Below are 255,569 nucleotides of genomic sequence, written 5' to 3' on the forward strand. Positions count from 1 at the left end.
CCTAACCATCTTATCTACCTGTGCTGCTGCCTTCAGTGATCTATGGACAAGTACATCAAGGTCCCTCTGACCTTCTGTGCTTACTAGAGCTAATATTCATTGTATATCCCCTTGCCTTGTTAGTCCTCCCAAAATGCATCACCTCACACTTCTCAGGATTAAATTCCATTTGCCACTGCTCCGCCCATCTTACCAGCCCATCTATATCGTCCTGTAATCTAAGGCTTTCCTCCTCACTGTTTACGACACCACCAATTTTCGTGTCATCTGCGAACTTACTTATCATGCCTCCTATTCCACTTGCAAAAACAGCCCTCGACCATCACCCTCTGCCTCCTGCCACTAAGCCAATTTTGGATCCACTTTGTCAAATTGCCCTGGATCCCATGGGCTCTTACCTTCTGAACCAATCTCCCATGCGGTACCTTATCAAAAGCCTTACTGAAATCCATTTAGACTACATCAACTGCTTTACCCTCATCTACACCTCTAGTCACCGCCTCAAAAAATTCAATCAAGTTAGTTAGACACGATCTCCCCCTGACAAAGCCATGCTGACTATCCCTGATTAATCCCTGCCTCTCCAAGTGGAGATTAATCCTGTCCCTCAGAATTTTTTCCAATATTTTCCCAACCACTGATGTTAGACTCACTGGTCTGTAATTACCTGGTTTATGCCTGCTACCCTTCTTGAATAATGGCACCACATTTGCTGTCTTCCAGTCCTCTGGTACCTCTCCTGTGGCCAGAGAGGATCTGAAAATCTGTGTCAGAGCCCCTGCTATCTCCTCCCTTGCCTCGCATAACAGCCTGCGATACATCTCATCTGGGTACAGGGATTTATCCACTTTTAATCCCACTAAAAAACAGCTAATACTTCCTCCCTTTCAATGTTAATATGTTCAAGTATATCACAATCCCCCTCCCTGATCTCTACACCTACATCGTCCTTCTCCAGTGAACACAGATGAAAAGTAATCATTTAAAACCTCACCTATGTCCTCTGGCTCCACACACAGAATGCCACTTTGGTCCCTAATGAGCCCAACCCTTTCCCTGGTTATCCTCTTGCCCTTAATATACTTATAAAACGCCTTTGGATTTTCCTTTATCTTGCCCGCCAGTGTTTTTTTCATGTCCCCTCTTTGCTCTCCTAATTACTTTTTTTAGTACCCTCCTACACTCCTCTAGGGCCTCTGCTGTTTTCAGCGCTCCAAATCTGCTGTAAGCCTCTCTTTTTTTCCTGATCCAATCCTCTAGATCCCTCGACATCCAGGGTTCCCTGGACCTGTTGATCCTACCCTTCACCTTAAAGGGTACATGTTGGCTCCGAACCCTCATTATTTCCTCTTTGAATGATTCCCACTGGTCTGATGTCGACTTTCCTACAGGTAGCTGCTCCCAGTCTACTTTGGCCAGATCCTGTTTTATCATATTGAAATCGGCCTTCCCCCAATTCAGTACCTTTATTTCCGGCCCGTCTTTGTCCTTTTCCAAAACTACCTTAAATCTTCCAGAGTTATGGTCACTAGCCCTGAAATGCTCCCCCACTGACACTTCTACCACTTGTCCAGCTTCATTCCCTAGGATTAGATCCAGTACTGCCCCTTCTCTTCTAGGACTTTCTACGTACTGGCTCAAAAAGCTCTCCTGTATGCATGTTAAGAATTCTGCCCCCTTTAAGCCTTTTACACTAAGACTATCCCAGTTGATATTAGGTAAGTTGAAATCCCCTACTATTATTACCCTATTAGTTTTACACCTCTCTGAGTGAGGATGATAGCAATTGACTGCACAGGAATAGACTAGCAGACCGGGCAGTCAAGTGGCAGATGGAATTTAATATAGAGTATGTATGTATATATAAGACTTAGCTGATGAATATCAGTATATATGCATCAATATATATGCATTTTGGAAGATGGGATAGGGAGAGGCAATATAGACTTAATGGCATATTTCTAAAGAGTGTGCAGGAGTAGAGGGACCTGAGGGTTCATGTGCATAATCTTTGAAGGCAGCAAAACATATTGAGGATGTGGTTAGCAAAATATTTGGATCTTGGGCTTCATGAATAGAGGTATTGAGTAAAAAAGCAGGAAAGTTATGCTTAAACTTTATAAAGCTCTGGCTAGGCCATGACTAGAGTACTGCATCCAGTTCTTGTCCCTATACTTTAGGGTCCTTGGAAGGAGATTTACCAGAATGACCCCAAGGATGAGGGATTTTAGCTACAAGATTAAGTTGGAGAAGCTGGCTTTGTTCTCCATGGAGCAAAGGAGATTGAGGGGAAATTTGATAGGGGTGCACAAGGTTATGACAGGTTTAGATAAGTTAGACAAAGAAAAACTTCCCACTAGCTGATGATACCCAAGACTAGGAGATAGATTTAAGGTATCAGGCGAGGGACACAGGAGGATGTGAGGAGGAACTTTTTTACACAGCGAGTTGTAATGACCAGGAACTCGCTGCCTACAAGTGTGGTGGAGGCAGAGACAATCAATGATTTCAAAAGGAAAATTGATGGACACTTGAGGGAAATAAACTTGCAGGACTATGAGGAGAGAGCGGGGGAATGGAACTAACTGGATTGCACTAAAGAGTGCTGGCATGGACTCAATGGATTGAATGACCCCCTTCTATGACTCTGTTATTAGATGGTAATGCAAAAATTTAGTTCTAATAGTAAATGCCATTAATTTTGGGCATTGGGTCAGTAATTACCCAGATATATTGTACCACAGTTTTGAGTACATACAAACATTCAAATTAGGAGCAGGAGTGGGCCTCACAGCCCCTCATGCCTGTTCCGCCATTCAATAAGTTCATGGCTGATCTGATTGTAACCTCGACTCCACATTCCCGCCTACCCCCAATAACCTTTCACCCTCTTGCTTATCAAGAATTTATCTACCTCCGCCTTAAAAATATTCATGGACGCTGCTTCCACCGCCTTTTGAGGAAGAGAGTTCCAAAGACTCATGACCCTCTGAGAGAAAAAATTTCTCTGCATCTCTGTCTTAAATGAGCAACCCCTTATTTTTAAATAGTGACCCCTGGTTCTAGATTCTCCCACAAGGGGAAATATCCTTTCCACATCCACCCTGCAAAGACCCCTCAGGATCTTATGTTTCAATCAAGTTGTCTCTTACTCTTCTAAACTCCAGCAGATACAAGCCTAGCCTATCCAACCTTTCCTCATAAGACAATCCGCCCATTCCAGGTATTAGTCTAGTAAACCTTCTCTGAACTGCCTCCTTAAATAAGGAGACCAACACAGTACACAGTACTCTAGATGTGGTTCCAACAATGCCCTGTATAACTGAAGCATAGGCTCCTTACTTTTGTATTCAATTGTCCTCGCAATAAACGTTAACATTCTATTAGCTTTCCTAATTACGTGCTGAACCTGCATACTAACCTTTTGCGATTCATTCACTAGGACACCCAGATCCCTCTGCATCTCAGAGCTCGGCAATCTGTCACCATTTAGATAAAATGTTTCTTTTTAATTCTTCCAAAATGGACAATTTCACATTTCCCACATTATACTCCATTTGGCAGGTCTTTGCCCACTCACTTAACCTATCTAAAAACCTTTGTATTCTCCTTATATCCTCTTCACAACTCACTTTCCTACCTATCTTGGTGCCACCAGCAAATTTAGCAACCATACCTTCAGTCCCTTCATCCAAGTACGGGCACTATGAGCCTAAAACTACCGTGGTGCAAACTATATTGTGAAATGCCATTGTGCCGGCAGTGTTCTGGGCCCTACATATGTAAGTTTGTTGCCAATCCCACAAAGCCTCCTCAGCATTCACCTACTGTCCCACAGTGCCCATCACCAATCCACATTATTAATGTTCCATCATGTATTTGGAACACAATCTCATTGCTTGCATTACCAGAAACTTGTGGGTTTAAAAAAAAAGTTGTGGTTGATAAAAGCTGCGTTTTCGCAATTTAAAGCCAGATCCACTGAAACTCTGCCAACTGAATCACAAGGCAAGTGATGCAATCATCATCTGTGTTCTCACTCAAAATAACTGTTGGAAGTGTGTAGGGAGATTCCAATCGTGTGAGGGTTATTCAGCCTTGCTGGTCACGACCGAACCCACTTATTTACAGTCGAAGGGCTGGGCATACCCTTATGAATCACACTGAAGGATGATGAATAATGCAATTGACACAGGTTTCAGATTTCGAATAATGAAAGCATGTTTAATTTGTACAGCGAATCTCAATATGGCAAAACCGATGCTAACGTTCCTCTATGCCTAACAACAAATAGATTACTTCCTCTTGGACTTCTTAAACTAAGCCCCTCCGTGTTCCCTTACTCACGATTGGTTAACTCCCAACACTACACTAACCCCCTTTTCCAAGGTTTGGTCAGGACATGCAGAGTAAATGCCTGCTACCCGACCCGAACCCGACAGGACTCGCGACATGTGTTGGGTTCGGGTCGGGTCAAGTTGCACTTCCGGGTCCGGCATTTGGGCTCGGATCGGGTCAGGCTAGACACGCTCTATCACAGGTAAATGGTTCCACTGTTACTTTAATTTTTGGACTGGAAAGGTGGTTTTGTTACAGTTATTTTAAGCTTGTGCAGATCAGCAACAAAGTGAAAAATGGAAGGTAAGTCAACTGATGGTCGGGTCGGGCGCGGGGAAAAATGGAAGGACTTGGCCCGGGTCGGATGTGGTTCTGTCGGGCTCTGGTCGGGTTTTTTTTTGCAGACCCGAGCAGGACTTTAATGCAGAGGTAACTCTCTACACAGCTGTGAGTTGCAAATTCTGCAGGCTGCGGATGAAATGCTCACCCTGCTGACTTTGGCTGCCAGGTCGTGTCTTCTACAATCGAAGTCTTTGGGGGCTGTACCCGTTCCTTAGGGCATGCAACTTCCATTGGTCATGGTTGTAGAGAGGGCAGCGTGCTCTGATCTTCTGTCCTGTAGAGCTGTGTGGCTGGTGTCCGTTTGACAACAACTGTTCGACCCTCCTCTCCTTCCTCAGGCTGCTTCACTTCTACTCTTTCAGCAGTGTTGCTTTTCTGCCAAAACCAAATGTTCCCTTGTTTTCTGACTGATCTTGTCAGATGGTGGAAAATGCTTCGATTGGTCCCTGGAGAGAAAGCTTTGTTTGAATGTGTAGTATTTTCACGCCTCTCATCTAGCTGGTTTCGGGGTGGGGGGAACGGACAATGGGAACTGCTGGTCTTGCGTCATTTAGTTGAGTACTATTCGAGGTAGGAACTGTTTCCGATGGGTTCTGTTGTCCAGACCGATTGACTTGATTCTATCAATCGGTGGATTTCACTATCTCCTTAGTCAGCTTGGAGCCAGTGATGACGTGGGTGGCTGGCTGAGAGCAGAAGGCAATGTCTCTGTTGGGTGGGGTGGATTTTGGTTTAGCATTTGAAAAGCTTGTCCTTTCTGGTCTGAGACCAACGGCCTGTCCTTTGGTAACTGTGTTTTAAACAGGTTCCTTTTCGTAGCCATTTTCCCAAAAGTGGGGTTTTACCCCTGGCGAATAAAGTCTTGGATTAAAAATGATAATCCTTCAATGTGTTACAAATAAATGCATTTCTAGGATTCAGTGCTTCCTAAAATGTTCTCAGACACCCTATACCCCAAGAAAAAACTGTGGACTTGCTGACTGAAGAGTTACAAGTATGAGATACAGGTTTTGTTCCAAAATGTGAAATAACAATGCATGGCATGTGTTTTTTTTTGTAGATGGTGAACATTTTGGCTTTCATGTTCTTGAATATATAAAAGGTTTCTGTGCCAGTGATGAGAATTTTCTTTTCCTCAATATTGAGGAAAAAGGGAAGTGCCTGTTTTCTGGTCTAATTAACAAATGGTAATGCAATTCTATCTTAAACATGTAGCCATGGCCCAGTTGGTAACACTCTCATCTCTGAGTTAGAAATTTGTGTATTTAAGTCCCACTCCAGAAACTTGAGCAAAAAAATCGAAACTATGCGCCAGTGCATTACTGAGAGAGTGCTGTGTTGTCGGCGGTGCCATCTTTCGGATGAGATCTTCAGCCGAGTCCCCGTCTACCTTCTCTGGCGGATGTAAAAGATCCCACGCCACCATTTTAAAGAAGAGGAGGGGAGTTATCCCTGGCATCCTGGTCAATGTTTATCTCTCAATCAGCATCACAAAAACAGATTATCTGTTGTTTGTGGGAGCTTGCTGTGCACAATTTGACAGCTATGTTTCCTGAATTACGGTACTGTTCGAGAAATCTCCAAGCCGGTTTGTGAAGAAGACACTGAGACTAGGATGATTTGGTGTAGATTGTTTATTGCTTTCCACAGAGTTTACTTCTGCACTCCAAACACCACCAGCCAGGGCTGTCTGGCTCTTCTTTATATGTACACTCTTGAATACAATTAACTAATTAACATGCAACACGTGTTCACCCATTTATCTTGAACTACCAGGTATTTATCATCCATTAACGGAACCTCAGACCCGAACAGATTCCCCGTTTTTTCTTTAAATTAAATACATATATATATATAAAAGAAATAAAAAACAAATAATGACACATTTTTCTTTGCATTATTTATCATTAACTTTCAACAACACCAGCCATTAACATGGGCGGCACAGTGGTGCAGTCGTTAGCATCGCAGCCTCACAGCTCCAGTGACCTGTGTTCAGTTCTGGATACTGCCTGTGTGGACTTTGCAAGTTCTCCCTGTGACCGTTTGGGTTTCCACTGGGTGCTCCAGTTTCCTTCCACAGACAAAGACTTGTAGGTTGATAGGTAAATTGCCCCTAGTGTAGTTAGGTGGTAGAGGAAGAATTGAGGGAAGGTGGGGATGTGGTAGGGAATATGGGATTAATGTAGGATTAGTATAAATGGGTGGTTGTTGGTTGGTACAGACTCAGTGGGCCAAAGGGCCTGTTTCAGTGCGGTATCTCTCTATGCTGTATATTCCCCCCTTTAAAAAAAACTTGTTTAAAGAAAAAGTGATCTTATAATAAAAATGTTTGTTCCACGTTTTCCTAACTTATCATAACACAAGACGGCTCTCTTGGAGGACGTCCAACAATTTTTTTGAACAAGCACCTCTCTTTGTAAAACAATCTGACAACTGATGACTTGCATCAACCCATTTTATCTTGGAAATTTCTTTTCTTTCCGACATTTCTTTTATACTTGTGAGATCAATCCTCAACCTCTTTTCTGCAACACTTTTTATTGAATGGACATTGTCCCAGAGAGAATGGTTATCTATGTAGCGTTCTATAGGAGAACTCTTCTCTGATTGCCCCTTATACAAGAGTTCCTTTAAAATACTCAATAAATACATACCCATATCTATCGTTTCTATCAGTGCAAGTGTCTCAGCAGTTAAGATGCTTTTAACTATCCTCTTTATTTTCTGCAATTTCCAAGCTAACAGACAACATTTATCATTTCTTCTCACCAAAAATATAATGAACCTTGATGCACTCGAATAACCACTGGGAAGATTAATGTGTGAGGCGTCACTAAAATGACTAATTTCATCTCTTCTGGGTCACCCAGTGCTGGAAATTTGAGTGTACATTTATCAAAACTCACTTTCTTCAATATCTTATTTGCTTTCAGCAATTCCCCAACAGTGGCATGTTTCAGCATGGTGCTCAATTCTAATACGTCATACATCATAATACTACAATCTGCTTGGCCAGGTTACTATCCAGTTGAAAATTACCAGCCAGAACATCTGGCCTCCAGTCCAGTATCATTAACATGAGGTTACTATACCCATATACAAAGATGAAAGTACAAGCTTGACTTTCCCATTAAACGTTATTTTAACATTGACGTTAAATGTTTTAAATGAATGGGTTAATACTGGTGCTAAAATAATTTTGATCAGAAAAGCTCGACTGCAGTGCCGTCTGCGGCATTAGGTTGGCCATATTTTCATCTACTCTGAACATGAGAGATTTAAAATTACTTTATTTGAACTGTGTGTCACACCCAGCATGTCCCTTTTATAGTTATCTTTTTATTGTGTATTTCTAAAACATGCATTGTTTTCTGTGTAAGGACAAGATCTTAGATGAGGTGTTCAACAGGTCATAGTTACTTTAAAATTGAAGAAGTTCACCACTGAAAATCATGCTAGTGACCTAGACCCAAACATCAATTCTTTAATCCCAAGGATAGAATTACACCTGATGATTGGACAACGCGATGTTTTTAAAAAGAACTGACCAACCATCTGCTGAGCGTCCGCTCTCTGCAACTGTGTGTGAGAGAGAAGGGAAGGAGAGAGGGGGGAGAGACAGAGGGAGAGGAGGAACAGAGAGCGAGAGAGAGAGAGAGGAGGGGCAGAGAGACAGAGAGGGGGGACAGAGAGTGGGAAACACTGAGTGGGGAGTGGGGGACACTGGAGACACGGGTTTGGAGAATGGGGTGGGAGAGATACAGAGAGAGGGTGGTGGAGAGGGACAGAGAGAGGGGGGACAGACAGACAGAAAGAGAGGACGAGAGAGAGAGAGACAAAGAGGGGGGAGAGAGAGTGAAAGAGTCATTTATTATGACACAGAAGGAAGTCATTCTGTCCATCGACCCCATGCCGGCTCTCCACAGATCTATGCAGTCAGTCCCATTCCCTGGCTCGATCCCCGTAGTCCTGCAAGTGTATTTCTCTCAGATGGCCATCCAACTTGCTCTTGATGTCATTGATCGTCTCCACTTCCACCACCCTCGTGGTCATTACCACCCACTGCGTAAAAATGTGCTTCTTCATATTCCCCCTGCATATTTTGCACAAAATTTTCAACCTGTGTCCCCTGGTCCTATGAGGAAGTTGGTGGGGGGAGGTGGGAGGTGGGAGAGAGAACGGGATTGTTACAACCGGGTGAGGAAGGGGTCCCCTCTGGCTACTTTCCTGGTTTGGCCGTAACAGGGTTTAACTTTTAAAAATAGAGTGTTTTAGCTTCACCTCAGTGAGTCCTTATTGTAATTGTAAATGAACCAATCAGACAGGCTTTCTTAGGTTTAAACAAGAAAGGTTTAAGTTTATTAACCTTATCACTCTAACGCAGTTAAAATTACTAAAGGTACGCGACGCAACCACGCTAACATGCATGCAAGATAAACACACACAAATAGATACAGAGGAGGAGAAAGAATTAAAGGGGGAGGGTTTGGAGTAGTAGATGGAATTCAGTTACTCTCTTTAGTTTTGCTGTAAAGTCTTTGGTTGGAATTGCGGCCTTGTAGTTCTCTCTGGGGCCCAATGCACACTTTCAAATTTGCTTCACTGGTACCAAAAGGCTGAAGAGATCCTCTGTCTTGAGGCTTAAGTTGCTTCCATGGGTCCCTGGGACTTTGCTTGAGAGACAGAGAGAGATAGAGGTTAATAGCTTCCTTGTCTTTTGTCTTCAAGTTGCAGTCTGCCCCAAACCTTTCTGTGAGGCACAATTCAAACAATTCCCAGTCAGGCCAGCAGGTAAGTCATGTGACCAGCTCTTTGTCTGAAACAGTATCTGTTGGGGAGGATTGTTGATTCTTCAAAGCTTACTAGACACAATAGGTGGGGGTTGGGGTTGTGCTGGGGGGTGGGGGGGGGGGGGTGGTGGGGGCGGTGGTGGGTGGAATGCTGGCTCTTACAAAGTTAATGGCTCTTAACATCTTTTGATCATCACTATTGATAAAACCCACCTTGCTAATTGAATCAGGGAGCAATCCTATTGTCTCTCTATGCAACTGTCTCTCGGAATGCAAATGTGCAGACATGTTTCAGCTGTTCAGCTCTGTGGTCCTTTTAAACAAGTTATGTTCAATAGCCAGTAAAAAATTCAAGTTATGTTCCATAATTAATATGTCTCCATTTGGCAGGTGTGGTTTCCGTCACAGAGACACTCACACAAAGCACGGGGAGAGGGGGGAGAGAGATCATGGTCTCGTCTGCCCGCATCAAGCGTGCGGGCAGAGATTGACTACTTATGCAAGCAAAAATAATGATAGATATGTCACTGAATCAGTTTTCAATATAGTGACGAGAAAGTAAGTCAATAAATTAGCCTTCTCATTTAAAGCTTCTTCACAAAATGCACATTTTCTTTTTTTAGTAAGCTATATTTTTAATGCCTTTATCTTTCAAAATTTGCTCACCGGCCCCCCGGGCTGAGCAAAAATCGTAATGCGGCCCTCTGACCAAAAAGGATGGACAACCCTGATCTACAAGCAGCAACTCGCCAAACCTCCTTCGACAGCACCTTCCAAACTCACGACTTAAACCATCTATAAAGACAAGGGCAGCAGATACATGGGACACCACCACCTGCAAATCCCCCTCCACGCCACACACCACCCTGACTTGGAAATATATCACTGTTCCTTCGCTGTCACTGGGTCAAAAAGCTGGTACTCCCTTCCTACAGCACTGTGGGTATACTTATACCAGATAGACTGCAGCGGTTCAAGGAGGCCGCTCAACAGCACCTTCTCAAGGGCAATTAGCGATGGGCAACAAATGCTGGCCTTGGCAGCAATGCTCACAACCCATGAACGAATTTTCAAAAAAAGCTTTCGGTCACCTGCCCTAATGTCTCCTTTTTTGAATTGGTATCAGTTTATATTGGATTGTACTCCTGTGAAGTGCCTTCAGATATCTTACATTAAAGGTGCTATATTAACGCAAGTTGTTCTAACCACTCAAAAACAGTGACCCAAGCTCTGGTTGCATTTTAAATTCTCTGTGATGGACGGCATTTGCAGTTTACAAAGGACAAGTTTTCATTCAGTATTCATTGTTATATTTTGGAAAGCCGGTTGGTGAAGGATAGTACTGGAGCCAATCTTTACTCCTCTTACAGTTATTTACAGAATTAAACATTACAAACATACACTTCCTAAGTCAATCACACCACAGTTTCAATAGTGTTTCTTTTTATGTGCTCAAGTGAAACTCCAGTTAATGCCCACAACTTGCGTACCATTAAGCACAATTAATATACAATTAACATTCATAACCAACAAGTTTTTCCCTCCTTTTGTTTTGTTCTCTCTACAAGAAGCACTGTTCCACACCAATATGTAAGAGTGATGACCTGTTTCAAGGTCTGTGGCAAAGCCTCTCTTGAGTAGGTTCTTAGAAATACAATAGAAAACAAAACAAATGCTCCTAAGCTATAATATCAAAGTATGGGAAACTGAATAGTCTATAGTAAGAATTCGAAGAGGCATTTGATAAAATGCAAAATCCTCCTGCCTCTGCAGCTTCAGTTATCCCAATTTCTTTTGATATTACACATATTCTGCAGCGCCCAGAAAGTTTAGGAATTAATGAAACTGTTACCCAGCAGCAGTTGCAAACTCCTTTTGGAGATTGCTAATTTCAATTACAATTGTGGATCTATGTTACTGAAAAGACTCAAGAAATGTAGCATTGTGCAAGGGTTTAGGAAGGGAATCTCAGAATGCAGGCTGGCTGGAGATTGTGCCACAAGGATGGATCATGGGAGGGGGAAATGCACAGAAGTTCAGATTCAACGTATGAGCTGAGACAAAAAGACGGAGGGCGTTTCAGATATCAGGTGGAGCAAGGTCATGGATGGATTTTTAAATGAGAGCGAGGATTTTTAATTTAATATGCTGGGGGGGGGGGGGCGGGGGGGGGCAGTAAATGAAGATCAGCATAATGCGATCAAGCAGAGTCAACATGGTTTTGTGAAAGGAAAATTGTGTTTGACAAATTCATTAGAGTTCTTTGAGGCTGGAACAAGCAGGGTGGATGAAGGGGAACTAGTAGGTGTAGTGTATTTGGATTTCCAAAAGGCATTAGGAAGATGCCATATAAAAGGTCACTGCACAAGATAAAGTGCTCATGGTATTTGGGGATAATATATTAGCATGGATAGAGGATTGGCTAACTAACAAGAAACAGAGAGTTGGGATAAATGGGGCATTTTCAGGTTGGCAAATTGTAACCAGTGGAGTGCCACAGCGATCAATGCTGGAGCCTCAACTATTTACAATCTATATTAATGACTTGAATGAAGGGACTGAATAGGTTAAGTAAGTGGGCAAAAATTTAGCAGATGGAGTATAATGTGGGAAAATGTGAGGTCCACTTTAGTGGGAAGAATAGAAAAGTAGAATATTAGTTAAATGGAGACAGACCGCAAAATGCTGTGGTACAGAGGGATCTGGGTGTCCTCATACATGTACCACAAGAAGTTTGCATGTAGGTCTTTTTTATTCTTTCCTGGGATTTGGGCATTGCTGGCAAGGCCAACATTTGTTGCCCAACCCTAATTGCCTAATCCTAATTGCCTTTGACAACTGAATGGCTTGCTAGGCCATTTCAGAGGGCAGTTAAGAGTCAACCACATTGTTGTGGGTCTGGAGTCACATGTAGGCCAAACCAAGAAAGGAAAGCAAATTTCCTTCCCTAAAAGGCATTCATGAACTAGATGTATTTTTATGACAATCAATGGCACCAACTGAGTCTAACTTTCAATTCCAGATTTTTTTTATTAATTAATGTTTTTATTAATTAATTGAATTTAAATTCCACCAGCTGCTATGGTGAGATTTGAACCCATGTCCCCAGGGCATTAGCCTAGGCCTCTGGATTATTAGCTCAGTGACATTACCACGACACTGTCTCCTCTAATAGCAAGAAATTAGGAAGGCCAATGTTGACCTTTATTGCAAGGGGTGGAGTAGAAAAGCTACAACTGTATAGGGCATTGATGAGACCACACCTCGAGTACTGTGTACAGTTTTGGTCTCCTTACTTGCTTTGGAGGCAGTTCAGAGAAGATTCGCTAGGTTGATTCCTGGGATGGAGGAGTTGCCTAATGAGGAAAGGTTGAACAGGTTGGGCCTATACTCATTAGCGTTTAGAAGAATGAAGGTGATCTTATTGAAACATATAAAATTTTGAAGGGATGTTTCACCTTGTGGGGAAATCTAGAACTATGGTGCACAGTTGCAAAAGAAGGGGTTGTCCCATTTAAGAGAGAGATGAGGAGGAATTTTGTCTCTCAGAGGGTCGTTAATCTTTCTAATTCTCTACCCCAGAGAGCAGTGCAGTCTGGGTCATTGAATATATTCAAGGCTGAGCTAGTCAAATTTTTGATCTATGAGGGAGTAAAGGGTTCTGGGGGGGCAGGTAGGAAAGTGAAGTTGATATGTCCCGAGGAGGTGTGAATGGCAGGATAACTGCCGTACAAATGCAAACTAGAGGAAAAAGAAAGAAATGAGAGAAAAACCCAAACCAGCAAAGAAACACAAAACAAAATGGGGGCAGATGTTGCTGTTGGTTCTTTTGCCAGTCACCTTAAATCAGTGTCCTCTGGTTCTCGACCCTACCGCCAAACAGAACAGTTTCTCTCTATCTACTTTGTCGAGACCCCTCATGATTTTGAACACCTATCAAATCTTCTCTCTGCCTTCTCTTCTCTAAGGAGAACAACACTAGCTTCTCCAATGAATTCATGTAACTGAAGTCCCTCATCCCTGGAACCATTCTTGGAAATCTTTTCTGCACCTCTCGAAAGCCTTCACATCCTTCCTAAAGTGCAGTGCCCAGAACTGGACACAGCTACTTCAGATGAGACTGAACCAGTGTTTTATTAAGTTCACCATAATATCCTTGCTTTTGTATTCTATCCTTCTATTTATTAAGCCTAGGATCCTTAATGCCTTTTAAACCACATTCTCAATCTGCCCTGCCATCTTCAATGATTTGTGCACATATACCCCCAGGGCTCTGTGTTGCTGCGTCCCCTTTAGAATTGTCCCCTTTATTTTATATTGCCTCTCATCATTCTTTCTACCAAACTGTATCACTACACACTTTTCTGCAATAAATTTAATCTGCTAGATATTCGCCCATTCCATCAGCTTGTCCATGTCCTCTTGAAGTCTATCACTATCCTCCTCACAGTTCACAATCCTTCCAAGTTGAAGGGAGGCCAATATGCAGTGGTGTGGTTTGATGGTAGGGGAGGACAGTGTGTGGGGGTATGGTTTAATGGTTGTGAAGATCATGGGAAGATTGGACACAGCAAAGGCTATGGGCCCCAACAACATCCAGCTATAGTGCTGAGGACTTCTGCTCCAGAACTAGCCATGAACCTAGCCAAGCTGTTTCAGCACAATGACAACACTGGCATCCACATGCCAAAGTGGAAAATTGCCCAAGTATGTCCAGTCCATAAAAAGCAGAACAAATCCAATCCGGCCAATTCTCACCCCTTCAATACTCTTGATCATCAGCAAAATGATGGAAGGTGTAATTGAGAGTGTTATTAAGCAGCACTCACTCACCAATAACCTGCTCACTGATGCTCAGTTTGAGTTCTGCCAGGACCACTCGGCTCCAGCCAGAATTGTTTTTAAAAATACATTCATGGGATGTAGGTGTTGCTGGCTAGGCCAACATTGATTGCCCATCCCTAATTGCCCTTGAGAAGTTGGTGGTGAGCTGCCTTCTTGAACTGCTGCTGTACATGTAAGGTAGGTACACCTACAGTACTGTAAGGAAGGGAGTTCCAGGATTTTGACCCAGCGACATTGAAGGAACGGCGATATAGTTCCAAGTCAGGATGGTGTGTGAATTGCAGGAGAACTTGCAGGTGGTGGTGTTCCCATGCATTTGCTGCCCTTGTCCTTCTAGGTGGTAGAGGTCGCGGGTTTGGAAGGTGCTGTCTAAGGAGCCTTGGTGCGTTGCTGGAGTGCATCTTGTAGATGCTGCCACTGTGCGTCTGTGGTGGAGGGAGTGAATGTTTGTTGATGGGGTTCCAATCAATTGGGCTGCTTTGTTCTGGATGGTTTCAAGCTTCTTGAGTCTTGTTGGAGCTGCACCCATCCATGCAAGTGGAGAGTATTCCATCACACTCCTGGCTTGTGCCTTGTAAATGGCAGACAGGGTTTGGGGAGTCAGGATGTGAGTCACTCACCACAGGATTCCTAGTCTCTGACCTGCTCTTGTAGTCATGGTATTTATATGGCTACTCCAGTTCAGTTTTTGGTCAATGGTAACCCCCAGGATGTTGATAGTGGGGGATTCAGCAATCGTAATGCCATTGAATGTCAAGGGGAGATGGTCATTGCCTGACACTTGTGTGACGCGAATGTAACTTGCCACTTATCAGCCCAAGCCTGGATATTGTGCAGGTTTTGCTGCATTCCTACATGGTCTGCTTCAGTATCTGAGGAGTCGCGAATGGTACTGAATGTTGTGCAACCATCAGCAAACAACCCCACTTCTGACCTTCTGATTGAAGGAAGGTCATTGATGAAGCAGCTGAAGGTGGTTGGGCCTAGGACACTACCCTAGGTACCCCTGCAGTGATGTCCTGGAGCTGAGATGATTGACCTCCAACAACCACAACCATCTTCCTTTGCACTAGGTATGACTCCAAACAGCGGACAGTTTTCCCACTGATTCACATTGACTTCAGTTTTGCTATGGCTCCTCGATGCTACACTCGGTCAAATGCTGCCTTGATGTCAAGGGCAGTCACTCTCATCTCACCTCACCTCTTGAGTTCAGCTCTTTTGTCCATGTTTGAACCAACCGAGGTCAGGAGCTGAGTGGCCCTGGTGGAACTCAAACTTGAGCATCACTGAGCAGGTTATTGCTAAGCAACGGCCGCTTGATAGCACTGTTGATGACACCTTCCATCACTTTACTAATGATTGAGAGTACAACTTTGGTCCATACATGGACAAAAGACTTGAATTCCAGAGGTGAATTGGGAGTGACTGCCCTTGACATCAAGGAGCCCTACTAAAATTGAAGGCAATGGGAATCAGGGGGAAACTCTACATTGGCTGCAGTCACACCTATCAGAAAGGAAGTTGGTTGTCGCTTTTGGTGATGTCATCTCTGACCCAGAACATAGCTGCAGGAGTTTCTCAGGGCCGTGTCCTAGGCCCAACCATCTTCAGCTTCTATGGCTACAAGGCTGGGAATTCTGCAGTGAGTTATTCACTTCTTGACTCCCCAAACCCTGGCTATCTTCTACAAGGCACACGTCAGGAGTGTGATGGAATGCTCTCCATTTGCCTGGATCAGTGCAGCTCAAATAACACTCAAGAAGCTCAACAACAGCCAGGACAAAGCAACCTGTTTGTTTGGGGCCCCATCCACCACCTTAAACATTCATTCCCTCCACCAATGGTACACCGTGGCAGCAGTGTGTATCATCTATAAGATGCCCTGCAGCAACTTGACAGCACCTTCCAAACCTGCAACCTCTACCAGCTAGAAGATCAAGGGCAGCAGACGCATGGGAACACCTGCAAGTTCCCCTCGAAGTCACACACCATCCTGACTTGGAAATATATTGCCACTCCTTCACTGTCACTGGGTCGAAATCCTGGAACTCCCTTCCTAACAGCACTATGGATGTACCTGCACCATATGAATGGCAGTGGTTCAAGAAGGCAGCTGTCTACCACCTTCTCAAGGGCAACTTGGGATAGGCAATAAATGTTCTTCTTGCCAGCGATGCTCACATGCCGTGAACAAATAATAAAGAAGTCAATATTTGGAGGTAGGCCAACGTATGTAGCTGTGGTTTGGTGGTCCCACTGTTGCCTCTGAGTCAGAAGTGTCACCCTAGGACCTGAGTACAAAAATCTGGGTCGATATTCCAGTGTAGTACGGAGGAAGTGCTGCAATGTCAGATGTGCTGGCTTTCGGATGAGACATAAACCCAATGCCCCGTCTGACCTCTCAGGTGGACGTAAAAGATCCCATGGCACTACTTACGAAGAAGGACAGGAGCATTATCCCTTGTGTCCTGGCCAATATTTATTTCTCAGTCAACATTACAAAAACAGATTATCTGGTGATTATCACATTGATGGTTGTGCAGGCTTGCTGTGCACAAATTGGTTGTCATCTTTCTATATTACAACAGAGACTTCACCTCAAAAGTACTTCATTGGCTGTAAAGCTTTTTGAAATGTCTGTTGTGAAAGGTGCTACAGAAATGCAAGTCTTTTTTTTGATGGGCAGGTCATTTTAGGGGTTGTGGTTTGATGGTGGAGCAGTGAATGTCTAGGGGTGTGGTTTGATTGTTGTAGGGAGGTCCAAGTGCTTCACCCAGAATATATAAATGAACAGAATGCCACTGCCAATCGATATATTTATTTCCTACAAATCCTGGTACCATATCTGAAAAATAACAAAACTCATGACTCTTGCATTATTCAAGTCAAATTTTATTTAGAGATACAGCACTGAAACAGGCCCTTCGGCCCACCGAGTCTGTGCCGACCATCAACCACCCATTTATACTAATCCTACATTAATCCCATATTCCTACCACATCCCCACAATTCCCCTACCACCTATCTATACTAGGGGCAATTTATAATGGCCAATTTAACTATCAACCTTCAAATCTTTGGCTGTGGGAGGAAACCGGAGCACCCGGCGAAAACCCTCGCGGTCACAGGGAGAACTTGCAAACTCCACACAGGCAGTACCCAGAACTGAACCCGGGTCGCTGGAGCTGTGAGGCTGCGGTGCTAACCACTGCGCCACTGTGATAAGATTTTAAAATTTACCCGATCTTCAGGGGCCCAGGTCACATCCCTGCTTCCTATCCCTTCAACCCATGGTGTGGTGATCTTGACCCTCATCTCAGTGGCCACACTGGCCTTTAACCATCCGCCAAATCCAAATGAGGTCAGGAAAGCAGGAATTCCCAACATAGGGAGTTCCAGCTACCCGCCACATCCGCACTGACATGCTGGGGGAGGGTATGTCTGGGGTGACTGGCTATTAAATGCTAAGTCAAAAAAATGTTTCATGTCTGGGAGTAAGCCCCTTGGAAGCTGAACCTGACGTATCAAGGGCATAACATAAACTGGACTAAATCTCTTCCAGATTACACGTTTAAAATTCCTAAAATGTTACATCAATGTTTTGCAATTAGTTTGTTTATAATTGAAGTAGAAATATATGGGGAAACATATTATTTATTAATTACTGATTATATCATTCTGAAGTTCCTTATTTTATAACTTGATCTAGTGATTTGCAAAGCACAGAAATTGCATTGATCTAAACATAACGTAAACTATGGCAACTCAGATTTGTAATTTTATTCATTTAACATATTTGTTCTAAATGCCTTCAATGGTAGCATATGAAGAATAGCATTGTTAACCGATACTGTGATGCTTTCACCGTTAACGTTATTTGAACACAAAAAACATTTTTCTGCATTACAACAGTAACTACATTTCAAAAGTACTTCATTGGCAGTGAATCACTTTAGGGCATCCTGAGGTTGTAAAAAGGCGCTATATTTTCTTTATGTTCCTAAGTAATACTTCTAGGATCACTCTTTTAACCAGACTGACTCTGTTCTAAGCCTCCTTTGCACATGGTGCATGGTACAGGGACATCTGCAACAAACACATTAATTCTTGCCTCGATCACTTGCGATCATCCGGAATCATAGAGGAGCCACTAAGTAGTTACCAGGAGCAGCAACTCTGGTTCGACTGGGCACTAAGGTTAGTTGTGCCTCCTTTCCCCAACTGAGATTGGCTTTACAACCTGCTTGAATGGGACACAATGTGATGCAATTTTTCCATAGAGACAGCAGGGAAGAGAATCCATTCATGTATCCTTTGGGAGGGGTAAGAATGGAGAAGATCCGATACTCCTCACAACGCTGCCCACAAGCAGCATTATGACATATAATGTTATTAATGTTGTGATCACCCACGCTGACAAAGGTTCGTGAATGTTCTCGGCTGATTTCCGGCAGTCCAGTCAGGAAGGAGGTCTGAGATTTTGGCATCTGGAATCAAACGTGGCAGCCGAGCCCCTGAACTGCAAGCAAGACTGTTAACAGGAGTTACACGGTCTGATCACCAGCATTACACTTCGAGAGGAAAGAAAAAGAGCGGCAGGAAGGGGAGGGGAAAGAAAAAAATTGCAACAAAAAGGAAGGCGAAAAACCCACTGGAGCAAGAAGAGGTATTGCAAAAAAAAAGCGAGCAAAAACTGCAGAGAGAGAATTGCAACAAAAAAAAAACAAAATTGGAATAACGAGGGAAGGCGATTGCAAAAAAAAAAACCCTGCAATAACCGAGGAAGAGACTACAAAAAACAAAAGATTTGAAGGAGAAACTGCAGGACGCGGCCGGGGAGAGAGGAATTGCAGTAGGAGACAGCAGAGCCTTGCATCGCCCCCGGGGGGAATGCACTGCTACCCCCGCGCGCTGTCTGCGGGATTCCGGGACACGCGCCGTTGCTAAGGAACCGGAGCCCGGGGTTGCCATGGACCAGTCGGTTGTGCTGCAGGAAACGCTGGCGCCGGGGGATAAGTGCCGGGCAATATCCTTGGGGCTGGTCTGTTCTCTTTAATACCCCCCGCTCCTGGGCTGGGCCTGGATTCCCCATTCCCGCAACACCCTCTCCACCCCCGGGCCTTTATCCAGCCCGGACTTCGGCCTCGAGTGATAACAAGAGCGGCTTACTCTGAGTATGTGCAGAGGAGTTAACCTGAGGGAAGGGGGGAATCTCCGGCCCCTCCCCTCCCTTAAACTGTAATTTACCCAGTGAGGAGGGGCAGATCCCAGCAATTTAATGGTTGGGCGATGGTCAGTGTATTGGTGTGTGGTGTGAGGGTTGGGAGGTGGTCAGTGTATTGGGGTGCGTTGTGAGGGTTGGGGTGCGGTGTGACGGTTGGGAGGTGGTCAGTGTATTGGTGTGTGGTGTGAGGGTTGGGAGGTGGTCACTGTATTGGGGTGCGTTGTGAGGGTTGGGAGGTGGTCAGTGTATTGGGGTGTGGTGTGAGGGTTGGGAGGTGGTCACTGTATTGGGGTGCGTTGTGAGGGTTGGGAGGTGGTCAGTGTATTGGGGTGCAGTGTGAGGGTTGGGAGGTGGTCAGTGTATTGGGGTGCGTTGTGAGGGTTGGGAGGTGGTCAGTGTATTGGGGTGCGGTGTGAGGGTTGGGAGGTGGTCAGTGTATTGGGGTGCGTTGTGAGGGTTGGGGTGCGGTGTGACGGTTGGGAGGTGGTCAGTGTATTGGGGTGTAGTGTGAGGGTTGGGAGGTGATCAGTGTATTGGGGTGCGGTGTGAGGGTTGGGAGGTGGTCAGTGTATTGGTGTGTGGTGTGAGGGTTGGGAGGTGGTCACTGTATTGGGGTGCGTTGTGAGGGTTGGGAGGTGGTCAGTGTATTGGGGTGTGGTGTGAGGGTTGGGAGGTGGTCACTGTATTGGGGTGCGTTGTGAGGGTTGGGAGGTGGTCAGTGTATTGGGGTGCAGTGTGAGGGTTGGGAGGTGGTCAGTGTATTGGGGTGCAGTGTGAGGGTTGGGAGGTGGTCAGTGTATTGGGGTGCGTTGTGAGGGTTGGGAGGTGGTCAGTGTATTGGGGTGCGGTGTGAGGGTTGGGAGGTGGTCAGTGTATTGGGGTGCGTTGTGAGGGTTGGGGTGCGGTGTGACGGTTGGGAGGTGGTCAGTGTATTGGGGTGTGGTGTGAGGGTTGGGCGGTGGTCAGTGTATTGGGGTGCAGTGTGAGGGTTGGGAGGTGGTCAGTGTATTGGGGTGCGTTGTGAGGGTTGGGGTGCGGTGTGACGGTTGGGAGGTGGTCAGTGTATTGGGGTGTAGTATGAGGATTGGGAGGTGGTCAGTGTATTGGGGTGTGGTGTGAGGGTTGGGAGGTGGTCAGTGTAGTGGGGTGCGGTGTGAGGGTTGGGAGGTGGTCAGTGTATTGGGGTGCGTTGTGAGGGTTGGGGTGCGGTGTGACGGTTGGGAGGTGGTCAGTGTATTGGGGTGTAGTGTGAGGGTTGGGAGGTGATCAGTGTATTGGGGTGCGGTGTGAGGGTTGGGAGGTGGTCAGTGTATTGGGGTGTGGTGTGAGGGTTGGGAGGTGGTCAGTGTATTGGGGTGAGGTATGAGGGTTGGGAGGTGGTCAGTGTATTGGGGTGCGGTGTGAGGGTTTGGGTGCGGTGTGACGGTTGGGAGGTGGTCAGTGTATTGGGGTGTAGTGTGAGGGTTGGGAGGTGATCAGTGTATTGGGGTGCGGTGTGAGGGTTGGGAGGTGGTCGGTATTGGGGTGTGGTGTGAGGGTTGGGAGGTGGTCAGTGTATTGGGGTGCGGTGTGAGGGTTGGGAGGTGGTCAGTGTATTGGTGTGTGGTGTGAGGGTTGGGAGGTGGTCAGTGTATTGGGGTGAGGTGTGAGGGTTGGGCGGTGGTCAGTGTATTGGTGTGTGGTGTGAGGGTTGGGAGGTGGTCAGTGTATTGGTGTGGTGTGAGGGTTGGGAGGTGGTCAGTGTATTGGGGTGTGGTGTGAGGGTTGGGCGGTGGTCAGTGTATTGGGGTGCGGTGTGACGGTTGGGAGGTGGTCAGTGTATTGGTGTGGTGTGAGGGTTGGGAGGTGGTCATTGTTGGGGTGTGGTGTGACGGTTGGGAGGTGGTCAGTGTATTGGTGTGGTGTGAGGGCTGAGTGGTGGTCAGTGTATTGGGTTATGGTGTGAGGGTTGGGAGGTGGTCAGTGTGTGGTGTGAGGGTTGGGAGGTGGTCAGTGTATTGGTGTGTGGTGTGAGGTTTGGGAGGTGGTCAGTGTATTGGGGTGCGGTGTGACGGTTGGGAGGTGGTCAGTGTATTGGTGTGGTGTGAGGGTTTGAGGTGGTCAGTGTATTGGTGTGTGGTGTGAGGGTTTGAGGTGGTCAGTCGATGGTCTGGTCAGTTGGGCAGAAAAGTGGCAAATGGAATTTCAACCCGGAGCAGTCTGAGGTGATGCATTTGGGGAGGTCAAACAAGGCAAAGGATTAATGGGAGAATGCTGAGAGGTGTGGAGGAGTGAATGTCCACAGATCCCTGAAGGTTGCATGACAGGTCGATACGGCAGTTAAGGCATTTGGAACCTTTTGTTAGCCAAGGTACAGAATACAGAAGCAGGGAGGTTATGCTGGAACTGTATAAATCATTGGTTCGGCCACAATTTGAGTACTGTGTGCTATTCTGATCACCTCATTACAGAAAGGACGTAATTGCACTGGTGAGGGTACAGAGGAGATTCATGAGGACGTTGCTGGGACTGGATATTTCAGCTACAAGGAAAGATTGGATAGGCTGGGGTTGTTCTCCTTGGAACAGAGAAGGCTGAGGGGAGATTTGATTGAAATGTACAAAATTGTGAGGGGCCTGGATAGAGTGGATGTGAAGAGCCTATTTACCTTAGCAGAGGGATCAGTTACTCGGGTGATAGATTTAAAGTGATTGGTAGAAAGATTAGAAGGGGGATGAGGAAAAACATTTTCACCCAGAGGGTGGTGGGGGTCTGGAACTCACTTCCAGAAAGGGTGGTAGAGTCAGAATCCCCCAACTCATTTAAAAGGTGTCTGGATATGCACTTCAAGTGGCGTAATCTGCAGGGCTATGGACCAAATGCTGGAAGGTTGGGTTCAGCTGGCTGGCTTGTTTTTGGCCAGCGTAGATACGATGGGCCAAGTGGCCTCTTTCTGCGTCATAAACATAGTATGATTATACAATACTGCCTCCTGAGACAGTCTTTTTTTGGATGCAGTGCAGTCGCATAAATGAGGCATGATATACACCTTGAACTAAGGAACACCACCGCAGGAGATGGCTTTGCTGCCTGACCCTGAGGGTGGTTAAATGGCAGTAAATGACTGCAGCCACTTAGTTTTGAATTGTTATTTAATTCTGGCTTTGAGTAACCTTAGCCCATCTGTATAGACAAATATGATTTTGACATTGCGAAACTGTATGGACATACCTTATCTCGCCCTCTTTCCTCCTCCCAGCATTGAGATCAGGAAAGGTTCCAGCCAGAATGGGAAAATCATGAATATGACCTTGTTCTACCTGCAGATTATAAGCGGTTTAAGGTGCACTATTGACAGGACTTGTTAAGTTTGCATGTGACCACTCTTTGTACTTGCAGCAGCTCTGTTTCTTCCTTAACATTTTTTGTATGCGGTACAAGGCACTTTACGGGATGGAGAATCAAATGAAAGCCGTATTATAGGACTTGTGGAATGCAGCAGTGAATATGCGTAAGTTCCTTATTTTTCTAAGCTTAAAGTGTTTTTGCCGTTCTTGCTTTTAAATACCTACATAGGGACCCTACCTGTCAGTCGCCCCACAGTGTTATCTTTCATAGTGAACAATAAATGGTAAAGGGAGGCTGCCGAGCAGCACATCATAAGTTAGTAATCTGATTTTAAGATTTCAAATAATATTATTGTTACGACCAGGTGGGAAAGGTGTCCAGGGGTCCCTCTCAGTCTTCACCGGGACTTCCTGTAACAGGGTTTAATTTTAAACCCACCATGTTTTTAGCTTGCTCTTGGTGAATCCTTGTTCACTGATTTCCAATTATAAAGCAAAGAAACCAGCACAAACAGGCTTTCTTAGGTTTCAAGAAGAAAAGTTGATATTTATTAAACTTAAACTCTAATTTGGTTAACGCCTATGGATACACAACGCGCCCCACCCTAGCATGCTTATGCGATACATGCAAATAGAGAAAGAAAAAAGCAGAAGAAAAATAAAGTGGAAATGTTTGAGGCAATATCTGAAGAGTTGTTGTTACAGTTCTTGGAGCTCACTGTAGAGTCCTTGATTGTAGGTAGATCTTGCTTTTCGTTGAGGCCCAGTATTCTTAAACCTTGTTCGCTATAGGATACTTTTCTCTCTTGGGGTTCATGTGTCTTCAGAGGCTTGTGAGAAAGAGATGGGAGCAGACAGAAGAGAGATCTCAGTCCAGGAGCAAGCAGACACTCTGCATTCAAATTCTCTGTGGCTAGTTCAAAAGAAAACCCGAGAACAGCCACATGGTCATGTGATCATCTGTTCTAACCAGTCCTGGCCCTTGTGGATTGTATCCTCCTTAGCAGGCCCTGGAATGCACTTCCTCACCGTCGATGTCTGTTAGTATGTAAATGGTTTTTACCAGCCACAGCTGATCTGTTTAACAGGTCATTTCCTCATTCCAGCAACAGCTAAAAATCAATGTTCATGACAAAATTGATATGCCTCATTCTTGGCAGGTGGGGTCCTAGCATGACATTATGAGCTGAGATTGAATCACACCGCTTGACAGTTCCTGGGATAATTTTCTGCCTGATGTTTCTTTCTTGGGAAAGAGTCTCACTTTAATATACTCCACATAAAATCATAGAATGGTTACTGCACAGAAGGAGGCTATTTGGCCCATCATGTCCATGCCAGCTCTCTGTGAGAGCAACTCAGCTAGTCCCACTTCCCCCGCCCTTTCCCCGTAGCCCTGCAAATCTTGTCTCTTCAGATCATTATCCAATTTCCTTTTGAAAGCCAAAATTGAATCTGCTTCCGTCGCACACTCTGGTGTTGCATTCCAGATCCGAACCGCTTGCTGCATAAAAACATTTTTCCTCATGTTGCCTCCAGTTCTTCTGCCAATCATTTTAATCATCGCTGCCCACCCCCCTACCCTCCTCAGCTGATAAGCCAGTGCTTCTCCATGTTGAACACCAACTGGAAGAAGTACTGAGGGTAGCAAGGGCACAAAATGTACTCTAGGTGGGGGACTTCAATGTCCATCACCAGGAGTGGCTTGGTAGCACCACTACTGACCAAGCTACCGAATCCTAAAGGACATTGCTGGTAGACTGGGTCTGCGGCAGGTGGTGAGGGAACCAACAAAAGGGAAAAGCCTACTTGACCTCGTCCTCACCAATTGACCTGCTGCAGTATTGGTAGGAGTGATCTCCTGTCTTGTCTTCACATTGAAGGTACCCACCATCGTGTTAAACCATCGCATGACCACCGTGCTAAACGGGATAGATTCTGAACAGATCTAGCAACTCAAAACTGGGAATCCATGAGGTGGTGTGGGCCATCAGCAGCAGCAGAATTGTTTTCAACCACGATCTGTAACCTCATGGCCTGGCATATCCCCCACTCTACCATTGCCATCAAGCTGGGGGACCAACCCTGGTTCAATGAAGAGTGTAGGCCTGGTGAAGCTACATCACGGGACTACTTGCATGCCAAACAGCGGAAGCAGCATGCAATAGACAAGGCTAAGTGATTCCACAACCAATGGATGAGATCTAAGCTCTGCAGTCCTGCCACATCCAATCGTGAGTGGTGGTGGACAATTAAACAACTGACAGGAGGAGGAGGTTCCACAAATATCCTCATCCTCAACGATGGGGAAGCCCATCACATCAATGCAAAAGACAATGCTGAAGCATTTTCATCCATCTTCAGCCAGAAGTGCCAAGTGGATGATCCATCTCTGCCGCCTCCTCCTAATGTCCCCATCATCACAGATGCCAGTCTTCAACCAATCTGATTCACTACAAGTGATATCAAGAAACAGCTGAAGGGACTGGATACTGCAAAGGTTGTGGGTCCTGACAACATTCCGGCATTAGTACTGAAGACTTGTGCTCCAGAATGAGCTGCACCCCGAGCCAAGCTGTTCCAGTACAGCTACAACACTGGCATCTACCCGGCAATGTGGAAAATTGCCCAGGTTTGTCCTGTACACAAAAAGCAGGACAAATCCAACTCAGTCAATTACCACCCTATCAGTCTACAACCGATCATCAGCAAAGTGATGGAAGGGGTCATTGACAGTGCTATCAAGTGGCACTTGCTGAGCAATAACCTGCTCACTGACCTTCAGTTTGGGTTCTGCCAGAGCCACTCAGCTCCTGATCTCATTACAGCCTTGGTCCAAGCATGGACAAAGAGCTGAACTCTGGAGGTGAAGTGAGAGTGACTGCTCTTGACAGCAAGGCAGCATTTGACCGAGTATGGCATCAAGGAGCCCTAGCAAAGCTGCAGTCATTTGGGAATCGGGGAAAACGCTCCACTGGTTGGAGTCATACCTAGCACAAATGAAGATGGTTGTGGTTGTTGGAGGTCAATCATCTCAGTCCCAGGCCATTACTGCAGGAGTTCCCCAGGGTAGTGGCCTAGGCCCAACCATCTTCAGCTGCTTCATCATTGACCTTCCCTCCATCATAAGGTCAGAAGTGGGGATGCTCACTGATGATTGCACAATGTTCAGCACCATTCGTGACTCCTCAGATACTGAAGCAGCCCATGCCCATCTGCAGCAAGAGCTGCATAGCATCCAGGCTTGGGCTGCAAGTGGCAAGTTACATTTGGGCCACACAAGTGCCAGGCAATGACCATCTCAAACAAGAGAGAATCTAATTATCTCCCCATGGCATTTAATGGCATGACTATCGCTGAATCCCCCACTATCAAATCCTGGGGTCACCATTGACCAGAAACTGAACTGGCCTTGCCACATAAATACTATGGCTACAAGAGCAGGTCAGAGGCTGGGAATTCTATAGCGAGTAACTCACCTCTTGTCTCCCCAATCCCTGTCCACCATCTACAAGGCACAAGTCAGGAGTGTGATGAAATATTCTCCACTTGCCTGGATGGGTGTAGCTCCAACAACACTCAAGAAGCTCAACACCATCCAGGGCAAAGCAGCCCGCTTGATTGGCACCCCATCCACCACCTTAAACATTCACTCCTCCACCACTGACGCACAGTGGCAGCAGTGTGTACCATCTACAAGATGCACTGTAGCAACTCACCAAGGCTCCTTAGACAGCACCTTCCAAACCCACGACCTCTACCACCCAGAAGGACAAGGACATCAAATGCATGGCAACGCCACCACCTGCAAGTTCCCCTCCAAGCCACACACCATCCTGACTTGGAAGTACATCACCGTTCCTTCACTGTTGCTGGGTCAAATTCCTGAAACTCCCTTCCTAACAGCACTGTTGGTGTACCTTCATCCCAAGCAGTTCAAGAAGGCAGCTCACCACCACCTTCTCAAGGGCCAGTAGGGATGCACAGTAAATGCTGGCCTAGCCAGTGACGCCCACATCCCCCGAATGGATAAAATAAATTGGTGTCCTCAGATTCTTGACCCTTCCATCAATAGGCATAGTTGCTCCCCATCTACGCTGTCCAGATCCCCCCATGGTTTTCAACACCTCTAACAAATCTGCTGTCGCCCTTCTCTAAGGAGAATTGCCCCAGCTTCGCCAGTCTGTACACCTAACTGAAGAACATAGGAACATAAGAAATAGCAGCTCTGGCATTCAATAAGATCATGGCTGATCTGATTGTGGCCTCAACTCCACTTGCCTGCCTGCCCCCATAACCCTTTACTCCCTCGTAGATCAAAAATCTGTCCAGCTCAGCCTTGAATATATTCAATGAATCAGCCTTCATTGCTGTCTGAGGTCGAGAATTACCAAGAAGAACGACCCTCTGAGAGAAGAAATTCCTCCTAGTCTCCATCTTAAAAGTGCTACATATTGCTAAGGTCTCTGATTCCACTAATTGGGCGGGTGATTTACAGATTTTTTTTAGTCTTAATGACAGTGGCTTGGATTTTGCGGTCAACAGCAAAGCAAGGACGCTTGCCGCTGACCTCGAAGAATGCTGCGCTGAGCGATCTCGTGATCTCTGTGGTGAGAACTTCAAAAACACTTGATGTGCAATCGTAGTTTAATGGGGATTCTCAGCATCAAGCTGCAGTGATGTCATCAAATTGTCCAAGCAGCCAAACACATTTAAGAATTTTTGCAGACAGCCAACCAGGAAATTAAAAGTACTAACAATCAAATCACTTAAAACATTTTGCACTGAAAGAAATAAAGATTGGGACATACGCATGGGGTAAAGATAGAAGATAAAATATGAAAAAACTTTATATTTTAAAAATTATTTTCAAAATATGACCATCATAATAGAGACATTTAACAACCTTCCACATATGTTTCAAGGCTGGATTGGTTGTTCAGCAGTAGTTATTATTCATATTGCTATGAAAAACCCAGTTATTGAGCGCATTGAACAGGATTTAATTTTTAATGGGTCATTTAACTCAGTGATCTGAGAGTGGAAAAGGGGTATTTCTTGCCAGAGCAACTGATTTCACGGCTGGCTGGGTGGGGATGGGGTTCAACAGCATCGCCTGTGGCGGAGCAGTGAATGAGAGTCAGCAATTTCAGGATTTCCATGTTCATTTGTGGTGGCGCTGAATCAAGCAGTTGAAATCAGATTCTGTGGGATGATGACGGCGAAGTCTGAGAGTTTGCAGTCAAAAACCCTGCAAATTCTGGGCCATTTTTACTGAATTAGTTTCTTGTTCCAACAGTTGCTAGTGATGTAGATATCAACTAACTGTCAGATTATTTCCTGCTGATACTTAATAATTCAGACGAGCCCTGTGTTAGGAAGCTGCCGACTACAATGCAGCATGAAGTCTATTGCAAAGGTGATCATTACAAGCTCCATTCACACTAATAGCGTTACTAAATCCAAGGCATTGGTGAAAAAAATCAGCAAGTAAGCTTTTACTAAAGAAATGGATTTTAAATATTTTTGAAAAATACACAAACTTCTAATAGGGGAAGTATTTTTGCTGAGTTGAATGTAATTTCGCAAATGTCTGACGGTTTCTGTAATACCTAAGGGAATTTTTTTTTCAAACTTCTGCAGTGGGATTAAAGCTATTTTGATTGTGTTTCACTTGCTAACTATTTCCACCACCAAACTGGCATTTTGTTGCAAGGGGCTGTGACTGACTGTAGATTGTTTGAACAAAGCTTGATGTAATGAAGCATTATCATGTTTGTTAGTCTAGGGGCTATATTACTGGACAAGTACTCCAAAAGCTTGAACAAAACCATCCAGAGAAAGCGAGTTCAAATCCCATCATGGCAGTTTGAGAACTTGAATTCAATTTTTAAAAGAAGTTCAGTTTTTTATTTTTAGATTTAATAAAAGTGACTAAAAAGCTGTCAAATTGTCATTAAAATCCCACTGGTTCACTAATGTCCTTTGGGGAAGAAAACCTGCTGTTCTTAGCCCATCTGGCCTATATGTGATACAGTCCCACACCAATGTTGTTGTCTGTTAGCAGCACTCAGAAGTAGCCTCACAAGCCACTCATTTGTGTCAAACAGCCAAAAGTGGTTTATGGCAAATCTTAGCAACTAGAGATGCGCAGTAGATGTCGGCCTTGCCATTGATGCCCACATCTGGGAATGAATTTAAAAAAGTGATACCACTTTACTGTTTCAGTTTTGTTCACCTAAATAGTTTCAGACTTTAAACATGAGCTTTTCCTTTTAGGATTTTTATGTACACTCATAGAAGAATGGCGATAATTGCAGAGGATGTTTCATTGGAAGAAATAGTTCCTGTGTCAGAAGACTTTATTATTGAGGAAGGTACAGACTTGCTGCTCATGTAATAAGATGCTAGATGATGCATGAAAATGGCCTAAAATTTTGGCCCCCTCACAGGATAAATATTTCTCTCCCGTTGGAAGCTTTCCCCAAGTGGTCGAGCCAATACTGTGAATTCACCTCATGGATAATTACCCTGGGCTACCCACTCTGCTGCTTATATTCTAGTTGTTGGAGGCGCAGTTACATTGCACCCACTAGAAATGTTGAAATAACTTGGAGCATCAGTAAGAGTAAGACAAAAGGGACACCAATTTCTGCATTTGTTGAATGTTCTGAAATATTTATTGCCTCTCGTGCACTACATCCTCCAGTAGAGTATGATAACTTAGATTTTAGTAGTATGCTAACATATTTTCAACCTTTATGTCTTGAAGCTTTTTGTGTTCAAAGTAGTAATGATTTGATAGTTTTCCTGTGGCCTTTGCTTTCCATCTCAGTTGCTTTTACTTTTTTAATGTTGGTTATGTGGGTCATGCGTAGCTTTAAGGCCAAAGAATTGTTAATTTGAGCTCATGATGAGGTGGTTCAGTCGGCAATCCAGTTCACGAAAGGGAAAAAACATAGGTTGGTCTCTTTACTCTATGACCAGTGATTCTCCTTCCACCTCATCAGAAAAACGCAATGGTAGTGGGTGTGGAGATTGCCATGATCTGTGGTGTCTGGCTTCAGTAGCGAGCTCGCATAGGAAGAAAGTAGAAGTAATTTTTTTCAAGTGAGCTATTGACCTAAGTGCTGCATAGGAACAGGAGTAAGTTATTTAGCCTCTGGAGCCCATTCTGCCATTCAGTGAGATCGTGGCTGATTTGGCTTAACCTTATATACCCACATTTGCCTCGTATTCCTTAATATCTTTGCTTAACAAAAATCTATCAATCTCAGATTTAAAATTAACAATTGATCTTAGCATCAACTGTGGTTTGCAGAAGAGAGTTTCAAACTTCTACCACCCTTTGTGTGTAGAAGTGTTCCTAATCTCAAGCCTGAAACATCTGCCTCTAATTTTTAGACTATGTCCCTTAGTCCTAGACCCCCTGCCAACTAATAGAAATAATTTCTCTCTACCTACTCTTTCTGTTCCCCTTAATATCTTGAAAACCTCAACCAAATCACCCCTTAGCCATCTAAATTCAAGGGACTACAACCCTACTTTGTGTTATCTCTCCTTGTAACTTAACCTTGGAGTCCAGTTATCTTTCTGGTAAATCAGTGCTGCACTCCCTCTGAGGCCTTTCTAAGGTGTGGTGCCCAGAACTGTTAGCGGTATTCCAGGTGCGGTCTAACCAGGACTTTGTCATAGAGTCATTATGGTACAGAAGGAGCCCATTAAGTCCATGCTGGCTCTCTTTAGAGCAACCAATCAGTCCCATTTCCTCCACTTCATCTGCAAAGCCCTGAAAGTTTATTTCCCTTAAGTGTCCATCCAGTTTCCTTTTGAAATCATCAATCTTCTTCTCTTCCACCACCTTCATAGGCAGCGAGTTCCAGGTCATTACCACTGGTTGCAAATAAAAAAGCTCTTCCTGACATCCCACTGCATCCCTTGCCCAGAACCTTAAATCTGTGTCCCCCTATCAACTAAGGGGAACAGCTTTTCTTTGTCTACCTTATCTAAACCTGTCATAATCTTATACCGCTCTATATCAAATCATCCCTCACTCTTCTTTGTTGCAAGAAGAACAAGCCCAGCTTCTCCAACCTAACCTTGTAGCTAAATTCTCTCATCCTTGGAACCATTCTGGTAAATCTCTGCACCCTCTCAAGGACCCTCACATCCCACATGCTTTGCGAACTACTCTCTCAATATGTCCTGCCACCTTCAGAGATCTATGTAGATGAACCCCTAGGTCCCACTCTACTTGCACACTCTTTAGAACTGTGCCATTAAGTCTATATTGCCTCTCCCTATTCCCTTCTGCCAAAATGCACCAACTCACACTTCTCTATTAAATTCCATCTGCCACTTATTTGCCCATTCTGCTAGCTTATCTATGTCCTTTTGCAGTTGATTGGTATCATCCTCACTGTTTGCCACTCCTCCATGTTTGGTATAATCGTCAAATTTTAATATCTTACTCTGTATTCCAATATCCAAGTCAGTTATATCTATCAAAAAGGCAGTAGTCCTAGCACTGACCTTTGGGAACACCACTGACACCATCTCCCAGTCTGAAAACAGCCACTTACCATGACTCGCTATTTTTGTCCTTATGCCAATTTTTTGTCCAAGCTGACACTGACCCTCCTATTCCACGAGCCTCAATTTTGTTAACCTGCCTTTTATGTGGTACTTTGTCAGATGCTTTTGGAAAATCCACATAGACAACATCACCTCATTCCCTTCATCAGCCTTCTCTGTTACTTGATCAAAAAATTCCATTAGTAAATCATGATCTGCCTTACACAAATCCATGCTGGCTCTCCTTTATTAATTCAAACCTCTCCAAGTCCCTGTTGATTTTTCTCCCCCCGATTATTGTTTCTAAAACGTTACTCAGCATTGATGTTAAACTGACTGGCCTTTAGTTACTAACAATGTCTTTCCACCCTTTCTTGACTAAGGGTGCCACATTTGCCAGTCTCCAATCCTCTGGGACCCCCCCCATATCTAGGGAAGATTGGAAGATTATGGCCAGCCCTTCCGCTATCTCCACCCCCCACCTCCTTTAACAACCTTGGATGCAAGCCATCCGGACCAGACAACTTATCCACTCTAAGCATTTCCAATACTATCAATTTTCACCCCATCCATTGCCTCTACCAGTTCCACTTCTACCAATAGTTTGTCAGCATCCTCTTCCTTTAGTGAGTACTGCGTATCAGTATTTACTAAGTATTCTAGTCTTGCCCTGCACCTCTAAGCATTTATCACCCTCCTTGTTGCTAATTGGCCCCACCCTGTCTCTTACTAGCCACTTACTAATTACATACCAGTAGAAGATTTTTGGGTTCCCTTTTATGTTAACTGCCATTCTATACTATATTGTCTCGTTGCTATTCTTATTTTCCTCTTCACTTCGCTTCTCAACTTAGTGTATTCGGTCTGGTTCTCGCTTGAAGAATTCACCTGGCATGCATCATACACCCTCCTTTTTTGTTTCATCATATTCTGTATCTCCCTCATCATTCACAGAGCCCTGGCTTTGGTTCCCCTTTCTTTGGCCATTGTTAGAATGTTCCTAGCCTGAAACATCTTAAAGAATTAGAATTAGAATTAGAATATTACAGCGCAGTACAGGCCCTTCGGCCCTCGATGTTGCGCCGATCATCTGACCTACACTATTCCATTTACATCCATATGTCTATCCAATGACCACTTAAATGCCCTTAAAGTTGGCGAGTCTACTACTGTTGCAGGCAGGGCGTTCCACGCCCCTACTACTCTCTGCGTAAAGAAACTACCTCTGACATCTGTCCTATATCTTTCACCCCTCAACTTAAAGCTATGTCCCCTCGTGTTTGCCATCCTCATCCGAGGAAAAAGACTCTCACTATCCACCCTATCTAACCCTCTGATTATCTTGTATGTCTCTATTAAGTCACCTCTCCTCCTCCTTCTCTCTAACGAAAACAACCCCAAGTCCCTCAGCCTTTCCTCGTAAGACCTTCCTTCCATACCAGGCAACATCCTAGTAAATCTCCTCTGCACCCTTTCCAAAGCTTCGACATCCTTCCTATAATGCGGTGACCAGAACTGCACGCAATACTCCAGGTGCGGCCTCACCAGAGTTTTGTACAGCTGCATCATGACCCCGTGGCTCTGAAACTCGATCCCCCTACTAATAAAGGCTAACACACCATATGCCTTCTTAACAGCCCTATTAACCTGGGTAGCAACTTTCAGGGATTTATGTACCTGGATACCAAGATCTCTCTGCTCATCTACACTACCAAGAATCTTCCCATTAGCCCAGTACTCTGCATTGCTGTTACTCCTTCCAAAGTGAATCACCTCACACTTCTCCGCATTAAACTCCATTTGCCATCTCTCAGCCCAGCTCTGCAGCCTATCTATGTCCCTCTGTACCCTACAACACCCTTCGACACTATCCACAACTCCACCGACCTTCGTGTCATCCGCAAATTTACTAACCCACCCTTCTACACCCTCTTCCAGGTCGTTTATAAAAATGACAAACAGCAGTGGCCCCAAAACAGAACCTTGCGGTACACCACTAGTAACTAAACTCCAGGATGAGCATTTGCCATCAACCACCACCCTCTGTCTTCTTTCAGCTAGCCAATTTCTGATCCAAAGCTCTAAATCACCTTCAACCCCATACTTGCGTATTTTCTGCAATAGCCTACCGTGGGGAACCTTATCAAACGCCTTACTGAAATCCATATACACCACATCCACGGCTTTACCCTCATCCACCTGTTTGGTCACCTTCTCGAAAAACTCAATAAGGTTTGTGAGGCACGGCCTACCTTTCACAAAACCGTGCTGACTATCGCAAATGAACTTATTCTTTTCAAGATGATTATAAATCCTGTCTCTTATAACCTTTTCCAACATTTTACCCACAACCGAAGTAAGGCTCACAGGTCTATAATTACCAGGGCTGTCTCTACTCCCCTTCTTGAACAAGGGGACAACATTTGCTATCCTCCAGTCCTCCGGCACTACTCCTGTCGACAATGACGACTTAAAGATCAACAACAACGGCTCTGCAATCTCCTCCCTGGCTTCCCAGAGAATCCTAGGATAAATCCCATCTGGCCCAGGGGACTTATCTATTTTCACTCTTTCCAAAATTGCTAACACCTCCTCCTTGTGAATCTCAATCCCATCTAGCCTAGTAGGCTGTATCTCAGTAATCTCCTCGGCAACATTTTCTTTCTCTACTGTAAATACTGACGAAAAATATTCATTTAACGCTTCCCCTATCTCCTCTGATTCCGCACACAACTTCCCACTACTATCCTTGATTGGCCCTGTTCTAACTCTTATCATTCGTTTATTCCTGATATACCTATAGAAAGCCTTAGGGTTTTCTTTGATCCTATCCGCCAATGACTTCTCGTGTCCTCTCCTTGCTCTTCTTAGCCCTCCCTTTAGATCCTTCCTGGCTAGCTTGTAACTCTCAAGCGCCCTAACTGAGCCTTCACGTCTCATCCTAACATAAGCCGCCCTCTTCCTCTTGACAAGCGCTTCAACTTCTTGAGTAAACCACGGCTCCCTTGCTCGACAACTTCCTCCCTGCCTGACAGGTACATACTTATCAAGGACACGCATTAGCTGCTCCTTGAATAAGCTCCACATTTCGTTTGTGCCCATCCCCTGCAGTTTCCTTCCCCATCCTACACATCCTAAATCTTGCCTAATCGCGTCATAATTTCCTTTCCCCCAGCTATAATTCTTGCCCTGCGGTATATACCTGTCCCTGCCCATCGCTAAGGTAAACCTAACCGAATTGTGATCACTATCGCCAAAGTGCTCACCTACATCTAAATCAAACACCTGGCCGGGTTCATTACCCAGTACCAAATCCAATGTGGCATCGCCCCTGGTTGGCCTGTCCACATACTGTGTCAGAAAACCCTCCTGCACACACTGGACAAAAACAGACCCATCTAAAGTACTCGAACTATAGTATTTCCAGTCAATATTTGGAAAGTTAAAGTCCCCCATAACCACTACCCTGTTACTCTCGCTCCTGTCGAGAATCATCTTCGCTATCCTTTCCTCTACATCTCTGGAACTATTCGGAGGTCTATAGAAAACTCCCAACAGGGTGACCTCTCCTCTCCTGTTTCTAACCTCGGCCCAGACTACCTCAGTAGACGAGTCCTCAAACGTCCTTTCTGCCGCTGTAATACTTTCCTTGATTAACAATGCCACACCCCCCCCTCTTTTACCCTCTTCTCTGTTCTTTCTGAAACATCTAAATCCCGGAACCTGCAACATCCATTCCTGCCCCTGCTCTACCCATGTCTCCGAAATGGCCACAACATCAGGATCCCAGGTACCAACCCATGCTGCAAGCTCACCCACCTTATTCCGGATGCTCCTGGCGTTGAAGTAGACACACTTTAAACCAAGTTCTTGCTTGCCAGTGCCCTCTTGTGTCCCTGTAACCTTATCCCCTACCTCACTACTCTCAACAGCCTGTACACTGGCACTGCAATTTAGGTTCCCATTCCCCTGCTGATTTAGTTTAAACCCCCCCGAAGAGCACTAACAAATCTCCCCCCCAGGATATTGGTACCCCTCTGGTTCAGGTGAAGACCATCCTGTTTGTAGAGGTCCCACCTACCCCAGAAAGAGCCCCAATTATCCAGGAAACCAAAACCCTCCCTCCTGCACCATCCCTGCAGCCACGTGTTCAACTCCTCTCTCTCCCTATTCCTCTCTTCGCTAGCACGTGGCACAGGCAACAACCCAGAGATAACAACTCTGGTTGTTCTCGCTCTAAGCTTCCACCCTAGCTCCCTGAATTTCTGCCTTAAATCCCCATCTCTCTTCCTACCTATGTCGTTGGTGCCTATGTGGACCACGACTTGGGGGTGCTCCCCCTCCCCCTTAAGGATCCCAAAAACACGATCGGAGACATCACGTACCCTGGCACCTGGGAGGCAACACACCAACCGTGAGTCTCTCTCGTTCCCACAGAACCTCCTATCTGTTCCCCTAACTATGGAGTCCCCAATGACTAATGCTCTGCTCCTCTTCCCTTTTCCCTTCTGAGCAACAGGGACAGACTCTGTGCCAGAGACCTGCACCCCATTGCTTACCCCTGGTAAGTCGTCCCCCCCAACAGTATCCAAAACGGTATCCAAAGCTCACCCATTATTCTGTTACCATTTTTCCTGTAAATCTTAGGCTCCATTTTACCCTGACTGGATCCCCTCTCATCCCATTGAAGTTAGCCCTCTTCCAATTTAGAAGTTCTACTTGAGATTGTTACTTGCTCTTCTCCATTACTAATCTAAGCCTTATGACACAATGATAACTCGTACCTAAGTGTTCCCCCTCCAAAACACTTGGTTCACTTGCCCCCACCAAATTCCCCAGCACCAGATCCAGCGATGCCTTCTTCCGAGTTCGACCGAGAACATACTGGTCAAAGAAGTTCTCCTGCAGACATTTCAGAAATTTCTCCCCCTCCTTACCCTTTACTCTAACATTAATTACCAAGATATCGAGTGGGATAAAGCCCCCCATTCTACAGTTCCTGCACATGTCTGCGATTTCCCTCCAGATTTGCTCTTCTATCCCTCTCTTAATATTTGTATATGGTAAAGCTGAAGCATGACTTCTATCCCCTTGTTTTCTAGTCCTGTAGATTTAAAGGCTAACATTCCCTTAACCTTTCTGATTATTTTCTGCACCTGTTCATGACATTTTAATTAACTATGTACTTAGACCTCCACTGTTTCTAGCTTTTCACCGTCTAGAAAGAACCCTGTTCTATCCTTTTTAGGTCCAAAGTGGATGATCTCACATTTGCCTACATTGAAATCTATTTGTCACAGTTTTGCCCTTTCACTCAACCTATCAATATCTCTATAATTTTATGCTTCCAGATGCCCTGCTTACAATGTTGCCTAGCTTTGTGTCATCAGCAAATTTTGACATGTGGCTTTCTATTCCATCATCTAAGTTGTTAATACATGTGGTGAATAGTTGAAGCCCCAACACTGATCTTTGTGGAACACCAATGGTCACCTGCTGCCAATTAGAGTCGCTGCCCATTATGCCTACTAGAAACATAGAAAGATTTACAGCACAGAGCAAGGCCATTAGGCCCATTGTGTCTGTGCCAGCTGCAAAAAACTATCCAGTCTAATCCCACTGTCCAGCTCTTGGTCTGTAGTCCTGTGGGTTATGGCATCTCAATTGCACGTCCAAGTGTTTTTTTGAATGCGATGAGCGTTTCTGCCTTACCATCCTTTCAGGCAGTGAATTCCAGTCCCCCACCACTCTCTGGGTGAAAAACTTTCTCCTCAACTCCCCTCTTCTGCCAATTACTTTAAATCTGTGCCCCCTTGTTATTGACTTCTCTGCTAAGGGAAATAGATCCTTCCTATGTACACTATCTAGGCCCCTCATAATTTTATACATCTCATTTCAATCTTCCCTCAGCCTCCTGTGTTTCAAAGGAAACAGCCCCAGCCTATCCAATCTTTCCTCATAGCTGGCCTAACCTCTTTCTTTCTTTTGTGCCTCCTTATCTCGAGAGACAATGGATACGCGCCTGGAGGTGATCTCCATGGCGCATGCCTGGGCAAATGTATGGAGGTTGAGAGTTGCCCAGTCGTCAAAACCCCCCTCTCGCCCTTTCTGGTGGGGTCCAAAGGAGTGCAGGGTACGACGTTTGGCACCAGTATGGCTGCAGGAACTGCCGGAAACATGCCAAAGGTGACACATGACCGCCTACGGGGTTCCGCTCCTGATTATCTGTTAGGGTTTACTCCCTTAGCCTTGGTCTCTCCTGAGACGCCCACAAGGCAGTGGGGTTGTTGGGGCCCCTACACAGGTGTAGGATGGTGTCGGTGGGAGGAGGGGATGCAAGGGGGAGGGGTAGAGGGAGGGGGGTGCGAGGGGGAGCTGGGAAGGGGGCTGTAAGGGGGTGGGGGGGTGCGGGGGGAAGATGGTGCGAGGAGCGGCGGGCTGGGACGGGGTTGTGAGGGGGTGAGCTGAGAGGGTGGAGCAGGGAAGGGGACGGGGGGTGGAAGGGGGTAAGGGGGGGGGAGGGGGTGGGGAAAGCTGGTGCAGGTAATAAGCCATTTCCTCAGTGCCCACCATCGACGTCCGGAAAGCTCATCCACGTCCTTTGGGAGGTGAAGCATCTTTTGGCAGACTTACAGAGGTGATTACATTCGCTAAGGGTTTTTTTTTTGCAGTGGTTTAAATAAAGGCATGCAGCATTGCTGACAGTGCGCAGCAGATGCTCTCCGAGCCATCTCCCGCGGGCGCTTTGAAGTTGCGGCCGGGGGGGCCGTTCGTGGATTTTTTGGGTGATCGGGGCACCTTTTCTCAAGACTTCTCTAGGGACCCGCTGCTCCTTGTTCACCTCAATGGACTTAGCGCACGCCCTGGCTGCAGACACTCTGGGCGGTGAAGACAGCAGGATCGGAGATTAAAGTATCAACAGCTGTGCTCTTCAGTTTCGGCCGGATCAATGTCATTGAGAAAACAAAGAGCAGGTGTGGCTGGGGGAGGGCAGTGGGCCCAGGTAAAATACACTAAACTAACTGTTAGCTTTTAGATAGGGCTAAAATGAACTGATTTAAAGAGCCAGGGGAGTTTAAACAGTTTAAGAGTGTAGATTGGGGGAGAAAACATTAGGAATGGGAGCAGATGGCCATGGATAGAGTTGAACAGCAAGGGAGCTTCCCAGGGAGCTTACAGCCCAGGAGCCATCTTGAAGGAACTCGCACCAGCTCACTCACTCACATTCCCACATAAACATCCTCAACTCGCACCAGCTCACTCACACACTCGCATTCCCACATGAATATCCTCAACTCGCACAAGCTCACTCACTCACTCACACAGTCGCATTCCCACATAAACATACTCAACTCACACCAGCTGACTCACTCACTCACTCGATCGCATTCCCACAAACTTCCTCAACTCACACCAGCTCACACACTTGCATTCCCACATAAATACCCTCAACTCGCACCAGCTCACTCACTCACTCGCATTCCCACATAAACATCCTCAACTCACACCAGCTGACTCACTCACTCACTCACTCGCATTCCCACATAAACATCCTCAACTCACACCAGCTGACTCACTCACTCACTCGCATTCCCACATAAACCTCCTCAACTCACACCAGCTCACTCACTCACTCACTCGCATTCCCACATAAACATCCTCAACTCACACCAGCTCACTCACTCACTCACTCGCGTTCCCACATAAACTTCCTCAACTCACACCAGCTCACTCACTCACTCGCATTCCCACATAAACTTCCTCAACTCGCAGCAGCTCACTCACTCACTCGCATTCCCACATAAACTTCCTCAACTCGCACCAGCTCACTCACTCACTCACTCACTCGCATTCTCACATAAACCTCCTCAACTCACACCAGCTCACTCACTCACTCACTCGCGTTCCTACATAAACTTCCTCAACTCACACCAGCTCACTCACTCACTCGCATTCCCACATAAACTTCCTCAACTCGCACCAGCTCACTCACTCACTCACTCACTCGCATTCTCACATAAACCTCCTCAACTCACACCAGCTCACTCACTCACTCTCGCATTCCCACATAAACATCCTCAACTCACACCAGCTCACTCACTCACTCGCATTCCCACATAAACTTCCTCAGCTCGCACCAGCTCACTCACTCACTTGCATTCCCACATAAACCTCCTCAACTCATACCAGCTCACTCACTCACTCGCATTCCCACATATACTTCCTCAACTCACACCAGGTCACTCACTCAATCACTCGCATTCCCACATAAACATCCTCAACTCGTACCAGCTCACTCACTCACTCACTCGCATTCCCACATAAACATCCTCAACTCACACCAGCTCACTCACTCAATCACTCGCATTCCCACATAAACATCCTCAACTCACACCAGCTCACTCACTCACTCGCATTCCTACATAAACATCCTCAACTCGCACCAGCTCACTCAATCACTCACTCACTCGCATTCCCACATAGACATCCTCAACTCGCACCAACTCACTCACTCACTCGCATTCCCACATAAACATCTTCAACTCACACCAACTCACTCAGTCACTCACTCGCATTCCCACATAAACTTCCTCAACTCGCACCAGCTCACTCACTCACTCACTCACTCACTCACATTCCCACATAAACATCCTCAACTCGCACCAGCTCACTCACTCACTCGCATTCCCACATAAACATCCTCAACTCGCACCAGCTCACTCACTCACTCGCATTCCCACATAAACATCCTCAACTCACACCAGCTCACTCACTCACTCGCATTCCCACATAAACCTCCTCAACTCACACCAGCTCACTCACTCACTCGCATTCCCACATAAACTTTCTCAACTCACACCAGCTCATTCACTCGCATTCCCACATAAACCTCCTCAACTCACACCAGCTCACTCACTCGCATTCCCACATAAACTTTCTCAACTCACACCAGCTCATTCACTCGCATTCCCACATAAACTTCCTCAACTCACACCAGTTCACTCACTCACTCACTCGCATTCCCAAATAAACTTCCTCAACTCGCACCAGCTCACTCACTCACTCGCATTCCCGCATATACTTCCTCAACTCACACCAGTTTACTCACTCACTCACTCGCATTCCCACATAAACATCCTCAATTCACACCAGCTCAATCACTCACTCACTCACTCACATTCCCACATAAACTTCCTCAACTCATACCAGCTCACTCACTCACTCGCATTCCCACATAAACTTCCTCAACTCACACCAGCTCACTCACTCATCGCATTCCCAAATAAACTTCCTCAACTCACACCAGTTCACTCACTCACTCACTCACATTCCCACATAAACATCCTCAACTTGCACCAGCTCACTCACTCACTCGCATTCCCAAATAAACTTCCTCAACTCACACCAGCTCACTCACTCACTCACTCGCATTCCCACATAAACTTCCTCAACTCACACCAGTTCACTCACTCACTCACTCGCATTCCCACATAAACTTCCTCAACTCACACCAGCTCACTCACTCACTCACTCACATTCCCACATAAACTTCCTCAACTCACACCAGTTCACTCACTCATCGCATTCCCAAATAAACTTCCTCAACTCACACCAGTTCACTCACTCACTCACTCACATTCCCAAATAAACTTCCTCAACTCACACCAGCTCACTCACTCACTCGCATTCCCACATAAACTTCCTCAACTCGCAGCAGCTCACTCACTCACTCGCATTCCCACATAGATACCCTCAACTCGCACCAGCTTACTCACTCACTCACTCACTCATTCGCATTCCCACATAAACATCCTCAACTCACACCAGCTCTTTTGTGCCTCCTTATCTCGAGAGACAATGGATACGCGCCTGGAGGTGATCTCCATGGCGCATGCCTGGGCAAATGTATGGAGGTTGAGAGTTGCCCAGTCGTCAAAACCCCCCCTCTCGCCCTTTCTGGTGGGGTCCAAAGGAGTGCAGGGTACGATGTTTGGCACCAGTATGGCTGCAGGGACTGCCGGAAACATGCCAAAGGTGACACATGACCGCCTACGGGGTTCCGCTCCTGATTATCTGTTCGGGTTTACTCCCTTAGCCTTGGTCTCTCCTGAGACGCCCACAAGGCAGTGGTGTTGTTGGGGCCCCTACACAGGTGTAGGAAGGTGTCGGTGGGAGGAGGGGATGCAAGGGGGAGGGGGAGCTGGGACGGGGGCTTTTAGGGGAAGGGGGCCTAACCTGTCTAGTCCATTAATATCTTGCTGCAGTCAACAGCTTTCTTCCTCATTATCAACCACATGGCCAATTTTCATATCATCTGCAAACTTCTTAATCATGTCTCTACATTTAAGTCTAAATCATTGATATATACCACGAACAACAAAGGATCCAGTATTGAGCCCTGTGGAACCCCAGTGCAATCAGCCTTCCAGTCATTAAAAACACCTATCAACCATAACCCTGTGCATCCTGCCACTGAGCCAAATTTAGATCCAACTTGCCATTTTCCCTTGGATCCTATGAGGTTTTAATTTACTGATCAGTCTGTCATGTGGGACCTTGTCAAAAGCCTTGCTCAAATCCCTGAAGACTATATCAAACGTACAACCCTCATCGACCCGCCTTATTATTTCCTCAAAAATTCAATCAAGCTAACAGACACGACCTTCCCTTAACATGCTGACCGTGATTGATCTGTGCCCCTCTAAATGGCGATTTATATTGTCTCTAAATTTTTTCCAATAATTTGCCCACCACCAAAGTTGAGCCTGTAATTACTTGGGCTATCCCTTTCTCCCTCTTTAAACAACAGTACAACATTAGTGGTCCTCCACACCTCCAGCACCATACCTGTAGCCAGAGAGGATTGGAAAATGAGGGTCGGAGCGCTATTTCGTCCATGCTTTCCTTAGCAGCCTGGGATGCATTTCATCCAGGTCTGGGGATTTATACACTTGCAAGGGTGCTAAACACCTGAATGTTTCCTCCCTCACTACGTTTATCCTATCCAGTATTTCAATGTGTTGGAATCCTCTCCATTTGCTTGGATGAGTGCAGCACCAGCAACGCTCAAGAAGCTCGACACCATCCAGGACAAGCAGCCAGCTTGATTGGCACCCCATCCACCACCTTAAACATTCACTCCCTTCGCCACTAACACACAGTGGCAGCAGTGTGCATCATATACAAGATGCACTGCAGCAACTCGCCAAGCTTCTTCAACAGCACCTTCCAAACACACAATCTCTATCATATGGAAGGACAAGGGCAGCAGACACATGGGAACACTACCACCTGCAAGTTCGCCTCCAAGCTACACACCATCCTGACTTGGAACTATATCGCCATTCCTTCACTGTCACTGGGTCAAAAGCCTGGAACTCCCTTCCTAACAGCTCTATGGATGTACCTACACCAGGTGGACTGCAGCAGTTCAAGAAGGCAGCTCATCACCACCTTATCAAGGGAAATTAGGGATGGGCAGCAAATGCTGGCTTTGCCAATGACACTCGCGTCCCATGAGCAAATAGAAAAAATTCCAGTATTTCCTACTCCTCCTCCTTAACTACAATGTCTGCTTCGTCCCTGTCTTTTGTTAAAACAGCCACAAATTACTCTCTCTCTCCTGCCACTCAGCCAATTTTCTAACCAGGTCAATAATTTCTTTCAGTTCCATGAACTTCAACTTTAGCGAACAATCTCTTCTGAGGAACTTTATCAAATGCCTTCTGGAAGTCGGTATAAATAACATCCATAGACATTCCACTCTCCACTACTTTAGTCACTTCTTTAGAAAATTCAATCAGATTCGGCAGGCATGGTCTACCCTTTACAAATTCATGCTGGCGCTCTCTGATCAGCTGATAATTTTTGAGATTCTCACTCACCCTATTTTTAATTATGGACTCCAGCAATTTCACGACAACAGATCTTAGGCTAAGTGGTCTATTATTCCTTAGTTTCCTCCTGTCACCTTTCTTAAGTGTCATGCATAATTTTCCTGTCTGAAGGAACAGTTCGCCCAAATTGAGAGAACCTTGGAAGATTATAGTTGGAGCATCTGCAATGTTCTGACCTACTTCCTTTAAAATCCTGGGATGGAAACTATCTTGTGCTGGGGATTTGTCACTCTTTCATAGAATTATTTTCTTCATTACTGTTATTTTGCTTAGATAATTTTGGCAGTCTTTGTCCCTGATTCAATATGCTATCACCTCATTCCCAAGACTGAATCAAGCCTAATTGATTGGGTTGACATGTCTTCTTGCTCTAGAAGTTCAAGAATGCGGCCTTGCTTTTTCATTCTGTGCCTCTAGGTACAAATCCAAAGATTCCATTTGCTTTTTTTGTGTCTATCTACTTATATTGTACCCTTTTAATGATCTGTGAATCTCTACACCAAGATCATTCTACTTCCCTATATTTAAAGTCTTAACCACTTGTGGGTAATTTTCTTACCCTATTCTAATTTCCAAAATACATTGCTTCATATTTCTCTGCATTGAACTGCATCTGTCATCTGTCTGAACAGCCATTCAATCCATTTTCCTGCAGCCTTCTGCAATCTATATAACAATTTGCATCACCCCACAATTTATGGCATCTGGAAATTTAAATATTGTTCCCTGAATTCCGAAGTGCAGATAAATCTATGCTTATAGTAAGCAAAAGTGCATCAGTGATCTTTTCAGCCCCTGCCTCTGTGTTCTGCCCAACAACCATCTCTGACCATGCGGTCACGTTCTGCTTATTTTAACACACAATTATCTTTGGCACAAGTCTTTGATGTGGTACCTTTTAAAATCAGTATAACCCACTTCCACTGCATTTCCTTCACCTACCCCCTTTATTATTATTTCTTGGAAGTATTCTCTAAGCTTGGCCAAGCACATCTTGCTTCTAAGTGGTTAGCACCGCAGCCTCACAGCTCCAGTGACCTGGGTTCAGTTCTGGGTACTGCCTGTGCGGAGTTTGCAAGTTCTCCCTGTGACCTTGTGGGTTTCCTCCGGGTGCTCCAGTTTCCCCCCACATGCCAAAGACTTGTAGGTTGATAGGTAAATTGGCCATTGCAAAAATAAAATTGCCCCTAGTGTGGGTAGGTGGTCGGAGAATTGAGGGAAGGTGGGGATGTGAGAGGGAAAATGGGATTAATGTAGGATTAGTGTAAATGGATGGTTGATGAGCAGCGCGGACTCGATGGGCCGAAGGGCCTGTTTCGTTGCTGTATCTCTCTATAATAAGTAATTTCACCCCATATTATAGGTTCTAGTAAATGCCAGCTAAGATTGAAGACTGAACAGGTTGGGGCTCTTTTCTTTAGAAAAGAGGAGACTGTGAAGTGACAGGATAGAGGTCTATAAAATTATGAAGGCCTTCACTAGATGTAAAGATATTTTCATTTGTGCGGTGGTTCAAAATTTGGAGCCACAAATATAAGAGAGTCACTAATAAATCCAATAGGGAATTCAAGAGAAACTTCTTTACTCTGAAATTAATGAGATTGCGGATCTTCTGGCACATGGAGTAGTTGAGACGAATAGCACAGATGCATTTAATAGGAAGATAGATAAGCACATGAGGGAGAAAGGAATGGAAACATATATTGAGAGGGTGAGGTGAAGGAAGGTGGGAGGAGGGTCATGTGCAGCACAAACACTGGCATACACAATATGGGACTGAATGGCCTGCTTCTATACTGTAAATTCTGTGTAATTAACTGAAGTAAGACGAACTCGCCAGACACTGAGTGCAAGGGAGAAATTGCTCTGATCCAATCACTGTATCAATCCTTTTGAACATCATGCAGATGGCATCTAAATAAATAGGTATACCAATAATATTTAGCATTGCGTAATATGCTAATGTTTTTCCCTTTTTTTTCAGTGATTCAAGATAGAACTGTTATTGGTAAGTCTTATTTGTTTTAGCTGTCTCATGTATACATTTCTAAGCTGATAAATTCATACTTAGAACTCATTTATATACTGCTTTTAACACCGGAAAATGTCCCAAGCTGCTTCACAGAACCATAATTTTTAAAAAAATTGCTGAGCAAAGAAGGAGATATTAGTAATGACACACAAAAGCTTGTTCAAAGAGCTGGGTGAGAAGATGGGTGTTGGAGGAGAGAGTGGTGGTGTGTTTCGGGAAGGAATTCCAGAGCATGGACCTGACTGAAGGCACAACCAACAGTGGTTGGTGAAGCATGGGAGTGGGGAAATGTCTAAAAGACTAAGTCAGAGTAGAGAATTCGGAGAGTGACTTGAAGAGTTTATACAGATGGACCAGAATTTAATGTTGTGGTGAAGGCCCTACCCACCGGCTGAAATGTCAGGGGCGAGCCCACCTCCGCCGGGCCTGGAAGCCACCCTGCAGTTTTGCATGGCCCAAGCCCTTAATTGGCCTCGGTCAGGACTTCCGCCCCTCTGGGGACCAAATTGTGCAATTCGCCTTGCCACTTGCGCTGCTTCCGTTTCTGGTGGCAAGTTACTGAGCTTCAAGCATTCCCGGTGGGGTGGGGCGGGGGACGGCAGTAGGGGGGGAAGATTCGAATTGCTGGAATTCAACATTCTTGAATTGCCTATTCCTTGCAGAAGACTGCAGGTCTTCAGTCCCAGCAGTGCCACCTGGAAGTGCTAATGGCAGAATAATGAACAGGTCTGCACAAAAGCAGAAACATGACAAATAAGTTTAAGACGAGAACGTGGTTAAAAAATAAATAAATTAATTTAAAAAATATATAAATAAAAATAATAAATAAACAAAAATAATGGGGCTCATGGTCTAAAATTACTGAACTCAATATTGAGTCCAGAAGGATGTAGAGTGCCTAATCGGAAAATGAGGTGCTGTTCCTCAAGCTTGCGATGATGTTCACTAGAACACTGCAGCAGGCCTAGGACAGAAATGTGGGCATGGGAACAAGGTGGAGAATTAAAATGGCAAGCAACTAGAAGCTCAGGATCATGCTTGCGTACTGAGCAGAGGTGTTCTGCAAAGCGATCACCCAATCTGCGTTTGGTCTCCCCAATGTAGAGGAGACAACATTGTGAGCAGCAAATACAATATACAATAGTTTTTAATCGAGAAGGGAGTTCAGGGTTATGGGGGGCAGACAGGAATGTGTTGAGACTACAACCAGATCAGCCAGGATCTTAGTGTGTGGCGGAGCAGGCTCGAAGGGCTGAATGGCCTACTCCTGCTCCTAAGTCCTATGTCCTAGAAGCTGGTGGTAGACCTTCTGCTAGAGCTACTACAGTCCTTGGAATGATTGGTCTGTGCCGTTTTTGAATGTTGCTGATGAAGTTTGAACTTGTATTTGGTGCAGCTGTTACATGGTTTGATTTGCGGTTTATACTATAATCACTCAGATGCAGTACAGCTAGGTTGCATACTTGACCTGCAGGATGCGATCTGCAACTATTTTGCAGTAGCATTTGGTACTGGCGCCACATATGCATTGGCAGTAACTCATCATGTCGCACATGTGCAAGAAAAAGCAAGACCCGGACATTTTGTTACTAAAGCAATTAGAAATAGGTCTTTTCACTTAATGTGGTACTCTTCTAAATAGTGGATTTTGTCATGCTGAAAATCATTGGGTTATAGATATCTTTTCAGCTGATGCATAATAGGGTTAGTCTCTACTCAAATAAAAGCAAAATACTGCAGATGCTGGAAATCTTTAGTAAAAACAAGAAATGCTGGAAATACTCAACAGGTCTGGCAACATCTGTGGAGAGAGAAGCAGAGTTAACATTTCAGGTCAGCGTTCCGATGAAGGGTCACTGACCTGAAATGTTAACTCTGCCTCTCTCCCCACAGATGCTGCCAGACCTGCTGAGTATTTCCAGCATTTCTTGTTTTTATTTTAGTCTCTACTCATTTTTGCAACAGGTTCCTTTTTTTAATCCCCCAACTCTATGTCCTGACTGCTTCAAAGAAGTACTCTCTCTGGGTATATAATTTACTCCCACAAATATGTGCATGTATTATAATTTATTGGGATTCGTCATTTTTCAAATTGCTTGTTTGGTTCTGAACTGGAATAGAGTTTGCAGCGGTTTGTAAAGTTTACAATTTTTATGAAGGATTTTCTAGATTTAGCTTTTTCTTTGCACACCTTTTTAGAGCCTTTTAACTTTTAAAATGTTCAAGTTGCTGAACTGTGTCTATTTATAATTTTAAAGTTAATTGCTCAGTTACACGAACCGCTTCAGAATTCCTTGATCCATTCAGTGCAGAATGAAAGTTTCCTGTTTTGTTTTAATTATTGCGCCACTAAATCAGAGCTTCTGAGGCCAGGTTGGATTTGAAATTGGAGAAAAGTGCAATGTATTTGGGACAGTTTATGCTTTCTGTGTCATTGCTGATGCTATTGGCAAACTTATGGTAGGCGTCTTGCAGAGCCTGTGTTGTGCCACTCGGTGTCAGTATAACCACAGCATTTATATCACTGTTCACAGTGTTTTCATTTCAATGGCTGAAAATGTAACTAAGCACAATCTTAAAATTTTAGTGTCACAAAAAAAATTTAATTTTCTATTGCATTGATACTTGCAGCTGCTTTCAGTTAAATGTGCTTACTCATTTGAAGGTGTGATTTTTTTTGAATGAACTTTAACAGGTTAAAAATTGTTACTTATATCCACTTTATATTTCTAAAATACAAAAACTGTTTAGCTCCTCGAGGAGGTTTTGCCACTGGACACCTTTACCTATGAGAGGGCCTCCAAAACAGTTGGGATTTCTGTCCAGATATTGGTGCAAGAAAGTGGGAAAATTTCTCTCATTTATATGGTGCATAAAACATACTAGAACATTTACGCAATTCTGTTGCGGCCTTCAGTGCTGAAAGTGGTGCGTTGATATGTAGACCAGCCTAAAAGTAAAGAGTAAAACAGGTTCTGTATCTTAATCTGATGCAAGTTTCATGTGCGTTGTCACTTTTGTTTATGTTAAGCTGATAGTTTAACGATAGCTGTAGTGTGGAGTTTGGCTTGTGTCTACACCGTTCTAGATGTTTTACAACTGCAACAATGTTGTTCTGAACTGCATGTTGATACCCAATGCAGGTTCTGATACCACCGTCAAAATAATATCAAGAGATGTTGATCTGGAGCTTCAGCTACCCTTTGGATCGCAGACCAGGATATTCCTACAGGAAGTCCACAAGGCATGTGAAGGTAAGAAAAAGTTGGTTACTGTTAGATTTGTTTCTGAGCGATTTTAAGTGTTAAGACCCCCAAATCCCCAAATGTGCCAGCAGATTTGGGGCAAGTGGAGATGTTCAGTGCTGGAAGTTGGATCAGGACCAGGTTATGCCAAGTCACTACGACCTTGTTGGAACTGATGCTGGTATTTCCTGAGGGGGTGCGGCAGGCACTGATATCTTCTCATGCGGCAGGCACTGATATCTTCTCATGCGGCAGGCACTGATAACTTCTCATGGTGCAGAAGCAAACATAAATGGAGGAGGGATGTATGGAGTTGCATAATCTGCAGGAATTCTGCATGATGCCACTTCCAACACTCTCAGTGTACTGCAGACCAGCAAGGGGCAAGCATACTACACCTCCAGTGCTGGAAGTGGGCCTCACAAGTGTGCTCCAGGCTGGTTTCGTCACAGAATCACAGAATTGTTACAGCGCTGAAGGAGGCCATTCAGCCCATCGTGTCTGCACCAGCCCTTCAAAAGAGCAGTTCACTTAGTGCTATTCCCCTGCCTTCTCTCTGTATCAAAGGGTTAATCTTGAGACAATGTAAAGATTACAGCCCACCATGATGAGATACACCCCCTAGGGTAGACTGCTTAGGAGCACTAGGCCAGGCAAAAGAACCTGTAAGACAGGCACTAAGGGAATACGCAAGTTTGATTTGTTTAGTTTTGTATGGAGTATTAGATGGATTGTTTGATTTTGTTTTAGAATGGTTGTTTGGTGGTGGCTTTTATTTAAACTTTGTAACGACGGAGGTGGAGGGGCGACATGATAGAGGTTTACAAAGTTAAGAGCGGCATGGACAGAGTGGATAGTGAGAAGCTTTTTCCCAGGGTGGAAGAGTTAGTTACTAGGGGACATAGGTTTAAGGTGCGAGGGGCAAAGTTTAGAGGGGATGTGCGAGGCAAGTTCTTTACACAGAGGGTGGTGAGTGCCTGGAACCTGCTGCCAGGGGAGGTGGTGGAAGCAGGTACGATAGCGACGTTTAAGAGGCATCTTGACAAATACATGAATAGGAAGGGAATAGAGGGATATGGGCCCCGGAAGTGCAGAAGGTGTTAGTTTAGGCAGGCATCAAGATCGGCGCAGGCTTGGAGGGCTGAATGGCCTGTTCCTGTGCTGTACTGTTCTTTGTTCTTTTGTTCTTTGTGGCATAAGAACATAAGAAAAAGGAGCAGGAGTAGGCCATTCAACCCTTCGAGCCTGCTCCTCCATTCAATGAGATCATGGTTAACCATCTGCTTCAACACCATTTTCCTGTGCTGTCCCCGTAACCCTTGATGTTTTTAATATGTAGAAATCTGTCGATCTCAGTCTTGAATATATTCAACGACTGAGCCTCCACAGCCCTCTGGAGCAGAGCATTCCAAAGATTCACCACCCTCAGAATGAAGAAATCCCTTATCTCAGTCCTAAATGGCCTGTGTTCCCTGGTTGTAGACTCCCCAGCCAAGGGAAATATCTTTCCTGCATCTACTCTGTCAAGCCCTGTAAGAATTTTGTATGTTTGAATGAGACCACCTCTCATTCTTCTTCACTCCAGAGAATGGCGGCCCAGTCTATTTAATTTTTCCTCATAGGACAATCCCTCCAATTCAGGATTTATTTAGGTGAATTCGTTTCACTCCCTCTATGGCAAGTATATCTCTCCTTTGGTAAGGAGACCAAAACTGTACTCCAGGTGCGGTCTCACCAAGGCTCTCTATAATTACAGTAAGACATTTCCACTCCTATACTCAAATCTTCTTGTAATGAAGGCCAACATACCACCTCACATTTCTCCGCATTGTATTGCATATGCTACATTTTTGCCCACTCACTTGTATTCCATCTGCCAAATTTTTGCCCACTCGCTTAGCCTCTCCAAAACCTCTTGAAGCGTCTTTGCATCCTCCTCACAACTCACACTTCTCCTAGTTTTGTGTCATCTGCAAATTTGGAAATATATTTAATCCCCACATTCAAATCATTGATCTAGATTGTGAATAGCTGGGACCCAAGCTCCTTGCGGTACCTTACTGTTCACAGCCTGTTGACCTGAAAATGACCCATTTATTCTTACTCTCTGTTTTCTGTCCGTTAACCAGTTCTCACTCCATGCCAGTATGTTCCCCCAATCCTGTGTGCTCTAATTATGTTTACTAACCTCTTGTGTGGGATCTTATCAAAAGCTTTCTGAAAATCTAAATATACCACATCCACCTGTTTCCCCTTATCTATTCTGCTAGTTACATCCTTAAAAAACTCCAATTGGTTTGTTAAACATGATTTCCCTTTCATAAATCCATTTTGACCCTGCCCAATCCTACCATTATTTTCTAAGTGTTCTGTTATCGCATCCTTTATTATAGACTCTAGCATTTTGGAGTTATAATTGCCATCTCCCAATCTGCAGGAACCATTCCAGAGTCTTTAGAATTTTGAAAGTTGACCACCAATGCATGTACTATCTAGTACAGCCACCTCTTTCAACACTCTGGATGTTGATCACCAGGTCCAGGGGATTAATCTACTTTAAGTCCCATTAATTTCTTTAGTACTTTTTTTTAACTAATATTAATATCTTGCAGAACACAATGATGGAGAATGACAGAGGGAAGGTAAGGTGTGTGGCTGTTAAACATGGAAAGCTCCAACGACCCGGGTTCAATTCTGGGTACTGCCTGTGCGGAGTTTACAAGTTCTCCCTATGACTGCCTGAGTTTTCGCCGGGTGCTCCGGTTTCCTCCCACAGCCAAAGACTTGCAGGTTGATAGGTAAATTGGCCATTATAAATTGCCTCTAGTATAGGTAGGTGGTAGGGGAATTGAGGGAAGGTGGGAACGTGGTAGGAATATGGGATTAATGTAGGATTAGTATAAATGGGTGGTTGATGGTCGGCACAGACTCGGTGGGCTGAAGGGCCTGTTTCAGCGCTGTATCTCTAAATAAAAATAAATAAGGAAGCCATTTGGCCCATTGTGCACATGCCAGTTGAAAAAGCAATCCAGTCTAATCCTACTTCCCAGCTCTTGGTCCTTACCCCTGTAGGTTATGGCACTTCAAGTGTATATCCATGGTTTTTTAAAAATTCCATGAGGGTTTCTGCCTCTACCACCTTTTGAAGCAGTGAATTCCAGACCCCCATCACCCTCTGGGTGAAAAACTTTCTCCTCAACTTCCCTCTTTTGCCAACTACTTTAAGTCTATGCCCCGGGGTTATTGACCTCTCTGCTAAGGGAAACTGGTCCTTCCTGTGCACTCCATCTAGGCCCCTCATAATTTTTATACAGCTCAATTAAATCTCCCCTCAGCCTCCTCTGTTTCAAAGAAAATAACCCCAGCCTATCCAGTCTTTGCTCAACTAGAATTCTGCAGTCCTGGCAACATCTTCATAAATCTCTTCTGTGGCCTCTCTAGTGCAATCATATTCTTCCTGCAATGCAGTGATCAGAACTGCATGCAGTACTCCAGCTGTGGCCTAACTAATGTTTTATTCAGTTATGGCATAAGCTCTCTGCTCTTATATTCTATCCCACAGCTAATAAAGGAAAGTATCCCATATGCCTTCTGAACCACCTGATCAACCTGTCCTGCTACTTCAGGAATCTGTGGATATGCACTTCAAGGTCCCTCTGTTGCTGTACACTTCTCAGTCTCCTACCATTTATTGTGTATTTATTTGCCTTGTTTGCCCTCCCCAAATGCCTTGTTTGCCCTCCCCATTGCATTGCCTTAGGCTTCTCCAGATTGCCACTTTTCTGGCCTTTGTAGAATAGGGATTAGGCGTTGTGTTCATGGGAACCATAGTTGGATGAGGTGATCATGGACTGCCTGGCTTGAAAGGCCTGCTCAGGTCAGGGAAAAAACCCGACCCGAACCCGACAGAACCACATCGGACCCGAAACCGAGCCGGCCCGAGTCCCTCCATTTTTTTTCCCGACCCGAGCCCAGCCCGACCCGACCACCGGAATGTTCCCTTTACCTACCTGCGACTCGGAATCTGCAGGAAGCTGCAACAGGAGCATGATTGCATCATTAGAGACGCTCATTGCGCAGACTCAGAGTTTCCCTCCTTGACTCCCAGCTCAGGTAGGCTTTTTAACTTTTAACACTTACCAGCAGAGCAAAATGCAATACTTACTTTGTGTGCCCGACTCGAGCCCGAAAGCCGAACCCGGAAGAGCGACCCGACCCAATCCCGATACATCGCGGGTCCCGTCGGTTTCGGGTTGGGTAGCGGGCCTTTAGTTGCCTGCCCCCTTCCTCCTCCTCTTTCTCCCCTCCTCCTCCTCTTTCTCCCCTCCTCCTCCTCAGCTGCTCAATGTATCCCCTGGTGGCAGGGGCTGTACTCTCATGATGCTGAGGTTATGTAGGGTACAGCAGACCAGGATGAATCGTGACATGCGCTCCGGTGAGTACTACAGTGCTCCTCCAGAACGGTCCATGCAGGGGAACATGCTTAAGCACTCCAGCGATCTGCCTGATAATGTTTCTTGTGGTAGAATGTGTCTCATTATAGGCATGCTGGCCACATGTGGTTGGGTTGCACACCGGAGTCATGAGCTAGTGTTAAACAATAGCCCTTGTTGTCCAGCAGTCGCCCTCTGGTTTGACCTGGTGGCTCAAATTCTGAGGCAACAGCGGACATGCGCAGAATAAAGGCATCAGAGCCGCTGCCAGAGGACACTCGCATGGTGGGCTGACCATGGTCGCACACCAACTGTATATTCAGGGAATGGATCCCCCCTGCAACATGGGGAAGCTTGCTATTCTGGCAAAGTCATGTGCGTGCTCTGCTGACAATATACTCTGCTGTTCTGGCATGAAGAGAATCAGTGACCTCCCTCGTTGCAGCAGTGGATGGTGAACTGGGAGATGTTAGAGGTGTCTTCTGCTCAAGCCTGGAAGGCTCCTGACCTGAAGAAACTCATGGCCACAGTCATCTTCACAGCCACTGGCAGCTCAGTCTTTGCCGTGCCCTGAGGCTGCAAGTCTGCCTGCAAGAGGTGGCAGATTTCTGTGAACTTCCCCTTCGTAAAATGGAGGCAATGCACACGTTGTTCCTTGCTTGGGTTGAGGGAACAAATATTTCCTATAGACTCTAGGTGGATGAAGCCTCTTGTTAAGAGCCCCTCTCCCCCTTCTCCTCTTCCTTGCAAGCAGTTTGTCACCTTCTATCTCTGCTTAGTCTCCCTTTCATGTTGCAGGCAAGGGCGATAGTAACTACAGACTCCACAACCAGGAGAAAGTGGTCTGACTAGGACTCGAAGTTAAAACCAAGTCCTTCTCCACAAACAACACCACTCTCTGGATGCTACCATCTTTAAACAGCAGCGGAAATTTTTCAGTGCTTCTACAAACTTAGACAGAACCTGAAAGCAGTGATGATCCCTTTAAATATTGCTGGCGGGGACCTTCCTGCTGTTGAACATGTATGTTTGAGAGGCATTAACTGAAGCGGCGAGGTCGAAAATGGCGGCACTGGTGTCAAATCTGACTGTGATAATCTGACTACTCTGCATACTTCCGCACATGCTCCTAACGCCAGTGCTACTGTCCTCGTCAAAATGATGTCCAGTGCCACCATGCACGCAGTGCAAATGCCATTTTGATATCAAAACAACACCGATAGCGCTGAAACTATAGGCGCAATGGAGCTGAATTTTGCAGCCAATGTTGTGTTGATGAATACATTTATTCACTCTTGGTTCTTGACATTTCATACTATGTCTGATCCTACCTTATTTCTCCTCCACGTTGGGCAGAACCTTATTTTGTTTCAGTTTGAGTGTTCATGACTTTATAATTTGAGTAACATTTCTCCCTTAGAGATTTGTTGTTTCCATCTACACTTACAAATGCTAGTAGTCCTGCACATCACCCATGTAAGTATCATTTTGGATGTGTTGGTAAATGGAATGATCTTCCAAAACTGCTAAAACCTAGGCCTCAATGCAGCTTTGTAGAGTCATCAGTTGAATATTTGCAAGCTACACTCCTGTGCTTTATTGGTTATTCTGTATCAAGTTGTGTTGCTTTTGGATCCTTGCCAGGTTTTGTAGGTTGTTCCATAAACTTTGGCATCAGATTTATGGTATAATACTACCAAATTCATAATCACCACACAAACCTCTTTGCTCATACCTACATGAATTAGAGGTCCTTTTGGGAACTCTTGCTATACTGGTTCTAGTATGCAGCTGAAGCTGGCACTGCATTCCAAGAAAATGATGGCACCATATCGTCATGACGCATAATGAAACTTATCAATTTATTGATACATGGACCAGAAGGCCCCACATTCAATTTCTGATTTGTGGTCAGTCTCCATTAGAGTCACATTTGGATGCCACAGTTATGATTCTGTGATACTTAAAAATGTGCACATGTGAAAGTTGGGGTGAACAGGATTGGGTTTGGCTTATTTTGCCCACTGGCTAGACTTGTGTATGCAAAAGGACCCCTGGGCAAGTACTGGAGGGCTGTCAGCACCTGGGGAACTGCACCCCACTAAGAATCGCCACCTTCAAAAAGGGAAGAGAATGTTTATTAACAACAAAATCAACCTACTTTATTGTCTAGAGGCTTCTTTTACCTCCCTCTCATTCTGGTGTATTCACTATGATAAATTGATTGAAGTGGTTATGAAAAAGTGAGTCACACACTTGGATGAGTGCAGTTCCAACAACACTCAAAAAGCTCAACGCCATCCAGAACAAAGCAGCCTGCTTGATTGCCACCCCATCCACAACCTTAAACATTTACTCCCTCCACCACAAGTGCACTGTGGCTGCAGTTGTACCATCTACAAGATGCACTGCAGCAACTCACCACACCTCCTTCGACAGCACCTTCCAAACCTGCAACCTGTACCACCCAGAAAAACAAGGACAGCAAACACATGGGAACATCACCAACTGCAAGTTCCCCTTCAAGCCACAAATCATCCTGATCTGGATTTATATCGCCATTCTTTATTGTCACTGGGTCAAAAACCTGGAACACTCTCCCTAATAGCACTGTGGGTGTACGTACACCACATAGACTGCAGCACTTCAAGAGGGCGACTCACCACCACCTGCTCGAGAGCAGTTAGTGATGGGCGATAAATGCTGGCCTTGCCAGTGATGTCCAGATCCCATGAATGATAGAAGAAACACTTGGTTGCTCCAGTTTGGTACAGCACCGTTGCACATGATACAGAAACAGGAGAATCACACTACAAGCTTCTTAACCATAACAGTTTGATTATACACCCACTGGCATTCCTGAAGCAGACATTTGTGAAAATTAGGTGTAACTCACAAGTAGAAATGTTACTTAATTGTAAGAAAAACAGCCTGCACAATCATAAAATACTATTGGTAAACATCTGATACTTAAAAGCATTATTTCTGTCTGATAGTCATGTTGGATACATAAAATATTTAAGAGCATATAATTAACAGCTGATCATGGTATCTGAAATAGTCTTGCTTTCTTCATGGCTACTGAAAATGTAATGTGCTTAACGTTGCACAATTCTGACTGGTACAATTTTAAGGAGTGTCTTGAATTTTATGTTTCATCCTGAGTTTAGTTAGACAGAGTAACTCCTTCATTGTGGTTCACCCAAAGGAATTTCTAGTTCTGGATGTTGTTCAAAGGAGTGGAGCTATATTTAACCAAAATTTCAGTTCACAAGGAAAATGAGTAAGATACCTAAAAGACTTAGCAGTGGCTGTGGGATGGAAGGATTGAGAAAATAAATAGAACTGTATTTGATGAGCTGGGGGGGAACCCTCTGAAATCTTTTGAGCACTATTTCCTGTTCTATTTTGGATATTCATTTTGTTGATCTGTTGGCCTAATTTTAGTTCAGCTATTGACCTCGAGTTTCTGTGTGCATAGGCAATGCAATTAAGCATTCATCAAAGGAACCCTTTGTATCCAGTTCTATCTCTCAGTAATGAGCTCAGTGCAGATTTGAGGGAATATGTTTGCAAAGTGCATGCTATTTTAAATAAATGGGTCAATTGTGGGAGAGCATCTTTCCAGTTCCCGTCTGGAGACAGATGCAGATCTGTTTTGTGTATGGATCATATAAGTAACTACACCTGCAGCCAAATCTCCTCAGGCATGCATTTAATAACTAAATTTGCCTAAAATTTGCACCGAGTTGTAGCACTGCTACGACTCTACAGAAATAAAAATAGAAAATGCTGGAACTAATCAGCTGGTCAGGCAGCACCTGTGGAGAGAGAGAGTAGAAACAGAGATAACGTTTCAGGTGGGTGATCTTTGGTCAGAACTGGAAAAAAGTTACAGTTGTAACAGGTATTAAGCAAGTACAGAGGATGAGAAAAAGGGATGGGGAGGAAAGAACAAAAGGGAAAGTTTGTGTTAGTGTGAAAGGCAGAAGTGATGAAATGACCAGAGACGATGATGCAGGGAAAAAGGGGATGGTAAAGGGACAAGTAAAGAAACAAAGATTGAGTCGAGAGGAGTTGTAACTGGCAATGGCAGAACCATTACCTGCTGTCTGAAAAATGGGAGCACTGCTTATGATCTAAAATTGTTGAACTCTGGGCACTTTACAGCGTGCAGCACTATTGAAAGATGAGGAGTTCTTCCTCTGGTTTCCGTTGAGGTTTGGAGGACTGAGTGGGAGTGCATTTGAGAGTTAAAATAGCAGGTGATTGGGAGCTGAGGGTCATGATGATGGATTGAACAGAGGAGTTAAGCAAAGTGATCACCCAAACTGCATTTGATCTCCCCAATGTACAGGAGACCACACTGTGAGCAATGAATACAGTATAGTAAATTGAATTTAACAATTTCAGATCATAACCACTGCTCCCATTTTTTTTGGACAGCAGATACTAGAAAAAGTTCTGCTGTTGCCATTTACACCTCCTTTAGACCCTTCTTTAGTATCTTTACTTGTCCCATTGCCACCATTTTTGCTTTGCATCATAAATCCTTTTGTCTCTTAATCACTCTTGCCTTCAACCCTATAACAGACCTTCCCTTTTGTTCTCTCCTCCTCTTCCCCATCTCCACCCTTTCACCTGCCTCTCTGCTTGCTTCAAACCTTTTACATCTCTAACTTTTTCCAGTTCTGCCAAGAGATCATCAACCTGAAATATTAACTCTGTTCCTATATTTCCACAGATGCTGCCTGACCTGAGTATTTCCAGTATTTTCTGTTTTTATTGCAGAATTCCAGCATTGCAGAATTTTGCTTTTACTACTCCACTGAGATCAGGCACAGGTTGGGAATTGTACCTTGTGACAGTGTGCTTAGTTCTACCTTATCGTCCTGACCTGGACTAAGATCAGAAAGTGTGTGACTTGGACGAGTTTCCCTTATTTTTGAACTTTTAGCAATGGTTAAAATCTGAGTGGCTTTCTAGAGCATTAATTGTCGACCATTTAGTGTGGGATTGGAGTCACATACAGGCCAGACCTGATGGGGTGGTAGGTTCCCTTCCCTAATGGAAATGATTGAAACAAACAACAACAACTTGTATGTATATAGCATCTTTAATGTAATAAGGTGTCTCAAGGCCATTCGCAGGAACGTTATGAAGCAAAATTTGTCACCAAGCCACATAAGGCGATATTAGGCCAGTTGGCAAAAGGTTTGGTCAAAGAGGTAGGTTTTAAGGAGCATCTTGAGATAGCGATAGAGGTAGAGCGGTTTAAGGAGGGAATTCCAGAGCTTAGGACCTTGACAGCTGAAGGCATGGCCATTGGAACAATTAGATTCTGGGATGTTCAAGAGGCCGGAATTAGATGTGCGCAGTTATCTCGGAGAATTGTGGAACTGGAGGATATTACAGAGATGGGGAGGGGTGAAGCCATAGATGGATTTGACAACGAGAATGAGAATTTTAAAATTGAGACGTTGCTTGACCGGGAGCCAGTGCAAGTCAGTGGGAACAGGGATGACGGGTGAACAGGATTGTGCGGTAAGCACAGGGGCAGCAGAATTTTGGATGACCTCACATTTTTAAAGGGTTGAATGTGGGAGGCTGGCCAGGAATGACTTGGAATAGTCAAGTCTCGAGGTTACAAAGGCATGAATGAAACAAGTTAAATTTTTACGATAATCACCGACAGTGGGCTTTTTTCCTGCACTGCACATTTACTTCTGGAATCCCCCAAGGATCTATCCTTGGCTCCAACTTATTTCTCATCTACATGCTGCCCCTTGGCAACATCCAGAAACACAACGTATGGTTTCACACGTACATTGATGACACCCAGCTCTATCTCATCACCACCTCTTTCGACCTCCTCCACTGCCTTGGATTTGGCACACTGCTTGCCTAACATCCAATATTGGATGGGTAGAATTTTATGCCCACTAACTATTGGGATGCCATTGCCTTCAGTCCCCATCACAAACTCCGTTCGGCAGTCATGAACCATGGGCTACTTGTCCAGTATCGTAGTCACTAGGATTTTTAATAATTTACTAGTGTATTTGCCTGAAACCAGCTCACAGATACGTGATCCATCATAAACAAGAGCTAGTATAAAAACTATTTAAAAGCAGCCAATTTTCCATAGCTTATTGTTTGCATATTAATTCAAATTAGTGATAGTCTGGGATCAGGAAAGCATTCAATTTCTTTTGCACAGTACCGAATTTAAAATGTCTGAGTCAGCTCCTCATTCAGAACAGAAGTCTGTGAACTGAATTTATTTGATATTATGATTGTAACTGGTTTGCACTTCCCCCTCCGCTCCGTAAAAGGAGTGAGTTCTGCTGCAATGAAGTTGTGCAGTTGCATGCTGCAGCCAATTAGTTTTCACAGCTCTCTGGGCAGCAGGCTCAGTGTCACGCTGGTGACACTTCTCTCGATACTATGCTTACTTAATCAGTGATGTCTCTGTCAATGCCTCGTGCATTCTTTTTTGAGCCGCTGAATAACCAAACAGGAACATCCCTGCCTCCTCAGTACTGTTAAATTGTGGATTTCTAACGATAGAAAGACTCTCAAATGTATAAGGAGCCCAAAAATGGTAGTGGTAAGTATTGGTATTCAGTCAACTGATATAAAATAAGATTGTTTGTTGCACAAGCAGCATTATGCACTGCACATATGGAGAGTGTATCCATTGTACACCAAACAGTCAACAATAAGACTTGCCTTTTAATGCTGTGCACTTTAAAACTACTTTGTAGTGAAAATCATTGGTCAGATATGTCCATGCTGGTTTCTTTACTGTGATCAGGCTCAGTGTCAGGGATCTGAATTAACACATTCATGACACTGTCAGTAATGCAGAAATGCTCAATCAATAGTATGCAGGTTGCCTCAGTGTCCTCTACGCTGTCTGTCTATACCTCAAATGGCAGTTGATGCTCGATCAGTTGTTACTTTTAAATCTGAGATTGGTAGATTTTTGTTAACCAGCTGTATTAAGAGATGCAGGACAAAGTTAGCTATGTGGAGTTAGGTCACAGATCAGCACTGGTCTCATTGAATAGCGGAACAGGCTCGAGGGGCTAAATGGCCTCCTGCTGCTCCTGTGTTCCAAAGCTTGTTGGTAAATGCATTGGCTGTTGTGGTATTTGCTCAAGTGGACAAGGGAAGACCCAGGTTTGATCTCTGCTCAGGCACTTATACGTGTTGTTGGCTGGAGCGTGGGGCACTAGAGTTGGACTTAGTCAAGGAAGGAAAAAAAATAAATTGTTCTAATCACAGTTGAGGTAGTAGTAGGGCATGTGTGGATGACAGTATTAAGCGATGTTGTGATACCCTCTTTTCCAGCATAGTCAAAATGAGTTGTAATTTACTCTGGCTTGCACATGGTAATATATGGGCAGCTGCCAATACCTGTGCTACCAGAGCCTTCAGAGACAGAGGGAGATATGTGGGGATACAGACTGCTAGGTGTCCTGATCTGCAGGTATAATCTGTTTAGCATGTTTGAAATCAATATTGACATGGCATTTTATGGTCCTGGCTTTACTGTCTTTCACAGGGACTGAGGGAAGCCTCTGGATGAAAAGTGACAACAGAATATGGTGCCTGGTAATCGGCATTTACTTAAATTAAGAAAACTTGCTTGAATAAGTTTAGATATATTTAATGGTGCTCCCTCATGGATTTTGATGTTTATGTGGCTGGCAAAGTGGTCTGAGCTGCAGATTTTTTTTTATTTGTGTGTGGAATGTGGGCATCGTTGGCTAGGCCAGCATTTATTGCCCATCCCTAATTGCCCTCGAGAAGGTGGTGGTGAGCTGCCTTTTTGAACTGCTGCAGTCCTTGGGGTGTAGGTACACCCCTAGTGCTGTAGGAAGGGAGTTCCAGGATTTTGTCCCAACGACAGTGAAGGAACGGCGATGTAGTTCCAAGTCAGGATGGTGTGTGGCTTGGAGGGGAACCTGCAGGTGGTGGTGTTCCCATGCATTTGCTGTTCTTGTCCTTCTCGGTGGAAGAGGTTGAGAGTTTGGAAGGTGCTGTCATGGAGCCTTGGTGAGTTGCTGCAGTTCAAATGTAGATAGGGACATAGGACATAGGAACATAAGAAGATAGGAACAGGTGTGGGCCATTCAGCCCCTCGAGCCTGTCCCGCCATTCAATGAGATCATGGCTGATCCGCAGCCCAACTCCATATACCTGCCTTTGGCCCATATCCCTTAATATCTTTGCTAAACAAAAATCTATCTATCTCAGATTTAAAATTAACAACTGTTCTAGCTTCAACTGCTGTTTGTGGGAGAGAGTTGCAAACCTCTACCACCCTTTGTGTGAAGAAGTGCTTCCTAACATCTCTCCTGAACGGTCTGCTCCTAATTTTTAGACTATGCCCCCTAGTTTTAGAATCTCCAACCAGTGGAAATAGTTTATCTTTATCTAACCTGTCTTTTCCTGTCAATATCTTGAGGACTTCAATCAGATCACCCCTTAACCTTCTAAATTCTAGCGAAAACAGGCCTAATTTGTGTAATCTCTCCTCGTAACTTAACCCCTGTAGTCTGGGTATCATTCTTGTAAACCTACGTCGCACTCCCTCCAAGGCCAATATATCCTTCCTAAGGTGTGGTACCCAGAACTGCTCATAGTACTCCAAGTGGGGTCTAACCAGGGTTTTGTACAGCTGCAGCATAACCTATGTGTCTTTATACTCCAATCCTCTAGATATAAAGGCTAACATTCCATTAGCCTTTTTGATTATGCTCGTGGCATTTTAAAGATCTATGCACCTGAACTCCCAAGTCTCTTTGGACGTCCACTGTACTTAACCTCTTCCCATTTAGAAAGTACCCTGCTCTATCCTTTTTTGGTCCAAAATGGAAAATCTCTCACTTGCCCGCATTGAAATCCATCTGCCACAGTTTTGCCCACTCACCTAGTCTGTCAATATTTCTTTGCAATTTTATGCTATCATCGAGACTGTCTACAATGCCGCCTAACTTTGTATCATCAACAAATTTGGATATATGACTTACTATGCCATCATCCAAGTCGTTAATGAATAATGTGAATAATTGATGCCCCAACACAGATCCCTGCGGGACACCACTAGTCACATCCTGCCAATTACAGTACTTACCCATTGTCCCCACTCTCTGTAACCTACCACTCAACCAACTTCCTAATCATGTCAATAATTTGCCCTCATCTACATGGGCTTCTACCTTAGTTAACAGTCTCTTATGTGGGACTTTATCAAATGCCTTCTGGACGTCCATATAAATAAAATCCATAGACATTCCCCTGTCCACTACCTTAGTCACCTCTTCAAAAAATTCAATGAGGTTTGTCAGGCATGACCTTCCCGTCATGAATCCATGCTGGCTGTCCCCGATTAACTGAAATTTTTCTAGGTGTTCAGTCACCCTATCCTCGATTATAGACTCTCGCAACTTGCCCACCATAGATGTCAGGCTAACTGGTCTGTAATTTCCTTGGTTCCCCCTTTCACCCTTTTTAAGAAGTGGAGTGACACGTGCAACTTTCCAATCCAGAGGGACCACTCCTGAATCTAGGGAACTCTGAAAGACTGTAGTTAGGGCATCTACAATATGCTCCCCTACTTCCTTTAACACCCTCGGATGGAAACCGTCAGGTCCTGGGGATTTCTCACTCTTTAGTTCCATTAATTTCCTTGTTTCTGATGTTTTACTTACGTTAATTGTATTAAGTCCCTGTCCCCTATCGGCTATTAATTTTTTCAGGACTTCCGGCAAGTTATCCTCCTTTTTGACTGTAAATATTGAGGCAAAGTAATTGTTCAACATGTCTGCCATTTCCCCATTATCAATGACAATATCTCCATTTTCAGCTTTTAGTGGGCCTACATTGCTCTTGACCACCTGCTTTCCCTTTATGTAGCTGTAAAATTTCTTCTTATTGGTTTTGATGTCCCATGCAAGTTTCCTTTCATAATTTCTTTTAGTAGCTCTTATAAGCTGCTTTGTGACCCTTTGCTGGTCTTTGTATCGATCCCATTTGGCCGGATCTGTGCTACGTTTTGCATTTTTGTAAACCCCTTTTGTTTTATGCTATCCCTAATCTCTTTAGTTGTCCATGGCTGTTTTTTCTGTGAAGTGGAGCTTTTTCCTCTCAGGGGTATATACTCGTTCTGTATTTCGTTGAATGTTTCTTAAAATATTCTCCACTGTTCTTCAGTCGTTTGACCCATTAACAGATCTACCCAGTTTAACGTGGACAATCTCTGTCTCATCCCAGTAAAGTCAGCCTTACCCAAGTCTAAAATTCTAGTAGCTGATTCGTGCTTTTCACTTTCAAACGTTACCCTGAATTTGATCATGTTGTGATCACTATTTGATAAGTGGGGTAGGCAGTGACGTAGTGGTATTATCACTGGACTAGTAACCCAGAGACTCAGGGTATTTCTCTGGGGACATGGGTACGAATCCCACCACAGCAGAAGGTGGAATTTGAATTTAATTAATAAATATGGAATTAAAAGCTAGTCTAATGAAGGCCATGAAACCATTGTCGATTGTTGTAAAAACCCATCTGGTTCACTAATGTTCTTTAGGGAAGGAAATCTGCTGTCCTTACCTGCTCTGGCCTACACGTGACTCCAGACCCACAGCAATGTGGTTAACTCTTACATGCCCTCTGAAATGGCCGAAGTAGCCACTCCGTTGTATCTAACCGCTACGAAGTCAATAAAAAGGAATGAAACCGGACGGACCACCCGGCATCGACCTAGGCACCGGAACCGACAATGGCAAACCCAGCCCTGTTGACCCTGCAAAGTCCTCCTTACTAACATCTGGGGGCTTGTGCCAAAGTTGGGAGAGCTGTCCCACAGACTAGTCAAGCAACTGCCTGACATAGTCATACTCACGGAATCACACCTTATAGACAATGTCCCAGACACTGCCATCACCATCCCCGGGTATGTCCTGTCCCACCGGCAGGACAGACCCACCAGAGGTGGTGGCCCAGTGGTATGCAGTAGGGAGGGAGTTGCCCTGGGAGTTCTCAACATTGACTCCGGACCCCATGAAGTCTCATGGCATCAGGTCAAACATGAGCAAGGTAACCTCCTACTGATTACCACCTACTGCCCTCCCTCAGTTGATGACTCAGTACTCCTCTATGTTGAACACCACTTGGAGGAAGCACTGAGGGTGGCAAGGGCACAAAATGTACTCTGGGTGGGAGACTTCAATGTTCATGACCAAGAGTGACTCGGTAGCACCACTACTGACTGAGCTGGCCGAGTCCTAAAGGACATAGCTGCTAGACTGGGTCTGCAGCAGGTGGTGAGGGAACCAACACGAGGGAAAAACATACTTGACCTCGTCCTCACCAATCTGCCTGCCGCAGATCCTTCTGTCCATGACAGTATTGGTAGGAGTGACCACCGCACAGTCCTTGTGGAAACAAAGTCCCGCCTTCACATTGAGGATACTGTCCATTGTATTGTGTGGCACTATCACCGTGCTAAATGGGATAGATTTCGAACAGATCTAGCAATGCAAAACTGGGCATCCATGAGGCGCTGTGAGCCATCAGCAGCAGCAGAATTGTACTCAACTACAATCTGTAACCTCGTGGCCCGGCATATCCCCCACTCTACCATTACCATCAAGCCAGGAGACCAACCCTGGTTCAATGAAGAGTGCAGGAGGGCATGCCAGGAGCAGCACCAGGCATACCTCAAAATGAGGTGTCAACCTGGTGAAGCTACAACACAGGGCTATCTGCATGCCAAACTGCATAAGCAGCATGCGATAGACAGAGCGAAGCGATCCCATAACCAACGGATCAGATCGAAGCTCTGCAATCCTGCCACATCCAGCCATGAATGGTGGTGGACAATTAAACAAATAACTGGAGGAGGTGGCTCCACAAATATCCCCATCCTCAATGATGGGGGAGCCCAGCACATCAGTGCGAAAGATAAGGCTGAAGCATTTGCAACAATCTTCAGCCAGAAGTGTCGAGTTGATGATCCATCTCTGCCTCCTGCTGAAGTCCCCAGCATCACAGATGCCAGACTTCAGCCAATTCGATTCACTCCGCGTGATATCAAGAAACGACTGAAGGCACTGGATACTGCAAAAGCTATGGGCCCTGACAATATTCCGGCAATAGTACTGAAGACCCGTGCTCCAGAACTTGCCGCGCCCCTAGCCAAGCTGTTCCAGTACAGCTACAACACTGGCATCTACCCTGCAATGTGGAAAATTGCCCAGGTATGTCCTGTACACAAAAAGCAGGACAAATCCAACCCAGCCAATTACCGCCCATCAGCCTACTCTCAATCATCAGTAAAGTGATGGAAGGTGTCATCAACAGTGCCATCAAGTGGCACTTGCTTAGCAATAACCTGCTCAGTGACGCTCAGTTTGGGTTCCGACAGGGCCACTCAGCTCCTGACCTCATTACAGCCTTGGTTCAAGCATGGACAAAAGAACTGAACTCAAGAGGTGAGGTGAGAGTGACTGCCCTTGGCATCAAGGCAGCATTTGACCGAGTATGGCATTAAGGAGCCCTCGCAAAACAGAGGAAAATGGGAATCAGGGGGAAAGCCCTCCGCTGGCTGGAGTCATATCTAGCGCAAAGGAAGATGGTTGTGGTTGTTGGAGGTCAATCATCTGAGCTCCAGGACATCACTGCAGGAGTTCCCCAGGGTAGTGTCCTGGGCCCAACCATCTTCAGCTGCTTCATCAATGACCTACCTTCAATCATAAGGTCAGAAGTGGGGATGTTCGCTGTTGATTGCACAATGTTCAGCATCATTCGTGACTGCTCAGATACTGAAGCAATCCGTGTAGAAATGCAGCAAGACCTGGACAGTATCCAGGCTTCGGCTGATAAGTGGCAAGTAACATTCGTACCACACAAGTGCCAGGCAATGACCATCTCCAACGAGAGAGAACCTAACCATCTCCCCTTGACATTCAACTGCATGACCTCGCTGAATCCCCCACTATCAACATCCTAGGGGCCACCATTGACCAGAAACTGAACTGGAATAGCCATATAAGTACTGTGGCTACAAGAGCAGGTCAGAGGCTAGGAATCCTGAGGCGAGTAACTCACCTCCTGACTCCCCAAAGCCTGTCCACCATCTACAAGGCACAAGTCAGGAGTGTGATGAAATACTCTCCACTTGCCTAGATGGGTGCAGCTCCAACAACACTCAAGAAGCTCGACACCATCCAGGACAAAGCAGCCCGCTTGATTGGCACCCCATCTACAAACATTCACTCCCTCCACCACCGACGCACAGTGGCAGCAGTGTGTAGCATCTACAAGATGCACTGCAGCAATGCACCAAGGCTCCTTAAACAGCACCTTCCAAACCCACGACCTCTACCAACTAGAAGGACAAGGGCAGCAAATGCATTGGAACACCACCACCTGCAAGTTCCCCTCCAAGTCACACACCATCCTGACTTGGAACTATATCGCCGTTCCTTCACTGTCACTGTGTCAAAATCCTGGAACTCCCTTCCTAACAGCACTGTGGGTATACCTACCCCAAATGGACTGCAGCGGTTCAAGAAGGCAGCTCACCACCACCTTCTCAAGGGCAACTAGGGATGGGCAATAAATGCTGGCCTAGCCAGCGACGCCCACATCCCTGAATGAATAAAACAATATTTTCACGCACAGTTAGTCTACTAATTAAATTTGGCTCATTACTCATAACTAAATCTGATTTTGCCTGTCCCCTTGTTCCATCTGGGACATATTGCTGTAGGAAACATCCCAGACCTATTCCAGAAATTCACTACCTTTCTGACAGGTGCTAATCTACCTCTCCCAATCTATGTGTAAATTAAAATCCCCCATTAATACTACTCTGCCTTTGTTACACACTTGACTAATTTGTGCATTTATCCAATCTAACACCTCAGAACTGCTACCAGGGGGTCTATGCACAACCTATTACAGTTTTAGATCCTTTTCTGTTCCTCAATTCCACCCATAACATCTCCACTGGATGCTTTCCCCTCATGATATCCTCCCTCACTAATGAGGTGATACTATTTCTAATCAGTACGGCTACTCCACCCTCTCTTCTATTTTCCCTGTCCCTCCTGTAAACTTTATAACCAGGTATATTAGTTCCCGGTCCCGACCATCCTGCAGCCACGTCTCCGCAATGGTGTCATAATCCTCCATTTGAATTTGAGCCTGCTGCTCATTCAGTTTATTCCTTACACTCCGTGCATTTGTATATAGAACTCTTATTTGGGCTCTACCCCCTAACCTGTCCCTCAGTACTGATGCTTTATTCGCCTGTTTATTATTTCTCTCTTTTGGTTTAACCAGTATACTTCTTGCAGTTTGGTAACAATCAGCCTCACCACTAACCTGCACTCCTACCTTCTCCTTTAACTTCCTGTTTTTCCATGCAACTGAACCCTCCCGCCTACTATTTAGTTTACAGCCCTAGTTATGCGATTCACCAGGACTCTGGTGAGAGGGTCAGAGGGACCTTGGTGTACTTGTCCATAGGTCACTGAAGGCAGCTGCACAGGTAGATAAGGTGGTTAGGAAGGCATATGGGTTACTTGCCTTTATTTGCCGAGGCATGGAATATAAGAGCTGGGAGGTTATGGTGGTGCTGTATAAAACGCTAGTTCGGCCACAGCTGCAGTACTGTGTACAGTTCTGGTCACTGCACTTGGAAGGATGTGATTGCACTGGAGAGGGTGCAGAGGCGATTCACCAGGATGTTGCCTGGGCTGGAGCATTTCAGCTATGAAGAGAGGCTGGATAGGCTAGGGCTATTCTCCTTAAAAAAGGAATTTTCCTCCACACAAGATCAGGGGGCAGGTTGTTCAACCTTGCCCGTCTAAGAGCGAAGTCCAAAGTACGGAAAGTCCTCATCAGAGAACTCCTCTTTGCTGACGATGCTGCTTTAACATCTCACACTGAAGAGTGCCTGCAGAGTCTCATCGACAGGTTTGCGGCTGCCTGCAATGAATTTGGCCTAACCATCAGCCTCAAGAAAACGAACATCATGGGGCAGGACGTCAGAAATGCTCCATCCATCAATATTGGCGACCACGCTCTGGAAGTGGTTCAAGAGTTCACCTACCTAGGCTCAACTATCACCAGTAACATGTCTCTAGATGCAGAAATCAACAAGCGCATGGGTAAGGCTTCCACTGCTATGTCCAGACTGGCCAAGAGAGTGTGGGAAAATGGCGCACTGACACGGAACACAAAAGTCCGAGTGTATCAGGCCTGTGTCCTCAGTACCTTGCTCTACGGCAGCGAGGCCTGGACAACGTATGCCAGCCAAGAGCGACGTCTCAATTCATTCCATCTTCGCTGCCTTCGGAGAATACTTGGCATCAGGTGGCAGGACTATATCTCCAACACAGAAGTCCTTGAAGCGGCCAACGCCCCCAGCTTATACACACTACTGAGTCAGCGGCGCTTGAGATGGCTTGGCCATGTGAGCCGCATGGAAGATGGCAGGATCCCCAAAGACACATTGTACAGCGAGCTCGCCACTGGTATCAGACCCACCAGCCGTCCATGTCTCCGCTATAAAGACGTCTGCAAACGCGACATGAAATCGTGTGACATTGATCACAAGTCGTGGGAGTCAGTTGCCAGCATTCGCCAGAGCTGGCGGGCAGCCATAAAGACAGGGCTAAATTGTGGCGAGTCGAAGAGACTTAGTAGTTGGCAGGAAAAAAGACAGAGGCGCAAGGGGAGAGCCAACTGTGCAACAGCCCCGACAAACAAATTTCTCTGCAGCACCTGTGGAAGAGCCTGTCACTCCAGAATTGGCCTTTATAGCCACTCCAGGCGCTGCTTCACAAACCACTGACCACCTCCAGGCGCATATCCATTGTCTCTCGAGATAAGGAGGCCCAAAAGAAAAAAAAGAAAGAAATTCTCCTTAGAGCAGAGAAGGCTGAGGGGGGAGCTGATTGAGGTGTACAAAATTATGAGGGGCATTGATAGGATAGATAGGAAAAAACTTTTTCCTTTAGCGGAGGGGTCAATAACCAGGGGGCATAGATTTAAGGTAAGGGGCAGGAGGTTTAGAGGGGATTTGAGGAAAAGATTTTTCACATAGAGGGTGGTTGGAATCTGGAATACACTGCCTGAAGGGGTGGAAGAGGCAGGAACCCTCAACATTTAAGAAGTAGTTAGATGAGCACTTGAAATGCCATAGCATACAAGGCTATGGGCCAAGTGCCAGAAACTGGGATTAGAATAGATCGGTGCTTGATGGCCGACACAGATTCAATGTGCCGAAGGGCCTGTTTCTGTGCTGTATAACTATGACTCGAAAATCGTGTGTTCATTTTCAATTGGCACCTCAGTCTGGAGTGCAGGACTAGTCATCAATGACTCTCACGTTGTCCTTTGTCATTTTCTGCCACTGTAGTGCTTCGACATCGGGCACAAGAAGCAACTAATGGCCACATTTATCCATGGAATGGCCATTTGCGAAGGTATTAGAAAGTTAACAAACTTTCATTGTTCTGATTTTCCAAATTTAAATTTTTCGTTTGAGGAATTACCAGATGCCAAATGAAAGCCCATCCCTCATAGCCCTTGAGAAGGTGGTGGTGAGCAGCCTTCTTGAATATAACAGAGTGGCTTGCTCAGCTATTTCTGAGTGCTGTTAAGTCTCAACCATATTACTGTGGTCTGGAGCCACATATGGGCTAGACTAGGTAAGGATGACAGATTTCCTTCCCTGAAGGACATTAGTGAACCAATTGTGTTTTGACAACAGTCTAGCAATTTGGTCACCGTTTCTGATATTAGTTTCTTATTCCAGACTTATTTAACTAACTGAATTTAAATTCCCCAGCTGCCATGGTGGGATTTGAACTCTTGTTTCCAGATCATTAATCCAGGACTCTGGATTACTAATCCAATAACATAACCACCATGTTATCACTATGTGCTGCCGGAGCCATGCTGGGGTGGATGTATAAAATGTTTAAAAACCAATTGCAAATTTTTCAGTTTTGCAAAGCAAAATGCCTAACAATGGAGACTGGAAAGCAAATGCAAGGTGTCCGTTCCTTTACATATATGTTTATTGTTACAGAATTACTTAAACAACCTGTCACTGGAGGATTTCCACCCCAATTTCAATGGCTATCAAAGTACAGACAAAAGAAAGATTCCCAGTTGCACACATCCCTGGGGAAGGGATATGCAAATGGTACTCCGACCTCATCCAGTCACAAAGGAAAGAAGATGGCCAGAAAAATAGATGGTAATGTCCTTTCATTCTTCCTCATGTTTCTGGCAATTTTGTCCCTTCCTCTTTCGAAGGGTTTCCTGTGTTTTTTGGTATAGTCCCTTTGCAACTGGGCACATTGGCTTCATTTATGTGCCTAGACTGTGAGCATCAACAGGTTTTTAAACTGTGGGGGAACATCAGCATTGAGCTTCGTCATCCTCTTCTGACATCCAGATATTGGCTGGATGATAGTCAGGAATGTTAGCCCTAGCTGACTTTCCCCTACCAAACCCAAAGTTTCTGAGGCTGATTGGAGCTCTTCTAATTCAACCCCCACCTGAGATCATCTCACCCAGTACAGATAAAGGATTGGATCTGAGATTTTCCTGAACTGTATGCTCGGTGATATTCTGCTGCCCAGTATTGTACTAGTGTGCAGTGGTGATGGTATTCACTTGTAGAAGTGACATTTTACTGCCCAGTCTTGTATTGGTACAGTTATTACATATTTTAATGGTAAATGTGATATGAGCATTATATATACTACGTTAAATTGGGGACACTTGTCATTGGGCAGCTCACATCAGCTAGTTTCTGCTGTTCATTGAGAGAGGCTTGTGTCTGGGTCAAGGAGGATACCTCAAGTCTGGAAGAGTTGGAGTCGTGGAGCTACTCGACTCACTAAATCTATGCTGGTGCTTTTCTGCACGAGCTGTCTAGTTTAATCCCACTCTATTGCAGTCTGTCATATCCTAAATATTCCTTTCATCTTAAAACAACTACCTAATTCCCTTTTAAAAGACTGTACTTTAAACGTTTATGGCAGAGAATTCCACATTCTAACTATCTCTGCAGCTTTATTGACTGGAAATTGGAGCAGCATGTTATTGCATTGCCAAATCCAAGCACTGGCCATTCTTACTATTCAGTGATTTATAATAAAGAAAAGATCACATTGAAAGGATTTTAAAAATTTGTGCCTGCAACACTGGATGATTCCTGTTGTCTCCCTGGCAATGTGCTGGAGACCATTATGATATCACACACCATCATTGTCACTTCACAGCATCATTATAATCTTAATTCAAGCCACCTATTCTCAAATGAAAGTTGAAGATGCCCTTCAGCTATCCACTTAGGTAAAGGTGAAGCAAAAAACTGAGCCACAAATTAGTGTGCTAATGGAATTTTTCTTATAAGTTGTTAGCCAATTGCAGATCTTGATGTTCATGGTGCTGTGTCTAATTTTGATGTGTTTCGTTTTGCTGTTGTAGTTTGCAATCTCACTTGTTAGTTTTGTCGTAGTTAACTGTTTCCTTTTGTACGAGACTGTTTCCATTTCAGAGCTCCCAACTGTTTAATCCATCTTTTACCAAATTGTGGCTATATTTGCCTATAAGGTCAAAAACTATATGAATTGAAAGAAATAATAAAAGTGCTGTTTTGCTGGAATAATAGTTTTTTATGAACCTAAATGTAATATACATTGATCTTGACTGAGTGCAATTGTATAAAATGCATGATAGCAAGTCGGCAGCACGTTTTACATCTCTCCCACTTTTTATTTCCATTGGAGGCAGAAATATAAAATAGGCTGCTGACTCGCTATCACCTGCTTTACGCTACTGAATAAAGTCGAGATCTACCCTAATTACTTTATACTGAAAACAGATGGCCAGGACCATGTGTAGCTAACCTACTGTTCCCAATAAGCAAGGAAGGACTGATTCAGACCAGTGGTGGGAGGATGTATCTGTGTGGAGCAGATTACAAGCAAAGTTTTACTGCATACACAGATAGTCTCTGCCATTTCATACAGATGTGGCTGCAGCCATTTGATCTGCCCCCAACCCTTGGTTGCCCAACTTATACCACATTTATAATGACAAGGTAAACCTAGTATCTTCCTCACAGATATGATTTTTCTCCCCAGTCACAAACTGACTGATCTTTGTGACACTATGAAGGAATAACCTTTCAGAGTCTAGTTTCAGATTTAGACAAATTCAGGGGAAACTTACTGCATTACGGAATGCACTCCAAATCAGTGTTAAATGTTTATTCTGGAAATGACTGAAATTTAAGACTGGCACTAGAAATTAAAAGCTGTGTTCAATTGACTAATTGTTGAGATAAACATGATGGTAGGGATAATACAAAGTAAAGTAAAGGGAGGAGTCAGAAAAGGAAGCAAGTTAAGAGACGAATTCAAGAATACATTATCGAAAACAAGATAAAAGGCGGAGAATTAAATAAAGGAAATTAAAATGGGTAAAGCTGCGCATTGATCTTATAAAAACCATAACTGTAAAGTTTGTTGGCATTGCAATAGAATGCAGCAAAGAAAAATGCAAGATAATAAAAGCTAGTTTAAAGAATCTTTTCGTAATTCTCCTTGGTTTACTTTTTTCTGTTCTCCCTTATGTTGTTAAATTTTATTTACAGCTGTAGTTGCATCATGTGTAGATACGATCATAATCAAAAAACTGTATTAGGATTGAAATCCTTATCTGTACTTAACTTCAGGATATTTCTTGAACCATTCGAGAGGTGGTTAAAGGCTGCGATGGATTAAGTTTCTGTGAAAGGATGAGCAAGATTGGCCAAATGGCCTCTTTCACCTGTACTGATCTTTGCAATCAGTTCTTGGATCTTTTTCGTGACTCCAGATTAACAAATAAAAGTTTTTTGAACAGGCCTCCAATGGAGTTCTTCAACTCTCAGGGCTTGATTGCCATTGCAACTGGTTGTTGTATATGCAGAGGTTCTTTTGAAGCAAGTTATCACAGATGGTATCATAAACATGTTTGCCTGCATGTGGCAGCTATGCATGCACACTTTCCAGCAGAGTTCACTGAGTAATGATTTGGAGTGTTAATCTTGCCAATTTTCTTTTTTTCTCTCCTCCCTAGTTTAGGGACTCTGAGCCGATGTGTTTTTATTGCCACCTCAACTGAGATTAGTATCTTGGCACAGACTAAGCACTGTATTTGGCTTGGAATGTTTTGGTTCTAAATTCAAGGCACTCTCTGTAACTTGTTCGTCCCTGAAGAAAACATTTTACTTTTTGAACAATTCACTCTCTTCATTCTTAAATTGTGTTCATTTTTGAGAACTTGTTTACATTTGTATCGGGTGCATTGTTTTCATGTGATAATGAATTGTTGAACTGATGTATTCAAATAAGTGACTGATCAGGATTAGCATTAAGGCTTTTTAAGAGCTACTCTATTGACTGGCAAACTGAAGGCATGCTTTTGAATAGTGATTACAGTGGACTCATGCTGGATGTAAAAGCAAAATACTGCAGATGCTGGAAATCTGAAATAAAAACAGAAAATGGTGGAAATATGCAGCAGGTCAGATGATAACTGTGGAGGGAGAAGTAGTTAATGTTTCAGGTCAGTGATCTTTCGTAAGAATTCTTTTGATGAAGTCATCTGCCTGAAACGTTAACTGTTTTTCTCCACAGATGTTGCCTGGCCTCCTGAGTATTTCCAGCATTTTCTGTTTTTACTACTTATACTGCATGTGGCTTGCCTGATCAAAGTGAACAATCTGTATCAGCCTGATCCAAACATTATACCGGTGTGTCAAGATCTTCCCCAGACTTGAGGCTACTGCGCATAAACATTGATTTGTCTGGTTACATTATTGACCTTCGGAGATACTGGTTTGTTGGATAGATGAACATTAAATTCCACATAATTGGCTGAATTTTATGAGCCCCTCGATGCCGGGGGTCGTGGAGGGGGGGTCCCGTAAAATACTTGCGGGAGCAGCCCGCCACGACCCCCAACGCTGAGAAGGCCCAGCCGCATTTTACCGGCGGCGGCAAGGCTTCTGTGCGACCAGTGGGGCCTTCATTTACATGTTTAAATTAATTAAAACAAAATGAAAATAAACTTACCTGGTCCCAGCGGCCGTCCCAAGGCTATTTTACGGCTGCCAGCCGCACCTCTTGAGCCTTCGGGAACTCCGAGTTGGAGAGGGGGGGAGGAGTGAAATTATCAGGACAGGAGGTGGGGGGCGTGGGGAAAACACTTTTTATTGGCTGTGGGGATGGTGGGAAGGGGTTGAAGGGAAAATGTGAGGAAGTTGGTGGGCAAAGTTTGGGTTGGGAATAAAATCAATTTTCTGAATATAGGACAATAAAAAAAACCATTGTGGGGGGAATGGCAAAGGGCCTCCAGCTTCTAGTTATTTTGTATAAGCAAATGAACCTTTAAAAATTAAAATTTTTGCTAAGAGCTTGAAGCTGGGACGGAATGGGCGCTCCCTGTACTTCCTCGGGGGCGGCCACTCCGCCCCCTCCATTTAAATGAGCCCCCACATGAAATATCGCAGGGCTCAGCGGCGGTACTTCTACATGTGAAGGCCGCTGACTTCAAAGCATGGCGCCGCAATGTGCGACATGCTAATAAAATTCAGCCTGATTTGTTTAAAAACTTTGTATAACAACAATTTGTATTTATGTAGCACCTTTAGCATAATAAAGCATCCCAAGGTGCTTCACAGGGACATTATAAAACAAAATATGACACTGAGTCACATAATGTGATATGAGGGCAGGTAATCAAAATCTTGGTCAAACAGGCAGGTTTTAAGGCTTGCCTTAAAGGAGGAAAGCGAGGTGGCGAGGTTTAGGGAGGAAATTCCATAGCTTGGGGCCTAGGATCTGAAGGCATGGCCACCAATGGTGGAACGATTAAAATAGGGGATGCTCAGGAGGCCGGGATTAGAGGAGTGCAGATATCTGAGCGTTGCGGGGCTGGAGGAGATTACAGAGATATGGAGGGATTTCAAAATGAGGATGAAAATTTGAGAATTGAGGTGTTGCTTAACTGGGGCCCAATGTAGGTCAGCTAGCACAGGGGTATGGATGAACGGGGCTTGGTGTGAGTTGGGATGCTGGCAGCAGAGTTTGGATGACCTCAGGTTTACAGAGGGTAGAATGTGGGAAGCCAGCCAGGAGTACATTAGAATTGTCAAGTGTAGAGGTAACACAGGCATGGGTTAGGGTTTCAGCAGCAGATGAGTTGCGACAGGGACAGACTCTGGTGATGTTTTGGAGGTGGAAATAGGCAGCCTTAGTGATTGCGTGGATATGTGGTCCAAAGCTCATCTCAGGATCAAATATGACGCCAAAGTTGTGAACCGTCTAGTTCAGCCTCAGCCAGTTGCCAAGGAGAGGAATTGAGTTGATTATTAAGGAGTGATGTTTGTGGTGGGGACTGAAGATAATGGCTTCAGTCTTCCCAGTGTTTAATTGGAGAAAACTTCTGCTCATCTGGTACTGGATGTCAGACAAGCAGTTTAGAAACTAATATTATGGGGGGAATTTTATGCTCTCCACACGCTGGGTTGGAGGCGGGGAGAGCATAAAATTGGGTAGGATGGTGACGGTGGGGGGGGGGGGAGTCGTTCCCGCCATCATCCCTCCTGCGCCAAAAATTTAGTTTGGGATGGGAAGGCCTGTGAGCGGTCTTCCCGCCTGCTGTCAATTGAGACCCTTAATAGGGTAATTATCCCCCAATTGAGGGCTCTTCCCACCGCAGCCGCAATTAGCTTTGCGACGGGCGGCCCTATCGCCGCATGTGAAGCACGCTATGGAAAACTGTGCGGGCTGCGTCCCGGCTCCAGCGGGGTAGCGTGTGGAGGGACCCTGTTGTTCAAACGCACTTAATGCCTAAACAAGGGGCCTGGCATCGAGAAGTGGGGGCCCACTGAGGGCCTCCCCTCTGTCCTTGCTGCCGACTCCCCCTTCCCGCCCGCCCCCTCTCAATCCCCCGAACCCCACCCCATGAAACCCCTCGCACCCTGACATACCTGAGGTCTGGCTGCAGCAATGTTCCTCGGGCCTCCAGGATGGTCACCTCTATCAGCAGCCACCGCCCTCTGATTGGCAGGCAGCTCTCGAAGGGCAGGACTTCCAGCGACGGGGTCCTAGATCCTCTGGAAGGTCCGCTGTTGTCCACTTAAGTGCTTGATTGGCACTAAATTTGGTGGGTTTTCCTGAAAAGAGGCGACATGGGGAACTCGGTGTCGGTTTCTCCGACATCAAGACCCCCACCGCCAGGATAAAATTTCCCTCCAATGCTTTCAGGTGATCTTGCGGAGGGGAAGCATGTAGATGGAAAAATAGGAGAGGGTCAAAGATAGATCCTTGAAGGACACCAGAGGTAACTGAGGGAATGGGAAGAGGTGCCAGTTACTGAGTTGGACGATCAGCCATGATCATAGTGAATGGCAGAGCAGGCTCGAAGGGCCGAATGGCCTACTCCTGCTCCTATTTTCTCTGTTTATATGCAGGTAATTTTCTGGCTGTGATTAAGTAGATAAGAATGGAACCAGGTGAGAGCAGTCCCACCCAGCTGGATGACAGTGAAGAGGCTTTGGAGAGTGAGTGTCAAAGGCAGATCGAGAAGAACAAGGTGGAACAGATTGTCTTTGTGACAGTCACATAGGATGTCATATGTGACTTTTAAAAGAACCATTTCTGTACTGTGACAGGGGCGGAAACCTGATTGGAGGGATTCAAACATGGAGTTCCAGGAAAGGTTGGCACGAATTTGGGAGGCGACAACATATTCAAGGACTTTAGAGAGAAAAGAGAGTTTGGAGATGGCAAGTATTTTGCAAGGACAGAGGGGTTAAGGGTTGTTTTCTTTGAGGACAAGGGTGACGACAGTAGATTTGAAAGAGAGGGGTGCAGTATCTGTGCAGAGAGAACCTTTAACAATATCAGCTGACATAGGGACCAGGAAGGGAAGTTGGGTGGTCAGTAGTTTGTTGGGAATAGGGTCGAGAGAGCAGGAGGTGGGTCGAGAGAGCAGGAGGTGGCTCTCGTGGGCAAGCTGAGCTCGAGATAGGAGAGATATTAGAGAAAAACACAAGTTCAGGGTTCAGGCAGTGGGGAGCCTTCAAGGAAGTTTGGCCCAGTGGGCTATTGGAAGGGAGGAACATGGCAGTGGCAGCTGATCGGATGGTCTCAATCCTGGTGACAGAGAAGTCCATGAGCTGTTCACACTTATTGTTGGAAGTGACAACGGAGGTGAAAGAGGAGAGGGGTTTAAGAAAACGGTTTGCAGCAGAGAATAATAGCCGGGGTTGTCTTTGCATTCCAGGATGATCCTTGTATTTGGCATTCCAATGTGTAATTATTATATAAAGATTATCCAGCAAATCGTTATACTTTTTCCTAACAGATACACCTAGAAGATTGGTTTGCGAGCTACCATTTATGTCTAAGATTTTTAAGATACCTAACTTAGCTCTACTTCGGAGTGTCCCACATATCCCTATTGATGGGTAACCTAGCCAAATTAATCACAACAGGACCACAGTACAACACTGGGCGATTTATAATTGCTCTTACTTGCCAATCACAAATGATAAAAGTGGATGCAGAGATACATTCACAATGCTTCATTATTTAACATCTATGATAAGATTACCATTACAAGAGTAAGATCTGAAGATTACATAAAATAATTTGATATTTACTATGACTCAGAGTCCACATAATCAGAGGCACAATAGTAATTCAAGTATATTACCAAGCTCATCATTGGCTGGGTTCATTGCTCAAGATTGATTGAGCAAGGTTTAGTTTGTACTTTGTATTCATAAATCACTGGTTAATTCTAGTATTGATATTTGTGATTTGAGCATAAGATACACAATCATGTCCCTTTGTCGTAGATTAGCTGTTGTGCCATTGGGCAATTCTGCCTTCCCCGGCATGCTCAGGAACACTTGAAGCAAGTCCTCATTTGTGGTTGATTTCTTCTCTTTTTGGTGGTCTTGTTCTTGCCCTAGCTTAACTAACCTTGCACATATACTAGTCTGCTGTGTTGTTATACTATTATCTTAATATCTGTGCCCAGACCTTCATTATTAATTAAGAGTAATGCTGCATTTTGCTTCTGTTTGATTTAAACACTTAACCTTTCACCTTCCACTCTTAATGCCTTCTTGGATTTCAAAACCCTTGAGAACTTTTAACCTATTATTTATAAAAACCTTTGAAGAACCTTCTGAGTTGACAAATATGTTCCGAATGTCCCGAGATTTCATGAGGAAATTGCATTGTACTAATATTGTTCTATCATATCATCTAAAAACAATCTTTTCCTGAGCACGGGAATCTGCAAAGAAAACAAAATTAACCAATGAAGAGAGAAAAGATCATGAAGTAAAAGATAGCAATAAATGTAGCTTGGATGCAAGAAATGTTAAAGATATTACTCAGAGGTTCAGTCACCACACTGTGTGTGATGATCTGTTCGGTTGACTTTGACTCCAGAGAGTAATGATTAAGGGACGTTGTTAGGAGTTATCCCATATTGTCATCGGTTGTTACCCATATCCGTGCCTGCTTTTACTTTTGGTCAATACTGGCAGTAAGTACCGGCCACTTTTGCCATGACCAAAATTAAATAGTGGTGAGAAAAGGATGGGGCTTGAATACTAATTATCGCTTTACTGATAATGAAAGTTAATTAAAATCCTACTGACCTTAAATTCACAGACATAGAAGCAAATGGAAAAATTGCTTTCCTGTTTTCATTTTAGAAATTTCTGGATACAGCAGTCAAAGTCAGAAGATTCAAACCAAAATTGAACAGGTGGCAGCCCTAACGGTCAGGCAAGTAGGAATAAAAAAAAAATGCCTGGCTCTGACACCAAGCATTTAATTTACCAGTTAAAGGTGGAAACAACACCAGATTGGCAGGAACCAACAGCCAGTGAGGCAATGAATGGGATGCAACAGAAGATGCCATAATCAGGCAGCTCTTTTCTGGAGTCTACAGACATCAACAATATTGAGCCAGGTTAAGTCAGATCAATAGTCAGTGACGCTCATTTGCACTGGCTCAATACAATGATTGACTGTAGCCTCCAGAAAAGAACTAGCTCTTCAGCTGAGTTTTGGATTGTCTTTTGTTGTAAGTAAATTGGTACCAGCATTTGATTTGAAATATTTTAGATGCCTTTACTTTTTCATTAAGTACTTCACCAAGCTTCAAATACCTGTGTCATTGCAATGCTTTTCTGCGTGTGATTGGATAAGCAGGTTTTGGCAACTTCCATTGCTAAAACTAGTCCCTTTTAGTTCCAACAGCAGGATCACAGACCCACATTTTCACATAGCTGATGGAGGGAGACTGGATCATAAGGGGCAAATGATGCAATCCCAGCTTGTCATGACCTGCATTGAAATGTACTCACCTTGCTCAATAATGCAAGGTCTGTTCATTTAAATCTTGCCCTGGAACTCCAAGCATGTAGTGCATGACATCATGAGTTTGTGGGTTGGGGGCAGGGGGTTCAGAATGTCAGTCTCGAGCAGTCAGCGAAGGACTATTAGGCGCCTGTACTTTGCCACCATTTTCTAAAAAGTATTTGATCATATGGGTCAAATATCACAGCATTAGGTGTTGCCTGCCTGCGCGAGTGGCACTGAGCCCATCAAGGTTTTGAAATCCAAGAGTGGCGTAAGCCTCAGGCCTCTTCATCCAATAATACGGACCTCAATTCCCAGAGCATGGCTGTCTACCAGCGTATTCTGTAAAAGTGCCTTTTTTAATCAGAAGTTTGACTCCCTTCTACACAGATCTTTGAAGATGGCAGAACAGGGTGATCAGGCTTACCAGTTCCTTAGCTTTATAAACAAAGGCATGGAGTACAAAACAAAACAAGGAAGTTGTGCTAAACCTTTTTAAATGATTGGTTAGGCCTCAGCTGAAGTATTGTGTCCAATTCTGCGTACCACACTTAAGGATGGATGCCAAGGCCTTGGCGAGGATGCAGAGGTTTACCAGAATGCTACCAGGGATAAGAGGTTTCAGTTATTTGGAGAGACCAGAGAACCTTGTATTCTCCTTAGAGCAGAAAAGGTTAAGGGGTGATTTGATACAGATGTTCAAAATTATTAAGGTTTTTGATAAAGTAGATGGGGAGAAATTGTTTCCACTGTCAGAGGGATCAGTAACCAGAAGACACACATTTAAAGGAATTGACAAAAAAAACCTGCGTGTCAGGAGAGTGAGCTGCGGAGAATCTTTTTGAGCAGAAGGTTATGATGATCTGGAATGCATTACTTAAAAGGGTGATGGAAGCAGATGCAATAAGAACTCTCAAAAGGAAATTGATTAATATACTTCTTGTGTGCTGCATGATTCTACGATGATTCCTCAGTGATCAGCATAAGGTGAAGCCCTCTGCCCAAACCTTTTTCCCACAAATGCACTCGTGGTTGGGCCTGGATCTCTCACAGGTACCCAGAAGAAGTCCTTTGATTGTTTACTTAGGAGTTCAAAACCATGGTGGATAATGTTCCTTCCACCTATGTGATATTATTGCTGTGTTAATAGCCTCTATAGCTGGCGGGCAGCCATAAAGGTGGGGCTAAAGTGTGGCGAGTCGAAGAGACTTAGCAGTTGGCAGGAAAAAAGACAGAGGCGCAAGGAGAGAGCCAACTGTGTAACAGCCCCGACAAACAAATTTTTCTGCAGCACCTGTGGAAGAGTCTGTCACTCTAGAATTGGCCTTTATAGCCACTCCAGGCGCTGCTGCACACACCACTGACCACCTCCAAGCGCTTACCCATTGTCTCTCGAGACAAGGAGGCCAAAGAAGTTAATAGCCTCTTCACCAGCAGTGACTGCGTACAGTAGCAGTTGTGTGTGTTAAGCATTATGCATCATGCATTTGTAAGCATAAAATCTGCATTCCCAATGCCTGAAAAGGAGTGCTAAAGATTAAATCACCATTTGATAAAACTTTCAATTTCCCCTTCAAAATGTGTTAACAAATATGGCAGAGTTGGAAAATGATTAACACATGCCTCATTTAGTTTGTTAAATGCATTTATGTGTGATTTGGTATGTACAGTGCACTGGGGCTTACGTAGATGAATAGCTCAGTGATTGACTACTATTGCCTTTAAAATGAGTGCAGTGATGTCACAGAACCTGCATACAAGCAGGAACTTGTTAAGAAGCTGATGGCAGAATGCAACACTGAGCTGTGAAATGTCCTCAGAAGCAACACCATATTCAGGTAGAAACATTTCCCCTTTTTATATTCAGTGCTGGTGTTGTGGTTTGTACTTCCTCAAGTTTCAGTTATCAAGTGATCTCTAGTTGAGAACATGCTATCTGATTTTAGTTTTGGAGTAGGCAACTGATGTTTGTGAGCAGTGTCTTGGTGACCAGCTAGAAAGTTTCTGGGGCTAAACATTTGTTTAGGCCTATATTCAGGTGCAGAATTTACCAGGAATGCCAACAGAAGTTGGAAGCCCGAGTCTCAATTGTGGCAAGTGGTCGCCAGAGCTTCCTATAAAGCCACCTTTACCAATACAGTAAATGCAGATGCAGCTCGGAACAGGAGCTCTGAAATTGATTCTTATTGACCCAGTCCTCATTTCCCACAAAATGTGCAAACAAGGATGAAGTTCTTGCTCATAGAGACTGATTATTAATGCTGGCTTTAATTCTTTGTGATTTGAATTTTATTAGAAGATACTTTAGCAAGGAGATCAAATGAAACTTTTCCAAATCCTTCTCTGAGGCAAGAGAAACATAGAAATTTGTGGCAGTTTCAACAAACTGAAATAAAACATTGAGCTTATTTTCAACAAAGTCTGCTGCCATTTGTGGCAACATTTTCACAAACACAGTTACCTAAGTGCATTTGTATTTGGCTGTCTGTTAGCTTTAATGCTGGGGAATTCGAATTTGTGGTTTAAATAGAGTCAATTCAGTGCTTTTTGCATTGTTTCCTTGGCTGCTGCTTCCTGGTGAAAACTCTTATGTCAATGGAGCATTGGTCTCCTGTTTGCTGGTGGGCTGTGTGGTTGTTAAGGTAATATTTGTTCAGCTTGAGATTTTTTTTATAGCTGTGGGATGAATTGAAAGCAGCTGGTAGAGTTTAATTTAACATTTACTCTGTTATATCCATGAAACGAACTGGTACGATTGCTTAAAAATTGTTCTCGCTGTCTGTTATGACTGAAAGAAAATGTGGGCTTTTGACTGGCAAACATTTGCTCTGTGCTCGACAGCCAGTTTTGTACCATTTCCAAAATCTCTGATGTAGGCAGATCACTGGCGAAGCACGAGGGAGGGAGGGTGATCGGGAGGGGAGGTGACCAGTTCGAATGGGAACAGCGGAAATTGGCAGGGAGGTTGGGTAGCGACTGCCTCAGGGCAAACTAATCTGGCAGTGCCTATTTGTATTGTATTTGTATCTGTAAAGGCACAAAGGCCTCTTTCAGGCATGGCCTCTGCACACCAATTTAAAAAAAAATGTTTGGCTAAATATAGCGTACGATGTACTGCAAGCTTCTAATGAGCATTCACTTCCTGTCTGACATATTGCAACCTTTGGAGGTTGCTAAAATGCCCACATGCAATATGTAAGCCTTCACATTTGTGAGAGGTACACAAGTGCTGTGGTAGGTGCACTTAAACTGTGTTTTTGCATTCATTGCCTGGGGGGACTAGCATGTATGCTAAGTGGTCATCATACTCAAGTCTTCAAACTAAAATACTGAGAAATACACAAGCCCACTTTCTGTTCCCTTGTACGCACTGTATGTAATCTCCCTATCGGGATGCACTTCACTTGCTTATTTGCAACCCTGTTGTGAATGGTGGTGGACAATTAAACAACTAACAGGAGGAGGAGGCTCCACAAATATCCCCACCCTGAATGATGGGGGAGCCCAGCACATCAGTGCAAAAGACAAGGCTGAAGCATTTGCAACCATCTTCAGCCAGAGTGCCGAGTGGATGATCCATCTCGGCCTCCTCTTGAGGTTCCCAGCATCAGAGATGCCAGTCTTCAGCCAATTTGATTCACTCCATGTGATATCAAGAAACGACTGAAGGCGCTGTACATCACAAAGGCTGTGGACACCGTCAACATTCCAGCAATAGTACTGAAGACTTGTACTCCAGAACTGGCCACGCCCCTAGCAAAGCTGTTCCAGTAAAGTTACAACACCGACAATGTTGAAAATTGCCCAATTATGTCCTGTGCACAAAAAGCAGGACAAATTAAACCCGGCCAATTACCGCACCATCTGTCTACTCTCGATCATCTGCAAAGTATGGAAGGGGTCATCGATAGTATTATCAAGCGGCACTTACTCAGCAATAATCTGCTCACTGATGCCCAGTTTGGGTTCCGCCAGGGTCACTCTGCTCCTGACCTCATTACAGCCTTGGTCCAAACATGGACAAAAGCGATGAACTCCAAAGGTGAGGTGAGAGTGACTGCCCTTGACATCAAGGCAGCATTTGACTCAGTGTCCTAGCAAAACTGAACTCTGTGGGAATCAGTGGGAAACTCTTCACTGGTTGGAGTCATACCTGGCACAAAGGAAGATGGTTGTGGTTGTTGGATGCAGGTCAATCATCTCAGCCTCAGGACATCATTGCAGGAGTTCCGCAGGGTAGTGTTCTCGGCCCAACCACATTCAGCTGCTTCATCAGTGACTTTCCCTCCATCATAAGGTCATAGGTGGGGATGTTCGCTGATGATTGTGCGATGTTCAGTACCATTCGCTACTTCTCAGATACTGAAGCAGTCTGTCCATATGCAGCAAGACCTGGACAACATTCACTGATAAGTGGCAAGTTACATTTACGCCACACAAGCGTCAGGCAATGACCATCTCCAACAAGAGAAAATCTAACCATCTCTCCTTGATGTTCAATGGCATTACCATTGTTGAATCCCCCAATATCAACAACCTGGGGGGTTACCATTGACCAGTAACTGAACTGGACCAGCCACATAAATTCTGTGGCTACAAGAGCAGGTCAAAGGCTAAGAATTCTGCGGCGAGTAACTCACCTCCTGGCTCCAAAAGACCTGTCCACCATCTATAAGGCACAAGTCAGGAGTGTGATGGAATATTTTCCACTTGCCTGATGAGTGCAGTTCCAACAACGCTAAAGCAGCTCAACACCATCCAGGACAAAGCAGCCCGATTCATTGGCACCCCATCCACCACCCTCAACATTCACTCCCTCCACCACAGAGGCACAGTGGCAGTGTACCGTCTACAAGATGCACTGCAGCAACTGACCAAGCCTCTTTCGACAGCACCTTCCAAACCTGCAATCTCTACCACCTAGAAGGACAAGGGCAGCAGACACATGGGAACACCACCACTTGAAAGGTCCCCTCCAAGTCACACACCATCCTGTCTTGGAATTGTATCGCTGTTCCTTCACTGTCGCTGGATCAAAATCCTGGAACTCCTTTCCTAACTGCACTGTCCAGGTTTTGCTGCATTTCTACACGGACTGCTTCATTATTTGAGGAGTTGCGAATGGTGCTGAACATTGTGCAATCATCAGCGAACATTCTCACTTCTGACCTTATGATTGAAGGAAGGTCATTGATGAAGCAGCTGAAGATGGTTGGGCCTAGGACACTACCCTGGGGAACTCCTGCAGTGATGTCCTGGAGCTCATATGATTGACCTCCAACAACCACAGCCATCTTCCTTTGTGCTAGGTTTGACTCTAACCAGCAGAGAGTTTTCCCCAGATTCCCATTGATTCCAGTTTTGCTAGGGCTCCTTGATGCCATACTCGGTCAAATGCTGCCTTGATGTCAGCGACAATCACTCTCACCTTACCTCTTGAGTTCAGCTCTTTTGACCATATTTGAACCAGGGCTGTAATGAGGTCAGGTGCTGAGTGGCCCTGGCGGAACCCAAACTGGGTATCACTGAGCAGGTTATTGCTAAGCAAGTGCTGCTTGTTGGCACTGTTGATGACACCTTCCATCACTTTGCTGATGATTGAGAGTAGACTGATGGGGCGGTAATTGGCCGGTTTGGACTTGTCCTGCTTTTTGTTTACAGGACATACCTGGGCAATTTTTCACATTGCCAGGTAGATGCCAGTGTTGTAGCTAAACTGGAACAGCTTGGCTAGGGGTGCGGCAAGTTCTGGAGCACAGGTCTTCAGTACTATTGCCGGAATATTGTCAGGACCCATAGCCTTTGTAGTATCCAGTGCCTTCAGTCGTTTCTTGATATCACGTGGAGTGAATTGAATTGGCTGAAGTCTGGCATCTGTAATGCTGGGGACTTCAGGAGGAGGCCGAGATGGATCATCAACTCGGCACTTCTGGCTGAAAATTGTTGCAAATGCTTCTGCCTTATCTTTCGCACTGATGTGCTTGGCTCCCCCATCATTGAGGATGGGGATATTTGTGGAGCCACCTCCTCCAGTTAGTTGTTTAATTGTCCACCACCATTCACGGCTGGATGTGGCAGGCCTCAGAGCTTAGATCTGATCCGTTGGTTATGGGATCGCTTAGCTCTGTCTATTTCATGCTGCTTGTGCAGTTTGGCATGCAAGTAGTCCTGTGTTGTAGCTTCACCAGGTTGACACTTCATTTTGAAGTATGCCTGGTGCTGCTCCTGGCATGCCCTCCTGCACTCTTCATCGAACCAAGGTTGGTCTCCTGGCTTGATGGTAATGGTAGAGTGGGGGATATGCTGGGCCATGAGGTTACAGATTGTGGTTGAGTACAATTCTGCTGCTGCTGATGACCCACAGCGCCTCATGGATGCCCAGTTTTGCATTGCTAGATCTGTTCGAATTCTATCCCATTTAGCACGGTGATGGTGCCAACCAACACGATGGACGGTATCCTCAATGTGAAAGCGGAACTTCGTCTCCACAAGGACTGTGCGGTGGTCACTCCTACCAATACAGTCATGGACAGAAGCATCTGTGGCAGGCAGATTGGTGAAAACAAGGTCAAGTATGTTTTTCCCTCTTGTTGGTTCTCTCACCACCTGCTGCAGACCCAGTCTTGTAGCTATGTCCTTTAGGACTCTGCCTTCTCGAGGGCCATTAGGCATGGGCAGTAAATGCTGGCCGAGCCAGCGACGCCCACTTCCCGTGAAATAATTTTTTAAAATCCCATCAAGGTAGGCACTGAACCTGCGTATTTGATCATAAATTCGGATACAACCTTCAGATTGCACCTTCCAACAGCTGTTGACTTGACCTTTGGTTTCCTTGGCTATTTGACTTTCCACTTGAAGAACCTGTTCGGTACATCTAGCAATTTATAATCAGTTTTTTTGTTATAAATGTACAAGTCAGGTGCAGTAGACCAGGCTTACTTGTCTCTACCAATTTAATCCAAGTTTTCAGGTGAGGAGCTGTGGGAAAACTATTTGGCCATTGTGAGTTGTCTGTCCCTCTGTGGAACTGAATGATGCTTAATCGTTTTCTCCTTTTTGCCACAGCTCCAATTCACAGCTTGGTCTTGCATTCCAATGAGGGCTTAAAGAAAGCCATTCTGATGCATGCCTTAGAAACATGAAGGAACTACATTTGGACACATGATTTGCTTTGGGATTTTGATATAATTGAGGATAGATGAGAAAGACCAGTCTGCCATTTACCTCTTTTAAACCAAAGAGTTGTGTCCAGCTAAAGGTATCATTTACCAAATCTCCCCAAATACCAATATGAAACAACAATTTGGAAAAATGCCCCTTTGTGTCTATATCTTGGGAAATTCTGTCTTGAGCCATATGGGGCCATTGCACTTGGGGTGCCCACCATAAACTCCCAGTGATCAGCAGTGTATTACTGAGGCAAATGAGGGGGGGCACAATAGATCTTTGGGCAAATCTGCCAGAAACAAATGGTCTAAAAAGGGAACTTCAGTCTTCTGTGCAGTCCAAAATATTAATGAGGGGAATGAACAGCCCACACTGCTTTCCCTGTGAGTGAACGTCTCTCCCAGATAAGTTATTTTCTGGAACTCTCAAGTTCAGAGTTCATTGCAACTTGCTGAATCAGGGGCAGTTGGAGCATGCATTAGGCCATGAATTCTTTGGGGTAATTTTGTGAGGCTCTGCTCCTGACATGCGAAACCAACAGAAAGTGCAATAGCCTTTTGGAATTGTAATCTTGATTTTCTGATCTGCACTCGCTGTTTGTGGATCTTTGTGCCTAGAGCGAGCCCCCCAAGATGGATACACAAATACACGGATGAAATCAGTCATCAATAGGTTCAGCCTTGAGACCTTGGGCTTGATTTTTAGCCCCTGCTGGGTCCGGGATTGGCAGCAAGCGGGCAGTGAAGAAAAGCACTGCCAGCCAGTCGGCTGGTTTCCCCAGGGCAGAATGGTGAGCTGGCATGTGACAGCTTGCCAATCCAGGTAATTAAGGGCTACTTAAGGTAATTAACGGAAGCTGACTGGGATTTTTCCAGTAGGCCTTCAGGTTCCTGCAGGTGGCGGGGGCCAATTTTAACTGTAAGGAACCTCCCGGTGCGTGACCCAGGGTTCATCGCTTCAGGCCGACCTAGAGGTCCTCCCTCCCTCCCTGCCTGTCTGGGTGCAACAGCAGCTGCACGCCGCCCTGTAGAGGGGCTCCACCACCCTCCTTCCCCCACTTCCCGCACCCACCCATACCCCACAGAGTTGGCCTGGCTGCAAAAGCCATTTTATTTTAAATTTAAAGAAGTTGGAGAGAAGATGCCTCCATATTGAAGTGCACTCTCCCTTATCTTTTGCAGTCTGCTGCCTCTTTCAAGCTGCAAGACTTCTGGCCTTTCAGCTTTGAGAGCCTGGGGTCCTTAATTGGATGGTGATCCTACTGTCTGGCTGCCCCCTGGGGAAAATCACAATGAGTGACTGTTTCCCACAAAGTGTGGGCTTCTCGCCCACATTTGAGCCTGACAGCAGGGTTCAGAAGCCCGCAGGGAAAATCCTGCCCCCTCCTGTCTACTTATAATGGCGAACTCTAACATCTTGTACTGTCACTGCGTGTAAAATACAATAGCTACTTTTGCTAAGAGATTTTTGTTTACCTTGTGGGTTATTTGCCAATGTATAGAGACATGATTTTGTCATTTCCCTTGAATCACCTGCAGGTTTTTATTTTGCTATCTATCCACTTATATTCATATATGAATGGCTGTAGTATTAGTAGCAGCTGTGAGCAGCAGAATTTTAAAATTACCTTTTTCCCATTCTGCTGGTGCCCAAATAAGTTGGTTTGTGCTCTCCAACTTAATTGAACAAATGCAGATATTGCATTTGAACCACAAAAAAAGGTTTACTGTGCTAGTGATGACAGTGAAGACCAGAAACTTTTACAGTGGCATTTGGAATAAATTTATAAGATTGACATTTAGAATCATAGAATGGTTACAGCGCAGAAGATGGCCATTTGGCCTGTCAAGGCCATGCCGGCTCCCTGCAAGAGCAACTCACCTAGTCTCACTCTCTGCCTTTTCCCTGTTGCCCTGCAAATCTTTTCTCTTATAATTATCCGGTTATCTTTTGAAGGCCTCAATTGAAATCTACCTCCACCACACTCTCAGGCAGTGCATTTCAGATTCTATCCACTCACTGCATAAAAAGTTTCTCCTCATGTCGCTGTTGCTTTCAGACACACCTAAATGAATACGATTAATTGCTGTTGAATTACATTGCTAGTTGGCAACACAATAGCCATTTGGTTCCAGTGAAGTGCCATTAACAGCATTATGATGAATAACCAGTTAAATCTTTTGTTCATGTGTCTGGAGAACACACCTCTGAAACCTGATGGACAATAACATTTGCTTTGTTGTGGCACTTGTTGCAATTGACATCTGACCTTTGGCTGTTGATTTTGATGTTGCTTTGAAACACATGCAATTTAAAGAATACTGAATGAGTCATAAAGACTTCTGAGGTCTTGCCTTGCCAAGCAATCCAGTTTCCAGTTCCCATCAATTTACAGGAAGGTTCATCTGTATTAAAGTTCCTAGATAATAATCGTCTTCCTACCATTCTTTAATTTGTCGTCCTTAAGGGCCTGCTTTTTATTCTGTGGTTCCTCCTGCCCTTCTTCATCGAACCCTATCAGCATATCCTTCTATTCCTTTCTCTGGCGTGTGCTCAAAGAAGGGCAGGACTGGGTACCAAATATTCCTGCATACAAGGTGTTCAGGAAAGATAGGAAACGGGGAGGGGTGGCAGTTTTGATTAAGGAGACCATTGCAGTGCTGGAGAGAGAGGATGTCCCAGAGGGGTAAAGGACAGAATCTATTTGATTAGAGCTGAGGAACAGAAAGGGTGCAATAACATTGCTCGGTGTATTCCACAGGCCCCAACTAGTGGGAAAGATGTAGAGAGACAAATTTGCAAGGAAATTAGAGAGGTGCAAGAATTATAGAGTAGTTATAATGGACTTTAATAATCTGAATATAGACTGGGATAGTAGTAGTGTAAAGGGCAGAGGAGGCAAGAGTTCCTAGAGTGTGTTCAGGAGAATTTTCTGCGGCTGTGTTTGCTGACAACGCTACCACTAGGTGGCGGTGCAGTGGCACATGCGCAAATGCAGCATGTGCCACTAAAATGTCACAGTCTGCGACTTCAGGCAGCTGCCAGGACTAAAGATGGCGCTGCTCAAATAATCACATGAAGGTAACCTAACCTAAACACATGGCAGCACACAATGGCTGGAGGGAGAGAGCGAGTAAGTGGGCTGGGGGGGAGCGGAGCAGGCCGGGGATGGGGGGAAGCGGAGTGGGCCGGGGCTGGGGATGCGGGGAGCGGAGTGGGCCGGGGATGGGGTGGCGGGGGGGAGCGAGCGGGCCGGGGGCAGGGAGCGGAGCGGCCAGAGAGAGCAGCGAGGTGGGGGGAGTGGAGCGGCCGGAAAGAGCAGAGCAGCCAGAGAGAGCAGCGGGGCGGGGGGAAAGCGGAGCGGCCGGAAAGCGCGTTCGCAGAGGCCGAACAGGTGCGTTGCCCGAAGATGCACACATCAAGCGATGATGTCATCGGCGCATGCGCTCAGCAGTCCTGGCAAGTCGGAATGCAGCGCACGCGCAGAGAGCAGGAGCCCGTCTGTGTATGTGCGAACCTTGGCGCAGACTGATGACGTCAGTGTCCGGCTGCGTTGTCAGGAATCACTTCGATTTTCTACAGCAGTATGTTTCCAGTCCGAGAAAAGGGGCACTGCTCGACCTGGTTCCTGAGAATGAGGTGGACAAAGTGGATCAAGTGTCAGTAAGGGAACAATTGGGAGACGGTGATCATTGTATCATAAAGTTTAGATTGGCTATGGAAAAGGAAAAGGACAAGGAACAATCCAGAGTAAGAATAATGAACTGGGGGAAAGCCAACTTTTAATGGTTAAGAATGGATCTGGCCCAGGTAAATTGGAATTAAAGGTTGGCAGGCAAAACAGTAACTGAACAATGGGCTGCCTTTAAAGAAGAGATACTTTGGGCACAGTCAAGGTATATTCTTTCAAAGGAGAAAGCAAGGCAGACAAATCCTGGATGACAAAAGAGATAGAGATGAAGATGAAGAAGAAAAAGTGTGCTTATGACAGATGTTAGGTGGATAATGCAATGGAGAACCAGGCTGAATATAGAAGATTTAGAGGAGAAGTGAAAAAGCAAATAAGAGAAGCAAAGACAGTATGAAAAGAGACTGGCAACTAATATAAAAAGGGATCTAAAAGTCCAGAACATGTCAAATTTCCAAGGGATCAACAATTTATGCTGCATGAGAAAATGGTGCTGATTGGTTGGCAAGTCGACTGTGTTATGACAGGGTGAGAAAGGTGTTTAGGGGTCCCTCTCAGCCTTCACCTGGTCTTACTGTAACAGGGTTTAATTTTTAAACCCACCATGCTTTCAGCTCCCCCTTGGTGAATCCTTTTTCACTGCTTTCCAATTATAAGGCAATGAAACCAGCACGACAGGTTTTCTCAGTCTTACAGAAGAAAAGTGAAATTTTATTAAACTTAAACTCAAACTCTAATTCGGTTAACGCATACGGATACACGATGCACCCACACTAGCATGCACATGCGATACACACATGCAGATAGAGACAGAAAGAACAGAAGAAATAAAGTGGAAAGGTTTGAGGCAATATCTGAGGAAGTTTTTTGTGTTATGGTTCTTTGAGCTTACTGTAGTGTCCTTTATTGTAGGTAGATCTTGCTTTTCGTTGGGGCTCAGTATTCTTCTTAAACCTTGTTTGCTGTAGGAGACTTTTCTCTCTTGGGGCTCATGTGTCTTCAGTGGATTTGGAGTTCCGTGAGAAAGTGATGGGAGCAGGCAGACAGGAGAGGCTGTGGCGAGCCAGCCAGGAGAGATCTTCTCAGTCCAGGAGCATTCTGCTTTCTGCCCAAACTGTTCGTACAAATTAAAAAAACTCAGGTTGTCCGGCAGGGTTAGTCATGTGACCAGCTGTTTTGACCATGTCCGTTAGTGTATTTGGCCATCTTAGCAGTCAACCTGGAATGCAAACACCCCCATCTTCATCATCTGGTGATCAAAAATCAATTGTGGGTTGAATGTGCCAGGGAATGGCTGCTTTGTCCTTCCAAACACTGTCAATATGCAAATGTGTTTCCAGCCAAGATCAGGCAACTTTTTTTTAAAGAAAGTCCTTTCTTCACTCCAGTAACAGTTTAAAATCAATGTTCATGGCAAAATTAATGTGCCTTATTCTTGGCAGGTGGGGGCCTACCATGACAGCTGATTGGCTGAGGCTTTGCCATGAAAAATGCACTTGGGAACTATTGTCCCCCACACTTTAATTCAAAAATGGCACAATGCCTGGACATGTTACTTTTGCCTGCAGAGGACTAGTCCCCGTATATGAATATATGTCGCTTCTAGCAAGCGCAAGTGAACCACATTGCGAACCCGACTGGTAATCTTAAATTGGTTGTTAGTGTGATTCTTAGCATACTTGGGATGTTAGGAAGGTGCTGTCTAATTCCGGGATCCCATCTAACGTTCAACATTGTGTTCTGAGTTTGGCAAGTATGGGCTAGTTAAGTACAGTCAGTACTCTGCCTATTCCAAACAGCCGAAGGGATGTGCTGTTTGATATGATCTGCCAGTCATTGGGACGTGCGGCCTTCATAGCTGGCATTGCACTGGCACTGGAATTTATATACCACATTACACATTTGTGTGGTAGGCAGAACATTTTTTTGTTTTGACCACAGGCATCCTAATGGTGGAAAATACCACTTGTGTTGTTACTGCATAGTAGCAGTGTGAAACAGCTAGCTTCACTGTTGCTTAAAGGGAAATTTGAGGTAGACTGGGCACTTCTCCGGTCTGAAAGTGGGGGCCTTAGGCCCATTCGTGAGTATGCACAATACACAACGAGCAATTATCTGATCGGGGTAGCCATTATTCCGCAGCATAGCGTTGATGCACCCGATTTCAGCATCATGCTTGCACGGTGAGCAAATGCCTCGGGCCCTATTTAGGAGAATGCCCATAAGGCCAATCTTAAAGCACGTGGAACATAGGAATCCCAACTTGTATATTGACCAGTGAAAGTAGGCTAGCGGTAGACCATAGTAAAGAACCCGTTAGCGGATTTCTCAACTAGCACGTCAAGGAAAGGCAGCTCATTAGACTGCTCCATTTCAAGGGTACATGCTCCATGGCAATACCTCGACTAATCAGCACCCTTTTCTCATGCAGGATAATTTATTCCCTTTGAAATTTGGCATTCTCGCATCTGTCCTGATGAGTGAAAGACAAAAAGCTTTGACAGTTTGTCTCTGTTTTTCAGTAATACTCAAGTTCTATACTACAGAGTGACTGTTTGAATCCAAAAGTCTGCTATAGGCATTTTAATAGTAAAAAGGTGATAAAAGGAGGAGTTGGACCAATTAGGGACCAAAAAGGTGATGTACACGTGGAGGCAGGGGGCATGGCTGAGGTATTAAATGAATACTTTGCATCTGTCTTGACCAAGGAAGAGGATGCTGCGCAGGTTATGGTGAAAAAGGAAGTAATTCAGACACTTGAAGGATTTAAAATTGATGATGATGCATTGGATAGGCTAGCTGTACTTAAAGTTGATAAGGCACCAGGACTGTATGAGATGCAACCAATGATGCTGAGAGAAGTGAGAGTGGAAATTGCAGAGGCACAGGCCATAATTTTCCAATCTTCCTTAGATTCAGGGCTGCTGCCAGAGGATTGGAGAAGAATTGTACATTTTACATCCTTGTTGAAAAAGGGTGTAAAGATAAGCGCAGCAACTACAGGCCAGTCAGTTTAACTTCAGTGGGGTGGGGAATCTTCTAGAAATGATAATTTGGACCAAAATTAATAGTCACTTCAGCAAAATGTGAGTTAATTAGGGAAAGCCAACATGGATTTATGAAGGGCAAATGATGCTGAACTAAGTTGCTGGAGTTCTTTGATAAGGTAACGGAGAAGTTTGTTCAGGGTAATGCTGTTGATGTGGTGTACATGTACTTACAAAAAGCATTTGATAAAGTGCCACACAACAGACTTATGAGCAAAGTTTTAGCTTGTGGAAAAAAAGGGACAATAGTGACATGAATACGAAATTGATTGTGTGACAGGAAACAGAGGGTAGTGGTCAATTGATACTTTTCAGACTGGAGGAAGGTTTGTAGCGGATTTCCAACGGATCGGTGTTTGGACCCTTGCTGTTCCTGATATATATTAATAACCTAGACCTTGTACAGGGCACAATTTCTAAATTTGTGGGTAATACGAAACTTGGAAGCATTGTGAACTGTGAGGAGGATAGTGTAGAACTTCAGAAGGACATAGACAAGTTGGTGGAATGGGCAGACAAGTGGCAGATGAAGTTCAATGCAGAGAAGTGTGAAGTGATTCGTTTTGGTAGGAAGAATGCGGAGAGACAATATAAAATAAAAGGTACAATTATAAAGGGGGTGAAGGAGCAGAGGGACCTGGGTGTATATGTGCATAAGTCATTGAAGGTGGTAGGACAGGTTGAGAGACCAGTTAATAAAGCATATCCTGGGCTTTATTAATAGGGGCATAGAGTACAAAAGCAAGGAAGTTATGTAAAACTTGTATAGAGCACTGGTTCTGCCTCAACTGGCATACTGTGTCTAGTTCTGGGCGCCACACTTAAGGAAAGATGTGAAGTGCAGAAAAGATTCAGTGGAATGGTTCCAGGGATGAGGAACTTTAGTGATATGAATAGATAAGAGAAGTTGTGACTGTTTTCCTTGGAGAAGAGACGGCTGAGAGGAGATTTGATAGAGGTATTCAAAATCATGAGGGTTTGGTGCAGCGTAGATAGGGAAAAATTGTTCCTGTTGGTGAAGGATCAAGAACAAGAGGGCACAGATTTAAGGTAATTGGCAAAAGAAGTAATGGCGACATGAGGAAAAACCTTTTCATGCAACGAGTGGTTAGGATCTGGAATGCACTGCCTGAGACTGTGGTAGAGGCAGGTTCAATCGAGTCATTCAAGAGGGAATTGGATTGGTATCTGAAAAGGAATGTGCAGGGCTGTGAGGAGAAGGTGGGGGTGTGGCACTAGCTAAATTCTTTTGGAAAGCCAGAGCAGACATGATCGGCTGAATGGCCTCCTTCTGTGCTTCTGCTTATCTAGCTTCCTCTTAAATGTATCTATACTATTCGCCTCAACTATTCCTTGTGCTAATGATGTTAAGGGAGCTGAGGGAGGATTAAGCGTTGAATATGAATTGAAAAAGTGAAGTTGTTGTCATGGATCAGTGTCAAGGTGGCATCAGGGACCTGAAAATCTCCAGAGAAATCAGACAATACTTTAATTGTTTAAACTCACCTGAAGACCTTTTGTCTCTGCTGCATGGGAATGCTGTCACAGAATGTTTGCTCATCAAAGTGAATCCGACCGTGATAAGAACAGATACCTGAATGCTCCACTATATGTGGCATTTGATAAGACTGCAGAGGAATTAAGGGATATGTGGATTGGGCGGGAAAGTAGAGTTGAGGGCGAGGGTCAGACACGATCTTATTAAATGGTGAAGCAGGCATGTCTTCGTCCTGCTCCGATTTCTTATGCACCAAACTAGCTTCTGGTGGAAAATAATTTATGTAATATTTTGTGCTGTTAAGTACAAATTTATTTATTGTTTTTAAAACAGTTGTCAGCTTGGCTTGGTTGTTTGTGCTGAATTACAGTTTAGTTTTTTTAGTTTTAGAGATACAGCACTGAAACAGGCCCTTCGGCCCACCGAGTCTGTGCCGACCATTAACCACCCATATATATACTAATCCTACACTAATCCCATATTCCTACCACATCCCCACCTGTCCCTATATTTCCCTACCACCTACCTATACTAGGGGCAATTTATAACGGCCAATTTACCTACCAACCTGCAAGTCTTTTGGCTTGTGGGAGGAAACCGGAGCACCCGGAGAAAACCCACGCAGACACAGGGAGAACTTGCAAACTCCACACAGGCAGTACCCAGAATTGAACCCGGGTCGCTGGAGCTGTGAGGCTGCAGTGCTAACCACTGCGCCACTGTGCCGACAGGTTGAAGGTTTTAACCCCATACCAGGAAACATGTGAAGAGTGCGGCATTGTTGCAGGTGTTGGTCTTCGGAAAAGGCAATACCGTACGACTGTACGAATTAGGAACAGATGTAAGCCATTCAACCCGTCAAGCCTGCTCCACCATTGAATTAAGATCATGGCTGATCTGTTTCTGTCTTGAATTCCACACTCCCATCTACTGTTGATAATCTTTGATTCCCTTACCTAACAAGAATCTATCTACCTCCGCCTTAAAAATATTCAGTGACCCCGCCTCCACCTTCCAAGGCAGCGAATTCCAAAGTCGCACAACCCTCTGAGAGAAAAAAATTTCTCCTCGTCTGTCCTAAAAGGCTGACCCCTAATTTTCAGACAGTGCCCCCTAGTTCAGGACTCCCCCACAAGAGGAAACACCCCCTCCAGATTCACCCTGTCAAGACTGTTCAGGATCTTATATACTTCAATCAAGTCTCCCCTCACTCTTCTAAACTCCAATGAAAACAAGCCCAGTCTGTCCAACCTTTCCTTATAGGACAACCTGCTCATTCCAGGTATCAATCTAGTAAACCTCCTCTGAACCGCCTCCAACACATTCACATCCTTCCTTAAATAAGGAGATCAAAATTTCACACCGTATTTGAGATGTGGTATCACCAATGCCCTGTATAATTGAAGCATAACATCCTTACTTTTATTTTCAGTTCCTCTCCTAATAAAGTTTTGAGATGGATTTTAACAGTCCCATTGCATTATTCCAAAGTGCAGAGGGGGCTTGGTCTGCTGGCCAACATCACCAAGGAGTGATTCACTGGTTAATTTGTTTAGTAGCCATTGGTGGGATCTTTGTGTAAACAACGTGGTCACCGGTGCTGCCTGATAACAGTCACTGCTTTTCAAAAGTAACCGTATGTGAAGTCTGTTGAGATATATCCGAGAAGCACAAACCACATAAATGCAAGCATTTCCTTCGCGTTCAACAATGTTTTTTTGCTTTTGTGGTTTCATGAGGTTGCTGTGTTTTACATGATAGTGTGCAGCAAAGAAGCTGTTAAGTTACACAACTGGTGCTGGACTCCTTTTTTTCTTTAACAGTAATCACTAACCTTCAGAAATTTAACTCTTTAATTTGTGTGGTAGGAAATTTTGTAACATAATGGCGTATAAGTTCAAGTGCAGCCAAAAAACGGGTAGGCCCAAGGCACATGTAATGTTGGGCTTTAGGGCTTCATTATCATTGAGGTTGCACACTGCAGATATTTAATGGGTATCTCTAGGCAACTCAACAAAAAACAGGGCTTGAAGATTAAGCTGTGGGGTAGGGGAGCAGTGGCTGGCTTCGCGTTCTTGTAAGTATATTTTTTAAACAGTTACCTTCATTGTGGCTTGCAGTGATCCCTTTAAGGACTGTCTGTATTGCTGCATGCAGATCTAGATTTCCGAAATGCATCTGTTTCAGCTTCATTCAGGGCAACCAGATAATTCAGAGGGGGCCTCAAAAGGACGATAAGCCCCTTATTTGAATATGAAAAGAGCCTAATGCCTGTTTCAGGCTTGGGTTCTGGATGCCTTTTATTTTTGCCGACACCAATATGGCAGTTTGCACATTTCTGCCTTTTAATTCGTGTGTACTTCCTTCCTGTCATATTGGAGGTTTAGGAAGCTGTTTTGCAGTGGAAAAACAGGAGCGCAGCCAAATTGTCAGTTTCCTTGCTTATCTGGGTATGGAGGCAAAATATCGGAAAGTTTTAACAGGGCCGAGAAATGTTATTACCCTGAATGCCTGGATCCTGTCTTGTTAATACAGTGGCAACATGATGGGTAATTAAGTAAGCACCACAAAAAAGGAATTTGTGAAATATGAATGAATCTCTGATCAGTAAAAGCAATCCCATATTCTGTTTATGGAAGTATAAGATTGCTACTCAATACCACGTGTAGAGAATGTGCCTCTATTGTCCTCAGTAGAAGGGAATTGATACTTGTCTCTATCCTGAAAGGAGTGACTGCTGCATTAATTTCATGCTCCTTATTCAGTTTAAGGATGAGCCAAGACACAAGGTGCATATCGATAAAGCTGGAAGGAAGCTTTAAGTCAGTAATGTGGTTATAAAGGCGAAAAGCGAGGGAAATGTAAAAAGCTAAAGTTTTGTTAAGTTAATCAAATTGAAAGAATAAACTGATGTGTTTTTATAGGGAGAAGAGTAAACTAAAACCTGTTTGAGTTTTCACAAATCACTGATAAAATAATGTGTTTGAAAACTATTTTTACGCAGTTGCTTCATGTGTTTATAGGTTATGTGTTTATAGTATATCAAAGCAATGTTTCTATTAAATCTATCTGAATAGAGCATGCCTTTTTAACTCAATTGAGTATTTGCACTATAGCGATGCTGCTGGCAGCAACAGTATAATATTAATGTGGCAGCACTAGTGTCTTTAGGTGTGTCACTTCAGTCTTGTGTGCAAGTTTCCAGAATGTTCTTGTGGGGCCAGAGTCTCTGTCCACCCCATGAAACAGTTTTCATGGTTGGTTGGGGTGCAGGAGCTGGGACTCTAAACATGGGAGTTTACATGCCCCGACTCAGTCAGTCCAGGCATTTCGGCTGAACCACCAAAGGTTATAGGGAACGGAACAGGCACATCGCAGCACTTGGAGATGCAGCACCTGGTGAATTTGTAAGGCCTTGTGTTTATCAACCCTCAAAATCTCTGCTACGTTTTTGCCTTTTGTCATAAGCAAGATATCCCATGGCATTTCACAAAGGAATGGTTGGACCTAAGCAGCAGTATGAGAATGAGGTGGAATGATTAGCAGAGAGATAACTGAAGGTCTAGTTGGTTGGTTGGCATCCTTTCATCTAAGGTAGATGATGGACACCCAGCAAACAATCCTTTTAGGTGGGGTATCTTCTCTTGGTGTGCCTTTGCTGATGGCTGTGAAGGCCGATCCTTGAGAGGCAGGTTCTGTCACAAGTGTCGCACGTGAAGCTGCCAAGTGACAGAGTTGTTTACAGCATTGGTATCTGTTGCCAAGCTGCTGTAGCCATTGGTTGTCATGGTAGTGTATGCCAGTCCACAGGATGTGTTGCCATTTTCCTCTTTCGCCAGCTAGTGTCTCCCAGGTGTGATAGTCAACATTTAGGGCCTTCATATCATGTTTGCAAGCATCCTTTGGGTCTGGTTGAAGAGATGCGTTTTCTGGAGGCTTTTGAAGGAGGGTAGTAATGTAGCAAGGCCAGAAGGCTGAGACGTTAATTCCAGACTACAGGGAGTAATTGCTGCACTGATGGTAAAGTAGATCTGGATCCTGTCAATCTATGACACTCAAGGTAACAACTCGATACATAAGAGTGTAAAACCTTTCTGTGTGTGAGAAGGAGAGACAACTCTTTTGTCTGTACCAACAAATACATTTTCTACTGCAATTTGCAATCTTCTGTAAAATAATTAACTTCAGGGCGGCACAGTGGCGCAGTGGTTAGCACCGCAGCCTCACAGCTCCAGCGACCCGGGTTCAATTCCGGGTACTGCCTGTGTGGAGTTTGCAAGTTCTCCCTGTGTCTGCGTGGGTTTCCTCCGGGTGCTCCGGTTTCCTCCCACATGCCAAAGACTTGCAGGTTGATAGGTAAATTGGCCATTAGAAATTGCCCTTAGTATAGGTAGGTGGTAGGGAAATATATAGAGGGATAGGTGGGGATGTGATAGGAATATGGGATTAGTGTAGGAGTAGTGTAAACGGGTGGTTGATGGTCGGCACAGACTCGGTGGGCCGAAGGGCCTGTTTCAGTGCTGTATCACTAAAACTAAATAAAAAAACTAAAACTAATGACCTTTTGGGAATTGACTGTCCTAAAGATTACATTAGTCCATGCTGAATACAGTGTGATTAACTTTACATACAAAACAAAGCTTAATCAGACTCCATTGTTTCTTGATTACATTTGGGACTCTTGACTGTTAGCATATTATAATTAATCACCTTAGAAATAATGAAGTCATATAATGGCCCCTGATATAATTTCCTGTTCTGGATTGTATCTGGGTTCAAGTCTAAAGCAGACTGATAGCTTCTTCAGTTTTACCAGAAAATGTCAGATTAGCAATTTGTTGAATTTGACTACCCTTTGGACTTCAATTTAATGCACTACATGCCTCCTCCCCCACCCAAACAGACAATGACCCTGAGAGCTTGACTTATTGCCTCAATGTGCCTCAGTTGTCCTCAGTAGAAGGTAATTGATTCTTGCCTCTATCCTGGAAGGAGTGACTGCTGCATTAATTTCAAGCCCCTTATTCGGTTTAAGGATAAGAACCATGATACAAGGTGCATATCGATAAAGCTGGAAGGATGCTGGCTTTATTCCATACATTACTTTCAGTTTGCCTCTTGTGTGGATTAAAAGGACATAAAATTGAATTGATAATTAAAACAGTCAGGCCTATTTTCCTGTGCTTTTTGTTTGTGCAGCACTTATCCCTCATGCAAATTACAGTAAAAAGAGGAGCGGATGTCACCACCACCAAGCAATCTTCCCCTCCCTTCCCCGTCAGCATTCAAAAGGGACTGTTCCTTCTGCGACACCCTGGTCCACTCCTCCATCATCCCGACACCTTGTCCCCTTCCCATGCAATTGGAGGAGGTGTAAACCCTGCCCTTTCACCTCCTCTCTCCTCACCATCCAAGGCTCCAAATACTCCTTCCAGCTGGAGCAGCGATTTACTTGTACTTCTTTCAATTTAGAATACTGTATTCGCTGCTCACAATGCAGTGTCCTCTACCTTGGGCAGACCAAATGCAGCGGAACACCTCCGCTCAGTCCACAATCATGATCCTGAGCTTCTGGTTGCTTGCCACTTTAATTCACCACCCTGCCCTCATACCCACATTTCTTTCCTCGGCTTGCTGCAGTGTTCCAGTGAAGCTCAATGCAAGCTTGAGGAATAGCACCTTATCTTCTGATTAGGCGCTCTACAGCCCTCTGGACTCAATATTGAGTTCAACAACATCAAACCACAACCACCAATTCGATTTTTTTTTTTTACCATGCACAGGTCTTAGACTGGTTTTTCATGTTTTTGCTTTCTGACAGAGCTGTTGATTATTCTGCTATTACCACTCTCTGTACAAATGCTTTGTCTTTTACTATGGCCTTTGCCTTACGTTCTATGAAATCTTGTCCCTTAATTTCTCCAGCCCTCCATTCTATCTCAGACCTTTGCTTTTGTTCTTCTCCCAACCGCCCGCCCCGCCCCCCCCGACACCCTTTCAATTGCTGAAAGCCTATTACATTTCTAACCTTTGCCAGTTCTGATGAAAGGTCGCAGACCTGAAACGTTAACTCTATTTCTCTCTCTACAGATGCTGCCAGGCTTGCCGTGTATTTTCAGCACTTCCTGTTTTTATTTCAGATTTCTGAAAATCTGCAAAAGTCAGTCAATATCAATATGATTAGAAATTGTGAAATTAAGGATATGAATCCTGGGGACCTTTATCGTTTACTTGTATGGTTTTAACAAGGCTTTGTTACCATTGTACCTGTTTACAAATCAGTCTCAAGCAATTGTGATATTTTACATTATTGACTAACGCTAATGTTAGTGTTGAGGATGGGACCTTTTCTTAATCTGGGACCTGCACCAAGCACATGTTTGTCAGAGTAATGCTGCTACAATGTGCCTAAACTCCGAATGTGTTTGCCTGCTACTTTCGTTTCTCAATAGATGTTAGATTGTCAGTTATAGCCGAGTCATGCACACTTTTGTGCTGTGTTTTCAGACCAAGTAGGATCTAATTGAATGGCTGCCCCAAACTTATTTGAAGATTATCTCCTTAAAGTTGATCATAACTCTTGCTATGTTTGTTAAATGGGGGATACCTCACTTAGTTTTCTTCGTCCATTTATTTTGTGATTGATTTGTGCTGCATTGTCTGAGTTCATTTCCTGAAAGTTTTTATTCTTTCCATTGACATTTAAAAGAAACTCCTTCCGTACTTAGTTCGTATGGTTCCAGTTTCACACACTTGATTTTCATGTGAAAAGGGAAACCCATTGGGCTGTTTGCTCAATTCAGCGATACAGTAGCCGAGCAAATCAGCAGGAAATGCTTTCCATCGACTAGTGCTGCCATTTTTATTTGAAGTATCTTTTGGGTAAACTGCAACCCGGGAAATGTAATCCAGCTTTAATGTTGAAATCCAGCGCTCTCCTGGTGTTAGCTTGCAGAATCTCACCAAAGAAGGAACATGTCACTATGCAGAAAAAAAATGACAGATTAGTCTAAAAGGAATTGCTGACCTTAAGAACAGTCAGATACAAACCACTCTACTTTTAACTTCTGCCTCTGTATGTCCCCAAGTGAAAATGCCCCAGCCATTTTGAACCAAGGAAATCCCGTTATTATCTAGGCCTAAGAAATTGTCTTGTTATAGCCTTATTAAACTAAGGAATGATAAGTAGGAACATAATCTGTCAGGGCAATAAGTCTGTCCATTTTTGATTGATGTCAGCCCACTCCACCTACTGGCCTGCTCACGATAGTTAGTTAATAAGGATATATGTATGTAAAATGCCATAGGAATAGGATATATGAATTGCGCGCACTATTAAAGTCTTGATTCACTCAGTAATAGCACTCTTGCATAGGAGTTAGAGAATTGTGAACTGACAAGCCATAGACTTGAACACATTATCTAGGCTGACATTTCAGTGCAGCACTGAGGGAGTGCCAGATTGTGGGAGGTGCCGTCTTTCAGGTGAGATGTTAAACTGAAGAGATGTGGGGCAGTTCTCTCAGTGGACTGTCTAATATCTATCCAGTATAAACAGGTTATCTGGTCACTTATATCATTGATGTTTGTGAAACCTTGGTGTGCACAAGTTGGCTGTCTCATTTCCATTAACTTCTTAAAACTTACTTCCTGGGCTTTGGGAAGTACTGAGGATGTTCACTATATCAATGTAAATTATTTCCAAGGATTGATTTTGGGTTGATTATTGATGCTTCACTGATCATTTTTATTAACGGCCAGGATGATATTGAGGCCATTGGATTTATTGACCATTGTAGTGGAGTTTCCCAGGGGTCAGTTTTGGGATCCTTGCTTTTCCTGATATATATTAATTACCTAGATCTTGGTGTACAGGGCACAATTTCAAAGTTTGCGGATGATATGAAATTTGGAAGCATTGTGAACTGTGAGGAGGGTCGTGTAGAACTTCAAAAGGACATAGACTAGTTGGTGGAATGGGCAGACAGGTGGCAGATGAAGTTCACTACAGAGAAATGTGAAGTGATACATTTTGGTAGGAAGAACATGGAGAGACAATATAAAATAAAGGATACAATTCTAAAGGGGGTGCAGGAGCAGAGGGACCTGGGTGTATATGTGCATAAGTCATTGAAGGTGGCAGTGCAGGTTGAGAGAGCATTTAATAAAGCATACAGTATCCTGGGCTTTATTAATAGGGACACAGAGTACAAGAGCCAAGAGATTATGTTGAACTTGTATAAGACATTAGTTTGGCCTCAGCTGGAGTATTGTGTCCAGTTCTGGGCATCATACTTTATGAAGGATATGAAGGTATTAGAGAGGGTGTGGAAAAGAATCACGAGAATGGTTCCAGGGATGAGGAACTTCAGTTATGAAGATAGATTGGAGAAGTTGGGACTGTTTTTCTTGGAGAAAAGAAGGCTGAGAGGTGATTTGATAGAGATATTCAAAATCGCGAGGGGTCTGCACAGAGTAGATAGGGCGAAACTATTCCCAATCGTGAAAGGATCGAGAACGAGAGGGCACAGACTTAAAGTAATGGGTAAAAGAAGCAAAAGTGACAGGAGGAAATACTTTGTCATGCTGCGAGTGATTAAGGTCTGGAATGCACTGCCTGAGTGTGTGGTGGAGGTAGATTCAATTAAAGCACTCAAAAGGGAATTAGCCTGTTATATGAAAAGGAAGAATGTGGTGGGTTACGGGGAGAAGGCGGGGGAATGGCACTTGGTGAAATGCTCATTAGGAGAGCTGGTACAGACACGATGGGCCGAATGACCTCCTTCTGCACTGTAACAATTCAAGATTCTGTGATATATTGGAACAAGTTAATCCAACGTGGTAAAGATCATTGATGAGGCCATATTTAGAATATTGTGTACATTTTAAGGCACCTAATCTTTAAAGCATCATTATGTTGGAAATGATTGATTGACTTGGAGCTCTGGGCTTTGAAGAGAGATCCACAGAGCTGAATTTATTTTCATTATTTCAAAGACTTTAGAGTGTAGATAATATGATGGCAGGCACCCAAAAATTTAAGCATGGAGGTCTCCAGGGCATCTAAGAGTCTCAGCATGCCCCAATATGAGTGAAAAGCACATTGAGGGCTGGGATCTAGCACACCAGACTTCCATTTAAATTAATTACCTCCCACAACAGTGCCTTTTGAAATGGGAACTGAATGGAAGATCACCTTTGAAAGACTTTATGAAACATTTTTGCACCATTGCCCTTTGCAACCCCCTTCCCCACAGTATTGGTGCTCCCAGTGTCTATTAACACCCCCCTCCCCTCCCCCACCCACGACTTCCTGCTCCATGTTTAGGCCATGTGCCTCACCCCTCCACCAGGAAAGTGACTAGTGCACTAGTGCTCGCAGTCTTTCAAATGGCAAGTTGGCCTTTATTACAAGGGGATTGGAGTACAAGAATAAAGAAATCTTGCGACAATCGTATAGTGCTTTGGTGAGACCACACCTGGACTACTGTGCGCAGTTTTGGTCTCCATATCTCAGAAAGGATATACTTGCTTTGGAATCGGTACAGCAAAGGTTCACGAGATTGGCTCCTGGGATAAGAGGGTTGTCCTATGATGAGAGGCTGAGTAACTTGGGCCTATGCTGTCTGGAATTTAGAAGAGTGAGATGTGTTCTCATTGAAACATATAATATTTGGAAGGGGCTTGACTGGGTAGATACTGAGAGTTTGTTTCCTCTCGCTGTGGAATCTAGAACATGGGCACAGCTTCAAGGTAAGGGGTCAATCATTTAGGATGGAGATGAGGAGAAATTTCTTCACTCAGCGGTTTGTGAATTTTTGGAATTCTCTACCCCAGAAGGTTGTGGATGCTCCGTCATTGAGTATATTTAAAGCTGAGATAGACATATTTTTGATCTCTCAGGGGATCAAGGGATATGGGGAGCGGGTGGGAAAGTGCAGTTGAGACAGAAGAATGGTGGAGCAGGCTCAAGGGGCTGTGTGGTCCACTCCTGCTGCTCTTATGTTCTTATGAACCAGTTGGTCACAGATGAGTATTTGGAACAAAAGCACAGTTGCAGCACATCAAACAGCGATCTAACACTAAAAAATAAAGATAAGGCTCATCAGGGTTGTGCTCGTGATAAGAGTTGTATTCTGTCATCAGTGCAATTACTCTAAGCTGTTATGCTATTTAGATACAACTGTGGATGAATTATAGGTTCATTTTTATAATTGAAAATGATGCCTGACGATTGGCAAGCATTAACCCCTAAAGGTTGCTTCCCTATCTCTCTTAATTAGGAGCCAATAAAAGGCTACCAATGGTGGAACCTCGGGCAGGTAACATTCAAATTGTGGGTCTTTAACCTCTCTTTTTGTTTAGCTCCCTTGACAACCTCCCCCACCCCTTGCCCTTTCCAACACGCTGTTAGTCACGTAACCAAGGTCTGGTCCCAGACATGAGTTTCTGTGCAGCATTGTCCCCTCCAAGGCCATATTCTGCAGCTGTGTGCTTATCTCTTGCTGGGAAGAAGCAGTCTGTGTCTCACTCTCATCTTTTCCCAGACACAATTCAAGAAATTTAGAAAACAAATGTTATAAAGCTGACAGTATATTCAAGCTACCTTATTGATTATTGTCAAAGTTTAATCGCATGGCTTTTGGCCAAGCTAATGTCACAATTGTCTGGTTAACATATTGAATAAATGCTTTGGCTAATAATAGAGTAGATGTTTGGAGAAGGCCTTTTCAAGGTGGCTGGGTTAACTTGAAATGATTGCCAGGAGTCATAGAGTCATACAGCACAGAAAAAGGCCATTCGGCCCATCGTGTCTGTGCCGACCATCAAAAATCTACCTATTCTAAACCCATTTTCCAGCACTCGGCCCGTAGCCTTGTATGCTATTGCATTTCAAGTGCTCATCTAAATACTTCTTTAAATGTTGTGATGGTTCCTGCCTCTATCACCTCTTCAGGCAGTGCTTTCCAGATTCCAACCACTCTTTGGGTGAAAAGTTTTTCCTCAAATCCCCTCTAAACCTCCTGCCCTTTACCTTAAATCTATGCCCCCTGGTTATTGACCCCTCCACTAAGGGAAAAAGTTTCTTCCTATCTAATCTATCAATGCCCCTCATAATTTTGTATACCTCAATCACGTCCCCCCTCAGCCTTCTCTGCTCCGAGGAAAACAACCCTAGCCTTTTCAGTCTCTCTTCATAGCTGAAATGCTCCATCCCAGGCAACATCCTGGTGAATCTCCTCTGCACCCTCTCCAGTGCAATCACAACCTTCCTATAGTATGGTGTCAAGAACTGTACACAGTACTCCAGCTGTGGCCTAACTAGCATTTTATACAGCTCCATCATAACCTCCCTGCTCTTGTATTCTATGCCTCGGCTAATAAAGGCAAGTATCCCATATGCCTTCCTAACCACCTTATCTACCTGTGCAGCTGCCTTCAGTGATCTATGGACAAGTACACCAAGGTCCCTCTGACCTTCTGTACTTCCTAGAGTTCTACCATCCATTGTATATTCCCTTGCCTTGTTAGTCCTCCCAAAATTCTCAAATCCCTTCACCTGAGTTCCACTTGGTTTCTCCACTCACAATGTGGTGAGAATACCAGATTATTTTGATGGTCAAATGGAGTTGTTAGTTATGTCTTCTGCATCAGATGCACCAACTTGAATTCATACTTATTAAAAAGTGGGAGCATAAATAAACCTGTTTTTCCTTTTCTTTTCCCCTGCACTAGATTTAGGGTGCATTTATATTGCAAAATAGTTTCTAATTGAAACCATTTGGGTTTGACATCACATGGACTCAACCCAGGCACTTTTTAAACTGGACTGATGCTCTTGCACTAAACATATACATTTGAATTCCTGGTAGAATTGCTTAGCGAGTATGTATTTACTGGCACACTTGGAACTCTGCCCCGGGCTGAAAAATAGGAGCACGAATCATACAGTTTAAACTGGGTACTATCTGGCTGGAACTGATAATGTAGCTACTGGTTTCTGACCTGGAGTTACTGTAAAAATGCACTTCAAAAGTATTGTTCTACAAAAGTCCCATACCCATTCATGCTAAGTTTTCTAGACACTGCTCTCAGAGAATTGGAATTTATCTTGCCAACAGATAGTATTGTTTTGCTTTATGACAGTTCTCAGAGCTATGGTAAAAGAGTGGGGAGGGAGACAGAAAGGAGGGGAATAATCTGTAGGAACAATGCTTTCAATTGCTGTAAAAGCTCTACAAGCTTGTGAACACAAACCTGTGTATTTACAGGTGCTAAAAGTGGAAGAAAGTTATACGATTCTGCAGTTCAGATTTCACATATAACCCATAAGGCAGAGCAATATTAACTTGGATGTGTCTGTAAGGTGGCTCTCTTTATGCTGTTTGAAGCTGAGTCCTAAAACAGAGACTTTTATATTGAAATCCAGATGGCTGCACATGTTTAGTTGATTGGTGCGACTTTCTGCATTTGCTTTTTTGTTTTTCTTGTGTTTCAGATGGCATCTCCAAAACTGATGGAAACCACATTTGCTACCAAGTTTATCAAAACTCATCTTTTTCCGTCCTGTAATCCAGTGATGTTTATTATAGAACAGTACTAAGTAATGCTTTGTCACATAATTTGAGATACAATTCTCAATTCTCTACAAGGCTAAGGTCAAATGATCAAATCCATACATTGGCAGGAGTTAAATATTATAGCTTAATACACCTACAGTTAGTTCAAAGTGAATGGCTGCAAAATTAAGCTCTGTAGTGACTGTCGTTTCAATGCTATATGCCATACTGGTAGTAAAATGATGTCTGTGCTACAAATGCACACTTCTGGGAAGGTGCAAACCAGCTTGGTGAGGGTGTTAACGCTGGTGTTGGGAGTGTGCGCTGGAAGCATGCAGGATAGGCAAATCAGTGTACCACTGATTTGAGGCAAGCACTGCCATTTTTAACCTCACCGCTTCAGCTACACCCTCTCTTAAAAATGCAGAGTTGAACATGTACTCAGCAGCAGGAAGAACCCAACCCCTCACCAGTGCGATTTAAAGGGATCATCAACAACTTGCAGGTTAGTTGCTGATTAGAATTATAGAAAGTTTAAGGCACAGAAAGAGGCCACTTGGCCCATCGTGTCTGTGCTGGCCGAAAAATTATCCACCTATTCTAATCCCACCTTCCAGCATTTGGTCCGTAGCCCTGCAGATTACAGCACTTGAGGTGCATATCCAGACTCCTTTTGAATGAGTTGGTAATTTCTGCCTCAAACACCCTTTCAGGCAGTGAGTTCCAGACCCTCACCACCCTCTGGGTGAAAAAGTTTTTCTTCATCTCTCCTCTAATTTTTTTACCAATCACTTTAAATCTGTGTCGCCTCGTCGCTGACCCATCTGCTAAGATGAATAGACCCTTCACCTCCACTCTATCCAGGCCCCTCAAAATTTTGTACATTTCAATCAGATCTCCCCTCAGCCTTCTCTGTTCCAAAGAGAACAACCCCAGCTTATCCAATCTTTCCTCATAGCTGCATCCATATATGGATTAATTTCTACTCCGTTTGTTTCAGTTGGTGGAAGTACAAGGTGGTTTGAAGAGTTGGGTAAAGGTAGTGAAGTCTGCAGGGAGTGGTCCTACACATGCAGAAGGCCTTGGTTGTGAACGCAAGTGTTCTGGTCAGGCCACTTGCTGCTAGTCATGGGTGCTATAATTGCAATTCCTATTGGGCTGCAATATGAGAGGGAGATGGTGCAGAGGCAACAAAGAAGAGGTCAAGCTGCTCACAGAGGGAGGAGGAGACGGGGGTGAATGGCTCACAGTGGGAGGCTTTATCCATCTAGAGTCTTCGTGGAGCACTTCTCTTACTTCCAGGCTTTCTTCAGCCAGCAGCAATGTATGCATCTGCATTTTACGAAGGAGGTTCTTGCTGTCTATGTGGATGAGGGCAGTTGCAGGGTGGATGAGCAAACTGTCCATGTTACCATGGGACTTTAAACTAGTAAATGGGGGGGGAGGGCTCAGGTGAAAATTGTAGTCTATTTTATAGTTTGAAAACAAACAAAATGGAAGAGAGGAGAGTAACAGAGATTGTGTTTTGGGCACTACAGGTAAGGGGAAAGCTAAAGGATTTAAAGGAATAAAACCAGGCAAGAGAAATAAGAAACGTGTAAGTAAAGCATTAGAGCAGAAGGCCAGGTTAAGGTGTATGGTCCAAATAAGCGTTCTTTATGCAACACACACAGAGTATAAGGAACAAACTGAATGAATTTTAGACTCATTAATTCAATTTGGAAGGTATGACATGGTAGCCATTACTGAAACGTGGATGTAAGATGGTCAGGACTGGGACCTAAATATACCAGGTTATAAGGTCTTACAGGTAAGATGGGGAAAATGGTAGAGGGGAAGAAATGACCTTAATGATTAATGATGAAATCACTTCAGTGGTTAGAGAGGATATAATGAGAGGTAAATAGGCTGTGGAGAGTTGGAAAGGATAAAGGAAAGTATGAAAGACTGTAGTGGGAGTTGAGTATGGCCCCCAGGTAGCAGCTATGAAGCAGTAGATTGTATAAATGCAGAGATTAGACCAAACCTGTATCAAAGGTAGAATGATTTTATGGGCGATTTTAACTTTGATGTATGTTGGGACAAGCAGACCAGCACATGTCAGAGAGGTGAATTTCTTGAGTCTGTCCAGTTTAGTTTTCTGCTGCAATATGTCCTGGAACCAACAAGGGGACATTCCAAATTAGATTTAGTGAAGAACCAGATTTAGTTAACAACCTAACTGTGTGTGAACAATTATCTAATCGTGATCAAAATATGATTGATTAAACATAGTGTTTGAAAGGGAGAAATGCAAAACAACTACTAAAATTCTAAATTTAGGTAAGGCCAACTTCAATGGGATAAGACAGACCAGAATTTTCCTGGGCCCATAGAGGTGGGCTTGAAAGCAGATTGGCGGGCTGACGCATGCTCACCTGAGGGCGATTTCGCCAGAGGCGGGTGAGCAATGGCAGCAGCTACCTGCCCTGCAGCAACAGATGGCCAATAATGAGCAATCAAGAGCCTAACGAGGGGGTGGGAAGAACTCTGCCAGGATCTTCCCAATGTTGGAGCTTGCTCCCACTGAGTGCCAAGCCTGGCATCTCTGTGTAGGCGGCCTCCTGGCCAGAGGCTCCATGCCCTAATTGCAGGGCTGCAGGGAGGAACGGCCGCACCTTGGCCTAAGCTATTCCTCTGGAGGGGTTTTCCCTTTGCTCCAGTTGGCCTACTGACTTTGTCCCTCTTGATTTTATCAATTTTATTCACACTTCCGAGGGCTGCTCCATTTTGAGGCACCCTCATGGTGTCCTTTCTGCCTGAACTGCGCCCATCTCTCCCAGTGAGGCTGCTGGGCGACCCCAACAGCGGGCCCTCTGATTGGCTCTGCAGCCTCAGGAACCTGCCTGCCATCCTTAATTGGGCGGTGGACGCAGAGGCAGCTATTTAGCCCCTCCCGCAAGATTGTGCCAGAGTGCACACAGCAGACCCAGAAATGATCCCTGAAAATAAACTATCGCCATGAGATTCCGCCCAGCGTGTGCACAGTAAACTGGGCGAATCGATCAATGGGTAAAAAAAAAGTAGATCAGTGGGAGATGTTCAAAAAAGTATTTGTGATACAGGACCAGTTTATACCTCTAAGGGGCAGCTGCTGTACTTGCCAAAAAAAACAGCCATGGGCAACTAAAGAATTAAGAGACAACATAAAACCAAAGAGAAAAAGCTTACCAAAGTGCAAAAAGTAGCACAGATCCTGGTGAACTGGAAAGATACAAAGGACAGGAAAGGGTGACAAAATAAATAAGAGTTACAAAAGAGGTATGAAAAGAAATTTGGACGGGGTATTAAAATCAACACAAAATATTTACAATTACATCAGGAAAAAGTTAGTCAAACACGATTTGTCTTTAACAAATCCATGATCACTTTCATTTATTTGTCCATACTTTTCCAAGTACCAATTAATTTTGTCCTGGGCTGTTGTCTCCAAGAAGTTCTTCCACCGCCGATGTTAGACTGACTGGCCTTAGTTGCTAGGTTTATCCCAATCCCCTTTTTTGAACAGGGATGTAATATCTGCAATCCTTTGTCCTCTGGCACCACCCCCCCTATCTAAGGAGGATTAGAAGATTTTGGAAAGCCTTTATAATTTTCACCCTTAGTTCCCTCAGTAATCTAGGGTACATCCCAGATTATGTACAAAACTTCTCTAAGACGACCCCATTAAAATCATTTATTCTCCATGGAAAATGAGACTCTGCAAAGTCGTCTTTGTCCTTTCTCTCCCAATGGTAAAGTAAGAGAAATACCAGAATATCTTTCCAGTTTCATCTACATGATTCATCCTTCACCAGTAGCCTTCCTTGGCAAACATGGTGCCAGATGTTCATGTGCCGCTCAGCATTTGGCCATCTGCATCAGAGTTTATCCTTTGCCCTCAAGGCTGTTACTAATCCAGACCATCACACAACTCTCTTTTTAAGGAATGAGAACAGAAAGTGCCGGAAATACTCAGCAGGTTTGGCAGCATCTGTGGAGAGAGAAACAGAGTTAACGTTTCAGGTCTGTGTCCTTTCATCTGTCCTGTTTTGAAGGATATTGATTGACACTGCAATAACTACTTTGGCTAGGCCTCTGCTCCGTATTCTCTCTCTGGATGTGAGGTGGAATCTTGAGCAGATTGAAGTAATTAAATAAAACCTGATAAAAAACAGAGTGCGAAAGGAAGGATCATTTATGTAGTTGTTCGGGATACACATATTTCCCTTAAACTGATGCTTGCAATGAGTCTGAGCTCTGCAGGTCAATGTCATCTGGTCCAGCTGAGCCCAAGGATTAGAATGAATTAAATAAAAGCCTGTAGGCGGTTTTGTTTATTATCTGGTTCTGAATTTGCAGGAACTTGTTTTTTTGACCTTGGTGTTTTCTTTCTCCTGTGGGAGAGTAATGTTGTTTGCATTCAACATATTTCCGAGGTAGTTCTGGTTATTAAGCAAGTACACATTGTTCCATGGTGACCATTTCCTCAAATGGAATGCTACAGTAAGTATTCTAAACGATAAGCTGGACAATTCTTGTGCCTATCCATGGGCTATAATCTAGGTTAAGGAATTCTCCTAAATTCAGGTTATGTGTTTGCACTGATCCAAGTCTGTCAAGAGAATATAAAGTGATGAGCAGAAAATAATAAGGTAGCAGTGCTGAAATGGCTATGGATCGGAAGGATATGATGGGGTGGTTAAGAATTGCAGCAGTGTTCCTGGGACAGGAAGTTTTTTGAACTCGCATCTCTTTATGGTACAATTGTAAACATAGAGCAGATTTACTAGGTACATTAGTGGAGGAAAGAGGGTAGTTGTGCTTGCTTATGGTAGCACAAGATACCTGATTCATGTCTCAATATTGCTTTAAACCACAGGCCAACAACAGTTTCTAAGTTTGTTGGGGCAGCATTGCTGCTGGCCATTAACTCCACGAGTGTTCACCACCGACCCTACCGTGCTGTGGCGAGCAGAGCTGAATACAGCACTCCCAGTGTGGTCTAACCAATCCATTGTAAAGCCTTAACATAACTTCTGCATATTTGTATTCAAGTGTTATGTGCAAGCACCATGGTGACTTTTTTAAATTGATTCACCCCTTCACGTGCATTGAAAATAAACAGTCTTCATCTCTGTGCCAATGCATCTCCATTAATTGTATAATTGTGACCCAGTTTGTTTGACCAATATGCACCAGTTTATGTTCGTTAATGTTAAATTTAATTTGGCATTTGTCTACCCAGTTGCATAACCAATCTATATCCTTCTGCTAATCTGGTACCTCTCTCTCTCTCTCTCGCTCTCTCTTAATGTCATCAGCAAGTTTGACAAGGTTTTGGTTTCCATATCCAGTTTGTTTATATAGATTTTATTGCTAATTGCGATGCATCTTTGAAGCAGGAAATGATCACCTGTAATCAAATTCCACTGTTACTGCACCCAAGATAGGACTAACTTATTGATGTTCCATGTCGTTTTAAGGATTTTAGCAGCAGTGCATCCTGCAAAATGTAGTGTATAAGTTATACCTGAGCTTTTGCTTTTCTCTCTTGCTCTAATTTTGTGCAGCAATAGCATTGCACCAGTGTAGGCAATTCACTCCAGTTCTTTACTAATAGTGCTTTCCTACTGCTGTCTAGCCCTGCCTGTGCACCATCTATTCACTCAACAATACTTTGTACGTATTTTTCTGCTGGTTTTGCTGCCACTGCTGCTGCTGCTGCCATCACCGCCATTGCTGCCATTGCTGCTCCCAGTAAGTACTGAGCTGCTTAAGAATTTGTTTGTTTATGCCTAAGTTGATGATTAGCCTGAGTTGTTTGGTTCAATTTTGTACTTTTTTTATCTAGCGGTGGTTTTAAATTGGTCTATGCCAGTAGTGCGAAACGGGCTTATAGCGAATTGGCAGTCCACTTTGCAGCATTTTCTTTTTCTTGGAAGGTTTCCATCCCTGAAGGATTTTCATGAGCCAGTTCAATTGTTATGACAGTCCAACAGCTTTCCTGGTCATTGATTTGTTTTTCTGATGCCAGTTCAAAAATTTCCAGACTTCTTGAATTTAGTTTCACAGCTCCCCATGGTGGGGTTTGTGCTTTTGTCCCCTAAATGTAATATCTCCAAATTTGAAGATGACACAAAACTGGGTGGGAGGGTGAGTTGTGAGGAGGAAGCAGAGAGGTTTCAGAGTGATTTGGACAAGTTGAGTGAGTGGGCTAATGCATGGCAGATGCAGTATAATGTGGATAAATGTGAGGTTATCCACTTTGGTAGCAAAAACAGGAAGGCAGATTATTATCTGAATGGCTATAAACTGAGAGAGGGGAATATGCAGCAAGAGCTGGGTGTTCTTGTGCACCAGTCGCTGAAGGTAAGCATGCAGGTGCAACAGGCGATTGAAAAAGGCAAATGATATGTTGGCCTCCATAGCGAGAGGATTCGAGTACAGGAGCAGGGATGTCTTGCTGCAATTATACAGGGCCTTGGTGAGGCCACACCTGAATATTGTGTGCAGCTTTGGTCTCCTTATCTGAGGAAGGATGTTCTTGCTATAGAGGGAGTGCAGCGAAGGTTTACCAGACTGATGGTGGGACTGACGTATGAGGAGAGATTGAGTTGGTTAGGATTATATTCGCTGGAGTTCAGAACAGTGAGGAGGGATCTCATAGAAACCTATAAAATTCTAACAGGACTTGACAGGGTAGGTGCAGGAAGGCTGTTCCCGATGGTGGGGGAGTCCAGAAGCAGGGGCCATAGTCTAAGGATACTGGGTAAACCTTTCAGGACTGAGATGAGGAGAAATTTCTTCACCCAGAGAGTGGTGAGCCTGTGGAATACGCTACCACAGAAAGCAGTTGAGGCCAAAACATTGTATGTTTTCAAGAAGGAGTTAGATATAGCTCTTGGGTCTAAAGGGATCAAAGGGTATGGGGCTGAAAGCGGGAACAGGCTACTGAGTTGGATGATCAGCCATGATCATAATGAATGGCGGAGGAGGCTCGAAGGGCCAATTGGCCTACTCCTGCTCCTATTTTCTATGTTTCTATGGATCTCAGTGCCCTGGGCTAGGGAAGGGATCCATTGGCCATGGTTCCCACTCCTGATGGCTAGCTACTGATATGGACTGGGGAGTCCATCTGTATGCATGTTAGATGAGAACACAGTGAAGCTTGCTTTTGATGCCTTTCACAGTCTTCCATCTCTTGCTTGTTACTTAATATCAGGTCCAGTAGCATGTTCCTCGCCTAAGTTCCTCAGCTAATTGTTCAATATTACCATCACTATAGTGAGTGGAATCTTTTTTTTTGTTTCTACTGCATCCTTATCCTTTATTGATTTTTCCAATCTTTCCCTAGTGAATTGAAGTCATCTCTAACTCCTGTTTTGTACACGCTTCCCTGATTTGACTACACCCAAAACAGCTGCATTTTTTCCTATAAAATGCAAATCTGATTTGAATGAAATGTTCTTGGTATCCTCTCTTCTATTGAGGTAGTGGTCAATAAAAGATGCTACCAAATAGTTTTCTTCTCGTATCTTTTGTCCTTATCCTCAGAGTTCCCACATCTGGATCCAGAGAAGTCTTTTTTCATGATTGTATTGTGTTTTAGAAATGGGTTTGTTAGCCTCTCCAACTTTTTCTCCCTGATTCCTGAAGGTGGTGACTAATGCCAGGGCATATCATTGCCCAGTAACCAGAAGTGCATCAGTGCCTACCAAGAGACCATTCTTCAGGTAGTGATCTTAGTAGTGATTGTCAGCAAGCTGTCACGTGTGAAACTGCCCTGACCTGACATCCATACCTTTGCATTTATATAGCAGTCATTAACCAATTGGTAGTGCGGAGGTGGTGGCATAGTGCTAATGTCACTAGACTAATATCCCAGAGCCCCAGGCTAATGCTCTGGGGACATGGGTTCGAATCCCACCACAGCAGCTGGTGGAATTTAAACTCAATTAATAAATCTGGAATTTTATTGCTATTCTAATAATGACCATGAACCATTGTCAATTTTTGTGAAAACCCAACTGGTTCACTAATGTCCTTTAGGGAAGGAAATCAGCCCTCCTTACTTCGTCTGGCCGACATGTGACTCCAGACCAACAGCAATGTAGTTGCTTTTTAACTGCCCTCTGAAATGGACCAGCAAGCCACTCAGTTGGATGAAACCGCTACAAAGAAAGAATGAAACCGGACAGACCACGTGGCATCGACCTAGGCACTGGAAACGACAATGGCAAATCCAGCCCTGTCGACTCTGCAAAGTGTTCCTTACAACCATCTGGGGGCTTCTTCCAGAATTGGGAGAGCTGTCCCAGAGACTGGTGAAGCAACAGCCTGACATAGTTATACACACGGAATCATACCTTGCAGACAACGTCCCAGCCGCCACCGTCACCATCCCTGAGTATGTCTTGTCCCACCGGCAGGACAGATCCAGCAGAGGTGGTGGCACAGTGATATACAGTCAGGAGGGAGTTGCCCAGGGAGTCCTGAACATTGACTGCAGACCCCATGAAATTTCATGGCATCAGGTCAAACATGGGCAAGGAAACCTCCTGCTGATTACCACCTACCGCCCCCTGCCCCCCCCCTCGGCTGATGAATCAGTGCTTCTCCATGTTAAACACCAACTGGAAGAAGCACTGAGAATAGTAAGGGCACAAAATGTACTCTGCGTGAGGGACTACTAAGAGTGGCTCAGTAGCACCACTGGTGACTGAGCTGGCCGAGTCCTAAAGGACATAGCTGCTAGACTGGGTCTGCAGCAGGTTGTGAGGGAACCAACAAGAGGGAAAAACCTACTTGACCTCGTCCTCACCAATCTACCTGTCACAGATGCATTTTTTCCATTACAGTATTGGTAGGAGTGACCACTGCACAGTCCTTGTGGAGATGAAGTCCCATCTTCACACTGAGGGTACCCACCATCGTGTTGTGTGGCACTGCCACCGTGCTAAATGGTATAGATTTCGAACAGAACTGGCAACTCAAAACTGGGCATCCATGAGGCGCTGTGGGCCATCAGCAGCAGCAGAATTGTATTCAACCACAATCTATAACCTCATGGCCCGGCATGTCCCCCACTCTACCATTACCATCAAGCTGGGGGACCAACCCTGATTCAATGAAGAGTGAAGGAGTGCATATCAGGAGCAGCAGCAGACATACCTAAAAATGAGTTGTCAGCCTGGTGAAGCTACAAGACAGGACTACTTGCATGCCAAACAGCAGAAGCAGCATGCAATAGACAGGGCTAAGTGATCCCACAACCAACAGATCAGATCTAAGCTCTGCAGTCCTGCCACATCCAGTCATGAGTCGTGGTGGATGATTAAATAACAAACGAGGAGGAGGCTCCATAAATATCCCCATCATCAATGATGGGGGAGCCCAGCACATCAGTGCAAAAGACAAGCTGAAGCATTTGCATCCATCTTCAGCCAGAAGTGCCAAGTGGATGATCCATCTCGGCCTCCTGAGGTCCCCAGCATCAAAGATGCCAGTCTTCAGCCAATCCGATTCACTCCACATGCTGTCAAGAAACAGCTGAAGGCACTGAATAGTGCAAAGGCTAAGGGTCTTGACAACATTCTGGCAATAGTACTGAAGACTTGTGCTCCAGAACTAGCCGTGCCCCTAGCAAAACTGTTCCAGTACATGCTACAACACTGGTCTCTACCTGGCAATGTGGAAAATTGCCCTGGTATGTCCTGTACACAAAAAGCAGGACAAATCCAACCTGGCCATTTACTATCCTATCAGTCTGTTCCCAATCATCGGCAAAGTGCTGGAAAGGGATGTTGACAGTGCTATCAAGCGGCACTTGCTCAGCAGTAACCTGCTCACTAATGCTCAGTTTGGGTTCCACCAGGGCCACTCAACTCCTGACCTCATTACAGCCTTGGTCCAAACATTGACAGAAGAGATGAACCCCAAAGGTGAGGTGAGAGTGACTGCCCTTGATATCAAGGCAGCATTTGACCGAGCATGGCATCAAGGAGCCCCAGAAAAACTGGAGTCAGTGGGAATCGGGGGGAAAACTCTCCACTGGTTGGAGTCACACCTTGCACAAAGGAAGATGGTTGTGGTTGTTGGAGGTCAATCATCTTAGGCCCAGGATGTCTCTGCAGGAGTTCCTCAGGGTAGTGTCCTAGGCCCACCCATCTTCAGCTGCTTCATCAATGACCTTCCCTCCATCATAAGGTTAGAAGTGGGGATGTTCGCTGATGATTGCACAATGTTCAGCACCATTCGTGACTTCTCAGATACTGATGCAGCCCATGTCCATATGCAGCAAGACCTGGACAACATCCAGGCTTGGGCTGATAAGTGGCAATTAACATTCACACCACACAGGTGCCAGGCAATGACCATCTCAAACAAGAGAGAATTTAACCATCTCCTCTTGACATTCAATGGCATTGCCATCGCAGAATCCCCCACTATCAACATCATGGGGTTACCATTGACAAGAAACTGAACTGGACCAGCCACATAAATACCGTGGCTACAAGAGCAGGTCAGATGCTGGGGATTCTGCAGCGAGTAAATCACCATGTATCTCCCCAATGCCTGTCCACCATCTACAAGGCACACGTCAGGAGTGTGATGGAATACTCTCTACTTGCCTGGATGAGGCATTCCAACAACATTCAAGAAGCTTGACACCTCCAGGACAAAGCAGTCTGCTTGATTGGCGCCCCGTCCACCACCTTCATCATTCACTCCTTCCACCACAGACGCACAGTTGCAGCAGTGTATACCATCTACAAGATACACTGCAGCAACTCACCAAGGTTCCTTCAACAGCATCTTCCAAACCAGTGACCTCTACCACCTAGAAGGACAAGGGCAGCAGATGGGTGGGCACACCACCACCCGCAGGTTCCCCTCCAAGCTACACACCATCCTGACTTGGAACTATATCGCCGTTCCTTCACGGTTGCTGGGTCAAGATCCTGGAGCTCCTCGCACTGTTGCTGTAGCTATACCCCAAGGACTGCAGTGGTTTAAGAAGGCAGCTCACTACCACCTTCTCAAGGGAAATTAATGATGAGCAGTAAATGCTGGCTTAGCCAGCAACACCCACATCCCCCGAACGAATAAAATAAAGAATCATTGTTGACTTTTTCTCGCTGCCTGAGCCAGGGAGACCTGAGGCCAATCAAAACAACCCTTTTCCCCTTCTCTTCCATCACAGCCACACTGGCTGATATTGGTTAACGCAACATGGGCCAGGGAATTGAACCTGTGATCTTCCTGCTGTTAATGTTCATGAATGCTTTCTTTTCTGTGACAATGCAATTTTTTGTTTCATTGTAGGCGATTCTGATCTGCTAGCAGCTGAACATGGTGGTGAAGCGAGGGAGAGTCACATGTGTGAAGATGGCTATGTTGAGCCGAGACCAGAAAAGTAAGATATGTGATGCATTATAGTTATAAAATTAGTTTACATTCATTTTGTTTAGAGCTTTAGTGACGTAAATTAAACAATTGGATGATCTTGCCCAATTTAATTTCAGTTTTTGCTCTGTTAGAGCATTTGAGCCTAGAAATTAGTGCTTGGGTTCACGTGTGAATGCTAAACATGTTTACGTTTTTTAATGGTGGCTAAATTGGTTAGTGTCTCCATTAAACAGCGAACAAAGTAATTAATTTGATGCAATTATGTTATGCATTGTACATCGATATTGCATCTTGTAAAGTGTAGGCTGTAGTATCTAGAACGTAACACTTTTTTAACGGCACATTTCCGCTCTTCATAGGTATCCCTCTGACCTAGAATCATGTTCTGACGCCTCCACCAGTTCCTCTGCACGCTCTCCTGCTATGAGGTGTGTGAGAACAAAGAGTCAGTGTGTGTTTGAATGTAGCTACTGAAGTTATTTATGTTGCTTTCTCTTGAAAGTTTAATTTTGAGGCTGTTTTGCAATACTTATCTGACGTGTTTAATTGCTTTATGGTTAATGCGCTCCTTTTTTTTTCCATTTTGTGTTTTTTCTTCCTGCTCTTTTTTTAATTTAAATTTCATGAAAGAAAGGCAGCAGCAGCAGTGCATCACCTAGCCTTCTGTTGCATTTCACAATGGTTGAAAACTAATCTGCAAAAACAGTGGAATTGGGGTTTTCCCGATGCTACACCCGGTGGTGTGTCGATTTTGATACTGCAGAGCAGTCCTTTGCTGTAACCTACTCCGGTGCTGATGGATGTGTCCCAGACAAGGTGGGGCTTCCCTTTATGGAATTTATCTAAGCTCCACTGTAGGTGGTGCACTTATAAACTCAACCTTTGGAGAGACAGCCAAATATTTTCTAAGGGAGTATTAAAGCAGCAGACACTTCTTGTGGGAGACTTGCATTGTGTGGAAATTCTTACTTGCAGGGAACAACAACAGGTAAAAGTGCCTTTTTAATGTCATTTTACTGCAAGATTATACATCAGAGCTTGTTCCTTGTAAATTGTCTGCAAGTTCCATGTGGAAGGCTGGCAGAGACATTCAACATGTATTATTCAAATGACTGGCTTGCCATGAATTGTATACCAACAATTCTAATGTGGCTGGTTGCCACTTTCAGTAGCCAACCCCACTCTACAGAAAATCGCCTGATAAACTCTTTACTTCTCAAAATGAAGACAACAGCAGTGTTTTCACTTTAGTTTTGTCCTGTGCTTTAAAAAGAAACTTTTTGAAGCACAGGTGGATAGAAATCCAGTATGAATGCTTTAAATCAGTAACTAGGATTTCAGCACAGACACCCACTCACTGTTGAATACTGAGGTGTGGAGATGATTGACTATCCTAGAGTTGTTACATGATTTACATTTGGCAGATCAGAATGTATGCAGAGCTTTCCCTTCTGATAAATAGGTCAGTTAAGTCCCACCCATAATGGGGAACATTATTCACATTGTGTGGAAGGAGCAGGCTTCAGAAACCAAATGATGCTTCTCCTGCTCATTATTCATTACTCAACAAATATCACTCAACTAGATTATCTGGTCATTATCTTATTACTGTTTGTGGGAACTTGCTGTACACAAATTGGCTGATGCATTTCCCGACATTACGACAGTGGATATATTTCAAAATTATTTAATTGACTGTATAGTGCTTTGAGACATCCTGAGATTGTGAAAGGCACTAAATAAATGCAACTCCTTCCCTCCACAAAAGCAAATCATACTGGGACCTTTTTAAGTTGCCCAGAATGAAGGTAGTGTGTATTAAGTGTGTGAAAACACTGTTCGCACAGTATTCATTGGAGCATTACTCTTAATAGGAGCATATTTAAATTACCACTAAACTGTCTTTCTCACCTACGTGACCATGGAGGAAGTTACCAAGTTATGAAAGTAACAAGATGTTCTTGCATGCATATCATACTACAGATACTGCAATTGTTCAAAATTAGGGTCTGAATCTAGGTGTTACCCTAACTGGTAGCTGTCTCATTTATTTATTTTTGAAAACAACAACTTAAATTTATGTAGTGCCTTTAACATAATAAAACGTTCCAAGGTGCTTCACAGGAGCATGATGGAAGAACATTGGACACTGAGCCATGTAAAGAGCTATTAGGCCAGATAACCAAAAACTTGGTCAAAGAGAGAGGTTTTAAGGAACGTCTTGAAGGAGGAAAGAGAGATAGCAAGGCAGAGAGGGAATTCTAGAGCCTAGGGCCAAGGCAACTGAAGGCACAGCTTCCAAAGGTGATTAAAATTGGGAATGCTCAATTTGCCAGAATTTGTGGAGTGGAGAGATCTTGGGGGACTCGTAGGACTGTAAGAGATTACAGAGGTAGGGAGGGGCAAGGCCATGAAGTGATTTGAAAACACAGGTGGGAATTTTAAAATCGAGCCATTGCTTAACCACCTGCCAATGTAGGTCAGGAAGGACAGGGATGATGGGTGAGCAGGACTTGGTGCGAGTTAGAACACAGGCGACGGAGGTTTGAATGAGCTCAAATTAGTGTAGGGTAGAATGTGGGACATAGGCCAGAGTCTAGAGGTAACAAAGGCACGGGTGAGGGTTTCAGCAGCCAATAAGCTGAGACAAGGTCAAAGTCGCTGATGTTATGGAGGTTGAAATAGGTGGTCTTGGTGATGGTGTGGCTCTGTTGTGGATGTTCATCTCAGGGTCAGATGTAACACCAAGGTTATGAACAGTCTAGCTCGAGTCACTGGTGAGGGAACGGAGCTTATGTCGGGAACCAAAAACAATGGCTTTGGTCTTCCCAGTATTTCTTTGAAGATATCATCCAACACCAGATGTCTGACAAGCAGACAATTTAGACAGTAGGAGGAACCAAGCGAGTTGGAAGAGGGGTAGAATTGGGTGTCAGCGTACATGGGGAGAAATTGACGCCATGATTTGGAAGATGTCACCAAGGGACAGCATGTAGATAAGAAAGAGGAGGGGACCACAGATAGATCCTGAGGGAACACCATAGGTAATAGTGAGGGAGTCGGAAGAGAAGGCATTGCAGGTGATTATAGAACATAGAACAGTACAGCACAGTACAGGCCCTTCGGCCCATGATGTTGTGCCGACCCTTTAACCTACTCTAAGATCAAACTAACTACCTACCCTTCATTCTACTATCATCCATGTACCTATCCAAGAGTCGCTTAAATGTCCCTAATGTATCTGCTTCTACTACCACCGCTGGCAGCGCATTCCACGCACCCACCACTCTCTGTGTAAAGAACCTACCTCTGACATCTCCCCGAAACCTTCCTCAAATCACCTTAAAATTATGCCCCCTGGTGATAGCCCTTTCCACCCTGGGAAAAAGTCTCTGGCTATCCACTCCATCTATGCCTCTCATCATCTTGTACCCCTCTATCAAGTCACCTCTCATCCTTCTTTGCTCCAATGAGAAAAGCCCTAGCTCCCTCAACCTTTCTTCATAAGACATGCCCTCCAGTCCAGGCAGCATCCTGGTAAATCTCCTCTGCACCCTCTCTAAAGCTTCCACATCCTTCCTATAATGAGGCGACCAGAACTGAACACAATATTCCAAGTGTGGTCGAACCAGGGTCTTATAGAGCTGCAGCATAACCTCGCGGCTCTTAAACTCAATCCCCCTGTTAATGAAAGCCAACGCACCATACGCCTTCTTAACAACCCTATCAACTTGGGTGGCAACTTTGAGCCATCTATGGACATGGACCCCAAGATCCCTCTGTTCCTCCACACTACCAAGAATCCTGTCTTTAAGCCTGTATTCTGCATTCAAATTCGACCTTCCAAAATGAATCACTTCACACTTTTCCAGGTTGAACTCCATCTGCCACTTCTCAGCCCAGCTCTGCATCCTGTCAATGTCCTGTTGCAACCTACAACAGCCTTCCACACTATCCACAACTTCAGCAACCTTCGTGTCATCGGCAAACTTGCTAACCCAGCCTTCCACATCCTCATCCAAGTCATTTATAAAAATCACAAAGAGCAGAGATTCTGTTGACTATGACAGGATAGACACGAATGAAACCAGGCAAGTGCAGTCCCACCCAGCTAGATGACAGTGTAGAAGCATTGGAGGACGATGTGTGATCATCACTATAAAGGGAGCGATTTAGGGAGGAAAGAAAGGCAGTAAAGTCAGAGAATCAGAAGAGTTGAGATTGTGGTTGAAATCACAAGATGAGGAAGACATTCAGTGCAGAGGCAGGGAGAAAAAGCAGTAAAGCTATCTTGGAGAAATTTGGAGTAATATTTGGATGGAGAGTACAGAAAAAGGACTTTAAATGAGAAGTGTGAAGGGTGGAACAAGGCGTGAGATGCTCAATGGAGGAGAAGTTGCCAGAGAAGTAGGGAGACAGACCACACTGTGATTTATAGATAAAGCATTATGTCACCACTGCGACAGTTTGAGCGGAGCAAGAGTTGGAAGGAACAGCCTGGTGGGAAAGGTGTCATTACCCCTCAACCAAGTCACAGTCAAGGCCATAATTTGATTGCCAGCAATGAGCTCATGAATGATAAGAGCTTTATTGTCGTCGTTAGAGCAGTAGGACAGCAGGTGAAGTAAATGAGGGGGAACTAATAAATAAGGCCAGTAAGACTGAGAGGGAGAGCAGGCAGGGAGATGTTGCTGAGCACAGCGGGACTGGTGGTCTGAAGTGCATTTGTTTCAATGCGAGAAGTATAACAGGTAAGGCAGATGAACTTAGAGCTTGGATTAGTACTTGGAACTATGATGTTGTTGCTATTACAGAGACTTGGTTGAGGGAAGGACAGGATTGGCAGCTAAATGTTCCGGGATTAGAAGCTTCAGGCGGGATAGAGGGGGGTGTAAAAGGGGTGGGGGAGTTGCATTACTGGTTAAGGAGAATATCACAGCTGTACTGCGGGAGGACAGCTCGGAGGGGTCATGCAGCGAGACAATATGGGTGGAGCTCAGGAATCGGAAGGGTGCAGTCACGATGTTGGGGGTTTACTACAGGCCTCCCAACAGCCAGCGGGAGATAGAGGAGCAGATATGTAGACAGATTTTGGAAAGATGTAAAGGTAACAGGGTTGTAGTGGTGGGTGATTTTAACTTCCCCTATATTGACTGGGATTCACTTAGTGCTAGGGGCTTGGATGGGGCAGAATTTGTAAGGAGCATCCAGGAGGGCTTCTTGAAACAATATGTAGATAGTCCAACTAGGGATGGGGCCGTACTGGACCTGGTATTGGGGAATGAGCCCGGCCAGGTGGTCGAAGTTTCAGTAGGGGAGCATTTCGGGAACAGTGACCATAATTCCATAAGTTTTAAGGTACTTGTGGGTAAGGATAAGAGTAGTTCTCGGGTGAAGGTGCTAAATTGGGGGAAGGCTAATTATAACAATATTAGGCAGGAACTGAAGAATTTAGAATGGGGGCGGCTGTTTGAGGGTAAATCAACATCTGACATGTGGGAGTCTTTCAAACGTCAGTTGATTAGTATCCAGGACCAGCATGTTCCTGTGAGGAAGAAGGATAAGTTTGGCAAGTTTCGGGAAGCTTGGATAACGCGGGATATTGTGAGTCTAGTCAAAAAGAAAAAGGAAGCATTCGTAAGGGCTGGAAGGCTGGGAACAGGCGAAGCCCTTGAGGAATATAAAGACAGTAGGAAAGAACTTAAGCAAGGAGTCAGGAGGGCTAAAAGGGGTCATGAAAAGTCATTGGCAAACAGGATTAAGGAAAATCCCAAGGCTTTTTATACGTATATAAAAAGCAAGAGGGTAACCAGGGAAAGGGTTGGCCCACTCAAGGACAGAGGAGGGAATCTATGTATGGAGCCAGAGGAAATGGGCGAGGTACTAAATGAGTACCTTGCATCAGTATTCACCAAAGAGAAGGACTTGGTGGATGATGAGTCTAGGGAAGGGAGTGTAGCTAGTCTCGGTCATGTCATTATCAAAAAGGAGGAGGTGTTGGGCGTCTTGCAAAGCATTAAGTTAGATAAGTCCCCAGGGCCTGATGGGATCTACCTCAGAATACTGAGGGAGGCAAGGGAAGAAATTGCTGGGGCCTTGACAGAAATCTTTGTATCCTCATTGGCTACAGGTGAGGTCCCAGAGGACTGGAGAATAGCCAATGTTGTCCCTTTGTTTAAGAAGGGTAGCAAGGATAATACAGGAAATTATAGGCCGGTAAGCCTTACGTCAGTGGTAGGGAAATTATTGGAGAGGATTCTTCGGGACAGGATTTACTCCCATTTAGAAACAAACGAACTTATTAGCGAGAGGCAGCGTGGTTTTGTGAAGGGGAGGTCGTGTCTCACTAACTTGATTGAGTTTTTTGAGGAAGTGACAAAGATGATTGATGAAGGAAGGGCAGTGGATGTTGTCTATATGGACTTCAGTAAAGCCTTTGACAAGGTCCCTCATGGCAGATTGGTACAAAAGGTGAAGTCACACGGGATCAGAGGTGAGCTGGCAAGATGGATACAGAACTGGCTCGGTCATAGAAGACAGAGGGTAACAGTGGAAGGGTGCTTTTCTGAATGAAGGGCTGTGACTAGTGGTGTTCCGCAGGGATCAGTGCTGGGACCTTTGCTGTTTGTAGTATATATAAATGATTTGGAGGAAAATGTAGCTGGTCTGATTAGTAAGTTTGCGGACGACACAAAGGTTGGTGGAGTTGCGGACAGTGATGAGGATTGTCAATACAGCAGGATATAGATCGGTTGGAGAATTGGGCGGAGAAATGGCAGATGGAGTTTAATCCGGACAAATGTGAGCTAATGCATTTTGGAGGGTCTGATGCAGGTGGGAAGTATACAGTAAATGGCAGAACCCTTCGGAGTATTGACAGGCAGAGAGATATGGGCGTACAGGTCCACAGGTCACTGAAAGTGGCAACGCAGATGGATCAGGTAGTCAAGAAGGCGTACGGCATGCTTGCCTTCATCGGTCGGTGCATAGAGTATAAAAATTGGCAAGACATGCTGCAGCTGTACAGAACTTCAGTTAGGCCACACTTAGAATATTGCGTGCAATTCTGGTCGCCACACTACCAGAAGGACGTGGAGGCTTTGGAGACGGTACAGAAGAGGTTTACCAGGATGTTGCCTGGTCTGGAGGTCATTAGCTATGAGGAGAGGTTTGATAAACTCGGATTGTTTTCACTGGAACGATGGAGGTGGAGGGGCGACATGATAGAGGTTTACAAAGTTATGAGTGGCATGGACAGAGTGGACAGTCAGAAGCTTTTTCCCAGGGTGGAAGAGTCAGTTACTAGGGGACATAGGTTTAAGGTGCGAGGGGCAAAGTTTAGAGGGGATGTGCGAGGCAAGTTCTATACACAGAGGGTGGTGAGTGCCTGGAACTTGCTGCCGGGGGAGGTGGTGGAAGCAGGTACAATAACGACGTTTAAGAGGCATCTTGACAAATACATGAATAGGATGGGAATAGAGGGATACGGTCCCCGGAAGTGCAGAAGGTTTTAGTTTAGGCAGGCATCAAGATCGGCGCAGGCTTGGAGGGCTGAATGGCCTGTTCCTGTGCTGTACTGTTCTTTGTTGTTGCATGGAATTACAATATGGAAACAAACTGTTTTGCCCAGTCAGGCTGTGTTGGTGTTTATCTTCCACGTGAGCAATTCCACAGGCCTGTTGTGCTTCTATTTTCCCTTTATTCCCCTTCCCTTCAATTACCTATCTCACCTCGTCTTAAATATTGACCTCGCCTCTACTTTAATTACTATGCTATTTCATTCCACAGCCTCGCAACGCTGTGTGTAAAAACAGCAATTCTGCTCCCAGTTCTAATCTCTTGCATTTAATTTTATAGCAATTTTCCCTTCTTCTGGACCCCTCAATCACTGAAAATAGCCTATTTCTGTCTGCTCCCATCCCTTCATTTCGTCGATTCAAATGAAAACAGCCCCGACTTTTCAAGTTTTTTTAATGTCTGTATTTTCCCAATACCTTCTGCGCTGTACCTTCTCTACTGTCTCAATGTCCGTCTGACAGTATGGAGTCCAGAATGGCACGCAGTATTCCAGCTGTGCTTTCATAGGTTTATTCAGATTCACCATTACATCTCAACATTTATATTCCATACCTTGAGCCACTTAAGATGGTAAAAGTGTTTTGCTTGTGTTTCAAGGCCTGATAAAATGAAGCCTGACATAACTGATGACATGGTCCGCAACGCCAACGTGTTGGCTACAAACAAAGCCCAAATCCTCGGGATGCCACAGTTTGGCCTGCGGGACAATCTGATCAAGTCGGAGTTGCTGAAGCAAGAAGAGAAGTACACTTACATCAGAAACTATAGGTTAGTTTAAATGCATTTCACACGTACTGTACAGGCACAATGTGAAATTCTAATTATAAATATTTAGCTTTGCTCAACTCTATGTTGAAACCCGTTGTATCTGGAGAAACAGCAGGTCAGTTTTAGCTGATTGAGTGTCCAGTGTATGCATCCCACTGCATATAACAGATACCAGAAAAAAAATTTCTTCACGCGCTGGGAAAACATATTGGGAAATCTCTCCAAGTTCTAAAAAAAAAAGAAGCTGCTATACCTACATTGATGCAGAAATTAAGAGGAGATATTTAAATCCCCCCCCCTCCCCCTTCCACCACCAATCGAAAACCTAGTGCGGGGACAATTAAATGGAACAGAAGACTGAATGTTTCTGTATATTGCAGGCATCAATGGCACCCATCCAAAACCAAAAGGCTCATTGTCTAAATATGCATTGCTGGCTCCACTTACATTGTCAGGGCATAACTGCAATTTTAACCCCAACTGTACCCTGTGCTGGGGTCTTCCAAAAGTCATCTACGGTAGTGCACCAAATGCTTTAGGTGTATGTACATTTATTAAATATATATAGAAAATACATCGCAGTGTAAGGTGTATGTCATGTATGTTGAATATGACCTGCTGTAACTGTAAATCACTTCCAAATGCCTTTTTTTCCTCTGTGGGCTGATGGCATCACTTTACGTAGTTAGTGAATTCATAGTGCAACAACAAAATATACTAGGGGAAAACATGTTGGTGCCTTTTTGAATTGCTTTAATTCTGCTTTTTGTACTCAAAACATTTTTTTTTTGGCTTTCTATAGGATTTTTGCAGGGACGTACAATGTGAATGGCAAGTCTCCCAAGGAGGATCTGAAACCTTGGCTGAGCTATGATGATGAACCACCTGATATCTACTGTATTGGGTATGTCTCTAACGGCAGTAACTCTATTTATCTTCACACTATTTTTAGTCAGAATTCCCAAAACCTTAGTGGTCCTTTTCATTATTCTGAAATCATTCACTATACTGAATAAAATACCATTATCAAAGTGTACAGACTGCATCCCAAAATGGGCAAAACTGTGCAGCTCTTCCAGGCTCTGAAAGGAGGGAAGATGACCAAGATTTGGGCTGCTGATTTTTTTTTGTGCATACGCTAAAAGAAACATTGATTTAGAATAAATGTTGTCCACGTAACTCGTTGCTAACTGATCACGATGACAGAAACATGATCTTTTGTTTGCAATGAGATCTGGAGTACATTACCTGAAAGGGTGGTGGAAGCAGATTCAGTAATAACTTTGAAAAGGGAATTGGATAAATACTGAAGCAAAAATTTACAGGGTTGTGAGGAAAGAGCAGGGAAGTGGCTTTTTCAGTGATCTCATGTAGGTGCGATGACCAAATGGCCTCCTTCTATGCTGGACGATTCTATAATAACCCTTGGAGTGTAACAGAATATCGTGTTCAACCAATATAAAAAATGACATATTGTACTGTTTATAGTCATGCGCCACATACGCCAAGCACCTCAGCTCAAAAACTTGCATTGATGTCAGCAGTTTATAAGAACATAAGAAATAGTTGAAGGAGAAGGCCATTTGGTCCCTCAAGCCTGCTCTGCCATTCAGTAAGATCAGGGCTGATCTTCTACTCAACTACACCTTACCAGACTATCCCACTATCCCTTGATTCCACCAGTATTCAAAAATCTGTTGATCTCTGACTTGAATGTACTTATCGGCTGAGCATCCACAGCTCTCTGCGGTAGAGTATTCCAAAGGTCCACAATACTTTGAGTGAAGATTGCCATTATGCCATGTGCAGTTGCATAAATGCAGCTTCAGGACACAGTTAAGTGCTGTTTTACAAACAATTTTGGCATTTCTCAGTCCTGTCACAGGCCTTGTATATCTGTACTTATAATGCCACGCGTGTCTCAGTTGTTAATAAATAATTGATAAGCTAGTGAAAATAAAAGCTATGTTAATAGTTTGCCATCCAAACCTGCTTCAAGGAATCATGTAAACAGAGTGCAGACTGCAAGCTGAGTGTGGAGATTCGAGTTTGGTGAGTGGGGATTTTAAGTGGTGTTTTCTATCTAAAAGTCTGGTCTGCATTTAGTATTTAACTAGGATTTACTCTCTAGATAAAGTAGGGTTAAGAAAGTAAAGTAAGTTTCTTACAGTCTTAGGCAGGGATTAACAGGCTGTACTGCAGAGTAGCTGATTAGTTAAGTAGCTATCCAGTCAAATCTGGTTGCTGCAGTTTCAGCTTCAAAAGGTATAATACAGAGGTCTGGGTGCAGCCTGCAAACGATTGCAGACTGCAAGCTGTGTATGGAGATTAGAGTTTGGTGAGTGGCGAGTTCGGTGAAGGGGTGAGGAGGTGCTCCATTTTTCTACTTTTTTTCATACATTTTTAACCCTCCAGTATTTGGTTCCCACCTCGGTGCAGTGGAAGAAGCTGTTTGATGAGTACCTGGTAAGCTATCCTAATTATAGCAAATAGTCTCTAAAGTTAAGGTATGGCAGGGCAGCTCTGCTAAGTGGAACGTACATCCTGCGGTATGTGGGAAGTCATGGACGCGCCACGTGTCCTAGACGAACCCATCTACAGGAGGTGTCACCAACTGCAGAAGCTTGAGCTCTGCGTTTCGGAACTTGAGCAGCAGCTGGAGCCACTGTTGTGCATCTGCGAGGTGGAGGACGATGTGGCTAGCACATTTAGGGAGGTGGTCACACCGCAGGTTAGAAGTATGCAGGCAGATCGGGAATGGGTGAACGCCAGGTAGTCTAAGAGAACCAGGCAGGTCTTGCCGGAGTCCTCTGAGACGATCTCTCTCACGGTTTTCCATTTTGGATACTGGTTAATGATGGTTCCTCAGTGGAGTGCAATTTGTAGCACCATAGGTGGCTCAGCTGCACAGGAGGTGAGGAAGAGGAGTGAAAGAGTAGTAGTGATAGGGGATTCGTTAGTTAGGGGAACAGACAGACGTTTCTGCAGCAGTAAACGTGACTCCAGGATGGTGTTTTGCCTCCCTGGTGCCAGGGTCAAGGATGTCACTGAGCGGCTGCAGGACATTCTTCTGGGGGAGGGTGAACAGCCAGAGGTCATGGTCCACATCGGTACCAATGACGTAGGTAAGAAGGGGGATGAGGTCCTGAAAGATTTTAGGGAGCTAGGAAAGAGCTTAAAAAAACGGGACCTCAAAAAACAGGACCTCAAAAGCAGTAATCTCCAGATTACTCCCAGTCCCAAGTGCAAGTGAGCATAAGAATAGGAGAATTGAGCGATTGAACACATGGCTGGAGAACTGGTCTAGGAGGGAGGGCAACAGATTTCTGAGACATTGGGACAGGTTCTGGGGCAGGTGGGACGGGCACAAGATGGACGGATTGCATCTTAGCAGGACTGCGACGAATATCCACCCAGGGAGATTTGCTAGTTCTGTTGGGGAGGGTTTAAATTAAATTGTCAGGGGGATGGGAACCTGAAAGGGAGCTCAGATTGGAGGGAAGCAAAACTGGTAACTTGTCAGGGGTGTGGGAGCCAGGAGCAAGTATTAGAGAGAAATACTGAGATGCACAGAATACTGGGGGAGATAGATAGCACAAGAGTAGGGAATAGTAAATTATTAAGTGGGGTCAGAATAAGGGAGAAAGTAATAAAGTCTGAAACAGGGTTAATGTACATGTATGTGAATGCACGGAGTGTGGTTAATAAGACTGGTGAGGCACAGGCGCAGATTGCCATGTGGAAATATGATGTTGTGGTTAATACAGAGAGCTGGCTCAAAGAAGGGCAGGACAGGGTGTTAAATATTCCTGGATGCAAGGTGTTCAGGAAAGAAAGGAAAGGGAGAAAAGGGGAGGGTGGCAGTATTGATTAAGGAGAGCATTGCAGTGCTGGAGAAAAAGGATGTTCCAGAGGGGTCAAGGACAGAATCAGTTTGGCTCGAACTAAGGAACAAAAAAGGTGTGGTTACGTTGCTTGGTGTTGTCTTTAGGTCACCAGTTAGTGGGATAGACATGGGGGAACAAATTTGCAAGGAAATTACAGAAAGTTGCAAAAATTATAGGGTAGCTATAATGGGGAACTTTAATTATCCAAACATAGACTGGGATAATAGTCATGTAAAGGGCAGTGAGGGGCAAGAGTTCCTCGAGTGTGTTCAGGAAAATTTTCTACAACAGTATGTTGCTAGTCCAATGAGATTGGAGGCACTGCTAGACCTGGTTCTTGGGAATGAGGTGGGCCAAGTGGATCAAGTATCAGTAGGAGAGCATTTAGGGGATAGTCATCATTGTATCATAAAGTTTAGGCTGACTTTGGAAAAGGACAAAGAGCAATCCAGGGTAAGAATAATTAATTGGGGGAAGACTAACTTCAATGGGTAAGAATGGAGTTGAGGCGAGTAAATTGGAGTCGAAAGCTGGCATGAAAACAGTTCGATGAACAATGGGCTACCTTCAAAGAAGAGATAGTTCAGTCACAGTCAAGGTATGTTCCCTCGAAGAGGAAAAGTAAGCAAGCAAATCGAGAGCTCCCTGGATGACAAAAGAGGTAGAGATTAAGGTAAAGAAGAAAAAGTTGCTTATCACAGATGTCAGGTAGAAAATGCTATTGAGAACCAGGCTGAATATAGAAGGTCCAGAAGGGAAGTGAAAAAGCAAATAAGAGAAGCAAAAAGAGACTGGCAGCTAGCATTAAAGGAAATCCCAAAGTTTTCTATAGGCATACAGGTGGTAAAAGGAGGAGTGGGGCTGATTAGGGACCCAGAAAGGGGATTTACTCTGGAGGCAGATGACATAGCTGAGGTATTAAATGAATACTTTGCAACTAGATACAACCCAGGCAATGTTGAAAGAGGAGGTAAGTCAGACACTAGAGGGGTTTAAAATTGGTAGAGGAAGTATTTGATAGGCTGTCTGTACTTAACGTGGATAAAACACCAGGACCAGTTGAGATGCATCCAAGATTAATGAGGGTGGAAATCGCAGAGGCATTGGCTATAGTTTTTCAGTTTTCCTTCGACTTGGGGGTGTTGCCAGAGGACTGGAGAATTGCAGTTGTTACACCCTTGTTCAAAAAAGGGTGTAAAGATAAGCCCAGCAACTACAGGCCAGTCAGTTTAACTTCAGTGGTGAGAAAACTACTGGAAAAAATAATTTGGGACAAAATCAATAGTCACATGAACAAAGTTAATTAAGGAAAGCCAGCATGGATTTCTTAAGGGAAAATCATGTTTAACAAACTTGCTGGAGTTTTTTGAGGAGGTAACAGAGAAGGTTGATAAGGGCAATGCTGTTGATATGGTGTACGTGGACTTTAAAAAGGCATTTGTTACAGTGCCACACAACAGACTTGTGAGCAAACTTCTGGCTCATGGAATAAAAGGGACGGTAGCAACATGGATACAAAATTGGCTGAGTGACAGGAAACTAAGAGTAGTGGTTAATGGATGTTTATATTAATGACCTAGACCTTGGTGCAGAGGGCACAATTTCAAAGTTTGCAGATGATATGAAACTTGGAAGCATTGTGAACTTTGAGGAGGATAGTGTCGAACTTCAAAAGGACATAGACTAGTTGGTGGAATGGGCAGACAGGTGGCAGTTGAAGTTCAATGCAGAGAAATGTGAAGTGATTCATTTTGGTAGGAAGAATTTGGAGAGACAATATAGAATAAAGGGTACAATGCTAAAGCGGGTACAGGAGCTGAGGGACCTAGGTGTATATGTGCATAACTCATTGAAGGTGCAGGACAGGTTGGGAGAGCAGTTAATAAAGCATACAGTACCCTGGGCTTCACTAATAGGGGCATAGAGTACAAGAGCAAGGAAGTTATGTTGAATTTATATAAGATACTTGTTCGGTCTCAGCTGGAGTATTGTGTCCAATCCTGCACTTGAGGTAAGACGTGAGGACATTGGAGAGAGTACAGAAAAGATTCATGAGAATGGTTCCAGGGATGAGGAATTTCAGTTATGAAGGTAGATTGGAGAAGTTGGGACTATTTTCCTTGGAGAAGAGAAGGATGAGAGGTGATTTGATAGAAGTATTCAGAATCATGAGGGGTCTGGACAGAGTAGATAGAGAGAAACTGTTCCCACTCATGAAAGGATCGAGAATGTGAGGGCACAGATTTAAAGTCTTTGGTAAGAGAAGCAAATGCGACATGAGGAAACACTTTTTCACACAGCGAGTGGTTAAGGTCTGGAGTGCGCTGCCTGAGAATGTAGTGCAGGCAGGTTCAATTGAAGCATTCAAAAGGGAATTAGATAGTTATATGAAAAGGAAGAATGTGCAGGGTTATGGCAAGAAGGCAGGGGAATGGAACTGAGGGGATTGCTCTTTCGGAGAGCCTATGTAGACACGATGGGCCGAATGACCTCTTGCGCTGTAATGTTGCTGTGATTCTGTAAGTTATTTCCAGATGTTCTGATTAGGAGCAGGGTAAACAGAACTTGTTATTTGTTTTTAAAAGTTTTCAAGAGATTGACCTGAGCAAAGAAGCATTCCTTTTTAATGATACGCCAAAGGAAGAGGAGTGGTTCCTAGCTGTGACTGGAAGTCTTCATCCACTGGCCTCATATGCAAAGGTAAAATTATTGTATGATTTTTAATGCATTTCTGTCAGAATAGTGCAATATAATTTTGTATAATTCTGATCAGTATTTCTAACAGCAACGTAGCAGACTATCAATTTATAAAGTAGATTAACCTTACCTAGAGATTTGAACAGAACAACTTACCCATCAAAAAGTCATCAATATTATTGTGCATTTTTGATCTCTGGTTTCTGTTTAGTTAGTTGGTGTTAACCAGGGAAATTGTGGAACAGCACAATTGGACGGTGAACCTGGACTGAGACAAAATTATCAAGGGCCTCTTGCTCCTGGTTGCCAATGAGTGAGTCTGTGAGGAAGGCACAAACATGTGGAACATGGGGTGAGGACAGGATTTGATCTGGTTATAATGACCCCGTGGTCAAACGGCTTGCATACAGTTCAGTGTTCCTGTTGTGCTCCAGAAACACACATTGGGAAATTGCATGTCCTCTGCCCGTGATTTTCCGACCATTGTGACGTGGAGCATCCTTGTCAAGACTCACCTGTGAAGAATTCCTTTTGGATGAAATTTTAGAAAGCTGCCAACAATTGTCGAACCAAGCCCAGCATGATTCACTGCCTTCAGGAAAGGAGGGGAGAAATTAAATGTTTGTAGGGCAGGGGGAAATTGCCATTAAATCCATTGTACAAGACGTCTTCCCTAAATTATGCTGTTAAGAGTTACTGAAACAGCCTACACTTGCGTCCTGTAGCCATGTTAATCTTTAAATACTTTACCGTATTTCTTGGCTGCAGTGGTACTGCACTTTCCTCTATTTCTTACAGAGTTGGAGACTTCAGGTTGTTGGCTCCTTGTTAGTACTTTATTGTCAGATAATTTCCAACTTTATTCTGAGCTTGTGCTTGACTAATACAGAATTGGTTTTAAAATTCTGTTTTCCTTTTCTAGTCACTTGGTATGTTTGAGACAGTGCTCAAATCCTTCCTAAAAATCTTGGATACTTTTTCAGAATCTAAACCCCAAGATTTATATAAAATCCATCATGTGCTGAGGGTGATGAAGAGGCTCCAACAACAGGAACTGTGCTCAGAGACCCAACTTTGAGGTCCAGTGTAAAGTCTGCGGTCTTGGAAATCTGCAAACATCTTATTTCAGCTTCTGGAGAAAACTGATATGGTCTGAAGCTTTTGCCATGACAACCTTAAAGGAGACTGTTAGCTTTTGGTATTTTTCTCCTTCATCCTTCCTCCTGGTGGCTGCTACCTGGGGCACAGTTATGATGCTGTGGCATCCCCCTGTTAACTTGCTCAAAGACGTTCCATGTGAATGAGCAGACACAGTGAGTTATTTTTAATAGGTGGGCACTGCTGACAAAGCCAGCATTTAATGCCCAGTACTAGTTGCTAACTGAGTAGCTTGCTAGGCTACTTCAAAGGGTAATTGAGAGTCAACCATGTTGGTGTGGAACTGGAGTCACATGTAGGTCCGAGCAGGTAAGGATGGCAGGTTTCTTCCTTTCAGGGCATTAATGAACCATTTTGGATTTTTACAAAAGTTCAGTAACTTCATGGCCACTTTTAATTGAATTCCATGCATTTTAAATTGCATTCAAATTCTCAAGCAGCCATGGCAAGATTTGAGTTCACGTTCTCTGCATTATTAGACCAGGCCTCTGGATTACTAATTCAGTAATATAACCAACATTCTGTATTGACAATGAATCAACCAGGGAAGTGGAGACTTTGGGACTGAGTCCTATCCCTATCCTGTCCTCTAATGCCCACAGGAGCACTTTCCAGCAGGAATTACTATGTAATGATGAGAGATGTGAAATTTGATGGAATTTGTTTCCCCTCCTGAATCCTCACAGCGCTACCATTTCTGAGATCAGCTAAACCAGATAAAATTTAACACCTTAAGTTGGGGCAAATCTGATATAAAGGCTCCACTTCTGGTAAGGCATTGCCGTATTGCCATACACCACTGCTGTTTTTGACTTCTGATCTCGGTTTATATGCTCGGTATCCAAAGGTGATTATTTGAAATCCTACTAAAACATTACTTCTATTTCAGATCAAGCTCATCCGGCTGGTTGGAATGATGCTTATATTGTATGTGAGGAAAGAACATGCTGAATATGTCACAGAAGTGGAAGTGGAAACAGTGGGAACAGGCATCATGGGAAGAATGGTAAGGAGGATTGAAAAAAAGATCAAGGCAGCCTGGGGTCTGTTTGGTTAAGAATGGTACATTTTTGAGGAGACTATAGTAGATAGAGTGGGCAGCAAATCTGCTGAAATTGCAGATGTTGGGCCTTCATCTCCAGGTGGCTAGAATAGTTGTATGGAGCCTTGGTTAGACCCCATCTGGAGTACTGTGTTCAGTTTTGGCCTCCAAACATCAGGAAAGATACATTGGCTGGCTTTGGAGAGGGTACAACACAGATCAGCAGACCAATACCAGGGCTTAAAGAATGATATTATGAGAACAGGTTGCATAAACTTTCCTTCTATTCCCTTGAGTTTAGAAGGTTGACGGGCACTCTAATCGAGGTCTTTAAAGTGGAGAAAGGATTCAATAGAGTAAATACAGAGAAATTATTTCCTCTAGTGGGTGAGTCATGAAAACAGGGTATCATCTTAGACCATTGTGGAGTGAAATCACACAAAGATTAGTGGAAATCCAGAACACTGGCAAAAAGCTGCGGATGCTGGGCGTCAGTTGAAATTTTCAAGACTGGGATCAATAGATTTTTGTTAGGTATGGGTATCAAGGGATAAGGAACATCGGCAGGTAAATGGAATTTATATTTGGATTATCCACAATCTAATTGATAGGCAGAACAGGCTGGAGGGGCTGAATGGCCTTCTGTTGCTTCCAACCTGACAGAGGCCTGAGACAGGTCTTCAGCCCGTTCTGTTGGACAGGGCAGATTATTGGTATGGCAGAGCTAAGGAGAAAACGATAATGGAAATAAATTGTCACGGGAAAAAGGTCATTCCATTATGGATAATCCATTATGTTTGAGGAACTAGCGTATCAACATTGCTGTAACTTCGCTGTAATGTGAAATTGTGCATCAGGTGCAGCTTTTCAGCCTAACAGAGCCCATCTTTGGACTATGGGGATATACTGTGGTAGTTAATATTGTTAAGGTCCTCTGCATCTTTAAATGTTATAACTGTTCACTGTTGGAGTGTTGAGAATGGTCAGGATACAAAGAGACATAGAGGAAATTGCATAAGAAATAGGAGCAGGAGTAGACCATTTGACCCGTCAACCCTGCTCTGTCATTCAATAAGATCATGGCTGATCTGATTGTGACTCAACTCCACTTTCCTGCCTGCCCCCCATAACCCTTAACTCCCTTGTAGATCAAAAATCTGTTCAACTCAGTCTTGAATGTATGCATTGACCCAGCCTCCACAGCTCTGTGGGGCTTGAAGGCCGGCACCCAGTCACCCTGGAGGGTTTGAGGGGGATCCACACGGTGATCAAAAGACCGTCCCTAAAGAAACTCGCCGGATCTTTGGGACTTCCTGCTCTCTGGAGAAAAGCAGCAGCCAGAATTCCCCAAGGAAGAGCCAAGGCCTACTGCTGCACTATTTTCCCCTGCCCAGTTTTCTGGCACTAGGTCCTTGCAGAGGTGGGGGCGGGATCAGCCTGTGCTGAGCCACTTTAGTAGCCTAGCAAACCAAATTTAGTTACAACTCAGTCTGGACAGGTACAACATTCAGCGAGGCAACTCATCAATACACTTATCTGGCTTTCAATGCGATATGGCAAATTATATGTGCATACAGTATCAGGTTCTTCTTCATCAACGAACCCATAACAACTGAGACGTTCATCAGTCCGACCAGAGACTCCATGCTTGTATAGCATCAGGGAAGGGGCAGGAAAATTGGTCCTGACATGGTTTACGTATAATTGGAGCAATCAATATCTGTTCTCCAATGGAGTGCCTTTTCCAATCTTAATTCAGATCATTTACGTAATACTCAAAACCGATGCACAAAACTTGACGGCAGTGTCCAAATAAACGCAAAACTACCTATTAATATTTTCTCCAATTTAAGACACCTTGGATATGACACATACTTTCGTTTCTACATCAATTTATTAGTACTCCTGCTGTGAACTACAAACTACCAGATTGACCGCTAGCATATTAGCCACTGGTATGCTGCATTATTAGATACTGTGAAATAGTCATGGTATTCCTCTGTACCAATCACACACAAATCCTGTCATCACGTGCATCTGTCAGAGAGCAGACAGCCTGTTTCTCACTGCCACCTGCTGGCAGTGACAGTTACAGGTTTCACTCCTGTGAACAAATACGCTGATAACTGAGTGCTGTGCAGTTTCTGAAAGACTGTATTGTTAACTAATTTTTTTCTTAATACAACAGTGCCTAATAAGTATACCATCATGACAAATACATAAGCAAACAAATAAAACCTCTTGTTATATCTAAATGTAATTTCTGCACTATAACTAAACTGCAGCATGAATGTTAAACCACCATAGAGAGTCCTACAAGAGAAGGGGTGGTACGGGACCTAATCCTAGGGATTGAAGCCGGACAAGTGGTAGAAGTGTCAGTGGGGGACAGTAAGATTTAAGGTAGTTATGGAAAAGGACAAAGAGGGACTGGAAATAAAAGCACTGAATTGGGGGAAGGCCGATTTCAATATGATAAAACAGGATCTGGCCAAAGTGGAATGGGAGCAGCTACTTGTAGGAAAGTCTACATCAGACCAGTGGGAGTCATTCAAAAAGGAAATAGTGAGAGTTCAGGGCCAACACGTTCCTGTAAAGGTGAAGGGTAGGACCAACAAGTCCAGGGAACCCTGGATGTCAAGGAATATAGAGGATTAGATAAGGAATAAAAAGGAAACTTATGGCAGATTCAGAGGGCTGAAAAAAGCAGAGGCCCTAGAGGATTATAGAAAGTGTAGGGGGGTAATTAAAAAAAGGAATTAGGAGAGCAAAGAAGGGGCATGAAAAACCACTGGGGGGCAAGATAAAGGAAAATCCCAAGGCATTTTAGAAGTATATTAAGGGCAAGAGGATAACCATGTAAAGAGTAAGGCCTATTCGGGACCAAAGTGGCAATCTGTGTGTGGAGCGGGAGGACATAGGTGAGGTTTTAAATGATTGCTTTTCATTTGTGTTCGCTGTGGAGAAGGACGATGTAGTTGCAGAGATCAGGGAGGGGGACCGTGATATACTTCAACAAATTAGCATTGAAAGGGAGGAGCTATTAGCTGTTTTAGCAACCTTGAAAGTGGATAAGTCCTCAGGCCCAGATGAGATGTATCCCAAACTGTTATGTGAGGCAAGGGAGGAGATAGCAGAGGCTGTGACACAAATTTTCAAATCCTCTCTGGCCACAGGAGAGATACTGGAGGACAGCGAATGTGGTACCATTATTCAAGAAGGGTAGCAGGGATAAACCAGGTAATTATAGGCCAGTGAGTCTAACATCAGTGGTAGGGAAACTATTGGAGAAAATTCTGCATCATAGGATTAATCCCCACTTGGAGAGGCAGGGATTAATGAGGGATAGTTAGCATGGCTTTGTTGGGGGAGATCTTGTCTAACAAACTTGATTGAATTTTTCGAGGAGGTGACTAGATGTGTAGATGTGAGTAAAGCAGTTGATGAGGTCTACATGGACTTAAGTAGGCTTTTAATAAGGTCCTGCATGGGAGATTGGTTAAGAAGGCAAGAGCCCATGGGATCCAGGGCAATTTGGCAAATTGGATCCAAAATTGGCTTAGTGGCAGATGGCAGGAGGCAGAGGGTGATGGTTGAGGGTTGTTTTTGCGAGTGGATGCCTGTGACCAGTGGTGTACGGCAGGGATTGGTGCTGGGACACTTGCTATTTGTAGTGTACATTAATAATTTATACGTGAATATAGGAGGTATGATCAGTAAGTTTGCAGATGACACGAAAATTGGTGTCGTAAATAGTGAGGAGGCGAGCCTTAGATTACAGGACGAATAGATGGGCTGGTAAGATGGGCGGAGCAGTGGCAAATGGAATTTAATCCTGAGAAGTGTGAGGTGATGCATTTTGGGAGGACTAACGAGGCAAGGGAATATACAATAGATGGTAGGACCCTAGGAAATACAGAGAGTCAGAGGGACCTTGGTGTACTTGTCCATAGATCACTGAAGGCAGCAGCACAGGTAGATACTGTGGTTATGAAGGCCTATGGGATACTTCCCTTTGTTTGCTGAGGCATAAAATATAAGAGCAGGGAGGTTATGATGGAGCTGTATAAAACACTAGTTAGGCCACAGCTGGAGTACTGTGTACAGTTCTGGGCACCACACTATAGGAAGGATGTGATTGCACTGGAGAGGGTGCAGAGGAGATTCACCAGGATGTTGCCTGGGTTGAAGAGAGACTGGATCAGGTTGTTTTCCTTGGAGCAGAGAAGGGTGAGGGGGGACCTGATTGAGGTATACAAAATTATGAGGGTCATTGATAGGATAGATAGGAAGAAACGTTTTCCATTAGCGGAGGGGCCAATAACCAGGGGGCATAGATTTAAGGTAAGGGGGAGGAGGTTTAGAGCTGATTTGAGGAAACAATGTTTCATCCAGAGGGTGGTTGGAATTTGGAACACACTGCCTGAAGGGTGGTGGAGGCAGAAACCCTCACAACATTTAAGAAGTATTTAGATGGGCACTTGAAACGCTATAGCATACAAGGCTACGGGCCAAGTGCTGGAAAATGGAATTGGAATAGATAGGTGTTTGATGGCTGGCACAGACACGATGGGCCTGTTTCTGAGCTCTATGACCATAAACAAAGCAGCATTCATAACCATGTTCAGGTTAGTAGGAGGATAAATGTGCACATATATTTGTGTTACTGGTCCTGGTGTGTTAAAATATGTTTCCGTGGTATGCGATTGAGGCACAGCTAGAACAGGAAGTTTTATCATTGATAAAACATGGGCAAATGAGCGAATGTTCTTATAGTTTTAGGGAATGAAGCTGGGCAAGCTGAAGAGGTATCAGGAGAGAGCATTTTGGTGGTAGTGATCATAATTCAGTTAGATTTAACATAGTTATGAAAAAGGACAAAGATAGACCAGGAGTAAAAGTTCTCAATTGGGAAAAGGCCAATTTTACTAATGTTACAACCAGGTGAGAAAGGTGTCCAGGGGCCCCCCTCAGCCTTCATCTGGTCTTACTGTAACAGGGTTTAATTTTTTAAACACTGTGTTTTATCTCCCCCATGGTGAATACTTGCTCACCGCTTTCCAATTAGAGGGCAAAGAAACAGGTTTTCATAGGCTTAAAGAAGCAAAGTTGAAATTTATTCAAGTTAAACTCTAATTTGGTTGACACACCCACGCTAGCATGCATACGCGATACACATATGCAAATAGAGACAGAAAAGGGAAGAAAAAAATAAAGTAAAAAAGTTTGAGGCAATATCTGAAGAGGTTTTGTTACGTTCTTCGAGCTCACTGTATTGTAGGTAGATCTTGCTTTTCATTGGGGCCAAGTATTCTTCTTAAACCTTGTTCACTTTTCTCTCTTGGACTTCATGTGTCTTCAGTGGATTCAGAGACTTGTGAGAAAGAAATAGGAGCAGACAGGAGAGATCTTCTCAGTCCAGGAGCAAACAGTCTTTCTCAGTTCAAACTGTTTGTACAATATAGAAAACCCCAGATTGCCAAGCAGGATAGTCATATGACTAACTGGTTTGACCACGTCTTGGCTCTGTGGATTGTATCATCCTAGGTCCTGGAATGCGTTTCCCTGCCTTCACTGTCTGGTGCTCAAAGTCCATTGTGGGTTAAATGGATAACAGAAGTAACCTTTCTTGTCCCTAATGGTATGTAAATGTCCTGCAGCCAAGTGTCTGGCAACCCTTGTAACTGACCTCCTCTTCACAGCAACAATTTGAAATTTAATGTCCATATGGCGAAATTAATGTGCCTCATTCTTGGCAGGTGGGGGTCTAGCATGACACTAAGCTGTATATGATCTAGCAAAAGTAGACTGGAAACAGCTACTTGGTTAAGAAGTGTCAAGAGCAGCGGGAGGCATTCAAGGAGGATGTAGAGAGTTCAGAACAAATATGTTCCGACAAAGAAAAAGGGTAGGCCTCCCAAATCTAGAGCCCCCTGGATATCAAAAAGTATACAAGATGGATAAGGCAAAAAAGGGAAGCTTTATGTTAAGATACCGAGACCTCAGAACTGCAAATAGCCTAGAGGAGTATAGAAAGTGCAGGGGTGAAATTACAAAGGAAATTAAGAAAGCAAAGAGAGGGCATGAAAAAACATTGGCACATAAAATCAAGAAAGCCCAAAGATGTTTTATAATTAAGAGTAGAACCAATTAGATACCAAAAAGGTAAATTGTGTGTGGAGGTGGAAGATGTGGGCACGGTTTGTAGTGAATACTTTGCGTCTGTCTTTACAAGAGGGGGATGATGCAGACATTGTAGTTAAGAAAGAGGATGTGTGAAAAATATTGGATGGGATTAACATAGTGAGGGAGGAAATATTAAGGTGTGTAGCATCTTTGAAAGTAGATAAATCACCAGGCCTGGATGTATCCCAGGCTGTTAAGAGAAGCAAAGGAGGAAATAGCAGAGACTCTGACCCATCATTTACTGATCCTCTTTGGCTACAGGCGTGGTGCTGGAGGACTGGTGTCTTGCTAACAATATACTGTGGTGTGCCACAGGGATCAGTGCTGGGGCCTCATCGTTTTTACAATTTATATAAATGACTTGGTTGGAGAGACCAAAGGTACGATTGATAAATTTGCTGATGACACAAAGATAAGTAGGAAAGTAAGTTGTGAAGAGGACTTAAAGAAGCTACAAAGGGATTTAGATAGGTTAAGTGAGTGGGCAAAGATCTGGCAAATGGAGTATAATGTGGGAAAATGTGAATTTGTCCATTTTGGCAGGAAGAATATAAAAGAAGCATATTATCGAAATGGTGAGAAATTGCAAAGCTCTGAGATGCAGAGGGATCAGGTGTCCTAGTGCATGAATAACAAAAGGTTAGTATTTAGGTTTAGCAAGTAATTAGGAAAGCTAATAGAATTTTATTGTTTACTGTGAGGGGAATTGAATACAAAGGTAGGGAGGTTATGCTGTAGTTATACAGGGCATTGGTGAGACCACATCTGGTGTACTTTGTACAGGATTGGTCTCCTTTTTTAAGGAAGGATGTAAATGCATTGGAAGCAGTTCAGAAAAGGTTTACTAGACTAATACCTGGAATGGGCGGGTTGTCTTATGAGGGAAGGTTGGATAGGCTAGGCTTGTATCTGCTGGAGTTCAGAAGAGTAAGAGGCAACTTGATTGAAACATAAGATCCTGAGGGGTCTTGACAGGATGGATGTGGAAAAGATGTTTCCTCTTTTGGGAGAATCTAAAACTCAGGGTCATTATTTAAAAATAAGGGGTCGCCCATTTAAGACAGAGATGAGAATTTTTTCTCTCAGAGGCTCATGAGTCTTTGGAACTCTCTTCCTCAAAAGTCAGTGGAAGTAGAGTCGTTGAATATTTTTAAGTCAGAGGTAGATAAATTCTTGATAAGCAAGAGGATGAAAGGTTATTGGGGGTAGGGGTGAATGTGGAGTAGAGGTTTCAGTCAGATCAGCCATGAATGGCAGAGTAGGCTCGAGGGGCCGAGTGGCCTACTACTACTAATTTTTATGTTCGTATGCTCATATGTACGCTTGTTTAAAAAGGAAGGAATAAATAGCCTGAGTAATTACAGGCCACTTAACCTAAGCTATGAGGGAAATAGATTTGCAAGGCTATGGAGATCGAGTGGGACCGACTGGATAGCTCTGTGGAGAGCCAGCATGGATGCGATGGGCTGAATGGCTTCCTCCTGTGCTGTAAATGACTCCATGACTCTACCAATATTTTGTCTGCATCCTGTTCCTTGGTAAAACACTGATACAAAGTATGCATTAAGTATTCTCCCCTTCCCCTCTAAGCATATATCACCCTCTTTGTCCCAAATAGGACTCACCCTGCCTCTTACTATCTGCTTACTGTTTACTTGCCAGTATAAGATTTTTGGGCTCCCTTTGATGTTGACTACCATTCTATTATATTCTCTCTTCGCCAGTCTTATTTTCCTCCTCACTTCCCTTCTCAACTTATTGTATTTGGCCTGGTTCTCATATTCACCATCTTTTTTTTGTTTCATCTCATGTTTTCTGGCTGGAATTTTATGCCCCTCACCAATTTTATGTCGCCTGCCTGCCCCTGCTGCTATTTTACTGTGCTCATCGCCCACTTAGCTTTCTGAAGGGCGACATCCATCATTCCTCTTGCTGGGTTCAGTCCCAGCAGTGGCCACCACTCTCAATGGTGCTGATGGGACTGAAGAGCTGCCGGCTCTTGATTAGTCGGCATCATTTCCTGCCTCAGCAGGGCGGAAGTCCCGACCGAGGCCAAATAAGGGCCTGGAAGCCCTGCAAAATTGTAGAGTGGCTTCCAGGCCGATTGGAGATGGGCTGTCCCCTGACTTTTCAGCCGGTGGGCAGGGCCACTGCCACGACGTAAAATTCCAGCCAGATCTCTCATCCAAAGGACCCTGGCTATGGTTCCCCTACCTTTTGCTTTTGTTAGAATGTACCTAGCGTGTACTGAAACATCTCCTTAATGATCACCCATTGTTCTGTTGCAGTTTTGCCTTCATTCCATTTCATCCTGGCTAGATCTCCTCTCATCCCACTGAAGTTAGCCTTCTTCCAATTTAGAAGTTCTACTTTAGATTGTTCCTTGGTCTTCTCCATTACTAATCTAGACCTTAGATAAAGGTCATGCGTTTCCCTCCCAATATCATCTTTTAAACTATTCTCCTGCCACTCTTGGGTCAGCAGTTATATTCTTTCATGTTATGTAGGTGTCGCTGGCCCACATTTGTTGCCCATCCCTAATTCTCCTTGACATCTGAATGCGGGGGGCAGTTAAGAGACATCCAAATTGCTGTGGGTCTGGAATTGTATGTAGGCCAGACCAGGTAAGGATGGCACATTTCCTTCCCTCAAGAAAGGAACCAGTTGGGTTCTAATGATAATGGATGACAGTAATGGTGCCACAAAACTAAGATGAGCTTTCAATTCCAGATTTTTATGAATTAATTGAATTTAAATTCCACCAGCTTCCATGGTAGGATTTAAACCCATGTCCCTAGGGCATTAGCTTTGGATTCTGGATTGCTAGTTCAATTACATTACGACTACTCCATCGTCTCCACGTATGTGAGATGGTAATAAATCTGTATCTGTTAATTGAGGGGTATGCAATCGGCTCAGCAAAATGAGTCGCCTTCCTGTGTCTCAGACTCGGAGTGTGTTGGTGCAACTGGCTGAGGGAGGTTACTGCACTAACTCTGGAGCATTTAAGAACAGCTGTTGCCCCGTGATTTCAATGGACAGTATAAAAGTGCTCCCAATCTATTACATAATTTAGTTGCTTCCTAATTTTTTTCATCTGCTATCCCTCACTCCCTACCCGAAGCCTATGACCTTGTTGGGGATTGGCTAGATGGGTCAATCACCTCACCAAAGTGGCTACTCATGTATTAGCCTTGATGGTAATTGTCAGAAGGCTATTCGACAACATGGAGATATCAAAGTGGAACTTGGTTCAACCCTCACAAAACATCGACTTGTGATCGCATCCAGTAACAAACAGTGGGTTGTAATTAGGAGTGGAATCTCCAGCCAGATTTCCCATGGTGCCCACGACGTCCCAAGCTGAGATCAAGCAACTGAGCATAGATTGGGGATCAAACCTGAAGGCTTCCTAGTCTGTTATGACTCAGCTTATCATTGGGACAGCATAATATTTTTGAAAATAAATATTTCTGCTCTTCGCTTTCCACCCATGGATAGGAAGTATCCATTCTTTCATGGCGAGTGAAGGAAGAAAGTGGTACCAGTCCCCAGCTGGCCTGCCATCATCCACACAAAGTCTCATGGATAACTGAATATGAGTGCAGATCATTAAGGTTCAGTTGTCCTTGTAAGCAGGAGTAAGGATTTCAGAAAGCTTAGCTGATTTTGCTGGAGCAGGGCATTTTGTGGCATTGCCCCTTAGTTCTGTACCTTTTGGCTCAAAGCTCTTTTGCGCCTTAACCTGATGGAAGTGTGAGCCGATAATAGCGCAGTGAGGGCAATGATCCCTCTGATTTTATTTTTGTGTGCGGGCCCTTAAAAAATTTTTGTGCAGCTGCACAGCGGTAACTTAAAGGGGCCAACTTGTGCTTGGCCAGAGCAGGAACTTCTGGGTTGCCACGTGGCCATGCAGTTTAGAGGGAACGTTGAGCATTGGAGTGTCTGGGACCTCAGTGAACAGCAGCACCAACAATCTATCTCCTTAACCAATGAGATTTAAGGACAGTGAAAGAAACAGGATCAACAGAAAGAAAATACGGTGACATTGAATCAACTCGGGGACAGAAAGAGAAATAAAATGAGGGGAAAAAAGATTAGATTAAGGGAGAGAAAGGAGAGACAGGAAAAGTAAGAAAAAATGTAATATGTGATATTTTTTAATTCTCAGAACAATTTGCCATCTAAAAGAATAAGACTGCACAGTTTAGATTGTTCAGTTACTTGGCCAAAAAGTTTGATTGTTGCATTAACAATTATCACATTGCTACAAAGGTACTAGCACTGTTAATGACTAAACTTCTCTTTCTGTGGTGAGTTTAATAGGCAATAAATGTGCAAATCCATCAAGTTTAAAAAAAATTATGGGAGGATAAAGGCGAGATGCCATTTGAGCAAAGCAAATGATGGAGCAGCATAAATTGATCAGCAACTTCTGGAGATTTTGCATCTCATGGTGTATCCCTTAATCGCCCCAATTTTCTGGTCGATTTGCACATAACTGTGTACGCCATTAACTCACATTTTTCCAGCAAGATATGACCCTTTATGAAATTCTGTATCATTTTGTTTTTTCTTTACATCTCTCCCTTAAACTTTCCCAACTGTTCTTTTCTTTGCCCTGCTAGGGTAACAAGGGTGGAGTGAGCATAAGGTTTCAGTTCCATAATACCACATTGTGTGTCGTTAACTCACATCTCGCAGCTCACACTGAAGAATGTGACAGACGGAATCAAGACTACAAAGACATCTGTAGCAGAATGCACTTTATTCAGTCTACCCTGCCACTGACATCTCTCTCAATCATGAAGCATGAGTAAGTCTCCAATGTCAAACTTCTAAAAAGTTTCCTCGCACAAGATATATTTATTTCAGCAAGTCCTGCCTTTGTTCAAAGGAATACCTTATACGTGGCAATAATTCTAGGAAAAATCTATTTTCTTCAACAAACATTATTTGACATTGTTATGAAGGAGACAGCAGTCAGCCCCCCTCCAATGGCTGCATAGTTCTTCTGTATCAGTTGGTGTGATATTGAGCTGTACAAAGCAGGAAAATCACAAGTTCAGTAGAGTCCATGTTGAGTTTGCTAATCGGAGGGAGGGCAGCATTGACAGTGCTATAATTGGTCACAGTCCACTTGGTTTGGTGGGTGGGGGTGCGAATACATTCGGGGCTCCTACCCTTGTTAGGAAGTGTTAATCTGTGTAAAGTTTGTAATGAAACCATAAACACAAGCATGACTGAGTACAGGGAAACTTACCCTAAACACCCTCCCACTGATCTCCATATAATATCCACTGTGGTAAAATAGCTTGTTGGCAATTGCCATCTAGGCTCATAGATGAACATCCAGGGTTATCGAGTTAGATCTTGAGCTACATGCCAGAGCCCCATCATCTTGTCGAACTCTACGGTTGTCAGCATCTGTAGGAAAGGAGAGAAAACTGAAAAAGAACAAAATGGAGACAACAGGATGTTCATTTATGGCTGCTGTTTCTTGGTAATTCCCCTCACCCTCTTAACTAACAGCCAATTTTTGTTAATTCTTTCCCCCCACTATCATCAGCCCCCCACATCTTCCCAAGTTGCTGGGACAAAGCCAGATCCTAATGCTGTCTGTGTTTCAGTAGGAAGAGCACTATGTCAGTAGTTCATTTTTAAACTTATATGCGTGAGAGAGTGGTAACTTGGTGGAAGGAAAGATATTGATAGCAAGTTGGCTACAAAACATAGAACTATGGGTTAAATTTAGTTACTCAGACTGGCAAAAGGTAAGAAGCAGCGTTCCACAAGGATTCGTGCTGAGACCACTGCTGTTCTCTATTTATATAAACAATTTGGACTCGGGAGTTCGAAGAATAATTTTCAAAATTTACAGATGACACCCAATTGTGGGTGTAGTTACTAGAGAGGAAGACTATGACAAAACAAGAAGACATTAATAAACTTGCAGAATAGGTGTGCAATTGTCAAATGAACTGGTGGTATATTTTGGTAGTTAAAATTATGAGTCCACATATTCCTTGGAAAATAAGTGTCTAAATGGGGTAGAGAAACAGAGGAATCTGGGGTACAGATATGCAAATCACTAAAAGTAGCAACGCAGGTTAACAAGGCCGAAAACAGCAAACAAAACACCTGTTCCATTTCTGGAGAGATAGAATTAAAAGAGGTTAGGTTGAACTTGTATAGAATATTGGTTAGCCTATACTTGGGTGTACTGTGAAAAGTTCTGGTCTCCAAATTATAAAAAGGAAATAGAGGCACTGGAGAAGGTGCAATATAGATTTACTAGAATCGTACCAGAACTGTGAGGCTATAGCTATCCAGAAAGATTGAACAGGCGAGTACTCTACTCTCAAGAAAAGAGAAGACATGAGGGGGTGACCGGATAGGGGTCTTTAGGATTATGAAAGGATTTAATAGAATAAATGTAGAGCAAATGATTCCACTTGTGGGTGAGACCAGAACAAAGCCATTGTCCATCCCTAACTGCCCATGAGAATTTGAGCACGTTCTGAACAAATGAAATGCTAGGTCATTTCAGAGGGCAGCATTGCTGTGGGTCTGGAGTCGCATTTTGGCCATATCAGGTAAGAATGGGATATTTGCTTCCCTGAAGTACATTAGTGAATCAGATGGGATTTTACAATAATCTGGTAGTTACACAGTCAGGTCAACTTTACTGTTATTGATATTTTCATACCAGATTTACTTAATTAACTGAATTTAAGTACCCCACCTGCCATGGAGGGATTTGAACTCCTGTCATCATATCATTAGTCCAGGCCTCTAGATTACTAATCCTACAGGATTAGTATCCAGATATAACCAACTACAAGATTCCCAATATTGCCCGTGAGTCATAACACAAGATGAGACTACTGACACATCCTCATGGAGAACAGATAAGAGTTTTGAATGTGTTGTAAAGAATGCTTTGAACTCTCTTTAGACATGCGCATGTATGGCAGTTACCAACCAGCAAGCAAGGGATTATCAGGAGTACCAGTTGTCATAGATTTTTTGGTAGCCTGATTGCAAACTGTGTATTTTTTAAGATTTGGTCCTTTCTAAATGATGCATTTGAAATTGTTAAGATGCAGGACATACCATTTTTTAAAATGTTCTTCCTTTTATAATTTGGAAATGTTTTTCCAAAAGTTTGGAGTGAAGCAGACTGGAGAGAGCTTTGCCTAACCTGAAAATGTTTGTTGGGGCAAAGTAGAGGGACTTAGAGTCTGCACCTTATTTTACTCCCAATTATGAAACTTCAGTGCATGTGGCAATGTTGGGTGATAATGTCTGCTATGTTTTCCACCACTAATTAGCCTACTGACATTTACTGCCAGACTCTCACATGAAAAATGCTTCATTGTTGAATGAGTGGTAAATGTGTTGCAGGCAAGACCAAAAGGGCCTTGTTTGGAATAAAAGTATGATCTGTAAAGAGCTACTGTTTGTTCATAATGAGGATATGTTTACTACTTTGTTCTTTTGCTTCTCTTTATAATAAAGCATGATAATATGGCTTGGGGATCTGAACTACAGAATATGTCATCCAGAGGTAGAAGTAATTAAAAAGCTAATAGCGGCAAAGGATTATAAGCACCTCATCAAATACGATCAGGTAAGATGAAAATGTTACTTTTATTTTAAATTAACCTTTAACTCTCCTGGCACTGCAGTGACATCAGGAGCACTGGGAGAAGGTTCTCTCCACATATTACCAAGCGCATGGTGTTGGCTTCAATCCCAAAAAGAGAGAAATTATCAATAAGGAGGAGATTTTTGCCATCTGAAAACCGACCCAAAATTTTGAGAAGTATGGAACGTGAGCAATTTTGTTTTAAAAAAGAACTAGGATAATTGCAGGACTCGGGCCTTGAAGGTATGATGTTACGACTGAGGGGGAAGGAGTGCACTGTTAATTCAGTCCCACTTCTCCACAGGTCACAACAAATCAATAAATTTTCCCACTTACTGGAACTCTATTTGTCCCCAAAATAAAGCACACCAATCAGGTTTCTTTAATATACAACAAAATTATCCATTTATTATAAAACCATGTCTTAACCAATAATGAAGTAAATATATATGCGAATTGAAATATTAAAGCTCTGTATTTTTTTATATCCTAGCCCTCATACACACTCGCATGCATCCAAAAACAGTTAACTGGGGAAAAAGGAATTTTTGTTCACAGCTGTTACAAAGAAATAGAAGGAATAAAAAAAAAACCTTTACTGAAAAGATATGGAAGGAAGTTCTTTAGTTTGGCGAGGTGTCCCAAAGTCGAATAGTTGGCTGCCACAAGGAATTTTTCAGGCAAGGTTGATGAACAGTCTGTTTGGGTAGACATTCAAAGAAATTCAACTGCAGAAGGCTTCACATAGGTCTTCCATCAGGTGTGCAGCAACAGATGTCAGTTCTGTCATAACATTCGATACAAAGTTCATTTGGAGATGCAAGCATTCAGGATGTCTTCAAAATTACAGGACGCAACAGTACCACTTCATACAAGCTATTACTTTTCAAAAACGGATTCTTCAAAGAGAGTTAATAGCCTTCTTTTGACCTCCTGGCAGGTCCATCTCAAATTCTAATTGCCTGCTTCAGTCCAAACCCACTGGCTTTTAACAGTTCAAAATGAAGCTACTTTTCCAAGCAAGTCTCATTCTAATCATAAATTCTCTCGTCACAACAAAGGATAGCTCTTAAGTAAACCCCCATGTGGTGCTTACTTGAAATCACTTGTTTTCCAGGATTTGTTTAGTGGTCAAAACCAGGACCCTCTTTTTTTAAAGCATCCATAAAGTTTAGCTATCTCCAGATGTTTCAATGTCCATGAAATCCTTTTTTTAGTTTTTAATAATATAGATTCCCAAGTTTTAGCACAAATTCCGTAACAATGAGGAGAGACTCACAAAGCTGAATTTGTCTATCTATCCTGGTGAAAAGATGGGTTGATTGGAAGGGGCGGGGGCAGAGCTTTAAAATGTTGAAAGGCTTGAATGTAAGTATGCTAATTGACTTACACTATAAGCACAGTGCAGAGAGCATGGGTTTAAAACTAACCTCAAGCAAAACTAGAAATTTGAAGAAATATCCCTCCCCCCTCCTCACCCCCAAAATAGTGAATGTTAAACAGATTGCCAACAATAGTCATTCAAACAGCAATTGGTTAAGTATCTGGTTGAGAACAGGATTGAAGGTTTTGGACCAAGTATAAACCAAGATCATCAGGTGCTATATGGTAAACAACAGTTGTTTATGGGATGGATCTTCTGAAGTCTTGCTTGATCACCTTTGGGGATTGGAGAAATTAATGCAGAGCATTTCATCAAGAGAAAAACAATAGTCCCCAAATGGTGGTAACGGCTTTAGTTACAAAATGTGTAGCATAGATAATACTGGCATGAGATATAAAAGATGATGGCATAATCTAAAGTCTTTCCAAGACAAACCAGATGTATCAAGAGCAGATTAAATAATTATTCATTTAGTAAGGTTTGACTGAAACACCTGGGAGAGATCACAAAATCTAATAACTTTAAGGAGATTGCTTCAGCCCATAATCATTTGTAATAAGAAAAAGGAATGCTGGAAATACTCAGCAGATCTGGCAGCATTTGTGGATAGAGAAGCAGAGTTAACGTTTCAGGTCAGTGACCCTTCAATGCTGCCAGACCTGCTGAGTATTTCCAGCATTTCTTGTTTTTATTTCAGATTTCCAGCATCTGCAGTATTTTGCTTTTATCCTGATAATTTGTAGCTGGTCATGGAAGAAGCAGGCGTGATGGGCTGTGTAGCTTTTGCCTGTTCCACACTTTTTTTTCTCATAAGTTCATGGTTCACTTAAACAAAGTTACACTATTTTATTCCACATACAAAATAGAATCACCATATATAAATTTGTGTAATAGCTTATTTTAGCAGCTAATTCAGGGTGATGAATAAAGTCCTCAAGTTCTTAGATGAATAAAGTAGTGATGGCAAAAACAGTATTTTATAATTTAACACATGGTACCAGTTGTCCCACAGCATTAACACTGAAACTATAGGATCTTCTACTGTTGTTGCACAGCTAACAAAACAAATGGAGGAGTCTGGTGTATTCAGAGGATTCAAGGAAGGAGAACTCAACTTTCAACCAACCTACAAATATGATATTGGCTCTGATAACTGGGACACCAGGTAAGGTAACCAACCCCTTGGACTGTTTATTACTGGAAGCTTTTCAATGTTGAATTTGCCAGGGTTGTTTTGCAGAAATTACAGGCGGCCCAGGAGTCCCTGAATGGACTTAACGTTCTATTGCATGGGACCACCGCATGCAACACCCTTCACGCCAAATCCCCGATGCGAACCTCCCACTGGGGACCCCCGCCCACCCCCTGCTTCCTCCAGACGGCAGGATAGAACGCCACAGTGTGTCCAAATGGCCGATGAGAGCTAGGAAGTGGAGAGTGTGCAAGAGTAGCCCATACAGGAAATCCCTCTGTGCAGAGTGGAATAACAGAGAGGGGGCCGGCTCAGGTTGTGGGGTCGAGGTTCCCGAGGGAGGTTTCAGGGGCTGGCACTGACGAGAAATTCCATCTGAACAGAGGTCAGCTTGGGCGAGAGTACTCCACATGCCTGAGCCACCTGAACACCTCTAGTACGGTCGGGCCAAGCACCACTTTTCTAAGATTCTCTGGCTTTGGCTGGGAGTTGTTCCTTTTTATGGGGGCATGAGTGGATCCCCAGTTAATGCTCACCACCTAAATACAATTAATATACAATTAACAATTAGGATAGGGACATCTTTCTTATTTCTCTCCTGCCTAGCACAAGAGCACTGAACTCAATTTTCCCAAATACTTATCTTAGACCAGCGTTTTCATCTGAGGCTGAGAATAAATAGAATGTCTTAATGTTTTTCTTAATGCAACTTTAAATTGCTTTTATCAGTCTTATGTGTGTATATGGAAAGCACTAGGAGACAGGCAGAGCTTGTGAAGTCCTTTTAACGTTGTGCTGTCCTATTTACTTCTTAGTGAGAAATGTCGAGTCCCCGCCTGGTGCGATCGAATCCTTTGGAAAGGCAACAACCTCAAGGAATTGGATTATCGCAGTCACATGCGTTTGAAAATCAGTGACCACAAACCAGTTAGTGCACTGTTTCTAGCCGGGGTACGGAACATTTTTTCACGCTCACTCGTGTTCCGTCCTAGCTCTTGGTCACCTGCTAGAAAGAGAAATTGTCAGATGGTATTCCATGTTTACTTAAATACTAAACAATTTCTTGAACCTATCCAGTATCATCAAACCTGATAATTCTGTGAATTGTTTGTCTGAATTGAAACAAGATGCAGAGTACCTTAGAATTTAAAAAAAAGATAAAAATGGGAGTTTGTGAGACTTAACTGTTGCTGGAATGAAAGGAATTATTTTGCATTTGGAAAAATTGAACGAGTGTTGTGTCAAACCTGGTTCACACAGTTCATCGAGTCCATGCCTCTGTACAGCAATCCGACCTGCCTCATTCACTTGCTCTATCCCTATATCCCTGCAAGTTTATTTCCCTCAAAAGCTCATCCAATTTCCTTTTGAAATCATTCATCGTCTTCGCTTCCATCACCCTCATAGGCAGCGTGTTCCAGGTCATTACTGCTCGCTGCGTAAAAAAGTTCTTCCACACATTTGCTCCCCTTCCCCCCCACCCACATCTGTTGCCCAAAACCTTCAATCTGTGTCCCCTAATCTTTGTACTATCCCCTAATGGGAACAGCTTTTTTTTGCCTACCCTATCCAAGCCTGTTATAATCTTGTACACCTCTAACACCTCCCTTCAATCTCCTTTGCTCCAAGGAGAACAACCCCAGCTTTTCCAACCTAAGCTTATAGCTAAAATCTTTCATCCCTGGAACTATTGTGGTAAACCTCCTCTGCACCCTCCAAGGACCTTCACGTCCTTGCTAAAGTGTGGTGACCAGAACTGGACACAATACTCTAGTTGTGGCCTAACCAGAGCTTTATAAAGGTTCAGCATAACTTCCCTGCTTTTGTACTCAATATGTCTATTTATGAAACTCAAGATCCCATATGCTTTGCTGACTACTTTCTCAATATGTCCTGCCACCTTCACCAGTCTATGCACATAACCCCCTAGGTCCCTCTGTCCCTGTACACTCTTTAGAACGGTACCATTTTTTCTATATTGCCTCTCCCCATCCCTTCTGCCAAAATGCATCACACGTCTTTGTATTAAATTCCAACTGCCACTTGTGTGCCCATTCTGCAAGCTTATTCTGTTGCAGTCGATTGGTAACATCTTCACTGTCTGCCACACCTCCAAGTTTGGTAACATTGGCAAATTTTGAAATTCTACTCTATTTCAAAATACGAGTCATTTTTATATTTGTAAAGCAGTCCTCCTAGCATTGAGCATTGGGGAACACCGCCTGTCTACCATCCTCCAGTCTGAAAAACAACTATCTCCACCCTACTTTTAAACCTGACTTTAATTTACATTTTAGGGAGTGGAGGTTTTCCCCTTCCAGAATTTTAAAAAGTTAAATTTTTGAATTGTCGAGAGAGATCTGTGCATACAGAAAGCTGCCTTCTGGCTGGGTCATCTAAGTTTGCTGCAAGGGACCAAGCAATGTAACCAAAGCACTTGTTGGCTACAGCTTGAACTGCAGCTATTTGTCTCAAACCAGTAAATGGACTCCTAGAAGTTGATACAATACAGTGTGCTTACATTTAGAATTCAGTGGTGAGAGGAAATCCATTTGCACCATATATAATGCAGTCATGAATAGGAATAACTTTTTCTTTAATTTGTGAGTCCGTGGGCTGAATTTTACTGACCACCCCACCCTCCCCCCAACGGTGGGGGGGCCCGTAAAATGGCTCCAGGAGAGGCTTGCCACAGGTCTCGACGCCGGGAAGGTGGCATATTGTCAGCGGTGGAGAGCCTTCATGGCAGCCCCCCTGCCACTTGGCGACGGCAGCCACATTTAAATATGTTAAATAATGTTAATTAAGGAATTAATGACTTAGCTGGTCCCACCAGCCAGCCCGTTCCAATATTGCGGTGGGTGGCCGTCACTCCCGTGACGTCGATTCTACAACCATTGTAAGGCAGAACGCTGGGGGGGGAGGAGATAAGTATATCAGTGCAGGAGTGGGGGAACAGGGTCAAACTTACTTGATTGGTCTATGGGGTGATGGGAAGGGGTAAAGTTAAAAGTTTCTAAACTTTGTGGAGGGGGGAAGGTCAGGTAGATAAGTTAAATATTTTGGAGGGGGCAAGAGGGCAAAGAATGAAATGTAAGGTTATTAGGGAGGTTGGAGAGGGGCGAGGAATATTTAATTATTTTTAATAAATTTTAAGGCAATGTATATTTAAAAATGTAAATTAAATGTAAGGGCTGGAAGCCATTTAAAAATGGTGCCTGTGCAGTGGCGCCGGATGCCGTTGCCAGGGACAGATCGTCCAGCCCTTTCACGTCATCAGGTGGAGGATGGGGTGGGTGGGGGGGCGGTGCGCCCCGGCCACGTAAATAAGCTGCTGCGTATAATATCGCAGTGGCTCCGCGGAGTAAAACCCGCTCGTGCAGGCTGCAAAATAAAATCCAGGCCTGTGTTTCTGTCCTGTTTGAGGTTTTCCTTCTGTGTAGTAATCACAAGGTGAGAGCTGCTGGTAGGCTTGTAGTATTCAGTCTTTTTTTAAATCAGTTGATGTGCATGAAATATAAAATAGCAACAGTAAATAATTCAGAGCCCTGAAGGAGTATTGTTGCCGAACTGTATTAAGCACGATCGCAAGTGCTTAGGAGGAATGAATTTCATTTAGCTTTATATATTTTGTGAAAATATTACTGAATTAGGAAATTATAACAGTCAAATAACCATAGCGTGGAGTGAACTACTCACAAGTGGTGGATTTCGGCATGCAAAATGTATGTTTCTCTGGATTTTTTGTGGCTGTCATGTGAAATTCCTAGGTTGTTACAGATTTCTCTCTTTCTGAACCAAATTAGGAACAGCAAAGTGATAATTGCTAATACATTCACGACCACCCTTTTTTTAGAAGTACTTTTTTAAAATCCAAATCATGTTTGGCCCAGCAGCTCAGGCTTTTAATTACTTGACTTTGAGCCAAATATTTGCGAATTCGTGTTGGTAAATCAGTGAATTTAATCCATTCTCTGCCACACCATTAAATGCAGCCCTTTTTCATTGTGATCTCTATTCTGGATGTTTATAATTTTAGAATAATTCTCAATTTTAGAGCAGTTCTCAGTAATAATTAAGCAGGAATGTTCTTCATTAAAGATGGAAAATTTTGGAAGCAGAGTTGGGGATGGTCCCTGGCAATCGAGAGGGAAAGAGCAACAGATCAGGGCGTTTGGGGGGAGGGTCAGTGATCACAGCAGGGGTGTGTGGGGGTTGGCAATCTGAAGAAGTGAAGCCAAAGGCTTCCTTGAGGGGTGGGGGGCACGCCTGCTCCTGCACCTCCTGGCCCACAAGGAGTGCTGTAAGAGATACTTACTGTATCTGTACTTAATGCAGCTGTACAGAACGTTGGTTAGGCCACACTTAGAATATTGCGTGCAATTCTGGTCGCCACACTACCAGAAGGACGTGGAGGCTTTGGAGAGGGTACAGAAGAGGTTTACCAGGATGTTGCCTGGTCTGGAGGGCATTAGCTATGAGGAGAGGTTGGATAAACTCGGATTGTTTTCACTGGAACGACGGAGGTGGAGGGGCGACATGATAGAGGTTTACAAAGTTATGAGCGGCATGGACAGAGTGGATAGTCAGAAGCTTTTTCCCAGGGTGGAAGAGTCAGTTACTAGGGGACATAGGTTTAAGGTGAGAGGGGCAAAGTTTAGAGGGGATGTGCGAGGCAAGTTCTTTACACAGAGGGTGGTGAGTGCCTGGAACTTGCTGCCGGGGGAGGTGGTGGAAGCAGGTACAATAGCGACGTTTAAGAGGCATCTTGACAAATACATGAATAGGATGGGAATAGAGGGATACGGACCCCGGAAGTGCAGAAGGTGTTAGTTTAGGCAGGCATCAAGATCGGCGCAGTCCTGGAGGGCCGAATGGCCTGTTCCTGTGCTGTACTGGTCTTTGTTCTTTCCTTCTGGAGCCAGCAGCTTCCGCTGAGCCCCGAAAAACTGGCTGACAACTGTTGCATTTAAATCAGATTCCCAAATGTGCGATTGAAGCCTAATTTAAATATATTGATGTGTGTTCCACCATCAAGGGGCAGCACCCTCGCATGGTTCGAAATTCTCCACCGCAAAAACACCAATGAGCGCGTATGATACAGGTTGGGGATGCATTCCCCAGTTTTTAATTTTTTATACCCATCCCCCACCGCCCTTCATGGGTTGGTTCATTTCGAAGCAAGCTTTTCAGGTTTTATCCGATCCAAGAAAGGGTCATTGACCTGAAATGTGAATTCTGTTTCTCTCTCCAGAGCTGCTGCCTGACTTGCTGAGTTTTTCTAGCATTTTCTATTTGTTTTCGTTTCAAATTTCCAGCATTCCAGTTTGAGGAATAATCTCTAGGTTGGTTTAAAGTGGAAGATTGTGGTGCTCGATTCTTAAGTACAGTCTATATATTTTACAGATAAAGGTGGTCAATCAGGAATTGTGCAAGAAGACATACGAAGATATTGTTCGCTTACTAGACAGAATGGAGAATGATTCTATTCCTTCAGTGTCCCTGTCCAAGACTGAGGTAAGATCGTCTATTCGTTTTTAGGTCATGCAGCTTTCTGACTGAACAGTGTTCTGTGATTGTCATTTCAGTTCGCCTTGGGTGATATGTTGTCACACCCATTAGCAACAAGCATCAAGGAGGTGTCAATGAGGTGAAATTGCAGGGTTCTTAGACAACTCATTGGCATGGTATAATGTCAATGCTTAAATGTTGTTGTTTACATCAAACTTGTGTTATCACCAAAGGAAGTTGATGAAAAAACCTTTTCTGCATCTTTTTTCACCAGTCCAATTATAACTTCATCCTCAAATCCAAATTTTCACTCAACCAGACAAACAGGACGGAAGTCCCTTTCCTTTAATGAGTGTTAAAGGTCAGAATAACCAAAATGAAATTGGACAATGTCAACCAGCTCCTAATGGATACTGAATTATAACATTGAACTTGCTATAATTCTGCCCAAAAGGGCACTAATGTTGTCTGCTTGGCTGCAGAGTGTGTGAGAAATTATAATGTTGGAGGTTGTCTCCTGAAGTGAGTTTGGGATACGTTCTCAGCATATGATCGGAGGGGTTTCTGAAAAGCCGTAAGTGAAATCTGAATCATCACTTAAGTGACTGGATCTAGTGTTTGATCCAATTTCACAGTGGCATTTCAGTTAGATGCTGCAGCAAAAATTGAAGATGTCCAAATTGGATTACCTGTCAATACCAGAACATGCTAGCTTTGCTTGTATTTATCTGCCACTAGTGTGTTTGATAAATAAGATATATAATTTGAGGTCAGAATATCCATATTGCGCCAATGTTTTCTCAGATTTTACTCCAAATCATAGGTTAACTTCCCAGATATTAGACCCAGGAGCCTAACTCTCTTCCCTTCAAATCTATCACTGTTTGCAACTGCACTTTATTTTGTTCTCATCTGCTCTGAATGCTCCCAAGGCCAGAATTTTTCACCCAACTCCCTCCGCCCCCACCAGCGGGCTGGGAGGTTGTGGGGGGAGGGGGCTTAAAATTGAGTGGGAGGTGGGATCTGTCTTTCCAGTAGCCTACCTGTCCCTGCTGCTATTTTACCTGTGGCAGGGGAGATGACAAATTAATTGCCACTTAAGGGCCTCCTCCCACTGCCAGAAGTATCTTACCACAGGCAGACAGGCACTTCGCCTGAGGAGGTCACCCAGTAATACCTGGCAGCCTCCTTGCGGACTGGATGGGGGACCCTCCAGATTGGGCACCCTGTGCCCCACAGAGGACCACCCCACTAAAACTGCCCCCCCCCCCCCCCCAACTCCTCTCACCAGGGCCCAATGGATTGTGCGCGGGCCGAACCCCTCTTATCTTTCTGAAGGGTGACATCCATGGTCCTCTTCTTGCTGGGTGCAGTCCCAGCAGCGGCCACTGATCCCAGTGGCGCTGTTGGGACTTGGAGGCATGGCTTCCTGCCTCAGAGAGGTGGAAGCCGAGGCCAGTTAAAGGCCTGGGCCACGCAAAATTGTTGTGTGGCTTCCAGGCTCGGCGGAGGCATGCTCTCCCTGACTTCTTAGCTAGTGGGCAGGGCCACCGCTTCAAAATAAAATTCCAGCCTAAGAACCAGTGACAAGAAAATTATACAACGTCCTTGAAATTTTCATGTGAAAATACCCCACCTGGAATTTGTACATGATGTCTCTGGTGGACCTTTAGAATATGAAAAGCTAATTCCACCTTCCAACCATCTAGGAATATGCCCAAGTGTTTCAGCTGTCAGTGCAGTTCTCATTTACTAGGCACATAAAATAATATAATTAAAGTTATTTTGTTCCTGACAACATCAGATTTAGAATGCTTTTGAGTCCATAATTTAGATGTGTTCTTTTACAATGATTCTTTAACTTTGTTCATTTCTGTGACGTTAATTAGAATGTCATTGTCCATGAGAAGAATGTTCATATTTAATGTTAGATTCAGCCCTCCTTTGCGCCCCCCCAAACTCCCCCCCCCCCCCCCCTCCGCCCACCAACCCCAAATAATCTGATTAACAAAGATGCCACCCATTGCATTGCAGTACTGAGCACAAGGCCGCAGGTTCAGAACCCTGGTGTGTACAGAGTTATCTGATCTTAATCAGTGAAGCAGTTGGAATTCTACAGTTTCCTCAGATTCCTGAGTTAAAAAGAGAAAAATCAGCTGACATTCCCATTCCTGATTGCTGACTGTGGACCATTACCCGCAAGTGTCTGTGCAGATATGTCTGGGGTGAACACGATCAGGCTCCATGACTGAATAGCTGGCTGTCCCTCATTGTCGTCATCAGACATAAAGATTGAGCAAAATAAAAACACAAAATGCTGGAAATGCTCAGCAGGTCTGGCAGCATCTGTGGAGAGAGAAACAGAGTTAATGTTTCAGGTCAGTGAAACTTCATCAGAACTAGCAAATATTAGAAATGTAAAAGATTTTCAGCAAGTAAAGCGTGGGTTGGGCAAGAGATAACAAAAGGGAAGGTAGAACTGGGTGACCACTTTGCAGAACACCTTCGCTCAGTCCTAAAACATGACCCCGAGCTTCCGGTTGCTGGCCATTTCAACACCACCCCCCTGCTCTCATGCTCACATCTCTGTCCTGGGATTGCTGCAGTGTTTCAGTGAACATCAACGCAAGCTCGAGGAACAGCATCTCATCTACCGATTAGGCACACTACAGCCTGCCGGACTGAACATTGAGTTCAATAATTTCAGAGCATGACAGCCCCCCATTTTACTTTCATTTTTAGTTATTTTTTTCTTCCTTTTTTTTTTTACATTTTTTTTCACATTTTTTACAATCTTTTTTTTTTGCATTTAGTTCATTTCATCTTAGTTTGTTCAGCTTGCTTACTCACTGTTTTTTTTTCAGGTTTGCACTTGCTGCTGTTCAATATTCAGTGTATAAACAGCTAATCTGTACTAATGCTTTGTCTTTCAACACACTATTAACATATTGTTTGCCTTTGCTCCGTGACCTTTAGGTCAGCTATGTGGCCTGGTCCAATCTAGACCTCCTTTGTTATCTCTTGCCCCACCCCCACCTCACTTGCTTATAACCTGTGACTTTTCTAATATTTGTCAGTTCCGATGAAGGGTCACTGACCCGAAACGTTAACTCTGCTTCTCTTTCCACAGATGCTGCCAGACCTGCTGAGTGGTTCCAGCATTTCTTGTTTTTATTTCAGATTTCCAGCATCCGCAGTATTTTGCTTTTATTGTAGAGAACTCCTTTCTTGCTGGGAGCACTTCACAAAAAATTGTTTTCTTTTCGCAGTTCCACTTTAAGAATGTGAAGTTCATGCAACTCCAGGTTCAAACACTTATTATTGCGAACACTGGACTCGTGCCCTGTCAGTTTGAATTCATCACCAAACTGGATGAGCCTTCATACTGCAAACCATGGTTCAGTGCTACCCCTAATAAGGGGATTTTGATTGAAGGTATGTCATATTCAGTACAAAGCATAAATGCATCTCTTTTGAACATTGAGCCTGGTTTCATTTTGTATTTTTGTTTTTTCAAATGAAAAATATTAAAATGGAAAAGTACATGGGACTGGGTATCAGACAGAATGAACATGCTGTCCTTTCACCTGGTCTTCTGTCCCGAATATGATGGAAGTTAGCTATGTGGATCATACATAGAGTGAATATGAGGCCATCTCTCAGCTCAGTTCCTAATAACTAGGGGAGGCGATGGTGCAGTGGTAATGTCATGGGACTAGCAATCCAGAGGCCCAGGCTAATGCTCTGGGGAATAGATTCAAATCCCACCATGGCAGGTGGGTGAATTTACAGTCATTGAGTATGTTTAAAGCAGAGATTGACAGATATCTAAATACAAATGGCATAAGGGGATGTGAGGGTAGTGTGGGAAAAAGGTGTTGAAGTGGATGATCAGCCATGATCATATTGAATGGCGGAGCAGGCTCGATGGGCATGTTTGGCCTATTCCTGCTCCTGTGTTCCTAACTGTGTGCTACCCTAGGATTAAATGGGCAATAAAGTGGCAGTGTCATTCAGAGACGCCATACATTTGGCTGGTATATGACATGGAAATGTCACAGTGCTGTTTTGAGTTTGTCCATTAATCCCAAGCCATGATGCACCTGACCCAAGACAACTTGATGACCCTGGATGTCTAAAGGGGAAAAATGTTCCATTTCCCAACACCAAGGTTTCTCACTTTTGTTAGCACAGAAGTTCGTTTTTATACAAAACTATCAAGAACAGAAAAGCATGATTTAACCATACCTTTGAATGATGTTAGCTTGAGATATGATGACAGCTGGAGATAGCAGTTGGTTTCACACTGCTTCAGATCTTTTGACTGTTGAGATTATAGTTACTATGGAGTTATTTTGTAACTGTCCAAGCTTTCTTTGCTGACTTAATACCTGGATTGCCTTACAACTGGAAATCCTGCCACAGGCATTACCCATGATGAGACTTTTCAATGAGCCAGACATTCACAGAGTTCTGTCCATCTCCTCACTTTGAATGTATAAAGATCTGGAAAGGCCTGGTTTCAGCAGCCTTGGCCACAGCAAGACTAATGGGCTGCACCTAGTGGCCCAGGCATCTGGAGAGTTCCCTAGGTCCTCATGATGTTTGGTAAATCTGGCATCCAAAGAAGAGTTCCAGTTTTTTGTTTTAAAAAAAGAGTCTAAGCAGCTAGATACATGGGGGAAGAAGTATAGCCTCAAATGAAGCGCACTGATTGAAATTAAGCAGACAATCCAGTCAGATTCCATTATCAAAGTCAGGAATTGGAAATGGGCAAGTTTGTTTAAAGTTGGCTGGACAGCAGAGTTGCTTCAGGGGTTGACAGTGGAGATAAATCTCTATTTAAAATAAATTTACCTTTTCATGCACCACATGAAATACATGAGAAAATCACATGCTTAATTCTAGGAAATCTAAAAATTAGAATGCTGATAGTATAGTACAGCACAAAAGGAGGTCATTGTGCCTGTGCTGGCTCTTTGAAAGAAAAATCCAGTTAGTCCCACTTCTCTGTTCTTCCCCCATAGCCCTGCAGTATTTTCCTTTTCAACTATATATCCAATTCCTGTTGGTAATTGTTGGCTGGTTTCAATTCATTCAATCCTTGGAAGTAAATTTAGTTTCTATTTTTTGAGTCGTTTCTCCTCATTGTCCCAAATCAGCACTTGCTTGTTGATTTTCTTCATCATAAATTGAATTCTTGTGGCTTTTATATCCAGAGACCGCATCACAAAAATATTTTGACTACGGTACACTTGGCATCTTTGGAGCCTTCAAAGATTATACAGGAGAATGCACTCCTGCTACTCTCAAGTGCAGTGAAGCGTCTTTGTGGTAATCAGATGCCAATTGCTTGTTTTGGGGTGGGAATGAAGCCACCACAATAAACATGGTTTTATGCTTCTTTTCAGGAGAAAAAATAGAAATTGAGTTAGAAGTGTATGTAAATAAATCTACTGCTCTCTCATTAAATATGGGAGCAGACCACATTGAGGATATCTTAATCTTGCATCTGCAACGGGGAAAAGACTACTTCCTGGCCATTGGTGGAAATTACCTCCCGAGCTGCTTCGGATCCTCGTTGCGAGCTCTTTGCTACATGAGGGAGCCTATCCGAGAAGTGAAGCGTGAAAGAATACAGGAGCTGGTGAGTAAATTAGTTAAAAATATTCTAAAGCAGCCACAAAAAGACACTTATAGTCATGGAAATGAGCTGGAAGGGCTGGCTTTTAAAAAAAATTAGTGCAAAATGGTATAATTTTTCCTTGCTATTTTTAATGTCAGTGGTAGAGCACTCGTGAACCTGACCCAGAAAGTTGTGGAGTCAAGCCTTACTCCAGGACTTGAGCACATACTCTTAGCTGACGCTTTGGTGCAGTACTGAGCAAGTGCTGTCCTTTTGGAGGGGTCATCTTTGGATTGAGACATTCAACTTTCCTGTTGAGGTGGATGTAAAAGATCTTGCAGAATTGTTCAAAGAAAAGCAAGGAAAGTCTCTTGGTGGCCTGGGTAACACTTATCCTTCAGCCAGTGCCACCAAAACAGAAAACCTAGTTATTTACCTTGCAGTTTGCAGGACCTTGCTTTTCACAAATTAGCTGCCATGTTTGCCTATATAGCAGCACTGGAAACATTTAAAACAGCGATTTAATTACTGCGAAGTGCTTTGCTTGTCCTCAGGGCATTAAAGGCACTGTATAAATATGGTCTTATTTTAATTCGTTTGGGGGATGTGGGCATTGCTGGTGAGGCCAGCATTTATTGCCCATCACTAATTGCCCTTGAGAAGATGGTGGTGAACTGCCTTCTTGAACCGCTGCAATCCTTAGGATACATGTACAACCATACAACCACAGTGCTGTTAGGAAGGGAGTTCCAGGGTTTTGACCCCACAACAGTGAAGGAGCATCAATATAATTTGCTGTCAGTCAGGACAGTGTGTGACTTGGAGGGGTACTTGAAGGTGGTGATGTTCAATTGCAACTGCCACCCTTGTACTTCTAAGTGGTAGAGTTCACAGGTTTGGAAGGTTCTGTGTAAGGAACCTTGGTGAGCTGCTGAAGGGTGTCTTGTAGATGGTACACACTGCTGCTATTGTGCATTGGTGGTGAAGGGAGTCAATGTTCAAGGTGGTGAATGAGGTTCCAATCAAGCAGGTAGCTTTGTCCTGGATGGTGTCAAACCTCTTGAATGTTGTTGGAACTGAACCCATTCTGGCAAGTGGAGAGTATTCCATCACACTCCTGACTTCTGCCTTGTAGATGATGGACCGGCATTTGGGAGACTGGTGATGAGTTACTCGCAGCAGAATTCCCAGCCTCTGACCTGCTCTTCTAGCCACAGCATTTATGTGGCTGGTCCAGTTCATTTTTGGTCAATGGTAACCCCCAGGATGTTGATAGTGGGGAATTCAGCAATGGTAATACCATTGGATGTCATGGGGAGATGGTTAAATTCTCTCTTGTTTGAGATGGTCATTGCCTCGTACTTGTGTGGCGCAAATGTAACTTGCCGCTTATCAGCCCAAGCCTGGATGTTATCCAGGTCTTGCTGCATTTCTACATGGACTGCTTCAGTAGCTGAGGAGTTGTGAATGGTGCTGAACATTGTGCAATCATCAGTGAACATCCCCACTTCAGCTATATGATGGAGGGAAGGTCATTGATGAAGCAGCTGAAGATGGTTGGGCTTGGAACACTACACTGAGGAACTCCTGCAGTGATGTCCTGGAACTGTGATGCTGGGGACTTCAGGAAGAGGCGGAGATGAATCATCCACTCGGCATTTCTCGCTGAAGATGGATGCAAATACTTCAGCCTTGTCTTTTGCACTGATGTGCTGTGTTGCCCCATCATTGATGATGGGGATATTTGTGGAACCACCTCCTCCTGTTAGTTGTTTAATTGTCCACCACCATTCACGACTGGATGTGGCAGGACTGCAGAGCTTAGATCATCCATTGGTTGTGGGATCGCTTTGCCCTGTCTATTGCATGCTGCTTCTGCTGTTTGGCATGCAAGTAGTCCTGTGTTGTAGCTTCACCAGGTCGACACCTCATTTTTAGGTATGTCTGGTGCTGCTCCTGGCATGCCCTCCTGCACTCTTCATTCAACCGGCTTGATGGTAATGGTAGAGTGGTGGATATGCCGGGCCATGAGGTTGCAGATTGTGGTTGAGTACAATTCTGCTGCTGCTGATGGATGCCCAGTTTTGATTTGCTAGATCTGTTCGAAATCTATCCCATTTAGTATGGTGGTAGTGCCACACAACACGCTGGAGGGTGTCCTCAACGTGATGGGTCTTCGTCTCCACAAGGACTGTGCAGTGGTCACTCCTATCCATACTGTCATGGACAGATGCATCTGTGACAGCTGGATGGGTGAGGACAAGGCCAAGTAGGTTTTCCCTCTTATTGGTTCCCTTACCTCCTGCCGCAGACCCAGACTAGCAGTTATGTCCTTTAGGACACAACCAGCTTGGTCAGCAGTGGTGCTTGGATAATGAAGTCCCCCACACATTCTGTGCCCTTGTTACACTCAGTACTTCTTCCAATTGATGTTCAACATGGAGAAACACTGATTCTTCAGCTGAATGGGGGCAGTATTTGGTTATCAGCGGGAGATTTCCTTACCCATGTTTGACCTGATGCCACGAGACTTCATGGGGTCCGGAGCCAATGTTGAGGACTCCCAGGGCAATTCTCTCCCTGCTCTATATCACTGTGCTGCTACCTCAGCTGGGTCTGGGACACTGAAAAGTAGGATTCCGTAAGTACGACTATGTCTGGCTATTGCTTGACTAGTCTTTGGACATCTCTCCCAATTTTGGCACAAGCCCACAGATGTTAGTAAGGAACACTTTGCAGGGTCAACAGGGCTGGGTTTGCCTTTGTCATTTTCAGTGCCTAGGTCGATGCCAGTTTCATTCTTTTTCTTCGGCTTTGTAACAGTTTGATACAACTGGTAACTTTTTAATTCCAGATTAATTGAATTCAAATTTCATCATCTGCCGTGGTAGGATTTGAATCCATGTCCTGTGAGCCTCTGGGTTACTAGTCTAGTGACCTTACCACCATGCCACCGCCTCCCTATATTTTGGGCTAATGCTAAATATTTAGCTATATTTGCAGTTTAATTATTTTATTATTCTGTGACGAGTAACTCACCTAACTCCCCAAAGCCTGTCCACCATCTACAAGGCACAAGTCAGGAGTGTGATGGAATACCCTCCACTTGCCTGGAGGAGTGCAGCTTCAACAACACTCGAAGCCCAACATCATCCCGGACAAAGCAACCTGCTTGATCAGCATTCCATCCACCACCTTCAACGTTCACTCCCTCCACCACCGATGCACCGTGGCAGCACGATGTGCTATGTACAAGATGCACTGCAGCAACTCACCAAGCCTCCTTCAACAGCACCTTCCAAACCCGTGACCTCTAGCACCTAGAAGGACCAGGGCAACAGACACATGGGAACACAACCAACTGCAAGTTCCCCTCCAAGCTGCAAACCAACCTGACTTGGAACTATATCGCCATTCCTTCACTGTTGTTGGGTCAGAAACCTGGAATTCCTTTCCTAACAGCACTGTTGGTGTACCTACACGACATGGACTGCAGCGGTTCAAGTAGGCAGCTCACCACCACCTCTCAAGGGCAATTAGGGATGGGCAACAAATGCTGGCCTAGCCAGTAATGTTCACATCCCATGAAAGAATTTTTTAAAAACCCTGAGAGTGTTGCAAACTACCTTGACGTGGTACATTGTCTCTGCCAGAGCCACTTAAGGGGAAAATGCAGAGTGACACTTTCATCTTGGTTTCTCAATATTGAGAATAGTTTGGCCTTTACCTGGCTACATCTGTGAATTTTGATTTGCTGAAAACTCATCTCTGGAGGTAATTTTCCACAATGTGATTTTCACATCCAAAAAGAGCCAAAAAATGGGGAGGGGGACATAGATCAGGTAATGTTATTTAGGTATGTTATTTAGACATCAAGTTTAATTCATACAAGCAGAAAAGAGAACAAAGGAAAATGAAGAATGGGGATGTAGAGTAAACCATTCAGAAACTTTGTCTTATTTTTAAAAGTTTTCAAATGTTTGGTTTAGTAATGTAGATTAATATGAATAGTTTCTTCTGGCACCCGAATAGCTTTGTTTTTGTATTATTGAGATACATATATCAGTATAATGTTGCAGAACTGAGCGTGTAAAAAGTATTTAATGCAGAAAGACTGGAATTTCCCAGAGCAGCTGGAAGTCCAGCATCTGAATTGTCCTGTCTTTGTATAAAACCCTATCTTCTGTTAGTATTGTGTCAGGCAGATTCTTGCACTGCAACTAGTGAGGCCTTTGCAAACTCCCCAATTACCTCAGTGTTGATGCAACCCAGGACAAAGGTGCTGTTGAGACATTATAAGGAAGAAATCCTTGCATTTATATAGTGCATTTCAGAACCTCAGGATGTCCCTAAGTACTTCACTTCAAAAGTACTTTACAACTTTAGGGCGACACAGTGGCGTAGTGGTTAGCACCGCAGCCTTACAGCTCCAGCGACCCAGATTCGGTTCTGGGTACTGCCTGTGTGGAGTTTGCAACTTCTCCCTGTGGCCACGTGGGTTTCCTCAGGGTGCTCCGGTTTCCTCCCATATGCCAAAGACTTGCGGGTTGATAGGTAAATTGGCCATTGTTAAAAAAAAAATTGCCCCTAGTATAGGTAGGTGGTAGCAGAATTGTGGGGATGTGAGAGGGAAAAATGGCATTAATGTAGGATTAGTATAAATGGGTGGTTGATGGTTGGCATGGACTCACTTGGCCGAAGGGCTTGTTTCGGTGCTATATCTCTCTATGACTAACAGTGACTGTACAGTCAATAATGTCAGAAATGTGACAGCCAGCGTGTGCAATTTAGGACCATAAAAATTTCCAAGAACAAACTTTCTGCTCCTGAATTTTCATGTGACCTTTAGAAGGGAATTGGGTGCATATTTGCAATAGAATATAAAAGGATGCAGGAGAATAGGATTAGAGTAGATAGTTTCAGTTGAACACAGGTACAATGGGCAGTACATGCTGTAATTTTCATGTTACAGGTAATGCTAGCCTTGGGTGATTGGGTGCTGCTGCATTATCAAACCAAAGTTCTTGGTAAAAATAACTCTTGCTTCATAACCAATTCATTGTATTAGGTGTGGCTGGGTTCAGCCTGGGTCAAGTTTCTTGTACTGATATTTATTTTTATGTCTCCAAAGGCTTGAAAGGTGTTATGAATACAGACTTTTGATACAGTAACTTGTATGCCTGTTAATTTTGCACAGCCTCAGGCTGCAGGGAACTTCCGATTTGTTGCTAAAGGCATGTTTCCAATGCTTGGCTAAGCATTGTGTTGAGATCAAAATGCCTTCTCAGTGAAATAATGCAGAGCAGTAATGCAACCACAGAGTGTCCCTCAAACACACTCTCTGAGCTGAGTCAGCTCCACCACAATTTAAATTCGAATTCCTGAAGTGCAGCTTTCACTTCCTTGTATTGTGAAACAAGGCACAGAAAAATATTCTGAATATGCATGTCTCCTTTTATACAGTGTTCTTAATGACCACAGACATAGTAAAAATTGCTACTGCATTCGCATATATGAAGCAGTGGAAAGCACCAGTTACACACATGTTGCATGGTGCATATTATGTGTGTTTGGAGAGCCTAACTTATATTTACATAGTACCTTTAACCTTACTAAAACTCCCAAGGCAGTTCACAGGAGCATTTTACAACAGGACGCAACACCGAGCCACATAAGGAAGTATGAGGTCAGATGACCAAAAGCTTGGTCAAAGAGGTAGTTTTAAGGAGAGTCTTAAGGGAGGAAAGCAAGATAGAGAGGCGGAGAGGAATTCCAGAGCTTAGAGCCTCGGCAACTGAAGCATGGCCACCAATGGTGGAGTGATTAAAATTGGGGATGCTCAAAAGGCCAAAATTAGATGAGCGAAGATATCTCAGAGGGTGGAGTGCTGGAAAAGATTAAAGAGATTAGGGAGGAGGCGAGGCCATAGAGGAATTTGAAAACAAGGATGAGAATTTTAAAATTTGAGATGTTGTTTCACCAAGAGCCAATGTAGGTCAGTGGGCACAGGGGTGAAGGATGAACGGGACTTGATGCGAGTTAAGACAAAGGCAGCAGAATTCTGGATGACTCCAAGTTTACAGAGGGTAGAAGTGAGACCAGCCAGGAATGCATTGGAATAGTCAAGTCTAGAGGTAACAGAGGCACGAATACGGGTTTCAGCAGCAAACGAGCCGAGACAGGGGCGAAGTCAGGCGATGTTGTGGTGGTGGAAGTAGGCAGTCTTAGCGATGGTGTGACTGTGTGGTCGGAAGCTCATCTTGAGGTCAAATATGGTACCAAGATTGCAAACAGCTTGGTTTAGTCTCAGCATGTTGCCAAGGAGAGGGATGGAGTCAATAACTAGATAACAGCGTTTGGAGGAGGGACAGAAATTAATGACTTCAGTCTTACCATTTTAATTGAAGGAAACGTCTCATCCCTGTCAGATAAGCAGTCTGATAATTTAGCAACAGTGGCGAAGTTGAGAGAGGTGGCGGTGTGGTAGAGTTTGTTGTCGCCAACTTAACGTGTGAAAAGTAATACTGTGCTTTCAGATGATGTTGCAAGGGGCAGCATGCAGACGGGACTAGGAGGGGTGAAGGATAGATCCTTGGGGGACACCAGAGGTAATCCTGTGGGAGCTGGAAGAGAAGCCATTACAAGTGATACTCTGGCTATGATTAGATAGATAAGAATGGAACCAGGTGAGAGCAGTCCATCCAGCTGGAGAGACGTTGGAGGAGGACAGTGTGGTCAACCGTGTCAAAGACTCCAGACAAGTCAAGAAGGACGAGGAAGGAAAATTTACCTTTGTCACAGTCACATGGCATTTGTGACTTTGATGAGAGCTGTTTCGGTACTGTGGCAGGCACAGAAATCTGATTGGAGGGATTCAAACATGGAGTTTCAGGAAAGATGGGTACAGAATTTGGGAAGGGACGACGTGTTCAAAGTCTTTGGAGAGATAAAGAAGTTTGGAGATGGAGCTGTAGTTTGCAAAGACTTAGGCAAAGGTTATGGGTTGGATTTTTGAAGAGAGGAATGTTGATGGCAGATTTAAAGGAGAGTGAGCCAACACCTGAAGAGAGAGAACTGTTAATATCGGCTAATGTAGGAACCAGGAGGGGAAGTTGGATGGTCAGCAGTTTCTTGGGAATTGAGTTGAGGGAGCAGGAGGTTGGTCTTGAGGACAAGATGAGCTCGGAGAGGGCATGAGGGGAGGTAGGAGAGAAACTCGAGAAAGATGCAAATTCCGGGCTAGGGCGGGTGGGGGGGGGCGGGGGGGTAGCTTTAGAGGAAGTTTGGCCCGGTTGGCTAGTGGAAGGGAGGAACATGTCAGAGGCAGCTGATTGGGTGACAAAAAAAGTCTGAACTTCTCGTACTATTGTTGGAGAGGACAGGGGTTTAAGAAGACCGTTTGCAGTAGAGAAAAGATGCCAGGGATTATCTTTGCATTCCAGGATGATCCTGGAATAATGAACAGATGAGAGTAGGACCTGATCGTGTTTTTTGTGGTCCAGCCAGATTAAATTACTTGTCTGCCATATCCTTTCAAGTCTGCATCACTTAGACTTATGGGAGCGGAGAAGAGATGAGGGCCATACCAGACGGTACGGCCAAGGTGAGAGAAAGTAATGGTTTCATTGGGGACCTGGGCATCAAAGGTGAGGGAGCGGTTTCAGAAAAGAAAAAGGAAGTGGAGAGGTTTTTTTGCAGATGCAGGATATACTTTATTTCAACAGTACTAGATTATCAACACAGTTTATTTACTCTGCAGGAAAGAGTGGCAATGGAGAACAAGCCTTTTGACGCCTTTGTAAATGAAGTGCCACTTGATATCCCCAAAGAAATCTGGATGATGGTCGACCACCTGCACCGCAATGCTACACTCCAGGTCTCTTCAAGAAAAATATGTTTATTGTAGTAGGAATTATTTCCAAATAATGAGTCTCACTCTTTTTCTTCCCATTTTCACCTTTTTCCATGAAATTGTGGAGCATCTTTTTTGACTTGTGTTATACACTGTCATTGTTTGTAGGGAGACCTGTTCCAGCAGCCAGGACTGAAATCGGAATTCGAGGAGATACGCGACTGTTTAGATACTGGAATACCAGATTTTCTCCGTATCCTTTTCTAAATTGTAACTAAATTCTGAATTGTGTCTCATATGACTTTACAGATATTCTAAGCTATCCCACTCCTTGCACATTAAGCATTGAAGTGCAGATTTCGTGCATTGATTCTTGATCATTATGAAGGCTTCTCCTCTTGTTATGGTATAGCACTAACTTATGATTAGTGAAGTCCTGATAAAAGTTGGTTAAGAATTGACAATGTGCCACTACAGTATAATGATGGTCGGTGTAATATTCCACTCTGTAGTACGGTACCTGAAATCAGCCTGCAGTCTCTGCGTCCACAAGATGTTTTCCTTTTGGCCCCTAATCGAACCCACCGATAGCTGTATACGCAGTATTTTTGACTCTAGGTAAATGGGAATTTTTTTTTATTCTTTCATGGGATGTGAACATCACTGGATAGGCTAGCATTTATTGCCCGTCCCTAATTGCCCTTGAGAAGGTGGCGATGAACCACCTTCATGAACTGCAGAGGTTAGATGTTAGATTCTAGAAAAAGCATCTGCAATTACATTATGTTGCCCTGCAATGTGGATAATCATTAAGTGATTACTTTGCAATGGTAAACTCCATAAGAATAGTCTGGCATTCTGGTTTTGAAATTTTCCACAAAGGCTAGGGGGTTGTGATCGGTATATATCAGTGTCTCTCTAGTGTCGTGGTACTCATAGACTTAAAAATGCTTAAGAGCTAGTAATAAGCCTCGGGTTTCTTTTTCCACCGTTGAATATCTTTTTTGGTGTCGATTTAGGTTTTTGGAAAAGTATCCTACTGGCCTTTCTATGCTCGATTCATCGTCTTGTAACAGGAGTGCACCTACCCCCGGGTCACGAGCATCAATTGCTACCTTGAAGGGCTTAGGGAAATTTGGGGCAGCCAACACTGGTTCATTAATCAAAAAAATGGCTTTGTCTCTCAAACGATGCAATGACCACACTAGCTTGGTTTTCTTTTTTTGTAGCAAATCTGTCAGTGGAGTGGCTCTCGTACTAAAATTTGGTACAAATTTGCGGTAGAAATCACACATCCCCGAAAACCTCATGATTTCTCCTTTAGTCTTAGGGGTTGGGAACTCCACCAATGCTTGTACTTCTGCTATTCTTGGCAACACTTGTCCTTGCCCGACTATGTGCCCGAGATAAGTTACTCTCGTTTTTGCAAATTCACTTTTGGCAAGGTTTATCACTAAATCAGCCGATTGTAATTCTCTAAATAGAGCTTCTAGTTGTTCCAAATGATCATGCCAGGTGTCACTGTATACCAGCACATCATCAAGATAAACCACACAGTTAGGAACACTGGCTATTACTTGTTTCATTAATCTCTGAAAAGTGGCTGCGGCATTTTTAGCCCGAATGGCATCACTCGGCATTGGAATAGACCGTCTGGTGTGACAAAGGCCGATAGTTCTTTAGCTCGAGATGTTAAAGGAACCTACCAGTATCCCTTTAACAAATCTATTTTTGTAAGAAACGTAGCACTGTCCACTCTGTCAATACAGTCTTCCAAGCGAGGAATTGGGTAGCAATCTGCCTTTGTTACTGCATTAACCTTTCTATGGTCTATGCAGAATCTAGTTGAACTGTTAGGTTTAGGCATTAACACAGCTGGGGAACGCTAGCTGCTTTGACTGGGTTCAATTAGGTGGTTTTCCAGCATGTATTGGATTTCTGTTTTTACCTGGGCCTGTTTCTCTGGACTTAAGCGATAAGGATGCTGTTTTATAGGAAAGGATTCCCCTACATCCACATCATGTATGGTTAAGGTTGTACATCCTGGCTTATCCCTACAGACTCCTTTAAATGCTGTGATAGCCTTGATAGGTCTTCTCATTGTTCTGCATCTAAATATGAAAACAAAGTGTCCAATCTCCCTAACAATTCAATATTAACTAACCGGATCGTATGAGGTTCACTTTGAGAATTGTCTGGTCTCCTTCTGCCTCATGCTCACTATCCTCTTCATCTTTTAGTGTCCTGACTACCTGACATACCTGTGCTCACTTATCCTCCCCGCGATAATATAGTTTCAACATATTGATATGACACAGCCGATTCTTTTTCCAGTGATCTGGGTTGGCAATCAAATAATTTACTTTACCAATTCTTTTGAGCACTCTATATGGCCCACTGAACCGTGCTTTCAGCGGTTCACCCTGTAAAGACAGTAATACTAATAACTCATCCGCTGGTTGAAATGTTCGGGTCTTGGCAAGCTTGTCTGCCCATTTCTTAATTTTTCTTCTGTTCACTCATGGGATGTGGGTGTCGCTGGCTAGGACAACATTTATTGCCCATCCCAAATTGCCCCTGAGAAGGTGGTGGTGGTGAGCCACTTTCTTGAACTGCTATAGTCCATGTGGGGTAGGTACACCCACAGTGCTGATAGGAAGGGGGTTCCAGGATTTTGACCCAGCAACAGTGGAGGAACGGTGATATAGTTGCAAGCCCGGATGTTGTGTGCTTGGAGGGGAAGTTGCAGGTGGTGGTGTTCCCATGCATCTGCTGCCCTTGTCCTTCTAGGTGGTAGAGGTTGCGGGCTTGGAAGGTGCTGTTTAAGGAGCATTGGGGTGCGTTGCTGCAGTGCATCTTGTACGTGGTATACAGTGCTGTCACTGTGCATCGGTGATGGATGTTAAACTCCAGAAAGCTTGTCATGGAAGATAATGATGGAGCCTATATTTACTCAGTTTCGTATTTATTGTGCAAAGTGAAAGGATTACAAACATGTAGCTCCTCACTCAAAACACTCTCCTAGTCCTTGTGAGTGTCTGCTTTTGAGTGCTCAATTAAAACCCCAATTAACTCCCTTCACCGGCATATAATCACACAATTAACAGATTCCCTTCTTTCTTTTACAATACAACTTCGATTAATATGCTCAAACAATATTTCAAAATAAATTCTGTATTATGCACAAAGTATTAACAGAAATAATATTTCAAAATAAATTTGCCCTTTAAACATTCTCAACTTTTGGATGTTTCATCATCGTGCTTAACTCCAGCACATCAAAACGAACGTCAGGCCTATTCTGAGAGCGCACCCAGTTTAATTGACCCACCAGGCTTCGCAATTGCTCAATCTCTGCTTTAGATCGATCATCATCTTTCTGTGATGACCTAACACGATTTGCCGGGATGGGAGTAACTCTCAAAATACGATTGTTGATTCAAACTAATTCCAGACTTATTCTGCTTAATATCTAAGCCAATATATTTAAAGGCCCCACAAGCCCCAATCTTAAATTCTGCCTTAATCTGAGTAATACCATATTTCTCAAAATCCGCAGTACCCCCCCCATAAGAAATCATCAATATGTATCATGAAGATGCTTGGAAGTTCCCCTTTATGAAATCAATAGAACATTGCAGGGTCTGCTTTTAGTTGAACACAACCAATTTTCAACAAAACAGATCTCACCAAGAAATACCACACCCTGGAAGCATCATTAAGGCCATAGACGCATTTGTTCAGTTTCCAGTTTCCTTCTGTATCCACATGACTCTTTAGGTGGTTTCAGATACACTTCTCTGAAAAGTATCACCTTGCAAAAATGCAGCTTTTCCCATGAATATATTCCCATGAATATATGGCCAAAAGAGCCAAAAAGATTTTCAAGATTAGGCGGCGCAGTGGTTAGCACCGCAGCCTCACAGCTTCAGCGACCCGGGTTCAATTCTGGGTACTGCCTGTGTCTGCGTGGGTTTCCTCCGGGTGCTCCGGTTTCCTCCCACATGCCAAACACTTGCAGGTTGATGGGTAAATTGGCCATTAGCAATTGCCCCTAGTATAGGTAGGTGGTAGGGAAAAATAGGGATAGGTGGGGATGTGGTAGGAATATGGAATTAGTGTAGGATTAGTATAAAATGGGTGGTTGATGGTCAGCACAGACTCGGTGGGCTGAAGGGCCTGTTTCAGTGCTGTATCTCTAAATAAATAAAATAAAAATAAATTACTTTTCCAGCTGTGGGAGAGTCCACTCCAACAGCGGTGTCACCCAATCACTCTTCAAAACCGCTCGCAACTAACCGTGCTTTAACCTTATAAGTTCCAACAGGAAGGACTTTTTCAGTACAAATCCATCTATGTGACTAGGCTGGCTGTCCCCTATCTGGTACCTCAGAGTAGACTCCAAACTCTCTCCAACTCTCTATTTCCGAATATTTTGCTTCTCTTATTAGTTTATCCTCACGTTTATTGACAGTCACTAAAACTTCACGATCATGAGGACTTCTGCTTCTAGTTCTATTCCAAGACTGCCCTTTAGCCTTCATTTCGTTGTGTTATCTGTCCATACTACGGCCTCTATTAGCACTTTGATGTCTTTCGGAACTCCTGTTGGAAGATCTCCCTCACAGTTTATCGTAGGCTCGTTCTCCAGTACGTGATCGCTTCCATACGCAAGAATCACTTCCTGACCCACTATCAAAACTTGCACTGTGCTTTCTTACCCTCCACTCTTTCACCCCATTCTGCCAGTCCATGGCTCTGGCTTCTTAGATGACCACTTGAAATGCCATAACATACAGGGCTACGGGACAAGTGCAGGAATATGGGATTAGAGTAGTTGGGTGCTGTACGGCCGGAACAGACACGATGGGCCGAAGGGCCTGTTTCTGTGCTGTATGACTATTTAACCAATATTTAAATTTGCCTATAGATTTTCCTGCATGCTCCATAATTGTCACATCCCTCCATTTATCAGACCCCTCTGGAATATATGTCACCCAAGTACCTACTCGAGCCAATTGGCCTTTGGATGCGATAGCTCTTTCCTGAGCATCATGATCGGTTACAGTACTATCCAACTCTCAATCTACCTGTGCCTCAGGACCTTTATCACAAAACACATGAGTACTTGAGGGAACAGAGGCACCTTGTACCTCTATCAGCTGCTCAGATTCTGAGATTTTGTAACCAACCCCAATAAATCGTGAAGAATGAACCTTAACAGTTTGATTTCCATGCTTGATAACTAATGTCTTAACATCCCGACCAATTACCTTACCAGGGCCCTTCCATTCCCTATGGCCCTCTCTTTTATAATAGACCAAATCTCCTGAACTAAACTCCGCCTCAGAAGGCCTTATACGATGCCTCAGAGCTCTGCGAATTTTCTCAGAGACCTCAGCCTTGATGAAAGCCCACCTCCCTGTATGTAAAGCATTCAAATGTGTAGAGCAGGAGGACTGTCACACAGTACAGAAGGCAATTTGGGATTCCTCCCATGGACCAATATAGAAACTATATCCTCCAACCAGCTGAAGTGAATTCTGTGCATGAACCGCCCATGCCAGGGCAGTTGTCAACTTGCAGTTTGGCTGGTCAGCCAAGATTTTATGTAACGTTTCATCAACCACTGCATGATGCTTTTCACAAAGCCCATTGCTGAGCAGACTTTCAGCTGCTGAGAGGACTTTCAGCTGCAGTATTCATAACCGTAATGTTTATGTTTTCACACGTATCCCTGAACTCGCCACTGGCAAATTCCCCTCCATCATCAGTCAGAAACTTAGTTCATGCCCCAAGCCCAGTCCCGATCCATTTCTTCATAATTTTGTCTATAATCACCTTTTTGTCCTTACTATTTATTATTGTAGAAAGACTAAATCTAGTTGCTAGGTCTATAAAATGTAGAATGAAAATATTCTTGTCTGTGTCCCATACCTTTAAATACATGGCAGCTACCTTGTTAAAGTCACCTACCAATGGGAGGCTGACAATAGGACGTGATGGTGTCCTCCGAGTCATTGCCTGGCACTTGTATGGCACAAATGTTACTTGCCACTTATCACCACAAGCCTGGATATTGTCCAGGTCTTGCTGCATCTGGACATGGGCTGCTTCAGTATCTGAGGAGTCGCGAATGGCGCTGAACATTGTGCAATCATCAGCAAACACACCCACTTCTGACCTTATGATTGAAGGACGGCCATTGATGAAGCAGCTGAAGATGTTTGGGCCTAGGACACGACCCTGAGGGACTCCTGCAGTGATGTCCTGGAGCTCAGATGATTGACCTCCAATAACCACAACCATCTTCCTTTGCGCTAGGTATGACTCCAACCGGAGGAGAGTTTTCCCCCTGATTCCCATTGACTCCAGTTTTGCTAGGGCTCCTTGATGCCATACTCAGTCAAATACTGCCTTGATGTCAAGGGCAGTCACTCTTTCTTGAATTCAGCTCTTTTGTCCATGTTTGAACCAAGGCTGTAATGAGGGTAGGAGCTGAGTGGCCCTGGCGGAACCCAAACTGAGCGTCAGTGAGCAGGTTATTGCTAAGCAAGTGCTGCTTGGTAGCGCTGTCGACAACACCATCCATTATTTGGCTGATGGTCGAGAGTAGACTGATGGGGGCGGTAATTGGCCGCGTTGGATTTTCCTGCTTTTTGTGTACAGGAAATACTTGGGCAATTTTGCACATTGCCAGGTAAATGCCATTGTTGTAGTTGTACTGGAACAGCTTGGCTAGGGGCACGGCAAGGTTTGGAGCACCGATGTTTGGGAAGCTTTAAGGTGTTCCTGAGGCATTTTGCAGGCTCTCGTGAACTGCTCCCGGAACACAGATACACAATCAAGCACAGATGATTCGTCCCTCTGTTCTAAAAACTTTTCTTATGATTAGTTTTAGAGGACCTCTTATTTCATTTCCATAAACTAATTCAAAAGGACTAAAACGGTAGACTCATTAGGTGAATCCCTAGTGGCAAACAAAAGAAGTTCTAGCACTTTATCCCAATCATGGGGATATTCATGAGAGTATGCCCTGATTGTCGTTTTGAGGGTTTGATGGTACTGTTCTAAAGCCCCTTGTGTCTGTGGGTGGTATGCAGAAGACTTCAGCTGTGTTGTACCTAAATTATTCAAAATTTCCTGAAAATATTTAGACATAAAATTGGAACCGTGAACTGACTGAATCTCAATCGGTAATCCTTAGCTAATAAAGAACTGGATTAACTTCTCTACCACTAGCTTAGCAGAAATTGTTCTCAAGGAAATGGCCTCTGGGAACCGTGTAGCCATATCTATGATAATGAGTATATTTTGGTGTCCCACTTTTGTTTTCGGTAAAGGCCCTACACAGACTACCAACGCCCTATTAAATGGTTCCCCAGAAACTGGTATGTGAATTAGAGGTGCCGGTTTTATGGCAGGTTGCAGTTTTCCCATAACCTGGCACCTATGGCACCTTTTACTAAGCTGCACCACGTCCTTGGAAAGTCCTGGCCAGTAAATTGTCGACTTATCTGTGATTGGGTCTTTTGAATCCTCATGTCCCACTTTAGGCATTTCATGGGCTATCCTTAATATTTCCTGGCTATACTTGAGCGGAACCACTATTTGATGAACAACCGTATATTCTTTGTCCGCAGGTCTGTGAGGAGGTCTCCGCTTCCTCATCTGAATCCCATTTTTAATATAGTAGCCTTCTGGAACTCCCTTTTCCTTAGCTTCAGTTAGAGCCGATTGTGCCACTTTCCTTAACTCTGGATCGGCTTGCTGGGCCATGATCAGAGAAGATTTGCTGAATATTTCCTTTTGATTATCCGAATCCCCAAAGAAAGTCTCAGATATTTGACTATCTGTCTGTGGTGCCAATTTGACCTCTGACAATGAAACTTGGACAATGGAACTTGTTTAGCCATTGCTCGGGTCATTACACACGAAGGAAAAAATCCTGGAACCTTTTCCTGCAACTGTTCTGTCTCTTTGACATCACTTGGTTTTTCCGTGACTATTGGAGAAGCTACTACCTTCGCTCTGGCCAAATCGTTCCCCCGGAATAGGTCAGCTCTGTCTACAGACAAACTGGGGACAGCTCCTACAGTTACCGTATCACACATTAGGTCACACTCTAGGTGCACCTGATACAAAGGTATGGGTATTTGCTTCCCGCCAATACCATTCTCTAAAATCTTGGCATTCAGTGCGCTGTCTGGTGGAAAAGTTATGCCTTTCCCCAGGAAAAGAGTTTGGGTGGCTCCTGTATCCCTAAGTATAACCATAGGTTTGCTTGCCTCAGTTGAGGGATAAGGAGTTACTTTTCCTTTTGACAAAAATTCCCTCAGGTATCTTGTTCACCTTTCCCACATTCACAGCGTTTTTTGTACTTGGCCTTACAGCTGCAGTCAGAGCTACAGCCTGATCTGTCATACTCTCGGTCAGAGCCTCTTTCTCTGCATTGTCCTTGTGTACCCCAGTAGGTTCCATGGGTTTACCCCGCAACTTCCAGCATTCTGCACAAAAGTGTCCCACCTTGTGACAATGGTAACATTTAGGCTTTCGGAACTTACTTCCACCCTCAGCATCTTCTTTTCTGGCCTGAGGAGGCGATCCTGGGGCGTTCCCAGCTGTCCATTGTTCTCCCCGGCTACTTGCCTTCCTTTCAGTCTCCCACCTTCTATCTTTCTCGGGTTTGTGGGGGTGACGGACAAAGGGTTTGGGCTTGTGGACAAGCTCATAATCATCAGCGATTTCCACTGCCTGTCTGGCTGTTGAAACTATCTGGTTCTCTACATGGGTTCTTACTAACGGAAGGAGTGAATTTTTAAATTCTTCCAGAATTATTTCTCTAAGGTTCTTATAAGTGACCTCTGCCTTCAGTGTCCACATCCAACGATCGACATTAATTTGCATTACTCTCTCAAATTCTATATAAGTCTGTCCAGATTCATAAACAGTGAGAATTGCTTTTTTGTCATCTCATAATCTACAGGCGCCTCCTCCAAAAGCATGGCATAAACTTCATGAGCTCTGCCCATCAATCACTGCATAAGCAGTATCCGGCTTTCCTTCGTCCACTTCATCTGTCTGACTATCTTTTCAGAAGAAATGAAAAATGTCTGTAGGTCCCTTTCCTCAAACTTTGGGAGGGTTTGCACAAATTTAAACAGCTCTCCACTGGGGTCCTGGGTTAGAGATAGGTCTTTCCGCAACCGAATTTTCATCGGGGTCAAGGGCATCCTTTTTTTCTCTAGTTCCAGCCTTCTAATCTGGTATTCCCTTTCTCCTTTTCCTCTCTCTTGTCCATTCTCTCTCCTGCCAGTCTACTTGTTCCCTTTGAAATGCTTTCTTTTTTATCTTTTCTCTCTCCTGCCACTCTACTTACTCTCTTCACAATATCCTTTTTCCTTTTCTCTTGCCTGAAATTCTAGCTCTGACTTCTTCCTGTCCAGTTGAAACTGTGCCAATGTTACCGATTCTGCTCGTCCCTCTGGCTCTTTCACTTCAATCTCCAGCTGCCTGGCCACTAGTCTCTGAATTTCAGTCCGCCTAGCTTTTGGTCTAATCTCTAATTTCAAGTACTCAACCACACTTGATAGCTCATCAGTGGACAGTGTCTTTAAAGACTCGTAATCTATTCCAGGCTGCTGCACAAACACACTTGCATCAAAAGTAGCCATTCTGGTAATGTAAACTTTACTCTAATGTACAAGAAACCTGCCGCTCTCCTTTTCACCTTTTCAATTATTATTACCCCACTTACAATTGCATGTCGTTTGCTTTTGGGTTATCCCGCACAGAGCTACCAATTATTTGTTGCGACCAAAGTGGGAGGGGTGCACTGTCTTTTCTAGTTCCACTTCTCCACAGATCACAACATATATTTAAATGTTTACCCAGTTACTGATGCAGTCAATCATATATTCTACTCTTTATCCCAGAATAAAATATACCAACCAGGTTTCTTTAATAAACAACAAAATTATCAGTAAACAAGACTTATCCAGTAATTAAGCAAAGCACTAACACACAGATTGAAATATGAAAGTTCCCTTTTTAAAATCTGCCCCCTACCCCCCAACACACAGACGCACAGAAAAAAATACAGAAATTCTGTCTGAAGATGTCTGTTGCAAAAAAATACTTTGGCCAAATACTTGCTAATTCTTGAAGAAAAAGAGAAGATATGGAAGGAAGTCAGTTGCCCTTTTTGGTCTGGCGTCCAAGTATACAGAGATGGGTCACTGGGATCTTTGCTGAAGTAGATATTTTCATGCAGCGTTGAGAATTAATCTGGCAGGTTTTTCCAGCTTCTCAGGAGGTAAGCAGCACCAGGGATTTTAGCGCTCTCACACTGGATCTTTGCAGGGTTTCTTCTAAGAAGTAGAGAAAGACGTGAGCTGGGTGTTTCTTTTTCCTTGGCAGGCAAAACAACAACTGTCTTCAAAACAGTTCACACCCCAACTGCACTTGAAAACAATATTCAAACCCCAAAACAGAAAGTCAACCTCCTGACTACAATAAACCTTGACATGTGACTCCTCTATAAACATCTTGCCCAGGTCACCAAGGCTTCTGTTGTTCACAGCTTAAAGCACATGATTTCCAGCACAGATTGTTTTCAAACAACATCTCAGTGTCCTTTCAGTGAACTGTCAACAACAAAGCAAAGTCCAGCATTTAAGAAATCTTCAGCCTTCCAGTGAATCCATCTCCACAATTTAAATATGAGTCCTCAAAAAAATATTTAGCCATAAATATAGAAACATTTTCATAACAACGGTGCTGAACCCAGGGGTTGGTATTAAGACTACTGCTTTATTTTTGATCTATGTTAATAACTTGGACTTGGGCTTGGGCTTATGAGGCATAATTTCAAAGTTTGCTGATGACCCAAAACTTGGAAATGTCGTAAACAGGGAGGACGATAACAGCAGACTTCAGGAGGACATAGACAGGCTGGTGAAATGGCCGATGCAATTTAGCACTGAGAAATGTGAAGTGATGCATTTTGTAAGGAAGAACAAGAAGAGGCAATATGAATTAAATGGTACACTGTTAAAGAGGGTGCAGGAACAGAGAGCGCTGTGGCAATGTATTTATACAAATCTCTGGAGATGATAGGACAAGTTGAGAAAAAAAACACACCAAATCCTTGGTTTTATAAAGCAAGGTTATGCCAAACCTTTATAGATCATTGGTTAGGCTCCATTTGCAGTATTCCAGGCACTCCACTTTAGAGGAGATTTAGTAGAGGTTTTCAGAATCATGAAGGGTTTTGATGGAATAATTAAGGAGAAACTTTCCAGTGGCAGAAGGGGCAGTAACTAGAGGACACAGATTGAAGGCTAAAAAACCAGAGATGAGATGAGAAAAAACCCTCACAACATTTAAGAAATATTTAGATGGGCACTTGAAACGCCATAGCATACAAGGCTACGGGCCAAGTGCTGGAAAATGGAATTGGAATAGATAAGTGTTTGATGGCTGGGACAGACACGATGGGCCGAAGGGCCTGTTTCTGTGCTGTATAACTCTATGATCCTAATTTTTTGGTGCTGCAAGTTGTTATGTTCTGGTATGTACAGCCTGAGAAGCTGGCAGAAACAAATTCAATAGTAACTTTTAAAAGAAAATTGGATAACTACTTGAAGGGGAAAAATGAATTGGGTAGCTCGTTCAAAGAGCCTCTTACTGTGCTGTATTATTCTGTGATTCTATACTTCGCTATCAGAATTGGTTGTAAATCTTGAGGACGTCAAGAAAGACAGAAATAATGAAAACTATCCTTATACATCTCAGGTTAACTGAGTATGACCTGCACTTTGTTTCTGGTCCAAGGGAAATGCTGCAACAAAGTACTCCTTGTCAAGGTAAATTTTTTAATGGTTAGATTTTTTCACATCCATGAGTTTAAATAGCTCCCCATGCGCCATTTCTCATGTCAAGTGGATTGCATGATCAAAGTGCCAGTATAGGCACAATGACCCAAATGGCCTCCTTCTGTACTTCTGACCACTACCAGCACCACTACTGACCGAGCTGGCCGAGTCCTAAAGGACATATCTGCTAGACTGGGTATGCGGCAGGTGGTGAGGGAACCAACAAGAGGGGAAAACATACTTGACCTCGTCCTCACCAATCTGCCTGCTGCAGATGCATCTGTCTATGACTGTATTGGCAGGAGTGACCACCGCACAGTCCTTATGGAGACGAAGTCCCGCCTTCATGTTGAGGATACCGTCCATCGTGTTGTGTGGCACTATCACCGTGCTAAATGGGATAGATTTCGAACAGATCTAGCAATGCAAAACTGGGCATCCATGAGGTGCTGTGGGCCATCAGCAGCAGCAGAAGTGTACTCAACCACAATCTGTAACCTCATGGCCCGGCATATCCCCCACTCTACCATTACCATCAAGCCAGGAGACCAACCCTGGTTCAATGAAGAATGCAGGAGAGCATGCCAGGAGCAGCACCAGGCATACCTCAAAATGAGGTGTCAACCTGGTGAAGCTACAACACAGGACTATCTGCGTGCCCAACTGCGTAAGCAGCATGCGATAGACAGAGCTAAGCGATGCCATAATCAATGGATCAGATCTAAGCTCTGCAATCTTGCCACATCCAGTCGTGAATGGTGGTGGACATGAAACAGTTAACTGGAGGAGGTGGCTCCACAAATATCCCCATCCTCAATGATGGGGGAGCCCAGCACATCAATACGAAAGATAAGGCTGAGGCATTTGCAACAATCTTCAGCGAGAAGTGCCGAGTGGATGATCCATCTCGGCGTCCTCCTGAAGTCCCCAACATCACAGATGCCAGACTTCAGCCATTTCGATTTACTCCACGTGATATCAAGAAACAACTGAAGACACTGGATACTGTAAAGGCTATGGGACCTGACAATATTCCGGCAATAGTACTGAAGACCTGTGCTCCAGAACTTGCTGCGCCCCTATCCAAGCTGTTCCAGTACAGCGACAACACTGGTATCTACCCTGCAATGTGGAAAATTGCCCAGGTATGTCCTGTACACAAAATGCAGGACAAGTCCAACCTGGCCAATTACTGCCCCATCAGCCTACTCTCAATCATCAGTAAAGTGGTGGAAGCTGTCATCAACAGTGCCATCAAGCGGCACTTGCTTAGCAATAACCTGCTCAGTGATGCTCAGTTTGGGATCGGCCAGGGCCACTCAGCTCCTGACCTCATTACAGCCTTGGTTCAAACATGGACAAAAGAGTTGAACTCAAGAGGTGAGATGAGAGTGACTGCCCTTGACATCAAGGCAGCATTTGACCGAGTATGGCATCAAGGAGCCCTAGCAAAACTGAGGAAAATGTGAATCGGGGAAAGCCCTCTGCTGGTTGGAGTCATACCTAGCGCAAAGGAAGATAGTTGTAATTACATAGAACATAGAACATTACAGCGCAGTACAGGCCCTTCAGCCCTCGATGTTGCGCCGACCTGTGAAACCATCTGATCTACACTATTCCATTTTCATCCATATGTCTATCCAATGACCACTTAAATGCCCTTAAAGTTGGCGAGTCTACTACTGTTGCAGGCAGGGCGTTCCACGCCCCTACTACTCTCTGTGTAAAGAAACTACCTCTGACATCTGTCCTATATCTATCACCCCTCAACTTAAAGCTATGTCCCCTCGTGTTTGCCATCACCATCCGAGGAAAAGTATGTTAGAGGTCAATCATCTGAGCTCCAGGACATCACTGCAGGAGTTCCTCAGGGTAGTGTCCTCGGCCCAACCATCTTCAGCTGCTTCATCAATGACCTTCCTTCAGTCATAAGGTCAGAAGTGGGGATGTTCGCTGATGATTGCACAATGTCCAGCACCTTCGTGACTCCTCAGATACTGAAGCAGTCCGTGTAGAAATGCAGCAAGACCTAGACAATATCCAGGCTTGTGGTGATAAGTGGCAAGTAACCTTCGCGCCACACAAGTGCCAGGCAATGACCATCTCCAACAAGAGAGAATCTAACCATCTCCCCATGACATTCAATGGCATTACCATCGCTGAATCCCCCACTATCAACATCCTTGGGGCTACCATTGACCAGAATCCGAACTGGAGTAGCCATATAAATACCGTGGCTACAAGAGCAGGTCCGAGGCTAGGAATCCTGCGGCAAGTAACTCATCTGACTCCCCAAAGCCTGTCCACCATCTACAAGGCACAAGTCAGGAGTGTGATGGAATACTCTCCACTTGCCTGGATGGGTGCAGCTCCAACAACACTCAAGAAGCTCAACACCATCCAGGACAAAGCAGGCCCGCTTGATTGGTACCCCATCTACAAACATGCACTCCCTCCACACCAATGCACAGTGGCAGCAATGTGTACAAGATGCACTGCAGCAACGCACCAAGGCTCCTTCAACAGCACCTTCCAAACCCACGACCTCTACCAACTAGAAGGACAAGGGCAGCAAATGCATGGGAACACCACCACCTGCAAGTTCCCCTCCAAGTCACACACCATCCTGACTTGGAACTATATTGCCGTTCCTTCACTGTCGCTAGGTCAAAATCCTGGAACTCCCTTCCTAACAGCACTGTGGGTGTACCTACCCCACATGGACTGCAGCAGTTCAAGAAGGCAGCTCACCACCACCTTCTCAAGGGCAATTGGGGATGGGCAATAAATGCTGGCCTGGCCAGCGATGCCCACATCCCTTGAATGAATAAAAAAAAACTTCTCTGGCTCTATAAAAAGACAGCAGCTGTCTCGCTTTCAGTATCTACCTTCAACTAGCTACTGAAAGATGGGCAATAGCAGTGTATTTGTGTGTATACATAAACATAATGTTTCTTTTTGCCTACATAACAATCGCAAATAGACTTCAAAAGTAATTATTGGTTGTGAAGGGCATTGTGATGCCTTCAGGTGATGATAAATGCAAGCTCTTTATTTAGAATTACTTTCGCTCTGCACTTTCCCACATAGTCTATTTTTCTCACCAGCAGTGTTCAGCGCACTTGCGGTAAATTCCTCTTCAGCCTATCCTAACCTGGGTGTTAACCCCTTTGTTTTAAACTAGTTAGAGCCTCCATTTCAAAAAAGCCCCGAGAGCAGCTTAGCACAAGGATATTAAAAGTTTTATGTTTGAACAATGCCGGTTGTGTAATGTAACTCATTGACACACCGTGCAAGAATTAAATTACATCACATGGGTGGGGATGCCATTCATCATGATCATCGACATTAGGGAATGGGGGCTGAGGGATTCCTTATGCATGTTGTTCGGAGAGTAGAACTTCAGATTGACAGATTGTAGGAGTGGCTTGCACAAAACAGCAACTATAGCTAATGCTGGCCTGCAGTTCTAAAGCATGTTAACAAAATACAATGGAGAGACACCAGGACAAACATCTTGTGAAAATTTTGGATCAGTTTCGTTTAAACTTCTATTTGTATAGCAGTATTAGGTTGCAAGGAAAGTTAGTCACTCTATTACAGTGATATATTTGTGATATATTCTTTAACCTTCTCTTTCCCTGCTCAAGATAGTTTCTTACTGTGAGACTGACTATGCTGACTAATATATTTTCTGTGTACAAGTGACATGAAGTACTTCGTCTATTTCTTTAACTTGTGTTTGCAGCTGGCAGTAACCATTCTATTACTGAAGCACTGTTGCTCTTTCTGGATGCCCTTCCAGAGCCAGTCATCACATACAACCTGTACAAGAATTGTTTAGAGAGTTCCAGCAGTTACGCGCTGAGTGAACAGGTAAAGAGCAAAATCCAGCTTCCTCATGGCAAACGTATTCCCAGCTTGACTACATTAGACAAATCACAGCAGAGGACTGTGACCACATGACTCATTACTTGCTAACCCTGCCATTGTTGTGGATTGGAGGTGGCAGGAGAGGTTGAGAAAGTGGTTAAAAAGGCTTATGGGATCCTGGGGTTTATAAATAGAGGCATAGAGTACAAAAGCAAGGAAGTTATGATGAACCTGTATAAAGCACTGGTTCAGCAAATCATGCTTAACCAATTTGATTGGGTTTTTTGATGAAGTAACAGAGAGGGTTGATGAGGGAAATGCAGTTGATGTGGCCGATATGGACTTCCCTTTCCCTCAGACAAGTGTAAGGAAAGCCAGCATAGCCTGAACTGGAGTATTGTGTTCAATTCTCTGGGTACTGTACTTTAGAAAGGACGTAAAGACTCTAGAGAGGGTGCAGAAAAGATTTATGAGAGTGATTCCAGGGATGAGGGACTTCAGATTGGAGAAGCTGGGGTTGTTCTTAGAGAAAAGAAGGTTGAGAGGAGATTTGATAGAGATGTTCAAAATCATGAGGGATCGAGACATAGTATATAGAGAGAAATTGTTCCCGTTAGTGGAAGGGTCGTGAACCAGAGGACACCGATTTTAAAAGATTGGCAAAAGAACCAAAGATGTCCATCATGAGGAAAAACTTTTTTACGCAGCGAGTGCTTAGGATCTGAATTGCACTGCCTGAGGGTGTGGTGGACGGAGATTTAATCTTGGCTTTCAAAAGGGAATTGGATAAGCACTTGAAGAGAGAAAATTTGCAGGGCTACAGGGAAAAGACAGGGGATTGGGACTAGATGAGTTGCTCTTGCAGTAAGCCGGCATGGTTCTGATGGGCCGAATGGCCACCTGTGTTCTATCCATTCTGTGATTTTATGAAATAAAGAGTTGCAAGAAGAGAATATGAGAAAAACTAGCAAGGGATATCAAGGACAATATTAAATGAATATATTATGAGACTGGGGAATTAATAACAGGGAACAGGGAAATGGCAGATAATTTAAACCAATATTTTGCATCGGTCTTCACGGTGGAGGACAATATAAACATCCCAACAATAATAAATGAGCAAGGTGTAAATGGGAGGGAGGAACTTGTAACAGTCTCTATCACGAGGGAAAAGGTGCTTGACAAGCTGATGGGACTAAAGGCAGACAAGTCGCCAGGACCTGATGGCCTGCATCCAAGGGTTTTAAAAGAAGTGGTTGCAGAGATAGTGGAGGCATTGGTCGTAATATACCAAAACTCACTGGATTCCGGTCGGGTACCAGCGGATTGGAAAACCGCTAATGTGACACCCCTGTCCAGCTGTGGCCTAACTAGCATTTTATACAGCTCCATCATAACCTCCCTGCTCTTATATTCTATGCCTCGGCTAATAAAGACAAGTATCCCATATGCCTTCCTAACCACCTTATCTACCTGTGCTGCTGCCTTCTGTGACCTATGGACAAGTACACCAAGGTCCCTCTGGCCCTCTGTACTTCCTAGGGTCCTACCATCCATTGTATATTCCATTGCCTTGTTAGTCCTCCCAAAATGCATCAGCCCACACTTCTCAGGATTAAATTCTATTTGCCACTGCTCCGCCCATCTTACCAGCCCATCTATATCGTCCTGTAATCTAAGGCTTTCCTTCTCACTATTTACGACACCACCAATTTTCATGTCATCTACGAACTTAGTGATCATACCTCCTATATTCACGTCTAAATCATTAATGTACACTACAAAAAGCAAGGGTCCCAGCACTGATCCCTGTGGTACACCACTGGTCACAGGCTTCCAATTGCAATAACAATCCTCGGCCATCACCCTCTGCCTCCTGCCACTAAGCCAATTTTGGATCCAATTTGCCAAATTGCCCTGGATCCCATGGGCTGTTAGCTTCTTGACCAATCTCCCATGCGGGACTTTACATGGACTTCAGTAAGGCTTCTGATAGACGACATCAACTGCTTTACCCTCATCTACACATCTAGTCACCTCCTCAAAAAATTCAATCAAGTTAGTTCGACGTGATCTCCCCCTGACAAAGCCATGCTGACTATCCCTCATTAATCCCTGCCTCTCCAAGTGGAGATTAATCCTGTCCCTCAGAATTTTTTCCAGTAGTTTCCCTACCACTGATATTAGACTCACCGGCCTGTAATTACCTGGTTTATCCCTGCTACCCTTCTTGAATAATGGTACCACATTCGCTGTCCTCCAGTCCTCTGGCACCTCTCTTGTGGCCAGAGAGGATTTAAAAAGTTGTGTCAGAGCCCCTGCTATCTCCTCACTTGTCTCACTTAGCAGCCTGGGATACATCTCACCTGGGCCTGAGGATTTATCCACTTTCAAGCGCGCTAAAACCGCTAATACCTCCTCCCTTTCAATGCTAATTTGTTCAAGTATATCACAATCCCCCATTTGATCTCTACACTTACATCGTCCTTCTCCATAGCGAACACAGATGAAAAGTAATCATTTAAAACCTCACCTATGTCCTCTGGCTCCACACACAGAATGCCACTTTGGTCCCTAATGAGCCCTACTCTTTCCCTGGTTATCCTCTTGCCCTTAATATACTTATAAAACGCCTTCGGATTTTCCTTTAGCTTGCCCGCCAGTGTTTTTTTGTGTCCCCTCTTCGCTCTCCTAATTACTTTTTTAAGTACCCCCCTATACTTCCTATACACCTCTAGGGCCTCCGCTGTTTGCAGCCCCTGAATCTGCCATAAGCCTCTTTTTTTTTTTTCCTTATCCAATCCTCTATATTCCTTGACATCCAGGGTACCCTGGACTTGTTGGTCCTACCCTTCACCTTAACAGGAACATGTTGGCCCTGAACTCTCACTATTTCCTTTTTGAATGACCCACTGGTCTGATGTAGACTTTCCTACAAGTAGCTGTTCCCAGTCCACTTTGACCAGATCCTATTTTATCATATTGAAATCTGCCTTCCCCCAATTCAGTACCTTTATTTCCGGTCCCTCTTCGTCCGTTTTCATAGTGACCTTTAACATTTAAGGTAGTTATCCCTGAAATGCTCTCCCACTGACACTTCTACCACTTGTCTGGCTTTATTCCGTAGGATTAGGTCCAGTACTGCCCCTTCTCTTCTGGGACTTTGTACGTGCTGGCTCAAAAAGCTCCTCTGTATGCATGTTAAGAATTCCGCCCCCTTTAAGCCTTTTACACTAAGACTATCCCAGTTGATATTGGGGAAGTTGAAATCCCCTACTATTATTACCCTATTATGTTTACTCCTCTCTGAGATTTGCCTACATATCTGCTCCTCTATCTCTCCCTGACTACTTGGAGGCCTGTAGTACACTCTCAGCCAAGTGATTGCCCCCTTTTTGTTTTTAAGTTCTACCAATATGGCCTAATTTGAGGAACCATCTAAGATATCATCCCTCCTTACTGTAATAATTGACTCCTTGATCAATAGTGCAATGCCATCTCCTCTTTTACACCCCACCCCAATCAAGCCTGAAGATTCTATATGCTGGAATATTGAGCTGCCAGTCCTGCCCTCCCCTCAACCATGTCTCTGTGATAGCAATAATATCATATTCCCATGTGTTAATCAACGCCCTCAATTCATCTGCCCTTGCATTAAAATAGATGCAATTTATTATTCACTTGTGCTCTGCCTTCCAGACTGACTTAATTTCTCTTCTATATTTGGCTGTGCATCACCCCCTGCTGTACCTCTACTCTATATCCTATCCCCCTGCCAAATTAGTTTAAACACCCCCCAGCAGCACTAGCAAACCTCCCAGCAAGGATGTTGGTCCCGTTACAGTTCAGGTGCAACCCGTCCAACTTGTACAGGCCCAGTGATCCAAGATACTGAAGCCTTCCCTCCTGCACCATGTCTTCAGGCACACATTCATCTGCTCTATCCTCCTATTCCTATACTTACTAGCAGGTGGCATCGGGAGTAATCCAGAGGTTACAACCTTTGAGGCTCTACTTTTTAATCTGCTACCTAGCTCCCTAAATTCTTGTTGCAGGACCTCATCCCTCTTTCTGCCTATGTCATTGGTACTAATGTGAACCATGACCTCTGCCTGTTCACCCTTCCCCTTCAGCATGTCCTGCAGCGGCTCCGTGACATCCTTGACCCAAGCACCAGGAAGGCAACATACCATAATGGAGTCGTGTTTGCGGCCACAGAAACGCCTATCTGTACCCGTTACGATAGAATCCCCTATCACAATAGCTCTCCTACTCGTTTTCCTTCCCTCCTGTGCAGCTGAGCCACCTGTGGTGCCACAGACTTGGCTTTTGCTGCATTCCCCTGAGAAGCTATCTCCCCCAACAGTACTCAAAGCGGAATATCTATTAGAGAGGGAGATGGACCCAGGGGACTCCTGTACTACCTGGCTAGTTCTTCTACTCTGTACATGCTATCCACAATGATTTCAGCCTTGTGGATGCTCCACAGTGTACCCAGCCACCGCTCCAGATCCGAAACGCGGATTTCGAGTAACTGCAGCTGGAGACACTTCCTGCACACATGTTCGTCCTCGACACTGGAAGTGTCTCTGACTTCCCACATTGCACAGGAGGAGCACTCCACGTTGCCGAGCTGCCCTGCCATGACTTACCCTTAATTTGCTCAAAAGATTTGAGATTATTTACACTCGGGACCTTGATTTCCTAAAAAACACTAATTACGATATTTTTTAAAAGTAATAATTACTAGTAAGAATTAATAAATTACACTAATTAAAAACAAAAAACTCACTTTAGTAGTACTAAACTTATCACTTATAAGGTAGGTTTTGAGGTTTCAAAAAAAAGAACGTTCTCTCCCCTGATTTTTTTAAAGCTATTTACAGGCACAAAAAGCTGTTAGTTACCCAACCAATCAGCTTACAGGCTTTATTTGGAGCATTATGTTTTGAGAAGTCTGTCACAGTCCACTTCCTCATAGTCTGGGGGCTGCAAAAGGTTTAACGGTGGCCTCTGTGGATCGAGGCTTAACTCTGGTTCACTGTATTTGAATGTTTCACTCAGTATCTCATTGCTCGACTATTACTGCTGTAAATCAGGAGGTGGAAGGAAGAGAGGAACTTGGTGAAATTACAATCACCAGAGAAGTGGTACTGACCAAACTGATGGAGCTGCGGGCTGCAAATCCCCAAGTCCTGATGGATTTCATCCTGGGGTCTTAAAAGAGGTGGCTAATGAGGTAATAGATGCATAGGTGTTAATTTTTCAAAATTCGCTAGATTCTGGAAAGGTTCCATCAGACTGGAAAGTAGCAAATATAACCCCTCCATTCAAGAAGTAGGAGAGGCAGAAAACAAGCAACTATAGGCCAGTTAGCTTGATGTCTGTCGTGGGGAAGGTGTTAGAATCAATCATTAAGGATGTTGTAGCTGGGCACTTAGAAAAACTCAAGGTAATCAGAAATAGTCAGCATGGTTTTGTGAAAGGGAAATCATGTTTAACCAACCTGTTGGAGTTCTTTGAAGGAGTGACAAGTACTGTGGATAAAGAGGAGCCCTTTGACGTACTGTACTTGGATTTCCATAAGGCATTTGACAAGGTGCCACATAAAAGGTTATTGCACAAAGTAGGAGCTCATGGTGTAGGGGGTAACATATTAGTATGGATAGAAGATTGGCTGGCTGGCAGAAAACAGAGATTATGCATAAATCAGTCCTTTTTCTGATTGGCAGGATGTGACGAGTGGAGCCCCATGGGTCTGTACTGGGGCCTCAACTTTTTACAATTTATATCAATGACTTACATGAGGGGAGCGATGGCATGGTAGCTAAATTTGCAGATGACACAAAGATAGGTAGGAAAGTATGTTGTGAGGGGACATAAGGAGGTTGCAGACCGAGAAAGGTAGGTTGAATGAGTGGGCAAAAATCTGGCAGCTGGAGTAGAATGTGGGAGAATGTGAAGTTGTTCGCTTTGGCAGGAAGAATAAAAAAGCAGAGTATTACTTAAACGGAGAACGACTGCAAACTTCCGAGGTGAAGAGGGATCTCGGTGTTCTCGTGCATGAGTCATTAGTATGCAGGTACAGCAATTAATAAAGAACGATAATGGAATGCTATCCTTTATTACGAGAGGAATTGAAAATAAAAGTAAGGATGTACTGAAATACAGGGCATTGGTGAAACCGCATCTTGAATACTGTGTGCAGTTTTGGTCTCCTTATTTAAGGAAGAATGTAAATGCGTTGGAGGCGATTCAGAGGTTTACTAGATTGACATCTGGAATGAGCGGGTTGTCTTATGAGGAAAAGTTGGACAGACAGGGCTTGTTTTCACTGGAGTTTAGAAGAGTGAGGGGAGACTTGATTAAAGTCCTGAACTGTCTTGACAAGGTAGATGTGGAAAGGATGTTTCATAATTGTGGGTGTCTCCAGAACTGTGGGGCACTGTTTTAAAATTGGGGATCGTCCTTTTAGGACAGAGATGAGGAGAATTTTTTTTCTCTCCGAGGGTTGTGCAACTTTGGAACTCTCTGCCTCAGAAGGTGGTGGAGGCGGGGACATTGAATATTTTTAAGGCGGATGTAGATAGATTCTTGTTAGGCAAGGCAATCAAAGGTTATCAGGGGTAGATGGGAGTGTGGAATTTGAAAAACAAACAGATCAGCCCTGTTCTTATTGAATGGCAGAGCAGGCTCAAGGAGCCGAATGGCCTACTTCTGCTCCTAATTCATATGTTCATACAGCATGATTGGGAGTGAGGTTCACTGTTGGTAGGATTGACTGCCACTCAGGAGGCTCCAAGAGTACTTTTCTAAAAAAAACTCCTCCGAATAAATCATCGGGGACGTTATGTAACACAAACTGAAAGGTAAGTCTCGAAGCACCTTTGGAGAAACAAGCTCACTGCTTTCTTCAATGCTATTGTTGGGTCTGACAATGTACACACTCAATCCCATCAGGCAAATGCATTACAAAGCACTGCGAACGCCAGCAAAGTCTGCCTCTGTGAAAAGCCTATATACTTTGCATGACTTTGCAAAAGGAGAACACACAAACCTTTACATTAGACCGGAAAGGTTTAAAAAAAAACACAAAGCAATAGCACCGGAGCCCCAATTTAAGATAATGCGCATCTATTAAATAGCTGAAGTTTGAGGCCTGATCATGGCCAGGCCAATGCCTCCTCACTGTGCTGCACAGCACTGTTTCTGATTTGCCAGTATAATTCTGCCTTGATGAACTGAGACATGATGGTGGCACTTGACTCAGAAATGCATCAGAGGTGCCAAATTTGAGTACATATTCGTAGACATAGAGGTTAATATCTGGAAAGCCACGAAGCTGACCTGAAGGTCGGAAGCAGCAGTTCCTGGCTAGTGTTTAGATTTTGAGTTGTTACAGTAGCATTCTCAGTGTCGCAGAGAATCTTTAGAATCTGGAATGTTACTTAATGGGAGCTTTCCTCAACTTGAAACACTTGACCTCGGATATTCCAGTGTCTCCTCTTAATTTCTGTTGAGACTTTTTTTTGTGCAATTGAAGCTTGGCAGTGATTATTGTCTGTGTACCTGAGGTAGGTTTACCACTTTTGTGACATTTTTTTGAGTGGGGTCAGCTGTGTTTGATACATGGCATATTTGAGACTCCCATTCAAATTAATGCGTAATCTACATGTACCTAATGGTTTCTGCCTAATAAGGAATTCTCTGTGGAGCAATATCCTCTTAACTAAGCTTTTAGAATTTCTCAGGTACATGCAGGGTTACTGCTGGAGTTTAACCAGCTAAAATTGCGCAGTCTAACTGTATTGAATGCTGAAATGTTGGAATGCTGAGGTCACTTTGGTGATTTTATACAAATGCATTGGTCCACTGTCTTGATGGTAATAGAAGGTAAACAAAGGGAAAACTACACATTTGAAGTGGCCTGGAAGCGTTTGCATTAATTACAGAACACTAACAGTGCTATAATTACATGGTTTCCTTGTCAAAAAAAATCAGTCTTTTTTGTCTTTGGCCACTGATTTTCAGACCTTTGGTCTTTAGCCAATCTCATGCCTGAATACTTATTTCCATCGCTATAACATTGCCCGCCTCTATTCCTACCTTATTCCCATTCATGCTGAAACCTTCTTTACAGTTTTGTCACCTCTACACTTGACTTCTTCAATGTCCTCTTTGCTGGCCTCCCAACCTCCATAAAATTGTTCAAACCTCCCCTGCCCACATGCTGTCCACTCAATCATCACCCTAGACTTTGCCACCTACACTGGTTTCCTATCACCCAAGAGAACAAATTTGAAGCAGTTATCCTCTTCTATAAGCCCATCCACTGCCTTGTCTCATACTACCTCCAGCACCACCTCCAGAGTTACATCTCCTCCCTCTCCCCCCTCCAGTGCTTGGACTTTGGTCTCTGGGGCATTGTGCTCCCTGCACTCTCCATTACCCACACCTGCCTTCACCTACCTCGGCCCAATTCTCCATAAGTTCCTCCCCAAGCTCTTTCACCTCTTCAGTTTTCTTCTCAACTTTAAAAGCCCTCTTAAAACTCATCCTTTGGCCAGACTTTCCTTAATCTCTCTTTAATGTCCTGTAAATATTTGGCAAGCACTTTGGGATGGTTTTCAATGATATATGTGTTACATAAATACAATTTTGTTGATGAATTCATACTCCCTTTGTAAACTCAGTGAGAATTTTTTATCTATTGTAGTAAACAATGGATGAGTTATACCCAGCATAATGTGTCCTGCATTTCTCTACCTTTTTCTCCTTTTAGGTTGTCTGCATGCTACCTCAATGCCATAAGAATGTATTCAATTATTTAATGGCTTTCCTTCGAGAGCTTCTGAAAAATGCTGCTTGCAACAACCTTGATGTGCCCACACTTGGTAAGCTAAAAGAGTTCTCTCAAGGACAAATGCACTAAGCTATGTGTGGGAGGGAGCAAAATCAAATACTAATTGGAGAATTACATCTTGAGAACCAAATGGAATTGACAGCCTTGAAATTACCATTTTTAGTAGGATAACGGAACGTGAATGCTGAGAATTGATGTGCCCCAATATTGGCCCTCATGCCTCATTTCCATGAAGCTGCACAGTTGCCAAGGAATCATCATTGAATTTCTGGCTGCAGCTAATGTCGCAGCAGATCTCGAATATGTGAGGAAGGGTAGGTGAATGGAACGGGAAAGGTGGGTGATTGGGTATCGAGAAGGATGGGGAATACCACCTCAGGAAGGGAGTTGGCTGTTCCCTGATGGGGAGTGACCCATGTTCTTTCAATATAGGCACCAGACTCAGGTAATTATGGGTGCCTCCCTGCCAGTTAGCACCACGTTGCGCTCTGTGAGTTCAGCAGTGGCGTGAGGTGCTGGCATTCAAAAATTCAAAATGGGACCTCTGCAGGACCCTAATTTGAATAAGGTAATCGGGCCTGTAAATGTTGCCAATGTACACTCCAGTCAACTGTGTACCTACCATATCCAAAACAGAGGGCAGCGCAATTTCTGCCAGAAATGTTTGTGCACATCCTGCATGCCATATTGGGGATTTAGTTGGCCGGTTTGCGCTTGAAAAATGGGCACCACCTTGCCGAATGTCTAGGGAAACATATCTTCACTGAAAGGATAGATTTTACTGAACAGCGGACAAATAATGAATTTCAAAGTGTGGTATGATGTTGGGTTGAGTTGCAGTTGAAGGGAGCTTTCTACTTACATAAAAGTAAAATACTGCAGATGCTGGAAGCGTGAAATAACAATAGAAAGTGCTGGAAATACTCAGCAGGTCTGGCAGTATTTGTGGAGAGAGAAACAAAGTTAATGTTTCAGGTCTGTGACCATTAAGGTCATTGACCTGAAATGTTAACTCTGTTCCTCTCTCCACAGATGCAGCCAGACCTGCTGAGTATTTTCAGCACTTTGTTTTTATTTTGGAAATTTCTACTTGCTGGTTTAGATTACCTTTCAGTAGTGTATTCCTTTGTGTCAGTATGGTTCCCAAGGAAACGTTTAATGGTGAGTGTATCATTTTCTGTAAGACGGCATTTGCTGACAACACAACCACTAGGTGGTGCAATACTGGCACTTGCACAAGTGCAGCCTCATCGACTGAAACGTCACTGTCTGCAATGTCTCAGACAGCTGCCAGTAATAAAGATGGCATTGCTCAATTTGACACAAAAAATGAATTGAACCCAAACCCTCTCACCTCTCAGTGGCAGCGATTGCCGCCCCAATAGTACCCCGCACCCTCTTGCGATTGCCGCATTCAGTTTCTCACTCACTCCCTTGATCGCCGCTTCTCTTCTCTGCTCCCTCCCACACCTGCCTTTTCGCCACTCCGTCCCGTCATTCTCTCCCACGCGCCCGTCTGCTCCCCATTCCTTCATCACCCGGAGAAGTGGCACGGGGTGGGGTGGTGGGGGAGCACGCGGGTGCTAGCAGCGAGGCAGGAAGCGAGCAGTGGGATGGAGCGGCAAAGAGTTGGGAGCGGCGAGCAAGTTGGCGCTAGCGAGAACGGCAGGAGGGAGCGGGAAGAGAAGTGGCAATTCAGGCGCTGATTGTGGGGTTGGGGGGAGTGGGCTGCTGTTGGAGGGGATGGAGGCGGCTATGGCGGCCATTGAGGATTGAAGCAACACTCACACGTCATTATGTGGTGAAGTTGACACGTGCATACGCAGAACCATACTGGCAAGCTGGCAAATGTTCGGACGCACTGATGACATCGGCAGTTGCTCTGCGTATGCTCTGCGTTGTCAGGAGACTCTCTTTCTGTAAATGAAAGGAAAACAACTGCTTTCAGTTCACAAATTTAGCATATCTATTGAAGCAATTGAAGTACATTCCCTGAAAAGGCTCGTGATTTATAAGGCACAAACTTATTACTAAACCCATGGTTTCTGAGGTACTTTTCACTATCGACCACAATATCCGTTTTCCTCTGGTTCAGACAGATCTTAAATAGGTGGTTCTTGTTACATTTGAGGGGTGTTCTAGCACTGACACTGATTTGAAGTGAATTAGAGTTGTACAGCATAGAAACAGGCCCTTCGGCGCACCGCATCCATGCCGACCATAATGCCTACCTATACTAATCCCACCTGCCTGCATTAATTCCATATCCCTCTATGTCTTTCTCATTCAAGTACCTGTCCAGATGCCTCTTAAATGTAGCTACTGTTCCTGCCTCCACCACCTCCTCTGGCAGCTCATTCCAGATACCCACTGTTCTTTGTGTGAAAAATGTATCTCTTTGATCCCCTTTAAACCTCCTCCCTCTCACGTTAAATCGATGCTCTCTAGTTTTAGTCACCCCTACAATGGGAAACAGACTCTGGTTATCTACCCTATCTATGCCTCTCATAATTTTATATACCTCTACCATGTCCCCTCTCAGCCTCCTTCGCTCCAGGGAAAACAGACCCAGCCTATCCAATCTCTCTTTATAACTCAAGCCCTCCAAACCAAGATCCTTGTGAATCTTTTCTGCACCCTCTCCAGCTTAATCACATCTTTCCTGTAGTGCACACAGTACTCCAAGTGCGGCCTAACCAACGTTATGTACAACTATAACATGACGTCCCAACTCTTGTACTCAGTGCCTCGGCCGATGAGGGCAAGCATGCCAGACGCCGCCTTCACCAGCGTCTACCTGTGTTGCCACTTTCAGGGAACTATGTACTTGTACCCCAAGGTCTCTCTGTTCAACAACACTCCCCCAGGCCCTGCCATTCACTGTGTATGTACTGCCCTGGTTTAACTTCCCAAAATGCATCACTTCTCACTTGTCTGTGTTAAATTCCATTTGCCAATCCCTTGCCCACTTTCCCAGTTTATCTATATCCTGTTATAACCTTAGGCAACCTTCTTCACTGTCCACTATACCACGAATTTTGGTGTCATCTGCAAACTTACTAATCATGCCCCCTTCATTCACATCCAAGTCATTAATATATATGACAAACAACAGAGGGCCCAGCACCGATCCATGCGGCACACCACTGGTCACCGGCCTCCAATCTGAAAAATAACCCTCCACTACCACCCTCTGCCTCCTGTCACCAAGCCAATTTTGTATCCAATTGGCTAGCTCACCCTGGATCCCATGTGTTCGAACCTTCTGGACCAGCCTACCATGCGGGACCTTGTCAAAGGCCTTACTAAAGTCCATGTAGACCACGTCCATTGCCCTGCCCTCGTCAATCCTCTTGGTCACCTCCTCAAAAAGCTCAATCAAATTCGTGAGACATGATTTCCCATGCACAAAGCCATGCTGACTATCCCTAATCAGACCTTGCCTTTCCAAATGCATATAAATCCTGTCTCTCAGAATCCCTTCCAATAAATTTCCCACCACTGATGTAAGGCTCACCAGCCTTTAGTTCCCTGGCTTATCCCTGCCGCCCTTCTTAAATAAAGGCACAACATTAGCTATCCTCCAGTCTTCTGGTACCTCACCCGTGGTTAACGATGATACAAAAATCTCTGCCAGGGCCCCAGCAATCTCCTCCCTTGCTTCCCATAGCATCCTAGGATACACCTGGCCAGGCACTGGGGATTTATCCACCTTAATGCGCTTCAAAACCTCCAACACCACCTCCTTTATAATGTTGATATGCTCCAGGGACTCCCTTGAACTCACTAGCTTCCATGACCACCTCCACGGTAAATACAGACAAGAAGTATTCATTTAAGACCGCGCCCATTTCCCGTGGCTCCACACATAGATTACCACACTGATCCTTAAAGGGACTTACTCTCTCCCTAGCAACCCTTTTACTCTTAATATACTTAAAATAGAATCTTTTAGGATTCTCCTTTATCTTATCTGCCAGGGAAATCTCATGGCCCCTTCTCGCCCTTCTAATTTCCTTCTTAAGTGTACTCCTACAACCCCTATACTCCTCGAGGGACTCACTTGACCCCAGCTGTCTATACCTGACATATGCCTCCTTCTTTGTCCTGACCAGACCCTCAATATCCCTCGTCAACCAAGATTCCCTCAACTTGCCAGCCTTGCCCTTCCATCTAACTGAAACATGCTGACCCTGAACTCTTCCTATCTCACTTTTAAAAGCCTCCCACTTGCCAGACGTCCCTTTACCTGTAAACAGCCTCTCCTATTCAACTTTTGAGAGTTCCTGTCTGATGCCATCGAAATTAGCCTTCCCCCAATTTAGGACTTCAACCTGAGGACCAGTCCTATCCTTTTCCATAACTATCTTGAAGCTAATAGAGTTATGGTCACTGGTCCCAAAGTGCTCCCCCATTGACGGATCAACCACCTGCCCAGCCTCATTTCCTAAGAGGAGGTCGAGTGTAGCCCCTTCTCTAGTAGGGCTATCCACATACTGCTTCAGAAAACTATCCTGGACATACTTAACAAATTCTTCCCCATCTGATCCCTTAGCACGAAGGCAGTCCCAGTCAATATTAGGGAAGTTAAAATCACCTACTATTACAACCCTTTAATTCCTGCACCTACCTGTGATTTCCCTACATATATGCTCCTCCACTTCCCTCTGACTATTGGGAGGCCTATAGTATAATCCCATCAATTACTTTTATTCTCAATTCATTAGTGTTTTTATATCCATTCCAAATACACATTGCTCCTTAATAAGATTTAAAAGTCCCACCTGAATGGCACAAGAAGGGAACACAGCTCCCAAAATGACAGACAGATTTAGCACTTAAAAAAAAAAGCAAAATACTGCAAATGCTGGAAGTCTGAAATAAAATGAAAAATTGCTGGAAATACTGATTGATGGCTGAATGCTGACTGGCAGAACTGATGAAAGGTTACTGACCTGAAACGTTAACTCTGCTTCTCTCTGCACGGATGCTGTCAGACCTGCTGAGTATTTCCAACATTTTTTTGTTTTGTTATAGCACTTAAAAAAGATTGGCTGACTTTAATTTAAGAGTAAAAGAGTAGTTAGAAAGAAAGTTATAATTCTAAAAGATAAACACACTTGCATTTATCTGGTGTTTATCAGAATTCTCAGAAACAGCTCCATGTGGTTCATTTATAGTAAATTATTTTGACTGAGCCCGTAACAGCTGCCAGCCGCTTAGAAAGCTCCCACAAAAGTTTGTTCTGCTGCTATTTCTTTTTCTGGAGCAGGAGTGCTCCTCCTAGCTCCACAAGAATATTGCAGGCTGCTGCTCTCCTGGCCTCACCTCTTCAGCCTTGCCTTCCCCTCATGGCCCATTTGACACCACTGGAATCTACCTGCAGCTGTCTCTGGCTTCGCAGCTAGTCAATGTTCCTGTGGTCCAAACTGGTAAGCTGCTGTGGGTCGCCTGTTACGGTGTTTGCAGCTGATGAGGTCGAAGCCTCAAAATTGAGTCAGCCATCAAAAGTTAAAACCTACCCATTTGTTTTTATCTTTTCAGCTTGAGGTTTTCACCACAAGGTGGCACAGTATACAAACTGAAGTGACTGGTGCCATGCAGACCTGGTGTCAAACTGATTTCCCAACTTTCTGAACTAAGTTAGCATTACCTAGATTGCTACACAAGTACAATCAATCCCACCCAAACAGCCTGTACTCATAGCATTCCTTTTTTAAACTTGGGCCTAAAGAAGGATGGTAACATTATAAATGTGAAATACTTGAACTGCCCAATTATTAGTATCTTGCTCTGGGTAGAATCTAATGAAGTTACATTCTATGATCTATGGTACTTCATAAGTTAACAGCACAGAAGGAGGCCATTCAGTCCATAATGTCAGTGCCAGCTCTTTGCTACAACATCCCAAAACTAATCGGACCGCCCCCATGAACTTGTATCTTTCCCTCCAAATCTCTGCTGCCTGCATTTTGACCTGCACCGTCCTACTCACCTGCCATCCCTGTGCTCACTGACCTACATTGGCTCCTGGTCCACTAACATCTCAAATTTAAAATTTTCAATGTAATTTTCAAATCGCTCCTTGGTTTCTCCCCTCACTATCTCTTTGGCCTTCCCCGGATCTACTACCTCCAAGAACTCTGGACTCTTGTACATTCCCCCATTCCCTTCATCCCATCATCGGTAACCATGTAGGCCCTAAGATCTGGAATTCGCTAAACCTCTCTCGCTTTTCTCCTTTCAGACCATTCTAAAAACTAAGCTTTTAGTCACCGGTCTTCGTGTCTCCTTCTTTGGCTCAGTGTCAGTTTCTGTCCCATCACACTCATGTGAAGTACCCTAGGACGGTTTCCTCTGTTAAAGGCACTGTATTAATATAAGCTGTTGTTTCAAATATTTATCCAATGTATTGGACTCTGCCTCAACCACCCCCTGTGGCAAAGCATTCCATTTTTCAGCAACTCTCAATTTCTCCTAACCCCTCTCTATACTCAGTGGCAATTTTATGTTGATGACCTCATCACTGACTCTGCAATTGGAGAAAATAGTCTGTCCCTCTTCACCTATCAAAGCTCTTCATAATTTTAAAAACCTCTTTGAATTCTCCTCTTAGTCTTCTCTGCCCCAGTGGAAACAGTTCCACTATAACAAGTCTCATAACTATTTTCCTATCATTGGTAAAGCCACACTATGGTGTCTATGACTTTAACAGTCATAGCTGCTGAAACATTGCATACAGCAAAGCTTGCTAATAGCATTACAAAAGCAAAATACTGCAGATGCTGGAAATGCTTAGCAGGTCTGGCAGCATTTGTGGACAGAGAAACAGAATTAACATTTCAGGTTGATTTCCAGCTTTTTCTGTTGCTAGGCCATTATTGATTGAGAATGAAATCCAATTCTGAATTTGACGGTTTCTTAGAATATTGTTAGAAGGCTGCCCATGTCAGGCTTTTTCAGACAAGCACACCCTTAATTTTTAAACTTTGTTCTTGGGATGTGTGCAACACCAGCAAGGCAGCATATATTTCTCGTCCCTAGTTGCTGCGAGGATATTAAGCATCAATCATATGGTTGGGACTGGAGTTGCATGCAGGCCAGAGCGCATAGGGGTGGCAGGTTCCCTTCCTTGAAGGACATCAATGAACCAGTTGGGTTTATGAGAACCCACAGCTTTCATGGTCATTTTCTGGTGCCAGATAACCAGATTTATTAAATTCAGTTTTGTAACTTGCCCTGGTGGAATTTGAGTTATAATTTGAGAGCCCCTTAAGGGTGATATAGTAAACTGCAGCATAAGCAATACATTTTCAACTTGGTTTAATGAGTAACAATTTTACCTCTGGGTCAGAAGGCAGAACTTTCAAGCCCTACAAGGATTGTGCCGAATCTAGCTGATACTCCAGTTTAGTACTGCTGAAGGTGCCATCTATTGTTTGAGGTTTTAAACCGAGACCCTGCCTACTTGTTCCAGTTCAGGTGGATGTTTAAAGTGCAAAAATGCTCTTTAAAAAAGAGCAGGGAGCTCCTCCCAGTGTCCAGACCAACAGTTATACCTGAACCAACACTGCTTTAAAGAAATACATTTTTCCTAAATCACATTACTGATTGTGGGATCCTGCTGTGTACAAAATGGTTGTGTTCAAATAATTGTCACTGCACTTCAAAGTAATCTAACATTTGAAGCAATGAAGTTGTGACTTTTTAACACAATAAAAAAAAGTGTAGCAAATGGTAGTCAACCTTCGTATTTATAATTGAACCTTGCTACAGTTTCTACCATATGACCAACCTCTTAGAAATATGATACTGCCCGCAAGTATCAACGGTTTCTGTAAAGCAGCTCTTGTTGTCACTCTTTTGTTGTAGAAGTGATTCTCATTGATTAACCAGCACTTTTTCATACACCAGCATGTTTTCTTTGACTAATCCTGTACTGGTATGTTGTGAAGCAGTGGAATCGAGTGCCTCTTTGAAGATCCATGGGGTAGCTTTATCATTGAAGCCACAATCTGGTGGTTGTGCTGGGGAACTTTGCCAAGGACACTTGATATAAATTCAGTGAATAAAGATCAGAGGAAGTTGGATAGTGAAGAAATGTTAAACATGAAATTCAGACAACTGTTGGGCATAGAATTGTTGTAGTACATGAGTGTAATGACAGTAGAAACCTGCATAATGCCTGTATGCAAATCAAGTTGGGAACCATCCTTATGCATGGGGAGAATGAAGGTAAGCTTCAAATTGTATAGTGCCTCATTGCAAATGTAGGAAATGCTTTGTATACTGTACTTCAAAGTAAATAATTGAAATTGTTACTATATCGGCAGAGGAACTGAGGCCAGGCTTCAGGCTGCATCATAAATCTAGCTTTTCACCTCCAGCTCCAACACTGAACAGTGCACCTGATCCTATACTGGTATGGTGCACTCTTTATGTTAAAGAAAGAAAAGAAAGACTTGCATTTATATAGCGCCTTTCATGACCTCAGAACGTCCCGAAGTACTTTTGAAGTGTAGTCACTGTTGTAATGTAGATAACATGGCAGCCAATTAGTGCACAGCAAGCTCCCACAAATAGAAAGATGATAATGGCCAGATAATCTGTTTATGATATTGACTGAGGGATCAATATTGTCTGGGACAATGGGGATAACTCCGACACTCTCTTTCGGAATAGTGCCATGAGATCTTTTGCATCCAGCTGAGAGGGCAGATTAAATGATAGGAATATAACATCTTTAAAGAAATGGTGTAATGCATCAGATGCAGCAAAAGATGATTTTGTATGGAAATATTTTGCAGTTTAAAAAAAAAATTGACTATGGATCCCATGCCCCACCCTTCAGTTGGTGTTAGGAATCGGGATAATAGTCCAGAATTTAAAATTTATAAACCACTCTTCCTCTCCACAGCAAGCATCTTTGGAGCGCTATTGCTGAGATCGCCTCCTGGTGCCACTAGTCAATGTGATGTCATTGATAGTAAGAAGGCAGCACAGATGTTCATTGCACGTTTCCTTACACTGAAGGATGGTTAACCGAAGCAGCCTGACTCAGCCAACAGAGTGTTTATTTTCTAATATTCAATAAAATTGTACAATTCAGTCAAGAGTATTTTTATATTAAGATAAAAGTAAATACCTTTAGAATTATGCAAGTGTTTTTGGTATACAGAAACAAAGATTCTACTTACTTTGTAATGTAATTTTTATCTATTCGTGTGTTTAAAGGTTCAGAGCTGGAGTCGTCTCATCACCTCCATTTTATAGAAGCACGCTGAAATGTTTTTGATGTTGCATTTTGCCATGCACCGAGTGCAGGGAACTGACAATTTTGTATGCAGATTGCCTTTTACTGTTTGAAAATACAGTCCCCTCCACTTCAACCCCTCTTGTATCAGGTGTAGACCACTTTCCTTTACCATAGGTGTCAGTTACAAAGGCACCACTTAAAGTGTGTTCAGCACAGCAGTTATTTAAGGCAGCTCAGGTAGCTGTTTGACTTATAGTTAAAATGTGATTACTTATCATTAAGTCCTTTCAGGCAGTCCCAAGTAGCAGAGGCTGCTGCAACTCGAGCTGTATTTACAGTCTCCGGTGTAGTGGTGAAGCTGGCCAAAACATTGCATGTTTCAGCCCCTTTCAAGTTCTCCCTATCTGAATAAGGTGAAAAGCCATCACGACACACAGCTTGTCTGTAGTCAGGTGTATTTTCCACATTAACAATATAGAAACACAGACGTCCTCTTCAAATCACCAATAGCACATTTTGACTGGGAAAGAACAAGAAATGGAGAGACTGCTGCAAGGGGCCACTTACTGACCGTTATTTTGGAGAATCTCTTCTGTAAGAAAGAGACAAGGGGTGGAGAACTGAACTCAAATCCCAGAGCTGACGGTGCTTAAACAGCATGGTTAAGTTTTAATTTCTAAAGTTGTCAAAATTCTGTATAAAATTGATCTAGCCCAAGGCACCGGCCACCTTATATAGCGGGCAAATCACGTTCGTAAGATCCCGCCGACTATAAATGGAGTTGGGGAAGGGGGAGGGGAGGTTGATACTGAACTACAGTCACATTAGGTTTCCCCATGCAATAAATATGGTATCTTACCTTTTGGAGTTGATGAAATATTGTAATGATAGATCCTATTCCAGACCAATATACTGGAGTAAAATTTAACTTCGTCACCATGTCTTTTAAAATACACAGATTCAGCTCGCAGTGAGAAAAATGGAACTTGACTTGTACACAAAATGTTTCCTATTTTAAAACAAAGTGAGGTATCAAAACAAAGAATTTCTATCTACTTGAGAAATTTGCATCAGTGGGTGACAGAGGAACTGAGCATGTGAATGTGGAGTGTCTACAGATCCCAGGTCTCATTTGAAATGAGTTTTCATTGAACCTTTTTGAGCTGATGTTACGAAAATGGATTTGTGAGGCATACAAAAACTTTTCTTTCCTTACCATAATTGGATCCTGATAAATGGTTTGCCAAGAAATGTTCTGGTTAGAGCAGGAATTCTGTATAAATTTGTAAATCTTTGTACCATAGCCCCTTCAGTCTGAGCAAACAAGCACTGAATAAAAACAAAGGTATTTTAAATGCAAGTGATTCAACACCAAAATTGTGCTCTTGTTTCCAGATGAAGCGGTTAACCTAGCATTAAAACTGGATGCTTGGGTGAATGTTTTAATCCTTGATCAAGATTATTTTGTATTAAGATCCTGTACTTAGATAAATAATTGCATGTAGTTAGAGTGAGTTGGAAGTGATTTGTTCTATTGAAATTGTATACTTGGATCAGGTGTATTTTTTAACCTTGAATTCACTGTAATGGAACTTATGATGGTTCTGTGTTTGCGTACTGTAAATCATGTCCACCAGTAAATTAGTGGAAATGGCTCCAGTCTATTTATCCTGACACAGACAAGCTTCCGATTGGTTTGATAATGTACTTTCCATTTTATTGACACATTTGGGTGAGATTTTAACTACTCAAAACCCATTCACTTACACAGAGTTAAATTCAGGCCCATTAATATTATGTTTGTTTTATTCAGTGTCAGGTAGTATGAATCTTTTCGTAAAAATGTATTTCTAAATCTTTTATTGTTAATAAGGATTTTGTTGTATTGAGTGGTCGTAGATGTTGGGCAAAACTCAGGGACTCCACCAAGATATAATTGTGCACTCTTGTCCTCTTTTCTTCCTTATTTTTTCTATGAAGGCAATTAACATTTTTCCCCCATCGCTAACTGTTTCTCCCCAGGACCTGCTTGAGCGACATGAGCTCTTGAAGCCAAGTGGGCAGTGAGGGTATTGAGGAATGCCTATTCCCAAACCTCATGTTGCACTGTTGCTTTCGACAAGCTGCCAGGAGACATCTCATGGTGGCTACTTGATGACTCTCTATCCAATATATAATTTTTTCCCATTTCCTTTTCTTCCCTTCGCATTACATGGAGTCATTTAGCAGTTTACCACAGCAACTTCACTGAGAGGGGGAGCTTGGTAGAGTTGGAGGCTTGAAGCTGCATTCCTGCATTACACTTCTATTCTCCAATAATTCTGCATTCCAATATAAAGAGCTACCATGACACTCTTGCACCCTCACTGACTGCTGATGCTGTCTGCTGAGTATTTCCATTGTGCTAAAACATGCACACCTTAAATGTGCAGGTAACCAATTCAGTAAAGAGTAAGATTGTGTTTTTTTTTACGCACACCATATGATTGTTCCTTTGTATGTTTCAGGAACTATTTGTGGCCTGTCCTATAATATATCTAATTCCAGGTTTATGTTCCAGTGATGCATTTGTTTTTTGAGGACATCCAATTTAATACTGAAACTGTTTAAATTTCAGAAAATCATCTGCTTTATTTAAAAGATATTTTTAACTGCACAGTCTTTGAGCCTTTGTTGTAGTTCAACAATTCATTAATATTGTTGATTACTGCTCTGCATTGATCAGGCATGTTGAGCACCAAGTCTACTAAGACTCCTAGGGCTCTCTTAACTTCATCATTAACTATTTCAACATCATTCATGGAGTACATGTGTTGCCTACTTTCCTTTCCCATGTGCAATGCTTTATATTCAATTTTGTCAGCCATTGTTCTGCTGACATACATATTCTGTCCAGCTCATTCTGCAACTTTTGAGCCACCTCTGCCCATTCAACTGCCCTTCCTTGTTTGATATCATCTAAAAATTGGACCAGTTTGCATTGGGTTTCGAAATCCAAGTCATTGATGTAAATTACAAACAGTAGGGGTGCCAACACTAATATCTGGGGCACCCCACTCAGTCCTTTTGCCCCAAAACCCATTATAACTCCTATAACAAGTATCCATTGTTTCTACCTATCAGCCAATTTCTTAGCCATACCTAAGATTTACCCAGAACACACACAGCTTTGATGTAAAATAATACCCTTTTCTCTGGCTTACCACAGTCCACTTGGGATGTCTCATCCTCAAAAAAGATAAAGCATGTTGGTCAGACTGGATCTTCCCCTGCTGAATCTCTATCCTATCCTGCACCAAGTTCTGCTCATACATCACACCTGCCCTTGCTCACCTCCCATGGTTCCCAGTCCCCCAATGCCTTCAATTTAAAATTCTTAACCTCATGATTAGATCCTGTTTGGCCATAAGTCTCCCTATCTGTAATCTACTCCAATTCTACAATACCCACCCCCTGAACTCTCCATTCATCCAACTCTGCACCTGTCTTAGCCCTACTATTGGGAGCAGTGCCTTCAGCCATCTCAGCTCCATGCTCAGAAATTCCCGACCTCAATTTCTCTGCCTCTTTTTCTGCATTAAAGGTGACCTATAAATGAAATTGTTGTTTAATCTGTGTTGAACTACACTGTTATTGTATGGATAATCATTTGATAATTGATCCATTATTTTGCACAGTATTAAACTGAGACTAATGGGTCTCTAGTTACCATATCTGATTCATTACCCTTTTTGACCAGTTTCCAATCTACTAGCAGCCCCCAGTGTCCAATAGCTCCCTCATAATGATTGTCAGTTCCTGTAAGTTGTACTCTCTGGTTTCCTTTACCACTCTGGGATAAATGCCATCTGTCCCTGCAATTTATTGTGTTTAAGTCCTTTTAGCCTGCTGAGGACTCCCATCCTAGTTACATCAAAGTCATTTTTCCTGGAACAACTCTTTATCATATTACTCACGTCTTCCTTTGTGAATACTTAGAGGATGTAGGCATTCAAAATATTTACTGTTGTATATTTGTCCTGTTTCCAGCCTGTTTGTATCTTTTGTGGCTGACATCCCTTTGATTGCCTTCTTACTATTGAAATATTGAAAGAACTTCTTACTGTTAGAATTTGCATCTGTAGCTGTGCTTTTTCTAAGTCTGTTTTTGCCCCTCTGATCACCCTTTTAACATCTTTCTGCATGGTCTTACATTGATCCCAGAGAATTCCATCCTCTTTCTCCCTGCAGGATTTGTAAAGGTTAGTTTTTCTTTATTTCACTTTTAATTAGTTTCTTAGTCTGTTCGGGTCTCAGCTGTTGATTGTGGGTATGTATTTTTCCTGTATGCAAAACATTATGCTTTTAAAAGGGTTCTATTTGTCCTTTATAGGAAGATTATTGAATTCGCTTTCCCAATCAATTTGTTTTTCCCCCTCTAAAATTAGCTCTGAAAATTGTAAACCCAATTACCCTTATCATTCGTAGTGATCTTTTGCAAGCTTCAATCCCGCTTAGAATGCATTGCATTTTTGGTGAGGTTAAGATTGCCCTAGTTCTCTGAAATGCAACTGTTATTGGTTAGAAAGGAGGCAGTGGAAAATTCTGTTAAATCATTGAATGAAGCAAATTAATATATTGAATGTTCTCCTTCAGCCCCAGCTGTGATTGTGCCATTCTCATTTATCTCCCAGTTAGCACCACATGGTCTGGCCAGGGGCGATAACACAATTTTTCATTGAATGGGCATTATATTACAAACATCCGGGATAGATCAAGAAAACTAATGTGTATATACTGGCTTCCCAGCCAGCTAGCCACAGTGATGATTTATTACTGTAAATAATATGGCACAGTGATGTCTGAACTAGAGGACCACAGTGCTTGAAAAGCTTTGAGGCATGTGTAAAAAAAAAAAAGTGAGGATCTCTCCCTTTTAGTTAAACATGACGTGGAAATAATGAGGACAAAAAAAAATAGTCTGTGAGCCTCAGGCAGCATGAGAACAAATCACCAGCCGACCTCTTCAATCCCAGGACAGTACGCAGCTTTTTCAAGTGATGTACATTATGTGTTCAAAATAAAACTGCAGAGTTTACAAATGTTGATCGAGCAGCCTATAGAGGAGTGCTCCAACATCACCTTGTAGGGCTTCTAGTAGCTCTAGCTGAAGAGTGAGGCATGAGTTCACCAGGCTGATTGACGAAGCACATTGTGGTAGCACAGTGCTTCATCTTAAAAGGGGGTGGAAAGATTACCAGCATTAATGCAGCAGAGGCCATTGCACCTCCTGACTGCATGGAAACTAGAAGAAAGCACATTTTGGGGAGGGAGGGAAGTCCTTAATCATTTGAAACATGCTGTTAAAGACTGTGCAGTTAACATGTTCCTGAGAGAAACTTCAGCTGGAAGGTTGTTGTCGAGGAACTGTACCTTTGCCAATATTTTTTACAGGAATGTTGTGTTTGGCCACTGTCTTTGCTGAAAATTGTGATGCAGTATGCATCAAAATGGATCATTGTATCACAAACATGTACATGTTAAATGAAAAGTGATAGGCAACTGTTGTTTTTTGCTCCATGGACTAAGACAGAGTGCCCCTGTGACGTTGCTGGACCAAATGTTTCATATTCTATAATGTAGTTAATATGTTGCTTTCGTTTCTGTGATTGAATTAAAGTTATTTATATACTGATAGAGGTCTGCATTATTTTTAATATTGTAGAGCTTGTCAGCATCACAACCTGAATAAACACATCTTAATATCCTTGTGTATCCTAGCATCATTTTGTACTGTAAGCAAAGCTCAGTGCTTTGTAGTCTTGACCTGATGTTTGAGGTGAAAACCGACATAAGTATTAAACAATTTCTTTGTTCTATTTTTGTTTTGAATCTCAACCTACCCCCGAATCTAATCATTTGGATACCAGATCTATCGTGGCAGATCAGTAATTTTCAGTATGAGTCTGTGACCTTTGGAATTTGATGAGAATGAAGGGTAGTTTTTCCATTATGGCCATGATGTTGAACAAAGCAAAGCAGCTGGTTTTAGAAACTGGGCTGGCCCATCTGGGTTTGGCAGGGAAGAGCTATGGCCAAGAGGTCTTGTTTATTTAACTGAATACAAAGCAAATGCTGCAATGGTGTATAGAAGCTTCTATAAGGCCCACTTTCCTAAAAAGAAAGCTGTTCCCTGAAAAAATCTGAATGGATAAAAATAGCCTAGTTTTGTCATATAACTTCTGAGGATCAACCAAGGATTAACATATTCTCAGTTGCTGTGGTACTGTATGATTCTCTAGCTCTTTCAAAGAGCTAGCACAGACACGATGGGCTAAATGGCCTGTGCTGTATCATTCTATGACCATTTTCCATGAGAGTGATCTTGCACATTGACTATGTGGATCACCTGCCCAACAGTAGTTGCTATAACACATTCTGCCAAGAAAACAGTAAAGGACACAATTTATGTTCTTCAACCCCATTCACTGGGATTTCTGACTGTTAATTACTTAAGGTTGTCCATTATTGTCCAATAGCATTGAAATAGGTTTATCAATGGTAACTGCTAAATTGCTGGGGTGGGGACATGGGGTGTGGTTGGATGGCCAAATGGGGAAAAAAAAATTCCAAATTTGAGAAAACAAAACCATGAGTTTTAAAATAAATCAGGCACAGAGATATGTGCGATCACATTCGTGACAGCATGCTGTGCTCATATCGCAAGTGCATTGCTGCACCTGATTTTCAACAGAACAAGAGATGAAGACTGCAATTTTAAATGTTATTTAAGCAAACATAGATTGTCATTCCATCCTGCTGAGAGAACTGTCCATTATGCTGTAGCAACTACAACAAATTCTTGAGTTATATAGGGCCTATAAAGTAGAAAAATTTCAAAGGAATGTAATCAATCAAAAACTGAAACGGACCCAAAGAAGGTGGCCAAAAGCTTGGTTAAAAAGGAAGGTTTTGAAGAGGGCGAGCTAGGTAGACTGTTTAGGAAAGGAATTCCAATGCTTGGGACATGGACAACTGAAGGCATATATGCTAATGTGGGGCAATGAAATTGGGCATGTGCAGAGTTCTCAAAAGCCTTAGTAAACATCGCTTCTGGTTGGGAAGGAGAAAAGACAGCATTACAGTGATAGCCTCCGAAGACTGAGCAGGGTTGCTATTTCTGGTTGGGTATATTTGTGGAGATGGCATCATATGCCATCCTGCCTCCAACTGCCCTGCCCCCCACATTCCCTCCATTGGTGGCCCATCATGTCCATCTTCACAGCACCCTGTCTTCCCATGGACTATCAGAAAGTGAACAGATTCTTCATGACCCAAGTAGATGATTCTTGACTGTCAGTCAAACAACCATTTTCCCCAGTACAATATTTTTATAATTCATAAGTGAAATAATTAAAAGAAAATTTTAAAAATGCACAATTTTTAATGTCCTTTTTTCTCCCAGTTTCTTAAATTCATTCACAGGATGTCATCGCTGGCAAGGCCGGCCTTTATTGCCTATCATTCTTAATTACCCTTGAGAAGACGATGGTGAGATGCCTTCTTGAACCACTGCAGTCAGTGGGGTAAAGGTTTCGTGTGATTTTGATACAACTGAATGGCTTGTTAGGCTGTTTCAGAGGGCAGTTAAGAATCAACCACATTGCTATCAGTCTGGAGTCACATGTAGGCCAGACCAGGTAAGGACAGGAGATTTCCAATATTAGTGAACAAGATGACTTTTTGTAACAGTCCAGTAGTTTCAGTGTCATCATTACAGATACCAGCTTTTTATTCCAGATATATTTATTCAACTGAATTTAAATTGCCCAGTTGCTGTGGTGGGATTTGAACTCGTCTTTATTATTAATCCATACCATACACCAGTTGTGAGCTCACAGCAGTATCCTGAGGCATGTCTTTAATTCCTGGAGACTCCGAGGCAATCCTGGAGGGTTGGCGACCGTAAGACTGAGGTTATCAATCAAATGCTGAGTGAGATCACATACTAAGACATTGTTTATTTGAAAGCACAATTGCAACTGTTCCATAACCTGCGACAGCTTTTATTATCCCACCATCACGAAAGGGCATGAAAGAATATTGACAACTAAAATCAAGGAGAACCCAAAGATGTTTTAGCAATACATTAAGAGTAAGAGGATAACTATGGAAAGAGTCGGGCCCATAAAAAAACGAACAGGTAACCCATGTATGGAGGGGAAGATGTGGGTATGGTTCTTAATGAATACTTTGCATCTGTCTTCACAAAAGAGAGGGACGATGCAGACATTGTAATTAAGGAGGAGGAGTGTAAAGTGATAAACATAGGGAAAGAGGAAGTTTTAAGGGGTTTAGCATCCTTGAAAGTTGATAAATCACTAGGGCTGGATGAAATGTACCCGAGGCTGTTAAAAGAAGCCGGGGAGGAAATAGTGTAAGGTCTGACCATCATTTTCCAGTCCTCACTGGATACAGGTTTATGTTTATGTTTAGAGATACAGCACTGAAACAGGCCCTTCGGCCCACCGAGTCTGTGCCGACCATCAACCACCCATTTTTACTAATCCTACACTAATCCCATATTCCTACCACATCCCCACCTGTCCCTACATTTCCCTACCACCTACCTATACTAGTGGCAATTTATAATGGCCAATTTACCTACCAACCTGCAAGTCTTTTGGCTTGTGGGAGGAAACCGGAGCACCCGGAGGTGTGGTGCTGGAGGATTGGAAGTCTGCTAGGATGCAGGATGACAAGGATTGGGTCCTCAATATTGTGGGTTATATAACATTCAAGAAGAATAGGAAGCTAGGTAAAGATGGAGGGGTAGCAGTGTTCATTAAGGATAACATTGGTGCAATAGAGATGACCTTGGTTCAGAAGATCAGGATGTAGAATCGATTTGGGTGGAGATGAGGAATAGAAAGGGAAAGAAGTTGCTAGTGGGAGTGGTCTACAGGCCCCCTAACAGTAACCACAATGTAGGACGAAGTATCCAAGAAGAGATATTGGCTGCTTGTGATAAAGGGATGACAATAATCATGGGTGATTTTAATCTACAGATTAACTGGAAAAATCAGATTGGCAATAGTAGCCTGGATGAGGAGTTCATAGAATGCTTTCGCGATAGTTTCTTCGAGCAACACGTTCTGGAACCAACCAGGGAGCAGTATATATGAGACATGGTATTTTGTAATGTGACAGGATTAATTAATGACCTCAGAGTAAAGACACCGCTAGGTAGCAGTGCCCACAATATGATTGAATTTTACATCCAGTTTGAAAGAGAGACGGGTGGGTCTAAGATTAGTATTTTAAACTTAAATAAGGGCGACTATGTGGGCATGAAAGCTGAGCTAGCTGAAGTGAACTGGGTTAGGGTATCTCGGACGTTTGTAGGGCTGCAGGAGGTTACAGAGATAGGGAGGGGTGAGACCATGCAGGGATTTGAAAACAAGGATGAAAATATTAAAATCGGGGTGTAGCCGGACTGGGAGCCAATGTACGACAGTGAGGGCAGGGGTGATGGGTGAATGGAACTTGGTGCAAGTTAGGATACAGGAGCGGGAGGTTTGTATGTTTATAGAGTGTGCAAAGTGGAGACTGGCCAGGACAGCAGAGGAATAGATGGGTCTTGTAAGGCATTTAGGCTGCCTTTCCTGAAAGAAATTGATGAAAGGGATGTTTAGAATTCTGCAGGGATAGAATGTGCAAATGCCAAATGAATTTTAATGTAGATAAATGCGTTTTGGTGCAAGAAATAAGAGGGTCACATATTTCTTGGAAAACAAGAGTCTCAATGGGGTAAAGGAGCAAACAGATCAGGGTACAGACTCACAACATTTTAAAAGTAGCAACACAAATTAATAAGGCCATAAAAAAGCAAACAAAACACCATTGTTTCATTTCTAGATGAACAGAATTAAAAAGTGGAGAAGTTATGTTAAACCTGTAATGGATCTTGATTAGACCATAACTAGAGTACTTTACACAGCTTTGGTCTCCACATTAAAAAAAATAGGGCTGAATTTTCCTGGCCCGTTGCAGATGGGCTGGGAGGTGGGAAGGCTGGCAATATGGCCAGTGAATTCGTCAGGAGTGGAGACCGATGTCTTCCCGCCACAATGGCATACTGCCAGCGAATAAACCCTGGTGGCTTCCCAGCGGGCTCCGGGGGGAGTGTGGGCTCTCCTTGATGGGTGCCCCATGGCCCACAGAGGGACTCCCCCCCACCCCAGCAATAATGGCTGCCCATGCAGCAACTGTGCCACTGGTGCACCATGGCACCACCCCCTCCCCTTCATCCCCGCCCTCACAATCGCTAGGGGCTTACCCCAACCAAACTCATCACTCTTTGAGAGTGCCTCGCCATTTAGGCGTCCTTTTCCTAGTGATGCAGCCTCAGTAATGACCACCACGAGGGGTGGCCGCTGCTGAGACTGCAGAGCTGCTGGCCCTCTGATTGGGCCGGCAGTTCTTGGGGGCAGGCCACTGTCTTGCCACCAACAAAATGCCACCCAGTTTTCCATCGCCCACCAGAGTGGGTTTGGCTCCTGCTTTTGGCCCCAGCAGCAGTCCTTGACTATAAGCAAAAAAGTTCAACCCATGGAGCTGGAGGAGAACATGGAAAGAAGGTGTCAATGATGATATCAGAACTGAGAGGTGATAACTATCAGGAAAGCCAGAACAAACTTGGGCTCTTTTCTCTAGAAAAGAGAAGACTGAGGTGTGACCTAATGAAAATAATACAGAAAATACTGGAAATACTCAACAGGTCAGGCGGCATCTGTGGAGAGAGAAGCAGAGTTAACATTTCTGGTCGACGACCTCTCAAATTTCGACAAATTGCACCCCCATCCTTACTGCCAGGAATATCGCAACTGGAGATGCAGCAACACTGGGAACTCCAAATCAACTGAGGGGTCACTGGTGACAGAAAGGTGGCTACACGAGGTATTCAGGCTGCATCATGAGTGATGGTTATTGCATTTGTTTTGACTAGGTGTTAGAAATCTCCGTTCATATTTGTGCTCACATTGCAGAAAATGCAGAATGCTAAAATATGTGGTGTTTAGTAACAAGCTCAGCTGATCATAGAATCATAGAATGATAAAGTACAGAAGAAGGCCATTCAGCCAATGTGCCTATGCCGGCTCTTTGGTAGAGATGCCACAGATGCCACTTCCCCGCTCTTTCCCCATAGCCCAGTAAATTATCTCCCTTCAAATATTTATCCAATTCCCTTTGAAAATTGAATCTGCTTCAGGCAGTGCAATCCAGATCATAACAACTAGCTTCGTAAAACATTTATACTTCTGTCATGGAACTCACTGAGTAAAAGTATGCTTTCTCATGTTGCCTCTTTTTTTTTGCCTATCACCGTGGATCTATGTCATCTGGTTACCAACCCTTCTGCTACTTAAAACAATTTCTCCTTATTTACTCTACCATGATTTTGAGCATCTCCATCAAAACTCCTCTTTACCTTCCCTGTTCTAAAGAGAACAACCCCAGCTTCTCCAGTCTCTCCACATAACTGAAGACCCACATCCCTGGTACCAATCTAAATCTGCATCCTCTCCAAGGTCTTGACATCCTTCCAAAAGTGTGATGCCCAGAATTGGACACAATACTCCAGCTGAGGCCTAACCAGTGTTTTATAAAGGTTTAGCATAAATTTCTGACTTTTGTACTCTATGCCTCTATTAATAATGCCAAGGATCCCAAATGCTTTTTTCACAGCCTTCGTAGCTTGTCCTGCCACGTTCAAAGATTTGTGTATATGCACCCCCTTTAAAATTGTACCATTTAGTTTATATTGCCTCTCCTCAGTCTTCCTACCAAAATGTATCACTTCACACTCCTCTGCATTAAATTTAATCTGCTTTGTCTCTGCCCATTTCACCAGTCTAGATCCTCCTGAAGTCTCTTACTACCCTCCTCATTGTTTACTACATTTTCAAGTTTCTTGTTATCTGCAAACTTTGAAATTATGCCCTGTACATCCAAGTCCAGGCCATTAATATTTATCAATAAATGCAGTGGTCCTAATACTGATCCCTGGGGAATACCACCACATATTTCCCTCCAGTCTGAAAAATAACCATTCACCTGTATGCTCTGCTTTCCGTCCTTTAGCCAATTTCGTATCCATGCTGCCATTGTCCCTTTAATCCCATGGATATTAATTTTGCTAACAAGAAATAGCTGTGTGTTGCTTTGCCCATGCAATCGGACTCCTGTCACTCTTTTCTCCATTGTTATGCCTTCTTCAGAGTTTTGCCTTGGCAATGGGGGAGGTTGGACAATTGATAACATACTGAAATTATGTGCTCCCCATTATACATTTCTATCTTGGACAATGTCGATTTGGCTCTAGGGATCTGGGATGGAGTTAGTTCAGTTGGAGCAAGCTGCTGTGGAGATTTCGACACCCTGATCTCTGGTCTTGGGAGGGAGTGGTTGATTATAGAGAAGAGATGTGCCTTTTTATAATTATTCCAGTCTTCTATCCCTCCTGCTTCACCAGTTGCCGATTTACTAGTTAGTATCTGCCTTTGATCTTTTATCTGCCTTTGTATTTATCTTCTAAGCTTCAAATTCCTTTAGTTATCTCTGTAATACTACTTAATTAAGTCACAAAATTCTCAACTACATTTGTAATAACCTATAGCATTGTACCCAGCCTGCTGTGTAATGTTGATTTATATTAATATCTCCACCAAACTGCCTACTATAAGCATTTTAATTGATCCCTAATACCTTGAGTGGGCTATCAAACCTGATTCAGGAGCTTGGTAGATATGTTGAGATCTTTAGTTTTATCCTTTTATGAGATCTTGACTTAGGACCACTCAGACAGATATTATCAACTGACAGGATTCAAAAAATATGTTGTTTACCCTGTAATCTTCAGCCAACAATGAAGAACTATGGGAACAATGGACAAAGTTGGTGCAAGTCTGCCAGAACAAGATTTGGATTGCAATTATGCATGAAATCTCTCCAGAGGTAATGGTTGCAGAGAGATAAAACATTCATAGTATCATAGCCTGCTGGAGAAGGGCTTTACCACAGTGGGAAGGTGGACGGGGGTGGGGGGTGGGGGGCGGTGCGCGGTAGTGCCGGGGGTGGGTGGGGGTGGAATTGAAACAGGCTGCTCGCACTTTGCCTCTTATTGAACTTTCTTCCAACATCTCTAAAATAATGAAAGCTTGGATTTAATCTATGTGGATATTGGAGCAGGATAGGGTAGGGAGGACCAGGGCACATGCACATATGTTACCTAAGTGTAGAACTGAGTTAGATTTCAGGTGCTATTCCTTCAACTTCTGGAAAAAGTTGGCAGTTCATGCAGTGAGTGTAGATTCGCTGCAAACATTCAAAACAAAGCTGATCGAGTTCTTGAGTGTGACGGTTGTAACTACTCATAGAAGGTAGGTACAGAACTGGGAAATATATTTCCCAGTCACCATGGTCTCTTGGAACATGTTTGATCACCTTTGAGAATTGGAGAGGAATTCCCCAGAGGTTCATTTTTATCTAAGTTATCCGAATGTTCTTTTTCAAAGAACAAAGAACAGAACAGCACAGGAACAGGCCATTCGTCCCTCCAAGCCTGTGCCGATCATGATGCCCGTCTAAACTAAAACCTTCTGCACTTCCGGGATCCGTATCCCTCTATTCCCTTCCTATTCATGTATTTGTAAAGATGCCTCTTAAACGTCGCTATCGTACCTGCTTCTACCACCTCCCCCGGCAGCAAGTTCCAGGCACTCACCACCCTCTATGTAAAGAACTTGCCCCGCACATCCCCTCTAAACTTTGCCCCTCTCACCTTAAACCTATGCCCCCCAGTAACTGACTCTTCCACCCTGGGAAAAAGCTTCTGACTGTCCACTCTGTCCATGCCACTCATAACTTTGTAAACCTCTATCATGTCACCCCTCCACCTCTGTCGTTCCAGTGAAAACAATCCGAGTTTATCCAACCTCTCCTCATAGCTAATACCCTCCAGACCAGGCAACATCCTGGTAAACCTCTTCTGTACCCTCTCCAAAGTCTCCACATCCTTCTGGTAGTGTGGCGACCAGAATTGCACACAATATTCCAAGTGTGGCCTGACTAAGGTTCTGTACAGCTGCAGCATGACTTGCCAATTTTTATACTCTGTGCCCCGACCAATGAAGGCAAGCATGCCGTATGCCTTCTTGACTACCTTATCCACCTGCATGGCCACTTTCAGTGATCTATGGACCTGTACGCCCATATCTCTCTGCCTGTCAATACTCCTAAGGGTTCTGCCATTTACTGTATACTTCCCACCTGTATTAGACCTTGCAAAATGCATTACCTCACATTTGTCCGGATTAAACTCCATCTGCCATTTCTCCGCCCAAGTCTCCAACCGATCTATATCCTGCTGTATCCTCTGACAATCCTCATCACTATCCCAACTCCACCAACCTTTGTGTCATCTGCAAATTTACTAATCAGACCAGCTACATTTTTCTCCAAATTATTTATATATACTACAGACAGCAAAGGTCCCAGCACTGATCCCTGCGGAACATCCCACCATTCAGAAAAGCACCCTTCCACTGCTACCCTCTGTCTTCCATGATCGAGCCAGTTCTGTATTCATCTTGCCAGCTCACCTCTGATCCCGTGTGACTTCACCTTTTGTACCAATCTGCCATGAGGGACCTTGTCAAAGGCTTTACTGAAGTCCATGTAGACAACGTCCACTACCCTTCCTTCATCAATTATCTTCGTCACTTCCTCAAAAAACTCGATCAAGTTAGTGAGACACAACCTCCCCTTCACAAAACCATGCTGCCTCTCGCTAATAAGTTTGTTTGTTTCCAAATGGGAGTAAATCTTGGCCCGAAGAATCCTCTCCAATAAATTCCCTACCACTAACATAAGGCTCACCAGCCTGTAATTTCCTGGATTATCCTTGCTACCCTTCTTAAACAAAGGAACAACATTGGCTATTCTCCAGTCCTCTGGGACCTCACCTGTAGCCAATGAGGATACAAAGATTTCTGTCAAGGCCCCAGCAATTTCCTCCCTTGCCTCCCTCAGTATTCAGGGGTAGATCCCATCAGGCCCTGGGGATTTATCTAACTTAATGTTTTTCAAGACGCCCAACACCTCCTCCTTTTTGATATCAACATGACCCTTCCCTAGACTCATCATCCACCAAATCCTTCTCTTTGGTGAATACTGATGCAAAGTACTCATTTAGTACCTCGCCCATTTCCTCTGCCTCCACACATAGATTCCCTTCTCTGTCCTTGAGTGGGCCAACTCTTTCCCTAGTTACCCTCTTGCTCTTTATATACGTATAAAAAGCCTTGGGATTTTCCTTAATCCTGTTTTCCAATGACTTTTCATGACCCCTTTTAGCCCTCCTGACTCCTTGCTTAAGTTCCTTCCTACTTTCTTTATATTCCTCAAGAGCTTTGTCTGTTCCCAGCCTTCTAGCCCTTACGAATGCTTCCTTTTTCTTTTTGACTAGGCTCACAATATCCCTCGTTATCCAAGGTTCCCGAAACTTGCCAAACTTATCCTTCATCCTCACAGGAACATTCCGGTCCTGGATTCTAATCAACTGACGTTTGAAGGACTCCCACATGTCAGATGTTGATTTACCCTCAAAAAGCCACCCCCAATCTAAATTTTTCAGTTCCTGCCTAATACTGTTATAATTAGGCTTCCCCCAATTTAGCACCTTCACCCGAGGACTACTCTTATCCTTATCCACAAGTACCTTAAAACTTACGGAATTATGGTCACTGTTCCCGAAATGCTCCCCTACTGAAACTTCGACCACCTGGCCGGCTCATTCCCCAATACCAAGTCCAGTACGGCCCTAGTTGGACGATCTACACATTGTTTCAAGAAGCCCTCCTGGATGCTCCTTACAAATTCTACCCCATCCAAGCCCCTAGCACTAAGTGAGTCCCAGTCAATATAGGGGAAGTTAAAATCACCCACCACAACAACCCTGTTGCTTTTACATCTTTCCAAAATCTGTCTACATATCTGCTCCTCTACCTCCCGCTGGCTGTTGGGAGGCCTGTAGTAAACCCTCAACATTGTGACTGCACCCTTCCTATTCCTGAGCTCTACCCATATTGCCTCGCTGCATGATCCCTCCGAGGTGTCCTCCCGCAGTACAGCTGTGATATTCTCCTTAACCAGTAATGCAACTCCCCCACCCCTTTTACATCCCCCTCTATCCCACCTGAAGCATCTAAATCCTGGAACGTTTAGCTGCCAATCCTGTCCTTCCCTCAACAAAGTCTCTGTAAAAGCAACAACATCATAGTTCCAAGTACTAATACAAGCTCTAAGTTCATCTGCCTTACCTGTTATACTTCTCGCATTGAAACAAATGCACTTCAGACCACCAGTCCTGCTGTGCTCAGCAACATCTCCCTGCCTGCTCTTCCTCTCGGTCTTACTGGCCTTATTCACTGGTTCCCCCTCAGTTATTTCACCTGCTGTCCTACTGCTCTGGTTCCCACCCCCCTGCCACACTAGTTTAAACCTTCCCGAGTGACGCTAGCAAACCTTGCAGCCAGGATATTTGTGCCCCTCCAGATTAGATGCAACCCGTCCTTCTTGTACAGGTCCCACCTGTCCCAGAAGAGATCCCAATGATCCAGATATCTGAAACCCTCCCTCCTGCACCAGCTGTTTAGCCACGTGTTTAGCTGCACTGTCTTCCTATTTCGAGCCTCACTGGCACGTGGCACAGGGAGTAATCCTGAGATTACAACCCTCGAGGTCTTGTTTTTTAACTTACTACCTAACTCCCTGAACTCCCCCTGCAGGACCTCGTCACTCTTCCTGCCTATGTCATTAGTAACAATGTGTACCACAACCTCTGGCTGTTCACCCTCCCCCTTCAGAATGCCCCCTGCCCATTCAGAGACATCCTTGTCCCTGGCACCGGGGAGGCAACATACCATCCTGCAGACTCTTTCACGTCCAGAGAAGCGCCTATCTGTGCCCCTGACTATAGAGTCCCCTATAACTATTGCTCTTCTGCGCTTTGTCCCTCCCTGCTGAACAACAGAGGCAGCCATGGTGCCACTGCTCTGGCTGCTGCTGTTGTTTTCCCCTGATAGGTCATCCCCCCCCCAACAGTATCCAAAACAGTATACTTGTTAGAGAGGGGGACAGCCACAGGGGATTCCTGCACTGACTGCCTGCCCCTTCTAGCGGTCACCCTTCTATCTGCCTGTACCTTGGGTGTAACCACCTCTCTAAAACTCCTGTCTATGATGCTTTCCACCACCTGCATGCTCCTAAGTGCATCCAATTGCTGCTCCAACCGATCCATGCAGTCTGTGAGGAGCTGCAATTGGGTACACTTCCTGCAGATGTAGTTGTCCGAAACGCTGGCAGCGTCACGGACCTCCCACATCTCACAGGTGAAGCACTTTACCCCTCTAACTGACATTTCTAGCACTAATTAATAAATTACATTAAAATAAATACTTATTAAATCCTTACTAAATTTTTTCTTCTTTGGCCTCCTTGTCTCGAGAGACAATGGGTAAGCGCCTGGAGGTGGTCAGTGGTTTGTGGAGCAGCGCCTGGAGTGGCTATAAAGGCCAATATTCTGGACTTATAACCCGTAACTGCTGCCTTCCGTGTTGTTTTGGTCGCTGTGAGGCGAATATAGAGTCACCTCTCCATGACGCATGCCTGGGCAAATGTATGGGGGTTGAGAGTTGCCCAAGCGTCAAAACCCCCCTCTCTGGTGGGGTCCAAAGGAATGCAGAGCACGACGTTTGGCACCGGTATGGCTGCAGGAACTGCCGGAAACATGCCAAAGGTGACACATGACCGCCTACGGGATTCCGCTCCGGATTTTCTGTTAGGGTTTACTCCCTTAGCCTTGGTCTCTCCCGAGACGCCCACAAGGCAGTGGGGTTTACTAAATTAAGTTACAATTAACTATATGGTCCCTAGCTCTAGATTTCTGCTATAAGTATTAAATGCTTATTACAGTAATCTCCTCCCTCCGGTTTAGTTACTCCTCTACTTATTAATTAATTCATTAATTAGGGTTGATTAGTTTATCAAGGTTTTATTTTCAAATTCAGTGCAGATTCCCTATCAGCCAATCAGGTCACAGCTTTCCTGTGACATCACTTTTTCCACCCGAGGTAAGTTACTCGAAATTCTCACCGCTCCGGAACTCCGCCCTCCGAGTCTTCTCCCAGCCAATCACCTTGCAACTTTCCTCTGACGTCACTGTTGGCTTTTTCTTTTCAAAACTCCGGCCCGCTGGAAAAGCTCCTCTTCACCCCGCTTCCGGAAGATTAGAGACTGGTCCTAAATCCTCGGGGTCGATTTATAGGCTCCGCTCCTGCGTTCTCCCCACAGGTCCCCTCCGTTCCTCTCCGTCCTGCTCCCGGAAGGTAAGAGTTGCTCCAGAAGGTAAGATTCACCTTTTCTTTCCTAATTCCTAGGATATTGCATGGGACATAGATAGGCTGCAGAGCTGGGCTGAGAGATGGCAAATGGAGTTTAATGCGGAGAAGTGTGAGATGATTCACTTTGGAAGGAGTAACAGCAATGCAGAGTACTGGGCTAATGGGAAGATTCTTGGTAGTGTAGATGAGCAGAGAGATCTTGGTGTCCAGGTACATAAATCCCTGAAAGTTGCTACCCAGGTTAATAGGGCTGTTAAGAAGGCATATGGCATATAGCTTTTATTAGTAGGGGGATCGAGTTTCGGAGCCACGAGGTCATGATGCAGCTGTACAAAACTCTGGTGAGGCCGCACCTTGAGTATTGCGTGCAGTTCTGGTCACCGCATTATAGGAAGGATGTGGAAGCTTTGGAAAGGGTGCAGAGGAGATTTACTAGGATGTTGCCTGGTATGGAAGGAAGGTCTTACGAGGAAAGGCTGAGGGACTTGGGGTTGTTTTCGTTAGAGAGAAGGAGGAGGAGAGGTGACTTAATAGAGACATATAAGATAATCAGAGGGTTAGATAGGGTGGATAGTGAGAGTCTTTTTCCTCGGATGATGATGGCAAACACGAGGGGACATAGCTTTAAGTTGAGGGGTGAAAGATATAGGACAGATGTCAGAGGTAGTTTCTTTACGCAGAGAGTAGTAGGGGCGTGGAATGCCCTGCCTGCAACAGTAGTAGACTCGCCAACTTTAAGGGCATTTAAGTGGTCATTGGATAGACATATGGATGAAAATGGAATAGTGTAGGTCAGATGATCGGCGCAACATCGAGGGCCGAAGGGCCTGTACTGCGCTGTAATATTCTAATGTTCTAATGTTCTAATTTTGGGGTCTCGATGGACCAACTGGCCCATTCTTGTCCTTTTCCTATGTTTGCTCTCGTGAAATACTAATTCTTGCTGGAGTTCAGTGCTACAAATGCTGGTTCTCCTCCAAGTCCTCAACCAAGTGACCATCATTTACGTGCAGCTCAGGTTTTCTTATCACAACCCATTTAAAATGAATGGATTCCCATTAGTATTACAATCAGAAAACCTAGGCCCGAGTATCAGCAGACTCTATTACGATGCAGTGTATCACACCCAAGCCCAGTTGTATTGTCACCCATCATTCTTTCCACAAGCAACATAGGAACAGGAGTGGGCGATTTAGCCCCTCAAGCCTGTTCTGAAATTCATTGAGAGCATGGCCGCTCTGTGACCGAGTTCCATGTACCTACCTTTGGCCCGTATCCTTTAATACCTTTGGTTAGCAGAAACAGGGTCACTGGATAACAATCGTGAGCAGTAGCCCTGGATGATTCTCTTTTCCTCTCTAGTCCAGGGGCATCCAAATGCATTTGTAACACTCTGACAGATGCCACAGTAGAGATTAGCTAACATATGAACAAAGATCAATCTTGAGATCTTCTGATCTGTATGGGTAAGCATCACATCAAACAAGGCATCTACTTACTAAACCAGGCATCTATCTCACAGGCTTTCAAGCAACGATCTAAAGAACTACATTGTCAAAGGCTTGTGTGTGTTTTCCCTCAGCCCCAGTAGCTGTACAGCCCAGGGTAGATACCACAAAGACAGAGGTTAGAATAGCCGCTCAAAATCCTTCTGGAGCCCTTTGGAAAGTTGCCAGCAGGCTGATCTCACATTTGTTTTTCCTGTCCACACAGTTTATTTTCCTTCCGCTTTTGAAAGGTTTCACTTTGAATTGTTAAGGCGATTAAATTAATACCCAATCCGAGGAACCGAAGGGGATGGATTTTTATTCCTGGGCTGGCTTCCCCTGTACTATCAATATTTCTTTGAGATTCAAAGATAGTTTTTCTTCTATTCATCGATATTGTGTCCGTGCAAGTGTAATGTGCCAGGCATGGTGCTGTATTTCCTGCCATCTGTTCACAACTGTGTTTCTGACTCTGTATCACACCCAGTGTGTGTCAAATACAACAAACTTCCTTACACAATGGTGCTTGGCATGGAGCAAGGGTAATGCTGTGAGATAAATGCAGCATCAAACAATGTCACACTGGAATACCATACCTGTGTGATTAGGAGTATCTAAATTAAAAGGGAACGTCAATTTTATCAATCACCTGAATCGTATGTAAGTAAAAATTTATTGTGCTTTCAGATATTTCGTCATGAAAACATCATGAAACAGCTTTGTATTAGTACAAACATTATTACAATCTACTCAACTATGTCTGTGGTCTTAAGCTGTTAGTAACAGTCTGGTTCCTTTCATACTAAATCTTTCATGTGGTTTTTAGATCGGGGCTGGTGCTATAGCAGTCTACTCAATTATACCACGTTCATTGTCATGTAAACAGATTTGACACTTTTTAAAGTAAAAGCGTTCTGCTTTCACTGGGCCACACACCTCCTTGGCCAATGTACTCCCAGATCTTTGTCCCAGCAAGATAAAGGTGATGATCCTTACCTGGGCTTTCCTTTGCTGTGGTCTTTCCATAGTTAGCGACTCCATCTCCACACTGTTACGTGGCTGAGATTGGGAACTCAGTGCATTGTGAGGGAAGGAATGTTTGAACCTGTGTCTCACCCTCGGTAACTTTGCTTTCTCTCAGGAAAGCACGAAAAGCGAAAGGGACAACAAGCTTGTTGCTTCCACAGAACTTATGCATTGCAGCCTATCTTGTACACTACCCCATTGGCTTAATCTCTTGACAATGTTATAAATTCTGTGTTTTGAACAAAATAATGTTTTGCACAAATTTCACCCTGATCCCCAAATAGTATCAAGCAAAACTCCAAATTATTAATCTATCCTTCACATCTCCAATATTCACCTAGGGAGCGGTATAGGTTCATCAGAATGATAGCAGAACTTAAAGAGTTAAATTATGAGGACCGGTTCCATAGGCTGGAATTTTACGTCCCACCCAATTGTAATGCTGTTGAATGTCAAGGGGAGATGGTTAGATTCTCTCTTGTTGGAGGTGGTCATTGCCTGGCACTTGTGTGGCGCGAATGTTACTTGCCACTTATCAGCCCAAACCTGGATATTGTCCAGGTCTTGCTCCATTTCTACATGGACTGCTTCAGTATCTGAGGAGTTGCGAATGGTGTTAAACATTCTGCAATCATCAGCGAACGTCCCCACTTCTGACTTTATGATTGAAGGAAGGTCATTGATGAAGCAGCTGAAGATGGTTGGGCCTAGGATACTACCCTGACGAACTCCTGCAGTGATGTCCTGGAGCTGAGATGATTGACCTCCAACAACCACAACCATCTTCCTTTGCACTAGGTATGACTCCAACCTGCAGACAGTTTCCCCCCGATTCCCATTGACTTCAGTTTTGCTAGGGCTCCTTGATGCCATACTCGGTCAAATGCTGCTTTGATGTCAAGAACAGTCACTCTCACCTCACCTCTTGAGCTCCCCTCTTTTGTCCTTGTTTGAACCAAGGCTGTAATGAGGTCAGGTGCTGAGTGGCCCTGGCAGAACCCAAACTGAGCGTCACTGAGCAGGTTATTGCAAAGCAAGTGCCACTTGATAGCACTGTTGACGACATCTTCCATCACTTTATTGATGACTGAGAGCAGACTGATAGGACGGTAATTGGCCGGGTTGGACTTGTCCTGCTTTTTGCCTACAGGACATACCTGGGCAATTTTCCACATTGCCGGGTAGATGCCACTGTACTGTAACTGTACTGGAACAGCTTGGTTAGGAGCATGGCAAGTTCTGGAGCACAGGTCTTCAGTACTATTGCCAGAACATTGTCAGGGCCCATAGACTTTTCAGTAAGTATCCAGTGCCTTCAGTCGTTTCTTGATATCACACGGAGTGAATCGAATTGGCTGAAATCTGGCATCTGTGATGCTGGGGATTTCAGAAGGAGGCTGAGATGGATCATCAACTCGGCACTTCTGGCTGAAGATTGTTGCAAATGCTTCAGTCTTATCTTTTGCTCTGATGTGCTGGGTTCCCCCCATCATTGAGGATGGGGATATTTTGTGGAACCACCTTCCCCAGTTAGTTGCTTAATTATCCACCACCATGCACAGCTGGATGTGGCAGGACTGTAGAGTTTAGAACTGATCTGTTGGTTATGGGATCGCTTAGCTCTGACTATTGCAGTCTGCTTACGCAATTTGGCACTCAAGTAGGCTGCAAATAAATTCCTGTGATTCGGTGAGTCATTGTGCCGATGGTCGAGAAATTCCTGTTGAAAAAAAAAGCTTTGAAGTGCTTAAAAAATTGAGTTTTTCAGTCTCTGTGGGAGAGAGAAAAAAAACAGGAAAAACCCAATTCCTTTCTCAGGCTGATTGAGGTCGGCACCATTACAGGAGTTGTCCAAAAGAAAGTGCAAGAAACCCCCGAGTGCTGCAGAATATCCATTGAAGCAGTCAAGCTGAAAAATCATTAAACCACTCAACCGTGAAGAAGATAAAAAGATAAGAAGGAAAACCCTTGAATTGCCCATCGAGCATGATGAAGTGCTGAAAGCAAAATAAACAGAGAACACTGTCAAGCACCTGTTGCCCTCCATCAAAGCAGCTAGTCTACATAAAAGAGAATTTTTTAAGGGGAGAACAGCGCAGAGTTAATAGAACAGGTTTTAAAACCAGTTTCAAACCACAAATAGAAAAGCCATAATAAATGCAATGCTGCAGACACACACAGAGCTGAACAACTTTAAATACAGAGCAGAAAGCAAAAGAACAGCAGAAAAATGGATAGCAAATTTCCCAGCATGAATTGGAAGGCTATTGATTTTTTTTTATTCATTCATGGGATGTGGGCATCACTGGCTGAGCCAGCATTTATTGCCCATCCCAATTCCCCTTGAGAAGCTGGTGGTAAGCTGCTTTCTTGAACCACTGCAGTTCATGTGTGGTAGATACACCCACAGTGCTGTTATAAAGGGAGTTCCAGGATTTTGACCCAGCGACAGTGAAGGAACGGCGATATAGTTCCAAGTCAGGATGGTGTGTGACTTGGAGGGAAACTTGCATTTGGTGGTGTTCCCATGCATTTGCTGTCCTTGTCCTTCTAGTTGGTAGAGGTCGCGGGTTTGGAAGGTGCTGTCTAAGGAGCCTTGGTGCGTAGCTGCAGTGCATCTTGTAGATGGTACACACTGCTGCCACTGTGTGTCGGTGGTGGAGGGAGTGAATGTTTGTGGATGGAGCGACAATCAAGCGGGCTGCTTTCTCCTGGATGGTGTCGAGCTTCTTGAGTGTTGTTGGAGCTGCACCCATCCAGGCAAGTGGAGAGAATTCTATCACACCCCTGACTTGTGCCTTGTAGATGGTGGACAGGCTTTGGGGAGTCAGGAGGTGAGTTACTCGCTGCAGGATTCCTAGCCTCTGACCTGCTCTTGTAGCCATAGTATTTATATGGCTACTCCAGTTCGGTTTCTGGTCAATGGCAACCCGAGGATGTTGATAGTGGGGAATTCAGCGATGGCGATGCCGTTGAATGTCAAGGGGAGATGGTTAGATTCTCTCTTGTTGGAGATGGTCATTGCCTGGCACTTGTGTGGCGCGAAGGTTACTTGCCACTTATCAGCCCAAGCCTGGATATTGTCCAGGTCTTGCTGCATTTCTGCACAGACTGCTTCAGTATCTGAGGGGTCTGAAAGTTACACAGGCAATTTGCTCACCCTTCTTGTCAGAGATTAAAAACCCTACTAAAAGATGCAGGTGTGATTGATGAAGAGTATACGAGGATAATAGAAGAGATTAGTAAAAAGTGAGAGATTTGTAAAAAGTATCGGAGGGCACCATCATGTCCTATTGTCAGCCTTCAATTGGTACTTGACTTTAACAAAGTAGTTGCCATGGATTTAAAGGTTTGGGACATAGAGAAGAATATTTTCATTCTACATTTTATAGACCGAGCAACTAGATTTAGTCTTTCTACAATAATAAATAGTAAGGACAAAAGGGTGATTATAGACAAAATTATGGAGAAACGGATGGGGACTGGGCTTGGGGCATGAGCTAAGTTTCTGACTGATAATGGAGGGGAATTTGCCAATGACAAGTTCAGGGATATGCGTGAAAATATGAACATTATGGTTATGAATACTGCAGCTGAAAGTCCTTTCAGCAATGGGGTTTGTGAAAGGAATCACTAAGTGGTTGATGAAATGTTACATAAAATCTTGGCTGACCAGCCAAACTGCAAGTTGACAACTGCCCTGGCATGGGCGGTTCATGCGAAGAATTCGCTTCAGATGGTTGGAGGATATAGTCCCTATCAATTGGTCTATGGGCGGAATCCCAAATTGCCTTCTGTACTGTGTGACAGTCCTCCTGCTCTAGAAGGTACGACAATTAGTTCCATTTTATCTATATGTTTTAACGCTACACATGCAAAGAGATGGGCTTTCATCAAGGCTGAGGTCTCTGAGAAAATTCGCAGAGCTCTGAGGCATCGTATAAGGCCATCTGAAGCGGAATTTAGTTCAGGAGATTTGGTCTATTATAAAAGAGAGGGCCATAGGGAATGGAAGGACTCTGGTAAGGTAATCGGTTGGGATGGTAAGACAGTAGTTAACAAGCATGGAAATCAAACTGTTAAGGTTCATTCTTCACGATTAATTGGGGTTGATTACAAAATCTCAGAATCTGAGCAGCTGATAGAAGGAATAGAGGCGCCTTGTACCTCAAATACTCATGTGTTTTGTGATAAAGGTCCTGAGGCACAGGTAGATCGAGAGTTGGATAGTAATGTAACCGATCATGATGCTCAGGAAAGAGCTATCGCATCCAAACGCCTATTGGCTTGAGTAGGTAGTCGGGTGACATATATTCCAGAGGGGTCTGATAATGGAGATAGGATACCCATTGAATGTTATATGGATAATCATTCTTCTTGGGACAAAGTACACTCTACAAAAAGTGTGAGTGAGAAAAGACTATGTATTGACTTGGCTGGATTGAAACAAATGCTGGAGAGAAAGGAAATCTCCAAACTTAAATGGGTAGATGCAAGTCATCAACTAACCGATTATTTCACAAAAAGAAATGCAAGTTCAAAGAAATTGTTAGAGGTGCTAGAGGAGGGGCACCTCACAATGTAAAAGAAAACCTTATACCAAATATGGAATTTATTTTGATTTAATTTGGAATATTCTTTGAGCATGTTAATACTTTGTGCATAATTTGGAATTTATTTTCAAATGTTGTTCGAGTGTGTTAATTTAAGTTGTATTCTAAAAGAAAGAAGGGAATCTGTTAATTGTGTGTCAGTGGTTTGATTACACGCAGATGAAGGGTGTTAATTAGAGTTTTAGTTGAGCACTTATAAGCAGACACGCACTGGGACTGGGGAAGGTTTTGAGTGAGGAGCTACATGTTTGTAATCCTTTTACTATGCACAATAAATGTAAAACTGACTAAATATAAGCTCCAGCATTATCTTTCTACAACAAGCTTTCTGGAATTTAACATCATATACGGCCTCAAACTTTTTTAAACAAAGAATACAGATATACTTCACAGACCAAGCCAGTTACGAGGGGACATAGGTTTAAGGTGCGAGGGGCAAAGTTTAGAGGGGATGTGCGAGGCATGTTTTTTACACAGAGGGTGGTGAGTGCCTGGAAATTGCTGCCGGGGGAGGTGGTGGAAGCAGATACGATAGCGACGTTTAAGAGACATCTTGACAAATACATGAATAGGAAGGAAATAGAGGGATATGGGCCCCGGAAGTGCAGAAGGTATTAGTTTCGGCAGGCATCAAGATCGGCGCAGGCTTGGAGGGCCGAATGGCCTGTTCCTGTGCTGTACTGTTCTTTGTTCTTTGTTCTTAGAGCGATCTCAGCCAGAAGACGATCAGGCATTTCACATTGTGAACGTGCCACATTGTGTTGATGAAGTCAAACAACTAGAAGCTCTTGCTACTATTTTATTTTTATTTTTTATTTTTATTTCGAGATACAGCACTGAAACAGGCCCTTCGGCCCACCGAGTCTGTGCCGACCAACAACCACCCATTTATACTAACCCTACAGTAATCCCATATTTCCTACCACCTATCTACACTAGAGGCAATTTACAATGGCCAATTTACCTATCACCTGCAAGTCTTTGGCTGTGGGAGGAAACCGGAGCACCCGGCGAAAACCCATGCAGTCACAGGGAGAACTTGCAAACTCCGCACAGGCACACTATCAATATCATGTGCCCAAAGAAAGTTGGCAAGTACACACTCAAGACTAAAATTGACATGGGAGCTAGTGCAAATATCCTACCAGTCCAAATCCTGAAGGATATGTACGGGGTCATTGCAAATTAACAATACAACCAACAACTAACTGCATACAATGGGTCACCCATCCCTTGCAGTGGCCCACTAACAATGCAATGCAGTTATGGAAGTCGGCATGGACACCACAAATATTTTATCTGGTAGTCACGAGCTGACCAGCAGTGGCAAGAACACCTGTGTGTAAGGACCTCAACATTGTGACTATCCACGAGGTCACCAAGATCCCACTAAAGCAGAAGAGGCCAAGGGTAACCGCATTGAGTCAGTCCACAACTTCTAACAAATGTACCTGGACAGGTTCGACATCATAGAAAATTTCAAAGGCAATGCCATACTGCACCTCATAGAGGATGCAATTCCGTCAATTGACCCTCCCAGAAAGCGCAGCAGGCACAAACAGGAAAAGCTTAAGTGCAAGTTGGATGACATGGAATGCTATGGCATCATCCGTCATGTGCATCATCACACAGACTGGTGCAGCTCAATTATGTGCGTACTGAAGAAGGATGGAGCAATCAGGATACGTCTAGATCCGAGGCGTCTAAATCTCTCCCTAAAAGAGATACCTCTACAGGATTCCAACACCAGAGGAATTGAATCCCAAGTTCGCAGGATCCAAATTCTTCTCCAAGTTGGATGCTAAACATGGATATTGGTCGGTACACCGAGCTAAGGAATCTCAGGAAGCCACCACCTTCAGAACACCATTTGGAAGATATTGCTTCCAGAAACTACTCTTTAGCTTATCTGTCAGTCAAGATCTGTTTCGGCAGCACATGGACAGAATTATAGAAAACATGCCTGGATGTATATGCATTGCCGATGACATTGCGCTAATGGGCAGAACCAAAGAAGAGAATGAGCAAAATCTTCACTCACTGATAACAGTAGCTCATCATGAAGGGCTCATTTTTAACAGCACGAAGCACCAGGTGAATGTAAGTCAGATCAATTTCTTTGGCTCTATCTACTCAGGTTGCAGAATCTGTCCTGATCCAGGCAAAGTTGAAGATGTAAGGCATATACCTACTCCACAAGACAAAGAAGATCCACAGAGATGTCTTGAATTTTTCAACTTCTTGGCACCATACATTCCAAATTTTTCTGACAAGGCATCATCACCGAGAGAGCTCTTAAAGAACGATGTACCATACGTATGGCTGGAGGACCATCCGTATATGTTTGAGTCCCTCAAACAAGCATCGTCAGCAGAAACCTGCACCCTGCAGTACTAAGATCCAAGGAAGAAGACAATCCTGGAAGTCAATACCTTAGAGAAAGGGCTAGGTGCATGCATCCTGCAGCATGGTAAAGCAATTGCATTCGGATCCAAGTGTTTATCCTCAGTACAATCCAATTATTCAAACATAGAGCGTGAAACACTTGCTGTGGTGTTTGAGATCACAAGATTTCACACCTACCTGTTCAGCAAGCAGTTCATTGTGGAAACTGACCACAAACCACTATAGAGGATCTGTGCAAACCATTGACAAGCGCACCAACTTGACTACAGTGGCTCTTAGTCAAAGTACAGGAGTACAACTTCGATGTCTGCTACAAACCGGGTACCAAAATGGTCACCTTGGATACGCTGAGCAGATTGCCAAACCCGAACAAGAATGAAAAAGTTCCACTGGATCTACAAGTAGACAGCATGGACAACGAGGTGGAAGATGTGCTCAAAATCCATTTATTGCATTTTGGACAGCACAAACATGACCAACTACAATCAGGATAAGCCAATAACCCACAACTGAAGGCTCTGTGGAGAGTCATCATGGAAGGCTGACCTGACACGGTAAGAGAGGTGCCAGAAATGCTCAGATACTTTTGGCCTTATAGAGATGAACTTGGTATCTAGAGAGGTGTCAGCTTCAAAGGAAAACATGTGATTGTGCCCAAAGCTCTTCAACAGAACATCTTGCCACAACTTCACCAAGGCCATATGGGCATACAGTGAACGAGGCGACTGGCACGAGACACTGTTTATTGGCCAGGGATCAACAGTAACATCGAAAAGTTAGTGAGGATGTGCGAGGCAGGCCAGAGCCACGAGTCACAACAACATAAAAAACCTCGACATGCTCACGAGATTCCATCAGTCTCTTGGTCCAAAATCACCACTGATCTATTTTCTGTGAATGGAGATGACTTTATCTTAGTCACCGATATTCTCTAAATTTCCAATTATCAGACAGGTAAAAGACACTTTAAGCGCGGTTGTCGCAGACACATTGAGTGCTATATTCAGTCTGTTCAGTGCACCTGAAGAAATTATTTCTGACAATGGGCCACAGCATATGGGCAAACCTTTCAGAGATATATGTGCCAAATGGGATGTAAACCATGTGACATCCTCACCATATTACCCTAGATCTAATGATCTGGCCAAGCGAATGGTTGTCACAGTTAAATCACTTATCCTGAAGTGTTGGACAATGAAACAAGATTTTTGTGTTGCCATGTTATACCTCAGAGCTAAACCAATGGATATGGGCTTACCGTCACCAGCAGAGATCATGTCTGGCAGACAAGTGTGGACGACTTTGCCAAGCCATCATTTGTCCAAATTTTCCGAGATGCAGGAGACACTGCTTGAAAAACAAGGGAGAATGAAGATAGTGCATGGCCGACAGGCAGGGGCAGAACTACCTCAGCTACACGTTGAATAATGTGCACCCCACAATGAGAAAATGGTTATCTGCAAAGATATCCAAAGTATGCAGTGAGTCTAGGTCCTACGAGATTACAACATCTAATGGAACTGTGTTGTGGAGGAACCAAAGCGAATTAAGAGAAGTGTGTAATACTCCAATTGTGCAACAGCAGACTCAAAAGAACACACTCCGATGATGAGGGTGTGACGGAACACCAGGATAACAACCAACACACTGACAACACGTCTGCAAACCAAAAACAGCCAACGATGAAATCCATATCCCCAGAAGGTTATACCATAACAAGATCTGGAAGAGTTGTCAAACCACCAAACGATATATGGACTCTTAAGTTTCTGTACTTGTAAATTCCACAATCCCTATCCTCATACTTGTAAATTTTATAATCTCTATCCCTGTAGAACTAACTTTGATGTTATCCAATTTTATGTGTTTTTACTTATAGTGTATGAGACATATCTTTGGAAAGAAAGGCGATGTTGTATGATCACTTTAAGAGTGATATTTCTTGAAGAACTCAGTATGCTAATAAGCTAAATACCAGGATGTAGTCATGTGACTAGAAGCCATAGTCACACTGTCACACCCTAGACAAAGGTTCTGTATATAGTTTGCTCTATATTGTATATACTAGTTTAGCTGTTAATAAACCTGTTAGAGATCTTCAAGGCACTGGAATCCACGTACCGCATTGTGTTGCTTAACATCACACAAAAAATACATGACAAAATCAGGCAGCATTTTCTTCACACAAAGGCTGGTGGAAATCTGTAGCAATCTCCACTAAGTGGCTGTGGATAGTGAGTCAATCAAAATATTCAAAACTGAGATTGATAGCTTTCCTTAGATTAGAATGTCAAGGGTTATGGAGAAAAGGGTTAGTTGAGGTTCAGACCAGTCATGTAATAGAATGACAAAACAGGCTTGAGGGTCTGAATGGTCCTCTCCTGTTCCTATGTTCCTTCTGCTGTTCAGACATGTACCCCACCCAGCACAGAAGCACAGAAGCCATCGTGCCAATAGAGATTTGGATCATCCCACTCTGTACCTAAACTAAGCAGACTCTAGAATACCTGTCAATATGCACATCTTCATTATTCAGCTCGGACAAAATTCCATCCCTGGCCCCAGGCGTATAGGAACCATGTTGTACAATTATGTAATTGACCACCTCAGTCAATATCTGTTTCTATAATCCTCATTCCCAAGTAAATATTTTTGTGGTTCTTTTTGATCAACTTTATACCAGAACTATGAAGTGCAGACTGAAGAAATATAAGCCTAAATGATTCAACAAGACCATGCAAAATTAAATTAGAAACAGAAATTGCAAAGCCTGTAGGGAAAAGTTGAGGAGAGGAAAGAAAGAAATATTTTACATTTATACAGCATTTTATTCATCTGCAGAGCATTCCAAAGCACCTTAGAGCTAATGAATTACTTTTGCAGGCACTGTTATTATGTAGATAGCCAATTTCCCCATGGTACAATCCCATAAACAGTAAATGAGATAAATGACCAGTTAATCTGTTCTAACACTGTTGGTTGAGGGACAAATAAGTGGCCAGGACACAGGAGAACGCCCTGCTCTTCTTCAAATAGTGCCATGAAATCTCTTACATCCACCTGAGAGGCCTCAGCTTATGCCTCATCTGAAAGACAACATCACAAACAGTGCAACATTCCCTCTGTACTGCTCTGACGCATCATCCTGGACTGGGATTTAAACCAACAGACCTTCTGACTTGGAGGGGAGAGTGTGACTACTGAGCCAAGCTGACACTCTGAACCCACTGGGAAGAAAACAGGAACTTGCAAAAAATCTAAATGATGGAAATAGAGATGGTGAAAACTGCAGAAACCAAATGCAGCAGTAAGGCATTCTGTCAGTAATACAACAGTGAGAGAGCTATCAAAGAATTGAAATCACTTAATGGGGTTAAAACTGAAGATGAGCAAAAAATAGTTAGCACACTAAATGATTACTTTGTGGAACTATTCACTTGAGAAGACACGACTAATATATCACACGTCATGGAAGGTTCTGCATGATTCTGACATCATTTGCAAAAAGACATTAGTCCACAGGTCTTAAAACCATTAAATCCCCAAGGATTGATGGAAAATAGCTGGAGATGCAAAATGACATTCGCAATGAAATCTACTGATGTCATTGGGACCTGACATGCTTATGTGAACAAGGACTCCACCAGCTTTGGTCAGATACATGTCCAGAAAAGCAGGTTAAAATTTGGAACAGTGGGATGTTGGTGACTTTCACGGGTAAATAAAGTGGATGATTTTAACTGCCCACTTGCACAGTTTCCACTGGTCAGGTAGTTAAACCCATCCCCAAAACGGTAAGCAGAGAGTACTATGATAAATGAAATTTAATGGAATGATAATGAATAATGTTGAACTATCTAGAGATCCTTTTTACTTGTTTGTGGGCATTGCTGGCTAGGCCAGCATTTGTTGCCCATCTCTAATTGCCCTTGAACTGAGTGGCTTGCTGGGCCATTTCAGAGAGCCAACCACATTGCTATGAGTCTGGAGTCACATGTAGACTAGACCAGATAAGGATTTCCTTCCCTAAAGGGGAACTCAGATGTTTTTTTTACAACAATCAACAATGCTTTCATGCTAGCTTTTTAGTTACAGATTTATTAATGGAATTCAAATTTCACCATCTGCCATGGTGGGATTTGAACCGATGTCCCCAGAGCATTAGCCTGGGCTCTGGATTACCCGTCTAGTGACTTTACCACAACACCACTGCCTCCTTTGAAAGGGATGGTAGATTCAATATTTTCAAAGTCCAGTCATTGAAGAGCAACAATCACCAAAGTAAATAGAATGCTGGGCTATAGCACCAAATCAATAAAGTATAACTGAAGCTATACAACATTATGCTGCACTGTGAGCACTAAATTCAGCTGTGGCCAAGGAGACACAAGGAAAACATCACAGCCCTGAAAGCAGTGTGAAGAAGGATGAAGAAACTGAGGAAAATTTTATGAGGAAAGGGCAGAACATCTCAGTTCTTCAATTTTTAAAGAAAAAGAGAACTTGCATTTCACATATTATTAAAATGTCAGGTACAATAGATAATCAAAAAAGCTAATGGAATGCTGGCCTGTATATCTACAACAACTTATATTTATATTTATAAATATACCTTAATGCAATAAAACATCCCAAGGGGCCTCACAGCAGAATTATAAAACAAAGTATGACATCGAGCCACATAAGGAGATATTAGGTCAGATGACCAAAAGTTTGGTCAAAGAGGTAGGTTTTTAATGAGAGTCTTAAAGTAGCAGAGGTGGAGAGGCAGAGAGGTGTAAGGAGGGTATGCCAGAGCCTGGGCCAAGGCAACAAAAGGCACAGCCATCAATGGTAGATTAAAATTGGGGATGCACAAGAGGCCAGAGTTAGAGGAGCATAGATATCTTGGAGGGTTGTGGGGTTGGAAGAGATTACAGAGGTAGTGAGGGGTGAGGCCATGGAGGGATTTGAAAACAAGGATAAGAATTTTTAAATCAAGACGTTGCTTGACCGGGAGCCAATGTAGGTCAGTGAGCACAGGGGTGATAGGGGAATGGGACTTGGTGCAAGTTAAGACCTGGGCTGCAGAGTTTGGGATGACCTCAAGTTGACAGAGAGTAGAATGTGGGAGACCAGTCAGCAATGCGTTCGAATAATCAAGTCTAGAGGTAACAAAGGTATAAATGAGGGTTTCATAGAACATAGAACATAGAACAGTACAGCACAGTACAGGCCCTTCGGCCCACGATGTTGTGCCGACCCTTTAACCTACTCTAAGATCAAACTACCCACATACCCTTCATTCTACTATCATCCATGCACCTATCCAAGAGTCGCTTAAATGTCCCTAATGTATATGCTTCTACTACCACTGCTGGCAGTGCATTCCGCGCACCCACCACTCTCTGTGTAGAGAACCTACCTCTGACATCTCCCCTAAACCTTCCTCCAATCACCTTAAAATTATGCCCCCTGGTGATAGCCCTTTCCGCCCTGGGAAAAAGTCTCTGGCTATCCACTCTATCTATGCCTCTCATCATCTTGTACACCTCTATCAAGTCACCTCTCATCCTTCTTTGCTCCAATGAGAAAAGCCCTAGCTCCCTCAACCTTTCTTCATAAGACATGCCCTCCAGTCCAGGCAGCATCCTGGTAAATCTCCTCTGCACCCTCTCTAAAGCTTCCACATTCTTCCTATAATGAGGCGACCAGAACTGAACACAATATTCCAAGTGTGGTCTAACCAGGGCTTTATAGAGCTGCAGCATAACCTCGCGGCTCTTAAACTCAATCCCCCTGTTAATGAAAGCCAACACCCCATACGCCTTCTTAACAACCCTATCAACTTGGGTGGCAACTTTGAGGGATCTATGGACGTGGACCCCAAGATCCCTCTGTTCCTCCACACTGCCAAGTTTCAGCAGCAGATGAGCTGAGAAGGGCGAAGTTGGGTGATGTTATGGAGGTGGAAATAGGTGGTCTTAGTGATGGCATGAATATGAGGTTGGAAGCTCATCTTGGGGTCAAATGTAACACCGAGGTTGTAAATAGACTGGCTTAACCTCAGGATATTGCCAGCAAGTGGATTGGAGTCAGTAACAAGGGAATGCATTTTGGATCTAGAGTCTTGAAACACAAGAGTTTAGAAGTCATGCAACAGTTATGCAAAGTCCTGGTTAGACAACAACTGGAGTACTGTGAGCTACACTGGGCACAACCCCTTGGGCTAGATTTTCCCTCTGGGGGAAAGAAACAGGAGTCAGGACTGTTTCCGGGTCCCGAACCTGCCCCTAGGGGGGGAAACAGTCACTCTTCAGGATTTTGATGGGGGTGCCCCTTTAATTGACAGAGACAGATTCTCCATCCAATTAAAGGCAGTGTGAGCGGGGCAGGCCCTTGAAACTGGAAGGCCAATCAGAGGTCTTCCAGCTTGAGAGGAGCAGCCTGCAATGGATGGTAAGTAACAGAGAGGGCACTTCAACATGGAGGTATGCTCTCACCAACTTTTTTAAAAGGTTAAATAAAAAACAGATACAGCAACCAGGCTTGTGAGGTGGGGTTGGGGGTGTGGGGTTGGTAGGCAAGGGTGTGGGTCGCAGGGTGCGGGGGGCGAGGGGGCATTGCCGAATCCCTCTACAGGGCTGTACCCACACCCAGGCAGGCAGGGAGGGCCTCTAGGCCTGCCTGGATAGCTGACCCCTCAGCCTGCCACTGGGTGCCTGCTTCCAGGCAGTTAAACTGCCCACATCGGTTAAGGAAACTGGAGGCTGACTTTAAATGAGCTTAACAAGGTTATTAATGAGCCTAATTGGCTACCTGCCTTGTGGGGGTGGGTAGCCTTGCTGGCTCCAAAGCCGCCGTGGCAAAAATGGGCAATGCCGGGAATGGAATCAGGAAACCTGTACATCAGCCAGCACTGGTATTTTTGGGTTCCATCTGCCTCCATTCCTGCCCTCAGCGGGGCCCGAAAATTCAGCTCCTTTGGGGGGATATATTGGCCTTGGAAGGAATGCAGCGTAGATTTACCAGAATTATACCTGGGTTAAAGTACAAAGAGAGAATACACAAACTAGGATTGCATTTCCTGGAATTTAGAAAGCTTAGGGGTGATTTGATCAAAGTTTTCAAGGTGTTAAGGGGAACTGATTGGGTAGATAGAGAGAAACTATTTCTGCTTGTGAGTCTACAACTTGGGGGCAGAGCCTAAAGATTAGAGCCAGACCTTTCAGAAATGAAGTTATAAAACACTTCTACACACAATGGGAGAAATTTGATGCTTTCCCCCGCGGTGGGTTTGGAGGCTGGGAGGGCATAAAATCGGGTGGGATGGTGGCGGGGGAGGTTCCCACCACCTTCCTCCCTCCACCAAAATTTAGTTCAGGGCAGGAAGGCCTGTGAATGGCCTTCCTGCCCCGCTGCCATTGAGGTCTTTAACTGGGCAATTAACCCCAACTAAGGGATCCTTTCTGCTGCAGCCATGGGCAGCCCTGTTGCTGCATGGGAAGCATGGCATGAAAATCCATACGGGCTGCTTCCCGGCTCTGGGGAGGGTGGGGGTTGTGGGGTGGGGGGAGGTCCCTCGTTGAAAGGCACTTAGTGCCTGAATGAGGGATCTGGCACTGGGAAGGGGGGGGTTCCTGCTGAAAGCCACTGCCCTGCCCTCGCTGCTAAACCCCCGACACACCCCTCCCCATGAGCCCCACCCCGTGAGACCCCTCCTGCTCTGACCTACTTGTGGCCTGGGTCCAATGACACTCCTCAGCTTCCGCTAGGTGCTCCTCCAACAGCAGCCAGCCTTTGATTGGCCAGCAGCTCTCCAAGGTCGGGGCTTCCAGCGATCCTGTGGAAGGCCCGCTGCAGTCCACTTAAGTGCCTGATTGACACTAGATTTGGTGGGCCTTCCAGAGAAGAGGTGATGTGGGGATCTTGGCATCTCTTTTTCCAGATGTCGAGATCCCTGTCGCTAAGGTTAGGACCTGGCCCATGCGTGGTAGAAATTTGAAACACTCTTCTGTGAATAGGAGTTGGTGCTAAATCAATTGTTAATTTTAAATCTGAGATTGATAGTTTACGTTAACCAAAGGTATTAAGAAGTATGGGACAAAGGTGGGTATATGGAATTAGGTTATAGATTACCCATGATCTCGTTGAATTGCAGAACAGTTTCAAGGAGCTGAATGGCATCCTACAGTTCTTACCATCTTATATTCCTAAAACACCTTTCACATACTCAAGACATCCCAAAGTACTTAAGAGCCAAGGAATTACTTTTGAAGTCCAGGCAGTATTGCAGTGTAGGCCCCAGAAATGGCTATGAGATAAATGATCAGTTAAATCTATGCTGGTGATGTTAGTTGATGGAGGAATGTTGGAGAACTCCCTGCTGTTCATCTGTATGAGAGAGCAGATGGAACCTCAGTTTAACCTCTCATCTGAAAGATGACACAGCTAGAGGGGAAATAGTGAAATGAAAGGTTAGAGAGGAAACTAAGAAGATGTCTTTAAGATACGAAGTGGAACAAAAAAGGTTCTGAGTTCTTTTTCAAGTTAAGCCATGTCTACAGGACAAGAGGATATATGTACAAACTGTTAAAAGGCAAGCTTAGGACTAATGTCAGGAAGCAATTTACACAGCGAGATTAATAACTGGAAGGATCTGCGGGTGTGATAATGGAGGCAAAAATTGTGGAGTCATTCAAGAGTGAGTTAGTTCCTGTGACTAAAGAACATATATATCTGTTACGACCAGGTGAGGAAGAGGTCGAGGGTTCCCTTTCAGCCTTCACCTGGTCTTACTGTAACAGGATTTAATTTTAAACACACCATGCTTTTAGCAACCCCTTGGTGAACCCTGGTTCACTGCTTTCCAATTATAAGGCAAAGAAACCAGCACACACACAGGTTTTCTTAGGTTTAAAGAAGAAAGATTGAAATTTATTAAACTTCAACTCTAATTCGGCTAACGCCTACGGATACACGACACACCCACGCTAGCATGCATAAGTGATACACACATGCAAATAGGGACAGAAAAGAGCAGAAGAAAAATAAAGTGGAAAAGTTTGAGGCAATATCTGAAGAGAGTTTTTTTGTTACTGTGCTTGGAGCTGGCTGTACAGTCCTTGATTGTAGGTAGATCTTACTTTTCACTGGGGTCCAGTCTTCTTCTTAAACCTTGTTCACTGTAGGAGACTTTTCTCTCTTGGGCTTCATGTGTCTTCAGTGAGTTTTGGAGTTCCATGAGAAAGAGATGGGAGCAGACAGGAGAGAGATGTTCTCAGTCCAGGAGCAAAACTGCCTTCTGCCAGTTCAAACACAACAATTCAGGAAAAAAACAGACTGCCAAGCAGGTTAGTCATGTGACTAACTGGTTTGACCATGTCTGTTTGTGGATTGTATTGGAGCAGGGGATAGCTCCTTTGTTCCCAAACACTGTCTGTTAATATGGAAAAATGTCTTTCTAGCCAGGGGCCTGGCAACCCCTTGTCACAGACCTTCTCTTCTTCCCAGCAACAATTTGAAATTTGATGTCCATGTGGTGAAATTAATATGCCTCATTCTTGGCAGGTGGGGACCTGCATGAAAATATCTAAGAAAGGACGAGTTTGACAGGCCAAATGGCCTTCCTCATCTGCAATTAACATTAGGGTCACTGTGAACCTTTTGTGCTCAAAGTCACTGTCCATCTCCAATCGAATCTTAATCCCACTCCAATTGAAACAACTGCTTCTTTAGTTTCTTTAACTGTAAAGTTATGTAATTCTGTGACCAGGGCTTGGAGGTGATAGCTTTGTGCATCGCCTTAGTTAGCATCGATCCATCGACTTAAATGGAACAGAAAATTGCCTGGGGTGCGAAACAGGCTGCCGATTTGTTTTGTCCTATCGCCCATGACCAGTTTCACCCCCAGTGAGTGCCGGCAGGCCCTTCAAACCATTTCCCTAAATGTGCACTTTCAATGCCGGGGTTACTAGACAGCCATCAGCCTCTTCCCTTCCATAACCTCCTCCAGCCCTACAACCCACTGAGAACTCTTTGTTCCCCCAATTCTGGCTGCTTGTGCATCCCCGATTTCCTTCACTCCACCATTGGCGGCTGTGCCTTCAGCTGTGTAGGTTCTTAGTGTTGGAATTTCCTCCCTCAACCTCTCCACCTCTGTCTCCTCCTTTACAATGCTGTTTAAGATCTACCTCTTTGACCAAACCTTTGGTCACTTATCCTAATATATCTTTATGTGGCTCAGTGTCGATTTGTCTGATGATCCTCCTGTGAAGCCCCTTGGGATGGTTTACTAGATTAAAGATGCTAGGTAAATGCTGCAAGTTGTTGTTGCAGTACAACTGTCGAAGTTTCCTCTGGAAATGACCTGAAACAAACCCAATGCATTACGCTGCTTTGCTCCCAGTTTCCTGAGCATCTAGTTGTGAATTGATCTGGGTTTGTAATGCATTTGTGTTTGGTGCTGTGTTGTTACAGGATATTTTCTAGAGCAATCAGGGTGGGCATTCTCAAAGTTTTTAAAATAATAATCATTTTCTGACTCAACAAGCCATGAGCTGAAATTATTAAAGCACAGCTGAAGGAATCCATACTGAAGTAATGGCTGCTAAGTCAGAGAAGAGAACTGTAAAGTGGTTTGCTAACTGCACAGAATGAATCATTGAAATGTTATCTCGGATGAAGTAGCCTCCATCTTTCTTAAACATGTAGGAGAACCAGTCTCTGTATTAATGCTTTGTCTTTCAGCACATCATTAACATACCGTTTGCCTTAGCTCCATGATCTTCTGGTCAGTTATTCTCTGTGACCTTGTCCTATCAACACCCTCTCTTTTGTTATCTCTTTCCCCACACCTGCTTTACTTGCTTAAAACCTTTTACATTTCTAATACCTGCCAGTTCTGATGAAGGGTCACTGACCTGAAACGTTAACTCTGCTTCCCTCTCCACAGATGCTGCCAGACCTGCTGAGTATTTCCAGCATTTCTTGTTTGTGTTTCAGATTTCTGGCATCTGCAGTATTTTGCTTTTATTTTAGGTTAATTAAACAGCAAAGCTAACTATTTACAAAAGCTGCCTCTTGGTGTTACAGTCACAGAGTGACTCTCGCATGTAGTCACATGATTCCATTCTGGTACTTGGCTCATTAGCATATTAAGATCTTAAAGGTACATAACTCTTAAAGGCAATCACACATCCCCCTTCTTTTCAAAGATAAGTCTCGTATGCTAAAAGCAAAACTACACAAAATTAGATAACATCAAAATTACTTACATTGGTAAAGAGATTATGAACTTTACAAATATGGAGGCTCAAAAGTCCATAGATCGTTGCGATGGTTTGACAATTCTTGCTCGGAGAATTTTCGACTCATCTGTTGCTGTTCTTTCTGAAGTTTCTCCCTGTCTGCATTCAGTTTCTGTTGCTCTGCCTGCTAACAGACTCTGTTGTTTTTCGCAGGATGACCACCTTTGAGGTCTTGTCATTATTGGAAAGTTCCGGGACCTCATTTCAAAGTGCCAACAGACAATGCTTCAACTCATTCCTCCTCTGATTCTTCAGGACATTGCGTGTCCTTCGCCTCCTCATCCACTGCATCTGAAGGCTTGGAGCTTCAGGTTGTGGACTTGTTGGGGGAAGAATACTTGGTCTCATGGAGATACCTGTGCATTCTGGCTCGTTGTGGTGTTGGCGGTTCTATAGAGAGAAGTGAAGGCGTGGCATAGTTGTACTATTGCTGGATTTCAAGATTGCACCATTTGATGCTGGTCAGAGTCTGTGAGTGGGTTCTGGTCTTTGGAGATTTCCCCTTGGCAATGCTCTCGTGGCTAGTTCTGATATTGAAGTCCTTACATGCTTGCAGGCCTGCCACTGTTGGTCCGCTCGTACCCACTACGTAGAATGTTTGTGGTTTCCGTGCTCACTTGCAATATCTGCATTGCATTGTTAGAGTGCCACTGCAAGGGATGGATGACGCATTGTATGCAGATAGTTTGGCAGTTGTCGGTTGTATCATTAATCTCTAATGACTCCAATACATATTGTTATGAAAGTGATTCCGTTTTGTTAAAAAAAAGAATTTTTAAGGAATTTATAGTTAAACCGAATAAATGTTTTTTAATCAAGAGGGCACTGAAAGAACTAATTTGGCAACAGTGTTGTTGGTTGTCACATGACTCAGTTTGGAGATAGGCAGAAACCCTGGTAACAGGGGCAGAGAAGTGACAAGCATTCCTTTGATTGGACAAGCCCAGTAGTAGCACAGCACACCTGGGAGGGCAGAAAACTGACAAGCCTTCTGGTTGTCAGTCAATGTGTGTGTAGTTTTACCTTCTGGAAGGAGATAAAGTCAAGTCTGAAGAAGAAGTCAAGAAAGAACAGAAGACTACAACCCACCTCGCTTTCCAGCAATTCCCTAAAAGACTCTGAGAAGTCCATTGCGTCAATTCATCTTGTTCCCTGTATTTGAAGAAAGCCAGCTAAAGATAATTCTCAACACCACCTGAAAAGAACTGTTCTGAAGATTCTAGTGACCTAACTGCATGTGCTCAGAGGTTGGACTTTGTGCCAGTTTTTGTGCAGCATGTATCATCTGCTGTTTCCTTCAAAAACAAGCAAGAAGTTAACCCAAATGCTTTTTGTCTGCAACAGAGCTCTGATCCAAAAATCCCTTCTATCTTTTTTTGGTTAATTGGTGTATATATGCATGTGTGTGTGAGTATGAAGGGGATCAGGTAAAAATAGGACATTTTAAAATTTAATGTTGGGATTTTTAAAAATTTGATCTGTGTATTTATGTTTTAGTTCATTATTAGTTAAGACTTGGTTTATAATAAACTGATAATTTTGCAGTTCAGTAAATAAACCTTGTTGGAAAAATAGAGTATCGATAAGTAGGAAAATTATAATAATATGTTGTGACCTATGGAGAAGTGGGACTGAATTAACAGTGCACTCCTCTCGCCTTGGTCGTAACACATTTAATTGGGGCCTCTCATTTGCCAGGATAAACCCACGCCGATGACATACAATTGTAAGTATTCCAGACTGAGCATTGAGTTCAATAATTTCAGAACATGACTGGCCCTTTTTTATTATTATTTTATTTTATCATTTTTTTTACCATGTGCTTGCCTTAAACTGGGTTTTTCATGTTTGTGCTTTTGGCTAGAGCTGTTCATTATTGTCGTTAACACTCCGCACTAATGCTTTGTCTTTCACCACACCATTCGCACACTCTCTTTGCCTTTGGCCCATGTCAGTTAATCTCTCTGGCCCTCTGTCCTATCACACACCTTCCCTTTTGTTCTCTTCCCCCACCACCCCTGCTTTACTTGCTTAAAACCTATTACATTTCTAACCTTTGCCAGTTATGAGGAAAGGCCACAGACCTGAAATGTTAACTCTGCTTCACTCTCCACAGATGCTGCCAGACCTGCTGAGTATTTCCAGCACTTTCTGTTTTTGTTTCTCTTTTAACTTACTCTCTTTTAGCTGTAGGCAGTTTTTAAAGCTGTTTTCCTGTGGTCTTCAATCTTGGATGTAGGACTTACCTGAAGACTGGAGCGGCAGCAGGCTGACCTGGGAGGAATCACATCCTGAGTGGGACCTGAAAAGGAGGGAGCGGGGCTCGAGGCCCTTACTTACCTGAGGACCGGAGCAGCGGCAGGCAGACCTAGGAGGAATCGCATCCTGAGCAGGACCTGAAAAGGAGACAGCAGGGCTCGAGGCCCTTACTTACCTGAAGACCAGAGCGGCAGCAGGCTCTCTCTCTCTCTCTGTGCCGGTGTGCACTGAGATTCAAAAGAGGAAAAAAGACTTACAGTGACATCACAGGAAACCTGTAAGCTGATTGGTTGGGTAAGTAACAGTTATTAGTGCCTTTAAATGGCTTAACAAAAAGGGGAAAGTTCTTTTTTTTGAAAAAAAACTTCAAAACCTACCGTATAAGAGGTAAGGTTAGTACTACTAAAGTGTGTGTTTTTTTTAATTAGTGTAATTTATTAAGGACTTTAGATTGTAGTGGGTAGTGTTTGAAGTAGAACAAGGCCCCTAGCGTAATTAGTATTTTTTAATTAAAGGGAGTAACTAAGTAATCTAAAGGTAAGTCATGGCAGGAGAGCTCACACCTGTGATATGCTCCTCCTGCGCTATGTGGAAAATGAGGGACACTTCTAGTATCCCTGACGACCATGTGTGCAGGAAGTGTATCCATCTGCAGCTACTGGCTACCCGTATTATGGAGCTGGAGCTGCAGGTGGATTCACTGTGGAGCATCTGTGATGCTGAGGACGCTGTGGATAGCATATTTAGCGAGGTGGTCACACCGCAGGCAAATGCAGCAAAGGTAGAAAGGGAATGGGTGACCACCAGGCAGAGTAGAGGAAAGCAGGTAGTGCAGGAGTCCCCTGTGGCCATCCCCCTCTTAACAGATATACCGCTTTGGATATTGTTGGGGGAGATGGCTCAGGGGAAAGCAGCAAGAGCCAAGTTCATGGCACCGTGGTTGGCTCTGCAGCACAGGAGGGAAGGAAGAAGAGTGGCAGGGCTATAGTGATAGGGGATGCAATCGTAAGGGGAACAGACGGGCATTTCTGTGGCCGCAAAAGAGACTCCAGGATGGTATGTTGCCTCCCTGGTGCTAGGGTCAAGGATGTCTCTGAGAAACTGCAGGGCATTCTGAGGGGAGAGGGCGAGCAGCCAGTTGGTGTGGTATATATCAGTACCAATGACATAGTTAAAAAAAGGATGAAGTCCTATATAGGGAGTTAGAATGAAAATTAAAAAGCAGGACCTCAAAGGTAGTAATCTTAGGATTACTAGCAGTGCCACATGCTAGTGAGAGCAGAAATAGCAGGATATATCAGATGAATATGTGGCTGGAGAAATGGTGTAGGGGGGAGGGATTCAGATCCTGGGACATTGGGACTGGATCTGGGGAAGGTGGGACCAGTACAAGCTGGACGGGTTGCATCTGGGCAGGACCGGGACCAATTTCCTCGGGAGGGTGTTTGCTACTGCTGTCAAGGAGGGTATAAACTAGAATGGCAGGGGGATGGGAATCTGAGCAGGGAGACAGAGGAGAGGGAAAGAAGAATAGAAATGAAAGACAGAAAGGTAAGAAGCAAAAGTGGAAGGCAAAGAAAACAAGGGCGAGAAACCAATGGGGCTGTAGTGCAAAATAAAGCTAAGATGATTAACAATGTTAAAAAGACAAGTCTAAAGGCATTGTGTCTGAATGCGTGGAGCATTTGCAATAAGGTAGATGAATTAGCAGCGCCAATAGATTTAAACGGTTATGATATAGCTTCAAGTTGACCAAGGATGGGAACTGAACATCCAGGGGTTTTCAATATTTAGGAAGGACAGGCAAAAAGGGAAAGGAGGTGGGGTAGCATTGCTGGTAAAGGAGGAAATCAGTGCAATAGTGAGGAATCTGTATGGGTGGAGCTAAGAAATACCAAGGGGCAAAAAACGTTGGTGGGGGTTGACTATAAATCCCCAAACAGTAGTGGAGATGTAAGGGATGGCATTAAGCAGGAAATTAGAGATGCATGCAATAAGGGTACAACTGTAATTATAGATTGGTCAAACCAAATTAGCAATAATACCGTGGAGGAGGATTTCCTGGAGTGTGCACGTGATGGTTTTTTAGACCAATACGTTGAGGAACCAACTAGAGAGCAGGCTTTCCTAGACTGGGTATTGTGCAATGAAAAAGGATTAATTAACAATCTTGTTGTGCGGGTCCTTGGGGAGGAGCGACCATAACATGATAGAATTCTTCATTAAGATGGAGAGTGAAGTAGTTGAATCCAAAACTAGGGTCCTGAATCTGAAACTACGAAGGTATGAGGCGCGAGTTGGCTATGGTAGATTGGGGAACTTTACTAAAAGGGTTGATGGTGGATAGGCAATGGATAATATTTAAAGAACGTGTGCATGAATTGCAACAATTATTCATTCCTGTCTGGCGCAAAAATAAAACCAGAAAGGTGGCTCAAACCTGGCTTACAGAAGAAATTGGGGATAGTATTAGATCCAAAGAGGAGGCATATAGAATTGCATGAAAAAGCAACAAGGCTGAGGATTGGGAGCAGTTTAGAATTCAGCAAAGGAGGACAAAGAGGTTGATTAAGTGGGGGAAAAGAGAGTATGAGAAGAAACTTGTGGGGAACATAAAAACTGACTGTAAAAGCTTCTATAAATATGTGAAGAGAAAAAGATTAGTGAAGACAAATGTAGGTCCCTTACAGCCAGAAATGGGGGAAATTATAATGGAGAACAAAGAAATGGCAGAACAATTAAACACATACTTTGGTTCTGTCTTCACAAAGGAGGACACAAATAACCTCCCAGAAATGTTAGGGAACCAAAGGTGTAATGAGAAGGAGGAACTGAAGGAAATCAGTATTAGTAATAAAATAGTACTAGGGAAATCAATGGGGTTAAAGGCTGACAAATTCCCAAGGCCTGATAATCTACATCCGAGAGCAATAAAGGAAGTGGCCCTGGAAATAGTGGATGCATTGGTGGTCATCTTCCAAAATTCTATCCACTTTGGAGCAGTTCCTACAGATTGGAGGGTGGCAAATGTAACCCCACTATTTAAAAAAGGAGGGTGAGAAAAAACAGGGAACTACAGACCAGTGTAGGCCCTGAAAAGTTGGTCAAGGAACGTTTTATACCCAGCATGCATAAGTGCAGAACATGCTGAAGTAAGCTAACAGACATGTCGAAGCTTGCGGTGATGGATATGTGACCGTCAGACTAGACTATTGAACAAGAATAGATAAAAGAGGAACAGATATAGGGGAACGAATGGTGGTTGTTATAAACAAGTCTGGACTTTTGTCTGGGTGGCTAAATGGCTAATGCTTGCCAAAGATGAGATAATGCTTGAAGATTTGTGCAAAACAAGATCATGTGAGTCATGGGTTGAGCAAGGAACCTTCAAAGAATATATAAGGGTTAACACTGGAGGGTATTCTCGGCGAGAACCCAGGAACAACTCTCGAAGGCAGGACCCTGAGTCTGGAGGCTCAGTGATCAACCGTGACAAGAGACTGATCACCTCTGTGTTGATGGATAGTATCTCCTACAAGAAATGAGATTTGTACTTATTTGGTGTCTAAATAAAACTTGTTGTAAGCATTTGTATGCTTTAAGTGATTGTAGTACTAATAAAGTGAAGTTATATGAGACTTTGGTTTTAGTGTATCTTTGTCTGTCACGTCAGTTGATACCCTACAGAGAAAAAGGGTCAAGACAAGTTAGCCTAACATCAGTAGTGGGGAAAATGCTAGAGTCTATTATAAAGGATGTAATAGCACAACACCTAGAAAGCATAAACAGGATTGGGCAAAGTCAGCATGGGTTGATGAAAGGGAAGTCATGCTTAACAAATCTACAGGAGTTTTTTGAGGATGTAACTAGTAGAATAGATAAGGGAGAACCAGCGGATATGGTGCATTTGGATTTTCAGAAGGCTTTTGATAAGGTGCCACATAAGAAGTTAGTGTGCAAAATTAAAGCACATGGGATTGGGGGTAATATACTGGCATGGATTGAGAATTGGTTGACAGACAAAAAACAGACAGTAGGAATAAATGGGTCTTTTTCCGGGTGGCAGGCAGTGACAAGTGGAGTACCGCAGGGATCAGTGCTTGGTCCCCAGCTATTCACAATATATATTAATGACTTGGGTGAGGGAAGTAAATGTAAATGTCAAATTAGTCACAATACCATAGAGGAGGAATTCTTGGAGTGTATGCGGGATGGTTTTCTGGACCAATACGTTGAGGAACCAACTAGAGAACAGGCCATCCTAGACTGGGTATTGTGTAATGAGAGAGGATAATTGACAATCTCGTGGTGTGAGATCCCTTGGGGATGAGCGACCATAATATGATAGAATTCTTCATCAAGATGGAGAGTGACATAGTTGATTCTGAGACTAGGGTTCTGAATCTTAGTAAAGGAAACTACAAAGGTATGAGGCGCGAGTTGGCTATGATGGATTGGGAAACGTTACTTAAAGGGATGACGGTGGATAGGCAATGGCAAACATTTAAAGAGCGCATATGAACTGCAATAATTGTTTATCACTGTCTGGCACAAAAGTAAAACGGGAAAGGTAGTTAAACCATGGCTTACAAGGGAAATTAGAGATAGCATTAGATCCAAGGAAGAGGCATATAAATTTGCCAGAAAAAACAACAGACCTGAGGATTGGGAGCAGTTTAGAATTCAGCAAAGGAGGACCAAGGGATTGATTAAGAAGGGGAAAATAGAGTACGAGAGCAAGCTTGCGGGGAATATAAAAACTGACTGTAAAAGTTTCTATAGGTATGTGAAGAGAAAAAGATTGGTGAAGACAAATGCCCTTACAGCCAGAAACAGGGGAATTTATTATGGGGAACAAAGAAATGGCTGACCAACTAAATGCATACTTTGGTTCTGTCTTCACAAAGGAGGACACAAATATCATACCAGAAATGTTGGGGAACACAGGGCTTAGTGAGAGAGAGGAACTGAAGGAAATCAGTATTAGTAGAGAAATGATGTTAGGGAAATTGATGGGATTGAAGGCCGATAAATCCCCAGGGCCTGATGGTCTGCATCCCAGAGTACTTAAGGAAGTGGCCCTAGAAATAGTGGATGCATTGGTGGTCATCTTCCAAGATTCTATAGACTCTGGAACAGTTCCTACAGATTGGAGGGTAGCTAATGTAACCCCACTATTTAAAAAGGGAGGTAGAGAGAAAGCAGGGAATTACTGACCAGTTAGCCTGATGTCGGCAGTGGGGAAAATTCTAGAGTCCATTATCAAAGATTTTATAGCAGAGCACTTAGAGAACAGTGGTAGAATCGGGCAGAGTCAGCATGGATTTACGAAAGGGAAATCATGCTTGACAAATCTACTAGAATTCTTTGAGGATGTAACTCGGAGAGTTGATGAGGGCGAGCCAGTGGATGTGGTTTATTTGGACTTTCAGAAGGCTTTCGACAAAGTCCCACATAAGAGATTAGCGTGTAAAATTAAAGCGCATGGGATTGGGGGTAGTGTATTGCGATGGAAAGAAAATTGGTTGGCAGACAGGAAACAAAGAGTAGGGATAAATGGGTCTTCTTCCGAATGGGAGGCAGTGACTAGTGGGGTACCACAGGGATTGGTGCTAGGACCCCAGCTATTCACAATATATATTAATGATTTAGATGAGGGAACTAAATGTAATATCTCCAAATTTGCAGATGACACAAAACTGAGTGGGAGAGTGAGTTGTGAGGAGGATGCAGAGAGGCTTCAGGGTGATTTGGACAAGGTGAGTGAGTGGGCTAATGCATGGCAGATGCAGTATAATGTGGATAAATGTGAGGTTATCCACCTTGGAAGCAAAAACAGGAAGGCAGATTATTATCTGAACGGCGATAAACTGAGAGAGGGGAATATGCAGCAAGAGCTGGGTGTTCTTGTATACCAGTCACTGAAGGTAAGCATGCAGATCCAACAGGCAGTAAAAAAGGCAAATGGTATGTCGGCCTTCATAGCGAAAGGCTTCGAGTCCAGGAGCAGGGATGTCTTGCTGCAATTATACAGGGCCTTGGTGAGGCCACACCTGGAATATTGTGTGCAGTTTTGGTCTCCTTATCTGAGGAAGGATGTTCTTGCTATAGAGGGAGTGCAGCGAAGGTTTACCAGACTGATTCCTGGGATGGCGGGACTAACGTATGAGGAGAGATTGAGTCGGTTAGGATTATATTCTCTGGAGTTCAGAACAGTGAGGGGAGATCTCAAAGAAATCTATAAAATTCTAACAGGACTTGACAGGGCAGGTGCAGGAAGGATGTTCCCGATGGTGGGAGAGACCAGAAGCAGGGGTCATAGTCTAAGGATACAGGGTAAACCTTTCAGGACTGAGATGAGAAGAAATCTCTTCACCCAGAGTGTGGTGAGCCTGTGGAATCCGCTACCACAGAAAGCAGTTGAGGCCAAAACATTGTATGTTTTCAAGAAGGAGTTAGATATAACTCTTGAGTCTAAAGGGATCAAAGGGTATGGGACGAAAGCAGGAACAGGTTAATGAGTTGGATGATCAGCCATGATCATAATGAATGGCAGAGCAGGCTCGAAGGGCCGAATGGCCTACTCCTGCTCCTATTTTCTACGTTTCTATGTAACATTTCCAAGTTTGCAGATGACACAAAGCTGTGAGCTGGGAGGAGGATGCAAAGAGGCTCCAGTGTGATTTGGACAAGTTGGGTGAATGGGCAAATGCATGGCAGATGCAGTATAATGTGGATAAATGTGATATGTGGATAAATCCACTTTGGCTGTAAAAACAGAAAGGCAGATTATTATCTGAATGGTGAGAGATTGGGAAAGGTGAGGTGCAACGAGATCTAAGTGTCCTTGTACACCAGTCGCTGACAGCAAGCATTCAGGTGCAGCAAGCAATTAGGAAGGAGAATGATATGTTGGCCTTCATTGCAAGAGGATTTGAGGACAGGAGCAAGGATGTCTTGCTACAGTTATACAAGGCCTTGCTGAGACCACATTTGACGTATTGTGTGCAGTTTTGGTCTCCTTATCTGAGGAAGGATGTTCTTGCCATGGAGAGAGTGCAAAGAAGATTTACTAGGCTGATTCCTGGGATGGCAGGATTGACGTATGAGGAGAGATTGGGTCGATTAGGCCTATATTCACTCGAGTTTAGAAGAATGAGAGGGAATCTCATAGAAACCCATATAATTCTAATAGGTCTAGACAGGCTAGATTCAGGGAGGATGTTCCCAATGGCTGGGGAGTCCAGAACCAGGGCTCACAGTCTCATGATATGGGGTATGCCATTTAGAACCGAGATGAGGAGAAATTTCTTTACTCAAATGTGGTGAACTTCTGAAATTCTCTACCGCAGAAGGCAGTGGAGGCCAAGTCATTAAATATATTCAAGAAGGAGATAGATATATTTCTTAATGCCAAAGGGATCAAGGGATATGGGGAGAAAGCAGGAACAGGGTACTGAATTAGACACTAAAATAAAAGCAAAATACTGCGGATGCTGGAAATCTGAAACAAAAACAAGAAATGCTGGATTCACTCAGCAGGTCTGGCAGCATCTGTGGAAAGAGAAGCAGAGTTAACGTTTCGGGTCAGTGACCCTTCTTCGGAACTCTTCGGAACAGTTCCGAAGAAGGGTCACTGACCCGAAACGTTAACTCTGCTTCTCTTTCCACAGATGCTGCCAGACCTGCTGAGTGAATCCAGCATTTCTTGTTTTTGTTACTGAATTAGACCATCAGCCATGATCTTTTTTGAATGGTGGAGCAGACCTGAAGGGCCGAATGGCCTACTCCTTCTCCTATTTCTATGTTTCTATGTTTCTACGGATTCTCTCTTCTCACCACAACTACCACCCTATTTTTTAATAGCTTTTTAGTGTTGTCTGATGCAACATAAATGGGATGTGTGGAATCCAGGTTCCTGAAGATCTCAAACAGGTTTATTAAACAGCTAACTATCATATACAGTGCAGAGCTAACCATTTACAGAAGCTGCCTCTTGGTGTTACAGTTACAGAATGACGCTAGCATGTAGTCACATGATTACATACTGGTACTTGGTTCATTAGCATACTAAGATCTTAAAGGTACATTACTCTTAAAGGCAATCACACAACAGGTGGCAGTGGAGAGAATAAGCTGGGGGCTACCTGGAACAGTGAACAATTTTGAACAATGATAGAAAAGTAAAACTGAGTGTCATCAGTGAGTATGTGAAAGCTGATCTAGCGCCTGTACATGGTACCACAAAATGTCAGCATATAGACAAGGAAAAGAAGGGGGCTATGGATAGAGCATTGGGACATACCCAATGGGTGGGAGGAAAAATAAAAACAGAAAGTGCTGGAAATACTCAGCAGGTCTGGCAGCATCTGTGGAGAGAGTGAAACAGGGTTAATGTTTCAGGTCAATGATCGTTCGTCAGACCTGGAAAAAGTTAGAGGTGTAAAAGTTTTTAAGCAAGTAGAGGCTGGGAAAGGGGGGAGGGGTGGAAAGAACACAAAGGAAGGCCTGTGAGAGGGTGAAAGGCAGACGAGATTAAATAACAAAGGGGATGATAATCCAAAGCAAAAAGATATGGTAATGTGACAAGCAAACAGAAAATCCGGAGCGGAACCCCGTAGGCGGTCATGTGTCACCTTTGGCATGTTTCCGGCAGTTCCTGCAGCCATACCGGTGCCAAACATCATGCTCTGCACTCCTTTGGACCCCACCAGAAAGG

The 255,569-nt window shown here is 43.8% G+C and overlaps 1 protein-coding gene across 8 annotated transcripts; it reads left to right on the plus strand.

Annotated features, from left to right (window-relative positions):
- Positions 1 to 18,709: 18,709 nt before the first annotated feature.
- inpp5b (inositol polyphosphate-5-phosphatase B) lies at positions 18,710 to 211,074 on the plus strand. Of its 8 annotated transcripts, XM_068011145.1 has the most exons (24): positions 18,710 to 19,347; positions 22,956 to 23,035; positions 29,151 to 29,248; positions 45,327 to 45,350; positions 48,518 to 48,628; positions 70,172 to 70,342; positions 118,845 to 118,935; positions 119,288 to 119,356; positions 127,104 to 127,274; positions 128,077 to 128,178; positions 133,747 to 133,861; positions 135,906 to 136,022; positions 146,873 to 147,060; positions 149,766 to 149,877; positions 152,335 to 152,444; positions 153,287 to 153,422; positions 157,878 to 157,988; positions 161,252 to 161,417; positions 163,394 to 163,629; positions 171,368 to 171,484; positions 171,629 to 171,713; positions 187,085 to 187,212; positions 195,992 to 196,103; positions 204,990 to 211,074. In XM_068011145.1, exons 1-24 carry the CDS (start codon positions 19,291 to 19,293, stop codon positions 205,112 to 205,114), a joined length of 2,832 nt encoding a protein of 943 aa, XP_067867246.1. In that variant the 5' UTR covers positions 18,710 to 19,290; the 3' UTR covers positions 205,115 to 211,074. The 8 variants fall into 8 exon arrangements, with proteins under 8 accessions (XP_067867246.1, XP_067867247.1, XP_067867248.1 ...); XM_068011146.1 differs by lacking the exon at positions 119,288 to 119,356 and having other exon boundaries at positions 18,711 to 19,347; XM_068011147.1 differs by lacking the exons at positions 18,710 to 19,347; positions 22,956 to 23,035; positions 29,151 to 29,248; positions 45,327 to 45,350; positions 48,518 to 48,628 and adding an exon at positions 59,512 to 59,662.
- The last annotated feature ends 44,495 nt before the right edge of the window (positions 211,075 to 255,569 follow it).

Source organism: Heterodontus francisci, chromosome 31 (genome assembly GCF_036365525.1).
Source record: "Heterodontus francisci isolate sHetFra1 chromosome 31, sHetFra1.hap1, whole genome shotgun sequence".
NCBI classification, from domain to species: domain Eukaryota; kingdom Metazoa; phylum Chordata; class Chondrichthyes; order Heterodontiformes; family Heterodontidae; genus Heterodontus; species Heterodontus francisci.

Excerpts from the sequence above, each read along its gene's own strand:
- inpp5b (XM_068011145.1), top strand. The coding sequence starts at position 19,291 with ATGGACCAGTCGGTTGTGCTGCAGGAAACGCTGGCGCCGGGGGATAAG. Across the intron at positions 147,061-149,765 it reads CTCTCAATCATGAAGCATGA|CATGATAATATGGCTTGGGG; the intron begins GTAAGTCTCCAA and ends TTTATAATAAAG. Across the intron at positions 196,104-204,989 it reads CCTTGATGTGCCCACACTTG|CAAGCATCTTTGGAGCGCTA; the intron begins GTAAGCTAAAAG and ends TCCTCTCCACAG.